We start from the raw sequence: 288,358 nt of genomic DNA on the forward strand, positions 1-288,358 counted from the left end.
CACAGAGAAGGGCATGAGACTCTAAGGCTGCTGCTGTAGTTACCAAGAAGCCTGTGTGCAAGCACAGGTCACTATCCACACCTCCCCTCTTGGGAGCCTGTGCAGCCCGCCACTGCCAGGGTCCCCTGATGCAGGGACAGCTTCCACAGGAGAACACATGGCACACCTAAGGCTGGTGCAACGTCACACCAGCCTCTGCCACCGCAGGCTCACCCCGTATTCCATACCTCTTCCTTCCCCTGGCCTGAGTGAGCCAGAGCTTCTGAAGCAGCTGCTCTTTTAACCCTGTACTGTGTAAGTGAAGAAGAGATGCCCTTAGCTGTGCAAAGAAGGAAGAGAAAGGGAAATCTCTCCAAGCAACCTCAGGAGCAGTGGATTAAATCTCCACAATCAACTTAATGTACACTGCATCTGTGGAATAACTGAATAGACAATGAATTATGTCAAATTGAGGAGGTGGACTTTGGGAGCAATGGTATATATATATATATATATATAATATATATATATATATTCCCTTTTTCTCTATTTGTGAGTATGTGTATGCTTCTGTGTCTGATTTTGTCTGTATAGCTTTGCTTTTACCATTTGTCTTAGGGTTCTTTCTGTTCGTGTTTTTCTTTTCTTTTCTTTATTTTTAGTATAGTTTTCAGTGCTTGTTATCATTGGTGGATTTGTTTTTTGGTTCAGTTGTTCCTTCACTCTTTCTTTTTTTATAATTACTTTAAATTTTTTTAATAATGATTTTTAAATTTTAATATTTTTTATTGTATTCTATTTTATTTTATATTTTTTCTTTCTTTCTATCATTTTTTCTCCCTTTTCTTCTGAGCCATGTGGATGACAGGCTCTTGGTTTTCCAGCCAGGAGTGAGGGCTGTGCCTCTGAGGTGGGAGAGCCAAGTTCAGGATATTGGTCCACCAGAGACCTACCAGTTCCTCGTAATATCAAACAGCGAAAATCACCCAGAGATCTCCATCTCAATGCAAAGACGCAGCTCCACTCAACGATAAGCAAGCTACAGTGCTGGAAACCTTATGCCAAGCAACTGGCAAGAGAGGAACACAACAACACCCATTAGCAGAGAGGCTGCCTAAAATCATACTAAGGTCACAGACACCCAAAAACACACCACAAGACGTGGACCTACCCACCAGACAGAAAAGATCCAGCCTCACCCACCAGAACACAGGTACTAATCCCCTCCACCAGGAAGACTACACAACACACTGAACCAACTTTAGCCACTGAGGGAAGACACCAAAAACAATGGAAACTACGAACCTGCAGCCTGCAAAAAGGAGACCCCAAACACAGTAAGTTAAGCAAATTGAGAAAACAGAGAAACACGCAGCAGATGAAGGAGCAAGGCAAAACCCACCAGACCTAACAAATGAAGAGGAAATAGGCAGTCTACATGAAAACTATTTCAGAATAATGCTAGTAAAGATGATCAAAAATCTTAGAAATAGAATGTAGAAAATACGAGAAATATATACAAGGACCTAGAAGAACTAAAGAGCAAGCAGTGACGAACCACACAAACAATGAAATTAAAAATTCTCTAAAAGGAATCAATAGCAGAATAACTGAGGCAGAAGAACGTATAAGTGACCTGGAAGATAAAATAGCGGAAATAAGTACTACAGAGCAGAATAAAGAAAAAATAATGAAAAGAATTGAGGACAGTCTCAGAGACCTCTGGGACAATATTAAGTACACCAACATTCAAATTATAGGGGTCCCAGAAGAAGAAGAGAAAAAGAAAGGTACTGAGAAAATATTTGAAGAGATTATAGTTGAAAACTTCCCTAATGTGGGAAAGGAAATAGTTACACAAGTCCAGGAAGCACAGAGAGCACCATTCAGGATAAATCCAAGGAGAAACACGCCAAGACACATATTAATCAAACTATCAAATATTAAATACAAAGAGAAAATATTAAAAGCAGCAAGGGAAATACAACAAATAACATACAAGGGAATCCCCATAAGTTTAACAACTGAAGTTTCAGGAGAATCTCTGCAAGCCAGAAGGGAGTGGTAGGACATATTTAAGGTGATGAAGGGGAAAAAACTGCAACCAAGATTACTCTACCCAGCAAGGATTTCATTCAGATTTGATGGAAAAATTAAGAGCTTTACAGACAAGAAAAAGCTAAGAGAATTTAGCACCACCAAACCAGCTTTACAACAAATGCTAAAGGAAATTCTCTAGGCAGGAAACACAAGAGAAGGAAAACACCTACAATAACAAACTCAAAACAATTAAGAAAATGGTAAGTGGAAAATATATATCAATAATTGCCTTAAATGTAAACGGATTAAATGCTACAACCAAAAGACATAGACTGGCTGAATGGATACAAAAACAAGAACCGTATATGCTCTCTACAAGAGACCCACTTCAGACCTAGGGACACATACAGACTGAAGGTGAGGGGATGGAAAACGATATTCCATGCAAATGGGAATCAAAAGAAAGCTGGAGTAGCAATTATCATATCCAGGAAAATAGATTTTAAAACAAAGACTATTACTAGAGAGAAGGAAGGACACAACATAATGATCACGGATTAATCCAAGAAGAAGATATAACAATTTAAAATAGTTATGCACCCAACATAGGAGCCCCTCAATGCATAAGGCAATACTAACAGCAATAAAAGGGAAATCGACAGTAACAAAACCATAGTAGGGGATTTTAACAGCCCATTTTCACCAAAGGACAGATCATCCAAAATGAAAATAAATAAGGAAACACAAACATTAAATAATACATTAAACAACATGGACTTAATAGATATTTGTAGGACATTCCATTAAAAAACAACAGAATACACTTTATTCTCAAGTGCGTATAGAAAATTCTCCAGGATAGATCATCTCTTGGGTCACAAGTCAAGCCTTTGTACCTTTAAGAAAATTGAAATTGCATCAAGTATCTTTCCTGCAACACAACAGTGTGAGACTAGATATCAATTACAGGAAGAAATCTGTAAAAGATTAAAAAAAACATTTAGGCTAAACAATACAACACTTAATAAACAAGAGGTCACTAAAGAAATCAAAGAGGAAATAAAAAAAATACCTAGAAACAAGTGACAATGTAAACATGATGACCCAAAACCTATGGGATGCAGCCAAAGTGATTCTAAGAGGGAAGTTTATAGCAAAACAATCGTAACTTAAGAAACATCTCAAATAAACCACCTAACCTTACACCTAAAGCAATTAGAGAAAGAAGAACAAAAAACCCCAAAGTTAGCAAAAGGTAAGAAATCATAAAGATCAGATAAGAAATAAATGGAAAAGAAAGGAAGGAAACGATAGCAAAGATCAATAAAACTAAAAGCTGGTTCTTTGAGAAGAGAAACAAAATTGATAAAACATTAGCCAGACTCACCAAGAAAAAAGGGGAGAAGACTCAACTCAACAGAATTTGAAATGAAAAAGGGGAAGTAACAACTGACACTGCAGAAATACAAAGGATCATGAGAGATTACTACAAGCAAGTATATGCCAATAAAATGGACAACCTGGAAGAAATGGGCATATTCTTGGAAATGCACAACATCCGAGATTGAACCAGGAAGAAATACAAAATATGAACAGACCAATCAAAGCACTGAAATTGAAACTTTAATTAAAAGTCTTCCAACAAACAAAAGCCCAGGACCAGATGGCTCACAGGCGAATTCTTTTCAAACATTTAGAGAAGAGCTAACACCTATCCTTCTCAAACTCTTCCAAAATATAGCAAAGGGCGGAACACTCCCAATCTCATACTACGAGGCCACCATCACCCTGATACCAAAACCAGACAAAGATGTCACAAAAAAAGAAAACTACAAACCAATATCACTGTTGAATATAGATGCAAAAATCCTCAACAAAATACTAGCAAACAGAATCCAAAAGCACATTAAAAGAATGAAACACCATGATCTAGTGGGGTTTATCCCAAGAATGCAAGGATTCTTCAATATATACAATGCAATCAATGTGACACACCATATTAACGAACTGAAGGAGAAAAACGTTATGATCATCTCAACAGATGCTGAGAAAGCTTTTGGCAAAATTCAACACCCATTTATGATAAAAACCCTCCAGAAACTAGAAATAGAGGGAACTTACCTCAATATAATAAAGGTCATAGATGACAAACCAATAGCCAACAGGGTCCTCAGTGGTGAAAAACTGAAACAATTTCCACCAAGATAAGGAACAAGACAAGGTTGCCCACTCTCACCACTCTTATTCAACATAGTTTTGGTAGTTTTAGCCACAGCAATCAGAGAAGAAAAAGAAAGAAATGGAATCCAAATCAGAAAAGAAGTAAAGCTGTCACTGTTTGCAGATGACATGATACTATATATAGAGAATCCTAAAGATGTTACCAGAAAACTGCTAGAGCTAATCAATGCATTTGGTTAAGTATCAGGATACAAAATTAATGCACAGAAATCTCTGGCATTCCAATACACTAATGACGAAAAATCTGAAAGTGAAAATAAGAAAACACTCCCATTTTCCACTGCACCAAAAAGAATAAAATACCTAGGAATAAACCTACATAAGTATCCAAAAGACCTGTATGCAGAAAATTATAAGACACTGATTAAGGAAATTAAAGATGATACAAATAGAAGGAGAGATATACCATGTTCTTCGATTGGAAGAATCAACCTTGTGAAAATGACTCTACTATCCAATGCAATTTACAGATTCAGTGCAATCCCTGTACAAACCAGCACTGGCATTTTTCACAGAACTAGAACACAAAATTTCACAATTTGTATGGAAACACAAAATACCTCGAATAGCCAAAACAATCTTGAGAAAGAGAAACGGAGCTGGAGGAATCAGGCTCCCGGACTTCAGACTATACTACACAGCTACAGTAATCAAGACAGTGTGGTACTTGCAGAAAAACAGAAATATAGGTCAATGGAACAGGATAGAAAGCCCAGAGATGAATCCACACACCTATGGTCACCTTATTTATCTTTGATAAAGGAGGCAAGAATATACAGTGGAGAAAAGACAGCCTCTTCAATAAGTGGTGCTGGGAAAATCGGACAGCTACATGTGAAAGAATGAAATTAGAATACTCCCTAACACCATACACAAAAATAAACTCAAAATGGTTTAAAGACCTAAATGTAAGGCCAGAAACCATCAAACTGCTAGAGGAAAGCATAGGCAGAATACTCTATGACATAAATCACAGCAAGATCCTTTTTGACCCACCTCCTAGTGAAATGGAAATAAAAACACAAATAAAGAGGTGGGATCTAATGAAACTTAAAAGCTTTTGCACAACAAAGGAGAACATAGACAAGACAAAAAGGCAACTCTCAGAATGGGAGAAAATATTTGCAAATGAAGCAACTGACAAAGGATTAATCTCCAAATTTACAAGTAGTTCATGCAGCTCAATATCAAAAAAACAAACAGCCCAATCCAAAAATGGGCAGAAAACCTAAAACACATTTCTTCAAAGAAGATATATATATTTCCAACAAACACATGAAAGAATGTTCAACATCATTAATCATTAGAGAAATGCAAATGAAAAGTTCAATGCAATATCATCTCACATAGGTCAGAATGGCCATCATGAAAACATGTACTAACAATAAATGCTGGAGAGGGTGTGGAGAAAAGGGAACCATTTGCACTGCTTGTGGGAATGTAAATTGATACATCCATTATGGAGAACAGTATGGAGGTTCCTTAAAAAAGTACAAATAGAACTACCATACGACCCTGCAATCCCACTTCTGGGCATATACCCTGAGAAAACCATAATTCAAAACGTGTCACGTACCAGAATATTCATTGCAGCTCTATTTACAATACCCAGGACATGGAAACAATCTAACTGTCCATTGACAGATGAATGAATAAAGAAGATGTGCCACATATATACAATGGAATATTCCTCAGTCATAAAAGGAAACCAAATTGAGTTATTTGCAGTGAGGTGGATGGACCTAGAGTCTGTCATACAGAATGAAGTAAGTCAGAAAGAGAAAGACAAATACCATATGCTAACACATATATATGGAATCTAAAAATAAAAAAAAATAAGGTTATGAAGAACCAGGGGCAAAAGGGAATAAAGATGCAGACCTACTAGAAAATGGACTTGAGGACACAGGTAGGGGGAATGGTAAGATGGGAGAAAGTGTGAGAGTGGTATTGTATATATGGACATATATACACTACCAAATGTAAAATAGATAGCTATTGGGAAGCTGTTCCATAGCACAGGGAGATCACCTTGGTGCTTTGTGAACAGTAGAAGTGTGTGATAAGGAGGTTGGGAGGGAGGGAGATGCAACAGGGAAGAGATATGGGGATATATGTATGTATAACTGATTCACTTTGTTATAAATCAGAAACTGACACACCATTGTAAAGCAATTATACTCCAATAAAAACGTTTAAAAATTGTGTTTGATGAAATTATGGGTGAAAATTTTCCAAACCTGAAGCAGAAAATGGATATCTAGCTTCAAGAAAGCAGAGTGTCCCAAACTAGATCAAGTAAAAGATACTCACACCAAGATATAGCATAATTTAAAATGGCAAAAGTTAAAGATAAAGAGAAAATTCTAAAGGTAGCATGAGAAAATAATGGTCCCATACAAGGGAATTCCCATAGAGCTCTCAGCCAATTTTTGCCGAAATTCTGCAGACTATAAGGGAGTGGTATAATACATTTAAAATGCTGAAAGGGAAAAGTCTACAATCTAGGATTGTAACTGGCAAGGTTATCTCAGGCAACAAAAATTAACAGAGTTCTTCAATACTAAATTGACTCTAAAATAAGTGTTAGAGGGTTTTCTCTAAGTGGAAAAGAAAAGGGTACAACAAGAAGTAAGAATTTATAGGAAAGGATAAATCCCAAGTAAAGGCAAATATATAGTAAAGGCTGTGGATCAACCAATTAAATAATCTAATATTAAGATTAAAGGCAAAATTGTAAAATTACCTGTCACTACAATAAACATTAAGATGTAACATATGACATCAAAAGCACAACGTGGGAGGACTTCCCTTGTGGTGCAGTGGTTAAGAATCTGCCTGCCAATGCAGGGGACACAGGTTTGATCCCTGGTCCGAGAAGATCCCACATGATGCAGATCAACTAATCCCATGTGCCACAACTCCTGAGCCTTCACTGTAGGGCTGGTGAGCCACAACTACTGAGGCCCATTCGCCTAGAGCCGTGGTCCACAGCAAGAGAAGCCACTGCAATGAGAAGCATGTGCACCACAACAAAGAGTAGCCCCTGCTCGCTGCAACTAGAGAAAGCCCATGAGCAGCAACAAAGACCCAACACAGCCAAAATAATAAATAATTAAAAATAAATAAATCTACAAAAATGAAAATTATTAAAAAACACAATCTGGGAAAGGGAAGTAAAATATGTATATCTTTTAGGACGCAATTGAACTTAAATGACTATCAGTTTAAAACAAGTAAATATAGATATAGCTCAACATATATAAACCTCCTTGTAACCACAAATAAAAAAGCTAAAACAGGTACATAAAAAATAGAGAGGAAGGAACACAAGCATACCACTAAAGAAAATCATCAAACCATAACAGAAGAAACTAGAAGAAAAGAACAGATAACTACAAAACAACCAGAAAACAAAACAACAAAGTGGTAATAAGCACATACCTATAAATAATCATTTTAAATGTAAACAGCTTAAGTGTTCCAACAAAAAACAGAGTGGCTGATTAGATACAAAAACAAGACCCACCTATATGCCTCTTATAAGAACCTCACTTCAGTGCTTAAGACACACACACACACTGAAAGTGAGGGAATGGAATAAAATATTTCATGCCCAAGTGTTTTTGGTAGTAGGGCCATTTTACCAATATTAACTTTTCCAATCCAAGAGCATGGGATAACTTTCCATTTCTTTTTATCATCTTCCATTGCCTTCATCAGTGTTTTATAATTATCAGAGTATAGGTGTTTCACCTCCTTGGTTAAGTTTATCCCAAGGTATTTTATTCTTTTTGATGTGACTGTAAATGGGATTGTGGTTTTCTTTTGACTTTATCTTACTTATATTTTACTTTTTTGTATATAGAAATGCAACAGATTTCTGTATATTAATCTTGTATCCTGCAATCTTGCTAAATTCATTTATTATTTCTAATAGGTTTTCTATGGAGACTTTAGGGTTCTCTATATAAAGTATATCATCTATCAATAGTGACATTTTTACCTCTTTCCTTCCAAGTTGGATATTTTTCATTTCTTTTTCTTGCCTTATTGCTGTGGTTAGTACTTTCAATACTATGTTAAATAGAGGTGGCAAGGGTAGGCATCCTTGTATCATTCCTGAATTTAGAGTAAAGACTTTCAGCTTTTCACCATTGAATATTATGTTGGCTGTAGGGTTGCCATAATTGGCCTTCATTATATTGAGATATGTTCCCCCCATACCCAGTTTGATGAGTTTATTTTTATGAATGTATATTGATTTGTCAATTTCTTTTTTTGAATCTATTGAGTTTATCATGCAATTTTATCCTTCCTTTTGTTAATGTGGTGTATCACATTAATTTATTTGCAAATGCTGAAACACTCTTGCACCCCTGGAATAAATCCAATTTTATCATAGTGTATGATCTTTTACATGTATTGTTGGATCCAGTTTGCTAATATTTTGTTGAGGACTTTTTCATCTAAATTCATCAAAGATATTGGCCTATAATTTTCTTTTGGTTCTTTTTCATTGAGACTTGTTTTGTGGCTTTATGTGTGATCTTTCCTGGAGAAAATTCCATGTGCCCTTGAAAAGAATGTGTATTCTCCTGTTTTTGTATGTAATGTCCTGTAGATACATATTAAGACCAACTGGTCTACTGTGTCATTTAAAACCACTGTTGACGTATTAATTTTTCTTCCTGGGTCATCAGTTCATTGATGTAATTAGGGTGTTAAAGTCTCCTATTATTATTGTATTATTTTCAATTTCTCCCTTCATGTCTCTTAGTGTTTGATATATATGTTTATGTATATATCATTATATAATGCTTTTCTTTGTCTTTTGTTATAGCCCTTGTTTTAAAGTGTATTTTATCTCTATTGGCCTGCTTATGCTGAGCCCGTTATAGGCAATACCTCGCTCAATACAACTGTACTATGAAGTAGATACTATTATTTCTGTTTTAATGTCGTTTAACATCTCTATTGGAGTATAATTGCTTTACAATGGTGTGTTAGTTTCTTCTTTATAACAAAATGAATCAGTTATACATATACATATATCCCCATATCTCTTCCATCTTGCATCTCCCTCCCTCCCACCCTCCCTATCCCACCCTTCTCAGTGGTCACAAAACACTGAGCTGATCTCCCTGTGTTATGCGGCTGCTTCCCACTAGCTATCTATTTTATATTTGGTAGTGTATATATGTCCATTATACTCTCTCACTTTGTCCCAGCTTACCATTCCCCATCCCCATATGATCAAGTACATTCTCTAGTAGGTTTGCGTCTTTATTCCTGTCTTGCCCCTAGGTTTTCATGATCTTTTTTTTTTTAGATTCCACATATATGTGTTAGCATAAAGTATTTGTTTTTCCCTTTCTGACTTACTACACTCTGTATGAAAGACCCTATGTCCATCCACCTCACAAAAAATGACGCAATTTCGTTTCTTTTTATGGCTGAGTAACATTCCATTGTATATATGCAACATCTTCTTTATCCATTAATCTGTTGATGGACACTTAGTTTGCTTCCATGTCCTGCCTATTGTAAATAGAGTTGCAATGAACATTGTAGTACATGACTCTATTTGAATTATGGTTTTCTCAGGGCTTACGCCCAGTAGTGGGATTGCTGGATCATATGGTAGTTCTATTTTTATTTTTTATGGAACCTCCATACTCTTCTCTGTAGTGGCTGTATCAAATTACATTCCCACCAATAGTGCAAGAGGGTTCTCTTTTCTCCACACCCTCTTCAGCATTTATTGTTTGTAGTTTTTATTATGATGGCCATTCTGACAGGTGTGAGATGATATCTCATTGTAGTTTTGATTTGCATTTCTCTAATGATTAATGATGTTGAGAATTCTTTCATGTGTTTGTTGGCAATCTGTATATCTTCTTTGGAGAAGTGTCTATTTAGGTTTTCAGCCCATTTTTGGATTGTATTGTTTGTTTTATTGATATTGAGCTGCATGAGCTGCTTGTAAATTTTGGAGATTAATCTTTTGTCAGTTGCTTCATTTGCAAATATGTTCTCCCATTCTGAGGGCTGTCTTTTTGTCTTGTTTATGGTTTCCTTTGCTGTGCAAAAGGTTTACGTTTCATTAGGTCGCATTTATCTATTTCTGTTTTTATTTCCATTTCTCTAGGAGGTGGGTCAAAAAGGATCTTGCTGTGATTTATGTCATAGAGTGTTTTGCTTATGTTTTCCTCTAAGAGTTTTATAGTGTCTGGCCATACATTTAGAACTTTAATCCATTTTGAGTTTACTTTTGTGTATGGTGTTAGGGAGTGTTCTAATTCATTGTTTTACATGTAGCTGTCCAGTTTTCCCAGCACCAATTATTGAAGAGGCAGTCTTTTCTCCACTGTATATTCCTGTCTCCTTTATAAAAGATAAAGTGACCATATGTGTGTGGGTTTATCTCTGGTCTTTCTATGCTGTTCCATTTATCTATATTTCCGTTTTTGTGCCAGTACATAATCTATTGATTACTGAAGCTTTTTAGTATAGTCTGAAGTCCGGGGGCCTGATAGCTTCAGCTCCGTTTTTCATTCTCAAGATTGCTTTGGCTATTCAGTGTCTTTTGTGTTTCCATACAAATTGTGAAATTTTTTGTTCTCGTTCTGTGAAAAATGTCAGTGCTAGTTTGATAGGGATTACGTTGAATATGTAGACTGCTTTGGGTAGTGGAGTCATTTTACAATGTTGATTCTTCCAATCCAAGAACATGGTATATCTCTCCATCTATTTGTATCACCTTTTATTTCTTTCATCAGTGTCTTATAATTTTCTGCATACAGGTCTTTTGTCTCCTTAGGTAGGTTTATTCCCAGATGTTTTATTCTTCTTGCTGCAATGGTAAATGGGTGTGTTTCCTTAATTTCACTTTCAGATTTTTCATCTTTAGTGTATACGAATGCAAGAGATTTATGTGCCTTAATTTTGTATCCTGCTACCTTACCAACTTCATTGATTAGCTCTAGCAGTTTTCTGGTAACATCTTTAGGATTCTCTATGAATAGTATCATGTCATCTGCAAACAATGACAGCTTACTTTTTTTCCGATTTGGATTCCTTTTATTTCTTTTTCTTCTTTGATTGCTGTGGCTAAAACTTCCAAAACTATGTTGAATAATAGTGGTGAGAGTGGGTACCATTGTGTTGTTCCTGATCTTTGTGGAAATGGTTTCATTTTTTCACCATTGAGTATGATGTTGACTGTGGTTTTTCATATATGGTCTTTCTTATGTTGAGGAAAGTTCCCTCTATGCCTACTTTCTGGAGGGTTTTTATCATAACTGGGTTTTGAATTTTGCCTAAAGATTTCTCTGCATCTATTGAGATGATCATATGGTTTTTTTCCTTCAATTTTTTAATATGGTGTATCACATTGATTCATTTGCATATATTGAAGAATCCTTCCATAACTGCGATAAACCCCACTTGATCATTGTGTATGAGCCTTTTAACGTGCTGTTGGATTCTGTTTGCTAGTATTTTGTTGAGGATTTTTGCATCTATGTTCATCAGTGATATTGGCCTGCAGTTTTCTTTCTTTGTGACATCTTTGTCTGGGTTTGGTACCAGGGTGATGGTGGCCTCGTTGAGTGCATTTTGGTGTGTTCCTCCCTCTGCTATATTTTGGAAGAGTTTGAGAAGGATAGGTGTTAGCTCTTATATAAATGCTTGATAGAATTAATCTGTGAAGCTATCCGGTCCTGGGCATTTTTTTGTTGGAAGATTTTTAATCACAGTTTCAATTTCAGTGCTTGTGATTGGCCTCTTTACATTTTCTATTTCAGTCTCTGAATGTTGTGCATTTCTAAGAATTTGTCCATTTCTTCCATGTTGTCCATTTATTTGGCATTTAGTTTCTTATAGTAATCTCTCATGATCCCTTGTATTTCTGCCATGTCAGGTGTTACTTCTCCTTTTTCATTTCTAATCCTATTGATTTGAGTCTTCTCCCTTTTTTTCTTGATGAGTCTGGCTAATGGTTTATCAATTTTGTTGGTCTTCTCAAAGACCCAGATTTTATATTTATTGATCTTGCTTTTGTTTCCTTAAGTTCTTTTCCATTTATTTCTTTTCTGATCTTTATGATTTCTTCTCTTCTGCTAATTTTGGGGTTTTTTCTTCTTCTTTCTCTGCATTAGGTGTAATGTTTAGTTGTTCATTTGAGATGTTTCTTGTTTCTTAAAGTAGGATTTTATTGCTATAAACTTCCCTCTTAGAACTGCTTTTGCTGCATCCCATAGGTTTTGGGTCATCCTGTTTCCATTGTCTATTGTTTATAGGTATTTTTTGATTTCCTGTTTGATTTCTTCAGAGATATCTTGTTTATTAACTAGTGTATTGTTTAGCCTCTGTGTGTTTGTATTTTTCCAGATTTGTTCCTGTAATTGATATCTAGTCTCATAGCATTGTGTTCGGAAAAGATGCTTGATACGATTTCAATCTTCTTAAATTTACCAAGCCTTGATTTGTGACCCAAGATATGATCTATCCTGGAGAATATTCCATGAGCACTTGAGAAAAACTCTATTCTGTTGTTTTTGGATGGAATGTCCTATAAATATCAATTAAGCTCATCTTGTTTAATGTTTCATTTAAAGCTTGTGTTTCCTTATATATTTTCATTTTGGATGATCTTTTCATTGGTGAAAGTGGGGTGTTAACTTCCCCTACTCTGATTGTTTTTCTGTCGATTTCCCCTTTTATGGCTGTTAGTATTTGCATTATGTATTGAGGTGCTCCTATGTTGGGTGCATAAATATTTACAATTGTTATATCTTCTTCTTGGATCGATCCCTTGATCATTATGTAGTGTCCTTCTTTGTCTCTTGTAATAGTCTTTATTTTAAAGTCTATTTTCCCTGATATGAGAATTGGTATTCCAGTTTTCTTTTGATTACCATTTGTGTGGAATATCTTTTTCCATCCCTTCACTTTCAGTCTGTATGTGTCTGTACATCTGAAGTGGATCCCTTTTAGACAGCATATATATGGGTCTTGTTTTTGTATCCATTCAGCCAGTGTATGTCTTTTGGTGGGAGCATTTAATTCATTTACATTTAAGGTAATTATCGATACATATGTTCTTATTACAATTTTCCTAATTGTTTTGATTTGTTAATTTAGGTCTTTTCTTCATCTTGCGTTTCCTGCCTAGAGAAGTTCCTTTAGAATTTGTTGTAAAGCTGGTTTGGTGGTGCTGAATTCTCTTAGCTTTTCCTTGTCTGTAAAGGTTTTAGTTTCTTTGTGAAATCCGAATGCGATCATTCCTGGATAGTGTAATCTTTGTAGTAGGTGTTTCCCTTTCATCACTTTAAATATGTCTTGCCATTCTCTTCAAGCATGCAGAATTTCTGCTGAAAGATCAGCTATTAATCTTATAGGGATTCCCTTGTATGTTATTTGTTGTTTTTCCCTTGCTGCTTTTAGTATTTTTTCTTTGTATTTAATTTTTGATAGTTTAATTAATATGGGTCTTGGCATGTTTCTCCTTGGATTTATCCTGTATGGACTCTCTGTGCTTCCTGGACTTGATTAACTATTTCCTTTCCCATATTATGGAAGTTTTCAACTATAATCTTTTCAAATATTTTCTCAGCTGCTTTCAATTTCTTTTCTTCTTCTGAGACCCCTATAATTTGAATGTTGGTGCATTTAATGTTGTCCCAGAGATCTCTGAGAGTGTCCTCAGTTCTTTTCATTCTTTTTTCTTTATTCTACTCTGCAGTAGTTATTTCCACTATCTTATCTTTCAGGGCACTTATCCGTTCTTCTGCCTCAGTTATTCTGCTCTTCATTCATTCCACAGAATTTTTAATTTCATTTAAAGTGTTGTTCATCACTGTTTGTTTGCTGTTTAGTTCTTCTAGCTCCTTGTTAAAAGTTTCTTGTATTTTCTACATTTTATTTCCAAGATTTGGATCATCTTTACTATTTTTATTCTGAATTGTTTTTTAGGTAGACTGCCTATTTCTTCTTCATTTGTTAGGTCTGGTGGGGTTTTTTCTTACTCCTTCATCTACTGTGTGTTTCCTTTTCTTCTTATTTTGCTTAGCTTAATGTCTTTGGGGTCTCTTATTCACATGCTGCAGGTTTGTAAATCCCTTTGTTTTTTGTGTCTGCCCCCAGTGGCTAAGGTTGGTTCAGTGGGTTTTGTAGTCTTCCTGTTGGAGGGGACTAGAGCCTGTGTTTTGGAGTATGAGGCTGTATCTTTTCTTTCTGTTGGGCAGGTTCACGACTTGTGGTGTGTTTTGGGGTGTTTTTTGCCTCATTATGATTTTAGGCAGCCTCTCTGCTAGTGGGTGGGGTTGTGTTCCTGTCTTGCTATTTGTTTGGCATAGGGTGTCCAACACTGTAGCTTGCTGATCATTGAGTGGAGCTGGGTCTTGCCATTGAGATGGAGATCTCTGTGAGATTTTCTCCATTTGAAATTACGTGTAGCTGGGAGAACTCTTGTGGACCAATGTCCTGAGGTTGGCTCTGTTACTTCAGAGGCATAGCTCTGATGCCTGGCTGGAGCATCAAGAGCCTGTCATCCACACAGCTCAGAAAAAAATGGAGAAAAAATGAAAGAAAGAAAGAAGGTAAATAAAAAAATAAAATAAAATTATTAAAATGAAAAATGATTATTAAAATAGAAAGAAAGAAAGATAGTCACGAAACCAAAAAACAAATCCACCAATGATAAGAAGCACTAAAAATTATACTAAAAACAAACAAACAAACAGAAATGGAGAGCCAGAACCGTTGGACAAGTGGTAAAAGCAAAGCTGTACAGACAAAATCACACACAGAAGCATACACATACACATTCAGAAAAAGAGAAAAAGGGAAAATTGTATATATATTGTTTCTCCCTAATTCCACCTCCTCAATTTGGGATAATTCGTTGTGTATTCAGTTATTTCACAGATGCAGTGCACATCAAGATGATTGTGGAGATATACTCCACTCCCCCTAGGCTGCTGGGTGAGATTTCCCTTTCACTTCTTTGTTTGCACAGCTCCTGGTGTTCACCTTGGATTTGCCCCTGCCTCTGAGTGTTGGTCACCTGAGGGTGTCTGTTCCCCTCCCAGAATGGATGGGGTTAAAGTAGCAGGTGATTCAGGGGCTCTGGCTCACTCAGCCTCGTTGGAGTGAGGGGCATGGAATGTGTGGCAAGCCCACGGCGGCAGAGGCTGGCTTGACGTTGCACCAGCCTGAGGCATGCCGTGTGTTCTCCCGTGTAATTTGTCCCTGGATCATGGGACCCTGGTAGTAGCGGTCTGCACAGACTCCCGGGATGGGAGGTGTGGATAGTGACCTGTGCTCGCACACAGGTTTCTTGGTGGCTGTAGCAGCAGCCTTAGCATCTAATGCCCGACTTTGTGGTCTGCACTTATAACCGCAGCTCACGCCCGTCTCTGGAGCTCCTTTAAGCGGTGCTCTTAATCCCCTCTCCTCACGCACCAGGAAACAAAGCAGCAAGAAAAAGTCTCTTGTCTCTTCAGCAGCTCCAGTCTTCTACCCGGACCCCCTCCCAGCTAGCTGTGGTGCACTAGCCCCTTCAGGCTGTGTTCATGCAGCCAACCCTAGTCCTCTCCCTGCGATCTGACCTCAGAAGCCCGAGCCTCAGCTCCAAGCCCCCACCCGTCCTGACGGGTTAGCAGACAAGCCTCTCGGGCTGGTGAGTCCTGGTTGGCACCGATCCTCTCTGCGGGAATCTCTCTGCTCTGCCCTCTGCACCCCTGTTGCTGTGCTCTCCTCTGCAGCTCCGAAGCTTTCCCCCTCTGACGCCCACAGTCTCTGCCCACGAAGGGGCTTCCTAGTGTGTTGGAACATTTCCTCCTTCACAGTTCCCTCCCCTAGTTGCAGGTCACATCCCTATTGTTTTGTCTCTGTTTTTTTCTTTTTACTTTTGCCCTACCTAGGTACGTGGGGAGTTTCTTGCCTTTTGGGAGCTCTGAGATCTTATGCCAACATTCAGTAGGTGTTCTGTAGGAGTTGTTCCACATGTAGATATATTTCTGATGTATTTGTGGGGAGGAAGGTGATCTCCGCATCTTACTCTTCCACCATCTTGAAGCTCCTCTCTATTTCTGTTTTTAAAGTGAGGAATTTGAATGTTAAATGTGTTCCATCCCTTGAATAAAATCACACAGATCATTAAAAAAATAGTTTATCTAATAAGAGTATTGCTCCCCCCTCTTTCTTGTCATTTCCATTTGCATGAAATATTTTCTATCCCTTCACTTTCATACTGTGTGTCTTTAGACCCAAAATGAATCTCATGTAGGCAGCATGTTGAAAGGTATTGTTTTTTGTTTTTTATCCAATGAGCAACCCTATGTCTTTTGATTGGAACATTTACTCCATTGATATTTAAAGTAATTATTGATAGGTGTGTACTTATTCCTGTTTCACTACTTGTGTTTCAGTTGTTTTTGTAGTTCTCTCTTCATTTCTTCCTGTTCTTGGTTCTACCACTGTGGTTTGATGATTTTCTTTAGTAGTATGCTTGAATCTCTCTCTCTCTCTCTCTCTCTCTCTCTCTCTCTCTCTCTCTCTCTCTCTCTCTCTCTCTCTCTCTCTCTCTGTCTCGTATCTATTGTAGGTTTTTGATTAGTGGGTACCATGGGGTTCATATATGTTCACCCATCATTATATCTACTTGATTTAAACTGATAGTCACTTAAGTTCAAACACAATATCTTCAACTTTTTTACTCCTCTCCCACCCATTTTGTGTTTTTGATGTCATATTTTACACCTTTGTGCTTATCCATTTACCATTCATTGTAGTTATAATTGATTTTACAATTTTTTATCTATTAATCTATGTGCTTGTGTTTAAGTGAGCTTAAATTCTTACTATACATTTTCCTTTCCTAGTGGGCTTTTCTTATTCCTATAGATCCTTACTTATTTTCCATTTAGAGAATACTGTTAAACATTGTTTTGAGTGTAGGTTTAGTATTGCTGAATTATTTAGTTTTTGCTCATTTGAGAAGTTCTTTATTTCTATTCTAAATGATAATGTTGCTGTGTATCATGGTTTGCAGGTTTTTCATTTCAGCACTTTGAATATATTATGCCACTCCCTTCTGGTGTATTTTTTTTAATCTCAGATATTGAATTATCTATTTTTGATTGAGTATTTTTTTATTTTCTTTTTTCTTGTTAAAAATATATGTGTTTAGATGAATTCACTTCCCTAATTCAGTTAACATTTAAAAAGTTTTAAATTTGTATTTATTTTTTATTGAAGTATAATTGATTTACAATATTGTGGTTGTTTCAGGTGTACAGCAAAGTGATTCAGATACACACACACACACACACACACACACACACACACACACATATATATATAATTTCTGATTATTTTCCTTAGTAGTTGTTACACGATACTGAATAGTGTTCCTTGTGTTATATAGTAAATTCTTATTGCTTATCTATATTATATGTAGTAGTGTGTATCTGTTAATCCCATACTCCTAATTTATCCCTCCCCTCTCCCTTTCCCCTTTGGTAACCATAAATTTGTTTTCTATGCCTGTGAATCTGTTTCTGTTTTGTAAATAGATTCATTTGTATTATTTTTGAGGTTCCACATATAAGTGATATAATATTTGTCTTTCTCTGTCTGACTTACTTCAGTAAGTATAATATTCTCTAGGTCCATCCATGTTACTGCAAATGACAGCAAATATAGTTATACTGGTCCATAGCTATGTATAGTTGTAGCTATAGCTATATATATCTTAAGCCATTCATCTGTTTATGGACACTTATGTTGCTTCCATGTCTTAGCTATTGTAAATAGGCTCTTCTGAATATGAGGGTGTATGCATCTTTTCAAATTAGAGTTTTTGTCTTTTCCAGATACATGCCCAGGAGTAGGATTATTGGATGATATAGCAGCTATATTTTTGTTTTTAAAGGAACCTCCATACTCTTTCTCATGGTGGTTACACCAATTTACATTCCCACAAGACAGTGTAGGAGGGTTCCCTTTTCTCCACAACTTCTCCAGCATTGATTATTTGTAGATATTTTGATAATATCCATCCTGACTGGTGTGAGGTGGTACCTCATTTTGGTTTTGATTTGCATTCCTTTAATAATTAGCGATGTTGAGCATTTTTTCATGTGCCTGTTGGCCATCTGTGTGTCTTCTTTGGGGAAGTGTCTATTTAGGTCTCCTTCTTATTTTTTGATTGTATTCTTTTATTTTGTTTGTTTATTTGTTTGTTTTCTGATATTGAGTCATCCGAGCTGCTTTTATATTTTGGAAATTAACCCCTTATTAGTAAACCTAGCATTTTTTATTACAAATGTTTTGAATTCTTTATCTGGTATATTGTCAATTTCTGTTTATTAATTTTTTCAGGGTTTTTCTCTTGCTCTTTCAATTGAGAGTAGTTCCTCTGTCTTTTCATGTTACTTAACTTTCTCTGTCTATATGAATTTACATTAAACAGTTACCTATTGTGCTCTTGAAGTGGTGTTCTTATGTGGGACTACCCCAGGTAGGGTGTGTGTGTCCAAAACCTTTGGTCAGAAGGCTGGATTTGACCTGAATGACAGTCACATCTTTCCTCAGGGTGTGCTAGCAGCTATCACCTTGGCATGGGGTGTGGTTGATAATGGAGGAGCTAGAGCCTGCTTAGGAGGTGGGGAAGGTCTTCCTCTCTGCTCATTGGCCATCAATGCCCTGTCAGGGATTGTGTCTGCTCCCAAGTTGCTGGAGCAGAAGCCCTGGAGTCAGGCTCGAGCTGACTCTTTTATGTTTAATTGAGTGTTTTTCCTTCTCCTTGCACTGGAAACTTTGCCCCAAAGGAGGGGAGTGCTGAAGCAAGTGTGGTTCAGGTACCTACTGAGGTCCAATGCTTTGACTCTGTAGGGGTCTGCAGCTCCACTCAGTTGCAGCCCATGGTTACATATTTTCCCTTTCATGGCTGCCCCAGATGTAATGCTAGCAGTGGTGTGGAGTGAGTACGGTTGGAGCATTTGATTGGCTAGTGCTCAGGCATGTAGTGAGATGGTCAGGGAAATTCTGGTATCCTCACTGCCATAAGAAGTCTGGACTGCTTCTGGGGTGTTGCTTGAGTAGGTGCCAACAGGAGCCATCGCCTCTCCACCTGGGCTATGCCCCAGGCCCCTGGGCCATTTCTACATCCCTAGGTCAAGAATATTCCCAAGTTATGGCTGCCCTAGGTCCAGTGCCAAGCTGTGGCATGTAGTGAGTGGAGCTGGGGCATGGGGAGCAAAGCAATGTGGAATTCCCTAGGGAAGACCTCTCACTGCCCTGCCTGGAGACAAGCCAGAACCCAAACAACCCTCATGAGTGGAGTCTAGGCTTCTCCAGCCGTTTTCTTTTTCCCAGTGATTCTCCAAGTAGACAAGGGGTCTTGTGTCCTACATTTAGGACCCCAGGACTGGGACCCCCCAGTCTGTGGCTTGACCCACTCACTCCTCAGAATGAGTGTCCACTTGTGTGGTCTCCTTTCTCCTCTGAGTCCCTTCCCAGGGGCACAGGTCCCAACTCAATGCTTTTCTTCCCATCCTACCTGATTATGTTTGTATCTTTCTTACAGCCTTGGTTGTACAGGAGTACTTTTGACAGTTTCCAGTTAGTTTTCAGTGAGAAATGTTCCACATGTAGATGTATTTTTGATATGTTTGTAGTGGAAAGTGAGCTCCACGTCTTCTACTCTGCCATCTTGATCTCTCCTCAGTAAGGTTATTTTAACAATATTATTTTTCTAATCTGTGAGCATGGTATATCTTTCCATTCATTTGTGTCTTATATTTTTTTATTGATCAATGTCTTACAGTTTTCCGAGTGCAGGTCTTTTACCTCATTAGATTTGTTCCTCAACATTTTTTTTATTTTTGATGTGAATATAAATGAGATTGTTTTCTCAATTTCTTCTTCTGTTAGGTCATTGTTAGTATAGAAACACAAGAGATTTCTGTATATTAATTTTGTATCCTGCAACTTTCCTGAATTCAATGATGATTTCTAATAGGTTTTTGATGGTGTCTTTAAGATTTTCTATATATAGTATCATGTCATTGGAAAACAGTGACTGTTTTACTTCTTTTTTCCACTTTGGATTTGTTTTTCTTGTCTGATTTCTGTAGCTAGAGCTTCCAATACTAAGTTGAATAAAACTGGTGAGATTGGGCATCCTTATCTTTTTCCTGATCTTCAACAACATGCTTTCAGCTTTTCACCATTGAGTATGATGTTGGCTGTATGTTTGTCATATATGTTCTTTATTATGTTGATGTATGTTTCCTCTATACCCATTTGTTGAGAGATTTTTATCATTAATGGGTATTGAATTTTATAAATTCAACAATGATAATTACTGAGCTTATCATTTGACTTTTATTTTTCAATTTGTTAATGTGGTGTATCATTATTGACTGATTTTGGATATGCAATCATTCTCACATCCCTAGGATAAATCTCTCTTGATTACAGTTTAAAATCCTTTAAGTGTACTGTTGAATTCTGTTTGCCAATATTTTGTTGAGGAGTGTTGCATCTATGTTCATCAGTGATGTAATCCTGTGATTTATTTTGTGAGTGTGGTATCTTTCTCTCATTTTGATATCAGGTCATGCTGACCTCACAGAATGAGTTCTGAAGGGCTATTTCTTCAAATTTTTGGTATAGTTTGAGAAGGATAGGTGTTAATTCTTCCTTCAATGTTTAGTAGATTTAACCTGTGACATTGTCTGTTCCTAGACTTTTGCTTGTTTGGGAGTCTTTTTTTAAATTATTGATTCAATTTCTTTACTTGTAATTCTTTTGTTCATACTTTCCATTTCTTCTTGATTCATTCTTGGGAGAGTGTACATTTCCAGGAATTTATCCATTTTTCTTAGGTTGACCATATTATTGGCATATACTTGTTCTTAGTAATTGCTTATGATCATTTGTATTTCTATTGGGTTGGTTGTACCTTATCCTTTTTCATTTGTGATTTTATTTATATGTAACCTCTTTTATTTTCTTGATGAATCTGACTAAAGTTTATCAATTTGTTTATCTTTTCAGATAACCAGCTCTTAGTTTTGCAGATATTTTCTATTTTTTTTAGTCCCTATTTTATTTATTTCTGCTTTGGTATTTATTATCTCTTCTACAAATTTTGGGTTTTGTTTGTTCTTTTTCTAGTTTCTTTAAGCATAATGTTATGTTGCTCTTTTGAGTACATTCTTGTTTGCTGAGGTAGACTTGTATCACTATAAACATCTTAGAATTGCCTTAGTTATGCCCCATAGATTTTTAATCATTGTAGTTCCATTTTTATGTGTCTCCATATAATTTTTTATTTTCTCTTCCATTTCTTCAGTGACCTGTTGGCTGTTTAGTAGCATATTGTTCAGCTTTTTTGTATTTTTGCAGTTTTTTTCTTATAGTTGATTTCTAGTCTCCTATCATTGTGGTTGGAAAAGGTACTTGATATGATTTCAATCTTCTTAGCTTTGAGACTTATTTTGTGTCCTAACATGTGATCCTGGAGAGTGTTCCATGTGCACTTGAAAAGAATATGGGGATTCCCTGGTTGCGCAGTGGTTGAGAGTCCACCTGCAATGCAGGGGACACGGGTTCGTGCCCCAGTCCGGGAAGATCCCACATGCCATGGAGCGGCTGGGCCTGTGAGCCATGGCCACTGAGCCTGCACGTCCAGAGCCTGTGCTTCACAATGGGAGAGGCCACAACAGTGAGAGGCCCACGTACCGCAAAAAATAAAAAAAGAATATGGATTTTTCTGCTTTTGGATACACTGTTCTCTCTATATATATAAAGTCCATCTGGTCTAATGTGTCATTTTAAGGCCAGTTTTTCCTTATTGATTTTCTGTCTGGATGATCTGTCCAGATATAATTGGGGTGTGAAAATTCTCCACTATTATTGTGTTACTGTCAATTTCTCTATATTTTTATAATTTGATTTATGTATTTAGGTGCTTTATTTTGGGTGCATATATATTTACAATTGTTATATATTCTTGTTGAACCAAACCATTGACCATTATTTAATATCCTTCTTTGTCACTTGTTACAGTCTTTGTTGAAGGGTCTATTTTTTCTGATATCAGTATTACTATTCCAGCTTTCTTTTTATTTCCATTTGCATGAAATACTTTTCCCATCCCCTCACTTTTAGTCTGTACTTGTCTTCAGATCTGAAGTGAGTCTTTTTAAGACAGCATATATGTAGGTCTTGTTTTGAATCCTTTCTGTCACTCTGTGTTTTTGATCAGAGCATTTAGTCCACTTACATTTAAAGTAATCATTATCTGGTATGTATTTGTTGTCATTTTAATTGTTTGCATGTTGTTTAGTAGTTCTTTTTGTTCCTTTCTTTTCTTTTTCTCTCTTCCCTTGTGATTTGATGAATACCACTAGTGTTATGTTTGGATTCCTTTCTCTTTTTTATTTGTGTATAAATTATAATTTTTTTTTGTTTGTTGTTACCCTGCAGTTTATATATAGTAAATAATATATATATGATTATTTTAAATTGATGATGTATGAAGTCAAATCCATTCTAACAGCCCTGACTTTTTATTCCCACTTTTATGTCTTTGATATTTCATTTTAATTCTTTTTATTTTGTGTATCCCTTAAATATCCATTAACTACTTATTGTGGTTATAGATGCTTTTGAGAATCATGTTTCTGTTTATGTTTGTTTGTTTGTTTTTGGCTGTGTCATGTGGCTTGGGTGATCTCAGTTCCCCAATGAGGGATTGAACCTGGGCCCTGGCAATGAAAGCCTGGAATCCTAAACACTAGGCCACCAGGGAACTCCCTGCTTTTATTACTTTTGTATTTTAACATTCCTCCTAGCTTTATATATTTACTATATATTTGCCTGTATCAGTGAGGTTTTTCCTTTTGTAATTTTTATATTTCTACCTGTGATCTTTTCTTCTCCACTTAGAGAAGTCCCTTTAACATTTTTTTTTATAAAGCCAGTTTAGTGGTGCTGATCTCTTTTAGCTTTTGCTTGTCTGTAACACTCTTTATCTCGCTTTCAAATTTGAATGATAGCCTTGCCATGTAGTGTATTCTTGTTTGTAGGTTTTTTCCTTTCATCCTGTCTAATGTATTGTGCCACTCTAATCTGTCTTGTAAATTTTCTGCTGAAAAGTCAGCTGACAGTCTAAATGTTTCCTTCTTGTAACTAGTTGCTTTACCCTTGATGCTTTTAGTATTTTCTCTTTATCTTTAATTTTGCTATTTTAATTACAATGTGTTTTTCTGTGGCCTTCTTTGTGTTGATCATTTTTGAGACTCTCTGTGCTTCTTGGACTTGGATATCTGTTTCTTTTCCCAGCTTAGGGAAATTTTTAGCTATTATTTCTTCAACTAGGTTTTCTTCCTCTTTCTGTCTTTCTTCTCCTCCTGGGATCCCTATAAAGCAGATGTTTGTTAGTATGTTTGACGTTGTCCCATAGGTCTCTTAAACTTTTCTCATTTTTTAATCCTTTTTTTTTAGCTGTAAAGCTTGGGTTATTTCCACCACTCAGTCTTCCCGTTTGCTGGTCCATTGCTCTGTAACTTCTAATCTACTGTTGATTTCTTCTAGTGAATTTTAAATTTCAGTTATTGTATTCTTCAGCTGTTTTGTTCTTCTTCATATATTCTAACTCTTTGTTAAACTTCCCACTGTGCTCATCCATTTTTCTCCCAAGTTCACTGACCATCTTAATGATCATTATCTTGAACTCTTTATCAGGTAGATTCCTTATCTCCTGTTTTCTTAGTTCTTCTTCTGGTGTTTTATCTTACTAACTCACTTGGAACACATTCCTTTGTCATCTCATCTTGCTTAATTTTCTGTGTTTATTTGTATGTATTTGTAGGTCAGTTACATTTCCCAATCTTAGAGAAGTGACATTATGTAAGAGAGGTCCTATGGGGCCCAGAAGCACATTCTCCACATGTGACCAGAGCTATATGATCTTGGCATGTCCCCTATGTTGGCTGAGTTGGCCCTTCTGTTGTGGAGGGGCTGACTACTGTGGGAATGCTTGTAGGTGGGGCTGTTCCTTGGCCTGTTGGCTGCCAGGCCTTGTCTCTTGTGGAGGCTGCTAGTTGCTGGTGGGCAAGGCTGCATCCTGGCAAGGTTGAATCTGCACCCTTAGTATTCTTGAGTCTGGCTCTGGGCCACTCATGGGTTGGACCATGTCCTGGCATGGTTCAGTGTGACACATGGGGGTTCCTGGGGCTGGTGCCTGTCCACTAGTGAGTGGGGCCAGGACCTTAAGAGTTCCAGGACTGGTCCTAACCTACCTGTTGGCAGAGCTGGGTCCTGGGGCTGCTAGGTGTGGTGTATTTTGGGACTTAGGGCTGGTCTGGCCCACTTGTGGGGATGGCTGGCTCCCAGGGAAGCTGGCTGTGAAGCACAAGTGTTCAGAGGCTGGTGTCTACCCATTGGTGAGTGGGGCTATATCCTGGCATGGCTGAGTACAGGACCAGGGTGCTTCAGTGCTGGTGCTACTCACTAGTGGCCTGGGTCATTGGGCACTTGAGTTGATTTCATGTCTTTGTTATTTTAAATAGTGTTGCTATAAACATTGGCATGCATGTATCTTTTCAAATTAGTGTTTTTGTTTTTTTGGATATATACCCAGAAGTAGAATTACTGGGTCCTATGGTAGTTCTATTTTTAGTTTTTTGAGAAACCTCCATACTGTTTTCCACAATGGTTGCACCAATTTACATTCCTACCAAGAGTGCATGAGGGTTCAGTTTTCTCCACATCCTCTCCAATATTTGTTATTTGTAGACTTTTTGATGATAGTCATTCTGACAGATGTGAGGTGATATCTCTTTTTTTGATTCGCATTTCTCTAGTAATTAGCATTGTTGAGCATCTTTTCAATTATAAGAGAATGCTATTATAAAGGAAATTCTTCTCTGTTGTACACTTGATACTAATATAATATTGTAAATCAACTTTACTTAAATAAAAGAAGGAAATTCTGCTATTTGCAATAACATAGATGGAACTTGAGGGCACTATGTTAAGTGAAATAAGTCAGACACAGAAAGACAAATACTCTATTATCTCACTTATATATGGAACCTTTTTTTTTAACACTATTTATTTTATTTTTGGCCGCTTGGCACAGCTTGTGGGATTTTAGTTTCCCGACCAGGTATTGAACCCATGCCCTTGTCAGTGAAAGCACGGAGTCCTAAACACAGTACAACCAGGGAATTCCCCTGGAATGAGAAATCAAGCTCACAGAAAAAGAGATCAGATTTGCGGTTTCCAGTTTACCAGAGTTGGGGCCTAAGGTGTGGGGGAATTGGATGAAGGCAGTCGAAACAAACAAATATCCACTTATAAGATAATACTAGGGATATAATGTACAACATAATGACTGTAGGTAATAGTGCTGTGTGGTACATTTGAAAATTTTTAAGGGTGTTGATCCTAAGAGGTCTCATTATAAGAAGAAGAAACCTTTTTTTTTCTTTTTTCTATCTATATATGATAATGGATTTAACTAATTTTTTTGGAAATAATTTCACAATACATTTAAGTCAACTGCATTATGCTGTATGTCTTGAACTTATACAGTTCTGTATGCCAATTATATCTCAATAAAGAAAAAGAGGGAAGGAAAGAAAAAATTGTAGAAAGGAAGGAAGAATGGAACAAAAGAAGGAAGGATGGAAAGAACAAAGGAAAGAAAGATAGAAAGCTAGGAAAGAATAAAGGAAAGAAAAAATTTGAGCATACTAAAAAAATAAATAAAAGGATAATGAGACCACTATGAACAATTATATGCCAACAAATTGGACAAATTAGAATAAATGGATAAATCCTGAGAAACATACAACCTACCAATTGTGAATCATGAAGAAGTAGGAAATCTAAACACAGCAATAACAAGTTAAGGATATTGAATCAGTAATCAAAATCTTCCCAACAAAGAAAAGCCCAGGACCAGATGGCTTCATGGGTAAATTTTACCAATCACCTAAATAAGAATTAATGTCAACCCTTTTCAAACTCTTCCAAAAAATATGAGGAAGGAACAGTCTCAAACTCATTTTACAAGCCCAGCACTACAATGATACCATGGTCATATAAGGATATTACAAGAAAACAATATCTCTGGTTAAATTATATACAAAACTATCAACGAAATACTGGCAAACAAAATTCAATACCTTATTATAAGGATCTTACATTATGAAAAAGTGTGCTTTATAGAGATGCAATTATTTGTTCAATATACAAAAATCAACAGATATGATACACCACATTAATTTATATGAAAGACAAAAATATGTTCATCTCAATGAGTGCAGGAAAAGATTTTGACAAAGTACAAGATCCTTTCGTGATAAATCCCTCAACAAATTGGGTATAGAAAGAATATACCTCAAAATCATAAAGGCCATATCTGACAAAGCCACAGATAACAGTATACTCAACAGTGAAATGTTGAAAGGTTTCCTCCATGATGAGAAACAAGAAAAGGGTGCCCACTATCCCTGCTTCTATTCAACATATTACAGGAAGTCCTATCTAGAGCAATTCAGTCAAGATAAATAAATAAAAATTATCTAAATTGGAAAGGAAGAAGTAAAATTGTTGAAGATGATATGATATATAGAATATTCTTAAGACGTAACAAAAAACTGTTGGAACTAATCAATGAATTCAATACAGTTGCAGTATATGAAATCAACATGCAGAAATCAATTGTGTTTTTATACATTAACAGTGAAATAGCTGAAAAAAATTTAAACATCTATTTACAATAGCACTGAAAATAATAAAATACTTGGGAATAAATTTAACAAAGGACGTGAAAGATCTGTACAATGACAACTACAAGATTTTGATGAAATACATTGAAGAAAACACAAACGTATAGAAAGTTATTCTGTGCACATGGATCAGAATAATTAATATTGTTAAACTGTCTGTACCACCTGAAACATCTATAGAATCTATGTAATCCCTATCAAAATTCCAATGTCATTTTTCACAGAAACAGAAAAAATAATCCTACAATGTGAATAGCAAAAACAAACAAAAATCCAGTTAAAGGTTGGCAGAGGACTTGAGTAGACATTTTACCAAAGAAACATACAAGTGGCCAACAAGTATGTAAAAATGTGCTCAACATCACTAATCATCTGGGAAATGAAAATCTAACCATGATCACTTCTCACCTCTTAGAGTGGTTATTATCAAGAAGTCAAGAGATAACAAACACGGGTGTGGATGTGGATAAAACATAACCATGGTACACTATTGATGGGAATGTAAATTGGTATATCCTCCTGGAAAACAATATGGAGTTTTCTTAAAAATTTAAAATAGAATTACCATATGATCCAGAAATCCCACTTCTTTTCTTTTTGAATTTTATTTAATTTATTTTTTATACAGCAGGTTCTTATTAGTTATCAATTTTATACCTATTAGTATATATATGTCAATCCCATTCCCCCAATTCATCACATCACCACCACCACCACCACTTTCTCCCCTTGGGGTCCATACGTTTGTTCTTTATATCTGTGTCTCAATTTCTGCCCTGCAAACCAGTTCATCTGTACCATTTTTCCAGGTTCTACATATATGTGTTAATATATGATATTTGTTTTTCTCTTTCTGACTTACTTCACTCTGTATGACAGTTTCTAGATTCATCTGAGTCTCTACAAATGACCCAATTTCATTCCATTTTATCGTTGAGTAATATTACATCATATATATGTACCACATCTTCTTTATCCATTTGTCTGTCGATGGGCATTTAGGTTGCTTCCATGACCTGGCTATTGTAAATAGTGCTGCAATGAACATTGGGCTGCATATGTCTTTTTGAAATATATATTTTTTCTGGGTATATGCCCAGTAGTGGGATTGCTGGGTCATATGTTAATCCTATTTTTAGTTTTTTAAGGAACCTCCATACTGTTCTCCATACTGGCTGTATCAATTTACATTCCCACCAACAGTGCAAGAGCATTCACTTTTCTCCACACCCTCTCCAGAATTTGTTGTTTGTAAATTTTCTGATGATGCCCATTCTAACTGGTATGAGGTGATACATCACTGTAGTTTTGATTTGCATTTTTCTGATAATTAGTGACATTGAGCAGCTTTTCATGTGCTTCTTGGTCATCTGTATGTCCTCTTTGGAGAAATGTCTATTTAGGTCTTCTGCCCATTGTTTGATTAGTTTTTTTTTTAATATTGAGCTGCATGAACGGTTTATATATGTTGGAGATTAATCCTTTGTCCGTTGATTCATTAGCAAATATTTTTTCCCGTTCTGAGGGTTGTCTTTTCATCTCGTTTGTGGTTTCTTATGCTTTGCAAAAGTTTTAAGTTTCATTAGGTCCCATTTGTTTATTTTTGTTTTTATTTCCATTACTCTAGGAGGTGGATCAAAAAACATCTTGCTGTAATTTATGTCAAAGAGTGTTCTTCCTATGTTTTCCTCTAAGAGTTTTTTGGTGTCTGGTCTTACATTTAGGTCTTTAATCCATTTTGAGTTCATTTTTGTATATGGTGTTAGGGAGTGTTCTAATTTCATTCTTTTACATGTAGCCATCCAGTTTTCCCAGCACCACTTATTGAAGAGGCTCTCTTTTCTCCATTGTATATCCTTGCATCCTTTGTAATAGATTAGTTGACTATAGGTGTGTGGGTTTGTCTCTGGGCTTTCTATCCTGTTCCATTGATCTATATTTCTGTTTTTTTGCCAGTACCATATTGTCTTGATTACTGTAGCTTTGTAGTATAGTCTGCATCATGAACTCTCATTCCTCCAGCTCCATTTTTTTCCCTCAAGACTGCTTTGGCTATTCGGGGTCTTTTGTGTCTCCATACAAATTTTAAGATTTTTTTTTGTTCTAGTTCTCTAAAAAATGCCATTGGTAATTTGATAGGGATTGCATTGAATTTGTAGAAGCAATCCCATTTCTGAAAGAGGTGAATTCACTCTCTTGAACAGGTATGTGTTTTTCCATATTCAATTCAGCATTATTCACAATAACCAAGACATAGAAACAACCTAAGTTTCCTTTGACAAATGAATGGATAATAAAAATGTTATATATATATATATATATATATATATACACACACACACACACACACACACACACACACACACATATGTATATAGTTGAATATTATTCAGCTATCAACAAGAAGGAAATCCTGCCATTTTCAGTAACATGGATGGACCTTTTAGCCATATTGTTAAGTGAAATAAGTCAAAGACACATATTCTATATTCTTACTTTTATGTGAAATCTAAAAACATCAAACACATAGAAACAGAGAGTAGAATTGTGTTTGCCAAGGCCTGAGTCATGGGCAAAATACAGTGATGTTGGTCTAAGATTATAAACTTTCAGTTATAAGGTGAACAGATTCTGGGGACCTAATAAATAGCATGGTGAGTATAGTTAACAATACTGTATTGTACACTTGAGAGTTGCTATGAGAGTAGAACTTTAATATTCTCACTATAACAACAACAAAATGGTAATTATGTTAGGTGAACGACATGTTAAGTAACCTTATTGTGGTAAAAAATTCACAATATATGTGTATCAAACCGCCACATTGTATACCTTAAACTTACACAATATTATTTGTCAATTTTATCTGAATATAGCTGGGTTAAGGGAAAAGAAAATATAATTTGAAGAAAATGTTGAGGGAAAATATCCCATCTACAAATAAGATGATAGCAACAGATCCAGATAGTCAGCATGAGGAGCCAAACCTTTAGGTCAGTTCTCATTTCACCCCTCACCTCTTGAAAAGTGCAAAAAGCCTGTGTTCTGGGTCTCTCATTCTTAGCTATTCTGGCTTCTTATGATCCCTTGTCCAAGATGCAATAGTTACTTGCTGTGGTTTCACCAGGATATGCACCTTAACTCTTGCTGACCTACTCATTCTTCTAAAAATGTACCTGGTCCCATTCTCTTCTATCCCCACTCACTCTCTGCCCAGTGACTGTAGCTAATCTGATAAATGAATCAGGGTAATGTAATTGTAGGTGTTCAAATATGAATATACATATTAACTGTCCCAAGTAACTCCTGTGTATTTTTTTTAACATATTTCAGAAGAGAAGTGCCTTTGGGTTCACTGTTCCTTTAACCATATTCTCTGACAGCCCTACAAGATGCTTCCCTCCTGAATTCTTACAGATTTATTTTAAACCCTCAAGCCGAGGTTCTTCATTTCTCTTAATACAAAGGCACAGTAATCTGGTTGGTCTGGATCCTTCCAAAACAATATTGTTTGAAGATCTTTCCATACAGGTTAATATGGATCTACCCCATTCCCATTGACTGCTGCATTATGTTCCACAGTATAACTTATACCATAGTTTATTGTCATTCCCCTTTTGATAGATGTTTAGGTTATTTATATTTTTTCATGATTATAATCAATGCTGAAATAAACATCTTTATTGTATATGCACCAACCTCTCTGTAGACACTCAAAAGTGAAATTTCAGGGACATAGAGTATTTGGTCTTTTTGGTAACAATAAACAAAGAAAAAGTTCCCTCCAGTATGACTACCATTTTTTATCTTCAGCCAGTAGTGTATAATAATTACCCATTTCCATATATTTTGCCAACACTTGTTCTTATGAAACTTGTAAATATTTTCCAGTCAAATGAGTGGAAAATTGTTCTCATTTTACTTTTTATTATTTATTTTTAAATTTTTATTGGAGTATAGTTTATTTAAAATATTGCATTAGTTTCTGCTGTACAGCTAAGTGAATCAGTTATACATATACATATATACACCCTTTCTAAGATTATTTTCCCATATAGGTCATTACAGAGTATTGAGAAGAGTTCCCTGTGCTATACAGTAGGTCCTTATTAGTTATCTATTTTATATATAGTAGTGTGTATATATGTCAATCCCAATCTCCCAATTTATCCCTCCCCCTTTTTCCCCTCTGGTAACAATGTTTGTTTTCTACATATGTGACTCTATTTCTGTTTATAAATAAGTTCATTTGTCCTATTTTTTTTTAGATTCCACATGTAAGCAATATCATATTTGTTTTTCTCTGTCTAACTTACTTCACTCAGTATGACAATCTCTAGGTCCATTCATATTGCTGCAAATGACATTATTTTGTTATTTTTAAATTGAATTTCCATGATTAGTAGTGAGGTCAAACATCTTTTTATAGGTTTATTGCCTATATAAAATCCATCTGTGAATTGTTAATTTTTTATTCATGTTGCATTTTTAAATTATTTGTATGATTTTTATATGTACTAGACATAAATCTTGTGTTATATGCGGCTACCTTAACTTTTTATGTTATTTTTACTGTTTAAATGGTTTTAATTTTCAGTAATATGGAACATATATCTATTATGAGACTTAAGAGATTACTGTGTTTTTTTTTTATGCTGGTATCCCCTCTTAAGGAGTGAATTTCTTGAGAGCAGCTGTGTTTTATTCATGTCCATAGGAACGAGCAAAAAGCCTGGATTATTGGTAGCTTTTCAGTCAATGTATTTGTAGCATCGAGTTGATGATGCTTTTAACCCAAAGGGATGACAGTGACTCTCAGAATAAATAAATGAGTAAAAAGAAATTTTGGGGAAACTTATAAAGCTTGAGATTCCTTGTTTTATATAATTTGTAGTAATAATCCCTTTCTGTCAACTCCAAGAAAAGTTACTCTTCAATCTGTTCTTCTAGATCTTGGTCTAAATCTCTCACAGTATTTCTCCCTTTTACCTTTTTCCCCAGCATGTCTCTGAGAGATGAAGTTTCCCAAAGCAGAATCAGCTTCCCAGATCCCCACCCAGGGGTGGTATTTGTACCGAGGTAGCTTTGAAGTTTAAAGCTGTCCCAATACCCTACTCTCTTGAATTCCTTCTCAGGAAAAAACAAGATGGTGAAGGGAACAGGGATAGGCAGGGAAACCTTATCAGCTGAGCCTGTATCATACAGGGTGATTCTCTGTAAGAAATATGCAAAAGGAGCACAGTCTCCATGCAGTCCCATTCAGGGACATGCTGAATAGATCTCCAAGAATGGAGAGGGCCTCATGTACTTAGAGAAATTATTGTGTTTAAGACAGCCCAGGTTCCTTTCTTGCCCCATGCTAGTATAAAGTAGTTTCACCATAACTTTACCCAGTTAAGGGAAGGAAAACGAAAACGATTTACTGGTGCCATGCAATGTTGTGGAAACGTAAATGAAGACAAATTCAAGATAACAGCCATGGATTCTGAAGTTTCAAATATTTTTTTATTAATAAAAAGTACAATAATCAAATGTAACAAGATTGTTTAGTTCCCAAACATACACCCTGCCTGGATGCCACAGAGGAAATGTCCCATTGAACGAGAACGTAGTAATCTATAAGTGACCATGCTAACTGAGGCAGTTTTTGAGTATCTCCAGGGACCTAACAGGCTTGAATATGAGAGACTGCTCACAATCTTAGTCTCACAGCCATGTCACTGGAGCAAGAACTAGTATAAAATAGAGAAAAAACAGGGTGCTGCTCTAAAGTACTGAAATAACAAGGCAGAGACATGAGTTATAAATACTAAAGCTTAATACGCTGTTCTATAACTTCTTTAAACAAACAATGACAAAAAACAATCAATCATTTCACTGCAGGCTCCTTTCCCCAACACAAAAATGAACAGTCAATTTCTGGCACTGTTTTCCCACTGTGTCCTCCTGTCAAAAAACAAGGATGGACACCACTAGGGATTCTCTTCCTCTTTTTATTCAGAAATACAATGAAAACAGCACTGCATACAACATAGTTATAACGTCCAAAACAACTACTTATACTGATCCTGGGAAACATCTACTGGAAAGGAAGGAGAGTTTCTTAATAAACAAAATAGTGTCTCTCCCCCTGTCCCCAACCCACCACCAGAAAAAGAAATGGGAGGTAAAACCAGTATTTGAGAATCAAAGAAATATCCTGCCACTAGTATAAGTTCTATTCTCTTCCGTCCCACTCCCACCCCAACCACCCCACCCCACTTCCCTTCTACCTATACTGTTCAGAATATAATAAGTGTGGAAAGACAAAATGTAACTGGTGATGCTGGACTGGCCAAAGTTTGAAGGGCTGTGGGAGATTGCCTCTGTGCTTCTGACAGGGTGACATGTAATGTGGTCCAGGCAGAGTGAGGAAAGGGGAAGAATACAGCTTTTACAGCAATGGATTTTGCCTACTTATTCCTTTAGACCCTAATATGCTTTGAGTATAAAAACAGATGAGAATCTTATAGTTAGCAATGAAGAGAATGTAGGGAAAGTGAGAGGAAGAGATAATATTGCTTCCAGTGACCACTCTTCAATTATCCTTTTTACTTACTCAAATTTAGCTCTTTATCATCCAGGAAGCCTAATCCTCTCCTTTTTCTAGGGTAAATATAGAGTACTATAATTATCATCATAATGGTAATCATAATACTTTGTTGTTCATTTAAGGATCACTTGTAATTTTTGCCAACATCCATTAATGAGAATCCTCACAACAATCCTGTGAGGTAGGTATTTGGATCCCCATTTTACAGATGGGTTAACTGAGGCACAGAGAGGCGATGTGACTTGCCTAAGATCAATAAAGTGAGAGATGGGAAAATATGGAAGAGAGGTAACTTAGGGTAGCACCTCTATTGTCAGAGAGCCATATTTACCAGTGAGAAAAGACAGTGCTAAGTGTTTCTTTAAATTGGGCACAGCTACTTTCTTCAGTATACCTATTTCTATATAGCTATTAACACACTAGGGAGGATCAATAATTTCCCTTGGCTTATTAAAGATTAGATCAATTCCCAATGGTTTTGCTCTTCGGAAAACCTTTTGAGGGTAGGATACACCCCAAGTTCCTGGAACTCAGGTCATCGAAATCTCTAACTCCTGAATTTTGCAGATCACTTTGTTTCAAAGAGCTGTTAGAGTTCTAAAACTGTTACTATCATGTACATAAGCACTGTGTTCTAAGTGTTCCCACAGGTGTACAGGCTAACAATTCAGATACCACTATACAGGTACTCTGGAACTGAACAAGTAAGTAAGTAGATGGCAACGTGTGGGAGCCAGGTTTCTCACTGTTGGAGTGGAAGGTTAGAGTGAACAAAGGCAAAAGGCTAGGATAAGATGATCCATGTGGTAAGGGATTGGAGTAGGAGACATCAGTATGAACTCATGTTTAGCTTAATAAAGATATGGATGATTACATACAGAAATATTTGTAGATATGTATGTATAGATATACATGGGTTAGTGCACACACATATATTTCCTTGCTTTGTTAGCTGAGATGACTTAGAAGCAAAAATACAAGTAGCAACAAGCATACCTAATGCCCAGATCTTCATTTCTAATACAATTCTCCATTAAAAGAAACCAGGACTCCTTAAAGAAATGGTTGATTACAGGATTCGGCAAAAAAAATATAGAGGATGAGCTTGCAGCATCTTGTAGTGCTGGAAAATAAAGGTGTGCTAAAAAAAAGATGGGGGTCTGTCAAAAGAACATGGAAATCAACCCAAAAGAGTGCCCAACGACCAACGCTGGAACAATTTGAGTAACAAAATAAGTTGCACTGGACTATAACCCAAAGTACTAAATAAATATCCGTAAGTCCATACTGATACAAGAAAATGATTGCATAAATAAATAAATGAGGGAGAAAAGACAACTCTACCACGCAGAATTCCAAATAATTTATGTAGATACTCACCCTCAGGCATGTAGTGCATAGCTAACCACTCCTTAAGTGTGGGCTGCACATAGTGATTTCCTTCCAAAGGGTTTCCTTCCACCTTATGGAAGTGATTTCCTTCCACCTTATGGAAGGTGGGGTGGAATACAGAGGAGAAACCTGACAAACACTATCTCAGCCAGGTGATCAAGATTAACATCAAGGGTATAAGTCATGTTAATATGATGTGATGAAAATGGCAGTTCACCTCTGTGGTCTTCCTCCCCCAAACCTATAAGCTCAGTTTAATCATGAGAAAAACATCAGACAGATATTAATTGAGGGACCCCTTGAAACTGCCAAGGTCATAGGAAACAAGGAAAGTCTGAGAAATTGTCACAACCAAGAGAAGCCTAAGGATATATGACTACTAAATGTGATGTGGTATCCTGAACAGGATGCTGGAAAAGAAAAAGGATATTAGGTAAAAACTAAGAAAATCTGAATGAAGTTTGGACTTTAATTAATAATAATGTATCATTACTTCATTAATTGCAACAAATGTACATCTAATGAAAGATGTTAGTAATAGGGAAAACTGGGTTTGAGATATAGGGAAACTCTGTACTATCTTCAGAATTTTTCTGTAAATCTAAAACTGTTTTAAAATAAAAACTTTATTTAAAAAGAATTTAAGAATTTATTCTCACAAACCTTTCTGTCTTGCCTATAATGCACTCCACCTAATGTACTCAGCAGTTCATATTCTTCATAGTTTTTCCTGAATTTTCCAATCATAATTATCAATAGTAATGTTCAATTGCCAATCATCTACAAATGGAGGAATTCCACTGCAATAAATTCCAAGATATTATTCAACCCTATCGATCAAGGCCATTTTCCATGCCCTAGGCAACTGTCCACATAATGGTGGTTAGCTGGTGTGAGCACAGCAAATTCAATTAATTCCAAATGCTACCTAAGAGAGACAATTATTTTCCATCGCACTGTCTATTTAGCAAAGTTCCATGTGCTTTTGGTGTGGTACAGTATTATACTGTATTCGAGTACCTGTGCTCCATGAAATACTCTTAATGAATGTTGATATATTTCTTAAAGAATATGGAAATAATTTGTAAAGATTTTATCATTATTTGGAGGGAAGAGAGCAATGAAAATAGGGTTAGAATTGTTTCCTGACCATAGACAATTAATAAAGCATTAACAAAGTCCCTCATTACTTTGCAGGAAAAAATTTGAATAAAGACTTAGAGATACCAATATTTGGAATTCTAATTTGATTATCCTAGTTAGTACAACACTATGTTTTATAGTCTTTATTTATAAATAGATCATATGCTCCAATGCAAAAGATCCTGATGGGCACAGGTCAGTTATGAACTCTGGAAAAGGAGTCTAAAATCCAAACTCTGGAGAAAATGGGTAAGCCCTTAGACTCTACTGTGAAATACCATATCAACTACTCAATTATAAGCTTAACTTATGTATGATGGCAATTCACCTTTAACAACATGTCTTACACCTGCATAGAAGTCCCCTTTAACAGATTGGCCCTAGATATTTCCTAGTGCTTTAACAATTAGTCTACAGTGTGGAACTTGCACACTTAAAGTCAGGGTAAAACTTATATCAAAATAACAAGGCTAAAATAGTAAAAATCTACATATCATTTTGAAAAATACAGGTAGTCCTTAAATTTATGAGGGTTTATGGTCTGAAAAGACACTGTAACTTGAAATGAGGTAAAGCAAACCTGAGATATTATAGAAAGTGTTAGAATAGAAAAACTGTGTTCCTAATGTTATATATCAACGACCACAAGCACATTTTACTTACAATTTAGTCAACTGTAAATGATTTTGTGAGTGGTCTAAATTTTTCTGAAGCTTAACATATAAACTTGGACAAATACTGCAACCAATCATGTAAATTTTTCTTTAATTTGGTTTAATAATGTGATCCCTGGGAGAATGGGTGTGCAGGTCTGTAAGGCCTCAAGGAAACATCTGGGGAAGGAATCTGACCCGTATTTGTCTCATCTGTAAAATATTAATGATGGGTAGGACTAGATAGCTAATAGGATCCCTTCTTGGTGCTAGAATTCTATGATTTAGTCAGACTAGGTGGCCTTGGGAAGTAATGACCTGAAGTATTCAAGAGAGACTTGTTGAATATCTGCCAAGGAAAAGGGGTACCGTATGAAGACAACCTTTTCCAGGAGAGAGGCTGTGTCCACAATTAAGTGATGCAAACCTCCCCTCCCTGACCCCAGGAGAGGAAATATGCCATGTGGAGGTAGATCTGAGGTCCAGGGCCTGGAACAGAGGGTTTTATGTCCCAGAGACTATTATAAAACATTGATTGGGTAAACAAGTGTGTATATTATGCAACATGCTATAATGGCTAAAATAAATGGCTTAGATGTTCATAGCAGTTGCAGAACATCAAATTGCTTTCTGTTTGTCAGTTTTCACTAAATGCCTCTTATAGTTCCATTTGAAACATAGGAATGCATGCTAATAATGCCATGTACTTAATACATTTTTTTCTTCCAACCCCTCACCTCTGTATAACATGGCCCCAGTGTGTCATTTCTCATCATGCAATATGCACATAACAGTTGCTTTATGTAAACAGAAGAATAAACAGTACAGTGTAGCCCCTCAAGACATTGTCTCAACAGATTGCCATTTGAATGAGACTTGTGATTATAGCACTTTTGATATCCTATCCATAAAAAGTCCTCCTCTATTTGTTTTCAGGATCATCCTGGGTCTACTTGTTCCTGTCACTGCCCAACTTACTCTCCTGGAACACTTTTTACCCTACTGGCACGTCGATGTGTGCTTTGAATTTTTGTTCAAATTTAACAAAACAAAGAATGTAATTGTGCAGCAAAATCTTTAATCCTGAAGGAGGAGGAGGAAGAAGAGGAGGAAAAGGAGAAGAACAAAAAGATCCTTTCATTCCCTTTGATGGACTAAAGAAGCAAGAAGCACCAGCACTGTCTGAAAACCAAACTGTAAGAACAAATAGGATTGGCTTTACAAAACCTTGGAGCTTGGTATGGGACTCAACTTATTCAATGAGAATGTGTCCTATACTCAGGACCCAAATCCCTGTAAACCTTACCAGCCAACTACAATGTTATGCCCTCTTCTGTCTAGGAACTTGAAAAAAGTCAATTTAGGACACCACCAACCACTTTGATGTATTGATTCAGAAATATGATAAGAATTCTATAAAACAAGAGGAAAATAAGAACAAAAAGCAGCGTATGTTTGTTCACAGCCTTGAATTTGATTCCTGTTTTCTTATTGTAGGAAAAATGTCCTATCTCATAACAGGGACGGGAGGGGGGCAACCATGGGTGCCGCACTGGAATTCAACCCATGCGGAGGTTGAAAAAACTGGGGACTGGTCAGTGGAGAAATGAACGTGGAATATAAAGAGTCCCTATGGAAGATCAGCTATATTTTCCTCCAGTTTCGTCAGCCTGGCTCAGTGAACTGTTCCAATCCCATCCCAGAGGCAAGCTGAGTCAAAGAGGAAAAGATGGTCATGATCCCATTGCGCGCGCGCGCGCGCGCGCACACACACACACACACACACACACACACACACACACACACACAAGAAAGAGACCAGTGCAGCTCTTCTAGTGCAGTCTGTGCCGCTCACATGGTGTCATGGCGCCGGCGGTGCAGAGACAGGTGGTCAGAGCGAGAAAAGCTACGATTGCAGTCTGTGCACCGGAAAGGCTTGATGCCTGTGTGCTTGCGGAAATGGCGGGTTAGCTCATCTGAGCGAGCAAATTTCCAGGAGCAGCCATCCCAGGTGCATTTATAAGGCTTCTCTCCTAAAAAAGGGAATATGACAAAACAAAGGGAGTCAGATAAGAGACGTTTGGATCCCGAAAAGATAAGAGAGTACATAACCTTTTATAAAGTCAAAAAATTAAGCAATCACTTTAAAGACATGTTCTCTTTCACCTTTACTGAAGTCCCAAAGAGAAGCCACGATGGTTGAATGGAAAACACATAGGCTGTGCCTCAAACAGGCCTTTGCTTGAATCCTGGCTCTAGTACATAGTAGTTGTGTGACCTTAAATAAGTCACTTCTCCCTGGCTGGATCTCTGTTTTTTCATCTCTAAAGAGGGATAAAAATATCTCACAAGGTTGTATGAAACATTTTATCCTTTAAACACAGCCAATAAATGATAAAGCTGGGATCAAAACCCAAATCTTTGACATTTTCCACTATACCACACGGTAGTAACTGTATTTTCTCCTCTAATAGCTCCCCAAAAATAATAGTCTAAAATAGAGCTATACACACAGGAAGAATGTGTGGTTCACTGGAATGGGTCTTCAGTTAAGACTACAGGCCTTTTTCTGTGAAAGATCAGAAACTCAGTGGCATGGAATGGGGTGAGGAGAAGTGTCAAGTCAAACTTTTTGAAATAGTTACATGCTTGCTCAGTACCCCCAGGTTGCACCTGGGTTATATATGGAATATGTATGCTTTGGGTAGAAAACTATATGAAAAAAAAGTAATATAAAAAACATTAACACAGTATAACCCCATAATGGTGTATATGTCACATAACACATATTTATATACTCAGAATAAAGGCAATATCAACACACTTAAATATAAATTATGAGAGAAATTATTAACAGTGAGTGAATATCTGGAAAGTGAGGATGAGAATGAGAAGAGAAGATGAGAATCAGGTGAGAAGAGGATTTTTACTTTTCACCTTCCTGTATTGTTGGAATGTTTTAAAAATCATGTAGCTGTATCTTATAATAAAAATTTAAACGTAAAAAGGTAAGACGGTATGAGCAAAAAATAAATATTAACTATGGTTAAGTTAAGATTATGGGGTTAGGGTACCGATTGTTTTCTTTTTAATGTGCTTCTCTACTTCCCATCTTCTATGATGAGCATGTATAATCTTATAATCATAAATAAGAGATAATGTAGGTATTGGGTTGGCCAAAAAGTTCGTTTGGGTTTTTCTGTAACATCTTATGGAAAAACTTGAATGAACGTTTTAGCCAACCTGTACAAAATGTATTGGTATTTTAATGGTCTTTCTTACTTTGGCTCTTTCTCCTCTTCTCCTTATAAATACTCCAGAGCATTTTATTTTATGTTGTTCTAAATTCTGGTGGCAATCTTGTTTGCATATGCTGTTTTCCAACTTACTGCTCAACACTTATCAATCCTCCTAAGTGCTTACTAATTAACTGTACAGCTTTCAAACAATGGGCAACAGAATGGAATTCACTCTGACTCACAGTTGTGGACAATACCAAGGCAACTATTTTGAGGATTAAATATGCCAATTACTGATCATTTCAATATACAGAAATTGCTGCATTAGCTGCTAAGAAGAATGAGATAGAGTTGGATGTAGTGAGAACAAAAGACGGCCAATGAAATGTTATAAAATGAAAAGAAAAAGCTACTGAATGGCTATGCACCACACACATACACACACACAGAGTAGGATCCCATTTATGTTCTCTAAACTTCTCTACCTCTGTGTCTCTGTGTCTGTCTCTCTGTTTTTCTCTCTCTCCCTCTCACACACACACACAACCCCCAAACAAAGAGAAAAGATCTGGAAGACTACACAGCAAAATACCAGTGGAAAGGAGAATGAGACTGTAGATGGTGTTTAGTGTGTAAATGGGATTTTTCAGTTTGGTCTATATAATTCCATTCCATCTCCACACCTCCAAACACTGCTATACATTTTGTTGCAATCTCTCAAGAATTTCTCTTACTTCTATCTTCTCTACAATCAAATGAAGAAAATTTGACTTGTAAAGCAGTGACACCCTGTGGTGATAAGAGCTCATTGCTAGAATACACAGATTACACAATTCAGCAAGGAGACCAATTTTTCCTATTGCAAAAGCTGTTACCTTTTATTATCATTGAACAGGCTCCTGTTTGTGCTAATGCACTTCATGTGGTACAGCTCAACTCATGACCTTCATCAATACATCATCGATATTGAAGGACAAAACATACATTGGGAAAATAATAATATAAAATGTACATATTAGGGGCTTCCCTGGTGGCACAGTGGTTGAGAGTCCACCTGCCGATGCAGGGGATGCAGGTTCGTGCCCCGGTCCAGGAGGATCCCACATGCCACGGAGCGGCTGGACCCATGAGCCATGGCCGCTGAGCCTGCGCGTCCGGAGCCTGTGCTCCGCAACGGGAGAGGCCACAACAGTGAGAAGCCCGCGTACCGCAAAAAAAAAAAAAATGTACATATTAGCTATGTGACAAAGTATGATATAAGTTCCAAGGCTTAATAATCTGTGCGCTAGTGTGAAGGCATTAAGCTTGAAACATGGGTAGGTTTAGATGGGTAGAACAGTAGGTGAAAAGCAACCCAGTCAGTTGGGGGCATGGGCCGGTAGGAAGTACCATAAATGATGCATGGGGCATGGGATCAGACATCCTGAATTCTGTAAAAATCTTTACAGAATTTCCATGAGATGGTCCCTATTACAAAGGCCAGACTAAAGAATTTGGATTTTAGCATGAAAGGTAGTGACATACCAAAGAGGGGGGCAGTGAGAGTAGTCTGCCTCAGATATAGGCAATAAGGGGGATGCATTGACTATAAAGAATTTTAAAACAAAATAAACTAAACGTTTGCTCTTTGTTATCATCATGTTCCAGTTGTAAGTCAATGATAAGATACTCCTTCTGGCTATGACATCTCCCACTGCCCTGTCCCTCTTGGTACACCACTGCCAGAAGGCAGTGGTTGGGGGGTGGGGGGAGTGTGCAACACTAAACACCTTTTGAACTCGAGAGTGACTTGATCAAATCTGAATGTTGAAATGATCTAGCCATGATATGCAAGATGGATTACAATGAATACAAGGCTACTGGTGTAATCTATTGTCTGGCACATACTGGTACTCAAATCATTTATTGATTTGATGAAGGAATCAATAATAAATGTAACAGAAGACTGAAGTAAATAAAATCAGAAATAAGAGAAGAGACATTACAATGGATGCCACAAAAATAAAAAGGATTATAAGGGACAATTATAAACAGTTATATGCCAAAAACTAGACAACTTATAAGAAATGGATAAATTCCTAGAAACATAACCTACAAAAACTGAATTAAAACATAGTAAGCTTGAATAGATCAATAAAAAATAAGGAAATTGAATCAGTAATCAAAAATCTCTAAACAAAGAAAACCCCAGGACCAGAGGTCTTCACAAGTGAATTCTACATCCAAAGAATTTATACTAATTCTCCTTAAATCTTCCAAAAAATGGGAGAGGAAGGAACACTTCCAAACTCATTCCATGAGAACAGCATCACCCTGATATCAAAACCAAACAAAGCAGAAGATAAGAAAACTATAGGCCAATATCCTTGATGAATATACATGCAAAAATCCTCAATAAAATCCTAGCAAACTGAATTCCACTGTACATTAAAAAGACTATAGGGGGCTTCCCTGGTGGCGCAGTGGTTGAGAGTCTGCCTGCCGAGGCAGGGGACACAGGTTCGTGCCCCGGTCCGGGAAGATCCCACAGGCCGCGGAGTGGCTGGGCCCATGAGCCATGGCCGCTGAGCCTGCGCGTCCGGAGCCTGTGCTTCACAATGGGAGAGGCCACGACAGTGAGAGGCCCATGTACCACAAAAAAAAAAAAAAAAGATTATACACCATGATCAAGTTGGACTTATCCCTGGGATGATGCAAGGATGGTTCGATATACTTAAATCAATGAATGTGATAAAACACATTAACAAATTTAAGAAAAAATCTGCATGATCATCTTAATAGATGGAGTAAAAGCACTTGAAAAAGTTCAGTATCCATTCATAATTAAAATGCTCAACAAAGTAGGTATATAAGAACTTACTTCAACACAAGACAGACATGACAACAACTAACATCACAATCAATAGCAAAAAACTAAAAGCTTTTGTCCTAAGACCCAGCACAAGGTAAGGAAGCTGACTCTTCCCCTTTCTTTTCTTCATTGTACTGGAACTCGTAGCCATAGCATTATACAAGAAAAGGAAATAAAAAAGTCACCCAAGATGCTCAACATCACTAATTATTAGAGAAATGCAAATAAAAATTACAATGAGGCACTACCTCACACTGGTCAGAATGACCATCATTAAAAAGTCTACAAACAACAAATGGTGGAGAGGGTGTGGAGAAAAGGGAATCCTCCTACACTATTGGTGGGAATGTAAGTTGGTACAGCCACTATGGAAAACAGTATGGAGTTTCCTTAAAAAACTTAAAGGAAAGTTGCCATATGATCCAGCAATCCCATTCCTTGGCATATATCTGGACAAAACTAAAATTCAAAAAGATACATGCAACCCCTATGTTCATAGCAGCACTATTCATGATAGCCAAGACATGGAAACAACCTAAATGTCCATAGCCAGATGAATGGATAAAGAAGATGTGGTACATATATACAATGGAATATTACTCAGCCATAAAAAAGAATGAAATAATGCCATTTACAGCAACATGGATGGACCTGGAGATTATCATACTAAGTGAAGTCAGCAAGAGAAAGACAAATACCATACGATATCATTTATATGTGGAATCTAAAATGTGACACAAATGAACCCATCTGTGAAACAAAAATAGATTCACAGACATAGAGATCAGACTTATGGCCAAAGGGGAGGGAGTGTGGGGGAGGGATGGATTGGGAGTTTAGTGTTAGCAGATGCAAACTATTATATATAGAGTAGATAAACAAGGTCCTACTGTATAGCACAGGGAACTATATTAAATATCCTGTGATAAACCATAATGGAAAAGAATATAAAAAAGAATGTATTCGTATGTATAACTGAATCACTTTGCTCTACAACAGAAATTAATGCAACATTGTAAATCAACTACACTTCAGTAAACGAAAGGCACCCAAAACAGAAAGGAAGAAAAAAGTTATCTTCATTTGCAGATGATATGATCATATATATAAACAACACCAATTTTTTTAACATCTTTATTGGAGTATAATTCCTTTACAATGATGTGTTAGTTTCTGCTTTATAACAAAGTGAATCAGTTATACATACACATATGTTCCCATATCTCTTTCCTCTTGCGTCTCCCTCCCTCCCACCCTCCCTATCCCACCCCTCTAGGTGGTCACAAACCACTGAGCTGATCTCCCTGTGTTATGTGGTTGCTTCCCACTAGTGATCTATTTTATGTTTGGTAGTGTATGTCTGTCCATGCCACTCTCTCACTTTGTCACAGCTTACCCTTCCCCCTCCCCCTATCCTCAAGTCCATTCTCTAGTAGGTCTGTGTCTTTATTCCCGTCTTACTCCTATGTTCTTCATGACTTTTTTTGTTTGTTTTCTTAGATTCCATATATATGTGTTAACATACAGTATTTGTTTTGCTCTTTCTGACTTACTTCAACAGCAAATTTTAAACAAACAAAAACTGACCTAATTAAAGGATTTAGAATTAAAGAATTCAGTAAACTTGCAATATACAAAATCAAAAGAGAAAAATCACTCATGTTTCTAAACACAAACAACAAAGTATCTGAAACAGAAATGAAGGAAACAATACAATTCAAAATAGCTACAAAAAGAATAAAATAGGAATAAATTTAACCAATGAGGTTAGAGACTTGTACACAGAAAATTATACAACACCAATGAAGGAAATTAAAGAAGGTACAGACATCTTTCCATCTGGAAAGATATCGCATGTTCGTGGATTGGTAAAATTAATATTGTTAAGATATCCATAACTCAAAATGACCTACAGATTCAATGTGACTCCTATCAAAACCCCAATGGTGTTCTTTACAGTAATAGAAAAAAGAATTCTAAAGTTCATGTGGAATTGCAAAAGACCCTGAATAGCCAAAGCAATTTTGATTAAAAATAATAAGGTTGGAGGCATTCCAAGTCCTGATTTCAAAATATATTACAAAGCTACAGTAATCAAAATAGTAAAGTACTGACATGAAAATAGAGATATAGACCAATGGAATAGAGAGCTCAGATAGAAATACATGCATCTATAGTCAATTGATCTTCAACAACGTGTCTATAACAAACAATGAGAGAATAATGTCTTTGATGAATGGTGTTGGAAAAACTGGATATCCACATACAGAAGAATGAAATTGGACCCTTATCTCATATCATATACAAAAATAAGCTCAAAATGGATTAACATCTAAAATGTAAAACCAGAAACCATAAAATTACAGAAGTAAACATAGGGGGGAAGCTTCTTTTATTGAAGTATAATTGATTTACAATGTTGTGTTAGTTTCAGGTGTAGAGCAAAATGAACTGAATCATTTCACTGTACACCTGAAACTAATACAACATTGTAAATATAAATAAATAAATATATATATTTGAAGTTATATTTATACATGTATATTTCTTACCAGATTATTTTCCGTTACAAGTTATTACAAGATACTGAATATAACTCCCTATGTTATGCAGTATATCCTTGTTTCTTATCTATTTTAAGTATAGTAGTTTGTATCTGTTAATCCCATAAATCTAAATTATCCCTCCCATAATCCTTTCCCCTTTGGTAACCATAAGTTTGTTTTCTATGTCTATGAGTCTGTTTCTATTTTGTATAGAGATTCCTTTGTATTACTTTTCAGATTCCACATGTAAGTGATATCATATATTTGTCTTTGTCTGACTTACTTCACTAAGTATAATATTCTCTAGGTCCATCCATGTTGCTTGAAATGACAATATTTCATTCTTTTTTATGGCTGAGTAATATTCCATTATATATATACCACATCTTCTCAAACCAATCCTCTGTTGATGGGTAACTGTTTTTTTTCCCGTGTCTTGGCTGTTTTAAATAGTGCTGCTATGAACATGGGGTGCACGTATCTTTTCAAATTAGAGTTTTTATCTTTTCTGTATATATAACCAGGAATGGGATTGCTGTATCATATAGTAGCTTTACTTTTAGTTTTTAAAGGAATCTCCATACTGTTTTCAACAGTGGCTGCACCAATTTACATTCCCACGAACAATATAAGAGGGTTCCCTTTTCTCCACACCCTCTCCAACATTTACTATTTGTAGATTTTGATGATAGCCATTTTGACTAGTGTGAGATGATACCTCATTGTGGTTTTGATTTGCATTTCTCTAATAATTAGCAATGTTGAGCATCTTTTCATGTCCCTGATGTCCAACTGTATGTCTTCTTTGGAGAAATGTCTGTTTAAGTCTTCTGCCCATTTCTTGATTGAGTTGTTTGTTCTTTTAATATTGAGTTATATGTTTGTGTATTTTGGAAATTAACCCATTGTTGGTTGCATCATTTGCAAATATTTTCTTCAATTCCATAGGTTGTCTTTTCATTTTCTTTATGATTTTCATTGTTGTGCAAAAGAGTTTAAGTTTTATTAGGTCCAACTTATTTTTGCTTTTTTCCCTTTTGCATTGGGAGACTGATGTAAGAAAATGTTCCTATGATTTATGTCCAAGAATGTTTTCCCTATGTTCTCCTCTAGGAGTTGTATGGTGTCATGTCTTATATTTAGGTCTTTAAACCATTTTGAGTTTATTTTTGTATATGGTGTGAGTCAGTGTTCTAATTTCATTGATTTACATTAAACTGTCCAACTTTCCCAACACCACTTGTTGAAGAGACTGTCTTTTCTCCATTGTACGTTCTTGCCTCCTTTGTCATAGATTAATTGACCATAGGTGTGTGGGTTTATTGCTGGGCTCTCTATTCTGTTCCACTGAGCTATATGTCTGTTTTTGTGCCAATACCACAATGTTTGGATTCCTGTAGCTTTTTAGTATAGTCTGAATTCTGGAAGGGCTATACCTCCAGCTCTATTCATTTTCCTCAAGATTGCTGTGTCAATTCTGTTTTTCTGTAGTTCCATACAAATTTCAGGATTATTTAGGATTATTTAGGATTATTTAGGATTATTTTAGGATTATGTGAAAAATGTCACATGGGTACTTTGAGAAAGATTGCATTAAATCTGTAGATTGCTTTGGGTAGTATGGCCATTTTAACAATATTAATTCTTCTAATCTAAGAGCATGGGTTATATTTCCATTTCTTTGAATCCTCTTCAATTTCCTTTATGAATGTTTTATAGTTTTCACCTCCTAGGTTTAGATTATTCTTAAAGATTTTTGATGTGACTTTAAATGGTATTCTTTCATTGTTAGTGTAAAGAAATGCAACAGATTTCTGTATATTAATCTTGTATCCTGCTAACTTTCTTAATTCTTTTGTTAGTTCTAATAGATTTTGTGTGGAGACTATAGGGTTCTCTCTATATATAGACGATCATTTCATCTGCAAATAGTGACAGTTTTACCTCTTCTTTTCCAAGTTAGATACTTTTTATTTCCTTTTCTTGTCCGATTGTGGTGGCTAGAAATTCCAAAACTATGTTGAATAGAATTGGTGAGAGTCAGGGTCCTTGTCTTATTCCTGAATTTAGCTTGAAGGCTTTCAGCTTTTCACCATTGAGTATTGCATTGGCTGTGAGTTTGTTATAAATGGTTTTTAATATGTTGAGAAACATTCTCCCTATACCCACTTTTATGAGTTTTTATCATGAATGGATGTTGAATTTTGTCACATGCTTTCTCTGCCTCTATTGAGATGATCATGTGTTTTTTGTCTTTCCTTTTGTTAATGTGGGGTATCACACTGATTGATTTGCAAATGTTGAGTCATCTGGAATGATTATGGTGCATGATCCTTTTTAGGCACTGTTGTATTTGGTTTGCTAGTATTTTGTTAAGGATTTTTGCCTGAATATTCATCAAAGACATTGGCCTGTAATTTTCTTTTTCTTTTTCTTTTTTGTAGTGTCTGGTTTTGGTATCAGGGTGTTGGTGGCTTCATAGAATGAATTTGGGAGTGTTCCATCCTCTTAAATTTTTTTGGAATGGTTTTAGAGGGATAGGTATAATCTCTTCTTTGTATGTTTGATAGAATTCCCCAGTGAAGTCCTCTGTTCCCCGACTTTTGTTTGAAGGGAGTTTTTAAAATTACAATCCTATTCCACTTTTAGTGATTAGTCTGTTCATATTATCTGTTTCTTTTTGAATCACTCTTGGCAAGCTGTATGTTTCTAGAAACTTGTTCATTTCCTCCAGGTTGTCCACCTTTTTGGTACATAACTTTCCATAGTATTCTCTTATAATGTTTTTTATGGATGTGTTATCAGATATTTCTCCTCTTTCATTCCTTATTTTATGTATTTGGGTCCTCTCTCTTTTCTTTTTGGTGAGCCTGTCTAGAATTTGTTGATTCTGTTTATCTTAAAAAAAAAAAACCCAAAACAGCTCTTGGTTTTATTGACCTTTTCTGTTATTTAAAAAATCTATTTTATTTATTTACCCTCCAATCTTCATTATTTCATTCCTTCTGCTGACCATTGGTTTTGTTTGTTCTTCTTTTTTGAAATTCTTTTAGGTGGTAGGTTAGGTTGTTTATTTGATTATTCCTGTTTCTTGAGGAGGTCCTGTATTGCTATGAACTTGCCTCTTAGAACTGCTTCTGCTGCATCCCATAAATTTTGTAAGGTTGTGTTTTCATTTTTGTTTGTCTTTAGGTATTTTCTGATTTCTTCTTTGATTTCATCTTTGACCCATTGGTTATTTTAGTAGCATGTTTATTTTCCTCATGTTTGTTCTGTTTCTGTTTTTCTTTCTGTGTTTAATTTCTAGATTCACACTGCTGTTGTCATAATGATGCTTGAAATTATCTCCATCCTCTTAAATTTATGAGGCTTGTTTTGTTACCTAGTATATGGTCTACCTTAGAGAACATTCCATGCACACTTGAAAAGAATGTGTATTTTGATGTTTTGCTTTGTTTTGTTTTTTGGATATTGTGTCTTGTAGATATAAATTAAGTTCAACTGGTCTACTGTGTCATTTAGGACCTCTGGTGCCTTATTGAATTTTCTGTCTAAATGATATTTCCATTGATATCAGTGGTTATTAAAGGCCCCTAGTAAGGTTGTATTACTATCCCTTTCTCCCTTTATGTCCCTTAGTATTTATTTTATATATTTACATGCTCCAATATAGGGTGCATAAATTTAACAAGTGTAATATTATCTTCTTTTATTGATCCCTTTATAATTTATGGTGTCTTTCTTTTTCTTTCTTTATGGCATTTGTTTAAAAAACCTACAACCAAGAATACTCTAACAAGCAAGGCTCTCATTCACATTCGATGGAGAAATCAAAAGCATTACAGACAAGCAAAAGCTAAGAGGATTCAGCACCACCAAAGCACTATACAACAATTGCTAAAGGAACCTCTCTAGGCAAGAAAGACAAGAGAACAGAACAAAAGAGGAAAGGAAGAAAAAAGGCCTACAAAAACAAACCCAAAACAATTAGGAAAATGGCAATAGGAACATACATATTGATAATTACCTCAAATGTAAATAAATTAAATGCTCCAACCAAGAGACATAGACTGGCTGAATGGATACAAAAACAAGAGTTATATGTATGCTATCTACAAGAGACCCACATCAGACCTAGTGACATATATAGACTGAAAGTGAGGGGATGGAAAAAATATTCCAGGCAAATGGAAACCAAAAGAAAGCTGGGGTAGCAATACTCATAACAGAAAAAATAGACTTTAAAAAAAGGCTGTTGCAAGAGACAAGGAAGGACACTACATAATGATCAAGGGATCAATCCAAGGAGAAGATATAATATTTGTATATATTTATGCACCCAACATAACAGAATATCAATACATAAAGCAAATACTAACAACCATAAAAAGGGAAATCAACAGTAACACAATAATAGTGGGGGGCTTTAACACCCTACTTACACCAATGGACAGATTATGCAGACAGAAAATTAATCAGGAAACACATGCCTTAAATGACACATTAGACCAGATAGACTTAATTGATATTTATAGGACATTTCATCCAAAAGCAGCAGAATACACTTTCTTCTCAAGTGCATGTGGAACATTCTGCAGGATAGACCACACCTTGGGTCACAAATGAAGCCTTGGTAAATTTAAGAAAATTGAAATTATACCAAACATCTTTTCCAACCACAATGATATGAGATTAAAACTCAATTACAGAAAAAAAAAACTTTAAAAACCACAAACACATGGAGGCTAAACAATATGCTACTAAATAACCAATGGATCACTGAAGAAATCAAAGAAGAAATCAAAAAATACCTGGAAACAAATGACAATGGAAACATGATGACCCAAAACCTATGTGATGCAGCAAAAGCAGTTCTAAGAGGGAAGTTAATAGCAATACAACCCTACCTCAAGAAACAAGAGAAATCACAAATAAACAATCTGACCTTACACCTAAAGCAATTAGAGAAAAAAGAACAAATGAAACTCAAACTTAGAAGGAAAGAAATCATAAAGATCAGAGCAGAAATAAATGAAATAGAGAGAAAGAAAATAGCAAAGATCAATGAAACTAAAAGCTAGTTCTTTGAGAATATAAACAAAATTGATAAAATTTTATCCAGACTCACCAAGAAAAAAGGGAGATAATTTAAATCAATAAAATTGGAAATAAAAAGGGAGAAGTTACTGGCACCACAGAAATACAAAGGATCATAACATACTATTACAAGCAACTATATGTCTATAAAATGGACAACCTGAAAGAAATGGACAAATTCTTAGAAAGGTAAAACCTTCCAAGACTGAACCAGGAAGAAATAGGAAGTATGAACAGACCAATCACAAGTAATGAAATTGAAACTGTGATTTAAAATATTCCAACAAACCAAAGTCCAGGACCAGATGGCTTCACAGGTGAATTCTATCAAACATTTAGGGAAGAAACACTTATCCTTCCCAAACTCTTCCAAAAATTGCAGAGGAAGGAACATTCCCCAGCTCATTCTATCAGGCCAATATTACCCTGATACCAAAACCAGACAAAGATATCAAAAAAAGGAAATTACAGGCCAGTATCACTGATGAACATAGATGCAAAAATCCTCAAAAAAATACAAGCAAACAGAATCCAACAACACATTAAAAGAATCATACACCCTGATCAAGTGGGATTTATCCCAGAGATGCAAGGATTCTTCAATATATGCAAAACAATCAATGTGATACACCATATTAACAAACTGATGAATAAAACCCATATGATCATCTCAATAGATTCAGAAAAAGCTTTTGACAAAATTCAACAACGATTTATGATAAAAACTCTCCAGAAAGTGAGCATAGAGGGAACCTATCTCAACATAATAAAGGCCATATGTGACAAACCCATAGCAAACATCATTCTCAATGGTGAAAAGCTGAAAGCATTTCCTCTAAGACCAAGAACAAGACAAGGATGTCCACTCTCACCATTATTATTCATCATAGTTTTGGAAGTCCTAGCCATGGAAATCAGAGAAGAAAAATAAATAGAAGGAATCCAAACTGGAAAAGAAGTAAAAATGTCACTCTTTGCAGATGACATGATACTATACATGGAAAATCCTAAAGATGCCACCAGAAAACTTCTAGAGCTAATCAATGAATTTGGTAAAGTTGCAGGTTACAAAATTGATACACAAAAATCTCTTGCATCCCTATACACTAACAATGAAAGATCAAAAAGAGAAATTAAGAAAACAATCCCATTTACCATTAGAGCAAAAAGAATAAAATACCTAGGAATAAACCTACCTAAGGAGACAAAAGACCTGTCCTCAGAAAACTATAAGATACTGATGAAAGAAATCAAAGATGGCACAAACAGATGGAGATATATAAGATATTCTTGGATTGGAAGAGTCAATATTGTTTGTTAAAATGACTATACTACTCAAAGCAATTTACAGATTCAGTGCAATTCCTTGTAAATTACCAAGGGCATTTTTCACAGAATTAGAACAAAAAAGTTTACAGTTTGTATGGAAACACAAAAGAGCACAAATAGCCAAAGCAATCTTGAGAAAGAAAAACAGATCTGGAAGAATCCAGCTCCCTGTCTTCAGACTATACTACAAAGCTACAGTAATCACGACAGTATGGTATTGGTGCAAAAACAGTAATATAGATCAAGGGAATAGGATATAAAGCCAAGAGATAAACCCATGAACCTATGGTCACCTAATCTATAACAAAGGAGGCAAGAAACAACAATGAAGCAAAGATAGTCTCTTCAATAAATGGTGCTGGGAAAACTGGACAGCTACATGTAAAAGAATGAAATTAGAACACTCCATAAGACCATACAGAAAAATAAACTCAAAATGGATTAAAGACCTGAATGAAAGGCTGGACACTATAAAAGTCTTAGAGGAAAACATAGGCAGAACACTCTTTGACATAAATTGCTGCATGACCTTTTTTCATCTACCTCTTAGATTAATGAAAATAAAAAGAAAAACAAACAAATGGGATCTAATTTAACATAAAACTTTTGCATAGCAAAGGAAACTTAAAAAAAAAAAAACAAACCGAAAAGACAACCCATAGAATGGGAGAAAATTTTTGCAAATGAAACAACTGACAAGAGATTAATCTCTAAAATATACAAACAGGTCATAGAGCTCAATATCAAAAAAACAAATAACCCAAACAAAAAATGGGCAGAAGATCTAAATAGACATTTCTCTAAAGAAGACATACAAATGGCCAAAATGTACATTAAAAAAGATGCTCAACATCAGCAATTATTAGAGAAATGCAAATCAAAACTATAATGAGGTATCAACTCACACCATTCAGAATGGCCATCATCAAAAAATCTACAAACAATAAATGCTGGAGAAGATGTGGAGAAAATATAAGCCTCCTACACTGTTGGTGGGAATGTAAATTGGTACAGCAACTATGAGAACAGTACGGAGATTCCTTAAAAAACTAAAAATAAAACTACCATATGACCCAGCAATCCCACTCCTGGGCATATACCCAGAGAATACCATAATTCAAAAAGATACATGCACCCTAATATTCATTGAAGCAGTATTTACAATAGCCATGACATGGAAGCAACCTAAATGTCTTTCAAAAGAGGACTGGATAAAGAAGATGTGGTACATATATGCAATGGAATATTACTCAGCCATTAAAAATAATAAAATAATGTAGTAACATGGATAGACCTGGAGATTATCACACTAAGTGAAGTAAGTCAGAGAAAGACAAATATTATATTACATCACTTATATGCAGAATAAAAAAATGATACAAATGAACTTATTTACAAAACAGGAACAGACTCACAGATTTAGAGAATGAATTTTTGGTTGTCAATGGGGAAAGGTAGCAGGGAGGGATATTTAAGGAGTTTGGGATTGACATGTACACACTGCTTTATTTAAAAAATAATAATAATAAATTATCAGAAGTAGTGTTCAAAGCATTACTAATAAAATGCTAAATGAACTTGCAAAAAGAACAGTTGAACACTTTAGAATTTCACTAGAAACTAGAAAATATTTTAAAAAACAGTCAGGACTGAAGAATATAATAACTGAAATTAAAAATTCACTAGAAAAAAATAACAGAAGACTAGGTGATACAGAAAAATGCATAAGTGATCTGCAAGGTAGAATAATGGATATCACCCAATCAGGACAGCAAAAAGAAAAACGATTTAAAAAATTATGGTAGTTTAAGGGACCTTTGAGACAATATCAAATGTTCTAACATTCACATTATGGGGATTCCAGAAGGGGAAAAGAGAGAGAAAGTGTCAAAAATGAATTTGATGAAATTGCAGCTGAAAACTTCCCAAATGTGAAGAAGGAAACAGATATCCAGGTGCAGAAAGCACAGAGAGTCCTAAACAAGATGAATGCAAAGAGACCCATACCAAGACATTTCATAATGAAAATGGCAAAAATTAAACACAAAGAGAGAATTCTAAATGCAGCAAGAGGGGGATTGATCAAGATGGAGGAGTAAGAGGACATCGAGCTCATCTTCCCCATGAACATAGCAAAAATTCAACTATACATGGAACAAGTCACACAGAAAGCTAGCTGAAAACTGGCAGAAAGACTCGTATACAACCAAGGCTGTTAGAAAGATCCACATGTAATGTGGTAGGAAGGAAAGAAAAGTGATTGGGTCAGGATCTGTGCCCCTGGGAAGGGCCTCAGAAGGAAGCGGAGAATGCACAGGCAGACACCAGCCCTTGGAAATGAGCCATGAGAGCCACAGATTGGGCACCCAAGTCCTGGACTCCTGAGCGGGAGAGATGAGCTCACTTGGTTGGTTGGAGGAATGATTGGACTAACAGGAGGGCTGTGGGAAGCCTGGACTTCACTAGTGATAAGCACGTGTGTATGTTGGCTTGCCTCTGAGGCAGGATGGAGAGAAGACTGATCTAATGATTGCCAGATTTCCATGGCCTTCTCTGAATGCATCCCAGCCTGAGCCCAGCAAATGCTTTGGCCTGCTCACTTCTTGCCACAGTGCCACACTGGATCTAGGGTTGCCATGACCAGGAAGAAGACTTGGCTGTAGAATGCAGAGGATACTGATTCCCAGAGGAGAGCCTGGGTAGAGTGGTGGTAGCTATTGTTAGTTCTTATTCAAGCAGTGCATCAGATGTAGCCCAAAACTCTGACAGTGGCCACTCTACCACAGCTCATGCCCTGTATATGCTGAGAATCCCCACAGGACTCCCACCTGCCCTGCATTATGATTCCAGAACTGGGTGGGTGCAGCAGAAGCTAGGGACTAAATCAGCTGTGAGGGACAAAGGGGACTTCCATCCAATGCTGTGTCTGAGCCAAGCAAGGAAAACAATTGTGGGTGCCTCCACAGGCAGTAAAATGGAGATAGCTTCATCCTCTGTCTGTAGCTGACATGAGGCTAGAGCTTGCACAGAGTCACATTGCTTCAGCACTCTGCCACTCTGGGGCAAGGACCCGAATCCTGGGAGAAGGGAAAACACACACTTAAACAGAGACAGCTCAGGCCTGACCCTCAGAGCTTCTGCTCCAGCAACATGGGATCAGACCCCACCTCTGATAGGGCCATGATGGCTACTGAGCAGAGGGGAAGTTCCACCTCACACCCAGCTCCATCTCTAGCTTCTCCATCTCCAGCCCCACCAAAGTGATAGCTGCCAGCACACCCTGGGGAAAGAAATGACTTGCATCCACATCAGATCCAGCTCTCCAAGCAAAGGCATTGGGCACACACATTCTGTACAGGGCACTTCCACATAAGAACACCCCTTCAAGAAAGTAATAGGTAACTGTTTCACCTAAATTAATAGAGACAGAGAAATTTAAGCAAAATGAAAAGGCAGAGGAACTGCTCTCAATGAAAAGAGCAAGAGAATATACCTGAAGAAAATGAATAATGAAACAGAAATAAACAATTTGACAAATAAAGAATTCAAAGCATTGGTAACAAAAATGTTAAGTAAATTAGGGAAGATTATAGATGAACACAGTAAAAATTTTAACAAGTAGAAAACATTTAAAAAGCCCCATTAAGAAATGAAGAATTAAATAAGTGAAATAAAATACACACTAGAAGGAATGAATAGCAAATTAAGTGATGCATAAGAACACATAAGTGATATGGAAGGTAGAATACTGGAAATCACCTAATCAGAACAGCAAAAAGAAAAACCAATTTAAAAATAAAAGCAGTATAAGATATCTGGGATAACATTAAGCGTACCAACGTTCACATTATAGGGGTCTCAGAAGAAGAGAGAGAGAAGGGGATTGAAGATGTATTTGAGTAAATTATGGCTGAAAACTTCCCAAACTTAAAGATGGAAACAGATATACAAGTACAGGAAGCACAGAGGGTACCAAACTAGATTAACCCAAACAGATCTACACCAAGATATACCATATTTTTACAAATAACAAAAGTTAAAGACACAATTATATAGGAATCAATAGAAAAACAAAGTCATATACAAGGGAACATCCATAAGACTATCAGCTAATTTCTCTGCAGAAACTTTGTAGGCAAGAAGGGAATGGTATAATATATTCAAAGGGTTGAAAGGGGAAAAAAACCCTGCAACCTATGATACTCTACCCAGCAAGATTATCATTCAGAATCAGAGAGATAAAGAACTTCTCAGACAAGAAAAAACTAAAAGAGTTTATCAATACTAAACCTACCATAAAAGAAATGTTAAAGGGTCTTCTCTAAGTGGAAAAGAAGTAAGAATCTATTGTAAAGGGAAAATCCCACCAGGAAAGGCAAATATATAGTAAGGATTGAAGATCAACCAATTAAGTAAGCCAGTACAAAGATTAAAAAGACAACATATTATAAAAGCAACTATAACTACATAAACAGTTAAGAGATAAACATGAAGATGTAAAATATGATGTCAAAAAAAACAAAACATTGGGGAGGGAAGTAAAAAATGTGGATTTTTTAGAATGTGTTTGAACTTAAACGACTACGGGTTTAAAAGAGTAGATATAGTTATAGATCAACATATATGAACCCCATGCTAACCACAAATCGAAAACCTATGTAGAGACCCCAAAAATAAAAATAAGGGAATACAATAATACTACTTAAAAAAATCATCAAGCCACAAGGGAAGAAAAACAGAAGAAGAAATGAACAGAGAAGAACTACAAAAACAATCAGAAAACAAGTAATAAGATGGGAATAAGTACATACCTATCAATAACTACTTCAGATGTCAATGGACTAAATGCTCCAATAAAAAAATATGGTGACTGAATACCAAAACAAGACCCATGTGTATGTTGCTTACAAGAGACTCACTTCAGAGTTAAACACACACACAGAAGGAAACTGAGGGGTTGGAAAAATATTTCATACAAATGAAATAAATATGAAAGTAGAGGTAACAATACTCAAAGACAAAATAGACTTTAAAACAAAGGCCATAACCAAAGACAAACAAAGGCATTATATAATGATAAAGGAATCAATACAAGAAGATGATATTTTGTTAACATATAAGAACCCAATATGGGAGCACCTAAATACATAAAACAAAATGACAATAATTCAATAATAGTAGGGAACTTTAACACTCCACTTATAGCAATTGACAGACCATTTGTACAGAAAATCAATAAGGCAACAGTGGTCTTAAATGACACAATAGTCCAGTTGGACTTAATAGATATCTATAGGACATTTGATCACAAAACAGCAAAATACACATTTTTTTCAAGTGCACATGGAACATTCTCCAGGATAGATCACATGTTAGGCCACAAAAGAAGCCTCAATAAATTTAAGAAGATAGAAATAATATCATGTACTTTTTCCCAACAACAATGGTATAAAACTAGAAATCAATTACAAGAAGAAAAATAGGAAAAGCACGAACACATGGAGACCAAACAACAGGCTTCTACAAAAACCAATGGTTCAATGAAGAAATCAAGGAGGAAATCAGAAAATACCTCCAGGTAGATGAAAATGGAAACACAAGTTTCCAAAATCTATGGGATGCAGCAAAAGCAGTTCTAAGAGGGAAGTTTTGTCAATACAGGCCTACCAGAAGAAACAAGAAAAATCTCAAAAAAAAATCTAAACTTCCATCTAAAAGAATTAGAAAAAGATGAACAAAGAAAGCCCAAAGTCAGCAGAAGAAAGGAAATCATAAAGATCAGCAAGGAAATAAATAACATGGAGATCAAACAAAAACAAAACAATAGAAATGGTCAATGAAACTAAGACCTAGTTTTTTTGAGAAGATAAACAATATTGATCAATCTTTATGTAGCCTCATCAAAAAGAAAAGAGAGAGGATACAAATAAACAAAACAAATGAAAGAGGAGGAAATAACAATGAATTACACAGAGATAAAAAAATTAAAAGAGAAAACTATCAATAGTTATATGTCAACAAAATGGAAAACCTAGAAGAAATGGACAAATTTCTAGAAACATACAACCTTCCAAAACTGAACTAGAAAGCAATAGACAACCTAGTCAGAATGATCACTAGTAGTGAAATTAAATTTGTTACCAAAAAAACAAAAAAAAATTCCCAGCAAACAAAATTTCAAGGTCTGTTGAATTCAAAGGGAAATTCTACCAAACATTTAAAGAAGAGTTAGAGTTACCCTGGTGGTGCAGTGGTTAAGAATCTGCCTGCCAACATAGGGGGCATAGGTTTGAACCCTGGTCCGGGAAGATCCCACATGCCACAGAGCAACTAAGCCCATGCATCACAACTACTCAGCCTGCACTCTAGAGCCCGTGAGCCACAACTCCTAAGACCATGTGCTGCAACTACTGAAGCCCATGTGTCTACAGCCCATGCTCTGCAACAAGAGAAGCCACTGCAATGAGAAGCCCGTGCACCACAATGAAGAGTAGCTCCTGCTCGCTGCAATTAGAGAAAGCCCTCACGCAATCAATGAAGACCCAATGCAGCCAACAATAAAATAAGTAAAATAAATTTTTTAAAAATAAAGAAGAGTTAATACCTATTCTTCTCAAACCATACAAAGAAATTATAGAGGATGGAGTATTCTCAAATTCAGTATACGAGGCCACCATTACCCTGATACCAAAACCAGAAAAAGAAACTATAAAATCAAAATTATGCACCAATATCTCTGATGAATATATATGTAAAAATCCTGAACAAAATATTAGCAAAAGGAACCAACAGTACATAAAAAGGATCTATGGTTAAGTGGGACTTATTCCAGGGTTGGAAGAATGGTTCAATATTTGCAAATCAATCAAAACAGATTAACAAAAAGAAGAATAAAAATCATGAGATAATCTCAATAAGCACTGAAGAAGCACTTGACAAAATTCAGCATGTTTATAATAAAAACTCTCAAAAAGTGAGCATAGAGGGAATATACCTCACCATAATAAAGGCAAGCCTACAGTTAACATCATACTCAATGATGAAAAGATGAAAGTTTTTTCTCTAATACAGTGGTCCCCAACCTTTTTGGCACCAGGGACCAGTTTCATGGAAGACAACTTTTCCATGGACTGGGGTGGTGGAGATGGTTTCGGGATGATTCAAGTGCATTACATTTATTGTGCACTTTATTTCTATTATTATAACATTGTAATATATAATGAAATAATTATACAACTCACCATAATGCAGAATCAGTAGGAGCCCTGAGCTTGTTTTCACTTGCCACTCATTGATAGGGTTTTGATATGAGTCTGCAAGCAATTGATTTATTATGGTCTCTGTGCAGTCAAACCATTCTGCTAATGATAATCTGTATTTGCAGCTACTCCCCAGCACTAGCATCATTTCCTCAGCTCTACCTCAGATCATCAGGCATTAGATTCTCATAAGGAGTGTGCAACCTAGATCCCTTGTATGCACAGTTCACAGTAGGGTTTGTGCTCCTATGAGACTCTAAGGCCACCACTGATATGACAGGAGAAGGAGCTCAGGCAGTAATGCAAGTGATGGGGAGCAGCTGTAAATACAGATGAAGTTTCACTCGCTTGCCCACTGCTCGCCTCCTGCTGTGCAGTTTGGTTCCTAACAGGCCACAGACCAGTACCAGTCATTGGCCCGGGGGTGGGGACCCCTGCTCTAATACAAAGAACAAGACTAGGATGCCCATTATTGCCACTTTTGCTCAACATAGTATTGGAAATTCATGTTAGAGAAGTTAAACAAGAAAAAGAAGTAAAAGGCATCCAAATTGGAAGGGAGGAAGTAAAACTGTCACTATTTGCAGATGACATAGAAAACCTGAGGTTTATAACAAAAAGCTATTAGAACTGATAAATGATTTCAGTAAAGTTACAGGATACAAGATTAATATACAGAAATCTGTAGATTTTCTATACACTAATAATGAACTAGAAGAAATGTAAATTAAGGAAACCATCCCATTTACAATCACATCAAAAAGAATAAAATACCTAGGAATAAACTTAACCAAGGAGATGAAAGACCTATACTCTAAAACTATAAAACATTGATAAAGAAATTTGAAAATAATACAAAAAATGGAAATATATTCCATGTTCTTGGATTTGAAGAATTAATATTGTTAAAATATCCATACCACCCAAAGCAATCTACAGATTTAATGTAATCCCTATCCAAATACCCATGACATTTTTCACTGATCTAGAACTAGTAATCCTAAAATTTATATGGAACCACAAAAGACCCTGAATAGCAAAAGCAATCATCAGAAAAAAAGAACGAAACTGAAAGTGTCATGCTCCCTGACTTTAGACTATACTACAAAGCTACAGTAATCCAAACAGATTGGTACTGGCACAAAAACAGACACATATATCAGTGGAACAGAACAGAGAGCCCAGAAATTAACCCATATACATATAGCCAATTAATCCATGACAAAGGGCACAAAAATGTACAATGAGGAAAAGACAGTCTCTTCAGTAAGTGGTGCTGGGAAAACTGGACAGCTACATATAAAAGAATGAAATAAAGCATTTTCTAACACCATATAAAAATAAAATCAAAATATATTAAAGACCTAAATTTAATATCATAAACCATAAAATGTCTAGAAGAAAGCATATGGGGGACACTCTTTGACATAATTTGTAGCAATATTTTTTTTGGATCTGTCTCCCCAGGCAAAGGAAACAAAACAAAAATAAATAGATGGGACCTAATTAAACTTAACAGCTTTTGCACAGCCAAGGAAACCATCTACAAAATGAAAAGGCAACCTACTGAATGGGAGAAAATATCTTCAAACAGTATGTCCAATAAGGTGTAAAATCATATATATATATATATATATATATATCATGAAAACTTCATATAAAAAAAGAAGAACCTAATGAAAAAATGGGTAGAAGACCTGCAGACATATTTTTCTAAAGACATATACATGGCCAACAGGCACATGAAAAAAATGCTCAACATCACTAAACATCAGGGAAATGCAAATCAAAACCACAAAGAGGTATCACCTCACACCCTTCAGAATGGCTAATATCAAAATGTCTACAAATAACAAATGTTGGATAAAATGTGGAGAAAAAGAAACCCTAGTACACTTTTGGTGGGAATGTAAATTGGTGTAACCATTATGGAAAACAATATGGAGGTTTCTCAAAAAACATAAATAGAACTACCATATGATCCAAGCAATTCCACTTCTGGGTATATATCTGAAGAAAATGAAAATGCTAGTTTGAAAAGACTAGTATTTTCAACGTTGGAATAGCACCCCAACGTTCATAGCAGCATTATTTACAATAACCAAAATATGGAAGCAACCTAAGTGTCCATCAACAGAAGAATGGATAGAGAAGTGTATATATATACTCAATGAAATATTACTAGGCATAAAAAAGAATGAAATTCTGCCATTTGCAGCAGCTTGGACGGCCCTAAAGAGTATTATGTTTAGTGAAATAAGTCAAACAGAGAACGACATATTTTATGATATCACCTACATGTGGAATCTAAAAAATAATATAAATGAATGTATATGCAAAATAGAAACAGACTCACACGTGTAGAACACAAACTTGTGGTTACCAAAGCAGAAAGGGAAGCGGGGAAGGGGTAAATTAGGAGAATGAGATGAAGAGATATAAACTACTATTATAAAATAGATAAGCAACAAGGATATATTGTATAGCACAGGAAATTATAGCCATTAACTTGTAATAATTTATAATGGAGTATAATCTGCAAAAATACTAAATCACTATGCTTTATACCTGAGAATGATATAATATTGTAAATCAACTATACGTCAATAAAAAAAGATGTGGTACACACACACACACACACACACACACACACACACACTGGAATATTACTCAGCCATAAAAAAATAAAATCTTGCCATTTGAAACAAAGTGGATGGACCTGGACAGTATTATGCTTAGTGAAATAAGTCAGACAAAGACAAGTATAAGTTTTCACTTACATGTAGAATCTAAAAGAACAAAACAAATGAATAAATATAACAAAACAGAAAGAGAATCACAGATATAGAGAATAAACTAGTGGTTACCAACGGGAAGAGGAATGGTGGGTACAAATTTCAGTTCTGCAAGATAAATAAGTCCTAGAAGTCTAATGTACAACAATGTGACTGTAGTTAACAATATTGTATACTTGAAATTTGCTAAGAGGGTGTATCTTAGGTGTTCTCATGAGACACACACACACACACACACAAGGTAACTTTGTGAGGTGATGGACGGGTTAATCAGTTTGTTTGTGGTGAATATTTCAGAATGTATACATATCAAATCACCCATTTTTACATCTTGAATATGAACAATTTTAATTTTCAACTATAAAGTTGGAGGAGAAAAAGAATAAATTAAGACAAAAAGCCTAACTGTGTGGAAGTGAGACTGGAATTGAAAGGATACAAATAATAGCTCACATATATTGAGAGTTTACTATATGTCAGACAGTATTCTAAGTGTTTAAACTATTAATATTCCCAGATAAGGAAACTGAGGCAAAGAAAGGTGAAGTAACTTTCAGCTAATGAGTGATAGACTGGGATGTCAAATTCAGGCAGTGTAGTTTCACAGTGTATGCTCTTGGCTATTATGTTTACATCCTCAATAAATGAGCTATTTGAAGAAAGAAATAATAGAAGTTTAGAAACACATAACTGGGGGCACAGAGAATGTTAAGAATCAATCATTAATTTTGAGCCTGAGTGAATGGGTGATGCTGTTATTAAAAACTGGGGCTTAACTGTATGTTAAATGGAAATTGTTGTATCTGTACTTTCTGCTTTGCATGATTGTATGCTCAAAGGAGATGAAGGGCTGCATTGCATACTAGAGGTGGTATCCAGATAAGCTAGAGCCTCATGGCTCTCTGCTGAGAATATCTACCAGAGACAAGGATATCACTCTCTGGAACCCCTCGCAATGAACCCCAATCTTTAGAGTGCAATAAAGCAGGCATTTCTTCAGCTGTCTCAGTTCCAAAGAACCTGTGGGATACCAGTAATAGAAAAAAAGTATACCCAGGTTGCATACCAAGGTTGGGTTCTATACAAACTCTAATACAGTATATGTTTACAAGAAAAGAGGCCCCCTTCCTAGTCCAGGGTGTCCAAATCTCACTTCTGAGCTGGAGATGACTGGGGGTGAGAAGTCTTCAAGGAGAGGGTACAAACTGATGACTAAAAAGCTATTTCTGGCCCATAGGCAGGTTTCTTTGAATCTATGGTGTTATAAAATTTGTTTAATTACATGACAACATTCAAAATCTAGGATGTTTCACATAAAAATCATGATTCTTGGGTTTCCCCGGTGGTGCAGTGGTTGAGAGTCCGCCTGCCGATGCAGGGGATGCGGGTTCGTGCCCTGGTCCGGGAAGATCCCACATGTCACGGACCGGCTGGGCCCATGAGCCATGGCCGCTGACCCTGCGCGTCCGGAGCCTGTGCTCCACAATGGGAGAGACCACAATATTGAGAGGCCCACGTACCACAAAAAAAAAAAAAATCAATCATGACTCGTTTTAATTTGGGAGATTTGGTAATACTTATTTGGAGTTGAGTGATAGTTCTCCTTCAGATGGGGCAATTTGCTCACTCTCTCAGCACCCCCCTCAGCCCCCAGGTCTGCTTTACTTATTCTTTCTAATGTCCACCTTTCATTTCTAATGAGAACAAAGATATGTTATAGGTTGGTAAATGATGCTGAGCTCCAAAAGCCTGCTTTAATTTCACTGTACTTTTCAATACTCAATAAAACTTGTAGGGCTCTGGTAGCAAGGGAGGGAGTCTTATCTGTCTTAATCTTCTTATAAATATTATGACTTCCCAATTAGAAAGACCTACAGGTGCTCAATGGGAATGATAACTATTCAGAAGACACCAGGTTTAGTGTTTTCTTAGGCTGGTTTCATGAAAGCTACCGTAGAGTAGAAACAAGACATAGGGGTAAAAGCCATGAATGGAACCTGTGCCCATGAGTATAACTAGATCAACCTTTGTTTCAAGACTTTCTTCTCTTCCTGTCTCTCAGAGACTCTGTGTGTGTGTGTGTGTGTGTGTGTGTGTGTGTTGGGGGTAGAGTGGAGGTGGGCAGACCTGTATGGATTCTTCGGTGGGCTTTCAGGTGAGAGCTTTTTGTGTACACTTTGCTGCATCCCGCAAAGTCACACTGGTGAATCCGTCTTCTCTTCAAGTCAAGGGACTCTTCTCCCTGCATTTGGCTCATTGCTGCTGGCCTGAGCAAAGAAAGAGAGATAAGGCCAAATAGTGATTTTAAAGTGGAGGTTAAATAAATGGACTTACATATAATGGGATCACCTCATACATGCATTTAATTTATGCAAATTTAATACCAGCCCCCCCCCAATAATTGAAATAGCTCAAGCAATTCCCTCAACTAAGCCATTCTGCTCAGTAAATGCAGGTCCCAGAAGGTGGTAATGTTTCTTTGGGTGGTTTCTGTTCCCAAGCAATATGAGCATTTCACTTTAATAAGCTTCATTCTTAGGTTTAAAGAAATGTATTTTTCATCCAACATGGTTGCTAAAAGACAAGCCAATGATAAGGTTGCTTTAAACTTACAAACAGAATGCAACTGTACTTTATAGGAAATTTGTATATTTTCCAAGGGTAAAAATTGATGATCTACAATTAAAACATTACTGTGTCATAACATCCATGTCCATGCACATGTGTGCATACAAGCTCATACCTTCGCTGAAAAGGCAGTTTACTTATATTTTGTTGTCCTCGAATTCTTACTATTGTGTCTGAGAATTTGTTCCACTTTTACCACAGACACACACATATATACACAGAGACAGACCTGAAGTAAAGATAAAAGTACTTACTCTTGTACCTGAATACCCTGTAAGGCTGAGGATCCACTCTCAATTGCACTCTCCTCACTGTCACTTGGGATCTCCAATGGAGACATGGAGGTGGGGTCAACTTTAACTAAAAGCAAAGAAAAGGAGCAGTGTGGGCTACAAATATATGAACCTCTAATCATTTTCAGGATTCCCAGTTTGGCCCACAATGAAAAGTAGCAGCAAGATAGAGAAATAAAGAAAAAGCAAAGATGGAAGAAGTATATTTGTATGGAAGGAAAAGAAGAGCATTTAAAATTTTAGCAGAGCGGGATAAAGAAATTTCTTTGAGGGAAGGGTAGTGTGGAGCATTGTCACTAGAATGAGCTTCTCTAGGATAGTGAGCAAGATAAGATAGTGGGTTTCCCTAGGATAAGGTCTGGGTACGATTCAACTCCCTATCTCGAGGACCCAAGACAGTGTCTGTTGAAAAGTCAGGTTCAATTTGTATTTGTTGAATCAAACTCTAAATAGTTCCCTGGCTGTCCTCAGATCAATGCCTAGGCTCATGCTAGAGGTGAGAACATCCCCTTTGGCTTTTGTGTTCCTTAATGGAAACGAGTCATTGAGATGAGACACATAATGCATGTCTAGCAGGTGCTTGATACATGTTAATGTCCTTCCCTTCCACCTATGTTGGCAGAAGCCCTTAAATCTTTATTGGCAACCAATGGTGTTTCTGACGCCTAACAAAACTCAGTTACATGGTCAGACATCCAGATCTAGTGAAAGCTTCAAAATTTCTATATAGAAGAAACTTAAGCGTGGCAATAAAGTTGGGGACGGGGAGTATTTGGCTAGAGCAGTCACCTCCATACATTGTGTATCATTCACTAAAACGTTTTAAGCATATATCTGTGTCTGTGTCTCTGCATGCGTATGTGTGTGTTTATGATATAAATGTACTAGCATCCTAAAATTTTGTGTACATTATGAAAAATAAACAAAATATCATGTAAAGGGTGAGACAATACAAATAGAAGTTTTGATGCTTTCTTTTTGTGCTCCAAATACTTTGTGCAATACCCCCTTTGCCCCCCACCAAGGTGTAAGCATACCATTTGGAGACCACTGTGCTAATGGTCTTAGCTTGAAACTACGTTGAACACTTTACAATTTATTCCATTTATTTAAAATGGTTCTGATTTGGCTTCCCTGGTGGCGCAGTGGTTGAGAGTCCGCCTGCTGATGCAGGGGACGCGGGTTCATGCCATGGTCTGGGAAGATCCCACATGCCGCAGAGCGGCTGGGCCCGTGAGCCATGGCCGCTGAGCCTGCGCGTCCGGAGTCTGTGTTCTGCAACGGGAGAGGCCACAACAGTGAGGCCCGCATACCGCAAAAAAAAAAAAAAGCAAAAAAAAAAAAAATAAAATGGTTCTGATGGACTGATGGATATTATGATGGGTGGGAATTCAAAGCCCATCAAACCATCCCTTGGTGTTACCACTGCCTTGATATCAGTAAATTCTCACACAAAGAATTTTATTTTCCCATCTCCTGTTTTGTTTGGCTCACTCCCTATATGAAAATTTATAATTGTATTTTAAATAAACCCCTCAGGGGATCTCAAAAGCAAGATTGTTATGAATACTTATCATTACCACAACTAACCACTAATCGATAACGGCATTTTTATTCAAAAGAACACAGCGGAGTCTCAGCAACTTGATGCTTAGTATGTCATTCTCCTACATTTAGTGATGGAAAGATCACAAGGCATTGAATTTCAAAGGTAGAAAACTCTTAGAACGTTTTTTTTTACACTGAGCTGAAATCTGGTTCCTAGTCATTTCCACCCGCATATCTGCCCTTTGGTCTTTTTAATTCATGCTAAACATTTATCATCTCCTTTCTGACATGGGTTTTAGTCCTCTAACCATCTTAATCTTTCTCCTCTGATTATACTCCAATTTCCCAACATCCTTCCTAAAGCTGAACATCCAAAACTGCTTGTAATTCTACAGATGTGGTGAAGGTAAATATCTTGAACCACTTCAAGAAGCCATATAATTTTCTTCCATCATTCTCCATTACAAACTAGATATGTCTCTAGGAGGGGAACTGGGTGGCTGGGGGATAGTGGTGAAAGGGAGATAAACATACCTTTCTGAATTCTGAACTTATTTTAAAAATAAATAAAAGGTAAGATTACAGCATATGAACTCTCTCCTGGAAAAAGTTTCAAGTTTGTTCATCACATCATTTTTTACAAGACAACTATTATCTACCACTGTCCTCTCTGGAGATGTACAAAGAAAAATAAGATGGAGTCTTGTCCTCGAGAAATTTACAATTCAATTGGGAAGAATGCCCATACACTTGTGATAGAAGCATGTAAAAAATAACGTGGAAGGTGATAGATGCTAAATGAGGTGGAACACAGGAAAGATGGCAAAATTTCAAAGAAGACTATTTTACCTGTAGGGAAGAGAAAAGGTACAGTGCTGGGAGAGGCTGGGAGATAAGGCTGGCTATGTATGTAGGGCTAGAAACATTCTCAACTTTTCTACAAAGCATTCTTAATGGCATAGAAGACTAAACACATCCTCCTGGAAAGTCCCAGTGTAGTTGCTTTAGTAGCTTAAAACTATTTTTGAAGGTCATGTTTTAAAATATTATTCAAATATTATATTTTCTCTTTAATAAAATCATATTTTAAAAATATAAAATGTTTTAAATTACTTACTGTCAAATAATATAGAGGTTCCAGAAAGATACATAGTATTTCACTCAAAGATATGTATACCCCAGTTTGAGAAACATGGGCTAAATGAAAAATATTCTTTGTACATTTGTAAGCGCTGAAGAGACATGATAAAAACAGTATTTATGAAAAATTGCTCTTAAAGCTGTATGCAAGAATAATTGGAAAAGAAATAGGAGATACAATATTCAAAAAGGGAATAGATGAAGGAAGGTAAAGTCTAGCAAAGGGGCAGATTGATGCTCACCTGATCCAGCATTTTTGCCATCTCCTCCAATGAGTGGGACTGTAATGGCTGCAGGGCTCCCATCTGCAGGCAAAGTAGTATACACCATGGGCAGTGACTGCACCATCACTGGGATGGCCTTCAGGCTACCCATCTTATTTGGCAGATTGACTGAGGGGATGCTGTGAATCACATGTAAGATCTGCTGACCACCAGTGCCCTGAGAGGAGGCCAGGATAGAGCCTGGGGTCAGAACAGTAGGGATGTTTGCTGAAGTGCCTGTGTCTGATGTTGAAGTGGATACTACAAGTGTCTGGGAAGCAGACTGTGGCTTGGGAGGACGTATTGGAGCTTGCAGCATACTGGCAGGCTGAAGAGGAGACTTTGGCTTGTGAAAGGAGAGGTCAACTGGTTCCACCTGGGGCAGGTTGAAATCATTAGCCAGAAGTTCTTCTGGGGGCTCAATCTTGATGTCATTTAACAGTGCTGGGTTCTCCATGGGGTTGGCATCCAGGAGTGGTGGAGATGTCATATTACCTCTGTCTGCTGCCTTAAGGGAATCTCTAATTTTAACAGGGCCAGTGACCTAAAATAAATACATAAACAAATGAGAGGTGCAAACAGTGAGTGTTAGTACCCTGAAGAAGAGAGATGTGAGCAATGAAAGAAAGAAATCTCTATTCTGTTGTCATGGACAGAATATACAGGGAGTTGAGAAAAATTAGGCAAGAGGAAAAAGTAAAACAAGAGTAAAGAGGAAAAAAGAGGGAAACTTTATTGAGTACCAGCATCAGGCACTGTATAAGGCAATTAATACAAATTATTTCATTTAAACTTTACAATAATTCTGCAAGATTAATTAGAATCAACACACCTGAGTATCCACTATTAGTACTGTGTCAAGTCCAGTGAGGGCACAAATGAATAAGGTATAGCCACGAAGTACATACTAACATACCAACTACAATGATAGAATAATATGAGTAGCTTATAAGTCATACCATAATAAGTGATGCAGTAGATATGCAAGCAAGGTATTTTAGAAAAAGAAAAAGGAATGATTCATTCTGTCTAGAAGATCAGGGAAGGTTTCAAGGAGGAAGTGATATTTCAGATGAGTCTTAGAGAATTAATAGAAGTTCTGTAAGAAGAGAAAGGGTAAAAAAAAATTTCCATCTACAGAGACATACCAACAGACAATATGCTTAGGTAGTAATGATGCAGTACAGTCAGTTTTATTAAATGCAAAATATATCTGTGCAACTTTTAAATTTAAAAATACCAATTAAGGGACTTCCCTGATGGTCCAGTGGTTAAGACTCTGTGCTTCCAATGCAGGGGGCACAGGTTTGATTCCTGGTCGGGGAACTAAGATCCCACATGCAGCGTGGCCAAAAAATAAATACTAATTAAATGATCACTTTATAGGTAATATATAAAATAACATAAAACCTCAACCTAATAACAATTTTTCTGAGTTGAATGAATTCAAAGATCAAGGATATCCCCAAATAAAAAATGGGTAGACGGGAACAATCACCAACAGGAAGACATTGGAACTCACCAAAAAAGATATCCCACATCCAAAGACAAAGGAGAAGTCCCAGTGAGACAGTAGGAGGGGCACAATCACAATAAAATCAAATCCAATAGTTGCTTGATGGGTGACTAACAAACCAGAGAACATTTATACCACAGAAGTCCACCCACTGGAATGGAGGTTCTGAGCCCATGTCAGGCTTCCCAACCTGGGGGTCTGGCAAGAGGAGGAGGACTTCCTAGAGAATCAGACTTTGAAGGCTAGTGGGATTTGATTGCAGAACTTTGACAGGACTGGGGGAAAGAGAGACTCCACTCTTGGAGGGCACACACAGGGTGGTGTGTGCATTGTGACCCAAAAAAGGGAGCAGTGATGCCATGGGAGAGAGAACCAGACCTGCCTGCTAGTGCTAGAGGCAGGGGGTGGCTGTGTCTCACCATGAGGACAAGGACACTGGCAGCAGAAGTTCTGGGAAATACTCCTTGGTGTGAGCCCTCACAGGGTCCGCCATTAGCCCCAACAAAGAGTCCGGGTAGGCTCCAGTGTTTGGTTGCCTCAGGCCAAACAACCAACAGGGAGGGAATCTAGCCCCACCCATCATCAGACAAGTACAATAACGTTTTACTGAGCTCTGCCTACCAGAGCAACAGCCAGCTCTACCCACCACCAGTCCCTCCCATCAGGAAATTTGCACAAGCCTCTTAGATAGCCTCACCCACCAGAGAGCAGACAGTGGAAGCAAAAAGAACTACAGTTCTACAGCCCGTGGAACAAAACCCACATTCACAGAAAGATAGACAAAATGAAAAGGCAGAGGACTATGTACCAGATGAAGAAACAATATAAAACCCCAGAAAAACAACTCAATGAAGTAGAGATAGGCAACCTTCCAGAAAAAGAATTCAGAATAATGATAGAGAAGATGATCCAGGACTGTGGAAAAAGAATGGAGGCAAAGATAGACAAGATGCAAGAAATGTTTAACAAAGAACTAGAAGAATTAAAGAACAAACAGAGATGAAAAATGCAATAACTGAAATGAAAAATACACTAGAAGGAATCAATAGCAGGATAACTGAGGCAGAAGAACGGATAATTGATGTGGAAGAGAGAATGGTGGAATTCACTGCTGAGGAACAGAATAAAGAAAAAAGAATGAAAATAAATGAAGACAGCCTAAGAGACCTCTGGGACAATATAAAATGCAACAACATTTGCATTATAAGGATCCCAGAAGGAGAAGAGACAGAGAAGGAACTGAGAAAATATTTGAAGAGATTATAGTCGAAAAGTTCCCTAATGTGGGAAGGAAATAGGCACACAAGTCCAGGAAGTGCACAGAGTCCCATACAGGATAAACCCAAAAGATATCCCACATCCAAAGACAAAGGAGAAGTCCCAGTGAGACAGTAGGAGGGGCACAATCACAATAAAATCAAATCCAATAGTTGCTTGATGGGTGACTAACAAACCAGAGAACATTTATACCACAGAAGTCCACCCACTGGAATGGAGGTTCTGAGCCCATGTCAGGCTTCCCAACCTGGGGGTCTGGCAAGAGGAGGAGGACTTCCTAGAGAATGAGACACATAGTAATCAAATTGGCAAAAATTAAAGACAAAGAAAAATTATTGAAAGCAGAAAGGGAAAAATGACAAATAACATACAAGGGAACTCCCATAAGGTTAACATACAAGGGAATTCCCATAAGGTTAGCAGCTGATTTCTCAGAGGAAACTCTCCAAGCCAGAGGGAATGGCATGACATATTTAAAGTGATGAAAGGGAAGAAAGTACAACCAAGATTACTCTACCTGGCAAGGACCTCATTCAGATTTGATGGAGAAATCAAAAGCTTTACAGACAAGCAAAAACTAAGAGAATTCAGCACCACCAAATTATCTCTACAGCAAATGTTAAAGGAACTTCTCTAAATGGGAAAGACAAGAGAAGAAAAGGATCTATAAAAACAAACCCAAAACAATTAAGAAAATGGTAATAGGAACATACATATCAATAATTACCTTAAACGTGAATGGATTAAATGCTCCAACCAAAAGACACAGGCTCATTGAATGGTTACAAAAGCAAGACCCATATATATACTGTCTACCAGAGACCCACTTCAGACCGAGGGACACATACAGACTGAAAGTGAGGGAATGGAAAAAGATATTCCATGTAAATATCAACAGAAACCTGGAAGCAATTCTCATATCAGACAAAATAGACTTTAAAGTAAAGAATGTTACAAGAGAAAAAGAAGGACACTACATAATCATCAAGGGAGCAATCCAAGAAAATATAACAAATATAAATATATATGCACCCAATATAGGAGCACATCAATACGTAAGGCAACTGCTAACAGCTATAAAAGAGGAAATCAACAATAACACAATAATAATGGGTGACTTTAACACCTAACTAACACCAATGGACAGATCACCCAAACAGAAAATTAATAAGGAAACATGAGATTTAAATGACACATAGACCCACTAGATTTAGTTGATATTAATAGGACATTCCATCCAAAAACAGCAGATTACATTTTCTTCTCAAGTGCACACAGAACATTCTCCAGGATATATCACATCTTGGGTTACAAATGAAACCACAGTAAATTTAAGAAAATTGAAATCATATCAAGCATCTGTTCTAACCACAACGCTATGAGATTAGAAATCAGTTACAGGGGAAAAAACCATAAAAAACACAAACACATGGAGTCTAAACAATATGTTACTAAATAACCAAGAGATCACTGAATAAATCAAAGAGGAAATCAAAAAATACCTAGCGACAACTGGCAACACAAGCACGATGATCCAAAACCTACGGGATGCAGAAAAAACAGTTCTAAGAGGGAAGATTATAGCAATACAAGCCTACCTCAAGAAACAAGAAAAATCTCAAATAAACAACCTAAACTTAAACCTAAAGGAACTAGAGAAAGAAGAACAAACAAAACCCAAAGTTAGCAGAAGGAAAGAAATCATAAGGATCAGAGAGAAATAAATGAAATAGAAACAAAGAAAACAATATCAAAGATCAATAAAACTAAAAGCTGGTTCTTTGAGAAGATAAACCAATTGATAAACCATTAGTCAGACTCATCAAGAAAAAGAGGAAGAGGCTTTAAATCAATAAAATTAGAAATGAAAATAGGAGAAGTTACAACAGACACCACAGAGATACAAAGCATCCTAAGAGACTACTACAAGTAAATCTATGCTAATAAAATGGACAACCAGGAAGAAATGGACAAATTCTTAGAAAGGTATAACCTTCCAAGACTGAACCAGGAAGAAATAGAAAATATGAATAGACCAATGACAAGTAATGAAATTGAACCTGTGATTAAAAATCTTCCAAAATATAAAACTCCAGGACCAGATGGCTTCACAGGTGAATTCTATCAAACACTTAGAGGAGGCCTAACACCCTTCCTTCTCAAACTCATCCAAAAAATTGCAGAGGAAGGAAAACTCCCAAACTGATTCTATGAAGCCACCATCACCCTGATACCAAAACCAGACAAAGATACTACAAAAAAAGAAAATTACAGACCAATATCACTGATGAATGTACATGCAAATATCCTCAACAAAATACTAGTAAACAGAATCCAACAGCACATTAAAAGGATGATACACCATGATCAAGTGAGATTTATCCCTGGTATGCAAGGATTCTTCAATATACACAAATCAATCAATGTGATACACCATATTAACAAACTGAAGAAGAAAAACCATATGATTATCTCAATAGATGCAGAAAAAGCTTTTGACAAAATTCAACACCCATTTATGGTAAAAACTCTCCAGAAAGTGGGCATAGAGGGAAATTACCTCTACAAATAAAGGCCATATACAACAAACCCACAGCAAAGTTCATTCTCAATGGTGAAAACCTGAAAGCATTTCCCCTAAGCTCAGGAATAAGACAAGGATGTCCACTCTCACCACTATTATTCAACATAGTTTTGGAAGTCCTAGCCATGGCAATCAGAGAAGAAAAAGAAATACAAATTGGAAAAGAAGAAGTAAAACTGTCACTCTTTGCAGATGACATACTATACATACAGAATCCTAAAGATGCCACCAGAAAACTAATAGAAGTAATCAATGAATTTGGTAAAGTTTCAGGATACAAAATTAATGAACAGAAGTCTCTTGCATTGCTATACATTAATGGTGAAAAATCTGAAAGAGAAATTAAGGAAACACTCCCATTTACCATTGCAACAAAAAGAATAAAATACCTAAGAATAAACCTACCTAGGAAGAAAAAAGACCTGCATGCAGAAAATTATGACACTGATGAAAGAAATTAAAGATGATACAAAGAGTTGGAGTGATATACAATGTTCTTGGATTGGAAGAATCAATATTGTGAAAATGATTATACTACCCACAGCAATCTATAGATTCCATGCAATCCTTATCAAATTACCAATGGCATTTTTTACAGAATTAGAACAAAAAAAACTTAAAATATTTATGGAGACACAATAGACCCCAAATAGCCAAAGAAGTCTTGAGGGAAAAAAAACGGAGCTGGAGGAATCAGACTCCCTGACTTCGGACTATACTACAAAGCTACAGTAATCAAGACAATATGGTACTGGCAAAAAACCAGAAACATAGATCAATGGAACAGGATAGAAAGCCCAGAGATAAACCCATGCACCTATAGTCAACTAATCTATGACAAAGGAGTTAAAGATACACAATGGAGAAAAGACAGTCTCTTTAATAAGTGATGCTAGGAAAACTGTACAGCTACATGTAAAAGAATGAAATTAGAACACTCCCTAACACCATACACAAAAATTAACTCAAAATGGATTACAGACCTAAATGTAAGACCGGACACTATAAAACTCTTAGAGAAAAACACAGGAAAAAAAGTCTTTGACATAAATCACAGCAAGATCTTTTTTGATCTATGTCCTAGAGTAATGGAAATAAAACCAAACATAAACAGATGGGACCTAATGAAACTTAAAATCTGTTGCAAAGCAAAGGAAACTACAAACAAGATGAAAAGACAACCCTCAGAATGGGAGAAAATATTTACCAATGAATCAACAGAAAAAGGATTAACCTCCAAAATATATGAACAGCTCATGCAGCTCAATATTAAGAAAAACAGAGAACCCAATCCAAAAATGGGCAGAATACCTAAATAGACATTTCTCCAAAGAAGACATACAGATGGCCAAGAAGCACATGACAAGCTGCTCAACATCACTAATTATTAGAGAAATGCAAATCAAAACTACAATGAGGTATCACCTCACACCAGTTAGAATGGGCATCATGAGAAAATCTACAAACAACAAATGCTGGAGAGGGTGTGGAGAAAAGGGAACCCTCTTGCACTGTTGATAGGAATGTAAATTGATACAGCCACTATGGAGAACAGTATGGAGGTTCCTTAAAAAACTAAAAATAGAATTACCATATCACCCAGCAATCCCAGTACTGGACATATACCCTGAGAAAACCATAATTCAAAAACACACATGAACCCCAATGTTCATTGCAGCACTATTTACAATAGGCAGGTCATGGAAGCAACCTAAATGCCCATCGACAGATGAATGGATAAAGAAGGTGTGGTACATATATACAATGGAATATTACTCAGCCATATAAAGGAAAGAAATTGGGTCATTTGTAGAGACATGGATGAATCTAGAGACTGTCATACAGAGTGAAGTAAGTCAGAAAGAGCAAAACAGATATCGTATATTAACACATATATGTGGAACCTAGAAAAAATGGTACAGATGAACCGTGTTGCAGGGCAGAAATTGAGACACAGATGTAGAGGACAAATGTATGGACACCAAGGGGGGAAATCGGCGGGTGGGGTGGTGGTGCTGTGATGAATTGGGAGATTGGGATTGACATGTATTCACTGATGGGTATGAAATGGATAACTAATAAGAACCTGCTGTGTAAAAAAAAAAATAAAATAAAATTTAAAACTTAAAAAAATTGGGTAGAAGACGAATAGACATTGTCCAAAGAAGACATACAGATGGCCAACAAGCATATGAAAAGATGTTCAACATTGTTAATTTTCAGAGAAATGCAGATCAAAACAACAAAGAGATATCACCTCACACCTGTCAGAATGGCTATCATCAAAAAGTCTACAAATAACAAATGTTGGAGAGGATGTGGAGTAAAAGGAACCCTTCTGCACTGTTGGGAATATCAACTGGTGTAGCCACTATGGAAAACAGTATGGAGATTCCTCAAAAAGTTAAAAATACAACTATCATATGCTCCAGCAATTCCACTCCTGGATATGCATCAGGAAAAACAACAACAACAACCAAAAAAACACTAATTCAAAAAGATACATGCACCCCAATGTTCACAGCAGCACTATTCATAACAGTCAAATATGGAAGCAACCCATGTGCATCAATAGACGAATAGATAAAGAAGATGTGATATACATATACATATATATATATATATATACACATACATACACACACATATACACACAATGGAATATTACTCAGCCATAAAAAATGAAATTCTGCCTTTTGCAACAACTTGGATGGTCCTGGAGAATATTATGCTTAGTGAAATAAGTCAGACAGAAAGATACTGTATGATATCACTTATATAAGGAATCTAATATATAATACAGGGAATTCCCTGGTTGTCCGGTGGTTAGTACCCAGCACTTTCACTGCAGGTTCAATCGCTGGTCGGGGAAATAAGATCTTGCATGCTGCATGACACAGCCAAAAAAATAATAATAATACTATCAAATGTATATGCAAAACAGAAACAGATTTACAGATATAGAAAAAAAACTAGTGGCTACCAAAGGGGAGTAGACAAATTAGGGGTAGGGGATTAAGAGATAAAAACTACTATGTATAAAATAGATAAGCAACAAGGATATATTGTATAGCACAGGGAATTATAGCTATTATTTTGTAATAACTTCTAATGGAGTATAATATGTAAAAATGCTGAATCACTATGCTGTACACCTGAAACTAATATAATATTGTAAGCCAACTATACTTCAATTAATTAAAAAAAGGTCAAGGATATTGTGGACTGTTTACTGCCCTTGCCAAGCAATATCTGGACCTTGAAGATGGCTTTGGAGATAGTAGTGCTACTTAGCCAGTAAACAAGCAAGACTCCATTCTCTATCAGGATCATACTGAGCTGTAGGAGTTCTGAATTATGAGAGATTTTCAGGAATGCAGCCCTTACACAAAATATGACTATGCTTTATTTTTGGAATATGAGGGAAAGTGAATTTCAAGGAAAGGCTGGGTGAGATAAAAGATAATTGTTTTGAGGAGGGGAGTGACATGGGCAGAGCTATTTCTGTGATATTTAACTAGCTCCTTAATGAAGGATAGATTAAAGAAGGAATAAGACAGGATTTAAAGAGGTCAAAATGGAAGAATAAGGAAAAATCTTGGTAAGACATTTATGAGACAATTGGATAAATTTGAATATTAACTGCATATTGGATGATATTAAAGAATTATTGGTAATTTTTAAAGTACTTAATCCATAATATCATTATCCACAATATCATTATCGAGTGGTATTATGGTTATGATTTAAAAATTTTAGATGAAAGATAATATGGGCCTAAACTCAGAGAATGATGACGGGCAAGAATAGGCAGTGTTCTCTTGTTCTGACTTTCTTTAAAATACCCTTAGAGCATGCTGAGCATGAATAAACGCACCAAGAAGTATCCACGTTTTACTCACAGAATTTAGCAAGACAGCCATCTGCTTTCTCCCTCTGCTATGCTATGATATTTTTGGTTTCTCGATTTACAAGACCTCATCCCAACTCACGCCTTGTTTGTGGTCCACATATTGCTTCAATCTGCCCCTCTAAGACATGTCTTCTGTGATTTGTCCCACTGTTTGACATACTTCTAATGTAATCCATCCTTCATGGGTGGATTCACTCCATCCAGGTAAGGTGAGCAGTAGACTTCTGTTGGTGGGGAGGGGGAGGATGTGGAGAAGTTGTCAAGAATGACTGTGCTGAGCTTAAAAATTCCTTCTCCTCTGAATCCCTCATATAAACTTAAGCTCCTATTTTTCCCATATTTCCTACTTGTCCCTTCACCTAACTAGCTCCCTTCCCAGATTAAAGAGGCAGACTCCCAGGAATATCTGGGATAACAGAGATTATCCTGATAACACTGAGAAATAGAGTTACAACAGAAAGCATAAGAAGAGGTTCGGTTGGGAATTCCCTGGTGGTCCAGTGTTTAGGACTTGGGGCTTTCACTGCTGTGGCCTGGCTTCAATCCCTGGTCAGGGAACTAAGATCCAGCAAGCAGTGGGGCATGGCCAAAAAAACAAAACAAAACAAAAAACAAAAACAAAAGAAGAGGTTAGGTATAATATTGTTTTTCTAGAAGTATATAGACTGTGGGTGCAGATATAGAAATAAACAGTCTGCCAGTATACATTAAGGAAAGATCTAGTTAAATTTTCAGGGACTTTCTGGACTCTCGGCTTTAGTCCCAGAAACCTAAGGAAGCTGAAGTTCTGAATGTTAAATATAAAATGGAGATTACTTTGGCAACCTCACTATCTTTTGCTAAATAGAGGCCATCTCCTAGACCTTGAGTGCTGCCCGGAATAATGTCATGGGTTCAAGGCCTTGTGATTAGCTAGTACTCAGTCCACAGTTATTCATTATATTGACAAACATATTATTCAGGAAAATCCAAAATGGAAACTGACTGATGAATGTGTAGAACTTGAAGAACATATAGGCTATTCTTATTGCCTTGACGAGATAAGATGTTGCAGGGTCTTGCTTCAGCAAACTATCATGAGTTGTCCTTCTGTAGACCAAGTCTGCCCTGTGGTCTAACAAAAACCCTGTCCACAATAGGGCTTCAGTCATTACTCTTCTTCTGCCATCATCACAGGACTTTATATTTTTTTAAACATCTTTATTGGAGTATAATTGCTTTACAATGGTATGTTAGTTTCTGCTTTATAACAAAGTGAATCAGTTATTCGTATATATATGTTCCCATATCTCTTCCCTCTTGCGTCTTGCTCCCTCCCACCTGCCCTATCCCACCCCTCTAGGTGGTCACAAAGCACTGAGCTGATCTCCCTGTGCTATGCGGCTGCTTCCCACTAGCTATCTATTTTACGTTTGGTAGTGTATATATGTCCATGCCACTCTCTCACTTTGTCACAGCTTACCCTTCCCCCTCCCCATATCCTCAAGTCCATTCTCTAGTAGGTCTGTGTCTTTATTCCTGTCTTACCCCTAGGTTCTTCATGACCTTTTTTTTTTCTTAGATTCCATATATATGTGTTAGCATACAGTATTTGTTTTTCTCTTTCTGACTTACTTCACTCTGTATGACAGACTCTAGGTCCACATGACTTTAAAAGAAATGTTGGAAGACCAGTTGTTTGGGTTGTATTGTTTTAATGGTAACTTCCTCAAAGCATATCATCACATATTTCCTTCTGTCCATATCACTTTCAAGTGTACCTGTTATGCCTAAGTGAATCCAGCCTGTAGCAAGGATTCTCCAGCTTGTGAATACTGTATTCTGCATGTATGCTCCCTCAAGAGAACAGACTGTGCTTGAAAGCGGCTCTCAAGGTTTACCTTACCATTTCTTGCTTTGTGACATGAAAACATAATAGGATAAGCATTCCATATCTATATTACTATAGTGAATGATTTTTGTGTGCACTGAGATTTCTCTTTTAATACGGTCAAAGTAATTTTAATAAGAATTTCAATATACTGTCTGAATTCTTTCATATTTTGAATATAGCTATCCTTACGGTTAAAGAAAAACATAGACTATCTGATTTACCTTCTCCTTTTACATAGCATACTATACTTGAAGGTTCTGAAAAAGGTATAACATAAGAAGTGAGTATGTTTTCAGCCCTAGACTTTCAGAGATTTTTAAGAATTCTCACTAAGATGGCTCAAGATGGCTCCCCATTCCACTTTTCATTGAATACAATTACCACAGCTTTGAAAGCTCATCTGAGGATTGATCTAAAGCTGTGTCATCAGATTTTTCTCTTTAAATCAACTCTTTTAATTTTCAGTATTGTGTGATGACTTCAGGTTTCAAGTGTTCTGTCGTCAGTCAGTACAGAACTCTCTCTCCCTCTTCAAAGAAAGAGAATACTTTACCCATTAGATATTTTAAAACTTCAGGCTGCAGCTTTCAAAGATTTCTGAGTATATGAAGGAGCTTAGGTATGGGAAAAATACAGAAACTTGGGGGTAATTTGCAGAGAAGTTTTAATTTCCACAGTCCTTCCTCTCAATTGTCCAGAATTCTAATCAGACTTTAAGGCAATTTGAGTTGACAAAAAAGAGTTATTTATTGATATATCACCACAGAGGTTGGATAAAGGCACCTACTGCCTTCAATTCTAGAAAGAAACCCAGAGAAAAGGTGGTTAATTTCACAATTACCTAAGCTCTTGAGCATTTGATGAAGATAGGTAGAAAGGCCTTGGGAGGTGGAGGGTCAGGGAAATCCATTGCTTAAAACAGCTCTGATTTAGAGCTTGAAAGTGGGAAGGCAAGGCTAGAAAGAAAATGAAAGAATAAAATACTCCAGACAGCACAGCAGGTGGAAAGGAGAGGAAGGAGTATTGTGATGGTAATAAGATAAAGCTCAGAGGGCTTCCCTGGTGGCACAGTGGTTAAGAATCCGCCTGCCAAGGTAGGCGACACAGGTTTGAGCCCTGGTGCAGGAAGATTCCACATGCCACGGAGCAACTAAGCCCGTGTGCCACAACTACTAAGCTTGTGCTCTAGAGCCCGCAAGACACAACTACTGAGCCCACGTGCCACAACTACTGAAGCCCATGCGCCTAGTGCCCATGCTCCACAACAAGAGAAGCCACCGCAATGAGAAGCCCATGCTCCGCAACGAAGAGTAGCCCCCACTCGCCGAGAAAAGCCTGCACACAGCAACGAAGACCCAACGCAGCCAAAAAAAAAAAAAAAAAAAAAGATAAAGCTCAGGCTCGTCCCAAACAGAAAGAGGAAAGCTGCTCTTGTATACAGGTCTCTTCTAGCTTTGCTCTGGGTTTAGACTAATCATTTTCATGCCCAGGTACACATATATGCACATATACACATATATGTGCACATTCATTGTTTAAATAAAAAGTCACTTTAACCCTCTGAATCTCCAGTCCTTCTCCAATAAGGACATCATGTGTTTGGGTATTAGTGAAAGGAGAGGTGGATGGAGTTGGATATTATTAGAAAGTTAGACCTCATCTAAACCTAGAGGGAATTCAAATTTTACTTCCCACCATCACAATAGCATCAGGAAATGAAGCACTATAAGACAAAAGAATTAATCAATTTGTACAAACTAATGAAGTAGGCAATCCTAAGGGACTGGGAAAAAGTATCAAGCATAGTAGCAGCTACATCCAGGCAAAATGAGGTCAGAAATGCATATATGTAGGTATATACATATGTATGCATGTATGCATATGTGTATTAGGTATTTGATAATAAGATGAAACATTTTTTCTTTCTCAGAGCATCTAAGATTGTTTTTGGTTGGTGCATAGATAAATTATTTTATTTAAATAGTTATATATTTATTTATTACATATTAGAAAAAGTATATACATAACAAATTGTAGTGGGCTGAATGGTGTTCCCCCAAAAGATATGTTCATGTCCTAATCCCCAGATTAGGGGATTCTCCTGGATTATTTGGGCAGGCTCTAAATTCAATAACAAATATCCTTATAAAAGACACACAACTACAAATAGAACTACCATATGACCCAGCAATCCCACTACTGGGCATATACCCTGAGAAAACCGTAATTCAAAAAGAGTCATGTACCAAAATGTTCATTGCAGCTCTATTTACAATAGCCAGGAGATGGAAACAACCTAAGTGTCCATCATCAGATGAATGGATAAAGAAGATGTGGCACATATATACAATGGAATATTACTCAGCCATAAAAAGAAACGAAATTGAGCTATTTGTAATGAGGTGGATGGACCTAGAGTCTGTCATACAGAGTGAAGTAAGTCAGAAAGTGAAAGACGAATACCATATGCTAAAACATATATGTGGAATTTAAGGAAAAAAATTGTCATGAAGAACCTAGGGGTAAGATAGGAATAAAGACACAGACCTACTAGAGAATGGACTTGAGGATATGGGGAGGGGGAAGGGTAAGCTGTGACAAAGTGAGAGAGTGGCATGGACATATATACACTACCAAACGTAAAATAGATAGCTAGTGGGAAGCAGCCGCATAGCACAGGGAGATCAGCTCAGTGCTTTGTGACCACCTAGAGGGGTGGGATAGGGCAGGTGGGAGGGAGCAAGACGCAAGAGGGAAGAGATATGGGAACATATATATACGAATAACTGATTCACTTTGTTATAAAGCAGAAAATAACACACCATTGTAAAGCAATTATACTCCAATAAAGATGTAAAAAAAAAAAGACACACAGAGGAGACACACATAGAAACTCAGATAAGAAATCAATATGAAGAAGCATGCAGACATTGGAGTGCTGAGGCCACAAGTCAAAGAACATCTGCATCCACCAGAAGGTGTAAAAGGCAAGGAACGGATTCTTCCCTAGAGCCTTGGGATGGTTTGAGGCACTCAAAACACCTTGATTTTGAACCTCTGGCCTCTAGAACTGTAAATTTCTGTTGTTTTTAGCCACCCAATTTGCAGTAATTTGTTGTGGCAGCCCTAGGAAACTAATACCCCACATCAAACCCAAAATTCTCCAGACTGCTTAGGACAAAACTAATATAGGTATGTATTTATTTTTACTGATCTAATTTTTTAAGTAAGTAAATAATATTGATGATAAGGATATGGCAGAAATTGTGAAAGTGGTACACAAGTAACTGAAGTTTGGGAGACAAAGAATATCACTGTGTAGATGAGATATTTACATGAAGCTCTTGACAATTAGAAAACAAGTAATAAGCAGAGCCACATGAGTGACTGATACAGATAATTTAGCATTCCAGGAGTTCAGGGCACTAGAGATTAGTGAGAGTTGGGGTTATCAATGAAAGTTTTTTATGGAAGAGATGAAATTAGAATTTGGGTCCTACAGAAAGTGTGGGATTTGGTAAATTAAACAGGCTGAATGAAACACATTCCAGAAAGGAAGAATGGTATGGGAAAATGTGTCACTGAGAACCATTGAGAAATGAATGACCCATTTATGTAATATTATAGAAACATTGTTAATTTTCCTGGGTATATTAGTATTGATGTAATTATGTAGGAGAATGTCATTATTTGTAAGTGATGCATGATGAATTATTTAGGCTTGAAGTTTCTTGATGCAAGTTACTTTCAAAGGTAATAAGTGAGAAAGAGAGAGAGAGAGGGAGAGAATCACAGAGAGAGAGGCAGAGAAAGAGAGAGAATATATTCAACTATGTGAAAATATGTGCCAAAATGTTAACAATATTAAGTTGGAGGGGGGAAGATATGTATGATACAATATGAACCTTAAATATGCTCATACATTTTTTCCAAGAAATCCTACTTCTGGGAAATAATCAGAAACCATAAACAAAGGGCAGGTGACAAGCAAGTACTCATTCATTATATGGTATGGTGATGTAGGAATTCAAAGAAGTGAGAGCAGGATGTGTGTACTGAGCTAGACATCCATCCACCAATCCTACCTCATGACATAAACAAATCATGTAATGAACCAAACTAGGAGGCTTCTGCCCACTAAGATGTTGCCAGCATTGTACTGTTATAGAACACAAGCTCTGGGCCTGGGACATGGTTAGTGTTTTCTGGTCATGTACCACAAGTACCCTAGCTTTACTAAAAACAAGATATCTTGGAAATGGCAAGAAACAAACAAAACAAAAAATGCTTAGGTTATCTACTATCCAGAATTTTCTATACATTGCACTAATTTCAAAGTGACCTCAAATTTTGGAACCTTACTCTACTTAACACATGGAAAAACATTTTTCGAATTGTATTTAGGTGTACTGAGATTTCAAAATGAGATAGCTATGCATGCTTGACAACATTTCACTGAATTTTTTTATTACAAGTTTAATCGATTTTTATCTAACACTTATACTCAGCTTCCTCTTAGTATTTACTACAACAAAGCACCAGCAACCAGCAGAAGTTTTGCAATAATTAGCAACTTTTGACGTGCTAATAGTTCCTAAATGGCAACAGCTACAAGTAAGGTAAATAAGACATTGCATTGGATTTAATGTCATTAAAACAGTATAAGGGCATCTCATCCATATGCACATGTAACAAACAAATTCAATTGTACACCAAAGGCAAAGCATTTAATGATTAAAAACATTTTTTTTCTAAAATATGACCCCTAAATGTCAGCCAGATACTTTATCTGGTGACTTAAGTAAAGAAACAGATCAGTACTGGATACACAAAACTGTATGCTCAATTTTACAGGCAATTTAAGGGATTTTCAAGGATAATTTTGACTGTGTTTGGTTTTCACTTATGCAATAACATTAGAACTCAACCCTGAGCAAGATGGGACTTCAACATCTAACACAGAGTGCTTAGCTGTAAAAACCAGGTAATCTGTTTTGAATCCTTGTTCGGGAATGCCCAAGGTCATAACTTTCTTATCTGTAAAATGGGAACATTAAGAATACATATCTGTGATGGTTAATTTTATGTGTCAACTTGGCTGGGCCAGGTGCCCAGATATTTGGTCAAACATTATTCTGAATGTTTCTGTGAAGAAGTTTTTTTGGGTGAGATTAACGTTTAAATCATTGAATTTTGAATAAAGCAGATTACCCTCCATAATGTGGGTTGGCCTCATCCAATCACTTGAAGGCTTCAATAAACAAAGACTGATCTCCAAGGAAGAACAAATTCTTCCAACAGTCTGCCTTTGGACTAGAACTGTAAAACTTCTATGGCTCTCCAGCTCGGCAGCCTACCCCATCAGATTTTGGATACACTAGGATTCCATAATCATGTGAGCCCAATTTCTTAAAATCTTTCTCTCTCTGGGGTGTAGAGAAAAGGGAACCCTCCTACATTGTTGGTGGGAGTGTAAACTGATGCAGTCACTATGGAAAACAGTATGGAGGTTCCTCAAAAAAACTAAAAATAGAGTTGCCATATGATCCTGCAATCCCACTCCTGGGCATATATCTGGGACATAGAGAACAGACTTGTGGTTGCTAAGGGGGAGAGGGTGGGGGAGGGATGGATTGGGAGTTTGGGATTAGCAGATGGAAACTTTTATATATAGAAGGAATAAACAACAAAGACTGTATAGCACAGGGAACTATATTCAGTATCCTGTGATAAACCATAATGGAAAAGAATATGAAAAAGAATGTGTATATATATATATATATATATATATGTATGTATGTATAACTGAATCACTTCGCTGTACAGTAGAAATTAATACAGCATTGTAAATCAACTATACTTCAATAAAATAAATATTTAAACATTCTTTATAGATAGGTAGATAGATATATTTGGATAGATCTATAGATATAGATATATTTTTATTTTATATGTAAAGATATATATTTATATAATATATATATTAATTATATATATAGACAGATAGATATAGATACAGTAGATAGATATAGATAGATACATATTTTATGTATATCTATAGATAGAGAGAAATTGAGAAATACACATTCTGGTGGTTCTGTTTATCTGGAGATCCCTAACACACTACCCAACAGTTATTGTGAGGATTAAATAAGACATTGCATTTAGTCTTCAGAGTGCCCCAAATATGAACTAGTGCTAGATAAATGACTGCTGTTGTCTATGAAGTGTCTAATCTTGTCCCTATAGCCTTGATCCCAAAGGCTATGCTTCTTTTACGCCAGATTTACTCCCTATTTGAACCAGAAACTCAGGCATCCAGGTACCTCCTGGAAACCTCCCTTCATTCACCCCTTCTCAGCTCCCAACATGTTGTTAGAAAGAAAAATGAGCTTCAGCTCTATGACAATTACCAGATACTCAACACTATTATGGCTCAATATTAGTATCTCATTTTCTTGATAACTGACCTGTTTGAATATATGCTTTGAGCCACCTTCTGAATTAAGTTGAACCTCCAAGTTGTTTATGAGTTGATCCATATCTGGAAAAGAATCAAGGGAAAGATAATTTAAAAATAAAATCTAACCCACTATACGCATACAGTATGCCATTTACGCCTGGTTACTCCTGTTTGTATTCTATGAACATTATTTTTCAGGACTTACTAGATACTGAGAAGTCAGTATTTGGACAACACTCTAATTTACATATTCTACTCACCAAGATAGCTCTGACTGGTCCCCAGCAATACTAGCTGCCTACTCCCCTCACATCCTGTATGCACGTGAATCTGTTTCTTCCAACCTGTCCAACTAGTACTACCTTCACAGGAATATCATCATAGCTACATAGTTTCCAGAATCCTCCCCTTCCTGGCCTAGTTCTCATTCTAAAGAGTTCCATGCTCCTGTGTGGATATTTACCCTAATGAACTTGCTTACACATCAGCGCCGAATCTCTCTAAAGAAGCATTTTATCTTCCTACTTCTCTTAAACATACAAGCCAAGTGGGGTTAATATAAGCAATTTTTAATTTCCTTTTTAGATACTTTTTCCTCTTTTTTATTTTGTTTTTATTTTCTGTTTTTTTAGTGTTTTTTTTAATTGAAGTATAGTTCATTTACAATGTCATGTTAGTTTCAGGTGTACAGCATAGTGATTCAGTTCTCTCTCTCTCTCTCTATCCATATATATATATATATATATATATATATATATATATATATATAGTCAACTAAAACAATACTCACAACCTAAAAGTTGAGAGTTACGCTTTATTTGGCAGGAAATTTTAGAACTTCAAGCCCAGGAGGCAGCAACTCAAGTAACCCTGAGAGAACTGCTCTGAGGAGGTGAGGGAGGAGCTAGGATATATAGGAGCTTTGCAACAAAGGGCAGGTAGTTGGAACATCAAAAGATTACTGTTAATTAAAGAAAACCAGAAATCCCAAGTTAAGGAAATGATTGTGATGGCATAGAGCAGTTGAATGAAGCCACCAAGTGTTTACTTTTTCCTCTTATGAAAGTAAACACTTGGTGGCTTCATTCAGCTGCCCTACACCATCACAATCATTTCCATCATTAGTACCTACCAGCACCTCTTCAACCAGATTTCCTTTGATTTATCTACATTCATCAGAGACGAAAACATTGGGTAAGAAAGATGAATTCATAGCTTGCTTTTGACTTAATTGGTCAGATTTCAGATTACACTGTCTCCAAGTCAATTACAATTAGTTTCCTCATTTATGACTTGGTTGCATTTCAAAAGACAGTCCATAAATCAGTTAATTGTTTTGGATGTCAACTACATTTACCCATAGAAATGTTCATTTTACAGGTCACTTCACAATATCCTTTTTAAGACCTAATGCAGTTAAAATACAGCAAATGAACAACCTGCAAGGATACAAATTATAATACAGTCACACAAAAAAGTAAAAGATAAACTTATAAATAACTCCTTTATTTATTAACTGTCAGGAATTGAGGAAACCAGTTCTAATGAGATAGGCAATAACACACAATGAATCTGCTATTGAGATTATGAGGAAAATTTCTGAGCCACAATCAAAGAATTTGGAGAATTCTGACACTCTAAAATATCTCCAATTTTATCTCAAAACACAATTTCTTTTCTTCGATCTAAGTATATGAGTAGAACTGCTCACATATACATTCATCATTCACTAAATATTTATGCATATTACTATGTGTCAGAGTTTATACTAGGCACATTGTTATCAGTTTTAGATCTGGGTCAACCAGACATGGAGAGTCAGCAAGTATAGCAGAGAGCACTGACCCGGGAGTTAGATGCCCAGGAATTATATCTTATAATCTTTGTCAAGGCATTTTTTTTCTAAGCCTCAACTTAAAATTAAAAGATTTAAAATTGTTCTCTGCAGAGTCCTAAGGCTTCTATGAAGCCTTTTTAGGGGTAGGGGTTGGGGTTAATGAAGGAAGAAGCATAGTAAGGCATAAGCACACTAGAAGTCAGATGCAGAAAACTCTAATTTCCATTAGACTGTAAGCTCTTTGAAGTCAGAGATTTTCATCTTTGATTGTTTTTTCAGTGATGTATTTCAAGGGCTTAGAATAGTGTCTGGCACATGGTAGGTGTTCAATACATTTCTGAAAGTTTTTGATGAATGACAGAAAAGGAAAATGAAGTGTGTTTTCTCAAGTACAGGAGTTGGACAAGAGTGGGAAAGAATAAAAGAAAATTAGAGAGGTTATGTATGAGAGATGTTTGAAGTGTAATTAACTGTGAAGTATGAGATGCCAGAGAGGGCAGCCTTTTCTGATTTTAAGAAGGAGGGGAGGGGACTTCCCTGGTGGTGGTTCAGTGGTTAACTTGGTTAACTTGGTGGTTCCAATGCAGGGGACGTGGGTTCAACTAAGCCTTGTTATTTCTAGCCAGGACAACTTACAAGAGCCCTCACTTACAAGAGCCCTCTTCTATGGGAACATATGTTTATGTATGACTGATTCACTTTGTTATAAAGCAGAAACTAACACACCATTGTAAAGCAATTATACCCCAATAAAGATGTTAAAAAAAAAAAGAGCCCTCTTCTATCTGGTCTTCCTCAATTCCTATGGATTATGAAACAACAGGGTTGAGGAAGCAGAGTGACTTTGACAAGATGTTTAGCCCCTGTGAACCTCAGTTTCTCTACCTGCGTAGAGGTAGGGGAAATGACATTGATTTCATAGGGTAAATGTGAGGATTCTATGGATTAGTACATGTAAACTCACTTAAAATAGTTCTTGGCATATAAAAAGTTTTCAATATAATTAGCTATTGTTATCATCACCACAATTATTATTGTTGATGGCCAGAATCTCTCTTTCTCTCTGGCCCAGAAGAATAGCTCCTAGGAATCAGACAGGTTGTTTATACTCAATGTGCTTACAAACCTTCTCCACCTCCTATATTTACAATCTAAATTGTTTAGCACCACTATCAACACATTCTCAGTCTCAGTGACTGAGGGTCAGTCACCTTTGACCCTTCTCTCTCCATCTCCAGCCAATTGGTTATCAGCAGCATAAATTCTACTTCAGAAATATCTCTTAAACCTAGACCTTCAACTTGCAGCCACTTCCCCTTCTAGTCCATATATCACATTGCCTAGGGTCATATCCTGGTTCTGCAACTTCTTAACAATAAGACTTTGGGCAAGTTTTCCTTTGTTCCCTTAACTGTAAAATGGGAATAATAATAGTACCAGCTCATAGGATTTATCAATTTAATATGTGTTCAAATGTTTAAAACAGTACCTGGCACACAGGCATTGTCTGTTTCCCTTACCATAAGGTGAGCCCCACAATAGTTACCTCGTCTTGTTCTTCTCTGTATCCCTTTCTTTTAGCAGAGTACTTCCTCTATACAATGTGCTAATGTCCAGTGAATGAATGATCATGGGAATAAGAGTGGTTATTTAATGGCAAAATATTATAATATAAAATAATATTATTTAATAGCAATAATCAAGGAGTCTGAAAAATACTTTTTGTCCCACCCATATCACAAATATTTTAGTCAAATTGCACAAGGAGGATAGCTGACAATCAGGAATGTCTCAGCCATTTCTGGTTAACGTACTCTCCATAGAACAGCCAAATGGAATAGCCATTAGATAACCCAGGATAACACTTTAAATGTTGGTAAAAAATGAGTAAAGGGAAAGCTATCAGGAAGGTGTATAAGCTTCTCTTTTTTTTAAAAAAAATGTTTACTTTAATATTTTGCCAGACAAAATGTAAAACAGAAGGAAATTAGGGCTTACAGAACAGTTAAAGAAAGTTCAGGGATTTTTTTAAAGGGCTTTATAAACCTTTCGCTTTTCTCTAGAGTTGGAGTTGCTATTCTAAGTGTCTGAGACTAGACAGCTGCTCAGAAACTGTGAGATAATTGGTCAGGAAATACCCAAACGGGGTTAGGGTATGTCCTGGGCCACTGAGATGTGAATCACACAGGCAGGAGAGCTTCAGAAATGCAAGTTACCTACTTAAGATAATAACCATTATTCTGCTTGAATTGGCTTTTCAAGCCTTTGTGTCTAGAAGCTGGACTTTCTTGGACTTTCCTGGCAGTCTAGTGGTTAAGCCTCCGTGCTTCCATTCCAGGGCGGTGGTGGTGGTGGGGCCACGGGGTTCAATCCCTGGTTGGGGAACTAAGATCCCACATGCCGAGTGGCACTGCCAAAAAAACCCAGAAAAGGTCTAGAAGCTGGACTTTTTGGTCCTTCTTCTAAGGAAGGGAGTACTGGAGGAGGAAATAAAGGAGGCGAGAGCGAGGAGGACTGAGCCCTATCCACAGCAGGTCAACATCTCATATATGTAGAACCTCACAAACGATGCTTCAGGGACCATGACCATAGAAATTTCATAAGATTATACTACCTTTGTCATGTTCGAAGTTTATTTTGTTACCCACTGTTTTCCACAGTGATCTGCTTGTTTTATGAAAGTGAACAGTGCCTCCAAGGGACAGGAGCAGGTGACTGACTAGTAAGAACACATCCCACTCTTTGGCCAGCACTGAGGAGGAAAAAAGTGTCTAGGGATGAAGTGAGAAGTTAAGCCTATAAGGAGGGAAGCAGAGCAGAGTGACTGGAGCCTACAACTATCAATACAAAAGAAAACAAAGCTTTGGGAATCCTGACACTGACCTATGAAGGTACCTAGTACTTAACAAGACAGAGCATGTTGACAATACAAATAATAATCCCTCATGTGCATCTACATAGCTTTACAATAGGGAAATGGACAGCTTTCATATATCATTCCCATTTTACAGATAATGAATTTGGAGGACCAAGGTCACATATTTTAGCAGTGATGGAGTCAGAACCGGAACTCTTATCCTCTAACTCAAATTACAGTGCTCCCAAAATACTTTCTAATATCCCAAATCTGGTGAGCACCTTATTTCTAGAAAACTGCTTGCTAAAAGAAAAACAAGTTTAAGGACAACAAGTCAATTATTTTGGAAGATCTTGAGAAATCATGCACTTTCAGCCTCTGACCCATAAGAAATTCTGGAATTGCTTGAAAAATGAAAATCAATGTTTTAGGGTTTTGAGATTATAGGTATTTTTATTTTTTTATTTTTAATTTTTATTTATTTATTTTTATTTTTTGGTATGCGGGCCTCTCACTGTCATGGCCTCTCCCATTGCGGAGCATAGGCTCCAGACGCGCAGGCTCAGCAGCCATGGCTCTCAGGCCTAGCGGCTCCGCGGCATGCGGGATCTTCCCAGACCGGGGCACGAACCCGTGTCCCCTGCATCAGCAGGCGAACTCTCAACCACTGTGCCACCAGGGAAGTCCCAGGTATTTTTAAAATAGTATTTCTTATGTCTTTTATATTAGAAAAAGGTAACTAAAGGACAACTAGATACACATATATTTTCAGACAGTTTAATTATATAACTTCCAGGGGAATAGAGAGTTTTACAATGGGTCTCTGGGAAAACCTTCAAGATTGAGGCTACTCTGAGCATGACATTAACAATAGAACGGTGATAAAAGAACAATAATTACCAACAGTCACTGAGTACTTACTATGTGCTAGGTACAGTGCGGCTAAAAGAACAAATACTTATATTAGCTCATTTAATCCTCATAATTCTAGGAATGGGCACATTATTTCCCCATTTTTAAAATGAGGAAACTGAGACAGAGAGATGAGGTAGCTTATCCCCAAATCACCCAGCTAGTAAATGGTAGAACTGAGATATGAACCTCAGCAGTCTAGAGCTATAATGAAGCTATAATGCTCCATGACCTGGGTGCCAGTGAGATCTCCCAACCTCTGCTTGAAGATTACATAATGGGGGGGGGTAAATCGTTGCTAGAAAAATAAATAATAAAAGGGGATTGCAAGATCCTCCATTTTCTCTCATTTCTTCCAAACAGGGTCATACCTATCACCATAGGAACGACTGGACAACCCAAACTCAAAGAATCTCCACTTGTGGCATCTCAGCAGGTAGCTCACTATGAGTTTTCTATTCAAGAGACTCAACATACACAAAATATGGAGGGTGTCTGAGGTACTTAGTCCAAAGTATAGGAATCACCACCAGAGCAGGTACTCAGAAGTGGCTCCAAGACAAGAAATGCCTGCAGCTTGTTTTCTCAGCTTTCCTGAGCGAGATTTCAGTAGGGGCAACTGAAATGTTTAAAAAAAACAACAACATGAATTTAAGAGGAAATAACATATTACCACAAAAAAACTGAAGACTGACAGCACATACCACGTGAAAGAAAGAAACAGTATTGCATCATTACTACAATAGCCCGCTAAGCTTGAAGCAGTGAAGTAATGTGAGGTAATAAAAAGATAAGGTGATAAGAAACACCAGAAAAGAGCTGTATGACTTTGGGCAAGCCATTTGACTTTTCCATGCCTCAGTTTTCTCATCTGCAAAATAGAGATATATCAGCTTGGCCCTACCCCTCAGAGGGTTGTTATGAAGACCATCGTGATAACACATATAAAATTTCTTTATAAGGTGTAAATGTGAAATCTCCATATAAGTTTTTAGGAATACTTTTGTCAGAAAATCCAAAACTAAAGTACATAAAAATATGTACAATACATACAGTCACATTTTAAAGATCCAAACCACTCACAATAACAATACCTAATCTTATGAATTTTTATATGTTTATCTCCATTCTCACATGAGTTCATGATCTACAGGATCACCTGCAAGCCTTCCAGTGCTTTCAGCCACTTTCATTCCCCCCAGATGCTGATGTTAAGCTCCACTTTCTTTTCCACAGAGAAACCCAAATATGCATGAAAGAAAAATCACCCTGGAATGTGCTAGAGATTAAGATTCTTGATTCTGGAAAAGAAGAAAGCTAAAGGGAATTATTATAAATGTCTAAAACTAGTGGATTTGAGGTTCAATGAACTCCAGGCCTGAGTTTTAGTTCTAGTTTAATTACCAAATTGTTGAATAACTTTGGACAAGTCCCATCACTTAATACAGACAGTAGAAATAATTCTTGCTCACAAGGTCACTGTGAACCTCACAGGATCATTGAGAGGATCAACTGAAAGAACAGATTTAAAAGTATTGTATAAATTAACCTCAGATTTCTAGAACTAATTCCGTTGTCTTCCATCAAACAGGTAAATTTATTTTTTAAAAATAATCTTACATGCAAGAAACTGATAGAACTTATGTTAAAAGTGCTATAGTTAAAGAAAGCAGCATGAACAATGGGAAAATCTTTTACCTAGGAGCTGGAGACCTGGGTTCTAGTTCACTGTTATCTAGGAATGTCATTTTGAGTAAACTACTTAGCCCTTTTCAGATCTCTTCCATAATACTCTATGATATACGACAGAGGACATCTATGAAAGAGCTATAGTTTTCCAAGTTTCTGCTTAATCTGTGAAGCTGATATCAAGAAAGACAATTAATTTCTCCACAAACCATTAGGCAAAATTGAGTTCACTCCTACAGCATTAAAAAAAAACTTTTTATTTAGTATGATCACAAATGTGGACAAAAGTAAAGATGAATCCCATGTACCTGTTCCCACCTATTCCCAGTTTCAGTGATTTTCAGCTCATGGAAAATCTTGTTTCATTTGTACTCCCAACTCACTCCTCCACCTCAATGGCTACTTTTAGGCAAATCCCAGATATCATTTCATTCCCATGGCATTTCCAAAGGGACATATTTAATTTTCACAATCTCTGTGAGGTAGGTACTACTGTTGATTCCATTATGCACATGAATAAATACAGACTCAGAAAAATTAAGTAATCTCAAGGTCACATAGCTGGTAAATTACTGGGATTTGAATCCAGGGATGATGTCTGATAGCAACACTCTTTTTCTCCCTTAAAGTAATTGTTACTATCCTGCACTTTGAAATAGTTTGATGATGTTGAAAATAATAATACTGGATATTTTTTATACATTAGCAGTATGCTCTACTATTGAACATCTGAAAAGAATATTAAAAGATTCCCACTAACTGTGATGTTAATCATCAGACAAAACCTCTAGGAATACAGAGCTCCAGCTTGGCACTGAGGCATTGGTTTAGAAAAAGGACAAAAAGCCACAGCAATACAAGCTCACTGCTCTGCACCATCATGTAAAATCTCATGCAATCCACTTCATTACTTTATACTATTGTTTCATGCAACAGTCTCCTCCAACAAATTAAACATGGTGCCACTCCAGCAACCAAAAAGAATGTACAACACAGTGATCTTTGCCCATGCTTAGTACAGTGCTTAAGGGCAGAGACTTTCTCTTTTGAATGGTCTCTCCACTCACTGCCTGAGCTACCTGGCTCAAGAGCACCAAGTCTTATAAGAATCCTGGACCATCTCAATTTATAGGACCTACAGAGGTCATGTAAATGAAGGTACCAATAACAATAATCATTGTTGTTATTTTCAAGGCTCCATATTGATTCTAGGATCTCGCTACAAAAAACTGGAGGAGCTATATTGTACATATTTATCAGAACTAGTTTTTTAAAAAAGAAAATGAATAGATTCATATCACACATTCTTATTCTAATTGAAGATGAAACAGCTAAATCATTGACAGCACAGAAAGAGACAACAGAGCTGGAATAATCATCCTCAAATAAATAAAAGTTAAGTCTCTCTTCAGTATTGTGAAGACCTTTCTGAGGATATTGTACCTTGTTTGTGTTTGTATTTCAACGGAAATGAAATGGAAGAGAATTGCAGAAAAGAATGAAAGAAACTCTAGAGAAATAAATGAAATTTTTTTTAAAAGAAAAAACATGGAGCTAGGTCAAGGAATTTGGATGGTTACATTTGGAAAAAAGGAAGTAAGGGAAAGGAAGGCTGTCCTGATAATTGCCTTCAAAGGCACATGTTAGGTATTAGGAGAAAACAGAACTGCTATATTATTATTGGAGATTACAGTTGACTTAAAGAGGAACTTACTGATGATAACCAAGTCTTTATAGATAACTTATTAAATAGCCAACGCTGTAGTAGATACTGTGTGTATATATACAAGAGGGGGAGCAGATAGTACCAAGCTTCCACCTGGTCTCTACATTCTGGGAGTTTTGCAGTGTAGGTCAGATAGAGAAAATTGGCAGCCCACTGCAGATGCTGGCCTGGTTCTCACTGTGATGTTAAAAAAATAAAATCAAATTAGCTGATAATCTTTTATTTTCCCTCACCCTTATATTTATTTATTTATTTATTTTTAATTTTTTTATTGAAATATAGTTGATTTACAATGTGTTAGTTTCAGGTGTACAGCAAACTAATTCAGTTATATATATATATATTATATATATATTCTTTATATATATATATATTCTTTTCTCTTTTTTTACATTCTCCTTTAAAAGCAGATTTCTTTTTTAAAAAACTCCATTTCTTGGGACCTCCCTGGTGGCCCAGTGGTTAATAATCTACTTTCCAATGCAGGGGACATGGGTAAGATCCCTGGTCAGGGAACTAAGATCCCACATGCCTCAGGGCAACTAAGCCCACACGCTCTAGAGCCCGTGCGCCACAACTAGAGAGCCCACGTGCCACAGCTACTGAGCCCTCGTGCTCTGGAGCCTGTGCGCTGCAACTACTGAGCCCATGTGCCACAACTAGAGAGAAGCCCACACACCGCAACTAAGAGCCTGCACACCAAAACAAAAGATCCCACATGCCACAACTAAGACCCGACACAGCCAAATAAATAAATAAATATTTTTTAAAAAATTCCATTTCTTGCTTTTCTGAAAAAGTTGAGAGATCTTACAACATGGAATCTACATTGGCACAAGAGAAAAATTACCTGGAGTTGATAAATGGCTGCCCCCTTTATACAGGACATGCTTCTGTCATTTTATTGGGCCCTGTAGAGATCTGAGCTGCCAAGTCTATGTAGTGAGATATAACTATGCATAAAACAATAACAACTAAATATTACAAGATAATAGATGCTAAAGTGATTAATTATGATTTGAAGGTAGGAACACTAATTACAAGAGGAGATAACTGAAAGTAGAATAGTCAGAAAAAATTCCAAAGAAATGGTCTGTGGTGAGGTCAGCCTTGAGGAACTAAGCTTGGTCAAGAAGAGACAGAAAGGAAATCCAGAAGAGAGGAAGAGTAGACTATACACTCTGTGAAGGCAAGGGTCCCATCTAAATTGTTCACTACTCTAACCCCAGCTTCTAGCATAATGCCTGGAACTTTGTAGGCACCCAGTAAATGATTGTGGAGCAAAGGAAAGTGGCATAATTTTTAAAATGTGTTTTAGAGAACATATTCAGGTAGTGGTCTACAGAATAGAGAAGGCCAAAGAACCAAGGTAGAACTAGAAACTATTGGAATACTTTATGTGTATCATGGTAAGAGCTTACATAGGTGTCACAAACTCAATACCTAGAGGGGTCAGGCAGGTTAAGATCACCTAGGCCAGATAGGAAATATGGTGAACTGAGAACACATGTCCTGTCTAAAAGGGAAAGGAGGAAGCAGTTCACCAACTCCAGGCAATTGTTGACAAGAGGGAATATGGGTTGGTATCTTCTGATTATTTAAGAGAAGCTGGAATTCTAGAGTTTTAAGTAAAGTATGATTTTTAATTTTTTTTAAGTTTTTACTTTTTATTTATTTATTTTATAGAAATATAGTTGATTTACAATATTAGTTTCAGATGTACAATATTATATTAGTTTTAGGTGTACTACATAGTGATTCAATATTTTTCTAGATTATACTCTATTCAAAACTATTATAAAATATTGGCTATATTCCTTGTGCTGTACATTACATACTTGTATCTTATTTATTTTATACATAGTAGTCTGTACCATTTAATCCTCCACCCCTATCTTGCCCTCTCCCTCCTTCCTTCCCCTCACTGGTAACTAATTTGTTCTCTATATCTTTAAGCCTGTTTCTATTTTGTTATATTCGTTTGTTTCAATTTTTAGATTCCACATATAAATGATAACATACAGTATTTGTCTTTCTCTCCCTGACTTATTTCACTAAGCATAATACCCTCCAGGTCCATCCATGTTGTTGCAAATGACAAAATTTCACTCTTTTTTATGGCTGCGTAGTACTCCATTGTGTACATATACCACGTCTTCTTTATCCATTCATCTGTTGGTGGACACTTAGGTTGCTTCCATACCTTGGCTATTATAAATAATGCTGCTATGGGAGTTCCCTGGTAGTCTAGTGGTTAGGATTCTGCACTTTCACTGCAGAGACCTGGGTTCAATCCCTGGTTGGGGAACTGAGATCCTGCAAGCTGAGCAGTGTGGCCAAAAAAAAAAATGCAGCTGTGAACATTGGGGTGCATATATCTTTTAAAATTAGTGTTTTCATTTTCTTTGGATGTATACCCAGGAGTGGAATTGCTGGATCATATAGTAGTTCTAGTTTTAGTCACTAAAATTTTTAAAGCCATGAATGTAATTTAGCAGGAACACTATCACAGGCAATCATTTTTTGTTTTGTTGCAAAAGCTGTTGGATACATGTTAGAATGATTTTTTTTGTCTGTGTGTATGACAGGAAAATAATGTTTACATCAATATGTAAATCAAAGCCTCTCCACTAGCATTATTAATCTAGAAGGAAGTATTACATAGACAATAGTAAAAGGAAGGACATTTAGTCTATATTTTCAAATGGGACTTGATCATTTTAAAGTTGTTCACTGGCAAAATTTTTCACCAAGTTAGTATAGATTATATGCTACTTCATAAAAGATAGCAATAATTAAGTTTGGGTTTTTTTGGTTTTGTTTTTCAGTATTTGCTTTCAGAGAAAAATCCTAAAACTTGTAGGGATTTCTGATGCCAGAAAATTTTGATATATAAGAGTATATTTAGCAATCAGGGTGACTTAGATCATGGTAAGTGGCGAATGTATAATTATAATATGCATTCCAGTTATTTAAACTGAGGTATCCTTGATCAGGTTGAACGTACTGTGAGTAGAAGATCTCTTCTTCCAAGAAATGAGATGGAGACAGTCTTTGGAGAATGGCCTTACTGAATTGGTAAGTTAACTTTCTCGGATTTTGATGACTTCCCCACTTCTTCCATAATTCCTCAGTGCTCTGGCCATTTTCTGGTAAGTCATGGTCTTCTGGTTGCCTTTTCTTTTCCCCCAAATTTGGGCAAGTTTTTCTTTGTTTTTTGATACAAACTGAAAGATGCCTTTGGTTTGATCTATCCATTGAATACAAGACCCATCTCGGGATTACACAGGGATTCATGAAGGTATTCAAACAGTCAGAGCTTCTTCCTGCCTTTTCCTCCCTTTTGCTGGAGAAGAGTAGGTTGCACCAGCTGGTTTTCAGGGATGTTCTACAGAAACTGATGTATATTTCTTTCAAAATAGAGGTCCACAGCACTGTTTATTACTGTTCTCCAATTGTAGACCGGTTCCTCTGTGGGCAGCACACCATAGCTGTTGGAATTTCCTCTGACATGAGAACAGTGGTTGATGAAAGCCAGGTAATTTTTGTAATCTGAGGAGTACTGAAGATCACCAGTTGAATGTTGCCTCAGTACTTCAAAAGCATCTTCAAATGCTTGATCCAGCTTGTCTTGTTCAAAACAAGCCATGCTTCATTAATAAATTGACAATTCTGTCAATCTGAGGCCAATCTAACATTTAGGTATACTCCAGGTGGAAATAACTTTCCCCTCTGAAGCGCAGGTTGGCAACACCCTTCAAAGTATGATTTTTCAAATGTTGGCAATCAACCATTTTTTAAAAGTGTGGGTCTGGGCAAATTGACCTACTGCTACAGACTGAATTGTGTCTCTCCCCAAATTCATATGTTGAGCTCCCAACCCCCAGTGTGACTGTATTTGGAGATAAGGTTTTTATGGAAGTAATTAAGGTTAAATGAGGTCATAAGGGTAGGGTCTTCCTCCAATGGGATTAGTGTCCTTATAAGAAGAGACATCAGGGAGCTCACTCTCTTTCTCCAGGAGCACAAAGAAGAGGTCATATGAGCACACAGGGAGAAGGCAGCCATCTGAAAGCCAGGAAGAGGGCCCTCACCAGAGCCTGATCATGCTGGTACCCTGATCTTTGACTTCCAGCCCCCAGAACTGTAAGAAAATAAATTTCTGTTGTTTAAGCGACCCAGTCTATATAGTGTTTTGTTATGGCAGCCCTAGCAGACTAATACACATACTTATAAAGTTTTTATTGTTATTACAAACAACACTGCAAAAGTTTGTAAATATCTTAAATGGCATTCAATAGAAAACTGTTTAAATAAATTGTGGCTCATCCATGTAGTGAGAAACTATGCAGTCACACAAGAGAATGAGATATTTATTTACATAAAAATATGGAAAGGTCTCCAAAGTATATTTTTAAGTAGACAAAGCAAGGTGTAGAACAATATGCAGAGAGTGTTACTATCCGTGTATAAAAGGAAAGGGGGAGAAAAAATACTCATTTGTTTGATATGCATAAAATGCCTGTGGAAGGGGCTTCCCTGGTGGCGCAGTGGTTGAGAGTCCACCTGCTGATGCAGGGGACACGGGTTCGTGCCCCGGTCCGGGAAGATCCCACATGCCACGGAGTGGCTGGGCCCGTGGGCCATGGCCACTGAGCCTGCACGTCCGGAGCCTGTGCTCCGCAACGGGAGAGGCCACAACAGTGAGAGGCCCACATACCGCAAAAAAAAAAAAAAGTCTGTGGAAGAATTTCCAATAAACAGATAACTTTAGTTGCCTGAGGCAACTAGGGGACAAGACTAGGAGGGAGACTCTTCATTGTATATCACTTTGTATATTTCAAATTTTGAGGGATGTATAATGCATTATTAATTTAAAATTCATTTTTAAATGAAAGTTTTATCAATTTAGGGGGAACGAAACACATGCGTAGGCTGTATTTGGTCTGTAGGCTAATTGGTTATACCTCTGGACTAAATTAAAGTGGTGGTAATTAGAATAAAAAGAAAGGAACTGATGCCAGATACAAAGGGGAAAAAAACACATAGCCCTTGGCAACCAAGTAGACAGGGAAACTGAGGAAGAGGTTGATGCCAGCATTTTGAGCATGGAATATGGGAACCACAACAACTATGTTTCCGCATTTCTTACTACACTATCATGCATTCTTCTAAGTGCTTTACAAAATTAGCACATTTATTCCTTACCGCAACCCTATCAGGTAGTTTCTATTATTATCCTCAGTGCAAAGATGAAAAAACTCAAGTTCAGAGTTTAAGTGACTTCACCAAGATTATGATGATGGTAAATTGCGGGACCAGGTAAATGAAAAGGAGAAGTCTTGAATGAGAGGTGGGGGAATAGTCTAGGGGTAATGATGGGTTCTCTTTTAGAAATGATGAGTTTGAGGTTACAGCAAAATATCAAAATGCTAATGATTTGATACCTGGATTGGTATCAAATACCTGGATTTGGCTCTAGAGTTAGGTTATAGCTCCTTAATTTAAAGTGTTTAATACTTCCAGAGTTTGCTTTGCCCACATTACATCTATTTTGTCTAAGTACACAGATATCTTTAATTTTTTATACAAAGCGTCAAGCTTGTTACAGACTTTTAAATCCAGCTTGCTGTCTCACTGAATTACCTTCCTTTTTTCCAAAAACCAAACAATGTTTAAATAAAATAAACTACTCTAAGTAACAAAATGATGAGACCCTCCACTTAAGAAATAAGTATTAGAAGTTAGGTACGGAGTCCAATGTTTTACTTACATTATTTATAATCACAAATACTGTATTATTTTAGATGTGAGAAAACTGAGGCTAGATGATAAAGCTGAGTTGGGGACAATAAATACAACAAAAACCCAACTTCAGGTATACAACCTGAATTGAACACATTATTATATGAGAATCAGAAAGTACATCAGACAAGGGTTCACATCATCTTTGGATAAACTAATGAACCTGATATGACAATGTTATTCATTCACACTCTACTTAGTAATGAGATGACAACTGTACTAGATGATCATCTAGGTCAATCATCCCAATCAAGTTTTCCTTCACTGACAAAAACATGACATTTTGGAGCTAAATCTTAGAAGATCATCTATAATATATGTACCCCGTGTTTACATGGGAAAGTTAATTGGGTAAGTACTTTGAAGATACAATCATAGTAATATCCTCAAGCACCTTTCTGTCTAGAAATGGGGTAAGGGCTTAGATATGTACAGAAATGACCAAAATACAGGGAAGAGAGTTGTGTAGGTTCCAGATAATGTGGGTAAAGTGATACGGAAACTCAAAAGAGTTTATTTCTATATGCAAGGATCAGGTAAATTTTCATACAAATGGCATTTGATTTGGGGTTAATAATGAGAGGAATATTATAAATACTGTTTTAAGGAAAAAATCATAAAAACAAGTACATTACAAAGCAGTTCACTTATAAGTATCCACTGAGCAGAACAGACAATGATGTACAATTTCTAAGGAATAGCTGAGAAGATAAGGAAAGCTTTATGTGGGGACTAAGGACTAAAATAGGACTTGAAGGAAGATTGAGGTTTAAATGGGAGGGTGGGCAAAAAGAAGTCATTTAAGATGGAGGAATAGAAAATGAGTTTTTAACAATTTTATCAGTGCCTGACACAGTATGCCAACACATATTTGCTAAATGAATTATATATCCAAAGGCAATCTTATTATTCATCAGTGTAAGTGAGACAATAAACTAGAACTGACTCAAGGCGAGGGTGAATATATAAATGTGTTACATAATAATAATGCCCCTGCCAGAATGAGAAAAGGTTGATCTCCCTCACCACCAGATACACACAATCTGGAGAGATGAAAGATGACTAGACTAGGCTTGGTGACTTGGTTATTGGAATTCAATTAACTGAACCAACAAGGGCCCCATTTCAGAAATGCATATACTAGGATGATAGGGGTTGGGGGGAGTTGAAGCAATGGTGGTGGTAATCTAGTTCATGTTTTTTCCCCAGTTTTCTTTCGAATGTATCCTGAAAGCCCTAATGAGAGGTACCTATGGCTCCCCAGAGCTCTGAAAATAGAGCCATTAACTAGTCCGGTCTTGAGGATGGACTAGATTCACCTATCACTTTTACTTTTGAGTTTATATTTCTTCCCTTCCTATGTTTTCTGCCTGTCTGCCCCCCAAACCAACCTGAAGACACTGTTTCCAGCCCATTCTCTGTGTTCCCAACAGTCACCAAAAATTAAAAACCTTCATATATAAGGGTGCCCCCCAAAAATCTGAAGAATGGGATGAGGTCATTTGTAAGTCACTGATTTCTGTTGTCCAAAGGTCCTGTTGGTTATATCATCCTAGTTAAGTTGTCCAAAGAATGAGGGGAAAGGCAGGCTAGTGTCCCTTTCTCTCAGAGGTGCTAAAGTCCAGTGGGAACAATGTTAAACCAGTAGCAAGCAAAACCTATGTTCTAGCTTCAGACTTTGGGCAAGCTAATTCAATATTCCAAGGTCTCCTTTCACCCCCTGGAAGGTGTTTTAAGGACAGCAAAACACTAATTCTATCAGCGGTGCTCCAAAGAAAGAGTCTCAAACAGAGCAGGAAAAGGAAGTGAAACTAAGATATACATGGAGTGGCAGCCTCTGTCACATACACTAAGGTATTTAATCTACCCAAATATCTTTAAGATTATTACTCCACATTCTCTAGTAGAGAAAAGCAATGCCTAGGATCACACGGCTAGTAAGTGGTGGCATTAGGATTTCAAAGCAGATCTGCCTGTTACCCCAACCATCATAGTCTCCATCAGCTTCAAATTCAAATTTGGAGATTATTCTCTTTGCCTAGTTATTATCACATTGAGTGCCATCAGACTGCTGCTTAATAAACGCTTTTCTTTACAATGTAGACAGAACAAAAGGAAATAAAGGATCGTTCCCTTGACCATCTGTTTGTATTTATTTTTCCAAAGAATAAGTTTTATTTATTTTGTGATTTATTTTCCCCCAAATTCTTAGAGTTAAACATAAAAAGCCCACAAAAAGGCAGCTCTCCTAAGTGACCATTGCAAATCGATACTCTCCAGCAATCCCAGCAATTCGGCCCAATCTTCCACCTACACAGACAAACCAACCGCCTTAGCCACGTTTTAAAGAGCCAGGGCAGGGCCTATGCTTTCTCCTCCAACCATGCCCAGCCCCTCCTTAAAGAGCCGGCACGCCCAAAGCAGCTCCTCCCTGGCGGCTGCCTTCAGGGCCTCGCCTTTCAATAGCCTCGGCTCAAACATTAAGCCCCTACTCTTCTTCCTTTTAGAAGCATATCTAGGTACCTGCTACTATTTAGGGGGGTTACCTTGGAACGTTGGCCTTCCGAATCCCGTTCTCTCTGGTAGCAACTTTGGCTGTGTGGGGTTAAGTCAAGACAAACCTTACCCCTGAAGGAAAAATGAAAGCACCAAACCAGGGCGGATTAAATTAAACAAATCCATCCATTCGTGCCCCTCTTCATTTCTCCTACGAGGATCCCCAAAGTACTCCTCCCATTCCGAACCCCCCTTTGCTCAGCCCTTTAGCAAAGTCATTTTCCCTTGAGTTTCATTTAATTCCACATAATGTTTGTACCCTTCTCTCCCCACCGCCCCCGCCGCACTCCCTCTACTAAAACCTATAGAAGTGAGGAGTGGGGGTGGGATGGGGGATAGAATCTAGAGGGAGGAGATGGGATTGGGTGGGTTCTAATTCCGGAGTCACTTACCGCCCATGTCACTAGCTGGAGACTCCTGAAGTGTCCGGAGCTCATGCGGTCCTCTGAGAGGCTCATACTCCTGATCGCAAGACAGCTGTTTCCCTCACACCCGCCCCTGTCTGACAGCGCGCCAGGCGGCTCGCTCTTGCCTTCTCTTTCTCGGCCCCCCACCTCCTCTTTTTCTCCTGGCTGGAAATGAGGAGGAGGGCCAGAGCCGACAGAGTCGATTCAGACCCAGCTGGACCACCCTCGAAACAAGGGAAACAAAGCTCTCAAGCATCCAACCCCAAATTGGGGAGCCAGAAAAACCGACTTCCTAAAAAGAATCTTCCCCTTGCTGCAATGCTCTTTTAGCTCTTTTCCTCGGCTAAAAATAAAGTGGGTTCGCTGGGCCCAAGTGGCCAAGGTTGAGGATCCTCCGTTCCCCTTTCACCTCTACCAATTCAGTTCCGGCCAAACCCACTCTCCACCCATCCTCTGAACTCCACACACCCTTGAGGAGAGTGCCGGGGCTAAGAGCTAAGAAAACCAGCCCAAACCCCAAAGCACTACTTGAATACAAAGTTGAGGCGGAGGACTCCTTCAAGACAGGAACCCAGGAGAATATACCACAAAAGGATCCCTTTACTGCCGTTGTTGCTGCTGCACACTCCAAAGCCTTCCTAAAAAGAAAGAAGGGAGGGGCAAATGCCTACGATTGGTGGAAACACATAGGGGCACCCCAGTCTAGGACAGGGGCTTCAGCAAAAAACGTCAAGAACTTGTGCGGGTACTCTAGAGTGAGGTTTCTTGGGTGCACCTAGCTGCCCCACTGGGGACCTCACGTTCATGAGGGTCAGTACCGACAGTGCTAGCTAGGCAACCCGAGTGGGTGGGGTGACTTGCCTCCTGCCCGGCTAGAACCAGAGAAGTGGTGTGACTATCCTGAGGGTGGAGTTACTTAAAAGGAACAGGCGGACACTAGAGGAGAGTGAAGAGTGGAAGGAGGTGGAGAAGGGGGGCGCTGAGACCAAGGAGGGAGAAGGGAGGGGGTGGGGCGGGGCCCAGTGTGGAGAGCTCTGGTCTTTTCCCTGGCGGCAGTCTCCAGAAGCAGCAGGTACAACTCAAACAAATTCAGTTCCTTATTCTTAAAGAGGCTTGCAAGCACACCGTTTGGTCACCTATCCATTTGCGTGTTAAGCTGAGGGAGGGTGAAAGGGATGTGGGAATTGGGGGTGGGGGCTGTATAGGAAGGGAGGAATAGGGAAGGGGAAAAGCAAGAAAGCTGGCAACTGAAAAATATTTACAGTCCTAGCTCTGCATGGTAACACTGTGACACTAGCAAGGACAACGAAGTCACAGTATCTTCTCAGGGAGGAGACAAAGAGCAAAGGAGAATGGAACTGGGGGCATTTTCTAGCAAGATATAAGGGAAGAAGGTGAGGGTGAAAGGGTGGGAGGGGAAGAAGGAGGAGATGAAGGAACTGTGAATACTGAAAGATTCTTTTTAGTCTCCCAAATACCAGACCTCTAAGAATAGAGTCCTCAAACCCCTGAGATGGCCTCTCTTCCAGGCATTGTGGAAGATCCCTGCGGAGCTGAATCCATAGCAAACCAGCCACATTTCCAGGATTTCTTTGCCCTTGCTTGAAAGTCCCTCTCTAAACCATTTAATAGGAGGCCAGGAAGTCACAGGCAACCACAGGCCTTTTTCAGTGCCTCTTTCCTACCACAGTTCTTTTAAAGGGGAGGAAAGAAGAGAGAAGAAACAAAGCAGAGAGAGGGAGGGAGCAGAGAGACAGGAGAAATAATAATAGCTACTGTGTATTCAGCACCTAATATGGGCAAGTTACTAGGCCAGGTGTTTTTACATTCATCATTTCTCATTTATTCCTGATAACAACCCTGGAGAATAGGTGCTATTATATTCTCCAAGCCCCTCCTTTATTTTTTTGGCCACCAGGGAATTCCCAAGCCCCCTTTTAAAAATAAGAAAACTGAGGTTCACAGCCCAGTACTTCCCAACACATATATGCCCACTCACTTGATATTGCTGGCAGAATCTCTAATTGTCTCATCTCTTCTTATTCCACCCCAAACTCGGTTATTCCTCCTGTAGTTCACCTGAATGACATCACCATGTACCCCAACATCCAAGGCAACACTCTGGGACTCATCCTTTAATCTGCTGTGATCTGGACCCTGCCTACCTCTCAGGCAGCAGAGCTTTTGCTGATTTCCTGGGCCTTACCTGTATTAAATATCCTTGAGAATGCCAGGTTATTTCCATCCTCTATGCTTTGGCTCACTTTTCTTTCTCTTTCTCAAATGGCCTAAGCTCTCTGTCTACCTCCTTGAAAGGACTAATTCAAGATCATCTCCCCTCCTTACTTAATTCCTTCAGGCAGAACTAACCATCGCTTCCTCTGTGCCCTTCTCTACCTCAGGGCACATATTTGTTGATATAATTGCTTGCCCACACTAGACTATAAAGTCCCTGAAGTTAGGCACAAGATGTTATCATCTCTGTAACCTGAGTGCCAGGAATTATTATTAACAATAATAATAGTTATTGACCATTAACTATGTGCCAAACTGTTCTAAGCCATATGTGTATACATATATACACTTATTGAGTATATATATATATATATATATATATATATATATATATATATATGTTTTATATATCACAGCTAATTGCAAAGGCAGGACTTTTCCTTTATATTCTTTGCCTTTTGACACATCAATAATCAGCAAGTGTCCATGTAAGTCACAGGAAAGGGTATGGGGGAACACGTATGGAGAAGTAGAAATTGAGATCAGTTTCCCTCTCCTTCCAGGAAGCAACACAGACTCTCCTTTGTATTAGCTTCCTTAAGAAATAAACCAAACAGTGACCTGCAATACCTTCAACTCCTTCTATCAAACCCGAAGGCTTGAGACTGCCTGCTTGAAGTAGCAGCCTGTGCTTTCCTCTTAATAACCAGAGTCAGATGAGGGATGTAAGAGTTAAATTAAGCAGGGACCCAATGAACAACAGCTAAGAAATATGCAGATAACCCAGGTGTCAGGGCCCAAGAAACACTGTTTTTCCCTTTCCCTCTTCCTCCTCTTCATCCTCTTGCCTCTCCTCCTCCTTTTCTTGAAAGCCAGCTGACAAACTAGTAGGGTGGAGCCCAGTCTGAGGGCTGGAGGGAGGGGAGGAAAAGCCTCAGTAAGAGGACTCCACCCTCCCTGCTCCCAGTAGAACAACAACAAAAGAGAAGTCTTGGGGAGCTGGGGCTGAGAGGAAGGTGGGGTAGAATAGGGTGAAGTGAGGAAGGGAAGGGAGAGCATGGGGAGATAGGGGCCCAACAGCGTAGAGCTGGTCTGGGGAAATCAAGTTGTATATAAACAGAAAAGCCTGCATTCTTAAGTCACTGTTGTTCATGGAACAACAAAAGTGTAGCTGAAAGTAGCGCATAGCTCAGATCTAATAGGAAAAATATTGTCCTCCTCACCCGCTTTCTTCTTGTTCTACAGTTCCCCAGAGGGAATATTCCCCCTGTGAGCTCAGCTAAAAGGAGACCTTTTGCCCCTCTGCTAATGTTGAACAAGTGTTAAGTTCCTCACACATGCCAGAAGACAGTGCTAAGTTCTGCCAGCAAAGGATAAGGATATTTTAGAGAAGGAAATTCAGTTAGCTGAGAAGAGAAAACCTGGAAAGAGATTGTGGGAGACAAACAATGACTTAGCTTACAAACTGTACAACCTTGGGCAAGTGACCTTAGTTCTCTAAAAGTCAGTTTCCTCACCTATTTCTTTTAAAAGTATACCGCTAGTACTTCTCAGAATTGTCAAAAGATTTAAAAAGATGCAGAGGTGGCTTTACAGTGAAATTAATGAAGTTTGAGCTTCGAGGCCCCTCATTTGAATGGCCTTTCCAAGACACTGAGAGTGATCAAACTGTGTTTTTCTTAAAGAGGATCCCCAACGTTGTATAAACTTCAGGCCCCACAAGTCCTGGATCTGCCCGCAATGAGATTATAGCCTACAAAGCACAGTACCTCACACAAAGAAAGCACTCAAGATAGGATAACTATTATTCTTAGCAATGGCAGCTCTTAAATCTACTAGCTTTAGATTGCGTCCCTTTCTGGACACAGATATTGGGAACATGCCTCCATGTTTCCCATAACTCCCATACTTGTGTATATGAATAACTTATAAAAATTAATAACTAAACTGCTTGCTTGAGACATTCAGAGGCATGACTAAATTCACTTTAGGAATGGCCAATGGGCCAGGAGCAGGTGACCAGGCTTTGAAATTCTCTTGGAAGAGCCCCATCCTGGGCAAGCTCTAGCAGGCCTGCTACCATCCACGAGTTTAGTTGTACCTCAGGCTGCTAACTTTATGAGCAGAGCTTGACTAGGGGTTTGTGTGTGTGTGTGTGTGTGTGTGTGTGTGTGTGTGTGTGTGTGTGTGTGTGTATGTGTGTGTGGACTTTTCACACTATTTAGACCATAGATGCTACCACACCTATAAATTGGAGGAGGGAAGAGGCTTTATAATTAACAGCAAAGCCAAAGCAGAAAAACTGGGATCCTCAGGCTCATCTGCAGGAAAGGAATAACATCCTTGGCCTGGTCCCAAAAATGTATATTCCTGAGTCAGGGAAGGATTCTACTGAGTATACAAGAAAAAGACTTGCATTCTTGCTTTCATATTAAACAAATAAATATACAAGATTGTCAAAGGAAATGTATAAATAGAACAGGAACTTCTTTATCATTGAGCTGGATTCAGAGAGGCATCAGGGCCCTGCAGCCCTCCCCTGCAAAGCAGACTCATGATTACCATCCTTGCCTTACCACAGGTAGCTCTCACTTTCCTAACAGATGGGTTGTGTCCATCTACCACTGTCTCCCAAACCAGTGGGAGAATGGCTTTCACCCTACAGCCTATTGTAGTCTTATTACTTCCCTGAGAAAGTAAGAGGGAGAGAAGAAAGAAGATGGGGAGTATGTATTCAGTGCTTTCTTAAAACCTTTCCACTAACATACCTATTGAGGTATTGCACCTTTATTCTTTCCTTCCTCTGCTCTTTGTTTGTCCAAATGTCCCTGGATTGTGGTAGCTCTTTCCTCTCAAGTCAATATCACAAATATAGTTGTAGCAGCCTACCATTAAGCCACAATGACAGGACATTACCTTTTCAGGTCAGGTTAGTAGTGAATTTAAAAGTGTAAGGCAGGCAGATTAGCAATGGTAATTCACTTCATAAAGTGAGATAAATGGTTTGATCTGGGAAGTGAATCTATAGTATGTCATGGGGATATAGGCAACTACACCTGTTTACATGGTGTAAACACATAGCTGAAATGATCAGGACTATGTGAAGAACAGGTGGGAAAATATACACAAATATGATGAAAATAAAACACTGGAGGCATACACTAGAGGCAAAAGTTGGTCACCCAAGCACAGAATGTTGTTGTAGGAAGGGCCTGAAGAGATCATTTCATTCAGCATTTTTCAACATGTCTTAGGCATACCCCTAGTGTTATGAAGGATTATCTGAGGCAGTACAGAGTTAACTATTTTCTAATAGTATTCATGTATTTTAATGGTTGCCTTCTATTTATGGGGAGTTAGACTGGCTTTCTACTTATGGTAGTGTTATTTTCGATGCAATTTTTTAGTAAAATAAGTCAGTTTATTTAAGAAAGCATACTAAGTAAATAACAGTACAGCTAATACTCAGATATGGTCTAAATCATGAAGGTGATATGTAAATAACTGAACTTTAGCAAACAATGATTGAACCCAATTATCTTCCCAATTCAGGAGCTCCTTTATTAGACACTTTGGTTTAAAGGAGGGTCTAACCCCCAAATAAATAAATGTATAGCAATCCTGCCTCCTCCTATACCCATGACAGAATTGCTAATATAACATGGAAGTTTTCCACTGAGCTTGGATGAAACCTTATACTGTTTCTGAACACACTTCTACAGCAAGGTTTCCTTGAACCTCCAGTTTGGGCTAAGGGGGTCTCTTCTAGCCCTTATAGCACGCTGACATAATTATTTCATAAGACTCACCACATTATAGTACACCTATCTTTTTATATGGCAGTTTCATTCATTTGAGTGTCAGTTCCTTGAGGTTAGGAGTTCAATCATCAGTAGTTCAATTATCTTTATATTTTTAGCTCTTTGCACAGTACTTATCATATAACAAGTACTCAATAAAAGTTGGTGGAATGGAATAATTTAGAGCCACATGTCTCAGTGTAAATTCTGCTTTCACCACTTGCTAGCTGTGTGACCCTGAACAAGTTATTTAACATAGCTGGGCCTTGGTGTCCTCATCTGTAAGATAGGAGTAATAATAGTACCTATCTCATAGGATATTGAGAGGATTATGTAATTTAATACATATACATATAACATGCTTAGAACAGAACTTGGCACAGACTAAGCACTATACAAATTTTTGCTATTATTATGTTGAACTGAAGTATGCTTTCTGAAATTTCTACCTGTGCATCCTGGGACTGACCCTGGAAAAACAAAGAGCAAGTCTACTCCTTCTTCCATGTCATGGTCGCTGAAATGTCTCACCTTCTTTTCCCTCCCATAAACATCCCTGATTGCTTAATCCATCCCCTGTATAATATGGTTTCCATACTTTCAACAACCTGTTTTCTTGGTTGGTTACAGCAAAATGATCAGAACTCCCAGGCTAGAGATGCTGTCTCACAGAGATCAACGTACTTCCCCATATTGTTTACCAGGTAAGCAAGTGCAAGGATGAGTATATCTCTATTACCAAAAAAGCAGAGGTGGGGACAAAGGAATCTCATCCCAGATTTAAATATAACAATAAAAAGTTGGAAAGAATCTGAATGTTCACAACAAGATGTTGGGTAGCTAAATTATAATGCATGCATATGACTACAGAGTTATTCAAATTTAAGGTTTTCCAATACTCTCATTGACCATGGAAAATATTTGTATAATAATGTTAAATGTAAGAATATGACACAAAAGTACACTTACACTATCATTTCATTTTTGTTCAACATACATGCCACATATTTTTACCACAGAAATAAACACATTTTAGTATTAAAAAAGGATAGCAGTAGAATTATAAGACAATTTTGTTTTTTAAATTTTTCTATAATGAGCATGTATTACTTTTATAATTGGAAAAAAATATTTGAGTTGGGTGTCGAATTAAAGTTGTAGGTAGTTGAAGGATTATGGGAAGTTTGTTTCCTTTTTTATATTTGTTTTCTAAATTTTCTATAACAAATTTTTACTATTTCTATAATAAGAATAAAACAACTTGGATGAATTGTTTGTAAATCAACATCTTATCATAACCCTCACTTGCCTGAATCACATCAGCTTAAAGAAAGGATACTCAAGTAGCATGTATATGTAATATTAGTAATAGGAACCACTCACATCATTTCTTACCTAGCTTATCAAAATAAACTCCTAATTAGTCTCCCTGTCTCTACTTTTGCTCTCATGCACTGCAGCTAGGATTGATTATTCCAAAATCAGAAATTTCTCAAAGGTATCTTATTGCCCTCAAGATAAAAGCTAAAACCTCTTAGTGTGACCTACAAGAAAGGCCTTCATAAATGTTTCATACATTTTCCCTAGCCTCATCTCCTCAACCAGGACTTGCCACCTGCTCTGGACAATGCTTTGTAAGCCAAAGTACAGGAATTCTGGTTGAACGTTCCTTTCCCCCCTTATACATTTGGCAGAACAATTTTCCTTAGTAGCAATAACCACAATTTTTAATTGGGTATGTTGTGCATTTGTGTGATTACTTTTTCTTTACCTGTCTCTCCCACTAGACCTCTTTTTTTTTTTTTTGGCCATGCCATGCAGCATGCAGGACCTTAGTTCTCTGACCAGGGATCAAACCCATGTCCCCTGCATTGGGAGCACAGAATCTTAACCACTGGACCACCAGGGAAGTCCCTAGACTTCTTTTTTTGTGAAGGCAGAATCCAGTTCAATTTTACTCTCAGATGTAGTCCACTGCTTGGAAGAGAATAGATGCTCAATGAATATTTGTTACCTCACTGACAAGTTAACTGAATAATATCCTCATCTGTTCTTTTTTTAATTTTTTTTTTTGCTAAGTGTTCATCTTTGACTCCTCTCCTGTATAAAGGTCCTGAATGTGCCTGGATGGCAAGGGGTTATAGTAGTGGGGGTAGGGTAAAGTGGAGTAGGTTTTTCCCATTCATAATAATTGGGTAAAGAGCTTAGGGCTGAAATTAGTCTACATCGCTGTAATAATAATAATAACAACACATATGAATGGTGTATAGTCACTCTTCCAAACACTTTACCTGTAGAAAGACATTTAATTCCTGCAACAATCCTATATGTGCCATTATCCTTATTTTACAGATGAGGAAATTAAGGCAGAGAGAACTTAAGTAACTTTGCCAAGATCACATACCATATCACCCCTTTTAGTTATCCTGATTTTATCTGGATCCAAAGAACATGGGACAAGCCTCAGTATCCTCAGAAATACGTTCTAGAGATATGAGTAAGAACCTGTTTTAAACCTGCACAAGTTTTGAACAGGGAAGTCTCATCTAATGACCCCAGTAGGAATGAAGCAGGAGGCACTATTCCATGGTGACCAAAAAGGCCATTTGTTGTGGAATTATTTTTGCATTATGAATTTGCTTTAAAATTAGTCCGGACAATTCCAGCCAATATTATCATTCTCATTTTAGAGTATCAGAAATACACAGTATTTGTGAAAAAGTGCCTTGCACAGAATCAATATTTTGTGACAACATTTAAAACTCCAGTATATCATGATTCTCACATTTGAGTGTGCATTAGAATCACCTGGACATCTTGTTAAAAACAGATTGCAGGGCCCCAACCCCAGGGTTTCTGATTTAGTAGGTTGTGGGTGAGACCTAAGAATTTTCATTTCTAGCAAGTTCCCAGGTTATGCTGATGCTGCTATTCTGGGGACCATACTTGGAAAACTAATGGTCTGAGTTTTGCTCATTAGGGTAATGGGAACATATATCCAGCTATCCCGTATTGCTCTACAGGTATTAGAAATCAATAGTTGATTGATCCATAGGAAGTACTTTTTGTTGATTTTCAGAACAAAGAATGCTTTCTATAGTTAATTAATTTTTTCCATTTTATAGAAGCAGCTAATAATAATGACCACCATATTCTGAGTACCTACTGCACTGCTAAGCACTTTTTAGTCATTTACTCATTTAAATTACCTCATTTACTCCTCACTACATCACTGAGATTCTTATTTTGCCCTGGGTAGGAGCTGAAGGCCCACTGATGAAAAAGGTAGCTGAAGACAAAGGTGGCTCTGAAGAACACAACTGGAGAGAATAAATCATCATTATCATCATCACCATCATCTAACATTGGTGGAGCACTGTGATAAGCCCAATACTGACTTTATTTAATCCATGCAAGCACCCTCAGAGTTAATATCCCAGTCTTATAGCCAAGTACATGCCAGAGTGTGCGTGTGTGTGCTTAACCTCTACTGCTTCCCAATGCTCAGTCTCAGGCTTTTTAATTCACCCATTTTGAATTGGGTGGATGGGGAAGACAGCAATGTAAATGGGAGAAGGAGAGGTACTGGAGAGAGGCTGGAGGTCAGTGGGCATCTCTAGCATTGGTTTAAACCTGGATATCCATGAATTCTAGCCTTATGATAGCTAAGGATCATATTTTTTGGAGGTTATTTTTAGTCTGAGAAAAAAATGAGTCTGGTAGCTTTAGCAATGGTCCATTCCCCAGTTGCTAATACCTAGGGCTTAGAGCCACTCAATATTAATCATCTGTCTGTCTGCACAGAACTCCTGGCAGATCCATTCCTCCTGTGGGAGAAGCTGTAATAACTGGCCACTCACCATTTGTGTTTGATGATACTCATTCTTCAGAGAGGTCTCCAAACAGCTTTAGATTCCTTCAATAGCCTATCACAGGCAGAGCCTAAAAAAATCACTTGGCCAAGGCTTCACATTCCCTAAAAACATCGAATTTCAAATTTGTCTTTATTGCCAAATTGCAGTATTGAAAGATTCATCATATAAATTCAAATGTGGAGCCCATGATTGGACCACACTTTCTGTGATACACTATTTTTAATATTTATATATAAGAATTTTTAAAAATCTTGTGAATAACATTGTATTATGCATGCTTATTAAAAATGTCATTTTCTTTAATGTGATAATTTAAAACATACCACACTTTTGCAGACATTTCTGATATTTCATTTAAAAATATTCTGAGAATTTCAACAAAAAGAAGTAAACCAGATTCCTTTGACCACTGTGAGGTCTGGCCCGATGTATACCCCCTTCCCTAAACTGACTCTAGATTCTCTTATCCCACATCTTTACTCTGTTAAAGTGAAAGCTTAACCTAATCCTCACAAACCCTTTTACATTTCTACAAACCTGTATAGAGAGCTTCTGGAAAGGCGATTCCCCCACCCAATTTATCTAGGGTTAAATTAAAAGAATTAAAAATTTCCTTGGCCTTTCAACTTTCCTTAGTATTTATGCCTAATTACAGTGAGGCTAAATAGCAATTATGTGTATCAGTAAACGTATGTTAGATTAAATTTTACATTCTAGTTTGATTATGTTACTAAAACATTATGAGTCTTTTTGACCTTCATAGTATATTGCTCAGGTAGAATCATGATCTCCTTGCAATAAAAGGGAAAGATTATTGGTTTTAAGATGAGGCATTGGCAGTATGTTTATTGCTAGCTTTGTATATAGGACACAGCCAACTTACTTATGAGTTCTTACCACAGAACATGTTTTGAACCAGAAAAAGGATTGTTTTCATCAGACCCCAAAGTATATCTTCTACTGAGCAGGACATTTTTCTTTCCATCACTCTAACCCAAACTCTGGGTTCAGGTCCCAGAACTCTAGCCTAGGTATATTACATCACTACTTCTGTTTTTAACAGAGGAGAGTTTGGACACTATCTGGTACCTCAGACACTTACAGAGTTCTAAATTAATTTAATCAAAGCATCAAGATTCTTCATCCCTGCCCCTAGAAACAGGTTCCCTTTGTATCCTCTCTTTACAGATACAGGCACTGGTACAGGTTTTCCTTTCTGCCGTTGGTATATGATGGGAGTCAGATGATTGCTTCTTACTAGGAAAACTGCTGCAATGGATGATCAGTAGTCTTATTTCAGACCCAGTTGGTTGTTGGGAGTCTGCCAATTACATCGCTAGCAGTGATTTCACTCCCACCTGGTCTGCAGCAAGTGACCCCAGCTACAGCCAGGGATCTATAAGCTAGGACCTCCTACCCACCATCCATCCTTCTTCAGTGTACTGTCCCTTTCTCATTAATCTCTCTCCATATTACCAATCCTAATTTACTTCTTCATTTCAATATTCTGCCTGTCAGAATATCTGTTAACTCCAATGTTGTTTTCTTATCTCGAAGGCATAATTCCCTCTGTTCAGAAAGTTCAGTGAAATCCCCAGAAGCAGAGTCTACTAGGCTACTGGGAAGGACAGAAATCCCCTCCATAATACCTTTTGTTCTAACTCTTGGGTTCACCGAATATCATCATCCTTTTAAAGGTACAATTGAAGATGACATGGAAAAATCCTGGATTCTACAACTCCAGTTAGTTAGAACCTGGAGCAATTAGCCTCTAATTTAGTTCTAATGTATTCTATCAGGAAAACACTCCCAATAATAAATTCTTCCACAGCACCAGAGTTGTAGTGGAGATGTTCTGGTTTCTAATGGGCATTCTACATATGAAATCATTGCCAGGATGCAGCTTACTACCCTTGAGTATGCCTCCAAGACAGAAAATCATCAAGTACTAATTTTTGCTATTAGTTATGCTCTTCAAATAGGCAACACATACATTCACTACCATTGTGAAAACCATTGTGTACAAGTTCATATTTGTTTGGCATATACTATTTGCTATTGGAGAGAGATTTGAGGTATCAAGGAAGATCAGAGAAAGCTTACCTGAGGTTCAGTAAACACTAACTAGGCCAAGAGGGAGTACACAGGAAGAAGAAATATCATGGGCAAAGGCCTGGCAGCATTAGGGTCTTACATACAGGGTTTTATATATGTCCAAAAACCCAAGAAGCCAGAGAGGTTGGAGGAAAGTGAGTGAGAGTAGTACACGTTGAGGCTGGAGATACAGGAAGGGACCAGACTATACAGGAGTTCATAGAGATCCTAAAGAGTTTTGTTTTTCTCCAAATATTTTTAGCAGAGGAGCTACATAATCAGATATGTATTTTGAAATGTATCTTTGGCTGTAGTGTGGAGATCAGATTGGAGGGGGCTGTGGTAAATTAGGGGAAACAAGTTAGGAGGTGCAGGAGTTCAGCAATAAATTATTATAATTTAGATCATAGCTTAGATTATACCTTAGGTAGAGGCAGTGAAGATGCAGAGAATCATACTGTTAGAGAAACTTAGGAGGTCCTATCAACAGAATTTGGTAAGGGATTTAATATTGGAGGTGAGGGAGAGGGAAATGTCCAAGATGATTCTTAGAACTCTAACTTGAGCAACTGGATAGTGAAGTCATTCACTGAGGAACAATGTAAAAGAACCATATTTAGGGAGGGAAGATAATGAGTTTCGTTTTGGATGTGTTGAGTTTGAGGTGCTTTGTGGCAATGCCAAGTAAGATATTGGCTATGTGGGTTTCTGAGGAGTTGCATGCTCACTGTAGAGGACTTAAACCTTATAGAGCACTGATTGCTTCTGTAGACTTCAGGTATTGTTCCACTTTATATAAAAGGATTTTTTCAGAGCTTCTACTTGGGGTCCTCTTCTAGTAGCATTTTGCATTTAATTAGGGGAGATTTGTTTAGTTTGCAGCCAATTTTTTCTTTCTTTTTTCAAAACAAATTCTCTTGAATCCTCCAACCAACTCTTATTGAATTAACCATCTCTAAAATAGTGAGGACTTGTTCATTTAGCATACATATCACCAATGTAATAGTGGTAGTCTCAATTTGTTAGTTATGTTTTCTTGATAAGAACAAGAAGAGCAAATAATTATTGAGCGTTTAATATGTGATACATCTTATTTCATAGACTCTGGAGATTCCACAGTGAATTAAGATTTGCTCATTGTGTGCAAGAGACTCATAGTCTACTGATCAAACTTGCCACCTACCTCTGTCCTATAGCATATAACTTAGCAATAGTTATATTTCTAAATTGGAAGGCCAATCACATGTGCTGAGCACCTGTTATGTGTCAAATATGAAACTGGTATTTGAGATGTACTTGTGCATGGAAGGCAGTATAAGGTAGTAGTTAAGAGGGTAAACTTTGGAGTTAGACCGCCTGAGTTCCACTCCTGGCTCTATGACTTGAGTAAGTTACTTAATCTCTCTGTGCCTCTGTTTCTTCCTCTGTAAAATGAGTCTAACAGTAGTACCTATGTATAGTAGTTTGCTATGGCTGACATAACAAAGTGCCACAACTGTTGGCTTAAATAACATAAATTAATTGTCTAACAATTCTGGAGGCTGGGAGTCCAAAATCAAGATGTTAGCCGGGTTGGTTCCCTCTGTGGGCTGTGAAGGAAGTATCTATTCCGGGTCTCTCTCCTTAGTTTGTAAATGGGTGATTTCTTTCTATGTCTTTTCACATCATCTTCCCTTTACACACATCTCTATATACAAATTTCCCTGTTTATAAGGACACTAGTCACATTGGATTAGGGTCCACCCTAATGACCTTATCTTAAGAAATTACACCTGCTACACTGGGGGTTGGGACTTCAACATATGACGTTTGGAAGGGGAGACACAATTCAACTAATAATACTATATTATAGGATTATAGCAAAGATTAAAAAAGAGCATCCATAAATTACTTAAAATAACTCCTGGCACATTGTGCACACTCAATGAACGTTAACTATTAAGTTAACTATATTATTTCATTTAATCTTTATACATATGGCCCATATTAAGAAGGTAATTTTTAATGATTAGCACACTGAGACTCAATGTCACACAGCTATTTTTTGGTAGAGCCAGGATTGTAACCTAGCTCTGACTGATCTCAAACTTAATGTACGTTTCACTATACCACGAGGCATCATCAGGTGACTAGGTTGTTGTCTCTGTGAAACTGCCATAGAAATATTTTCAGATATGGTCAATAACTTCATGTATCAGTGTGAGGATCCCACTGTCTGTGGGTCTCTGATTAGCAACAGTCATTTGTCATAATATACTTTGTCATCTAAGATAACACTATCACCAGGCGACCCAAACTAACAACAGTATCATTGAGAATAAGGGCCTAAGCAATGTGGGAAGAAATTTAGGTCCTCAAAAGTCTATTTGTAGAGACTTTCAAGATGGTGGAGGAGTAAGACGTGGAGATCACCTTCCTCCCCATAAATACATCAAAAATACATCTACATGTGGAACAACTCCTACAGAACACCTACTGAATGCTGGCAGAAGACTTCAGACTTCCCAAAAGGAAAGAAACTCCCCACGTACCTGGATAGGACAAAAGAAAAAAGAAAAAACAGGGACAAAAGAATAGGGACAGGACCTGCACCTCTGGGAGGGAGCTGTGAAGGAGGAAAAGTTTCCACACACTAGGAAGCCCATTCACTGGTCAAGATGGGGGGTGGGTAAGGGGGTAGCTTCAGAGCCATGAAGGAGAGCACAGCAACTGGGGTTCAGAGGGCAAAGCTGGGAGATTCCACACAAAGGATCAGTGCTGATCAGCACTCACCAGCCTGAGAGGCTTGTCTGCTCGCCCACCAGGGTGGTGGGGGATGAGAGCTGAGGCTTGGACTTCAGAGGTCAGACCCCAGGAAGAGGACTGGGGTGGGCTGTGTGAATACAGCTTGAAGGGGGCTAATGTGTCACGGCTAGCTGGGAGGGAGTCCAGGAAAATGTCTGGACCTGCCAGAGAGGCAAGACATCTTTATTTTGGGGGGCTAAAAGAGAGGGGATGCCTTACCTGTGGGCCCACAGAAGGCAGAGCACTGTCTAAGTGAGCTCCAGAGAGAGGCGTGAGCTATGGCTATCACCTTGGACCCCAGAGATGGGCATGAACCGCTAACACTGCTGCCACTGCCAGCAAGAATCCTGTGTGCAATGACAGGTCACTATCCACACCCCCAGGAGTCTGTGAAGAAAGCCACTGCCAGGGTCCTGTGATTCAGGGACAAGTACCCTGGGAGAACACACAGCATGCATCAGGCTGTTGCAAGATCACAACAGCCTCTGCCACCTCAGGCTCGCCTCACATTCCAATTATGACTACCATACACCTACCTACCCCCAGACTGATTGAGCAAAAGTGCCCGAATCAGCCACTACTTTAACCCCCTCCTCTCTGGGAAGGGAACAGGCTCCTGAGGGTAGCCTACACTCAGAGGCAGGGCCAAAACCAAAGCTGAACCCCAGGAGATGTGCGAACAAAGAAGTAAAAGGGTATAATTTCTCTGTGCAGCCTCAGGAGCAGCAGGTAAAATCCACACAATCAACTTGATAAAGGCTGCAACTGAAGAATACATAGACAACGAATGTTCCCAAAATTGAGGCGGTGGACTTTGAGAGCAACTGCAGACTTGGTGTGTGCTTTCTATGTCTAATTTGATTCTGGTTTTATGTTTACCTTAGTTTAGTATTTAGTGTTTATTATCATTGGTGGATTTGTTTATTGGTTTGGTTGCTCTCTTCCTTTATATATATTTTTGTTGTTCTTTTTTTTCTTTTCTCTTTTTGTGAGTGTGTACGTGTATGTGTATGCTTCTTTTTGTGATTTTGTCTGTATAGGTTTGCTTTTACCATTCGTCCTAGGGTTCAGTCTGCATGGGTTTTTTTTGTTTGTTTGTTTTGTTTTTGTCTTTGTATTTCTTTTTGTTTAGTTTTGTCTCTTCCTTTTCTTCTGAGCAATGTGGCTGGCAGGGTCCTGGTGCTCTGGCTGGGTGTCAGACCTCGGCTTCTGAGGTGGGGGTCCAAGTCCATAACAATGGACCACAAGAAAAGAACCAGGCCCATGTAAAATCAAAAGGAAAAATCTCTCCCAGAGATTGTTGTCTCAACACTAAGACCCAGCTACAAGCAAAGGCCAGCAAGCTTCAGAGCTGGACACCCCATGCCAAATAGCAGGACAGGAACACAACACCACTCATTAGCAGAGAGGCTGACTAAGATCATAATGAGTTCGCAGACACCTCAAAACACATCGCTGGATGCAGTACTGCCCACCAGAAAGACAAGATCCAGCCTCATCCACCAGAACACAGACACAAGTACCCTCCACCAGGAAGCTTACACAACCCACTAAACCAAGCACATACACTGGAGGCTCACACCAAAACTAACGGGAAATACAAACTTGAGACAGCAAAAAGGACACCCCAAACACAGAAAGTTAGACAAAATGAGAAAACAGAGAAATATGCAGCAGATGAAGGAGCAAAGGGAAAAGCCACCAGACCAAACAAAAGAAGAAAAATTAGGGAGTCTACATGAAAAAGAATTTGAGAGTAATAATAGTAAAGATGATCCAAAATCTCGAAAGTAGAATGGAGAAAACACAAGAAACATTTAACAAGGACCTAGAAGAACTGAACAGCAAACAAACAATGATGAACAACACAATAAATGAAATTAAAAATACTTCAGAAGGAATCAATAGCAGAATAACTGAGGCAGAAGAAAGGAAAAGTGACCTGGAAGACAAAAGAATGGAAATAACTGCTGCAGAACAGAATAAAGAAAAAAGAATGAAAAGAATTGAGGACAGTCTCAAAGACATCTGGGACAACATTAAATGCACCAATATTCGAAATATAGCAGTCCCAGAAGAAGAAGAGAAAAAGAAAGAAACTGAGAAAATATTAGAAGAGAATATAGTTGAAAACTTCCCTAATATGGGGAAGGAAATAGTCAATCAAGGCCAGGAAGCACAGAGAGTCCCATACAGGATAAATCCAAGGAGAAACATGCCAAGACACATATTAATCAAACTATCAAAAAATAAATACAAAGAAAAAATATTAAACTTAGCAAGTGAAAAACAACAAATAACATACAAGGGAATTGCCATAAGGTTAACAGCTGATCTTTCAGCAGAAACTCTGCAAGCCAGAAGGGAGTGGAAGAACACATTTAAAGTGATGAAAGGGAAAAACCTACAACTATGATTACTCTACCCAACAAGGATCTCAATCAGATTTGATGAAGAAATTAAAAACTTTACAGAGAAGTAAAACTAAGAGAATTCAGCATAACCAAACCAGCTTTACAACAAATGCTAAAGGAAATTCTCCAGACAGGAAACACAAGAGAAGGAAAAGACCAACAAAAACAAACCCAAAACATTAAGAAAATGGAAATAGGAACATACATATCGATAACTACCTTAAATGTAAATGGATTAAATGCTCCAACCAAAACACATAGACTGGCTGAATGGATTCAAAAACAAGGCCAGTATATATGCTGTCTACAAGAGACACACTTCAGACCCAGGGACACATACAGACTGAACATGAGGGTATGGAAAAAGATATCCCATGCAAATGGAAATCAAAAGAAAGCTGGAGTAGCACTTCTCATATCAGACAACAGAGACTTTAAAACAAAGACTATTACAAGAGACAAAGTAGGACACTACATAATTATCAAGAGATCAATCCAAGAAGAAGATACAACAATTGTAAATATTTATGCACCCAACATAGGAGCACCTCAATACATAAGACAAATGCTAACAGCCATAAAAAGGGAAATTGACAGTAACACAAACATAGTAGGGAAGTTTAATACCCCACATTCACCAATGCCCCACATTCATCCAAAATGAAAATAAATACAGAAACACAAGCTATAAATGATACATTACACAGATGGACTTAATTGATATTTATAGGACATTTTATCCAAGAACAACAGAATACACTTTCTTCTCAAGTTCTCATGGAACATTCTCCAGGATACATCATATCTCAGGTCACAAATCAAACCCTGGTAAATTAAAGAAAATTGAAATCATGGCAAGCATCTTTTCTGACAGCAATGCCATAAGACTAGATATCAGGTACAAGAAAAAAAATCTGTATAAAGTACAAATATATGGAGGATAAACCATACACTATTATGTAACCAAGAAATCACTGAAGAAGTCAAAGAGGAAATCAAAAAATACATAGAAACAAATGACAATTAAAGCATGACAACCCAAAACCTGTGGGATGCAACAAAAGCAATTCTAAGAGGGGAGTTTATAGCAATACAAACCTACCTCAAGAAACAAGAAAATCTCAAGTAAACAACCTAATCTTACACCTAAAGCAATTAGAGAAAGAAGAACAAAAAAAAAAAAACCCATAAGTTAGCAGAAGGAAAGAAATCATAAAGATAAGATCAGGAAGGGTGGAGGGGAAGATGGTGGAAGAGTAAGACGTGGAGATCACCTTCCTCCCCACAGATAGATCAGAAGTACATCTACACGTGGAACAACTCCTACAGAACACCTACTGAACGCTGGCAGAAGACCTCAGACCTCCCAAAAGGCAAGAAACTCCCCACGTACCTGGGTAGTGCAAAAGAAAAAACAGAGACAAAAGAATAGGGACGGCACCTGCACCAGTGGGAGGGAGCTGTGAAGGAGGAAAGGTTTCCACAAAGTAGGAAGGCCCTTCACGGGCAGAGACTGCAGAGGGCAGAGGGGGGAGCTTCGGTGCCACAGAGGAGAGCACAGCAACAGGGGTGTGGAGGTCAAAGTGAGGAGATTCCCACACAGAGGATAGATGCCAACCGGCACTCACCAGCCCAAGAGGCTTTTCTGCTCACCCGCCGGGGTGGGCGGGGCTGTGAGCTGAGGCGCGGGCTTTGGTCTGAGCGCAGGGAGAGGACGGGTTGGCTGCATGAACACAGCCTGAAGGGGTTAGTGCACTATGGCTAGCCGGGAGGGAGTCCGGGAAAAGGTCTGGAGCTGCCGAAGAGGCAAGAGACTTTTTCTTCCCTCTTTGTTTCCCGGTGCATGAGGAGAGGGTTTTAAGAGCGCTGCTTAAAGGAGCTCCAGAGATGGGCGTGAGCCGTGGCTAAAATCGCAGACCCCAGAGACAGGCAGGAGATACTAAGGCTGCTGCTGCCGCCACCAAGGGGCCTGTGTGCGAACACAGGTCACTATCCACACCCCTCTTCCACGGAGCCTGTGCAGCCCGCCACTGCCAGGTTCCCAGGATCCAGGGACAACTTCCCCGGGAGAACGCACGGTGGACCTCAGGCTGGTGCACCATCACGCCGGCCTCTGCCGCCGCAGGCCCGCCCCGTACGCCGTGCCCCTCCCTCCCCCTGGCCTGAGTGCGCCAGAGCCCCCGAATCAGCGGCTCCTTTAACCCCGTCCTGTCTGAGCAAAATACAGACGCCCTCCAGCGACCTACACGCAGAGGCGGGGCCAAAACCAAAGCTGAGCCCCTGTGAGCTGTGAGAACAAAGAAGAGAAAGGGAAATCTCTCCCAGCAGCCTCAGAAGCAGCGGATTAAAGCTCCACAATCAACTTGATGTACCCTGCATCTGTGGAATACATGAATAGACAACGAATCATCCCAAATTGAGGAGGTGGACTTCGAGAGCAAGATCTATGATTTTTTCCCCTTTTCCTCTTTTTGTGAGTGTGTATGTGTATGCTTCTGTGTGAGATTTTGTCTGTATAGTCTTGCTTCCACCATTTGTCCTAGGGTTCTATCCGTCCGTTTTTTTTCTAAATTTTTCTTAAAAATTAATTTTAATTTTAATAACTTTATATACTTTACTTACTTTCTTTCTTTCTTTCCTTCCTTCCTTCCTTCCCTCCTTTAGACAATGAATCATCCCAAATTGAGGAGGTGGACTTTGAGAGCAAGATTTATGATATTTTCTCCTTTACCTTTTTTTGTGAGGGTGTATGTATATGCTTCTGTGAAAGATTTTGTCTGTATAGCTTTGCTTCCACCATTTGTCCTAAGGTTCTATCCATCCCTTTTTTTTCTAAATAATTATTTTTTAATTTAATAACTTTATTATACTTTATTTTATTTTACTGTATCTTCTTTCCTTCCTTCTTTTTTCCTTCCTTCCCTCCTTCCTTCCTTCTTTCCTCCCTCCCTCCCTCCTTTCTTTCCTTCCTTCCTTCTTTTCTTCTTTCCTTCTTTCTTCCTTCCCTCCTTCCTTCCTTCCCTCCTTTCTTTCTCTCTCTCTTTCTTTCTTTCTTTCTTTCTTTCTTTCTTTCTTTCTTCCTACTTCTACTAATTCTTTCTCTCTACTTTTTCTCACTTTTATTCTGAGCCGTGTGGATGAAAGGCTCTTGGTGCTCCAGCCAGGAGTCAGTGCTGTGCCTGAGGTGGGAGAGCCAACTTCAGGACACTGGTCAACAAGAGACATCCCAGCTCCACATAATATCAAATGACGAAAATCTCCCAGCGATCTCCATCTCAACACCAGCACCCAGCTTCACTCAACGACCAGCAAGCTACAGTGCTGGACAACCTATGCCAAACAACTAGCAAAACAGGAACACAACCCCACCCATTAGCAGAGAGGCTGCCTAAAATCATAATAAGTCCACAGACACCCCCAAACTCACCACCAGACATGGACCTGCCCACTAGAGAGACAAGATCCAGCCTCATCCACCAGAACACAGGCACTAGTCCCCTCCACCAGGAAGCTTACACAACCCACTGAACCAACCTTAGCCACTCGGGACAGACATCAAAAACAATAGGAACTACGAACCTGCAGCCTGCAAAAAGGAGACCACAAACACAGCAAGATAAGCAAAATGAGAAGACAGAAAAATATACAGCAGATGAAGGAGCAATATAAAAATGCACCAGACCTAACAAATGAAGAGGAAATAGGCAGTCTACCTGAAAAAGAATTCAGAATAATGATAGTAAAGATGATCCAAAATCTTGGAAATAGAATGGACAAAATGCAAGAAACATTTAACAAGGACCTAGAAGAAATAACGATGAAACAAACAACGGTGAACAACACAATAAATGAAATTAAAAGTACTCTAGATGGGATCAATAGCTGAATAACTGAGGCAGAAGAACGGATAAGTGACCTGGAAGATAAAATAGTGGAAATAACTACTGCAGAGCAGAATAAAGAAAAAAGAATGAAAAGAACTGAGGAACGTCTGAGAGACCTCTGGGACAACATTAAATGCACCAACATTCGAATTATAGGGGTCCCATAAGAAGAAGAGAAAAAGAAAGGGACTGAGGAAATATTTGAAGAGATTGTAGTTGAAAACTTCCCAGTATGGGAAAGGAAATAGTTAATCAAGTCCAGGAAGCACAGAGAGTCCCATACAGGATAAAGCCAGGGAGAAATACGTCAAAACACATATTAATCAAACGGTCAAAAATTAAATACAGGGCTTCCCTGGTGGCGCAGTGGTTGACAGTCCACCTGCCGATGCAGGGGATGCGGGTTCATGCCTCGGCCCAGGAAGTTCCCATGTGCCACTGAGCAGCTGGGCCCATGAGGCATGGCTGTTGAGCCTGTGCCTCTGGAGCCTGTACGCCCCAATGGGAGAGGCCACAACAGTGAGAGGCCCGTGTACCACAAAAACAAACAAAAAAACAAGCAAAACAAACAAACAAAAATTAAATACATAGAAAGCATATTAAAATCAGCAAGGGAAAAACAACAAACAACACACAAGGGAATACCCATAAGGTTAACAGCTGATCTCTCAGCAGAATCTCTGCAAGCCAGAAGGGAGTGGCAGGACACAGTGAAAGTGATGAAGGAGAAAAACCTGAAACCAAGATTACTCTAACCAGCAAGGATCTCATTCAGATATGATGGAGAAATTGAAAACTTTACAGACAAGCAAAAGCTGAGAGAATTCAGCACCACCAAACCAGCTTTACAACAAATACTAAGGGAACTTCTCTAGGCAAGAAACACAAGAGAAATGAAAGACCTATAATAACGAACCCAAAACAACTTAGAAAATGGGAATAGGAACATACATATCGATAACCACTTTAAATGTAAATAGACTAAATGCTCCCACCAAAAGACACAGATTGGCTGAATGGATACAAAAACAAGACACATATATATGCTGTCTACAAGAGACCCACTTCAGACCTAGAGACACATACAGACTGAAAGTAAGGGGATGGAAAAAGATATTCCATGCAAATGGAAACCAAAAGAAAGCTGGAGTAGCAATTCTCATATCAGACAAAATAGACTTTAAAATAAGGACTGTTAAAAGAGACAAAGAAGGACACTACATAATGATCAAGGGATCGATCCAAGAAGAAGATATAACAATTGTAAATATTTATGCACCCAACATAGGAGCACCTCAATACATAAGGCAAATACTAACAGCCATAAAAGGGGAAATCGACAGTAACACATTCATAGTAGGGGAATTTAACACCCCACTTTCACCAATGGACAGATCATCCAAAATAAAAATAACTAAGGAAACACAAGCTTTAAATGATACATTACACAAGATGGACTTAATTGATATTTATAGGACACTCCATCCAAAAACAACGGAATACACATTTTTCTCAAGTGCTCATGGAACATTCTCCAGGATAGATCATATCTTGGGTCACAAATCAAGCCTTGATAAATTTAAGAAAATTGAAATTGTATCAAGTATCTTTTCTGACCACAACGCCATGAGACTAGATATCAATTACAGGAAAAGATCTGTAAAAAATACAAACACATAGAGGCTAAACAATACACTACTTAATAACGAAGTGATCACTGAACAAATCAAAGAGAAAATCAAAAAATACCTAGAAGCAAATGACAATGGAGACACGATGACCCAAAACCTATGGGATGCAGCAAAAGCAGTTCTAAGAGGGAAGTTTATAGCAATACAAACCCACCTTAAGCAGGAAACATCTCGAATAAAAAACCTAAGCTTGAACCTAAAGCAATTAGAGAAAGAAGAACAAAAATACCCCAAAGTTAGCAAAAGGAAAGAAATCCTAAAAATCAGATCAGAAATAAATGAAAAAGAAATGAAGGAAACAATAGCAAAGATCAATAAAAGTAAAAGCTGGTTCTTTGAGAAGATAAACAAAATAGATAAACCATTAGCCAGACTCATCAAGGAAAAAAGGGAGAAGACTCAAATCAATAGAATTAGAAATGAAAAAGGAGAAGTAACAACTGACACTGCACAAATGAAAAAGATCAAGAGATTACTAGAAGCATCTCTATGCCAATAAAATGGACAACCTGGAAGAAATGGACAAATTCATAGAAATGCCCAACCTGCAAAGACTGAATCACGAAGAAATAGAAAATATGAACAGACCGATCACAAGCACTGAAATTGAAACTGTGATTAAAAATCTTCCAACAAACAAAAGCCCAGGACCAGATGGCTTCACAGGCGAATTCTATCAAACATTTAGAGAAGAGCTAACACCTATCCTTCAAAAACTCTTCCAAAATATAGCAGAGGGAGGAATACTCCCAAATTCCTTCTACAAGGCCACCATCACCTTGATACCAAAACCAGACAAGGATGTCACAAAGAAAGAAAACTACAGGCCAATATTACTGATAAACATAGGTGCAAAAATCTTCAACAAAATACTAATAAAGAGAATCCAACAGCACATTAAAGGTATCATACACCATGATCAAGTGGGGTTTATTCCAGGAATGCAAGGATTCTTCAATATACGCAAATCTATCAATGTGATAAACCATATTAACAAATTGAAGGAGAAAAACCATATGATCATCTCAATAGATGCAGAGAAAGCTTTTGAGAAAATTCAACACCCGTTTATGATAAAAACCCTGCAGAAAGTAAGCATAGAGGGAACTTTCCTCAACATAATAAAGGCCATATATGAGAGGTCCACAGCCAACATCATTCTCAGTGGTGAAAAACTGAAAGCATTTCCACTAAGATCAGGAACAAGACAAGGTTGTCCACTCTCACCACTCTTATTCAACATAGTTTTGGAAGTTTTAGCCACAGCAATCAGAGAAGAAAAGGAAATAAAAGGAATCCAAATCGGAAAAGAAGAAGTAAAGCTGTCACTGTTTGCAGATGACATGATCCTATACATAGAGAATCCTAAAGATGCTACCAGAAAACTACTAGAGCTAATCAATGAATTCGGTAAAATAGCATGATACAAAATTAATGCACAGAAATCTCTGGCATTCCTATACACTAATGATGAAAAATCTGAAAGTGAAATCAAGAAAACACTCCCATTTACCATTGCAACAAAAAGAATAATATATCTAGGAATAAACCTACCTAAGGAGACAAAAGACCTGTATGCAGAAAATTATAAGACACTGATGAAAGAAATTAAAGATGATACAAATAGATGGAGAGATATACCATGTTCTTGGATTGGAAGATTCAACAATGTGAAAATGACTCTATTACACAAAGCAATCTATAGATTCAATCCCTATCAAACTATCAAATCCCTATCAAACTACTACTGGCATTTTTCACAGAACTAGACCAAAAAATTTCACAATTTGTATGGAAACACAAAAGACCCCGAATAGCAAAAGCAATCTTGAGACCAAAAAACGGAGCTGGAGGAATCAGGCTCCCTGACTTCAGACTATACTACAAAGCTACAGTAATCAAGACAGTATGGTACTGGCACAGAAACAGAAAGATAGATCAATGGAACAGGATAGAAAGCCCAGAGATATACACACGTACATATGGTCATCTTATCTTTGATAAAGGAGGCAGGAATGTACAGTGGAGAAAGGCCAGTTTTCTCAATAAGTGGTGCTGGGGAAACTGGACAGGTACATGTAAAAGTATGAGATTAGGTCACTCCCTAACACCATACACAAAAATAAGCTCAAAATGGATTAACCCTAAATATAAGGCCAGAAACTATCAAACTCTTACAGGAAAACATAGGCAGAACACTCTATTACCTAAATCACAACAAGATCCTTTTTGACCCACCTCCTAGAGAAATGGAAATAAAAACAAAAATAAACAAATGGGACCTAATGAAACTTCAAAGCTTTTGCACAGCAAAGTTAACCATAAACAAAATGAAAAGACAACCCTCAGAATGGGAGAAAATATTTGCAAATGAAACAACTGACAAAGGATTAATTTCCAAAATTACAGGCAGCTCAATAACAAAAAAACAAACAACCCAATCCAAAAATGGGCAGAAGGCCTAAATAGACATTTATCCAAAGAAGATATACAGACTGCCAACAAACACATGAAAGAATGCTCAGCATCATTAATCATTAGAGAAATGCAAATCAAAACTACAATGAGATATCATCTCACACCAGTCAGAATGGCCATCATCAAAAAATCTAGAAACAATAAATGCTGGAGAAGGTGTGGAGAAAATGGAACACTCTTGCACTGTTGGTGGGAATGTGAATTGGTTCAGCCAGTATAGAGAACAGTATTGAGTTTCCTTAAAAAACTACAAATAGAACTACCATATGACCCAGAAATCCCACTACTGGGCATATACCCTGAGATAACCAAAATTCAAAAAGAGTTATGTACCAAAATGTTCATTGCAGCTCTATTTACAATAGTCTTGAGATGGAAACAACCTAAGTGCCCATTATAGGATGAATGGATAAAGAAGATGTGGCACATATATACAATGGAATATTACTCAGCCATAAAAAGAAACGAAATTGAGCTATTTGTAATGAGGTGGATAGACCTAGAGTCTGTCATACAGAGTGAAGTAAGTCAGAAAGAGGAAGGCAAATACGGTATGCTAACACATATATATGGAAATTAAGAAAAAAATGTCATGAAGAACCTAGGGGTAAGACAGGAATAAAGACACAGACCTACTGGAGAACGGACTTGAGGATATGGGGAGTGGGATGGGTGAGCTGTGACAGGGTGAGAGAGATGCATGGACATATATACACTAACAAAGGTAAGGTAGATAGCTAGTGGGAAGCAGCCGCATTGCACAGGGATATCAGCTCGGTGCTTTGTGACTGCCTCGAGGGGTGGGATAGGGAGGGTGTGAGGGAAGGAGACGCAAGAGGGAAGAGATATGGGAACATATGTATATGTATAACTGATTCACTTTGTTATAAATCAGAAATTAACACACCATTGTAAAGCAATTATACCCCAATAAAGATGTTAAAAAAAGAGATAAGATCAGAAATAAATGAAAAAGAAATGAAGGAAATAGTAGCAAAGATCAATAAAACTAAAAGCTATTTCTTGGAGAAGATAAACAAAATTGATAAACCATTAGCCAGGCTCATGAATAAAAAAGGGAGAAGACTCAAATCAATAGAATTAGAAATGAAAAATGAGAAGTAACAACTGGCGCCATAGAAATAAAAAGGATCATGAGAGATTACTACAAGCAACTATATGCCATTGAAAGGAACAACCTGGAAGAAATGGACAAATTCATAGAAAAGCACAACTTTCCACCCTGACCCAGGAAGAAATAGAAAATATAAACAGACCAATCACAAGAACTGAAATTGAAGCTGTTAATAAAATTCTTCCAACAAACAAAAGACTAGGACCAGATGGATTCACAGATGAATTCTTTTAAACATTTAGGGAAGAGCTAACACTGATTCTTCTCAAACTCTTCCAAAATATAGCAGAGGGAGGAACACTCCCAATCTCATTTTATGAGGTCATCATCCTGATACCAAAAGCAGACAAAGATGTCACAATGAAAGAAAACTACAGGCCAATATCACTGATGAACATAGATGCAAAGAAACCTCAACAAAATACTAGCAAACAGAAGCCAACAGTACATTAAGAGGATCAGACACCATGACCAAGTGGGGTTTATCTCAGGAATGCAAGGATTCTTCAATATATGCAAATCAGTCAATGTGATAAACCATATTAACAAATTCAAGAAGAAAAACCATATGATCATCTCAATAGATGCAGAAAAAGCTTTCAACGAAATTCAACACCCTTTTATAATAATAAAAAAAAACTACAGAAAGTAGGCATAGAGGGAACTTACCTCAACATAATAAGGGCCATATATCATGAACCCACAGCCAACATCGTCAGTGGTGAAAAATTGAAACCATTTCCTCTATGATCAGGACGAAGCCAAGGGTGTCTACTCTTACCACTATTACTCAGTATAGTTTTGGAAGCTTTAGCCAAGCAATCAGAGAAGAAAAAGAAATAAAAGGAATCCAAACCTGAAAGGAAGAAGTAAAGCTGTCGTACACATATGACATGATACTGTGCACAGAGAATCCTAAAGATGCTACCAGAAAACTGCTAGAGCTAATCAATGTATTTGGTTAAGTAGCAGGATACAAAATTAATGCACAGTAATCTCTTGCTTTCCTACACACTGATGATGAAGAGTCTGAAAGAGAAATTCAGGAAACACTCCCATTCACCATTGCAAACAATAGCATAAAATACCTAGTAATAAACATACCTAAGGAGACAAAACCTGTATGCAGAAAACTATAAGAAATTGTGAAAGAAATTAAAGGTGATACAAGCAGATGGAGAGATATACCATGTCTTGGATTGGAAGAATCAACATTGTGAAAAAGACTATACAACCGGAAGCAACCTACAGTTTCAGTGCAATCCCTGTCAAACTATCAATGGCATTTTTCACAGACCTAGAACAAAATATTGCAAAATTTGGATGGAAAAACAAAAGACCCCGAATAGCCCAAGCAATCTTCAGAAAGAAAAACGGAGCTGGAGGAATCAGGCTCCCTGACTTCAGACTATACTACAAAGCTACCGTAATCAAGACAGTATGGTACTAGCACAAAAACAGAAATATAGACCAATGGAACAGGATAGAAAGCCCAGAGATAAAGCCCACACACACATGGTCACCTTATTTTTGAGAGAGGATGCAAGAATATACAATGGAGAAAAGACAGCCTCTTCAATAAGTGGTACTGGGGAAACTGGACAGCTACATGTAAAAGAGTGAAATTAGAGCACTCACTAACACCATATACAAAAATAAACTCTAAATGGATTCAATACCTAAATATATGGCCAGACACTCTAAAACTCTTAGAGAAAAACATATGAACAACACTTTTTGACATAAATCACAGCAAGGTACTTTTTGATGCATTTTGTATAGAAATGGAAATAAAAACAAAAATAAACAAATGGGAACTAATGAGACTTAAAAGATTTTGCACAGCAAAGAAATCTATAAAGAAGACGAAAAGACAACCCTCAGAATGGGAGGAAATATTTGCAAACGAATCAACTGACAAAGGATTAATCTCCAAAAATTACAAGCAGCTCTTGCAGCTCAATATCAAAAAACAGAAAGAAAAACAAAAACCCAATGAAAAATGGGCAGAAGACCGAAATAGACATTTCTCCAAAGAGGGCATACAGTTTTCCAACAAACGCATGAAAGGATGCTCAACATCACTAAACATTAGAGAAATGAAAATCAAAACCACAACGAGTTGGGCTTCCCTGGTGGTGCAGTGGTTGAGAGTCCGCCTGCCAATACAGGGGACGTGGGTTCGTGCCCCGGTCCGGGAGGATCCCACGTGCCGCGGAGCAGCTGGGCCTGTGAGCCATGGCCCCTGAGCCTGCACCTCCGGAACGTGTGCTCCGCAACAGGAGAGGCCACAAAAGTGGGAGGCCCACGTACTGAAAAAAAAACCAAAAAACAGAAAAACAAAATACCCACAATGAGCTATCAGCTCACATTGGTCAGAATGGCCAACATCAGAAAATCTACAAACAATAAATGCTGGAGGGGGTCTGCAGAAAAGGGAACCCTCTTCATTCTTGGTGGGAATGTAAATTGATACAACCACTATGCAGAACAGTATGGAGGTTCCTTTAAAAACTGAAAATAAAACTACCATATGAACCAGAAATTCCACTACTGGGCATATACCCTGAGAAAACCATAATTCAAAACGAGTCATGCACCACAATAGTCATTGCACCACTATTTAGAATAGCCAGGACATGGAAACAATGTAATTTTCCATTGACAGATGAATGGATAGAGAAGATGTGGCACATATATACAGTGGAATATTACTTGGCCATAGAAAGAAATGAAATTGAGTTAGTTGTAGTGAGGTGGATGGACCTAGAGTCTCTCACACAGAGTGAAGTAAGTCAGAAAGGGAAAACAAATACCATAAGCTAACACATATATATGGAATCTAAAAAGAAAAAAAAGATTCTGAGGAACCTAGGGCAAGGCAGGAATAGAGATGCAGACATAGAGAATGGAGTTGAGGTCACAGGGAGGGGGAAGGGTAAGCTGGGACGAAGTGAGAGAGTGGCATTGACTTATATACACTACCAAATGTAGAATAGGTAGCTAGTGGGAAGCAGCTGCATAGAACAGAGAGATCACCTAGGTGCCTTGTGACCACCTAGAGGGGTGGGATAGGCTGGGTGGGACACAAGAGGGAAGGTATATGGGGATATATGTATACATATAGCTGATTCACATCTGTATAGAGCAGAAACTCACACAGCATTGTAAAGCAATTATACTCCAAAAAAGATGTTAAAAAAATAAAACTGTAAAAAACACAAACACGTGGAGGTCAAACGGTATACTACTAAATAATCTATGTATCAGTAAAGAACTTTAAAAATGCCTAGAAACAAATGAAAATGAATATTCGACTATCCAAAACCTATGGTACACAGCAAAAGCAGTTTTCAGAGGGAAGTTTATTCCGAAACAAGCTTACTTCTGGAAACAAAATAAATCTCAAATAAATAATCTAACGTACACATAAAGGAACTAGAGTAAGAAGAACAAACAAAACTTAATATTAGTAAGGCAGAAATCATAAATATCAGAGAGAAATAAATGAAATAGAGACTTAAAAAGCAACAAAAGAAAAGATCAATAAAACTGAAAGCTGGTTCTTTGAAAAGAAAAACAAAATAGATAAAATGTTAGCCAAATCATCACCAAAAAAAAAGGAGGGAGTTCAAATCAATTAAAGAAGAAATGATAAAGAAATTATAAATGTCACCACAGAAATACAAAAGATCATAAGACATTACTATATGTCAATGAAATGGCTAACCTTTAGGTAATAAACAAATTCTTAGAAAGGAACAATCTCACAAGACTAAAGCAGAAAAAAATAGAAAATATAGAACAAACAAATTTCTAGTAAGAAATTTGAATCTGTAATTAAAAGTACCTCAACAAACAAAAGTCCAGAACCAGATGGCTTCACAGGTGAATTCTACCATGCATTTAGAGAAGAGTTAACACCAATTTTTCTCAAAATTTTCCAAAAATATTGCAGACTAATTCTATGAGGTCAGCATCACGCTTATACCAAAACCAGACAATAGGATCACAATAAAGGAACTACAGTCCAATATCAGTGATGAATATATATGCAAAAACCCTCAACAAAATATTAATAAACCCAAACTGACAATACATTTAAAGGATCATACAGCATGACCAAGTGGAATTTATATCAGGTATGCAAGAATATTTCAATATCCACATATCAATCAAGGTGATACATCACATTATCAAACTGAAGAATAAAAACATGATCATCTCAATAGGTGTAGAAAAACTTTTGACACAATTTACCATGGGTTTATGATAAAAATTCTTCAGAAACTTTATCTAGAGGGAACAAACCTCAGGATAATAAAGACTATCTATGACAAACCAACAACTAACATCATACTTGATGGTGAAAAGATGAAAACATTTCTTCTAACGTCAGGAACAAGATAAGGATGCTGACCCTCACCACTTTTTTTAACATAGTTTTGGAAGTCCTAGCCACAGCAATCAGAGAGGAAAAAGCAATAAATAAATCCAAATTTGAAAAGAAGAAATAAAACTGTCAATGTTTGCAGAGGGCATGATACGTTACATTAAAAATCCTAAAGACACTACCAGAAAACTACTACAGCTCATCAATGAATTTGATAATGTTGCAGGATGTAAAATTAATATACAGGAATATGTTGCATTTCTATACACTAACAATGAAAGATCAGAAAAAGAAATTAAGGAAACAATCACATTTACCATTTCATCAGAAAGAATAAACTACCTAGGAATAAACCTACCTAAGGGGCAAAAACGTGTACTCTGAAAATTATAAGACACTGATGAAAGAAATGGAAGACAACACAAATAGATGGAAAGATATACCGTGTTCTTGGATTGGAAGAATCAATAGTGCCAAAATGACCAAAATAACCAAGGCAATCACTATCAAATTACCAATGACATTTTAATAGAATCTAGAGCAAATAATTTTTAAATTTGTATGGAAACACAAAAGATCTCGAATAGCCAAAGATAGAAGAGAAGGGCTGGGGAAGCCTAGACTTTACTCACAAGGAGTGCATGCTGCCTTGCTAACAATCAGGACAGAGAGAGATTTGCACCGGTTGTTTCTGCCTTGTCCCACTTCCCCATCCAAAGTGGAAAACACCCTGACCCACACACACTACACCAGAGTCTGGTGCAAGATCTGAGCAAAGATTCATTCTTGCTATGCAGAGAGAGATAAGGGTTGCCTGGGGTGTTAACCAGGCAAAACACGGAGGCCATTTTCAGCATGTGAATGGCACAGTGAGTCTAAGAAGACTCGATGGCTAAGCACTCGTGGAATCTTGGGCAGACAGGCTATGGGAGAGGACTCAATATAGGTATGCAGAGACACCCAGAGGACCTGGTGCATGATCTGGGTGGAGCCACAGAGCCCATTGTCAGCATGGTGCAGCAGGAGAGTGTTCAGCAAACTTTGTCAGTGCACACATGGGGCAGTTTCACAAGAGGGCACAGTGGTTGAGCTCTGAATCTCAGGCAGACAGGCACTGGGCAGGAGTACACAGTAGTTCATTTCCTAGTGAGAGTGCCTTAACCCCACCCACTCAACAGCTTAGCACTAGATCTGGAGTAGACAGGTCATGGGAGAAGTCTACCACAAAGGCAGCCCACATCTCATTGGAAGTGGATCCACCACAATTCTTGCAGCCAAAATAACCCAACCCCCAACCTCAGCCTATTCCACACCACAGCCTTGCACTAGATTTGGGACAAACACACAGAGAAAAGGACATAAATGTAGGCTGCTTCTAAGCAGAATTGCGGAGGTATACACAGGTGGAACATAAGTTTAATGTGAAACCATGGGCCTCAGCTCCTTCAGTAATCACCTCCTTTGGGGCAGTGCTTTCACTCAAAGGCAATGGAGCCTGATAAAACCCAACCCTCAGTGCTTTTACTCCTACAAATGAGGAGTAGAAGCCACCCATGAGAGAGTGGGGACAGCCTCGGAGTAGACAGGAAGCCCCACCACACATCCAGCAAAAGCTCTAGATATTACACCAACTATACCCCCTATCAAAGAGATAACAGCCAGCACATTCTGCTTGGCTATCATACCAAAACCAGCCCTCACATCAAAAATACTGAACATACACAGTCTAGACAGGGATGTTCCCACATAAACACACCCATTCAAAACCACAGTAGACAACTGTTTCTCCTAAATTCATAGAGAGAAAGTTAAGTAAAATGAGAAGGCAAAAGAACTACTCCCAATTAAAAGAACAAGTGAAATCCCCTGAAAGAACAAATAATAAAATGGAGAACATCAGTCTAGTGGACACCAAATTCAAAAAGGTGGTAATAAAAATTTAAAGGAATGAAGAAAGATTATCAATAGAAATGCAGATCAGGAACCTACCTCAACAGAATAAGGGCCATATCTGACAAACTCACAGCAAACATCATTCTCAATTGTGAAAAGCTGAAAGCATTTCCTCTAAGACCAGGAACAAGACAAGGATATCCACTCTTGCCACTATTCTACAAAGTTTTGGGATTCCTTACCACAGCAATCAGAGAAGAAAGAGAAATAAAAGAAATCCAAATTGGAAAAAAAGAAGTAACATTCTCAATGCTTGAAGATGATATGATACTATACATAGTAAATCCTAAAGATGTTACCAGAAAACTACTAGAACTCATCAATGAATTTGGTAAATTTGCAGAATACAAAATTAATACACAGAATTTGCTTGCATTCGTATTCACCAACAGCAAAAGATCAGAAAGAGAAATTAAGGAAACAATCCCATTTGCCATCACAACAAAAAGAATAAAATACCTAGGAATAAACCTACCTAAGGAGGCAAAAGAAATATACTCTGAAAACTATAAGACACTGAGGAAAGAAATCAAAGATGATACAAACAAATGGAGAGATATACCATGTTCCTGGTTGGAAGAATCAATATTATCAAAATGACTATACTCCCCAAATCAATATACAGATTAAATGCAATCCCTGTCAAAATACCAAAGGCATTTTACAGAGAATTAGAACAAAAAAAATTACAATTTGTATGGAAACACAAAAGACCCCGAATTGCCAAAGAAATCTTGAGAAAGAAAAACAGAGCTAAAGGAATAAGTCTCCCTGAATTCAGACTATACTACAAAACTACAGTAATCAAGACAGCCTGGTTCAGGCACAAAACCAGAAATATAGATCTGTGGAACAAGATAGGAAGACCAGATATAAACCCATGCACCTATGGTCACCTAATTTATGGCAAAGGAGGCAAGAATATACAATGGAGAAACGACAGCACCTTCAGTAAGTAGTGCTGGGAAAACTGGACAGCTAAATGTAAAAGAATGAAATTAGAACACTCCCTCCTACCATACACAAAAATAAACTCAAAATGGATAAAAGACCTAAATGTAAGGCTGGATATTGTACAATTCTTAGAGGAAAACATAGGCAGAACAATCTCTAACATAAATCACAGCCAGATCTTTTATGATCCACCTCACAGAATAATGAAAATAAAAACTAAAATAAAGAAATGGGACCTAATTAAACTTAAAAGATTTTGCACAGCAAAGTAAACAATAAACAAAACTAAAAGACAACACTCAGAATGGGAGAAAATATTTGCAAACGAAACAACTGACAAAGAATTAATCTCAAATATACAAACAGCTCATGCAGCTCAATAACAAAAATACCAAAAACCAACCAATCCAAAAATGGGCAGAAGACCTAAATAGACATTTCTCCAAAGAAGACATACAGATAGCCAAGAGGCACATGAAAAGATGCTTGACATTTCTAATTATTAGAGAAATGCAAACCAAAACTGCAGTGAGATATCACCTCACACCAGTCAGAATGACCATCATCAAAAAATCTACAAACAATAAATACCGGAGAGGGTGTGGGGAAAAGGAAACCCTCCTACACTGTTGGTGGGAATGTAAATTGGTACAGCTACTATGGAGAACAGTATGGAGGTTCCTTAAGAAACTAAACAAAGAGCTAACATATGATCCAGGAATACCACTCCTGGGCATATATCTGGAGTAAAACATGGTTTGAAAGGATGCATGCACCCCAGTGTTCTTTTCAGCATGGTTTACAATAGCCAGGACATGGAAGCAACTATAACGTCCATCATCAATTGACAGATGAATGGATAAGAAAGATGTAGTATATATACAGTGGAATATTACTCAACCATTAAAAAGAATAAAATAATGCCATTTGCAGTGACATAGAAGGACCTGGAGATTATCTTACTAAGTGAAGTAAGTCAGACAGAGAAATCAAGTGTCATATGATATTGCTTATATGTGGAATCTTAAAAATGATACAAAGGAACATATTTACAAAACAAAAATACAGTCACAGATGTAGAAAACAATCTTTTGGCTACCAGGGGGGACAAAAGGGGACTGATAAATTGGCAGATTGGGATTAACATATACACTCTACTATATATAAAATATCAATAGATAACTAATAAGGACCTACTGTATAGCAGAGGAAACTTTACTCAATACTCTGTAATGACCTGTATGGGAAAAGAATCTAAAAAAGAGTGGATATAATTATATGTATAACCGATTTGCTTTGCTATAAATCAGAAAATTACACAACATTGTAAATCAACTATACACCAATAAAATTTAAAAAAGAATTGCAGATCAATGTAGTAAGGAACTAGAAACTATAAAGATTAACCAATCAAAAATATATGATTCAATTGCTGAGATAAAACCAAAAGGAAGCAATGAATAACAGAGTAAGTGACACAGAAGAATGAATAAGTCATTGGGAACATAGATTAATGGAAATCTCCCAATCAGAACGGCAGACAGGAAAAAAAAATGTAAAAATGGAAAGCAACATACGTGATATATGGGATATAATGAAACATGCCAACCTAAACATAAGGTTTCCAGAGGGGGAAGAGAGAAAGAAGGGGATTGAAAATGTATTTGAAGAAATTATGGCTGAAAACTTCCTAAGCCTGAAGAAGGAAACAGATATCCAAGTACAAGGAAACAGATATCCAAATACAAGAAAACAGAGAGTCCCAAACAAGATGAATGCTAGCAGACACACACCAAGACATATCATAGTTAAAATGACCAATGTTAAAGATAAAGTGGGGACTCTGAGGGCAGCAAGTGAAAAAAAGTGTCAGTTACAAGCGAACCACCATAAAGCTATCAGCTGATTTTTGTGAAGAAACTTAGCAGGTCAGAAGAGAGTGGCATGATATATTCAAAGTTCTGAAAGGGAAAAATCTGCAACCAAGGATACTACATCCAGCAAGATTATCATTTAGAGTAGAAGGAGAGATAAAGAATTTCTTCGACAAGCAAAAACTAAAAGAACTCAGCAATACTAAATGTACCTCAAAAGAAATATTGAAGGGTCTTATCTAAATAGAAAGGAAGAAAGATATATATGAAAGTGTAAATCACAGCAAGAAAGGTAAATATATAAAGGTTTGAATGCCAGATAAAGATGACTGTACATAGATTACAAAACAATTTTAAAAATCGTAAAATCTATCAAATCTACAAGTAAAAGTAACAGTATAAGCATGAGGATTAAAATAGGACATCAAAATCATAAAATGTGGGGGAGAGGAATATAAAAATATAGATCATTTAGAATGTGTTTGAAATGACTATAAGCTGAAAAAATAGATATAGTTATGGGTCAACATACTTCAACTCCACGGTAACCACAAATCAAAAACACACAATAGATGCACACACACACACAGAAAAAGAAAGGAACAGAAACATACTACAAAAGAAAATCATTAAATGAGAAAATAAAAAGCAAAAGAAGAAAAAATGAACAAAGAACTACTAAATCAACTGGAAAACAACGTTTAAAATGGCAAGAAGTACATAGCTATTTATAAATACTTTAAACATCAGTGGACTAAAAACTCATTCAAAAGATATAGAATGGCTGATTAGATTTAAAAAGAAAAGAAAAGAACCTACAATATGCTGCCAACAAAAAAACTCACTTCTGGGTGAAAGAGAAAGACAGACTGAAAGTCAGGAGATGGAAAAAGATATTTCATGCAAATGGAAAAGAAAACAAAGTGGGAGTAACAATATTCATATCAGACAAAATAGACTTTAAAACCATGGCCAAAGAGAAAGAAAACAAAAGTACATCTCATAATCATAAAGGGATAAATGCAAGAGGAAAATATTACTCTTGTTAATTATATGCACCTAATATAGCAGCACTTAAATATGTACAACAAATACTAACAGACATAAGGGAGAAAGGGATAAAAATAAGATAATAGTAGAAGAGTTTAACACCCCATTCACATGAATGGAGAGATAATCCAGACAGAAAATCAGTAAGGCAACAGAAATCCTAAATGACACAATAGACCAGTTGGACTTAACTGAAATCTACAGGACACAACATCTAAAAAGAAAAGAGAAAATCATTCTTTTCAAGTGTGCATGGAATGTTCTCTAGGATAGACCATATACTAGGTCAAAAAACAAGCCTCACAAATTTAAGAGGATAGAAATTTTTTCAAACATCTTTTCTGACCACAACAGTATGAAAGTAGAAATTAACCCCAGAAAGAAAAATGGAAATAGAACAAACACATGGAGACAAAAGAACACATTACTAAAAAAAATAATAATAATATTGGGGCAATGATGAAAACAAAGAAGAAATCAGAAAATACCTTGAGACAAATGAAAATAAAAACACAACCTCGCAAAATTTATAGGATGCAGCAAGAGCAGTTTGAAGAGACAAGTTCATATGATACAGTCCTTCCTAAAGAAGAAAAGAAAAATCTCAAATAAACAACCTAAAATAGTTAGAAAAAAAGAACAAAGAAACCAAAGTTCAGGAGAAAGAAGGGAATAACAAAGATCAGAGAGGAAATAAATAAAATAGAGATAAAAAATAAAAGTGATCAATAAAACCAAGAGCTCTTTTTTGTTTATGTTTTTTTTAAGATAAACAAAATCAACAAACTTCTAACCAGGCTCATCAAGAGGAAAAATGAGAGGACTCAAATAAACAAAATAAGAAATGAAAGTGTAGAAATAACTGATACTACAGAAATACAAAAAAAAAACTTATAAGAGAATACTATAAAAAGTTATATACTAACAAAATGGACAGCCTAGAAAAAATAGACAAGTTTCTAGAAGCGGAATGGGAGAAAATATTTGCAAATTATGTGACCAACAGCAAGTTAGTATCCAAAATATACAAACAGCTCATACAACTCAATATTGAAAAAGCAAAGAATCCAATAAAAAAATGGGCAGAAGATCTAAATAGACATTTCTCCATAGAAGACATACAGAGGGCCAACAGGCAAGTGAAAAGGCACTCAACATAGCTAATTATTAGAGAAATGCAAAACAAATCAATAAATTTGACAAAAGGAGAAAATGATTGACATTACATGATAATCAAAGTATAATCAAGAAGATATAATAATTATAAATACATAAGCACCTAAATAGGAGCACTTAACGATACAAGGAAAATATTAACAGACATAAAAGGAGAAATTAACAATAACACAATAATAGTAGGGGAATGTAAAACCACACTTACATTAATGGAAATATCATCCAGACAGAAAATCAATAAGGAAGCATTGCATTTAAATAACACGTTAGACCAGATGCACTTAATTGATATATAGAGAGCATTCCACCCAAAAGCAGCAAAACACAGTTTTTTTCAGGTGTATGTGGATCATTCTCAAGGAGAGATCACAAGCTAGGCCACAAAACAAAACTTGGTAAATTAAAAAAAGAAACCTGAAATCATATCAAGCATCTTTTCCAACCACAATGCTATGAAACTAGAAATCAACTACAGAAAAAAAAAAGACTGCAAAAGCCACAAACACAGGGAATTTAACAATATGCTACTAAACCTCCAATGGATCACTGAAGAAATCAAAGACAAAATTAAAAAATATCTAAAGACAAATGAAAAGAAAAACACAATGAGACTAAACCTATGGGATGAAGCAAAACAGTTCTAAGTGGAAAGTTTATAGTGGTACAATCCAGCTTCAGGAAACAAGAAAAATCTCAAACAACCTAATCTTACACATAACAGAACTAGAGAAGAAAGAATAAATAAAACCCAAAGTTAATATAAGGAAAGATATTGTAAAGATCAAAGAAGTAAATGAAATAGAGAGTCAAAAGAACAATAGAAAAGATCAATGAAACTAAACGATTTTCTTTGAACAGATAAACAAACATTGATAAACCTTTAGCCAGACTCATCAAGAACAAATGGGAAAGGGCCCAAATCTATAAAATCAGAAATAAAAAAGAAGTTATGTCTGACACCACAGAAATACAAAAGATCATAAGAGACTACTATGAACAACTATATGTCAATAAAATGGGCAACCTAGAAGAAATGGACAAATTAGTAGAAAGTACAATATCCCAAGCCTGAAGCAGGAAGAAATCAAAAATATAAACAGGAATGAAACTGAATCAGTAATTTAAAAACTTCAGTAAACAAAAGTCCAGGACGAGATGGCTCCACAGGTGAATTATACCAAACATTTAGAGAAGGGTTAACACCTATATTTCTCAAACTACTTCAAAAATTTGCAGTGGAAGGAATACTTCCAAACTCATTCTATGAAGCCAGCATAACCTTGATACCAAAACCAGACAATACTATCACACACAAAAAACTAAAAGCCAATATCAGTGATGAATATATATGCAAAAATCCTCAACACAATATTAGTAAACCAAAATCAACAATACATTAAAAGGAGCATACACCACGATAAAGCAGGATTTATAGCAGGAATTTTTCAATATTTGCAAATCAGTGTTACACCACACTAACAAATTGAAGAATAAAAACCATATGATCATCTCAGTAGATGCAGAAATTTTTTTTGACAAAATTCAACATGATTTATGATAAAATTTCTCAATAAAGTGGGCATAGACAGAACATGCCTCAACATAATATAGGTTATATATGATAAACCCACAGCTAATATCATATGCAATGGTGAAAACCTGAAAACATTCCTCTAAGACCAGGAACAAGACGATTGCCCAATTCCACAACTTTCATTCAACTTAGTATTGGTAATCCTAGCCAGAACAATCAAAGAAGAAAAAGAAATAAAAGGAATCTAACTTGGAAGGAAAGAAGTAACATTGTCATTGTTTGCAGATGACATGATACTATACATAGAAAATCCTAAAGATGCCACAAAAATCTACTAATCTCATTAATGAATTTGGTAAAGTTGCAGGATACAAAATTAATATACACAAATCTGCTGCATTTCTATACACTAATAATGAACTATCAGAAAGAAAAAATAAGAAAACAATTCCATATACCATCACTTTACAATAATTACCTCAAAACAAACCTAACTAAGGAGGTAAAAGACCTGTACTCAGAAACCTATAAGACAGGGGACTTCCCTGGTGCTCCAGTGGTATAGAATCCACCTTCTAATGCAGGGGACATGGGTTTGATCCCTGGTCAGGGAACTAAGATCCCACATGCTACAGAGCAACTAAGCCTGCGTGGCTCAACCAGAGAGCCCACATGCCACAAACTACAGAGCCCATGAGCTCTGAAACATGCGGGCCACAACTAGATAAGAGAAAACCTGCATGCTGCAACTAGAGAGAAGACCACAAACTGCAATGAAGAGCCCATGTGCCACAATGAAAGATCCTGCATGCAGCAACTAAGACCTGTTGCACCAATAAATAAATAAATAAGCAATTTATATAAAAAACAGAAACCTATAAGACAGCTATGAAAGAAAACTTTTTTAATATTTATTTATTTGGCTGTGCCAGGACTCACTTGCAGCACGTAGGATATTTGTTGCCACATGCAAAATCTTCGCTGTGGCATGGGAGATTTGTTCCCTATCCAGGGGCTGAGCCCAGTCATCCTGCATTGGGAATGAGGAGTCTTAGTCACTGGACCACCAGGGAAGTACCACTTATGAAATAACTTGAAGGTGACACAAGCAGATGGGAAGATATACCATGTTCTTGGATTTGAAGAAATAGTATTGTTAAAATGACCATACCACCCAAGGAAATTTAGAGATTCAATGCAATCCCTATCGAAATACCAATGGCATTTTTCACAGAACTAGAACAAATAATTTTAAAATTTATATGGAAACACAAAAGACCATGAATAGCCAAAACATTTGTTATAAAGTAGAACAGAGCTGGAAGAATCATGCTCCATGATTTCAGATTATACTACAAACCTACAGTAACAAAAACGCTATGATAGTGGCACAAAAACAAACACATATCAATGGAAGAGAATAGAGATCCAAAAATAAACCCATGCTGTTATGGTCAGTTAATCTATGACCTTAGAGGCAAGTATATATAATGGAGAAAAGAGAGTCTTTTCAATACATGATACTACACAAACTGGTAGCAAATAGCTACATGTAAAAGAATGAAATTAGAACACGCTCTAACAACATATATGAAAAAAAACACCTAAAAATGGATTAAAGACCTAAATGTAAGACCAAAACCATAAAACTCCCAGAGGAAAACATAGGCGGAACATTCTTTGACATAAATCACAGCAATATTTTTTTGGATCTGTCTTCTAAAGCAAAGGAGTTAAAAGCAAAAATAAGCAAATGCAAACTCATGAAAATTAAAAGCTTTTCACATCAAAGAAAGCCATCAACAATGACAAAAAAGGAGGACATACTGAATGAGAGAAGATATTGAAAATGATATGACCAATATATATAATCAAAATACATAAACTTCTCATACAATTCAACATAAAAAAAAAAACAAAAAACAAGTTCATTGAAAAATGAGCAGAAGAGCTGGGTAGACGTTTTTACAAAGAGTAAATGCAGACAGCCGACAGGCACATAAAAGATGCTCAATATAGTTAATCCTCAGAGAAATGCAAATCAAAACCACAATGAATCATCACCTCACACCTGTTAGAATGGCTGTCATCAAAAAGATCACAAATAACAAATGTTGGCAAGGATGTGGAGGAAAGAGAACTCTTGTACAATATTGATAGGAATGTAAAGTGGTGCAACCACTGTGGTAAACACTATGGAGTTTTCTCAAAAAACTAAAAATAGAACTACTATATGACCAAGTAATTCCACTCCTGGAATTGAGAAAAACATATCTGAGAAAAACAAAAACACTATTTTGAAAAGACAGATGCACCCCAATATTGGCATTATTTACAAATGCCAAGATATGAAGCATATTTATGTACACACACAATGTAATACTACTCAGCCATAAGAAAATAAATTTTGCCATTTGAAGCAACATGGATGGACTTGGAGGGTATTATTCTAAGTGAAATAAGTTAGACACATAAAGAAAAATACTGTTTGATATCACTTTTATGTGCAATCTAAAAAAATACAACAAACTAGTGAATATAATAAAAAAGAAGCAGATTCACAGATATAGAGAACAAACTAGTGGTTAATCCAGAGGAGGAAGGTGAGAGAGGCAATATAGGAGTAGGGGATTAAGAGGTACAAACTATAAATGGAGTATAATCATCAAAAAAGTGTGAATCACTATATTGTACACTTGTAACTTACATAATATTGCACATCAATTATACTTCCGTCTATAAAATCATCCAAAAAAATGAACACAAATAATACCTTGAGCAAAATAAAAATGGAAACCTAAATTTCCAAAATCTGTGGGATGCAACAAAGGCAGTTCTTAGAGTGTCACTTATAGCAATATAAGCCTTCCTAAAGAAGGAAGAAAAATCTCAAATAAACAACCTAATCTACCAGCTTTAAGAATTAGAAAATACAAAGCCACAAGTCAGCAGAAGGAAGGAAATAATAAAGATCAGAGAGGAAATAAATTTTATAGATATCAAAATGTACTAGAAAAAAAATCAATGAGCTAGATTTTTAAAAAGATTTAAAAAATGGATAAACTTTTAACCAGGCTCACCAGTAAGAAAAGAGAGTGGACCTGAATAATCAAAACAAGAAATAAAAGAGGAAATGAACAACTGTTACCAAAAAGTTACAAAAAATCATAAAAGAATGCTATGAATAGTTATATGCCAACAAACTGGACAACCTCAACAAAATGGAAAAATATCTAGAATCACAAAACCTGTCAGTACTTAAGACGTGACAGACTATTTGAACAAACAGATGACTTGAAGTAATATTGAATTTGTAATAGGAGAAACTCCTAGCATACAAAAGTCCAGGACTGAATGGCTTCACAGGGGAATTCTGCCAAAGTTATAAATAAGAATTAATACCAAAGTTTTCAAAATATTCCCCCCAAAATGAAGAGTATGGAATACTACCAAAGTCATTCTATGAGGCCACTATACACTCGTACTAAAATAAGACAGGCAGTAGAAAAAAATTATAGGCCAATATCTCTGATGAATATAGAGGCAAATACCCTCAACAAAATATTAGCAAACTGAATCCAACAACATATAACAAGGATTATACACCATAACCAAGTTGGAGTTATTCCAGTGTAACCAGTATGGTTCAATATTTGTTGGGACTTTCATGGTGGTGCAGTGGTTAAGAATCTGCCTGACAATGCAGGGGACACGGGTTCAAGCCCTGGTCTGTGAAGACTCCACATGCCATGGAGCAAATAAGCTTGTGTGCCACAACTACTGAGCCTGTGCTCTAGAGACCATGAGCCACAACTAATGAGCCTGCATGTCACAACTACTGAAGCTCATGCACCTAGAGCCTGTGTTCTGCAACAGATCAAAGTCACCGCAAAGAGAAGCCCTTGCACTGCAACAAAGAGTAACCCCTGCTCAGTGCAACTAGAGAAAGCCCGTGTGCAGCAACAAAGACCAAGGCAGCCAAAAATTAATTAATTAATTTTTAAAAGTATGGTTCAATATTTGCAAATTAATCAATGTGGTATACTACACACTAGAGCTCACAAAAGAGGAAGTGCCACATCCAAAGACAGAGGAGAGGCCACAGTGGGAGGGTAGGAGGGGCACAATCACAATAAAATTGAGTCCCATAACCACTGGGTGGTTGACTCACAAACTGGATAGCAATTATACCACAGAAGTCCACCAACTGGAGTGAGGGTTCTGGACCCCACGTTGGGCTTCCCAACCAAGGGATCTGGTGATGGGAGGAGGAATTCCCATAATCAGATATTGAAGGCTGGAGAGATTTGACTGTAGGACTTTGATGGGACTGGAAGAAACAGAGACTCCACTCTTGGAGGGCACACACAGTGTGGGTGTATGCATCGGGACCCAGGGGAAAGGAGCAGTGAGCCCATTTGAGACTGCACCAGACCAGCCTGCTGATCTTGGAGGGTCTCCTGCATAGGTGGGGTGTGGCTGTGGCTCACTGTGGGGAAAAGGACATTGGCAGCAGAAATTCTGGGAGGTGCTACTTGGTGTGAGCCTTCCTGGAGTCTGCAATTAACCCCAACAAAGGGCCTGTAGGCTCTAGTGCAGGGTAGCCACAGGCCAAATAACCAACAGAGAGGGAACCCAGCCCAACCAATCAGCAGACAAGAGGGTTAAAGTTTTACTGAGCTCTGCTGACCAGAGCAACACCCAGCTCTATCCACCAACATTCCCTCCCATCAGGAAGCTTGCACAAGCCTCTCAGATACCTCATCCAGCAGAAGGCAGACAGCAGAAGCAAGAAGGACTACAATCCTGCATCCTATGCTACAAAAACCACATTCACAGACAAAATGAAAAGGCAGAAGACTATGTACCAGATGAAGGGACAAGAAAAAACCCCAGAAAAACAATTAAATGAAGTGGAGATAGGCAACTTTAGTGAAAAAGAATTCAGAATAATGAGAGTGAAGATGATCCAGGACCTCAGAAAAAGAATGGGGGCAAAGATTGAGAAGATGCAAGAAATATTTAACAACAATCTAGAAGAATTAAATATCAAAGACCTAGAAGAATTAAAGAAAAAAGAAACAGAGATGAACAGTACAATAACTGAAATGAAAAATACACTAGAGGGAATCGATAGCAGAAGAACTGAGGCAGAAGAATGGATAAGTGAGCTGGAAGAAAGAATGGTGGAAATCATTGCCACAGAACAGAATAAAGAAAAAAGAATGAAAAAAAATGAAGACAAATTGAGATTTCTGGGACAACATTAAATGCACCAATATTCGCATTATAGAGGTCCCAGAAGGAGAAGAGAGAAAGAAAGGACCCGAGAAAATATTTGAAGAGATAATAGTCATAAACTTCCCTAACATGGGAAAGGAAATAGCCACCCATGTCCAGGAAGCACAGAGAGTCCTAGGCATGATAAACCCAAGGAGAAACACACTGAGTTCCATAGTAATCAAACTGGCAAAAATTAAAGACAAAGAAAAATTATTAAAAGCAACAAGGGAAAAATGAAAAATAACATACAAGGGAACTCCCTAAAGGTTAACAGCTGATTTCTCAGCAGAAACTCTACACGTCAGAAGGGAGTCGAACAATATAGTTAAAGGAATGAAAGGGAAGAACCTACAACCAAGATTAAACTACATGTCAAGGATATCCTTGAGATTCAATGGGGAAATCAAAAACTTTACAGACAAGCAAAAGCTAAGAGAATTCAGCACCACCAAACCAGCTTTACAACAAATGCTAAAGGAACTTTTCCAGACAGGAAACACAAGAGAAGGAAAAGACCTACAAAAATAAACCCAAAACAATTAAGAAAATGGATATAGGAACATATATATCAATAATTACCTTAAATGTAAATAGTTTAAATGCTCCAAGCAAAAGACATAGACTGGATGAATGGATACAACAACAGGACCCATATATATGCTGTCTACAAGAGACCCACATCAAACCTAGGGACACATACAGACTGAAAGTGAGGGGATGGAAAAAGATATTCCATGCAAATGGAAATCAAGAGAAACCTGGAGTAGCAATTCTCATATCAGAAAAAAATAGACCTTAAAATAAAGAGTATTACAAGAGACAAAGAAGGACACTACATAATGATAAAGGGGTCACTGAACTGCCCCGGAGCCTGAAAGGAGGGCAGCCACACTGAGGCTGACAGCTCTGGAGGGGCCAAAGTAGCCAAAGCCACCACAGTCCTGGGGACTTCAGGCTGGTTGTTTCAACAAGTAACGTAAAGAGAAAATGGAAAAACAAGGAGGTTTGTGCATGATATCATGTTGATGTGAAAACATGGATAGCCACTTTCTGCCACCCATGTGGATGACAGGCTCTTGGTGCTCCAGCCTGGTATCAGGGCTGTGCCACTGAGGTGGGAGAGCCAAGTTAAGGAAACTGGTCCACAAGAGACCTACCAGCTCCACATTATATCAAACAACAAAAATCTCCCAGAGATCTCCATCTCAATGCCAAGACCCAGCTCCATGCAATGACCAGCAAGCTACAGTGCTGGACACCCTATGCCAAACAACTAGCAAGACAGGAATACACCCCCATCCATCAGCAAACAGGTTGCCTAAAATCATAAGAAGGTCACAGACACCCAAAACACACCACCAGACGGGGACTTGCCCACTCGAAAAACAAGATCCAGCCTCATCCAGCAGAACACAGGCACTAGTCCCCTCCACCAGGAAGCCTACCAACCCACTGAACCAAACTTAGCCACTGGGGACAGACACCAAAAACAACGGGAACTATGAATCTTATACTTATATAAAACCTTATACTATGGTATAAGACTGGATATCAATTACAGGAAAAAATCTGTAAAATATACAAACACATGGAGTCTAAACTGTACACTACTTAATAACCAAGAGATCACTGAAGAAATCAAAGAGGAAATCAAAAAATACCTAGAAACCAATGACAATGAAAACCCGATGACCCAAAACCTATGGGATGCAGCAAAAGCAGTTCTAACAGGGAAGTTTATAGCAATACAATCCTACCTTAAGAAACAAGAGGAGGAGCTTCAAGATGGCGGAAGATTAAGATGTGGAGATCACCTTCCTCTTCACAAATACATCAGAAATACATTTACATGTGGAACAACTCCTACCAAACACCTACTGAATGCTGTCAGAAGACCTCAGACCACTCAAAAGGCAAGAAACTCCCCATGTACCTGGGTAGGGTAAAAAAAAAAAGAAAAAATAGAGGCAAAGAATACGGATGGGACCTGCATCAGTGGAAGGGAGCTGTGAAGCAGGAAAGGTTTCCACACACTAGGAAGCCCCTTCACAGGCGGAGACTGCTGGTTGCGGAGTGGGGGAGCTTTGGAGCCACAGAGAGAGTGCAGCAACAGGGGTGCAGAGGAAAAAGCGGAGAGATTTCCGCAAAGCAGATCGGTGCTGGCCAGCACGAGAGGCTTGTCTGCTCACCCAGTGGGACAGGTGGGGGCTAGGATCTGAGGCTCAGGCTTCGGTCGGATCCCAGGGAGAAGATTGGTGTTCGCTGTGCGAACACAGCCTGAAGGGGGCTAGTGCACCACAGCTAGCCGGGAGGGAGCCTGGGAAAAATTCTGGAGCTGCCGAAGAGACAAGAGACGTTTCCTTGCCTCTTTGTTTCCTGGTGCTGGAGGAGAGGGGATTAAGAGCGCCACTTAAAGGAGCTCCAGAGATGGACGTCAGCTGCAGCTATCAGCGCAGACCCCAGAGACGGGCATGAGATGCTAAGGCTGCTGCTGCAGTTACCAAGAAGCCTGTGTGCAAGCACAGGTCACTATCCACACATCCACCCCCGGAAGCCTATGAAGCCCGCCACTTCCAGGGTCCTGAGATCCAGGGACAATTTCCCCGGGAGAATGCATGGTGCGCCTCAGGCTGGTGCAATGTCACACGGGCCTCTGCCACCACAGGCTCACCCCGCATCTGTACCCATTCGTCCCCCAGCCTGAGTGAGCCACAGCCCCCGAAGCAGCTGCTCCTTTAACCTCATCCTGTCTGAACGAGGAACAGACACCCTCAGGTGACCTACACACATAGACGGGTCCAAATCCAAAGCTGAACCCTGGGAGCTGTCGGAAAAGAAGAAGAGAAAGGGAAATCTCTCCCAGCAGCCTATGGAGCAGCAGATTAAATCTCCACAATCAACTTGAGGTACCCTGAATCTGTGGAATACCTGAAAAGACAGCGAATCATCCCAAATTGAGGAGGTGGACTTTGGAAGCAATGATATATATATATTTTTTCCCTTTTTCTCTTTTCTGGAGTGTGTATGTGTATGCTTCTGTATGTGATTTTGTCTGTATAGTTTTGCTTTTACCATTGATCCTAGGGTTCTTTCTGTCCATTTTATCTTATTTTTATTACTTATAATTTTCTTTTTCCTTAGTAATTTTTATTTTAATAACTTTATTTTATTTTATCTTCTTCTTACATTCTTTCTATTTTTTTCTCCCTTTTATTCTGAGCCATGTGGAAGACAGGCTGTTGGTGCTCCAGCCAGGTGGCAGGGCTGTGCCACTGAGGTGGGAGTCCCAAGTTCAGGGCACTGGTCCACAAGGGACCTCCCAGCTCCATGTAATATCAAATGGTGAAAATCTCCCAGAGAACTCCATCTCAATGCCAAGGCCCAGCTCCACTCAACGAACAGCAACCTACAGTGCAGGACACCCTATGCCAAACAACTAGCAATACAGGAACAAAACACCATCCATTAGCACAGACGCTACCTAAAACCATGATAAGGCCACAGATGACCCAAAACACACCACCAGACATGGACCTGCCCTCTAGAAAGACTAGATCCAGCCTCATCCACCACAACACAGTCACTAGTCCCCTCCACCAGGAAGCCTACAAAACCCACTGAACAAAACTTAGCCACTGGGGACAGACACTAAAACCAAGGGAATCTATGAACTTGCAGCCTGCGAAATGGAGACCCCAAACACAGTAAATTAAGCAAAATGAGAAGACAGAGAAACACACAGCAGATGAAAGACCAAGGCAAAAACCCATCAGACCTAACAAATTAAAAGGAAATAGACAGTACACCTGAAAAAGAATTCAGAATTATGATAGTAAAGATGATTTAAAATCTTGGGGTAAAAATGGAGAAAATACAAGAACCGTTTATCAAAGACCTCGAAGAACTAAAGAGCAAACAAACAGTGATGAACAACACAGTAAATGAAATTTAAAATTCTCTAGAAGAGATCAATAGCAGAATAACTGAGGCAGAGAACGAAAAAGTCACCAGGAAGATAAAATAGTGGAAATAACTACTGCAGAGCAGAATAAAGAAAAAAGAATGAAAAGAATTGAGGACAGTCTCAGAGACTTCTGGGACAACATTGAAAGCACCAACATTCGAATTATGAGGGTCCCAGAAGAAGAAGAGTAAAAGAAAGGGACTGAGAAAATATTTGAAGAGATTATAGTTGAAAACTTCCTATAATGGGAAGGGAAATATTTAATCAAGTCCAAGAAGCACAGAGAGTCCCGTAGAGGATAAATCCAAGGAGAAACAAGCCAAGACACATATTAATCAAAGTATCAAAAATTAAATACAGGGGTTTCCCTGGTGGTGCAGTCATTGAGAATCTGCCTGCTGATGCAGGGGACACAGGTTCGAGCCCTGGTCTGGGAGGATCCCACATGCCGCGGAGCAACTAGGCCCGTGAGTCACAAGTACTGAGCCTGCGTCTCTGGAGCCTGTGCTCCCCAACAAAAGAGGCCGCGATAGTGAGAGGCCCGCACACCACGATGAAGAGTAGCCCCCACTTGCCACAACTAGAAAAAAGCCCTCACACAGAAACGAAGACCCAACACAGCAAAAATTAATTAATTAATTAATTAAAAAAGATTAAGGACTTTGAATGCAGAGAATGTGCTAAAAAAATTAAATACAAAGAAAAAACTATTAAAAGCATCAAGAGAAAAACAACAAGTAACACATAACGGAATCCCCATAAGGTTAACAGCTGATCTTTCAGCAGAAACTCTTCAACCCAGAAGGGAGTGGCAGGACATATATAAAGGGATGAAAGAGAAAAAGGGGCAAACAAGTTTACTCTACCGAGCAAGGATGTCATTCAGATTTGACGGAGAAATTAAAAACTTCACAGTCAAGCAAAAGCTAAGAGAATTCAGCACCACCAAACCAGCTTTACAACAAATGCTAAAGGAACTTTTCCAGACAGGAAACACAAGAGAAGGAAAATACCTACAATAATAAACCCAAAACAATTAAGAAAATGGATATAGGAACATACATATCCAAAATTATCTTAAATTTAAATGCTCCAAGAAAAGACATAGACTGTATGAATGGATACAACAACAAGACCCATATATATGCTGTCCACAAGAGACCAAATTCAAACTTAGGGACACATAGAGACTGAAAGTGAGGGGATGGAAAAAGATATTCCATGCAAATGGAAATCAAGAGAAAGCTGGAGTAGCAATTCTCATAATAGACACAATAGACTCTAAAAAAATAACTATTACGAGAGACAAAGCAGGACACTACATAATGATCAGGGGATCAATTCAAGAAGAAGATATATCAATTGTAAATATTTATGCACCCAACATAGGAGCACCTCAATACATAAGGCAAGTACTAAAAGATATAAAAGGGGAAATCGACAGTAACACAATCACAGTTGGGAACATAAACACCCCACTTTCACCAATGGAAAGATCATCCAAAATACAAATAGAAAAGAAACACAAGCTTTAAATGATACATTAAACAAGATGGACTTAATTGATATTTATATGACATTCCATCCAAAAACAACAGAATACACATTCCTCTCAAGTGCCCATGGAACAGTTTCCAGGATAGATCATATATTGGGTCACATAGCAAGCCTTGGTAAACTTAGGAAAATTGAAATCGTTTCAAGTATCTTTTCCGGCCACAATGTTGTGAGACTAGATATCAATTACAAGAAAAAATCTGTAAGAAATTCAAACACATGGAGGCTAAACAACACACTACTGAATAAACAAGAGATCACTGAAGATGTCAAAAAGGAAATCAAAAAATAAATAGAAATAAATGAAAATGAAACCACAATGACTCAAAACCTATGGGATGAAGCAAAAGCAGTTCTAAGAAGGAAGCTCACAGCTATACAAGCCTACTTTCAGAAACAAGAAACATCTCAAATAAACAACCAAAATATACACGTAAAGCAATTAGAGAAAGAAGAACAAAAAACCCCAAGTTTAGCAAAAGGAAACAAATCATAAAGATCAGACCAGAAATAAAAGAAAAATAAATGAAGGAAATGATAGGAAAGATCAATAAAACTAAAAGCTGGTTCTTTGAGAAGATCAACATAATTGATAAACCACTAACCCGACTTATCAAGAAAAGAAAAGGAGAAGACTCAGATCAATAGAATTAGAAATGAAACAGGAGAAGTAACAGCTGACACTGCAGAAATACAAAGGATCATGAGAGTTTACTGCAAGCAACTCTTTGCCAATAAAATGGACAACCTGGAAGAAATGGACAAATTCTTACAAATGCACAACCTTCTGGGATGGAACAGTAAGAAATAGAAAATATGATCAGAACAATCACAAGCACTGAAATTGAAACTGTGATTAAAATCTTCCAACAAACAAAAGCCCAGGACCTGATGGCTTCACAGGGAAATTCTATGAAACATTTAGAGAAGTGCTAACACCTATCCTTCTCAAACTCTTCCAAACTATAGCAGAGGGAGGAAGACTCCCAAACTCACTCAAAGAGGCCATCATAACCCTGGTACCAAACCCAGACCAAGATGTCACAAAGAAAGAAAACTACAGGCCAATAACACTGATGAACATAGATGCAAAAATCCTCAACAGAATAGTAGCAAACAGAATCCAACAGCACATTAAAAGGATCATACACTATGATCAAGTGGGGTTTATTCCAGGACTGCAAGGATTCTTAAATATATGCAAATCAATCAACGTGATACACCATAAAAACAAATTGAAGGAAAAAATATATGATCATCTCAATCCATGCAGAGAAAGTTTTTGACAAAACTCAGCACCCATGTATGATAAAAACCCTGCAGAAAGTAGTCATAGAGGGATATTTCCTCAACATATTAAAGGCCATATATGACAAACACACAGCCAACATCGTTCTCAATGGTGAAGAGCTGAAAACATTTCCACTAAGATCAGGAACAAAACAAGGTAGCCCACTCTCACAGCTATTACTCAACAAAGTTTTGGAAGTCCAAGCCACAGCAATCAGAGAAGAAAAAGGAATAAAAGCAATCCATATTGGAAAACAAGAAGTAAAGCAGTCACTGTTTGTAAATGACATGATACTATACATAAAGTATATTAAAAATGTTACCAGATATCTACTAGAGCTAATCAATAAATTTGGTAAAGAAGCAGGATACAAAATTAATAAACAGAAATCTCTTGCATTCCTATACACAAATGATGAAAAGTCAGAAAGTGAAATTAAGAAAACACTCCCATTTACCATTGCAAAAAAAGAATAAAATATCTAGGAATAAACCTATATAAGGAGACAGAAGACCCGTATGCAAAAAATTATAAGACACTGATGAAAGAAATTAAAGATGATACAAATAGAAGTAGAAATATACCATGTTCTTGGATTGGAAGAATCAACAATGTGAAAATGACTCTACTACCCAAAGCAATCTACAGATTCAATGCAATCTGTATCAAACTATGACTGGCATTTTTCACAGAACTTGAATAAAAAATTTCACAATTTGTATGGAAACGCAAAAGACCCCAGAAAGCAATCTTGAGAAAGAAAAACGGAGCTGGAGGAAACAGTGTCCGTGACTTCAGTCTATACTACAAAGCTACAGTAATCAAGAGAGTATGGTACTGGCACAAAAACAGAAAGATAGATCAATGGATCAGGATAGAAAGCCCAGAGATAAACCCATGCATATATGGTCACCTTATTTTTGACAAAGGGGGCAGAATATACAGGGAAGAAAAGACAGCCTCTTCAAAAAGTGGTGCTGGGAAACTGGACAGCTGCATGTAAAAGAATGAAATTAGAACACTCCCTAACACCTTACAGAAAAATAAACTCAAAATGGAATAAAGACCTAAATGTAAGGCCAGACACCTTCAAACTCTTAGAGGAAAACATAGGCAGAACACTCCATGATATCAGAACAAGATCCTTTTTGACCCAGCTCCTAGAGAAATGGAAATAAAAATAAAAATAAAGAAATGGTACCTAATGAAACTTAAAAGCTTTTGCAGAGCAAAGGAAACCATAAAGAAGACTAAAAGACAACCCTCAGAATCGGAGAAAATATTTGCAAATGAAGCAACTGACTAAGGATTAATCTCCAAGACATACAAGACACTCATGCAGCTCAATATAAAAAAAAACCACACAACCCAATCCAAAAATAGGCAGAAGACCCAAATAGATATTTCTCCAGATGTACAGATTGCCAACAAACACATGAAAGAATGCTCAACATCATTAATCACTAGCCAAATGTAAATCAAAACTATAATGAGATATCATCTCACACCAGTCAGAATCGCCATCATCAAAAAATCTAGAAACAATAAATGCTGGAGAGGGTGTGGATAAAATAGAACCCTCTTGCACTGTTGGTGAGAATGTAAATTGATAGAGCCACTATGGAGAACAGAATGGAGGTTCCTTAAGAAACTAACTATAGAACTACCAAACAAACCAGCAATCCCACTAGTGGGCATATACCCTGAGAAAACCATAATTCAAAAATGGTCATGTACCAAAATATTCATCGCAGCTCTATTTACAATAGCCAGAACAAGGAATCAACTGAAGTGTACATCATCAATGAATGGATAAAGAAGGTGGCACATATATACAATGGAATATTACTCAGCCATAAAAAGAAACAAAATTGAGCTATTTGTAATGAGGTGGATAGACCTAGAGTCTGTCATACAGAGTGAAGTAAGTCAGAAAGAGAAAGACAAATACCGTATGCTAACACATATATATGGAATTTAAGAAAAAAAATGGGGCTTTCCTGGTGGCGCAGTGGTTGAGAATCTGCCTGCTAATGCAGGGGACACGGGTTCGAGCCCTGGTCTGGGAAGATCCCACATGCCGCGGAGCAACTAGGCCCGTGAGCCACAACTACTGAGCCTGTGCGTCGGGAGCCTGTGCTCAGCAACTAGAGAGGCCGCAATAGTGAGGGGCCTGCGCACCATGATGAAGAGTGGCCCCCGCTCGCCACAACTAGAGAAAGCCCTCGCACAGAAACAAAGACCTAACACAGCCATAAATAAATAAATAAATAAAATTTAAAAAAAAAAGAAAAAAAATGTCATGAAGAACCTAGGGGTAAGACAGGAATAAAGACACAGACCTAGTGGAGAACAGTCTTGAGGATATGGAGAGGGGGAAGGGTGAGCTGTGACAGGGTGAGAGAGGTGCATGGACATATATACACTAACAAACGTAAGGTAGATAACTAGTGGGAAGCAGCCGCATGGCAAAGAGATATCGGCTGGGTTCTTTGTGACCGCCTGGTGGGGTGGGATAGGGAGGGTGTGAGGGAGGGAGACGCAAGAGGGAAGAGATATGGCAACATATGTATATGTATAACTGATTCACTTTGCTATAAAGCAGAAACTAACACACCATTGTAAAGCAAGTATACCCCAATAAAGATGTTAAAAAAAAAGAAAAAAAGAAGAGGTGGCACATATACACAATGGAATAGTGCTCGGTCATAAAATGGGTTGAAACTGAGTTATTTGCAGTGAAGTGGATGGACCTAGAGATTGTCATACAGAGTGAAGTAAGTCAGAGAGAGAAAAACAAATACTTCAGGCTAACACATATATATGGAATCTAAAAAAAAAATATTCAGAAGAACCTAGGGGCAAGACGGGAATAAGGATGCAGACCTACTAGAGAATGGACTTGAGGATATGGGGAGGGGAAAGGGTAAGCTGGGACAAAGTGAGACAGTGGCATGACATATATACACCACCAAAAGTAAAATAGATAACTAGTGGGAAGTAGCTCCATAGCACAGGGAGATCAGCTCGGTGCTTTTTGACCACCGAGAGGGGTGTGATAGGGAGGGTGGCAGGGAGGAAGATGCAAGAGGGAAGAAATATGGGGACATATGTATATGTATTACTGATTCACTTTGTTCTAAAGCAGAAATTGACTCACCATTGTAAAGCAATTATACTCCAATAAAGTTGATTAAAATAATAATAATAAAATTTTTAAAAAGGTTCAAGAAACATCTCAAATAAACAACCTAACCTTACACCTAAAGCAATTACAGAAAGAAGAACCAAAACACCCCAAAGTTAGTAGATAGAAAGAAATCATAAAGATCTGATCAGAAATAAAAGAAAAAAATGAAGGAAATGATAGCAAAGATCAACAAAATTAACAACTTGTTCAATGTGAAGATAAATAAAATTGATAAACCATTAGCCAGACTCATTAGGATAAAAAGGGAGAAGACTCCAATCCATAGAATTGGAAATGAAAAAGGAGAAATAACAAGTGACACTGTAGAAATACAGAGGGTCATGAGAGACTACTACAAGCAACTATATGCAAAAAATAATGGACAACGTGGAAGAAATGGACAAATTCTTAGGAATGCACAACCTTCTGAGATGGAACCAGGAAGAAGTAGAAAATTTGAACAGAAAAATCACAAACACTGAAATTGAAACTGTGATTTAAAAATTTCCAACAAACAAAAGCCGAGGACCAGATGGCGGTACAGGAGAATACTATCAAACATTTAGCGAAGAGTAAACACCTGTCATTCTCAAACTCTTCCAAAATATTTCAGAGGGAGGAACACTCCCAAACTCTTTCTAGGAGGCCACCATCACTCTAATACCAAAATCAGACAAAGATGTCACAAAGAAAGAAAATGACAGGCCAATATCACTGATGAACATAGATGCAAAAATCCTCAACAAAATACTAGAAAACAGAATCCAACAGCACATTAAAAGGATCATACAACATGATCAAGTGGGGCTTATTCCAGGAATGCAAGGATTCTTCAATATATGCAAATCAATCAATGTGATACACCCTATTAACAAACTGAAGAAGAAAAACCATATGATCATCTCAATAGAGGCAGAGAAAGCTTTCAACAAATTTCAACACCCATTTATGATAAAGACCCTCCAGAACATAGGCATAGAGAGAACTTACCTCAACATAATAAAGGCCATATATGACAAACACACAGCCAACATCATCCTCAATGGTGAAAAACTGAAACCATTTCCACTAAGATCAGGAACAAGACAGGGTTTCCCACTCTCACCACTATTATTCAACATAGTTTTGGAAGTTTTAGACACAGCAATCAGAGAAGAAAAAGGAATCCAAATTGGAAATGAAGAAGTAAAGCTGTCACTCTTTGCAGATGACATGATACTATTCATAGAGGATCCTAAAGATGCTACCAGAAAACTACTAGAGCTAATCAATGAATTTGGTAAAGTAGCACGATACAAAATTAATGCACAGAAATCTCTTGCATTCCTATGCACTCATGATGAAAAATCTGAAATTGAAATTAAGAAAATACTCCCATTGCCACAAAAATAATAAAATATCTAGGAATAAACCTTCCTAAGGAGACAAAAGACCGGTATGCAAAAAAGTATAAGACACTGATGGAAGAAATTAAAAATGATACAAATAGATGGAGAGATATACCATGTTCTTGGATTGGAAGAATCAACATTGTGAAAATGACTCTACTACCCAAAGCAATCTACAGATTCAATGCAATCCCTATCAAACTACCACTGGCATTTTTCACAGAAATAGAACAAAAGATTTCACAACATGTATGGAAACACAAAAGATCCCGAATAGCAAAAGCAATTTTCAGAAAGAAAAACAGAGCTGGAGGAATCAGGCTTCCCAACTTCAGACTATACTACAAAGCTACAGTAATCAAGATAATATGGTACTGGCACAAAAACAGAAATATAGATCAAAGAAACAGGATAGAAAGCCATAGATAAGCCCACACACATACAGACACATTATCTTTGATAAAGGAGGCAATAATATACAATGGAGAAAAAACAGCCACTTCAATATGTGGTGCTGGCAAAACTGGACAGCTCCATTTAAAAGAATGAAATGGGAATACTCCTGAATACCGTACACAAAAATAAACTGAAAATTAATTAAACACCTAAATATAAGGCCAGACACTCTGATGCTCTTAGAGGAAAACATAGGAAGAACCCTCTTTGACATAAATCACAGCAAGATCCTTTTTGACCCACTTCCTAGAGAAATGGAAATAAAAACAAAAATAGGCAAATGGGACCTATTGAAACTTAAAAGCTTTTGCACAGCAAAAGTAACCATAAACAAGATGAAAAGACAACCATCAGAGTAGGAGAAAATATTTGCAAACGAAGCAACCAACAAAGGATTAATCTCCAAATATACAGGCAGTTCATGCAGCTCAATAAAAAATTTTTAAAAATTAATCCATAATGGGCAGAAGATCTAGATAGACATTTCTCTAAAGAAGATATATAGATTGTGAAGAAACATATGAAACAATGCTAACCATCACTAATCATTAGAGAAATGCAAATGAAAACTACATTTCGGTATCACCTCACACCAGTAAGAATGGTCGCCATCAAAAAATCTACAACAATAAATGTTTGAAAGGGTGTGGAGAAAAGAGAACCCTCTTCACTGTTGGTGGGAATGTAAATTGATACGGCCACTGTGGATAACAGTATGGAGCTTCCTTAAAAAACTAAAAATAGAACTACCATACAACGCAGCAACCCCATTACTGGATATATAACCTGAGAATACCATAATTAAAAAAGGAGTCATGTACCACAAAGTTCATTGCAGCTCTATTTACAATAGCCAGAACATAGAAGCAAACTTAGTGTCCATTGACAGATGAATGAATAAAGAAGATGTGGCACATATATACAATGGAATATTATTCAGCCATAAAAAGAAATGAAATTGAGTTATTTGTAGTGAGGTGGATGGACCTAGAGTCTGTCACACAGAGTGAAGTAAGTCAGAAAGAGAAAGACAAATACCATATGCTAACACATATATATGGAATGTAAGAAAAAAATGTCATGTGGAACCTAGGGGTAAGACGGGAATAAAGATACAGATCTACTAGAGAATGGACTTGAAGATATGGGGAGGGGGAAGGGTAAGCTGTGACAAAGCGAGAGAGAGGCATGGACATATATACACTACCAAACATAAAATAGATAGCTAGTAGGAAGCAGCTACATAGCACAGGGAGATTAGCTCGGTGCTTTGTGACCACCTAGAGGGGTGAGATAGGGAGTGTGGGAGGGAGGGAGATGCAAGAGGGAAGAGATGTGGGAACATATGTTTATGTATAACTGATTCACTTTGTTATAAAGCAGAAACTAACACACCATTGTAAAGCAATTATACTCCAATAAAGATGTTAAAAAAAAAGACTTTTGCCCAGTCATCTGTGAATATAGCAGCTCCCAAAAGTCCAGGACCCAAATCACTGGGATGGAAGTCTTTTTCCTGAGAAATGTCATTTTCAGGGTATACAGATGGTGAGGAAATCCAGTTAAAGCCTATCAGGATTCTGACTTAAGATTTGCTGAGTCTGGCTGAAGAATGTATGCTTGAAAAACAGCAGTCTCCTGGTAGATGCCTGAGCAAAGTAGCAGTACAGATTTCTGCAGTATCAACACATTGACTTCAGTCCCCTGATACAGCCTCAGAATTTTGGATATTTTACAGCTGCTTGATTTCAGAATAAAAGACAATTTCTCACCTGTATGGTTTAATCCTTTGGAAAAGAGAGCATAATCATTTAGATGGCAAATAGGTCAGTTAGCACAACTGACCAGCTCTACCAACTGTGGTTATGTAAATAAATCAGGAAGATATTCATGTGGAAAAAAAAAAAAGAAGATGTGGCACAAATATACAGTGGAATATTACTCGGCCATAAAAAGTAATGAAATTGAGTTATTTGTAGTGAGGTGGATGGACCTAGAGTCTGTCATACAGTGTGAAGTAAGTTAGGAAGAGGAAAACAAAGACCATATGCCAACACATATATGGAATCTAAAAAAAAAATTCTTATGAACCTGGGGGCAGGACAGGAATAAAGACACGGACTTAGAGAATGTACTTGAGGACATGGAGAGGGAGAAGTGTAAGCTGGGCCGAAGCGAGAGAGTAGCACTGACATATATACACTACCAAACGTAAAATAGATAGTTAGTGGGAAGCAGCCACATAGCACAGGGAGATTAGCTTGGTGCTTTGTGACCACCCAGAGGGGTGCGATAGGGCGTGTGGGAGGGAGATGCAACAGGGAGGGGATATGGGCATATATATGTACATATAGCTTATTCACTTTGTTATAAGCAGAAACTAACACAACATTGTAATGTAATTATACTCCATTAAAGATATTTAAAAAAGATGCAAGAATGTAATGTATATCACAGGAATATAGCCATTATTTTATAATATTTTTAAATGGAGTATAATTTATAAAAATATTGAATTACTGTTGATATGTTGTACATCTGTAATTAATATAATATTGTAAATCAACTATACTCTGATAAAAAATAATGAGTTACAAAAAAAGAATAAGGAGTGAGGTGAAACTCAGTAATGGAATAAAGCTCAGGGATGTGAGAAGGAGCTGGGATGATATGATGGTGTCTATCATGCAAACCATTCATTCACACATTTGTATATTCATCAGCTCTTTATTGAATACCTACTATGTGCCAGGCACAATTCTTGACACTGGGGGATATATTAGTAAAGAGGTGTGATAAACCTCTGCCCTTGTGTTGTTTTCATTCAAGTTGGGAAGTCATAATAAACACATAAACAGATATATAAAGTTCTAATGTGTTAAGTACGTTAAAAGATATTGAGTGACTGAGTGCCACTCTACTGAAAGAAGGTCTTTGTAGAAAAGACCTTTGAGCAGAGGCAAATAATTGATAAGGCATAAGAAGATCTGGGGGGAAATATTTTAAGCAAAGGGAACAGTCGATGCAAGGTCCCTGCAGTGAGAGCATGTCTGACACATTCTAGGAACAGTGAAGGGGCCAGCAGTGCTAAAGTGTAGACAGCAAAGGGAGGAATGGCAGGAGATGAGGTCACAAAGGTAGTAGAGGGCCAGAGTGCATAAAGCCTTTGAGGTCATGGTAAAAATAATCTTTGATTTTTAATCTGCATGAGATGGAAAGCCATCAGAGAGTTTTGAGGAGAGGAGTGATAGTATTTGACACATGTTTTGAAAGGATCACTTTATATCAGGGGCAAGCAAAGAGACCACCAAGTCAGCTATTGCATTAATCCAGGTGAGGGATGATGTTGGCTTGTATCAAGCAAACAGTGATAGAGGTATTGAGAAGATCAAAATCTGAAGTCAGAAATGTTATCTGCTGTGAATAGGATGTAGAACTCTAGAGAGACTTCCAGGAGATTACTTCAAGTTTTGGGGCCTTGGTAAATGAAAAGATACAATTATCATTACCTGAAATAGATAAGACTTAGGGTTAAGCAGGTTTGGTGATGAGGGGATGAAGACGAGAGTTAAGTTTTGGATATATTAGATTTGAGATGCCTAACAGACATCCAAGGAAAGATATCAAGTAGGTGGTTACATATATGTGTTATGATTTCAGGGGCACGATTTTACCTGGGCATATAAAATTTAGGAATCATTGGCATATGGAGGTTATGTGAAGTCATGGAACTGGATGACAGTACCTAAAAAGTGAGTGTATATAGAGATCTCTGAAGACAGCCTTGTAGCACTCCAAAGTTTAAAGGTGGGTGAGATAAGGAAGATTAAAAAAAGGAGACTGAGAAGAGATGCCAAAGTGCTAGGAGGAAAACCAAGACAACATAGAAACTTGGAAGCCATGTGAAGAAAGTGTTTCCAGGAGGCATGATTAAAGCTATCATTTCTGGCAGAGAATTTTGAGTAACATAAGGACTGAGAATTTACTATTGTATTTAATAACTTGGAGGTTATTGATGACCTTGACAAGAGCATTTTCAGTGGAGTGGTCTGGGGGAAAAGCCTATAGATACACATAACAAACAAAAAGATAGTTTAATGGTTAATTCTATAGCCTTCATCAAAAAGTTATGTGCCTATTAGAGAAGGCATAACACAGAAGGTGTAAAATGAAGTGAGCTTTGAAGGATAAATACAAGTTTGCTGGGAAAAGAAAGAGGAGGTATAGTCCAGATAGAAGAAGTAGCATGAGGCAACGGCACAGAAGTGTTGACTTGCACAATGTGCTCAAGGCACAATAAGCAATCCATTTTAGCTGAAAATATAGGATTCATGAGAGGTGAAGATTTGCCATGGACATTTTGCTTACATATGCAACATGTGAGAAGGATTTCAGATGAGACCTTTGGTCATTTGCACCATCATCAGTTAGTAGCAAAGGCATCACCATATAATATTTATTGTGTAAATTTCAGCTAGATATTATATTCAAGCTAGAATAAGAAGGCATTTATGTTGCATCAGTTTTTCCCTAGTTAAGGGGGACTAATGTATGAACAGTCTTATTCTACCAGATATCAAAATTGATACCATAAATTTTCAGAAGTAAAAACAGTGTGATAATGACATATAATTATACAAAATTAATAAAAAAATTATAGAGTTTAAAAATAGACATATATATGAGGATTTAGTATTTAATAAATGTGGTGGCATTTAAAATTAATTATAAAAAAGGTAGATTATTTAATAAAGGCACTGGATCAACTGGCTATCTGTTTGGGAAAAACAAAGTTAAATTCTTACCTAATACAATATAATCCTCCCTCCACCTCCACACATACACTCACACACACACACAAAAAGGGCAAAAATGCAGATAGGCAATTCACAGAAAAATATAGATGGCTTGTAGCTTAATTTCAATTAATTATCAAGCAAATGCAAATTAAACAAAAATGAGATGTTTTTAGCCTCTCAGATTGGCAATTAAAAAATACTTTGAATTGGCAAGAGTATGAAGAATCAGGTAGTTTTATGCACAGTTGTGAGTATGTAAATGGGTACAACATTTTTATTAAGACAGCAAATGTGAATGCCATTTTACCAAGCAATGTCATGTCCAGAAATCTAGCTTACAAGTGTGCAAAGACAGAAGAACAAACATGTCCATATTATCATCATCATCATCATCTTCATCATCATCATCATCACCACTTTTAAAAAATATTTTATATATGTGATTTTTCTTTTTTGGCCGCACAGCATGTGGGATCTTAGTTCCCCAACCAGGGATTGAACCCGCAGCCCCTGCATTGGAAATGCAGAATCTTAACCACTGGACCGCCAGGGAAGTCCCCATCGTCACTTATTGTGCATTACTGTGGTCCAGAAAATATTCGAAGCATTTTTATTTATACCACTCATTTAATTCCCTCAACAAATCTCTGAGTTAGGTAACTACAGTTGACCCTTGAACAACACGTGTTTGAACTTCACAAGTCCACTTATATGTGGATATTTTTCAATAGTAAACTACAGTACTGTAAGATCCTTCTCCACCATGGCTCTGCAACTGCTGTTTCTGGATTATCATAAAGATGTTAGCTAAAGCAAATCGTGTAAACAGAAAGGAACAGATTCCATTCCTGGGGGAGAAAATAAAGCAGCCAGACCAGAAGGAGGGCTCCTACTGGAATGGTCTATTTACGGAAGGTTATGGAAGTCAAACACAGATTGATGATGATGATTAACAGAAAACATGGAAGTAACATGAGGAAATGACATTACTCAGAGACCCCTGTATGTGGAATCTGCTCAAACTTGAGGCAGAGAAAGTAGTCTCATAACAATTGTACTAGTTCAGGCATGAGATCCTAGAGGAACTAGAAAAGACAAATATGACAGAGATTTTGAAAGACACATTTTGACTTTACAACTAATTAGAACTAGGTGACATAGGTAACAATCATTTTTACTGTCCAACTCTACCAGTGGTACCCCCATTAACCTACCCCAAAGTATGATCTAGCATAAGAAGATTTAAAAAAACTGTACAACTAGTAATTTATTTCTCTTCTCCCTCATACACTGCCTTACACACAGCTGTCACTCAATTTATATTTGTTCAATAAAGGGTGTTTGAGAAGTTCACATTTCACAATATGACACTAATCCAATTCTCTCAGCTGTATTCCACAGCAACTACACTGTGGATGTGGGTTTTGGTTTGCTTTGCTTTGTGCTTCTGATCTGATTTGTCAGTCTAATAAAACCTTTACAACCTAGACTAAATGCAGAGTAACACAACGGATCTAATTTTGATCCCATTTGGTACCTTACCAGAGGGTAGAATTTTGGCTTGTAGATGGGTGTGCAAAACCTTCAGCATTGGCTCAGAAATAATCAAACAGGTAAATGCTAAGCCACTGATTTAAAGAAATACCTCTTTATATTATGTCAAATAAGGAAATACATCTGCATTTTATTCTTTCATCTATTGGGTTGGGATTTGGTTGACAAATGGTCTCTTGTGGGCAAGCAAAGATAATCTGGAAATAAATAATAGATTTCCTTGCAAAACCTGTGGAGAAAGGATACCCTGACAATTTCACCTATATCTGGTGAGCTGCACTAAGGTTTGACTTCTAATAATATGTTTTCTATTGTTCTGTTCCTTACCCAAAGTAGAAGATATACTGACCTGAGGAACATAATCCAGTCCTGAAGGACATAATTCAAATAACTTCTAAAAGCATCAGTAGCTCCTCCAGTCTATCAGGGCTCCTCCCCAGTGAATGAAATTTTGCACATTCCACATACTCTTCCTATTCACTCTATCCTTTGGCTGGGTTGAGAAAAGGTAAGTCCCTTGAGAAAAATAAGCAAGAACTCCCCTTCCCAACCATGTATGCTCAATACCCTAGTTCCAAGAGTTTCTTTCAGTCTATCTTATTTATTTATTTATTTGGGTCTTCGTTGCTGCTCACGGGCTTTCTCTAGTTGCAGTGACTGGGGGCTACTCTTCCTTGTGGTGCACGGGCTTCTCATTGTGGTGGCTTCTCTTGTTGTGGAGCACGGGCTGTAGGTGCCAGGGCTTCAGTAGTTGTGGCATGCGAACTCATTAGTTGTGGCTCACAGGCTCTAGAGCTCAGGCTCACTAGTTGTAGTGCACAGGCTTAGCTGAGCTGCAGCATGCGGGATCTTCCTGGACCTGGGCTGGAGCCCATGTCCCCTGCATTGGCAGGCTGATTCTTAACCACTGCACCACCAGAGAAGTCCCTCTTTCAGTCTATATTTAAATTATTTTCTTTATACATAGCTGCTTCTATATTTTACACCTCCATGTCATTTTACTTGCTTCTCTATTTAGAATGTCTTCTCAATGCACCCCTCCCATCACCATCCTTTGCCCCTCTTTTGTTTGTTGAATATTCATGCTTCAGATTCAGCTCAAATTCTAGCTCTAGCATTACCTTCCTAATGAAGACTTTCTTGTCATCCATCATGCAGTTAAGCTCCATCATACAGTTAAGCTCCATCCTCTAGTTAAGCCCCGCCCTCTAAACTACTACAACACCTGGTAAAGATCATTATTATAGCATTTAGCATTATAATAGGAATTGTGTATTTATATTATTTCTTTGGGGGCCTTCATCTTACTTTGTTTTGGAACTCCTCAAGGCTAGAGCTAATGTGTTGTATGCAGCCCTGGTGCTTAATACAGGTGTCTGTAACATAGCAGGCACTGAACTAATTGTTCATTCATTTGTTCAACACTGGGAATTAATGAAAATAACAATGTCCCTTATGGAGGTTATTAAATATTAGTCAGGAAAAATGGACAATAAACAATATAGAATATGTTAGATAAAATTAGACAGGGTAGTAGAGATGGGGAGTGATGGAGAGTGTGTTATTATTTTATATAGACCTCTTTGGAGAGGTAACATTTTAAAAGAGGACTGAAAAAATGGAGAAAGTGAGTCGTGTGGATATTGCAGGGAAGAGAATTCCAAGCATAAAGAATGGCAAATTCAAAGTTCTTATGGCCTAAACAGAGTGAATGGAGACAGGGGGTAGGAGGTGAGGTCAGAGAGGGAGCAGGTGCAAAATCATGCAGTTTCCTGTATGCCAAGGTAAGTTCTTTGGCTTTCAGTTTGACAGGATGCCATTCGAGAGGTTTGAGCAGAGAACTGACCCAATCTGCCTTAGGTTATAATAGAATCACTCTGGATGATGTATTAGGAATAAATTTTTAGGGACAAAGAAAGAATAGGGGGGACTACTTAAGAGGCTATTACAAGATGCTAGGGGAGAGATGGTGGTAGTTCAGGCCAGTTTGGTATGCTGGAAGTGGTGAGAAGTGGTTGGATTTAGGAGATTCTCTTTTATAAGTTTACAGCTAATTACATGTGCTGCTGTATTTATTACATATGGGATATAATAGTGACTCTAAAGTTTTGGGCCTGATAAACTAAAAGCATTGCAATTTACTGAAAAAGAGAAGGCTGAGAAGAGCAGGTTGATGAGAGCCACGGAAACATTGAGTAGTGCTTTGGCTAGGTTAATAATGGGACAATGTAAGATGAATAGATGAAGATGAGCAGTTTTCATGAGCTAGATTAAGTCTACCTGACTTTGGTGTTTTCTAAGGTAGTATTCTTTACAAAACCACAAAACAAAAATCAGTAACAACAGTGATAAAAACCACTACAGTTTATTGAACAGAAAATAAGTGCTAGGCACTGTGGGGACTTTATATGCATGATCTCATTTAATATTTCTCCAAACCCTAGAAATTACAAATTACTTTTCCCTCTTTCCAGATGATATAGCTGAGGTTCACAGCACTTAAACATCCTGTGCAAGAAATGACACTGCACTGGTAAGTGCCAGAGAGTCTATACAAACACTCAAAGATCATCATGTATTTCAACTATACATCCTTGCCCATGAACTAGATTTGAACTACCCCTGTTATAGTATATACTTTGTCCAGTTTTACAATTGGATAAATTAAGATCTTAGAAGGCAGAAAATACTTAAGTGATTCAGACAGAAAGATATCACAGTCCAGAAGTATGTCTTCTCATTTAAAGCACATTCTTTGATAGAAATAAAAAACAGGAGGAAAGCTAGAAAACTCACAAATAAATAGAAATTAAACAACATACTCCTGAACAATCAAAGAAGAAATCAAAAAGGAAATAAAAAATAATCTCGAGACAAATGAAAATAGAAATACAACATACCAGAACTTATGGGGTACAGCAGCAAAGGCAGTTTTAAAAGGAAAGTTCATAGCTATAAACATACACATTAAGAACAGAGAAATATCTCAAACAAACGACCTAACATTACACCTCAAGGAACTAGGAAAAAAACAAACTAGGCCCAAAGTTAGCGGAAGTAAAGAAATAATAAAGATTAGAGCAAATGTAAAGGAAATAGAGACTAATAACACAATAGAGAAGATTAACAAAACCAAGAGTTTATTTTTTGACAAGACAAAAAAATGACAGTATTTAGCTATACTAACCAAGAAATAAAAGAGAGAATTTAAATTTTAAAAATTACAAGTGAAAAAGGAGACATTACAACTGGTACCACAGAAATACAAAGACTATGAAAGATGATACACCAACAAATTGGAGATCCTAGAAGAAGTAGAGAGATTCCTAGAATAATACAATCTATTAGGTCTGAATCATGAAAAAATAGAACATAAGAAAAGACTAATAACAGATAACAAAATTGAATCATTAATCAAAAACCTCCCAAATAAGGAAAGGCCAGGACTAGGTGGGTTCATTGGTGAATATTTAAAGAAAAATTAATGCTAATCCTCCTCTACTCCTCCAAAAAATTGAAGAGGAGGGAACACTCCCAAACTCATTTTAGGAGACCAGCATTACCCTGACCAAAAGGCAGATAAGGACAATACAAGAAAACTACCGTTCAATATCCCTGATGAATAGAGATGCAAAACTTCTCAACAAAATATTACTGAACCTAATTCAACAGCACACTAAAAGAGCATATACTGGGACTTCCCTTGTTGTCCAGTGGTTAAGAATCTACCTTCCAATGCAGGAGATGCGAGTTCAATCCCTGGTCAGGGAACTAAGATCCCACATGTCTTGGGGCAACTAAGCCCATGTGCTCTGAAGCCCACATGTGTGCTGCAACTAGAGAATCCTGCATGTTGCAACAAAAAGCCAGCACACTGAAGCTAAGACCTGATGCAGCCAAATAAATAAATAAATAAACTAAAATAAATCTTAAAAAATATATATATATACCATGTTCAAGTGGGATTTATCCCTGGGATAGAAGGATGATTCCTCATATGCAAATCAATCATGTGTTACACAACATTAAAAGAATAAAGGATAACAGGAATTCCCTGGTGATCCAGTGGTTAGGACTCCATGCTTTCACTGCCAGGGGCTCGAGTTGAATCCCTGTTTGGGGAACTAAGATCCTGCAAGCCACACAGTGCAGCAAAAGAAAAAAAAAAGACTAAAGGATAAATTCACATGATCATCTCAACAGATGAAGAAAAAGTATTTGACAAATACAACACCCTTTCATGATAAACACCTTCAACTAATTAGGTATAGAAGAAACTTACTTTAACATAATAAATGTTACATATGACCAGCCCACAGATGACATTATACTCAATGATGAAAGGCTGAAAGTTTTTCCTCTAAGATCAGCAACAAGATAAGGGAGTCTTCTCCCAGCACTCCTATTTGACATAGTGCCAGAAGTCCTAGCCAGAGCAATTTGGCAAGAGAAAGAAATAAAGGTCATCCAAATCAGAAAAGAAGTAAAATTGTCTCTGTTTGCAGACATAATCTCATATATAGAAAAACCTAAAGATTCCACCAAATAATTGTTAGTCTTAACAAATAATTGTTAGAACTAATAAATAATAATTGTTAGAACTAATAAAGGTGAAGGATACAATGTCAACATACAAAAATCAGTCATGTTTCTTTACACTAACAATAAAGTATCTGAAAAATAAATAAATAAAGCAATCCCATTCACAACAGTTTCAAAAACAATAAAATAATTAAGAATAGATTTAATCAAGAAGGTGAAAGATCTGTGCAGTGAAAATTATAAGACACTGAGAAAGAAATTGAAGCAGACACAAATAAATGGAAAGATATCCCATGTTCATGGATCAGAAGAATTAATATTGTTAAAATGTCCATACAACCCAAAGCCATCTACAGATTCACTGCACTCCTTATCAATATTGAGTAGCATTTTCTTACAGAAATGGAAAAAATAATCCTAATATTTTTGTGTTAGGATTCACAAAGGACCCCAAGTCAAAGCAGTCTTGAGAAAGAATGATAAAGTGAGGCATCACACTTCTTGATTTCAAGCTATATTACAAAACTATATAAGCAGAACAGTATAGTATTGGCATAAAAACAGACACATGGACAAATAAAGCCGAATCAGGAGCCCAGAAATAAACTCACACATACATGGACAACTAATATTTGACAAGGGAGCAGAGAATACTCAGTGAGGAAAGATAGTCTCTTAAATAAATGGTGTTAGGAAAATTAGATGTACACATGCAAAAGAATGAAACTGAACCCCCATCTTATACCACTCAAAAAGTTAACTTGAAATGGCTTAAAGACTTGTAAGACTGGAAACCATAAAACTTCTAGAAGAAAATGTAGGGAAATAACTCCTTGGTCAATGAGTTTTCTACATATATATGTATATATTGCAAATGATTACCAGAATAAGGTTAGTTAACACATCCATCACGTCAAATAGTTACCAGTTTTTGGCATGTGGTGAGAAGTTTTGAGATCTACTCTTTTAGCAACTTTCAAGTATACAATACAGTATTGTTAACTATAGTCACCATGCTGTCAATTAGATCTCCAGAAAACTATTCATCTTATAAATGGAATTTTGTACCATTTGGCAAAACATATTTGGATGTGAAGCCAAAAGCATAAGGAAAAAAACAAAATAAATAAGTGGGATTACATAAATCTAAAAAGTTTCTGAAAAGTAATAAATAAATATATAAATAAATACACAAACAAAATGAAAGACAACCTATGGAATGGGAAAAATATCTGCAAACTATCTATCTGATAAGGGGTTAATATCCAAAATATATAAGGAACTCATAAATATGAATAGCAAAAGAAAGAAAGAAAGAAAAAAGAAAGAAAAAAGAAAGGAAAAAGAAAGAAAGAAAGGGAGGGAGGGAGGGAGAAAGGAAGGAAGGAAGGAAGGAAGGAAGGAAGGAAGGAAGGAAAGAAGAATGAAAATCCAATTAAAAAATTAGCATAAGACCTTTGGACCATTTTCCCAAAGTAGACGTAAACATGATCAACTGGTACATGAAAAGATGCTCAACATCACTAATCATCAGGGAAATGCAAATCAGAATCAAAATGAGATGTCACCTCACACCTGTCAGAATGGTTATCATCAAAAAGAGATCTCAAACGTTGGCAAGGATATGAAGAAAAGGGGGCACTTGTGCACAGTTGGTGGTAATGTAAATTGGTACAGCCACTATGGAAAACATTATGGAGGTTCCTCAAAAAAATTAAAAAATAGAATTACAATATAATACAGCAATCCCATTTCTGGGTCAGACAAGGCACACCTGCGAGTTTGATTCCAAACCACTGCAATAAGGCAAATATTTTAATCAGGAGAGCCACACACATTTTTTGGTTTCCCAGTGAATATTAAAATTATGTTTACACTGTACTGTAGTCTATTAAGTGTGTAATACCAGCATATCTAAAAGTGTGCATACCTTAATTAAAAAGTACTTTATTGCTTAAAAATGAGTCTTCAGCTCAGATGGTGGTGGAGGGTTTTGCCTCAGTGTTGATGGCTGCTGACTGATCAGGGTGGTTGTTGCTGAAGGCTAGGGTGGCTGTGGCAACTTCTTTTTTTTTAACATCTTTATTAGAGTATAATTGCTTTACAGTGGTGTGTTAGTTCCTGCTTTATAAAAAAGTGAAACAGTTATACATATACATATGTCCCCATATCTCTTCCCTCTTGCATCTCTCTCCCTCCCACACTCCCTATCCCACCCCTCTAGGTGGTCAAAAATCACCAAGCTGATCTACCTGTGCTATGCAGCTGCTTCCCACTAGCTATCTATTTTACGTTTAGTAGTGTATATATATCCATGCCACTGTCTCACTTTGTCACAGCTTACCCTTCCCCCTCCCCATATCCTCAAGTCCATTCTCTAGTAGGTCTGCATCTTTATTCCCGTCTTGTCCCTAGGTTCTTCTGACCTTTTTTTTCTTTTCTTTTTTTAGATTCCATATATCAGGACCAGCCCCCTAGAATGAAAGGCTGGGGGATGTTGCCTGGGGTTCCCAGCCTGTCTCTCCAAGCTTGCCCCAACTCTACCTTGGCTTTGGTGCAGACATTCCAAACAGTGTTTTGTATGTAGCCCTCTATGTCTAGTTTCCTTGGGTCTCCCTGGCAAGTTAGCTGTCTTAGCTTAGCTTGACATTCTGATGAGTTTCCCCCACTGAGCTCTCCACGGGAGTACCAGGACCTGCAGAGCTGGAGGTTGGGGACAGGTAAACAAAGGAGAAGCCAGCCTTGTGGGGCCCTTCCATAAGGATTTGGCCATGAATCACTGTCCCATGGCCAGCAGGTCTGGGAAGAAGAAGGGGCTGTGGGCCTGTTTGTAGGAGGCCACTGCTGCCAACTGAGACATCAGTATGTCCCTTTCTGGAAGCTCTTCTGCTTCTCTCATGGTCACTTCCCTCCCTGTCCCCCACCACTCAGCCTGGCCTGGTGCCAAAGGTCAGGCTCATATATGTGTTAGCATGTGGTATATGTATTTCTTTTCTGACTTACTTCACACTGTATGACAGTCTCTAGGTCAATCTACCTCACTACAAATAACTCACTTTCATTTCTTTCTATGGCTGAGTAATATTCCATTGTACATATGTGCCACATCTTCTTTATCCATTCATCTGTTGATGGACACTTAGGTTGCTTCCATGTCCTGGCTCTTGTAAATAGAGCTGCAATGAACATTTTGGTACATGACTTTTTTTTTTTTTTTTTTTTTTTTTTTTTTTTGTGGCACGCAGGCCTCTCACTGTTGTGGCCTCTCCTGTTATGGAGCACTGGCTCCGGACGCGCAGGCTCAGTGGCCATGGCTCATGGGCCAAGCCAATCCATGGCATGTAGGATCTTCCCAGACTGGGGCAAGAACCCATGTCCCCTGCATCGGCAGGTGGACTCTCAACAACTGCACCACCAGGGAAGCCCTACATGACCTTTATGAAAGATGGTTTCCTCAGGGTTTATGCCCACTAGTGGGATTGCTGGATCATATGGTAGTTCTATTTGTAGTTTTTTAAGGAACCTCCATAATGTTCTGCATAGTGGCTGTATCAATTTACATTTCCACCAAAACTGCAAGAGGATTCCCTGTTCTACACGCCCTCTCTAGCATTTATTGCTTCTAGATATTTTGATAATGGCCATTCTGACCAGTGTGAGATATCTCATTGTAGTTTTGATTTGCATTTCTCTAATGATTAGTGATGTTGAGTATCTTTTCATGTGTTTGTTGGAGCAATGTCTATTTAGGTGCTCTGCCCATTTTTAGATTGGGTTGTTTGTTTTTTCGATATTAAGCTGCACGTGTGGATTGTATGTTTTGGACATTAATCCTTTATCAGTTGCTTCATTTGCAAATATTTTCTCCCATTTTGAGGGTTGTCTTTTCATCTTGTTTATGGTTTATTTTGCTGTGCAAAAGCTTTGAAGTTTCATTAGGTCCCATTTGTTTATTTTTGTTTTTATTTCCATTTCTCTAGGAGGTGGGTCAAAAAGGATCTTGCTGTGATTTATGTCATAGAGTGTTCTCTCTATGTTTTCCTGTAAGAATTTGATAGTTTCTGGCCTTACATTTAGGTCTTTAATCCATTTTGAGGTTATTTTTGTGTATGGTGTTAGGGAGTGATCTAATCTCATACTTTTACATGTACCTGTCCAGTTTTCCGAGCACCACTTATTGAAAAGGCTGTCCTTTCTCCACTGTAAACTCCTGTGTCCTCTATCAAAGATAGGGTGACCATATGTGCATGGGTTTATCTCTGGGCTTTCTATCCTTTTCCATTGATCTATCTTTCTGTTTTTGTGTACCATACTGTCTTGATTACTGTAGCTTTGGAGTATAGTCTGAAGTCAGGGAGCCTGATTCTTCCAGCTCCATTTTTCGTTCTCAAGATTGCTTTGGCTATTCGGGGTCTTTTGTGTTTCCATACAAATTGTGAAATTTTTTGTTCTAGTTCTGTGAAAAATGACAGTTGTAGTTTGATAGGGATTGCATTGAATCTATAGATTGTTTTGGGTAGTAGTCATTTTCACAATGTTGATTCTTCCAATCCAACAACATGGTATATCTCTCCATCTATTTTTATCATCTTTAATTTCTTTCATCAGTGTCTTATAATTTTCTGCATACAGGTCTTTTGTCTCCCTAGGTAGGTTTATTCCTAGATATTTTATTCTTTTTGTTGCAATGGTAAATGGGAGTGTTCTCTTAAATTCACTTTCAGATTTTTCATCATTAGTATATAGGAATGCCACAGATTTCTGTGCATTAATTTTGTATCCTGCTACTTTACCAAATCATTGAGCATCTCTAGTAGTTTTCTGGTAGCATCTTTAGGATTCCCTATGTATAGCATCATGTCATCTGCAAACAGTGACAGCTTTACTTCTACATTTCCAATTGGGATTCCTTTTACTTCTTTTTCTTCTCTGATTGCTAGGACTAAAACTTCCAAAACTTTGTTGAATAATAGTGGTGAGCGTGGGCAACCTTGTCTTGTTCCTGATCTTAGTGGAAATGGTTTCAGTTTTTCACGATTGAGGACGATGTTGGCTGTGGGTTTGTCATATATGGCGTTTATCATGTTGAGGGTTTTTGCCTAATTTCTGGAGGGTTTTTATCATAAGTGTGTGTTGAATTTTTTTGAAAACTTTCTCTGCATCTATTGAGATGATCATATGGTTTTTCTCCTTCAATTTTTTAATATGGTGTGTCACATTGATTGATTTGCGTATATTGAAGAATCCTTGCATTCGTGGGATAAACCCCACTTGATCATAGTGTATGATACCTTTAATGTGCTGTTGGATTTTGTTTGCTAGTATTTTGTTCAGGACTTTTGCATCTACGTTCATCAGTGTTATTGCCTGTAGTTTTCTTTCTTTGTGACAACTTTGTCTGGTTTTGGTATCAGAATGATGGCAGCTTCATAGAATGAGTTTGGGAGTGTTCCTTCCTCTGCTATATTTTGGAAGATTTTGAGAAGGATAGGTGTTAGCTCTTCTCTAAATATTTGATAGAATTCTCCTGTGCAGCCATCTGGCCCTGGGCTTTTATTTGTTGAAAGATTTTTAATCACAGTTTCAATTTCAGTGCTTGTGTTTGGTCTGTTCGCAATTACTGTATCTTCCTGGTTCAGTCTTGGAAGGTTGTGCATTTCTAAGAATTTGTCCATATCTTCCAGGTTGTCTATTTTATTGGCATATACTTGCTTGTAGTAATCTCTCATGATCCTTTGTATTTCTGCAGTGTCAGTTGTTACTTCTCCTTCTTCATGTCTAATTCTATTGATTTGAGTTTTCTACCTGTTTTTCTTGATAAGTCTGGCTAATGGTTTATCAATTTTGTTTATATTCTCAAACAGCAAGCTTTTAGTTTTATTGATCTCTACTATCATTGCCTTCATTTCTTTTTCATTTATTTCTGATCTGATCTTTATGATTTCTTTCTTTCTGCTAACTTTGGGACTTTTTAGTTCTGCTTTCTCTAATTTCTTTAGGTGTAAGGTTAGGTTGTTCGTTTGAGATGTTTCTTATTTCTTAAGGTAGGATTTTATTGCTATAAACTTCCCACTTAGAACTGCTTTTGCTGCATCCCATAGGTTTTGGGTCACTGTGCTTTCATTGTCATTTATTTCTAGGTATTTTTTGATTTCCTCTTTGATTTCTTCAATGATCTCTTGGTTATTAAGTAGTGTGTTGTTTAGCCTCCATGTGTTTGTATTTCTTACTGAAATTTTCCCGTAATTGATATCTTGTCTTATACCCTTGTGGTTGGAAGAGATACTTGATATGATTTCAATTTTCTTAAATTTACCAAGGCTTGATTTGTGACCCAAGATATGATCTATCCTGGAGAATGTTCCATTGGTACATGAGAAGAAAGTGTATTATGTTGTTTTTGTATGGAATGTCTTATAAATATCAATTAAGGACATCTTGTTTAATGTATCATTTAAAGCTTGTGTTTCCTTATTTATTTTCATTTTGGATGATCTGTCCATTGGTGAAAGTGGGGTGTTAAAGTCCCCTACTATGATTGTGTTACTGTCGATTTCCCCTTTTATGGCTGTTAATATTTGCCTTATGTATTGAGGTGCTCCTATGTACATGCATAAATATTTACAATTCTTATATCTTCTTCTTGGATTGATCCCTTTATCATTATATAGTGTCCTTCTTTTTTCCTTGAAATAGTCTTTGTTTTAAGTCTATTTTGTCTGATATGAGAATTGCTACTCCAGCTTTCTTTTGACTTGCATTTGCATGGAATATCTTTTTCCATACCCCCACTTCCAGTCTGTATGTGTCCCTACGTCTGAAGAGGGTTTCTTGTAGACAGCATATATATGGGTCTTTTTTGTGTGTGTGTGTGTCCATTCAGCCAGTCTATGACTTTTGGCTGGAGCATTTAATCCATTTACAGTTAAGGTAATTATCAATATATATGTTCGTATTACCATTTTCTTAATTGTTTTGGCTTTGTTATTGTAGGTCTCTTCCTTGTCTTGTGTTTCCTACCTAGAGAAGTTCCTTCAGCATTTGTTGTAAAGCTGGTTTGATCATGCCCAACTCTCTTAACTTTTCCTTGACTGTTAAGTTTTTAATTTCTCCGTCAAACCTGAATGAGATCCTTGCTGGGTAGAGTAATCTTTGTTGTAGGTTTTTCTCCTTCATCACTATAAATATGTCCTGCCACTCCTTTCTTGTTTTCAAAGTTTCTGCTGAAAGATCAGCTGTTAAACTTATAGATATTCCCTTATGTGTTATTTGTTGTTTTTTGCTTGCTGCTTTTAATATTTGTTCTTTGTATTTAATTTTTGATAGCTTGATTAATATGTGTCTTTGCATGTTTCTCCTTGGATTTTACCTGTATGGGACTCTCTGTGCTTCCTGGACTTGATGAACTATTTCTTTTCCCATATTAAGGAAGTTTTCAACTATAATCTCTTCAAATATTTTCTCAGTCCCTTTCTTCTTCTTTTCTTCTTTTGGGACCCCTATAATTCGAGTATTGGAGCATTTAATTTTGTCCCAGAGTTTTCTGCGACTGTCCTCAATTCTTTTCATGCTTTTTTCTTTATTCTGCTCTGCAGTAGTTATTTCCACTATTTGATTTTCCAGGTCACTTATCCATTCTTCTGCCTCAGTTATTCTGCTATTGATGTCTTCTAGAGAATTTTTAATTTCATTTATTGTGTTGTTCATCACTGTTTGTTTGCTCTTTAGTTCTTCTAGGTCCTTGTTAAACGTTTCTTTTATTTTCTCCATTCTATTTCCAAGATTTTGGATCATCTTTACTATTATTATTCTGAATTATTTTTTAGATAGACTGCTTATTTCCCCTTCATTTTTTATGTCTGGTGGGTTTTTGCCTTGCCCTTTCATCTGCTATTTGTTTTTCTGTCTTCTCATTTTGCATAACTTACTGTGTTTGGGGTCTCCCTTTTGCAGGCTGCAGGTTTGTAGTTTCTGTTGTTTTTGGTGTCTGTCCCCAGTGGCTAAGTTTGGTTCAGTGGGTTGTGGAGGCTTCCTGGTGGAGGGGGCTAGTGTCTGTGTTCTGGTGGATGAGGCTAGATCTTGTGTTTCTGGTGGGCTGGTCCACAACTGGTGGTGTGTTTTGGGATGTCTGTGGCCTTATTATGATTTTCAGAAGCCTCTGGGTTAATGGATGGGGTTGTGTTCCTGTCTTGCTAGTTGTTTGGCATGGAGCATCCTGTACTGTAGCTTGCCGGTTATTGAGTGGATCTGGGTTTTGGCATTGAGATGGAGATCTCTGAGAGATTTTCACCATTTGATATTATGTGGAGCTGGGAAGTGTTTTGTGGACCAGTGTCCTGAACTTGGCTCTCCCACCTTAGTGGCACAGCCGTGACACCTGGCTGGAGCACCAAGAGCCTGTCCTCCACACAGCTCAGAATAAAAGGGAGGAGAAAGGAAAGAAAGAAAGAAGATTATAAAATAAAATAAAGTAAAATAAAATAATTAAACTAAAAAATAATTTTTAAGAAAAAATATTTTTTAATTAAAAAAACAAAACAAAAAACGGACTGACAGAACCCTAGGACAAATGGTAAAAGCAAAGCTATACAGACAAAATCACACACAGAAGCATGCACATACACACTCTCAAAAAGAGAAAAAGGGAAAAAAGTTATATATATCATTGTCCCCAATTTCCACCTCCTCAAATTGGGAAGATTCGTTGTCTATTCAGGTATTCCACAGATGCAGGGTACATCAAGCTGATTGTGGAGATTTAATCTGCTGCTCCTGAGGCTGCTGGGGGGAGATTTCCCTTTCTCTTCTTCTTTTCGCACAGCTCCCATGGTTCAGCTTTGGATTTGGACCTGCCTCTGTCTGTAGGTCGCCTTAGAGCCTCTGTTCTTCGCTCAGACAGGACGGGGTTAAAGGAGCAGCTGATTCAGGGGCTCTGGCTCACTCAGGCCTGGTGGGAGGGAGCAGTACAGATGTGAGGCGAGCCTGTGGTGGCAGAGGCCGGCGTGACGTTGCCCTACCCTGAGGCAAGCCATATGTTTTCCCAGGAAAGTTGTCCCTGGTTCATGGGACCCTGGCAGTCATGGGCTGCACAGGCTCCCGGGAGGGGAGGTGTGGAGAGTGACTTGTGCTTGCACACAGGCTTCTTGGTCATGGCAGCAGCAGCCTTAGCGTTTCATGTCCGTCTCTGTGGTCCGCATTGATATCCATGGCTCGTGCCCGTCTCTGGAGCTGCTTTAAGTGGCTCTCTTAATCCCCTCTCCTCACGCACCAGGGAACAAAGAGTCAAGAAAAAGTCTCTTGCCTCTTCGGCAGCTCCAGACTTTCCCAGTCTCCCTCATGGCTAGCTGTAGCACACTATCCCCCTTCAGGCTGTGTTCACCCAGCCAGCCCCAGTCCTCTCCCTGGGATCTGACCTCGGAAGCCAGAGCCTCAGCTCCCAACCCCCGCTCATCCCTGCGGGTGAGCAGAGAAGCCTCTCGGGCTGGTGAGTGCTTGCCAGCAACGGATCCTCTGTGAGGGAATCTCTCTGCTTTGCCCTCTGCACCCCTGTTGCTGCGCTCTCCTCCGTGGCTCCGAAGCTTCCCCCCTCCGCCACCCGCAGTCTCCGCCCACGAAGGGCCTTCCTAGTGTGTGGAAACCTTTCCTCATTCACAGGTCCTTCTCACTGGTGCAGGTCCCGTCCCTCTTCTTTTGTCTCTGTTTTCTCTTTTTTCTTTTGCCCTACCCAGTTACGTGGGGAGTTTCTTGCCTTTTGGGAGGTCTGAGGTCTTCTGCCAGCATTCAGTAGGTGTTCTGTAGGAGTTGTTCCACATGTAGTTGTATTTCTGATGTATTTATGGAGAGGAAGGTGATCTCCACGTCTCACTCTTCTGCTGTCTTGAAGCTGCTCTGCAGCTTCTTAAAATAAGACAACAATAAACTTTGCTGCACCAATTGACTCTTCTTTTCCTGAACTATTTCTCTGTAGCATGTAATGTTGTTTGATAGCATTTTACCCACAGTAGCACTTTTTTCAAAATTGGAGTCAATCTTCTCAAACTCTGCCACTGCTTTATCAACTATGTTTATGTAATATTGTAAATCCTTTGTTGTCATTTCAACAATCTTCACAGTATCTTCACCAGCAGTAGATTCCATCTCCAGAAACCACTTTCTTTGCTCATCCATAAGAAGCAACTCCTCACCCATTAAAGTTTTATCATGAGATTGCAGCAACTCAGTCACATCTTCAGGCTCCACTTCTAATTCTAGTTCTCTTGCTATTTCTACCACATCTGAATTTACTTCTTCTGCAGAAATCTTTTTTTTGTTTTGTTTCTGCATCTTTATTGGAGTATAATTACTTTAAAATGGTGTGTTAGTTTCTGCTTTATAACAAAGTAAATCAGCTATACATATACATTTATCCCCATTTCTCCACCTTCTTGCATCTCCCTCCCATCCTTTCTATCCCACCCCTCTAGGTGATAACAAAGAAGTGAGCTGATCTCCCTGTGCTATGTGGCTGCTTGCCACTAACTGTCTATTTTACATTTGGTAGTACACATGCCACTTTCTCACTTTGTCCCAGGTTACACTTCCCCCTCCCCATGTCCTCAAGTCCATTCTCTACATCTGCGTTTTTATTCCTGTCCTGCCCCTAGGTTCTTCAGAACCTTTTTATTTTTTTTTAAATTCCGTATATATGTGTTAGCATATGGTATTTGTTTTTCTCTTTCTGACTTACTTCACTCTGCATGACAGACTCTAGGTCCATCCACCTCACTGCAAATAACTCAATTTCATTTCTTTTTATGGCTGACTAATATTCCATTGTATATATGTGTCATATCTTCTTTATCCATTCATCTGTCAATGGATGCTTAGGTCGGTTCCATGTCCTGGCTATTGTAAATAGAGCTGCAATGAACATTTTGGTACATGACTCTTTTTGAATTATGGTTTTCTCAGAGCATATGCCCAGTAGTGGGATTGCTGGTCAAATGGTAGTTCTATTTTTAGTTTTTTAAGGAACCTCCATACTGTTCTCCATAGTGTCTCTATCAGTTTATATTCCCACAAATATTGCACGAGCATTACCTTTTCTCCACACCCTCTCCAGCATTTATTGTTTGTAGAGTTTTTGATGATGGCCATTCCCTCTGCAGAAATCTTTAACACCTCAAAGTTATTCATGAACACATCTAAGTTATTGATTCCAACTTCTTCCAAACTCCTGTTAATGTTGATATTTTAACCTCTTCCCATGACTCATGAATATTCTGCATGGCATCTAGAATGGTGAATCATTTCCAGAAAAATTTTCATTTACTTTGTCCAGATCCATCAGAGGAATCATTATGTATGGCATCTATAGCTTTTCAAAATGTATTTCTTAAAGAGTCACACTTAAAGCCAAATTTACTCTTTGATCCATTGGCTACAGAATGGATTTTGTGTTAACTGGCATTAAAACAACATTAATCTTGTGGCACATCTATCAGAGCTCTTCAGTGACCAGTGTGTTTCCAATGAGCATTAATATTTTGAAATGCATCATTTTTTTCGGAGCAGTAGGTCTCAACAGTAGGCTTAAAATATTCAGTAAACAATGATGTAAACAGATGTGCTTTTCCTGCAGGCATTATTCTTCCATTTATAGAGAACAAGCAGAATATTTAACATAATTCTTAACGGTCCTAGGATTTTTAGAATGGTAAATGAGCACTGGTTTCAACTTAAAGTTACCAGCTGCCTTAGCCCCTAACAAGAAAATCAGCCTGTCCTTTGAAGCCAGACATTGACTCCTCCTTTATAGCTATGAAAGCCCTAGATGGCACCTTCTTTCAGTAGAAGGCTGTTTCATCCACATTGAAAATCTGTTGTTTAGTGTAGCCACCTTCATTAATTGTCTCAGCTAGAATATCTAGATAACTTGCTGCAGCTTTTACATCAGCACTTGCAAGCAGCACTTCACCTCATACTTTTATGTTATGTAGATGGTTTCTTTCCTTAAATCTAATGAACCAATATCTCCTAGTTTCACACTTTTCTTCTGCAGCTTCCTCACTTCTCTCAGCCTTCATAGAATTGAGGAGAGTTAGGACCTTGCTTTGGATAAGGTTTGGCTTAGGGGTATGTTGTGGCTGGTTTGATTTTCTAGCTAGATCACTCAAATCTCTCCATATCAGCAAAAACGTTATTTTGCTTTCTTATCATTCATATGTTCAGTGGAGTAGCACTTTTAATTTCCTTTAAGAATTACTTTTCCTTTGCATTCACAACTTGGCTGTTTGAGGCAAGAGGTATAGATTTTAGCCTATCTTAGCTTTCAACATGCCTTCCTCACTAAGGTTAATCATTTCTAGCTTTTGATTTAAAATGAGAGACATGCAACTCTTCCTTTCACTTGAATACTTAAAGGCCATTATAGGGTTATTAATTGGCTTAATTTCAATGTTGTTTTGTCTCAGGTAATAGGGAAACCTGAAAAGAGGAGAGAGATGGGGACACATCCAGTCAGCAGAGGAGTCAGAACACGCACACCATTTATCAATTGTTTGCCATCTCATATGGGCCTGGTCTGTGATGCCCCAAAACCATTGTAACATAAAAGATCATCTATCACAATTCACCATAATAATTATAATAATAATGAAAAAGTTTGAAATATCGTGAGAATTACCAAAATGTGACAGAGATACGAAGTGAGCAAATGCTGCTGGAAAAATAAGGACAATAGATTTCCTCAATTTGTAAAAAATGCCATTATCTGTGAAGTGCAATAAGGTAAAGCACAATAGAATGAGGTACGCCTATATACTCAAAGGAAATAAAATCAGTACCTGGAAGAGATATCTGCAACATCATGTTCGTTGTAGCCATTATTTACAATAACCAAGACATGGAAACAACCTAAGTGTCCAGCAACTGATGTATGGATAAAGAAATGGAATGAAATGCTTTTCAGCCAGAAAAAGAAGGAAATCTTGACATTAGTGACTGCATGGATAGACCTTGAGGGCATTATGCTAAGTGAAATAAGTCAGAAAGAGAAAGACAAATACTCTATGATATCACTTATATATGGAATCTTAAAAAATGAACTCATAGAAAAAGATTAGATTGGTTGCTGTCAGGGGCAGAGGAGTGGGAAATATGGGTGAAGGTGGTTATTTCCAGTTATAAGATGACTAGGTTTTTGTAATTTACAGCATGGTGACTATAGATAACAATACCACATTGTATACTTGAAAGTTGCTAAGAGAATAGATCTTAAAAGTTCTTACCACACACAAAAAATTGTATCTATGTGAGGTGATGGATGTGTTAATTAACCTTATTGTGGTAATCATTTCACAATAAATACATATATCAAATCATCACATTTTACACCTTTAACTTACACCATGTTATATTTCAATTATATTTCAATAAGGCTGGGGAAAGCATTATTTGCCAAAACATAGAAGAAAGAACACATTTGCTGAGCACTAGAAAAGATGCCAGACAATGATGTAGGGTGTTATTGAGACTTGAGAGCTTCATAACCTAATGGAGAGAGCAGGCTGCATTATTCATACCCTGGTGAGTGTGGACTCTAACACATGAAATCATCTTGACTAATTTTCATTCTTTAAATAAGGTCAAGATATTCTATTCCATCTTTACTATATGGCACATTATATTCCTTATGACCTTGAAAATTGTTATGTGAACATTTGTCTCTCTGTTCCCCTGAGAAGCACCTGTTATGCTGAGAAGACACTGAGAAATTATTTGTAAGGGCCAGGCAAATAAGGAAGGATTATATTTGATGTCTCTATACTATGAGGATGGGGGAGTGAAAGCACAAGATGTCAGGTACATCTGGTCTTCTAACTTAAAAGAACCACCAGCTGTTTTTTAAAATGCTTCTTAAAAGTGCAGGTGGAAAAAAGCATTATTAATCATACCGTAGTTCTTATGAAGGCATAAATTGGAAAATTGGTTCAGATGCTGAGCTGACCCAGACACCAGTGCTCTTTCAACTGCCATCTCAGTCAAGCCTGCTCACTTGACTGCTAGCCTAAAATCAACTCATTATAGAAAAAGACTTCTGAAGGGATTTTGTAGTGTATTTCCATTTCTGAATGAAATCCACAGTCGAACTTCCTCTGACTTTTGATCTTCATTAAAGGAGTTGTTCTTGTAACTCAGGAAAGGGTATAGAGAATGTGAAAAACATGGACACTAAAAGGTCGCAGCTATATCAAACAAAAGAATCATTTTCTCTGATTTCAGCCACAGCCAAAACAAAAAGAAAATGCACTAGTCTTTATGACATCACCCTTCTTTACCCAGAATGACCATAGTGTACACAAGCTGGGCTAAACTGAACCCACAGGGGCTTGATGCAGGTTGGGAGTTCTTCCAAGAAAATCCCTTGGCAATGATGCAGAACACTCCACTGACCTCTCCCTATATAGGCCACAAAGGTGTACAGTTTGTAAAGGTAGCTGTGGAAAGCATAATATTTTATATGGCATCAGAAATTGATGAATAATTCACATGCTTCAGGCAGAGAAACAGTGCAGTAGGTAGAGAGAGCAGACACTAAAGTTTGCCTGGGTTCAAATTCAAACTCTGCTATTTACAAGTTGTGTGCCTTTGGGCAAGTTATTTATTCAGAAAATATTAAACGAGGTTTTAATATGTAGACAGCTTCTTTTAAGGCATTTTAGATATCTCAATCAAAAAAACAGGTACAGATCCCTGCCTTCATAAAGCCTGCATTCTAGTGGGGAAACAAAGACAATAGACAATAAATCTAACAATTTCATACTATGTTTGCTTGTGGGTGAAAAGTGCTAGAGAGAAAAAAATTGTAGGACAAGATAAGGGAAATCAAAAGGCTAGGTGGAAGGGAGTTACTTAACCTCTCTGGTTTGTGGTTCCTCATTTGAAAAATGGGTTTATAAGTGATTTATAAAGGTAAAGTGATGTAATAGTTCCTAGCACATAGGACATACTTCATTAATTTTAACTACAGTTATTACTGCCCCATGAAGTAATTTGGCCAAAGACTCTTCCCTACCAAAATTCCATTAATCCCCTAGAAAAATAATTATTCTCTTCATCTTCTCTTTTGTGGACATAGTCACAGCAATCCACTCCACAATTAGGTAGATTTCAGGAATGGCTGAGGAGAAGGGGCCAGCTAGATTTGATGCCACTTGTGTAAAATATCCCTATTACATATAAAGTAAATATAGAAACCAAACACTACACTTATAACTTAGGTATGAAATCTGTTTTCTCCCTCAATGAGTGATACTTCATCACTCTTCCACTTAGCAATAACTCGTTTTATTGATCCTTTCCTTTAAACAACTTTCTCCTTCTAGTCTTACTAGTGCCTGGCCTCTGTCCAGGTCCCCTGTCTTTATCCAATGGCCAGATAAATTATCATCTTAAGGCGTTCTGAGGTTGTTTTAGGCTTGTGTCCAGGGTCAAACCTTTCACAAGTTTAGATTTCATGGCTAATCATTATTAATGACTCTTTTCATGAAGTAACGAGGTTGTACTCGTTCTCATCAAATACACTTAAGGAGAAAGCTAGAAAGAGGAATGTGTTGAAAGGAAGCATAAAGAGGCACTCTCACTCCAGAAGCGATGTTCTCTAAGACACTAGAGATGTCAAGAAGCAGGAATGCTTAGATACAACTCCCTTGACCTCCTAGACTTCATTCATTTATTGTGTGCATGTGTCTTTCAGAGTGAAGGGTGGGTGGAGAAAGGGGAAAATTTGGAGAATAGTGTATGAGAACCATCAAAGGAAGAGAAGCACGAAAGGAATTAAGTAAGGCAAAGCAAATCAGAAGTCTTAAAACCAAGTTCAACTCCAGGGACTAGCATTACGAGAAAAAAAAAGGAAGAGAAAAAGAAAATATAGGTACACGGAAATTTGCCATTTGAATAGGGCTTAAAGCATGAAACTCAAATGGACATTTGAAGACTTAAGCTCAATTTCTCCACCCCTTTATTTAAAAGTACTTTATATTTTAATTAAAAATAATATGATATGGAATAATTAGAAGCTTATCACCATCCTAAAGCTAAAAAAAATTCACTTTTCTTTAAAGCAGGTTTTACAAAAGTATTAGAGTAATACATATTATTACTATCATCATTAAGTAGCTACCAGGTATCAGGCACTTTATATATTTTGTCTCTCTTATTTCCCTTTTGTATGGTATCTTAATTTTTACAGATGAGAAAATATAGGCTCAAAGTGGTTAAGTTCTTGCCCAAAGGCACTCAGCTGATAAATAATGAGGCCAGGTTTGGAATGAAGATTGGACTGACTCCCAAACCTTTTCACTTTAGCAAGTTTTTCTTCCAAATAGGACTTGTCTACATTTTGTGCTTTTTTCATATATGCGTCTAACCTGCTCAAATAGACATGAGCCATCATTGAGTTTTCTTTCTTATCTCTCCTACAGCCCATAACACAAGGGCATACAACAAACTTTAATAATGCCCTGCTGAGTGGTCCATAAACTTTTGTGGTTTTACCAACATTTTGGTTGACAAGGAACAAAAAATATTCAAGCATAACAACCTTAAGGTAATAACAATTATCAAATTTTACTCAAAACATGGCCAGAGAATAAACCACCACCCATTCTTTGCAGACACAGATACTGATTCCATAAATGTTTATTAAGCATCTACTAAGTGCAAGGGATTGTATAATAAAGACACTCAACAAGATATCTCTCCTATCTCCCACACACTTGGAAATGATTTTTCCAAGGTATTTAAATGGGAGTATTTCCCTGAAATGAGGACTCTCCCACTTAAGACCTTATTCACTAAGCACCATCAACTGCTTTCTGAAGTATGCTACAAATCGCATCAAACTTTCATAGGTATTGTTGCGGTAGTGAAAGCCAGGAGGCCCTGGCTGGGGCAAGTAGTCTCTATGTAAACCTAAAGTTCAGCCAACATGGGCTACATGGCTCTCCTCTAAGAGTCAGCCTGGTGGGCTGCCTTTGAAAAAGCTAATGAAGGCAGAAACATGACAAGATAAATCACAATTTTGCTTTTCTGTCTTTGTAAAAGGAATGCATAGGTCAGAAGAACTGAACTTCCAGGGCAGGCTGAGAGAATAACAGCTAGATGAAAACCAAAAGACTCAGGACAGACATCCAAAATCAGTAAATAACACAAATAGACAAGGAAGTTAAGTCCTGCCCATTCAAAGACCTTCTCTTTCCCTTTTCTCTCCCCTTTCCTTACTTTTCTCCCCTTTCTCTGACTTCAGCCTACCCACCTTCCAGCCTCTTCTTTTCCAGACTTCTCTCCACCCTTTCCCTTCCTCCTTAAATATCCCTTGCACAGTCTTGGCTGGAAGTCTTATGTGTATAGGAGTGGAATAGATTGCTTGCCTTAATTCCAGGACGTGTTACAACACACTGCTCAAAAACCAGCAGGATTCCTTGAAAAAATATGGGAAAACATCAAACTCTCATCTTCCCTTGGAAACATGCCCTCCAGAACCCAGCATTTATTCTTCCTGGGCTTCAAAGGGGAGAAGGTGGGCTATATTCTCTTTATCTTCTACCTTCATAAAGAAGAGGAAAGACCTAGAGGAACTAGAGAGAGGAGGCAGAAAGGGGTAACCCAAAGCATGTTACTCTTGCTGGCAACATCTCTTATCCCAAGGCCTAGGGGACTAAGAGGATTTCTGCAAAGCTGATATAAATTGAGGAACTGGAGGACATTTTCCCCCTTTTCTCTTCTCTCCAGTCCTTAATGTAGGCACCAGGAGCACAGAAAACTGGTTGGAAGCCCAGCCAGCTGCCTGGAATAGGTTCCTCCCTTAAGATAAGCCACTGTACAAATGTCAGCTGGACAGTGGGAAAGTGTCAGTTTAAAAGTAGAAAGGACTCACCAAAAGCTTCCTATATTACAAAGGCTTAAAAGTAAAATTCTGAACCTTTAAGAGGGCCATCAGTGAAAGTTAAACATCCTACCTAAAGCTGGTCACTTCTGTCATCAGGGTTTGGAATAAAAATGGGATTGGGTGGCACAAAAGGAGGCAAAATGAGGCAAGACAGTGGTGGCATCCAGAATTCTCACTTTAGAGAAGCTTAGGGGCAGTAAGCTCGGTTGGAAAGGAGAGACTAAAGGACTTATCTTGAAGCTGCACTTACATTATAAGAGTACTGTTTTACTTAGGTTGTAGATTACAGATGAGTTAAAAATAAAGATTTCAGGGATGCTTTTACTTACATTTGATGTAAGATTGAGGAAATATCAGTCAGCCACTTAAATATTTTTTTAAATTGGTGTGGTTAGGGGTCACAAATGGAAATTATGGAGTATTTGCTTCTTTATATGGACACAGAGTGGGGGTGAGATGCTGAGTGGGAAACCAGGTCCTCCAAGGTAGCCAAACAACCATAGGAAAAAGGGTGGGAGTGGGAATAACCAGGATGTAAGTAGAATTTGTGGTTAAGGGCCACTCAGGAACTGAGGCTTGTAACATAGACACACATAGATTCCAACAGATAAAAACACATATACACACGTAAACATACACACTCTTTGTAAGTTCCTTTAAAAAAAATCCTCCAGTAGTATAAAAAAGGCCAAATGGAGTAGCTATCATCTATGAGGTGACCGCCTGTGAGCTTCCCATTTCCCATTAGCCAACAAATACTTATGTGGCTCCTACCTCATGGAACCTCGGACCTGAATGCCCACAACCCATTCTTCTGTTTGCAGGCAAACTGGAGAAGCCAGCCACTTTGGTAACGGAGAAACAAATCAATATACAGAAACTAGATGGCACTAAAACAAAAATTAAAACCCAAAGGCTTTTAAATGATTGGAAATTAATGGAATCTGGTGTGGTAATGAGATTGCTTTTTTATAGCCAGCTTGCTTCTCCTGGGCTGCTTCTTCAGTTCCCCTCCATTATCTTACCCCTCCTCATCCTTGGCAAAGGAAATCAAAGCTGTCTTCAGTCAAAGAGGACCTCAGCAGGAGGGAATAAGGCTCTGTGGGAAGTAGACCAGTCTCTGACTTCTCCTCTCTCTTTCTTTCACACACAGGCCTCCTGATTTCAAACTACATCAAATATCTCTTGATTCTATGGTTCAGATGAGAGAAGCCCTCATAGATTTAAGAAAAGCCAGGCTGGGTTCTGCAAAACAGATTTACACCCAACGCATTCTATATCCACACCTTCCCCAAGAATTTCCTCCCATTTGAGATTTCCATATCCCCCACCCATCTATGAGCCTATGAGTGTATGTTATACATGATCATGATTGAGGCATACTTATATACACACACAATAAAAAAGCAATCTAAATTAGAAACTCCTGGTACAGTACCATAGACTCAGCTCAGTTACCACAGACTATGTATATGTATAGTAATATGGCAAAATTTCATCACCCCAAAGTTTTTCCATTACTGTTTATTGATAATAAAAATGACAATAATATTTGCATTGATAACCTATAGAGAATAGTTTTTTGTGTGTGGTGGAAGGATCTGAAATTGGGAGTTAGGAGACCTGGCTTTCAGGTGTGATCCAGAGCAAATCACCTAAGAGCAAGTCTCTTTAGGCCTCAGTTAACTGAAGTCACAATCTCCACTCTACCTATTTCACAGGGATGTTATAGTGAGCAAGTGAAAATAAGAGCGTGAGAGCCTTAGAAAAAGATAAATAAATACAATATACAATACATTTTAAGAATAATAGAAAAGGTAATAATCATAAATATTTATAATTTCTATTTCCAACTAAGGTATAACTGACTTTCTAAGTCATTCAGGGGGTAATGGAATTCAGCAGTTTCCTTCTCATTGTGCACATAGATAGTAATAGCTAACTTATATTGAGTACTGTATAGGTGTTTTACATATATTAGGTCCTTTTACAACTCACAGCATCACAGTGGGGTGGGTAAACTGTGTATCCAGAGAGGTTAAGTAACTTGTCTAAGGCTAGGAAAGAGAGAAGCTAGGATTTAATTTTAGGCAGTCTGATTTCAGAGGCTAACACACCATATTATCTCATTGATTAAATAAAAAAAGTGAAAGATGAATGAATTCGAATACTAGAGGGAGATAGCCAGTCTCTCAGTTAATTAAGAACTGATGATCCAATGTATTGGTCCTGCAGGCATCTTGCTTTTGGAAAGTTTTATTTCTGAGATATCACTATCTGAAAGTGACATATTTAACAAGAAGGTAAATCAAATTGTCTGTTTCTAATTCACAGTTCTGATTGAGGAAGAGGTTGAAATCAATGATAAACTGAGATTAGATGTATTTTAATCATTCAAGTTCTTCTTGTCCTCCTTTCCAGAGACAATAGAGCTGGTCAAAATTGACTATAAATTCTGTGAGAGGCCAGAATCATGCACTGTCATAGAATGCAAAAACCCAGCAAGTACAAAACTCCAGTCCTAAGACACCTGCATCTGCATCTGCACTCAAGACAAGAATTGTGATACACAGTGAGTGCTCAGGGAGTATTTGCTGGGTGAATTTGATTGCAACAAGGAACATGATAGCTACTGTTTTAGAGGGGGCTCAAATATAGGAGAGGAGGAAGATGAAATGGAAAAGTGGCTACTTGGACTGAAATGAGCTAGAATAGTCATCAATGTCCCTGATTCTTACAAGGTGCTTCAGGGCTAGGAGAATTCTAGCCCATTAGAAATATCACTCAGAAATACAGCACAGGAATTTATTAGAGCACAATGTTGTACCAAAGAAAGTGTAAGATGGAAGTTCTACCATGTTACAGTATTCATGAACATTAAAATAATTTAAGGGAAGAACACTTCAAATGCTTGCACACTCTAGACCAATATCCTGGTCCAAGCTTCACCCAGTCCCAGTTAATTTCCTTAACTCAGGGCCATTTGAGAGAAATTATGAGAAAAACAGGAGATAATCTGAGACTCAGAAAGTTAAGTGACTTTTAAATGATTACTCTATGGGCCTTCTTGTTTGTTCATCCACCCCTGTCCACAATCACACTGTCAAAATTCTCAGAGAAATTAAGATTAGATCCAAATCACTTTTTCCAGAAAAGAATTCCAGTCAAAAAAAGTTCTTGCTACATGGCAGATACACACAGCCTCTATCTCAAGCCAGATAGCCAGACTAAATGCAGTTTTAAAGCCACAGCAAATGGGAGAATGGCATCATGAAAATGGCAGAAGGAATTTTCTATCATCGTCCCCCACCAAACAAAACAAAAAAAAAGAAAAGAAGATTTTGACAATCACCCATCAACAAGAGTGCATTTGTGGAAGTCTGTGAATCCAGCAGAAAAGTCCCAGCATACTGTTGGAGCAAAAAAAAAAATCCAAGATTGGATGAATTGAAGGAGGTAAGAGGATCAGTTTCATTTTACTTGTGTCAACCCTCCCCCAAGGTGGCAGAGCCCAGGGTCAAGAGAGAATTTCTTGGCCGGCCCATAATTTTTCCAACAGATGAAAGTGAGAGCATGTGAGTGAGGGACCAGTTTCCCTGTGAGAAATACAGCCTACTCTTAGTACTGCCTACTCTACTGAGGTGTGCTGAACAACTGGTGGGTGGGATGTGGCTGGGAGAGCAGCACCCAGGGTTCTCAGAAGGCATCAAAGAAGCACATATCAAGAAAACTGCCCATGAACTGCTGGGGACATCTTACCTGCAGACGCTCCCAACTGGCCCATGGGCACCTCCAATGCACCACATTCCTCAGCCACACACACCTCCACCCCATGGCTGGCTCTCTGTCCATGCCCCCAAGGACAGAGAGAATGAGCATTTGTAGAAAGCCAATGAGCATGAACAGAAAGCTGGTCCAACTCTAGGGAACTGAGAGAAACCACACGAACTTCAGTATTCAGTGATGTCCTAGGGAAAGCAAGCAGACAGGAAATTGTCAGCACTCAGTCTGGCTTTTCAGTACTGAAAAACTGTCTGCAGAACATCTTAAATGTTCTCACCACAAAAAAGAAATTGTAATTATAAGAGGTGAAGGATGTGTCAATTAACCTTATCATGGTAAACATTTTGCATATTGCAAAATGTGTATCATGCACAAAAATATGTAACAAATCATCACATTATACGCTTAAACCTACACAATATATCAATTATAGCTCAAGAAAGCTGGAACTTTTTAAAATTTTTATTATTTTTTAAATTTTTAAATTTATTTATCTTTTTGGCCGTGCCACTTAGCATGTGGGATCTTAGTTCTCTGATCAGGGATTGAACCCATGCCACCTGCATTGGAGCTAGGAGTCTTAACTGCTGCACCACCAGGGAAGTTCACCTTTTCCTTTTTTTGAAAACAAATTTAAAATTATTGTGTAAAGTGAAAAAAAAATAACCATACCAAACTAATGCTCACCCGCTTTCTCAGTCCCCTGGAGCTTTCCAGGCTCTCTTCATGAACTTGCAGTTTGTCTCCCTTTGGCTGTAACACTGATTTATGGTAGAAAATAAGGCCACCAGGATGGGAAGGAAGGCTTGAGAATCAGCCCTCTTCTCAGTGGAGATGAGTAGTTATTTTTCACTAGCACTTTCATCAATTCTTATCAGCGGATCCTATCAGGCCACCTTTTCTCTCATAAGTACCGTATTACAATAGAACTAGTCTTCCTCTTAGAACCTCTGGTTAGGGGACGGATGGATCAGGAGCTTGGGATTAACATACACATACTACTATATATAAGATAGATAACTAATGGGGAACTACTGTATAGTATAGGGAACTCTACTCAATATTCTGTGATAACCTATATGAGAAAATAATCTGAAAAAGAATGAATATATGTATATATATATATAACTGAATCACTTTGCTGTACACCTGAAGCTAACACAACATTGTAAATCAACTATAATCCAATAAAATTAAATTTAAAAAAGAACCTCTGGCTGGATCCACCTTATTAGGCCCAGCTCCTTGTGATCACTCAGGCTTGTAGCTGAGATCCCTTTGGCCAGCTGCTACACCCCAGACTGTCAATGCCACACAGTACCAGCTTTAATTTTAGAGCAGAAGTAGTCTGGTTCCAACACAGCTAGGAAAGCACAGAATAAGGAGAGAGATCAGGGAAGACGATGCCGCTCAAGACATAAACTGACCACAACTTAGATGGGTTCATATTTAATCAAGTGTATTTGGTAACTTTTGAGGGGGTTTAGCTAATGGAACAGCTCCTCAGAAGGAACAGGAAAGGATGGATGCTTGAATCTAAACCCTTCTGCATTTTAGCTGTGTGACCTTGGGTATGGTACTTATTTGGTCTGTGCCTCAGTTTTCTCATCAGGAAAAAAAGTGATAATTATAGTATTTACCTTGTAGAGTTGTCATGAATATCCAGTGAGATATTCCATATAAAGCACCTAGAACCTTGACTGACACAAGGTAAATAAGCACTCAGTAAGTGACATTATTATTCTGGAAATGTCAGCTTTGGACTCTGCTTACCCAGGTCCCATTTCAGTCCACTAAATCTACATCTGGTGCACTGAAAGATGTTTTACTACATAATGCCTTCCCTCAAGGTCTTTAAGAGTTAAAGCCACTCCCAGCTCCTGTATATGGTAGTCCACCCCAATCACTCATTAATTGGGAATGGCATCACTTCAAAATGCATGGGGAATAAACAGTTGACTACAAGTCTAGACTAGTCACAAAAATTCTCAGCAGATGTCCCTTTTCAGATTTGTCTTGTTTCCATCTAGCAGATGAGAAAAATGGAGACTCACTGAGGTTTAGAAAGAGACCTCAGAGAAAACCAATAAAATGTACCTCAGCCATCAAGAAAAACAATAGAGAACTCAGAGACCACCTACTTTCATCTTTATGACTTTGACTTTTTATTTAATAGATTTTGTACTTGACTTATGTAAAAAATAGTTTAAAAATGAAAATTTAATATTATCACAAATGGAAAACCAGAATCCAATGTGATACATATTAGTACATGTTCAAAGAAATCCATAACTTCCAATTTTTTAAAGTTTACTAGGAACCAGTGAGTTTGAACAACCTCTTTGTTTTATAGATGAGAAAAAGTGAAATGCAGAGAAAAGACCATACACAAAATAAGCCAGCCTAGTGGGTAAAAAATACTAGAAGCCAAGGCTCCTGAAGCCAAATTCAATTATCTTGTGCTACCTTTGGTTTGTTTGAATAAAATTTCAGTGCTTCTCACTGACCCACATATCCCTCACTCTCACTTAAGGCAACTTGAGAAAAGAAGTCATTTCTAGAATAACTAACCAAACTTTTCTTAGTCCCTGATCCTTCTCAAAAGCAGATAGGCAAACTGAAGTACAGAGAAGTTATTTGCTTTGACCCCCAACATTCTATATAAAAAGCTATGTCTACTTCCATGTGCAATAAGAAGGTATTCTACTTTTCACTCCTCTTGGCACAGGTAGTCACATCCAAAGTTTTCTGTCTCAGCTGCTGGATTATAGGATTCTATGAATCAAAGTTGCAAGAGGTTTGAGAGCCATATAATTGCAAATCCTCCTCATTTGTCAAATAAGAACACTGAGGTTCAAAATGGAGCAAGTGGTTGTGCAAGGTCACCCTCTTAGTTAGTGTCAGGGCAAAACCTATAAAATTGGAGCTCAGGCTATTGCCATTATTGTACCTTAGTTTTTTCCCAGGACCTGGAGTTACAGTGAATCAAACAATATAATGATTTGCAATTCTATATTGTGTGATTAGTCTAATTAAATTCCCTTGCTACTGAAAGGTCTCAAGGTTCAGATATGCCCTCTCCTCTATCTACAATTTCTCCCATGGTCATCTAAATCCAGATTCATGGCTTTTAAAATGCCTTCTAGATGTTAATGACTCTCAAATTTATATCTCCATTCTGGACCTCTTCCCTGAACATCAGATTTGTATATATGCACGATCACTCGATAGCTACATATAGATGTTTAATTGGCATCTCAAATTTAGCATATCCAAAGCAGAAGCACTGATTTATTCCCCAAAGCTTCTCCTTCTCTGGTTTACCCCATCTCAATTAATAACACCATTATTCTTTTAATTGCACAAAAACCATGGAGTCATCTTTGATTGTTCTTTTTCCTCCCCTTTAGATATTCAATGATAGATGATAATAGATATTCAATCTATTATCAAATATTGACAATTCTACCCACAAACCTATTTTATATCTGACCACTTCTATCTCCACTGCTACCAGGTTTCTCCAGGCTACTATCATCTCACTTATAATAGAATCCTAATTGGTTTTCCCAATTCTACTATAATCCATTCTCTACGGAACAGCCAGAGTGATTTTTTTTAATTCAAATCAGATTATTTCCCTGCTTAATAATCTCCAATGTTTCCAACTGCAATTAGAATAAAATTCAAACCTCTAAACATGGCTTACAAAGTCCTATACTATCTGACCCAATCTATGTCTTCAACCTCACCTCCTAGTAACATGCTCTCTCATGCACTATGCTCCAGCCATATGGGCCTTTTGGCTCTTTCTCAAATATTCCCCTCCATTTCCACTTCAGATCCTTTGTATTTGTTGTTATTCCTTGGAATGCCCTTTCTCCAGAGATTTGCATGACCATCATAGCTAAGGTATATCCTTTGATGTTATTTTAACCTACCATTCTGCTGTGTGTGTGTGTGATAGCACGTAATATCAGAAAAATTATTTTATTTATGTGTTTTTTATTTATCTAGTCCACTAGACAATTACCACAAAAATATCTGCTCTGTACCTGACATTTATAACAGTACCTAGAACAGAGTAGAGTGAACAAATAATTTTTGGATAAATGAATCAGGCATCATCAAAAATTTGCTCTACTTCAATGATTCCCAAACCCAGACATGTATATCACTGGTGGTACATGAGATAATTTTAGTTGGTATGAATGATTGTTTATTTTAATGGTTATGAACTTATTTTAATATATGCTAATATCACTAGCATATCTTATCCATAAATTTATAAATATCATCACTAAGGACAAAGAAAAGCAAAAACAAAAAAATGATGTAAACAAAACCATTAATAAAATAGAAATACATGGATCTAGCAAAAGTCATGAAGGTGATATATATATATATATATATGTGTGTGTGTGTGTGTGTGTGTGTGTGTGTGTATGTCTTGGAAATGCTGCTCAAACTCCGATAGTACTCATAACCACTACTTATCATGATTTTGGTTATTAACTACATGCAAGTGATCATATTCACTGATTGCTGACAATGACTACTTGGTGATTTGACCATACAGGAACCTTGGATTAAAGTGAATATTTTATCCTAAAGACAGAAATAGGGTAGATGATGCCACTGTTAGGTAATATAAAATCAAGATCCAAAAAAGAGCCAGATGTCACAAATTACTTTAGGTTCCGGAACTTTGGACTCACTCATGAATAACTGAAAAGATCAATATTAAATCCTCAAATACCAATGATTCACTGGATGTCTTTTAATGTATCCTAGGTCTCATGAAATTTATTTTGTGTTTCTGTAATCCAGAGGTTATCAAATCCCACAAACAGCAACATCAGTATCCCCTAAAAACCTGTTAGAAATGCAAAATTTGAGAGCCCACCTCTAGATCTACTAAAGCAGATACTCTGGAAGTGTGTTTTAACAAGGCCTACAAGTGATTCTGATACATGTTGAAGCTTGAGAATCATTTTTGTAGTCATACCTCACTGCAGATACAAATTAAAATTGAATAAATGTCCTAACTTAAAAATTATTTTAAATAAATATTACTACAGTACCACAACTTGTGAATTTTATACTTGTGTACTTTGTGTCCTGAATAGAGCTACTTGGCTAGTTAATGTGCCTTATCTAACAATTCAGAATCCAATCTCAAATGGCTCTAATGCTCTCTATATGTCAACCAATCAACTAATAACTATTAAAAATCCTCCAATAGCTTCCCAATAGACTTAAAATAAAATTCATACTCATTATTTTGGTCTATAATACCCTTCACGACTTGCCTACTGACTGTATTTCCAACCATATTTGTAACTCTATCTACATTCCATATTTCATTTCCTTAATAGTGTTTATCACTATTTGAAATTATTTACTTGGGATGGAATGGCACAAATGGCAGATTAGAAAGATCCTGAGCTCACCTCCTCTCACAGTCACACCAAAATTACAACCATTTAGAGAGCGGCTATTGGTTAGAATGAACTGAAAACTAACAAAAAAGATTTTCCACAACTAAAGATATAAAGAAGGAACCACAACAAGATGAGTAGGAGATGCAGAGATACAATATAGCCAATATATATGCCCCTGGGTAGGTGACCCACAAAAGGGGGGAATAATCATAACTGCAGAAGTTTCCCCAAAGATCAAGGGGTCTAAACCTCCCATAGGGCTCCTAACCCTGGGGTCTTGTGTGGAAAGACAAGCCTATAGAATGTTTGGTTATGAAGGCCATCATGGCTTGTGTATTGGAGACCCTGAGGGCTATAACAGAGACTCTGATTTTAAAGGGTGCGTGCAAAATCTCATACACTACAAGAACCAGTGCAGAGGCAGTAATTTGAAGGGAGCCTAATCAGACACACTTTCTGATCTTGGTGAACCTCCCAGAGACGTAGAAGGTAACTGGGACTTCTCCTGGGGACATAGATGCTGGTAGTAGCGATTTTTAAAAGCTCATTCTACCATGAAGACACTGGTGCTGGCAAGCACCATTTTGAAGTCCTCTCTCTAACCTATAAGAGATGGGAGCTGGTCCTGCCCACAAGTCAGTGGGCACCAGTGCCAGGACTCCCCAGGCCTATCAGACAGTCACATGAGGAAACTGCCCTGCACACCAGCAAAATGGCACCAGCCCCATCACCCCTGAGCCCAACAGCCAGCTGCCCCAGGATATGTCAGGCCCACAGACAGCCACAGTGGGACGTAGCCCCTCCCACCAGAAGTCTGGCACCAGCCTTGGAACCCCTGGCACCATAAAAAGCCACCATGGGACCTGGTCCTGCCAATCAGCAGGCCATCATCAGCCCCAAGATCACATAGGCCCTGGAACTAGCTGCCCTAGGTTACCCTGGGCCCACAGCCAGCTGTACCAGAACATGGCCATGCCCACAACAGCCATCAGCCTCCACTAGAGGCAGGGCCTGGCAGCCAAAAAGGCCAGGGACCAGCAGCACCTACCAGCATTCCCATTTTAGTCAGCCCTACCACAATAGGAGGGCACACTCAGCTCACATAAGGGGCATACCTAGATCATATAACTCTGGTGACCAGAGGGGAATGTGCATCTGGGCCCAAAAGGACATCTCCTACATAAGGTCACTACTTCAATACTGGTAAACATAACCAACCTACCTAATACACACAAATAAACCCAGAAAATTAGGCAAAACGAGGTGACAAAGGAATATGCTCCAAATGAAGGAACAAGAAAGAATTCTCAGAAGAAGAAGTAAGTGACAGGAGATAAGGAAGCTATCTGATGAGTTCAAGGTAGTGATCATTAAGATGCTCAACGAACTTGGAAGAAGAGTGGATGAATACAATGAGAAATTTAACAAAGAGCTAAAAAATATAAAGAAGAACCAGAGTTGAAATACAATAACTGAAATAAAAATACACTAGAAGAAATCAACAGTAGATTAGAAGATACAGAGGAATGGGTCAGCAAACTGGAAGCCAGGGTAGTGGAAAACACAAAAACTGAACAGAAAAAGAAAGAAAATTAAAAAACAAAGACAGTTTAAGAGATCTCTGGGATAACATCAAGCACACTAACATTCACATTACAGGGATCCCAGAAGGCGAAGAAAGAGAGAAAAGAGCAGAGAACTTACTTGAAGCAACCATAACTGAAAATAACATCCCTACCATGAAAAGGAAACAGACATCCAGGTCCAGGAAGGACAGGTAATCCCAAAGAAAATCAACCCAAAGAGGTGCACACCAAGACACATTGTAATTAAAATGGCAAAAGTCAAATTAAGCAACAAGGGAAAAGCAACAAGTTACAAACACAGAAACTCCAATAAAACTGTCAGCTGACTCAGCAGAAATGTTGCAGGCCAGAGGGAGTGGCACAATATATTTAAAGTGATGAACAGAAAGAACCTACAACCAAGAACTCTACCCAGCAAGTCTATTACTCAGTTTTGTAGAAAATATAGAGTTTTAAAGACAAGCAAAAGATAAAAGAATTCAGCACAACTAAACTAGCTTTACAAGAAATGTTAAAGTGTCTTCTCTAAGTGGAAAAGAAAAGACCACAACTAGATAGAAAAAAAAATTATGAAAGGAAAAATCTCATTGGTAAAGGTAATAGATCAACCCACCTACAAAGCTAAAGAAAGGGTAGGGCTTCCCTGGTGGTGCAGTGGTTCGGAATCTGCCTGCCAATGCAGGGGACACAGGTTGAAGCCCTGGTCTGGGAAGATCCCACATGCTGCAGAACAACTAAGCCCACGAGGCACAACTACTGAGCCTGCACCTCTAGAGCATGTATTCCACAACAAGAGAAGCCATGACAATGAGAAGCCCATGCACCACAATGAAGAGTAGCCCCCGCTCGCTGCAACTAGAGAAAGCCCAAGCACAGAAATGAAAACCCAACACAGCCATAAATAAATAGATAAATAAATAAATAAATTTATTTTAAAAAAAAGAAAGGGTAGAAGACAAAAGTAGTAAAATCATCTACATTCTCAATAAAAGTTAAAGGATACACAAAACAAAGAGATATAAAATATGAGGTCAAAAATATTGAATATGGGGTGGAAGTAAAAATACAGGGTTGCTAGAATGTATTCAAACTTAAGAGATAATCAAGTTAAAATAATTATATATATATATCTCATATGACTATTGTAATTATATATATATATATAGTTATATATACCTCATGGTAACTAAAAGCCAAAAAGCTAAAATAGATACACACAAAAAAGAGAAAGGAATTCAACCATAACACTAAAGATAGTCATCAAATCACTAGGGAAGAGAGTAAAAGAAAAAGAACTACAAAAATAAGCTGAGAAAAATTAACAAAATGAAAATAAATACATAGCAATCAATAGTTACTTTAAACATCAGTGGACTAAAGGCTTCCACCAAAAAAAAAAAACGGTTGAAGTGATTAAAAAGAAAACAAGAGCCCTATATATGATGACTACAATAGATTCAGTTCAGATGTAAAGACACACAGATTCAAAGTGAGATGAAAAAAGGTACTTCATGCCAATGAAAACAAAAAAAAAGCTAGAGTAACAATATGTATATCAAACAGATTGTAAACAAAGACAGCTATAAGAAAAAAAGAAGGACATTACATAATAGTAAAAGAATTGGAAGGAGGAAAAGTTTCCACACACTAGGAAGCCCCTTCGCGGGCGGAGACTGCGGGAGGCGGAGGGGGGAGCTTCGAAGCCGCGGAGGAGTGCACAGCAATGGGTGCGGAGGGCAAAGCGGGGAGATTCCCGCACAGAGGATCGGTGCCGACCGGCACTCACCAGCCCGAGAGGCTTGTCTGCTCACCCGCCAGGGCGGGCGGGGCTTCGAGCTGAGGCTCTGAGGCTCGGGTTTCGGTTTCGGACGGAGTGCAGGGAGAGGACTGGGGTTGGCGGCTTGAACATAGCCTGAAGGGGTTAGTGAACCACGGCTAGCCGGGAGGGAGTCCGGGGAAAAGACTGCACCTGCCGAAGAGGCAAGAGACTTTTTCTTCCCTCTTTGTTTCCTGGTGCTCGAGGAGAGGGGTTTAAGAACGCTGCTTAAAGGAACTCCAGAGACGGGCGCGAGCCGCGGCTAAAAGCGCGAACCCCAGAGATGGGCGCGAGCTGCGGCTAAAAGCGCGGACCCCAGAGACGGGCGCGAGCCGCGGCTGAAAGCGCGGACCCCAGAGATGGGCGCGAGCCGCGGCTAAAAGCGCGGACCCCAGAGGCGGGTGGGAGACGTTAAGGCTGCTGCTGCCGCCACCAAGGGGCCTGTGTGCGAGCACAGGTCACTCTCCACACCCCTCTTCCGCGGAGCCTGTGCAGCCCGCCACCGCCAGGTTCCCGGGATCCAGGGACAACTTCCCCGGGAGAACGCACGGCGGGCCTCAGGCTGGTGCAAAGTCACGCCGGACGTTGCCGCCGCAGGCCCGCCCCGCACTCCGTGCCCCTCCCTCCCCGCCAGCCTGAGTGCGCCAGAGCCCCTGAATCAGCGGCTCCTTTAACCCCGTCCTGTCTGAGCAAAAAACAGACGCCCTCCAGCGACCTACACGCAGAGGCAGGGCCAAATCCAAAGCTGAGCCCCTGTGAGCCATGAGAACAAAGAAGAGAAAGGGAAATCTCTCCCAGCAGCCTCAGAAGCAGCGGATTAAAGCTCCACAATCAACTTGATATACCCTGCATCTGTGGAATACCTGAATAGACAACCAATCATCCCAAATTAAGGAAGTGGACTTTAGGAGCAAGGTCTATGATTTTTATCCCTATTCCTCTTTTTGTGAGTGTGTATGTGTATGCTTCTGTGTGAGATCTTGTCTGTATAGTCTTGCTTCCACCATTTGTCCTAGGGTTCTAGCCGTCCATGGTTTTTTCTGAAAATTTTTTTCTTAATCAATTTTAGTTTTAATAACGTTATTATACTTTACCTTCTTTCTTTCTTTCTTTCTTTCTTTCTTTCTTTCTTTCTTTCTTTCTTTCCTTCCTTCCTTCCCTCCTTTAGACAACGAATCATCCCAAATTGAGGAGGTGGTCTCTGACAGCAAGGTTTATGATTTATCCCCCTTCACCTCTTGTAGTGAGGGTGTATGTGTATGCTTCTGTGTAAGATTTTGTCTGTATAGCATTGCTTCCAACATTTGTCCTAAGGTTCTATCCGTCCCTTTTTCTTTTGTAAATAAGAATTTTTTAATTCAATAACTTTATTATACTTTATTTTATTTTTACTGTATCTTCTTTCTTTCTGTCTTTTTCCTTCTTTCCCTCCTTCCTGCCTTCCTCCCTCCCTCCCTCCCTCCTTTCTTTCCTTCTTTCTTTCTTTGCTTCTTTCTTTCTTTCTTTCTTCTTTCCTTCCTTCCCTCCTTTCCTTCTTACTTTCCTCATACTTCTACTAATTCCCTCTACTTTTTCTCCCTTTTATTCTGAGCCATGTGGAAAAGGCTCTTGGTGCTCCAGCCAGGAGTCAGGGCTCTGCCTCTGAGATAGGAGAGCCAACTTCAGGACACTGGTCCACAAGAGACCTCCCAGCTCCACATAATATCAAATGGCAAAAGTCTCCCAGAGACCTCCATCTTAACACCAGCACCCAGCTTCACTCAACGACCAGCAAGCCACAGTGCTGGAAAACCTATGCCAAACAACTAGCAAAACAGGAACACAACCCCACCCATTAGCAGAGAGGCTGCCTAAAATCATAATAAGGCCACAGACACCCCAAAACACACCACCAGACGTGAACCTGCCCACTAGAGAGACAAGATCCAGCCTCAACCACCAGAACACAGGCACTAGTCCCCTCCACCAGGAAGCCTACACAACCCACTGAACCAACCTTAGCCACTGGAGACAGACATCAAAAACAGGAGGAACTACGAACCTGCAGTCTGCAAAAAGGAGACCCCAAACACAGTAAGATAAGCAAAATGAGAAGACAGAAAAACACACAGCAGATAAAGGAGCAAGATAAAAATGCACCAGACCTAACAAATGAAGAGGAAATAGGCAGTCTACCTGAAAGAGAATTCAGAATAATGATAGTAAGGTTGATCCGAAATCTTGGAGATAGAATGGACAATAGAATGGACAAAATGCAAGAATCAGTTAACAAGGACCTAGAAGAACTAAAGATGAAACAAGCAACGATGAACAACACAATAAATGAAATTAAAAGTACTCTAGATGGGATCAATAGCAGAATAACTGAGGCAGAAGAACGGATAAGTGACCTGGAAGATAAAATAGTGGAAATAACTACTGCAGAGCAGAATAAAGAAAAAAGAATGAAAAGAACCGAGGACAGTCTCAGAGACCTCTGGGACAACATTAAACACACCAACATTCGAATTATAGGGGTTCCAGAAGAAGAAGAGAAAAAGAAAGGGACGGAGAAAATATTTGAAGAGATTATAGTTGAAAACTTCCCTAATATGGGAAAGGAAATAGTTAATCAAGTCCAGGAAGCACAGAGAGTCCCATACAGGATAAATCCAAGGAGAAATATGGCAAGACACATATTAATCAAACTGTCAAAAATTAAATGCAAAGAAAGCATATTAAAAGCAGCAAGGGAGAAACAACAAATAACACATAAGGGAATCCCCATAAGGTTAACAGCTGATCTCTCAGCAGAAACCCTACAAGCCAGAAGGGAGTAGCAGGACACAGTGAAAGTGATGAAGGAGAAAAACCTGCAGCCAAGACTACTCTACCCAGCAAGGATCTCATTCAGATTTGATGGAGAAATTAAAACCTTTACAGACAAGCAAAAGCTGAGAGAGTTCAGCACCACCAAACCAGCTTTACAACAAATGCTAAAGGATCTTCTCTAGGCAAGAAACACAAGAGAAGGAAAAGACCTATAATGACGAACCCAAAACAATTTAGAAAATGGGAATAGGAACATACATATCGATAATTACCTTAAATGTAAATGGACTAAATGCTCCCACCAAAAGACACAGATTAGCTGAATGGATAAAAAAACAAGACCCTTATATATGCTGTCTACAAGAGACCCACTTCAGACCTAGAGACACATACAGACTGAAAGTAAGGGGATGGAAAAAGATATTCCATGCAAATGGAAACCAAAAGAAAGCTGGAGTAGCAATTCTCATATCAGACAAAATAGACTTTAAAATAAGGACTGTTAAAAGAGACAAAGAAGGACACTACATAATGATCAAGGGATCGATCCAAGAAGAAGATATAACAATTGTAAATATTTATGCACCCAACATAGGAGCACCTCAATACATAAGGCAAATACTAACAGCCATAAAAGGGGAAATCGACAGTAACACATTCATAGTAGGGGAATTTAACACCCCACTTTCACCCATGGACAGATCATCCAAAATGAAAATAAGTAAGGAAACACAAGCTTTAAATGATACATTAAACAAGATGGACTTAATTGATATTTATAGGACACTCCATCCAAAAACAACAGAATACACATTTTTCTCAAGTGCTCATGGAACATTCTCCAGGATAGATCATATCTTAGGTCACAAATCAAGCCTTGGTAAATTTAAGAAAACTGAAATTGTATCAAGTATCTTTTCTGACCACAACGCCATGAGACTAGATATCAATTACAGGAAAAGATCTGTAAAAAATACAAACACATGAGGGCTAAACAACACGCTACTTAATAATGAAGTGATCACTGAAGAAATCAAAGAGGAAATCAAAAAATACCTAGAAACAAATGACAATGGAGACACAACGACCCAAAACCTGTGGGATGCGGCAAAAGCAGTTCTAAGGGGGAAGTTTATAGCAATACAAGCCCACCTTAAGAAGCAGGAAACATCTAGAATAAACAACCTAACCTTGCACCTCAAGCAATTAGAGAAAGAAGCACAAAAAAACCCCAAAGCTAGCAGAAGGAAAGAAATCATAAAAATCAGATCAGAAATAAATGAAAAAGAAATGAAGGAAACAATAGCAAAGATCAATAAAACTAAAAGCTGGTTCTTTGAGAAGATAAACAAAATAGATAAACCACTAGCCAGACTCATCAAGAAAAAAAGGGAGAAGACTCAAATCAATAGAATTAGAAATGAAAAAGGAGAGGTAACAACTGACACTGCAGAAATAAAAGAGATCATGAGAGATTACTACAAGCAACACTATGCCAATAAAATGGACAATCTGGAAGAAATGGACAAATTCTTAGAAATGCATAACCTGCCAAGACTGAATCATGAAGAAATAGAAACTATGAACAGACCAATCACAAGCACTGAAATTGAAACTGTGATTAAAAATCTTCCAACAAACAAAAGCCCAGGACCAGATGGCTTCACAGGCGAATTCTATCAAACATTTAGAGAAGAGCTAACACCTATCCTTCTCAAACTCTTCCAAAATATAGCAGAGGGAGGAACACTCCCAAACTCCTTCTACGAGGCCACCATCACCTTGATACCAAAACCAGACAAGGATGTCACAAAGAAAGGAAACGACAGGCCAATATCACTGATGAACATAGATGCAAAAATCCTCAACAAAATACTAGCAAACAGAATCCAACAGCACATTAAAAGGATCATACACCATGATCAAGTGGGGTTTATTCCAGGAATGCAAGGATTCTTCAATATACGCAAATCTATCAATGTGATAAACCATATTAACAAATTGAAGGAGAAAAACCATATGATCATCTCAATAGATGCAGAGAAAGCTTTTGACAAAATTCAACACCCATTTATGATAAAAACCCTGCAGAAAGTAGGCATAGAGGGAACTTTCCTCAACATAATAAAGGCCATATATGACAAACCCACAGCCAACATCATCCTCAATGGTGAAAAACTGAAAGCATTTCCACTAAGATCAGGAACAAGACAAGGTTGCCCACTCTCACCACTCTTATTCAACATTGTTTTGGAAGTTTTAGCCACAGCAATCAGAGAAGAAAAGGAAATAAAAGGAATCCAAATCGGAAAAAAAGAAGTAAAGCTGTCACTGTTTGCAGATGACATGATCCTATACATAGAGAATCCTAAGGATGCTACCAGAAAACTACTAGAGCTAATCAATGAATTTGGTAAAGTGGCAGGATACAAAATTAATGCACAGAAATCTCTGGCATTCCTATATACTAATGATGAAAAATCTGAAAATGAAATCAAGAAAACACTCCCATTTACCATTGCAACAAAAAGAATAAAATATCTAGGAATAAACCTACCTAAGGAGACAAAAGACCTGTATGCAGAAAATTATAGAACACTGATGAAAGAAATTAAATATGATACAAATAGATGGAGAGATATACCATGTTGTTGGATTGGAAGAATCAACATTGTGAAAATGACTCTATTACCCAAAGCAATCTATAGATTCAATGCAATCCCTATCAAACTACCACTGGCATTTTTCACAGAACTAGAACAAAAAATTTCACAATTTGTATGGAAACACAAAAGACCCCGAATAGCCAAAGCAATCTTGAGAACGAAAGAAGGAACTGGAGGAATCAGGCTCCCTGACTTCAGACTATACTACAAAGCTACAGTTATCAAGACGGTATGGTACTGGCACAAAAACAGAAAGATAGATCAATGGAACAGGATAGAAAGCCCAGAGATAAACCCATGCACATATGAACACCTTATCTTTGATAAAGGTGGCAGTAATGTACAGTGGAGAAAGGACAGCCTCTTCAATAAGTGGTGCTGGGAAAACTGGACAGGTACATGTAAAAGTATGAGATTAGATCACTCCGTAACACCATACACAAAAATAAGCTCAAAATGGATTAAAGACCTAAATGTAAGGCCAGAAACTATCAAACTCTTAGAGGAAAACATAGGCAGAACACTCTATGACATAAATAACAGCAAGATCCTTTCTGACCCACTTCCTAGAGTAATGGAAATAAAAACAAAAATAAACAAATGGGACCTAATGAAACTTCAATGCTTTTGCACAGCAAAGGAAACCATAAACAAGATGAAAAGACAACCCTCAGAATGGGAGAAAATATTTGCAAATGAAGCAACCAACAAAAGATTAATCTCCAAAATTTACAAGCAGCTCATGCAGCTCAATAACAAGAAAACAAACAACCCAATCCAAAAATGGGCAGAAGACCTAAATAGACATTTCTCCAAAGAAGATATACAGACTGCCAACAAACACATGAAAGAATGCTCAACATCATTAATCATTAGAGAAATGCAAATCAAAACTACAATGAGATATCATCTCACACCAGTCAGAATGGCCATCATCAAAAAATCTAGAAACAATAAATGCTGGAGAGGGTGTGGAGAAAAGGGAACCCTCTTGCACTGCTGGTGGGAATGTGAATTGGTTCAGCCACTATGGAGAACAGTATGGAGGTTCCTTAAAAAACTACAAATAGAACTACCATATGACCCAGCAATCTCACTACTGGGCATATACCCTGAGAAAACCATAATTCAAGAAGAATTATGTACCAAAATGTTCATTGCAGCTCTATTTACAATAGCCCGGAGATGGAAACAACCTAAGTGCCCGTCATCGGATGAATGGATAAAGAAGATGTGGCACATATATACAATGGAATATTACTCAGCCATAAAAAGAAACGAAATGGAGCTATTTGTAATGAGGTGGATAGACCTAGAGTCTGTCATACAGAGTGAAGTAAGTCAGAAAGAGAAAGACAAATACCGTATGCTAACACATATATATGGAATTTAAGAAAAAAAATGTCATGAAGAACCTAGGGGTAAGGCAGGAATAAAGATGCAGTCCTCCTGGAGAACGGACTTGAGGTTATGGGGATGGGGAAGGGTGAGCTGTGACAGGGCGAGAGAGAGTCATGGGCATATACACACTAACAAACGTAGTAAGGTAGATAGCTAGTGGGAAGCAGCCACATGGCACAGGGATATTGGCTCGGGGCTTTGTGACAGCCTGGAGGCTTGGGATAGGGAGGGTGGGAGGGAGGGAGACACAAGAGGGAAGACATATGGGAACATATGTTTATGTATGACTGATTCACTTTGTTATAAAGCAGAAACTAACACACCATTGTAAAGCAATTATACCCCAATAAAGATGTTAAAAAAATAGTAAAAGAATTGATCTAAGAAAAGGACATAGCAATTGTTAATATACATGCACCCAACAAAGGAACACCTAAATATATAAAGTAAATATTAACAAACATAAATAAAGAAACTGACAGTAACACAATAATAGTAGAGCATTTTAACACCCAACTTACATCAGTGGACAGATCTTTCAGAGAGAAAAACAATAAGGAAATACCAGCCTGAAATGACACATTAGACTATATATATATATATATATATATATATATATATATATATATAAACATTCCATCCAAAAGCAGCAGGGTACACATTCTTTTCAAGTGCACATAAAAACATTCTTCAGGATACATCACATTCTAGGCCAAGAAACAAGATTCAAACGTAAGATTAAAATTATGTCAAGCATCTCTTCCAATGACAACACTACGAAATTAGAAATCAAATACAAGAAAAAAGACTGCAAAAAACACAAACATGTGAGGGCTAAACAATATGCTACTAAACAACCAATGGATCACTGAAGAAAACAATGGAGAAATAAAAATATATATGGAGAAAAATGTAAATCAAAACACAATTATACAAATCTATGGGACACAGCAAAAGCAGTTACAAGAGAGATATTTATAGTGAAATAAGTCTACCTCAGGAAACAAACAAAAATCTCAACTAAACATGCTGACCTTACACTGAAAAGAACCAGAAAATGTAGAACAAATAAAGCCCACAGCTAGAAATCATAAATATCAGAGAAGAAATAAATGAAACAAAAATAATAATTTAAATAATATAAATGAAAAAATAATTTTAAAAAACAATAGAAAGATAAATGAAACTAAGAACTGGTTCCTTGAAAAAATAAACAAAATTGATAAACCTTAAACCAAACACATCAAGAAAAAAGAGAGGACGTGAATAAATAAAAGGAAAAAGGGAAAGTTACAACTGACATCACAGAAATACAAAGGATCAGGAGAGATTACTATGAACAGTTATACACCAATAAAATGAACAACCAAGAAAAAATGGATAAATTGCTAGAAATATACAATGTCCCAAGCCTGAATCAGGAAGAAATACAAAATATAAGCAAACCAAGTACTGGTTATAAAATTGAATCAGTAATTCAAAAAAAAACACAAAAAAACAAAAAAACCTCCAAACAAGCAAAAGACTGGATTAGACAGCTTCACAACTGAAATCTACCAGATGCTTAAAGAGGACTTAACGCTTATCCTTTTCAAACATTTCCAAAAATTTGAAGAGTAAGGAATACTTTCAAATTAATTTCACAAGGCCAGCATCAACCTCATACCAACACCAGACAACATAGACATCACACAAAAAAAGAAAATTATAGGCCAATATCATTGATGAACATAGATGCAAAAATCCTCAGCAACATATTAGCAAACTAAATTCAACAATGCATGAAAGGATCATACACAATGATCAAGTGGGATTTATTCCAGGGATAGAAGAATGGTTCAAAACCCACAAATCAGCCAATGTGACACACCACTCACATTTTTAAAAAGTTAAAAATAAAAATTATATGATCAGCTTAACAGATACAGAGAGGCATTTGACAAAATTCAGCATCATTTATAAAAATCTCAATAAAGTGGATATAGAAGGAATGAATCTTAATATAACAAAGGCTGTATATGACAAACCTACATCTAAAATCATACTCAATGGTGAAAAGCTGAAAGCATTTTCTCTAGATCAACAAGAAGACAAAGATATCCACTCTGCTCAATTTTATTCAACATAGTATTGGAAGTCACAGCCACAGCAATCAGACAAGAAAAAAAAATGACATCCAAATTGGAAAGGAAAAATGAAAATTGTCACTGTGTGCAGATGGCATAATACTACATATAGAAAATCCTAAAGACACCAGCAAAAAAATTATTAAAATTAATAAATTAAATAATTAAAGTTGTATAAAAATTAATATACATCAATCTATTGCTTTTCTATAAACTAATTATGACCTATCAGAAAGAGAATGCAAAAAATCCCATTTGCAATCACATAAAAAGCATAACATATCTAAGAATAAAGTTAATCAAGCAGGTAAAAGAACTATACTCTGAAAACTGTTAGACAGTGATGAAGGAAACTGAAGATGATACAAATAAATGCAAAGATATCTTGTGTTCTTGGATTGGAAGAACTAATATTGTTTAAATAGCCATACTACCCAAAGAAATCTACAGATTTAATGTAATTCCTATCAAAATACCCATCTAATTATCATAGAATTAGAACAAACAATCCTAAAATTTGTATGGAATCAAAAAAAGACTCAAAATAGCTAAAGCAACCTTGAAAAAAAGAACCAAGCCAGAGGCACCACTTTCTGACTTCAGACTATAACACAAAGCTACAGTGATCAAAACAGCATGGTATTGGCAGAAAAACAGACTCAGAGATCAATGGAACAGAATACAGAGTCAAGAAATATGGTCAATCAATCTTTGACAAATGAAGCAAGAATATACAAAGGGGAAAGGACAGTCTCTGCAATAAGTGGTGTTGGGAAATCTGGACAGCTACATGTAAAAGAATAAAATTAGAACATTTTCTCAAACCATTAAAAAATATACTCAAAATGAATTAAAGACCTAAATGTAAAACCTGGGGACTTCCCTGGTGGTCCAGTGATTAAGACTCCATGCTTCAACTGCAGGGGGTGCAAGTTCAATCCCTGGTTAGGGAAGATCCCTCATGCCACCAAAAAAAAAGTACATCTTAGATTTTAAAAAATGTAAAATCTGAAATCATGTAACTCCTACAGAATACATAGGAAATAGATGTTCAATAGACACATGAAAAGATGCTCAATATCACTAATCATCAAGGAAATGCAAATAATAACAACAGTGAGATATAACCTCACACTTGTCAGAATGGCTATCATCAAAAGGACAAGAAATAACAAGTATTGGTGAGGATGTGGAGAAAAGGGAAACAGTATGGTGTTGGTGGAAATGTCAACTTCTACTGCCATTATGGAAAACAATATGGAGTTTCCTCAAAATATTTTAAAAAAATAGAACTACTCTATGATCCAGCATTTCTACTGCTGAGTAAATATCCAAAGAAAACAAAAATGCTAATTCAAAAAGATATGTACTCCTCAATGTTTATAGCAGCATTATTTATAATAGATAAAATATGGAAGCAACCTAAGTGTTCATCAACAGATGAATGGATAGAGAAGATGTAGCATATATCTATAAATGTCTATATTATCTATATATTTTATGTAGATATATATAGACATATAGATTTACTTATTTATTTATCAGTCAGAAAAAAGGAATCACAACTTTACATTTGCTACAACATAGATGTACCTGGAGGATATTATGCTTAGTGAAATAAGTCAGAGAAAAATTTTCTATATTTTCCCTTATATGTGGAATCTAAAAAATAAAACAAATGAACAAATATAACCAAACAGAAGCAGACTCACTGATACAGAGGACAAAGTAGTGGTTATCAGTGGGAGGAGAGGTAGGAGGCTGGACAAGACAGGGGAAGAGGTTTAAGAGGTAATATTAACATAAAATAAGATACATGGATATAATGTACAGTATAGGAAATGTTTTATAATAGCTTCACATGGAGTATACTCTATAAAAATAGTCACTATGTTGTATACCTGAAACTAATATAATATTGTAAGTCAAAATTAGAAAAAGAATAAAAGCATCTGCTGGAGGGGCATGGCAGTTTGTATTCTGCAAAGAAGGAGGCACTGGTGGACACCATTTTGCACTCTACCTCTTCCCATTAGTTCAGGCAAAAACAGACAAATGTGGCACCATCTTGCTGCCTTGCTAAGGTCTGCCAGGGCAAGAGATCACAACACTACCCAGCTGCCTTGCTGAAGCTGTTGAGTGCAGGCAGTTGCAATATTCTCATGCCTACTGACTGGGGCTCAGTAGCACTTGTGTTCATGACATTCTACTGCTCCCTTGCTAAACCTGATAGGCACGTTTAGACAAAGCACTCTCCCACTGCATCATTGAAGCTGGTGGGTGTTTGAAATCAAGGCATTTTTCCCAATGTCATGATGAAGCAGGTGAGTGTGTCCTGGACATGTTCCAAATAAAAATATAAGATAATACTATAAGAAAAAATCCTTAATGCAACAAAGATAAATAACCTACCTGATAAAGAATTCAAATTAATGGTCATGGAAATGCTTACCAAACTTGGGAGAACAATGGATGAAAACAGTGATAACTTCAACAAAGAGATAGAAAATATAAGAAAGTATGAAATGGACTTCACAGAGCCAAAGAATATGTTAACTGAACTGAAAAGTACACTAGAGGTTTCAACAGCAGCATAGATGAAGCAGAAGAAAGGATCAGCACTCTGGAAGACAGGGCAAGGTAATTTACCTAAACAGAGCAGTGAAAAGAAAAAGGAAGTAAGAATGAAGATAGCTTATGGGACCTGTGGAGCAACATCAAGCAGAATAACATTCACGTTATAGGGGTCTCAGAAGGAAAAGAGAGAGAGAGAAAGGGGAAGAAAAATAATTTGAAGAAATCATGGATGAAAACGTCCTTAACCTGTGGGAGGAAATAAATACCCAGGTCAAGGAAGCCCAGAAAGTTCTAAATAAGATAAATCCAAAGAGATCCACACCAAGACACATTATAATTATACTGTCAACAGCTAGAGAATCTTTTTTTTTTTTCATTTGAGAGTTATGTTTTATTCAGCAGACATACTTAGGACTTCAAGCCCGGGAGGCAGCATCTCAAGTAACTCTGAGAAAACTGCTCTGAGGAGGCAAGGGGGGAGCTGGGATATATAGGAATTTTGCAACAAAGGGCAGGTAGTAGGAGCAAAAGATTTCTGTTAATAAAAGAAAACTAGATATCTCAAGTTAAGGAATTTAGCGATTCTATATGTATGGGAAAATGCAAAAGTCTGGGCTCACTGAAATCACTCTTTTGATATGCACCTAAGCTATCTGGGGCCAGTATCTTGTTTTTTCACATCCTGAGTTTCCTCAGGGCTCACTATCAGGAGTGGTTGCAGTCTGATGGCTGCTAGATGGTGGGTATTTTTTGTTTCCTTCCTGAGTTCCCTCAGGGCTCACCAGCTCAACATTGTCAGTGGTAGCTGCAATTTTGCTGGTGATTGTGACATCCTTTGTTTACTGATATGGTAGGCAATACTTTATTTCTCGGTTCCTTCTCTTGGTTTGAAATTCGACCAATATTTGGGAGAAATTTCATGATGAATTTTTGTCCCATGGTGATGGGAGGCTCATCTCAGATCAGACAAAAATTCTTGTTTATATTCTACTTCAGGTGCTAATTTCTGGATTAGGCCTCTTGATAATTAAATATTCTCTGGATCCTCTATCTTACTAGTCTATAATGATCCAGGAAATTTTTTCCCTTGTTGCTTCTTCCCATACCTAGAATCACACTACTATAATTACATTATTAGAGTCATAAATGTGATTTATTTCCTCAAGATGTTTAGCCATCACCAATTTTGTTGGAGGCCTGATTGCACACTGGGTACTGTAAGAGACGACAATCTTATAAAATAGACAGGTTGTAAGTAACGCATCCACTAACATTGACAAAGTCATAGTGTAGTAGGGAGACAAAAATCATAAACAATTTGGAAACAAAGAACAAATTAAAATAATGATTAGTATAACTAGTTGTAACCCAGTTGCAATAAACCATCAAGTCCACAGGAGAGCCAGCTGGAGAAGCCAAACTCTAACAGGATCAGGTAGAGAGGAAAAGATAAGTGTTTCATCCTTGTTTAAAAGGTATACTTTATCAACTTGTAGGTCATAGCATAAGAGCCAAGGTTTTTCTGGAAAACAAAGATTAAAGCTAGTATGTTTCCCAAAATGTCATAAAGTTATAAATTATATTCATCAGTTCATTCAGTCCCATGTAATTAATTCCTGTTAATCTGGATGAAGTCATAGGGTTTTCCATTAGAATTTTGTCATTTGTTACCCAATTCAGTGGTATTCTTTAAAGGCTATCAAAAACTTATATTTGTTAAAAAAAAGTCCTTTTTATGAATCTTCTTGAACATCTTAATTTTGTAAAAGCATCATTGTAAAATAATTATTGTCTATAAAGGTCAAAACTTAAAATAGCAAGGTTAAAGATTTCAGTACAAAGCAATTAGCAAGAAATGTGGATATTTCTGTGACATATAACATTTTAGGATAAAAACTAGAATTATGACTGATAACATTATATCAGGGCATATCAGACGTTAGAAATTCCATATAATTTTTGGGATATCTCTATTAATGACATTTATCCATACACTATAACCTAAGGCTCATCTCCAATCACTTGACAATGTTTTTCAACTAATTTCACATACCAAATAAACTTAATTAGTTTAACATTCCCCTCTGATATATCTCAGGGCTCCTTCAAAGCATCTAAGTTAGTTGTAGGCTAAAAGAGCTTTAGTTAGATTTTGATATTTGGGAAGTTTATTAAAAATATCAAAAATGTTTTAAAACACAACAGGATCATAAGTCTCTTTGAAACAATACTTATTCATTTAACCAAAGTCACAAAAAGATGGAAGAAAAAACTGAATACAGATGACTTAAGGGCACAGAACTCACACAATCTCTTATCAAAAAGGAGCATTCTAAGAAATTTCCTACAAATTCCAGTCTTGTACTCACTTAACAACAAAATCCATTTACTTATTTAACTTCAATCTAAAATTAGTTAATCCTGACCATGCATAAAACTCCCCCCCAGCCCCCACAATGTTCCTTTCAACAAACTTCATCACTTTCTGTATCCATATTAGTTAGTCCTTTATTTTTCCATCCAAAAACAACCAGCTCTAAGACATACTTTCTTTCTTTTCCCTCAAGAAAATGTAATTCCATTCCTCATACCTTCTTTTTTTTTTAATGAATTTCATTTTATTTATGTTTTATACAACAGATTCTTATCACGCATCAATTTAATACACATCAGTGTATACATGTCAATCCCAATCGCCCAATTCATCACACCACCACCACCACCACCCCTGCCACTTTCCTTGCTTGGTGTCAATATGTTTTTCTCTACATCTGTGTCTCAATTTCTGCCCTGCAAACCAGTTCATCTGTATCACTTTTCTAGGTTCCAGATATATGTGTTTACATACGATATTTGTTTTTCTCTTTCTGACTTACTTCACTCTGTATGACAGTCTCTAGATCCATCGACGTATCAACAAATGACCCAATTTCGTTCCTTTTTATAGCTGAGTAATATTCCATTGTATATATGTACCACATCTTCTTTATCCATTCATCTGTCGATGGGCATTTAGGATGCTTCCATGACCAGGCTATTGTAAACAGTGCTGCAATGAACATTGGGGTGCATGTGACTTTTTGAATTATGGTTTTCTCTGGGTATATGCCCAGAAGTGGGATTGCTGGGTTATATGATAATTCAATTTTTAGTTCTTTAAGGGACCTTCATACAGTTCTCCATAGTGGCTGTATCAATTTACATTCCCACCAACAGTATAAGAGGGTTCACTTTTCTCCACACCCTTTCCAGGATTTGTTGTTTGCAGATTTTCTCATGATGCCCATTCTAACTGGTGTGAGGTGCTACCTCATTGTAGTTCTGATGTGCATTTCACTAAGAATTAGGATGTTGAGCAGCTTTTCATGTGCTTCTTGGCCATCTGTATGTCTTCTTTAGAGAAATGTCTATTTAGGTCTTCTGCCCATTTTTGGATTGGGTTGTTTGTTTTTTTAATATTGAGCTGCATGAGCTGTTTATGTATTTTGGAAATTAATTCATTATCCATTGATTCATTCGCAAATATTTTCTCCCATTCTGAGGCCTGTCTTTTTGTCTTGTTTATTGCTTCCTTTGCTGTGCAAAAGCTATGAAGTTTCATTAGGTTGCATTTGTTTATTTTTGTTTTTAATTCCATTACTCTAGGAGGTGGATCAAAAAAGATCTTGCTGTGATTTATGTCAAAGAGTGTGCTTCCTATGTTTTCCTCTGAGAGTTTTATAGTGTCCGGTATAATATTTAGGTCTCTAATCACTTTGAGTTTATTTTTGTGTATGGTGTTAGGGAGTGATCTAATTTCATTCTTTTACATGTAGCTGTCCAGTTTTCCCAGCACCACTTATTGAAGAGACTGTCTTTTCTACATTGTATATCCCTGCTTCCTTTGTCATAGATTACTTGACCATAGGTATGTGGGTTTATCTCTGGACTTTCTATCTTGTTCCATTGATCTATGCTTCTGTTTTTGTGCCAGTACCATATTGTCTTGATTACTGTGGCTTTGTAGTATAGTCTGAAGTCAGGGAGTCTGATTTCTCCAGCTCTGTTTTTTTCCCTCAAGACTGCTTTAGCTATTCAGGGTCTTTTGTGTCTCCATACAAATTTTTAGATCTTTTGTTCTAGTTCTGTAAAAAATGCCATTGGTAATTTTATAGGGATTGCCTTGAATCTGTAGATTGCTTTGGGTTGTATAGTCATTTTCACAATATTGATTCTTCCAATCCAAGAACATGGTATATCCTTCCATCTGTTGGTATCATCTTTAATTACTTTCAACAGTGTCTTATAGTTTTCTGCATACAGGTCTTTTGTCTCCCTAAGTAGGTTTATTCCTAGATATTTTATTCTTTTTGTTGCAATGGTAAATGGGAGTGTTTCCTTAATTTCTCTTTCATATTTTTCATCATTAGTGTACAGGAGTGCAAGAGATTTGTGTGCATTAATTTTGTATCCTGCTACTTTACCAAATTCATTGATTAGCTCTAGTAGTTTTTTGGTGGCACCATTAGCATTCTCTACGTATAGTATGTCACCTGCAAAGAGTGACAGTTTTACTTCTTCTTTTCCAATTTGTATTCCTTTTATTTCTGTTTTTTGTCTGATTGCCAGGGCTAGGACTTCCAAAACTATGTTGAATAATAGTGGTTAGAGTGGATATGCTTGTCTTATTCCTGAACTTAGAGGAAGTGCTTTCAGTTTTTCACCATTGAGAATGATGTTTGCTGTGGGTTTGTCATGTATGGCCTTTATTATGGTGAGGTAGATTCCCTCTATGCCCACTTTCTGGAGAGTTTTTATCATAAACCAGTGTTGAATTTTGTCAAAAGCTTTTTCTGCATCTATTGAGATGATCATATGTTTTTTATTCTTCAAATTGTTAATATGGTGTATCACATTGATTGATCTGCGTATATTGAAGAATTCTTGCATCCCTGGAATGAATCCCACTTGATCATTGTGTAGGATCCTTTTAATGTGTTGTTGAATTCTGTTTGCTAGTATTTTGTTGAGGATATTTGCATCTATATTCATCAGTAATATTGGTCTGTAATTTTCTTTTTTTGTAGTATATTTGTCTGGTTTTGATATCAGGGTGATGGTGGCCTCATAGAATGAGTTTGGGAGTGTTCCTTCCTCTACAAGTTTTGGGCAGTCTTTGAGAAGGATGGGTGTTTGCTCTTCTCTAAATGTTTATAGAATTCACCTGTGAAGTCTTCTGGTCCTGGACTTTTGCTTGTTGGAAGATTTTTAATCACAGTTTCAATTTCATTACTTGTGATTGGTCTGTTCATATATTCTATTTCTTCCTGGTTCATTCTTGGAAGCTTATACCTTTCTAAGAATTTGTCCATTTCTTCCAGGTTGTCCAATTTATTGGTATATGTTGCTTGTAGTAGTCTCTTAGGATGCTTTGTATTTCTACAGTGTCTGTTGTAACGTCTCTTTTTTCATTTCTAATTTTATTCATTTGAATCCTCTCCCTCTTTTTCTTGGTGAGTATGGCTAATGTTTTATCAGTTTTGTTTATCTTATCAAAGAACCAGCTTTTAGTTTTATTGATCTTTGTTATTATTCTCTTTGTTTCTATTTCATTTATTTCTGCTCTGATCTTTATGATTTCTTTCCTTCTGCTAACCTTGGGTTTTGTTTGTTCTTCTTTCTCTAGTTCTGTTAGGTGTAAGGTTAGATTGTTTATTTGAGATTTTTCTTGTTTCTTGAGGTAGGCTTGTATAGCTATAAACTTCCCTCTTAGAACAGCTTTTGCTGCATCCCATAGATTTTGGATTGTCGTGTATTCATTGTCATTTGTCTCTAAGTATTTTTTGATTTCCTCTTTGATTTCTTCAGTGATCTCTTGGTTATTTAGTAATGTATTGTTTAGTCACCATGTGTTTGTGTTTTTTTTACAATTTTTTTCCCTGTAATTCATTTCTAATCTCATAGTGTTGTGGTCAGAAAAGATGCTTGATATGATTTCAATTTTCTTAAATTTACTGATGCTTGATTTGTGACTCAAGATGTGATCTCTCCTGGAGAATGTTCCATACGCACTTGAGAAGAAAGTGTAATCTGCTGTTTTTGTATGGAATGTCCTATAAATATCAATTAAATCTATCGGGTCTATGTTTCATTTAAAGCTTCTGTTTCCTTATTTATTTTCATTTTGGATGATCTGTCCATTGGTGTAACTGAGGTGTTAAAGTCCTCCACTATTATTGTGTTACTGTTGATTTCCTGTTTTAAGGCTTTTAGCAGTTGCCTTATGTATTGTGGTGCTCCGATGTTGGGTGCAGATATATTTATAATTGTAATATCTTCTTGTTGGATTGATCCCTTGATCATTATGTAGTGTCCTTCCTTGTCTGTTGTAACATTCTTTATTTTAAAGTCTATTTTTTCTGTTATGAGTATTGCTACTCCAGCTTTCTTTTGATTTCCATTTGCATGGAATATCTTTTTCCATCCCCTCACTTTCAGTCTGAATGTGTACCTAAGTCTGAAGTGGGTCTCTTGTTGACAGCATATAGATGGGTCTTGTTTTTGTATCCTTCAACAAGCCTGTGACTTTTGGTTGGAGCATTTAATCCATTCACATTTAAGGTAATTATTGATATGAATGTTCCTATGACCATTTTCTTAATTGTTTTGGGTTTGTTTTTGTAGGTCCTTTTCTTCTGTTTTATTTCCCACTTAGAGAAGTTCCTTTAGAATTTGTTGTGGAGCTGGTTTTGTGGTGCTGATTGCTCTTAGCTTTTGCTTGTCTGTAAAGCTTTTGATTTCTCCATCGAAACTGAATGAGATCCTTGCTGGGTAGAGTAATCTTGGTTGTAGTTTCTTCCCTTTCATCACTTTCAGTATATCATGCCACTCCCTTCTGGCTTGTAGAGTTTCTGCTGAGAAATCAGCTGTTAACCTTGTGTGAGTTCCGTTGTATTTTATTTGTCATTTTCCCTTGCTGCTTTCAATAATTTTTCTTTGTCTTTAATTTTTGCTGTTGATTACTATGTGTCTCAACATGTTTCTCCTTGGGTTTATCCTGTATGAGACTCGCTGCACTTCCTGGACTTCAGTGGCTATTTCTTTTCCCATGTTAGGGAACTTTTCACCTATAATCTCTTCAAATATTTTCTCTGGTCTTTTCTCTCTCTCTTCTCCTTCTGAATCCCCTATAATGTGAATGTTGTTGCATTTAATGTTGTCCCAGAAGTCTCTTATGCTGTCTTCATTTCTTTTCTTTCTTTTTTCTTTTTTCTGTTCTGCAGCAGTGAATTCCACCGTTGTGTCTTCCAGGTCACTTATCCCTTCTTCTGCCTCAGTTATTCTGTTATTGATTCCTTCTAGTGCAGTATTCATTTCAGTTATTGTATTATTCATCTCTGTTTGTTTGTTCTTTAATTCTTCTAAGTCTTTCTTAAACATTTCTTGCATCTTCTTGATCTTTACCTTGATTCTTTTTCTGAGGTCCTGGATTATTTTCACTATCATTATTCTGAATTCTTTTTCTGGAAGTTTTCCTATCTCCTATTAATTTAGTTGTTTTTCTAGGGTTTTATCTTGTTCCTTCATCTGGTACATAGCCTTCAGCCTTTTCATCTTGTCTCTCTTTCTGTGAATGTGGTTTTTGTTCCACAGGCTGCAGGATTGTAGTTCTTCTTGCTTCTGCTGTCTGCCCTGTGGTGGATGAGGCTATAACTCATACCTTATTTACTGAAAACACACATTCTACTTTCTTATTCTGTACTGAAATGTTTCCTTATTATTCCTATTAGTTTTGATTACATGTTTAAATTAGAATCTTCAACTCTTAGAAACCTTAATTTCCAGTGAAAACTAAGAAGTAAGCAATTATGAACTGTCTTTTACATTAGCATTCTATAGATTGGTGAACATAAATATCAATGATAATTTCTAAAAAAAAACACATTTTTTTTCTTATAGAGAACATCTCAGGGTGGTACCAAACATATTCATTAATATCCTAAATACCTTTAGTTTCTCTGTTTAGTAATTGATGTCTCAGTATTTTATGTCAATAAACTTCCATCACTTCACTTAAATTAGCACAACTCTAGAACTTTATGTTACCAAATGTCAGGAGAGGTCATTTTAAGTAGACATTTCTAAAATATAATTATTTTTAAAGAGTTGACCCAAAAGTATTATATTTAATGTTTATGACTCTATAGACATGTCTATATTAATCAGATCAACAAACTTAATCTAACTTTAATATCAGGTATCAACTTATTATTACATACTTCCCAGTTTATGTGAGCCTGAAAGTCATTTTGGCCAGGTTTTTTAATATTTAACTTGTAAGAGCTTACTTTTAAATTGATCTCTTTTTAAATTGAATTTTGAAAATATTTTCCAGAGGTAGAGATATCTCCTGTGTATAATGTGTACACAGACATATAAACAGGCAAAAATAGAGATCTCATGGCCTCACTTAAAAAAAAACTTACTTATGAATCAGGTATTACAATATAAACTTACTAGTTTACAAAAACAGTTGGAATACATCAAAGTTTCTTGCTCAGATGACTAAGGCCTTACTATTTGTAAAGTTTGGCTGAGGGAGCATTCCCAGTGGTTTGAATTTTAAAACTGCCACTTTGTCACTGCTTTTCTTTGGTTTCTAGTTTTGCCTGATTGAGCTAATTAGGCTCAGTCTCAGGTCCTTGTGACATGTATTTACATTTCTGGTTTGTAGAGATTTGCAAGAGAAAGACAATTGCTTTTATTTCAGCAGAGAATCGGCCTGTTGCCTAAATGATACTAAAAGTACAATTTGTCCAACTATATATTATATCAGTGAGAAGATTTCTAACTAAACTGAAATTTATGAGCTCTAAGTTCTAGAACATTAGAGTTTAGTTTATCATGCCTTCAAAACCTTGTAGAAGGCATTGAGCAAGACCTTGTTTTTGAGTTTACAAGTTAAACCCAGAGCAAAATCACTATTCTTATTTTTATTAGCCTTTGAATTTTAGTTCCCAGTTTTAATTTTTTGAATGTCTCAGGTACCCCTATTGGTTTCCTTTAGTATGTTTAATATTTCCTAAGGTGCAGATCTATATGTCCTGTATTATTATACCACATAGGGGAAGCATTCCCCAGTGAAACATGCCTATCTCACAATATAATAAAACAAAAGAGATGTAACCATCTTATATAAAGCCCATTTAAATATACTAATTTTATACACTTTCATCTCAGTTCCATCAACTTTTATACCTTTAGCTTTCATTAGGCTCCAATCAACAAGCTTTGATCTTACAGGAGGAGCTCTAGAAGTTTTTCTTTCTTTTTATTCCATGTCCATTTTGTCTATTTTTATATAAAAGTTTCTGGGATCCCCGGAGGGGGGTTGAGCCAAAGAACTCAGGCTCTTTTGCCTAATTGTTGCCCCCAAGAAATTGCTGCTCAGGTATTTCAGTGTATTTTTTTTCAGTATATATATATATATATATATATATATATATATATATATATATATATATATATATATATATACTGGGGTAAATAGAGCCGACCTGTATGGTTTTTAATGTTGAGGACCAGTAGGGGGCCTCTTTTGGCCCATTTAACCTTTGGTAGTGTAATATGAAAACCTTGTGTTCTAATCACGTTTCTGTTTTATTTAGCCTATTTAAAATAACAATCTAAAGATTTCTTTATTCATTTAAGATAAGTCCTTTTTAAAATTTCTACCTTGTTAGAAAAAGTATCTAGACTCTTCCTTACAAGTTTTTTTTCCTGTTAACATTAATTATTTAAATGTTTTTATTAGCATCTGTAAGACCCATTGAGGGGAAGCAAATAAATCTTCCCAAACCGATTTTTCTTTATTTGATTTAAACTAAAGAAGTTCTTAGTTTGACCATTGGATATATTTCTTTTTTCTACTTTTAATTTGATTTTTGTTTTTATAGGTATCAATAAAACAGCTGTTTATAATGACAGTGCTCCAGAAATCCACCAATTTAGAAGATTTTCCAATTTAAAGGATCCATCATTTGACCATTAATGAAATATTTTAATAGTGATTCAAACCAATAAGACTTAAGAGGCTTCTCCATAAGAGAGTGGAAGAGGATGTCACCTAAGTGAGATCTAGAGAATTTACTCTCAAAAATAGTATGGCAGAGGTCAAGTTGTGAAAACACATACACACACAACCCCTTAGGAAGATCAGGTAGAAATTTTACATATCAAAGACACAAGAGAAATGCAAGTCTCACTAGAAGACCTTTGTTTAAAGTCAGAATTTTGAAAATATATTTTTATCAAGCTGGCTTTTTAAACTTAAATTAGCTTCATACACAATAAAAGAGCAAGATTTCCTTTAATTCCCAATTAAGTAAATACTTGTAAGTGTAAGTTTTGTACATAAATCTGGCTGGAGTATTAGTTGGAGGCTGGCAATCTGTCATTCCTTTATCTTTTGTTCTGAAAGCTTTATTTCCCATTCTGAGGATGGTTTTTCAAAATAAAAATTGCTGGTGACAATTGTGTAGTGGGCCAATGTGCTGCTTAAGAGCTTAACTCCTCTAAGTTTTAGACCCAGAGTTGTTTCAGCCCCCTCTTATGTGTCTTAGGTCCTCCCAGTGGTGTAAAAGACTACCAGAGGTGCTCAGATTATGGAATGGCCAGTTATTTGTGTCCCCAGTTGAGAAGATTGTTCATTAAAATGAGTTGTTTTCCTTATAGAGACAGCTGCACGACATGAGGTCTTGCCTTCACCACTCCTGCAAGTTTCTAAGTTGCCTGAGAAAGCTGTTGCTGGCCAGGAGGAGAGAGCCCCTTCTTCGGAGATCAGAAGCTCTCATAGGTTTTCAGTTTTATTTTGACAAACTCTATTAAGGTAGCCAATTCAAGGAAAAGTGACAGGCCAGTATTCCCCCTAATTACTGAGTCCAAATTTGTTCAGTGTTTAACTGAGCAAAGTCTTCCAAGTCTTTAAACTGAGGATAAACTACTCAATGTCTAAGCTGAGTAAAATCTTTCCAGTCCCTTTCACTGAGAATAACCTGTTCAGTGTCTAAACTGAGCCAAATCTTCCCAGTGTATTTTATACTGAGGATAAATCTGGTACCTCTTCTTGAAACTAAGTTTCAAGGATAAGCTACTTCTCCAGAAAGTAATTTAACTGAATAAATAACCACTGAATAAAACTTACAATCATCAATAACAGGAGATCCTAGAACCAGGAGAGACTAACTTAAATTCATCTGTACTCCCCGAGGAGGCAGATGGGCACAAGAGGCCTCTGCTGGTACCAAAGCTCCAGATCCTCACAGAGATCAGGTGAAGGAGAGAAGTCTGCTCTGGTCCATTCATCAGTCACCATAACTATCAACTAAAAAAACATGTACACAACCTAAATGTTGAGAGTTATGTTTTATTCAATGGACATACTGAGGAATTCAAGTCCAGGAGGCAGCATCTAAAGTAACCCTGAGAAAACTGCTCCAAAAGTTAGGGAATCCTAAAAGCAGCAAGAGAATAGCAACTTGTTACATAAAAAGGAAGTGACATAAGAAGATCTGCGGATATTTTAGCAGAAAATTTGCATGCCAGTTGAAATTGGCATGATATATTCAAAGCATTGAAAGGAAAATATCTAACCAAGAACATCCTACATATAAAGATTTGAAGTAGAGATAGTTTCCAGACAAGCAAGGATAAAATAGTTCATCACCACCAAATCAGCTTTACAGAAAATATTAAAAGTACTTCTTTAAACTGAAAAGAAATGACACTGCTAACTGAAAAGAAAAAAATATAAAACTGATAAGGGTAAAAAAACAGTAAAGTTAGTCTATTAATCACTTGTAAAGTTTGTATGAAGGTTAAAAGGCAAAAGTAGTAAAATTAATGAAAACTACAGTAATTATTTAAGGACATATATAAAATAAAAAGATATAAAATGTGACATGAAAAACAAAATGAGGGGGTTAAAAATGTAGAGTTTTAGAATGAATTCAAATTTAAATTGCTATCAATATAAAATAAGATGGTTATATACATAAATTATTTATATGTGAACCTCAGGATAGTCACAAAGCCAAACCTATAGTAGATTCACTAAAGAAAATAGGAAATAAATCTTAATATAATGCTAAACATTGTTATTAAATCTAAAGGGAAGGTAGCAAGACAAGAGGAAAGAAACTACAAAAATACTACCAAAACATTCAGAAAATATTGTACAGAATTACAATTAGTACATATTATTAATAATAACTTTAAATGTTAATAGATTAAATTCTCCAATCAAAAGATATGGAATGGCTGAATGAAAAAAAAAAAAGAAGACATGTATATGTTGCCTACGAAAAACTTCACTTCAGATGTAAAAACACAAACAGAGTAAAAGTGAAGTGGGGAGACCTTCAAGTGAGGAGTAAGATGTGGAGATCACCTTCCTGCCCAAAAATACATCAGAAATACATCTACATGTGGAACAACTCCTACAGAACACCTACTGAATGCTGGCAGAAGACCTCAGACTTCCCAAAAGGCAAGAAACTCCCCATGTATCTGGGTAGGGCAAAAGAAAAAAGTAAAGACAAAAGAATAGGGACAGAATCTGCACCTCTGAGAGGGAGCTGTGAAGGAGGAAAAGTTCACACACGTTAGGAAGCCCCTTAACTGGCAGAGATGGGGAGTGGCGAAGGGGAGCTTTGGAGCCATGGAGGAGAGTGTAAGAATAAGGGTGCAGATGGCAAAGTGGAGAGATTCCCACACAGAGGATCAGTGCCAACCAGAATTCACCAGCCTGAGCCACTTCTCAGCTCACCCACCAGGGCGGGTGGAGGCTGGGAGCTGAGGCTCAGGCTTTGGAGGTCAGATACCAGGGAGAGGACTGGGGTTGGCTGTGTGAACACAGCCTGAAGGGGGCTAGTCCACCACAGCTAGCCGGGAGGGAGTCCTTGAAAACGTATGGAACTGCCTAACCAGCAAAAGACCATTGTTTTGGGGTTCATGAGGAGTAGGGATTCAGAGCACCACCTAAACAAGCTACAGAGATGGGCGTAAGCTGTGGCAATCAGCACGGACAGCAGAGACAGGCATGAAATGCAAAGGCTGCTGCTGCAACCACCAAGAAGCCTGTGTGCAAGCACAGGTCACTATACACATCTCCCCTCCTAGGAGCCTGTGCAGCCTGCAAATGCCAGCATCCCGTGATCCAGGGACAACATCCCTGGGAGAACATACGGCGAGCCTTAGACTGTTGCAATGTCATGCCGGCCTCTGTCTCACTGGCTCACCTGGCATTCTCTACCTCTCGCTCCCCCCAGCCTGAGTCAGCCAGAGGCCCCTAATCAGCTGCTACTTTAACCCTGTCTTGTCTGAGTGAAGAACAGATGTCCTAAGGTGACCTACAGGCAGAGGCAGGGCCAAATCAAAAGCTGAACTCCAGGAGCTGTACAAACAAAGAAGAGAAAGGGAAATCTCTTCCAGCAGACTCAGGAGCAGCGGATTAAATCTCCACAATCAACTTGATGTACACTGCATCTGTGGAATACCTGAATAGACAATGAACCATCCCAAAATTGAGGCGATGGAATATGGAAAAATCTGTAAAAAAATACAAACACATGGAGGCTAAAAAATACACTACTTAAAAACCAAGAGATCACTGAGGAAATCAAAGAGGAAGTCAAAAAATACCTAGAAAAAAATGACAATGAAAAAACAACAACCCAAACCTATGGGATGTAGCAAAATCAGTTCTAAGAGGGAAGTTTATAGCAATAAAATCCTACCTCATGAAAAAATAAACATCTCAAATAAACAACCTAACCTTACACCAGAAGCAATCAGAGAAAGAAGAACAAAAGAACCTCAAAGTTAGCAGAAGGAAAGATATCATAAAGTCAGATCAGAAATAAATGAAAGAGAAATGATAGCAAAAATCAATAAAACTTAAAGCTGGTTCCTTGAGGAGATAAACCATTAGCCAGACTCATCAAGAAAAAAAGGGAGAAGACTCAAATCAAAATAATTAGAAATGAAAACGGAGAAGTAACAGATGACACTGCAGAAATTCAAAGGATCATGAGAGATTACTACAAGCAAGTCTATGCCAATAAAATGGACAACCTGGAAGAAATGGATAAATTCTTAGAAAAACCAAACCTTCTGAGACTGAACAAGGATGAAATAGAAAATATAAACAGACCAATCACAAGCCCTGAAATTAAGATTTTGATTAAAAATCTTCCAACACACAAAAGCCCAGGATCAGATGGCTTCACAGGCGAATTCTATCAAACATTTAGAGAAGAGCTAACACCTACCCTTTAATCTCTTGCAAAATATTACAAGGGAGGAACACTCCCAAACTCATTCTATTAGGCCACCATCACCCTGATACCAAAACCATACAAAGATGTCACAAAGAAAGGAAATTACAGGCCAATATGATTGATGAGTATAGATGCAAAAATCCTCAATAAAATACTAGCAAACAGAATCCAACAGCACATTAAAAGATCATACACCATGATCAAGTGGGGTTTATCCCAAGAATGCAAGGATTCTTCAGTATATGCAAATCAATCAATGTGATCCACCATATTAACAAATTGATGGAGAAAAACCATATGATCATCTCAATGGATGCAGAGAAAGCTTTCAAAAAAATTCAACACCAAATTATGATAAAAATCCTCCAGAAAGTAGGCATAGACAGAACTTTCCTCAACATAATAAAGGCCATGTATGACAAACCCACAGCCAACATCATTCTCAATGGTGAAAAACTGAAACCATCTCCACTAAGAACAGAAAGAAGACAAAGGTTGTCCACTCTCACCATTATTATCCAACATAGCTTTGGAAATTTTAACCACAGCAATCAGAGAAGAAAAAGAAATAAAAGGAATACAAATAAAAAAAGAAGAAGTAAATCTGTCACTGTTTGCAGATGACATGATACTATTTATAGAGAATCCTAAGGATGCTACCAGAAAACTGCTAGAGCTAGTCAATGAATTTGGTAAAGTAGCAGGATGCAACATTAATGCACAGAAATCTCTTGCACTCCTATACACTAATGATGAAAAATCTGTAAGAGAAATTAAGGAAACACTCCCATTTACTAATGCAGCAAAAAGAATAAAATACCTAGGAATAAAGCTACCAAAGCAGACAAAAGACCTGTAGGTGGAGACTATAAGATATTGATGAAAGAAATTAAAGATGAGACAATGAGATGTAGAGATATACCATGTTCTTGGATTGGAAGAATCAACATTGTAAAAATGATTATACTACCTAAAGCAATCTACAGATTCAATGCAATCCCTATCAAACTACCAATGGCAGTTTTCACAGAGCTACAACAAAATATTTCACAAGTTGTATGGAAACACAAAAGACCCTGAATAGCCAAATCCATCTTGAGGAAGAAAAATGAAGATGGTGGAATCAGGCTCGCTGACTTCAGATTACACTACAAAGCTACAATAATCAAGATAGTATGGTACTGACACAAAAAAATAAATATAAATCAATGGAACAGGACTGAAAGCCTAGAGATAAACCCACGCACCTATGGTCACCTTATTTTTGATAAAGGAGGCAAGAATATACAGTGGAGAAAAGACAGCCTCTTCAATAAGTCGTGCTGGGAAAACTGGACAGGTAGATGTAAAAGTATGAAATTAGAACACTCCCTAACACCATACACAAAAATAAACTCAAAATGGATTAAAGACCTAAATGTAAGGACAGAAACTATCAAACTCTTAGAGGAAAACATAGGCAGAACACTCTATGACATCCATCACAGCAAGATCCTTTTTGACCCACCTCCTAGAGAAATGGAAATAAAATGAAAAATAAACAAATGGGACCTAATGAAACTTAAAAGCTTTTGCAAAGCAAAAGAAACCATAAACAAGACAAAAAACAACCCTCAGATTGGGAGAAAATATTTGCAAATGATGCAACTGACAGAGGATTCATCTCCAAAATTTACAAGCAGCTCATGCAGCTCAATATCAAAAAAAACAAACAACCCAATTCAAAAATGGGCAGAACACCTAAATAGACATTTCTCCAAAGAAGACATAAAGATTGCCAACAAACAATGAAAAGATGCTCAACAGCACTAATCATTAGAGAAATTGAAATCAAAACTACGATCAGGTATCACCACACACCAGTCAGAAAGGCCATCATCAAAAAACCTAGAAACAATAAATGCTGGAGAGGGTGTGGATAAAAGGGAACCCTCTTGCACTGTTGGTGGGAATGTAAATTGATACAGCCACTATGGAGAACAGTATGGATGTTCCTAAAAAAAGTAAAAATATAACTACCATACGACCCAGCAATCCAACTACTTGGCATATACCGTGAGAAAACCATAATTCGAAAAGTATCATGTACCACAATGTTAATTGCAGCTCTACTTATAATAGCCAGGACATAGAAGTTACCTATGTGTCCATCGACAGATGAATGGGTAAAGAAGATGTGGCACATATATATAATGGAATATTACTCAGCCATAAAAAGAAACGAAACTGAGTTATTTGTAGTGAGGTGGATGGACCTCGTGTGTGTCATACAGAGTGAAGTAAGTTAGAAAAAGAAAAACAAATATGCTAATATATATATATATATATATATATTCTAAAAGAAAAAAAATTGTTCTGAAGAACCTAGGGGCAGGACAGGAATAAAGACACAGATGTAGAGAATTAACTTGAGGACACAGGTGGGGGGATGGGAAAGCTGGGATGAAGTGAGAGAATGACATGTACATATATGCACTACCAAATGTAAAATAGATAGCTAGTGGGAGGCAGGCACATAGCACAGGGAGATCATCTTTGTGCTTTGTGACCACCTGTAGGTGTGGGATAGGGAGGGTGTGAGGGATATGCAAGGGTGAGGAGATATGGGGATGTATGTATATGTATAGCTGTTTCACTTTGTTATAAAACAGAAACTAACACACACTCAAAAATTAAAAATCAAATAAAAGTAAATTAATAAAATAAAAAAAGTGACGGGATGCAAAAAGATATATCTTGCCATTGGAAATGAAAAGAAAGGTGATGTAGGTATACTCATCTCAGACAAAATAGACTTTAAACAAGGACGTAGTAAAAGACAAAAAGGGCATTGCATAATGATAAAGGAGTAAGTCAAAGAAGAAGACACAACATTTTAAAATATATATGCACCCAACATAGGAGCACCACAGTATATAAAGCAAATATTAACTGACCTAAAGGGAGAAATTGGCATTGATATATTAATAAAAGGTGACTTTAATATCCCACTTACATCAATGGATAAAGGATCCAGATAGAAAATCATTAAGTAAACATCAGCCTTAAATGACACATTCGAATGGATTGAATTAATAGTTATATGCAGAACATTCTATCAAAAGCAGCAGAATACACATTATTCTCGTACACAGTGAACATTCTCCAGGTTATATCACACGTTGTGCCTCAAAACAAGCCTTAATAAACCCAAGAAGATTGAAATCATATCATGCATCTTTTGGGACAACTGTGGCATAAAACTAGAAATCAATTACATGAAAAAAAGCTTAAAAACCACCAATATGTGGAGATTAACAACATGCCTGAACAATGTAGCAAAAAAGAGAAATCTAAAGGTATCCAGAGACAAATGAAAATGGTCAAATGACATACCAAAATCTGTTAGATGCAGCAAAAGCAGTTCTTAGAGGGAAGTTTGTTGAAATACAGGACTACCCCAAGAAACAAGAAAAATCTCAAATAAATAATCTAACTTTAGACCTAAAGAACTTGAGAAAAAAAAAAGAGCAAATGAAGTCCAATGTTAGTGGAGGAAGGAAATAATAAAAAGTAGAGCTGATATAAATGAAATAGAGCCTAAAAAGAGAATAGAAAAGATCAATAAAACTATGAACTGTTTTTTGAAAAGCTAAACAAAATAGATAACTCTATAGCCAGACTTACTAAGAAAAAAGATAGAAGGCTCAGATAAATAAGACCAGAAAAGAGGAGAAATTACAATGGATATCACAGCAATACAGAAGATTATGAGAATATTATGAACAGCTATAAGTCAACAAACTGGACAACCTAGAAGATATGGATACATTCTTAGAAACATAATCTTCATGACTGAATCAGGAAGAAATAGAATATAAATATACTGATTTATAAGGAGATTGAATCAGTAATGAAAAGCCTCTCAGCAAACAAAAGTCCAGGGCAAGATGGCTTCACTGGTGTTTCCTACCAAACGTGTAAATTCTCAAAGTCTTCAAAAATGAAGAGGAGGGAACACTTTCAAACTCATTATTATGAGGTCAGCATTCCCCTGATACCAAAACCAGACAAGGTATCTAGTTTTTTGTGTGTGGTATCACACACCAAAAAATAAAATTACAGGCTAATATCTCTGATGAATGTAGATGCAAAAATAATCAACAAAATATTAGCTAACCACATTAAACCATACATTCAAAGGATCATACACCATAATCAATGTTAATTTATTCCACGGATGCAATGATGTTTCAACATATGTCAATCAATCAGTGTGATATACCACGTTAGCAAAATGAATGATAAAAGTCATATGATCATTTCAATAGATGCAGTAAAATAATTTGACAAAATTCAACATTCATTTATGGTAAAAATTATCAACAAAGTGGGTATAGAGGGAATGTACCTTAACATTATAAAAGCTACATATGACTAGACCATAGCTAACATCATACTCAATGGTGAAAAGCTGTAACTGTTCCTCCAAGATCAGGAACAACACACGGATGTCCTCTCTTCCCACTGTTATTCTACATAGTATTGGAAGTCCTTGCTATAGCAATTAGGTAAGAAAAAAAGGCATCAAGTTGTAAAGGAAGATGTAAAATTGTCGCTATTTGCAGATGACATGGTTCTATATAGAGAAATCCCAAAAATTTCCATTAAAACTGTTAGAATAATCAACAAATTCAGGAAAGTGGCAGAGTACTAAACCAATGTACAAAAATTAGCTGCATTTCTATACACTAACAACAAAATATCAGAAGGGGAAATTAAGAAAAAATACAATTACAATCTCATAAAAAAGAATAAAATACCTAGGAATAAATTTAACCAAGGAGGGGAAAGACCTGTGCACTGAAATCTATGTCATGAATGAAAGAAATTGAAGACACAAATAAATGGAAAGATATTCTGTGCTCTTGGATTGGAAGAATTAATATTGTTAAAATTTCTATTTTACCCAAAGCAATATGCAAGTTGAATGCCATCCCTATCAAAATTCCAATAGTATCTTTTACAGAAACAACAAACAGTTTTAACATTTGTATAGAACCACAAAAGACCCTGAATAGCTAAAGCCATCTTGAGAAGAACAAACCTTAAGAAATCACTTTCCCTGATTTCGAACTATATTACAAAGCTATAGTAATCAAAACAGTATGATATTGGCAGAAAAATAATCACATAGACCAATGGAACAAAATAGAGAACCCATAAATAAGCCCACCCTTATGTGGTCAATTAATTTACAATAAAGGAGGTAAATATACAATTGGGCAAGTGCTGTCTTTTCAATAAATCATGTTGTGAAAACTGGACAGCTACATGCAAAATAATGAAACTAGTCCACTCCCTAACACAAAATTAATTGGGTTGATACCAGTTTGGGGTTATTACAAATAAAGCTGCTATGGACACACTTATACAGGCTTTTTGTGGACATAAGTTTTCATTTCTCCAGGATAAATGCCAAGGAGTACAATTGCTGGGTCATAGCGTAAGTATATATTTACTTTAAAGAAACTGATAAACTAATTTCCAGAGTGACTGTACAATTTTACATTCCCACCAGCAATTTACAAGAGATCTAGTTTCCCCATATCTTCCTCAGCATTTGGTATTGTCAATATTTTGAATTTTGGCTGTTCTAATAGGTGTATCGGGATACCTAATCATAGTCTTAATTTGCATTTCCTTAATAGCTAACAATATTAAAAATATTTCCATATTCTTATTTGATAACTGTATGTCTTCTATGATGAAAGGTCCTTTTATGTCTTTTGCCCAGTTTCTAATTGGACTGTTTGTTTAATATTTTACTGTTGAGTTTTCAGAGAGCTTTCTATATTCTGTAAATATGGTTTGCATATATTTTCTCCCAGTCCATATCTTGTTTCGGCATCCTCTTTTTCACTAGCTTTATTATGAGGTGTACAACATATTGGTTTTATACCCTTATATTTCAAAATGATTACCACCTTAGCACTAGCTATTATCTCTGTCACATCATGTAATGACCATTTCTTTTTTGTCATGAGAACATTTAAGATGTTCTCTCTTAGCAACTTTCTCTTAGCAGCTTTCAAGTATATATTATTATAAACTACAATCACCATGCTATACATTAGATCCCTAGAACGTATTCATCTTCTAACTGGAAGTTTGTACCCTTTGACAAACCTCCCCTCATTTCCCCCACACCCCAGATCCTGACAACCACCAATCTACTCTGTTTCTAAGAGTTTTGTTTTTTTACATTATACAAATAAGGTCATATACTATTTGTCATTCTCTGACAAACTATTTTCCACAGCAGCTGTACCATTTTACATTTCCATCACCAATGTATGAGGGCTCCAATTTCCCCATACTCTCTCCAATACTTGTTATTTTTCATTTGTTACTTACTTGTTACTGCTCATTTTTCTAGACTTCAATCTTATCCCATTGGTCTCTGTGTTTATCCTTGACACAAATACCATGCTGATTGATTACTGTAGCTTTGTATAAAGTTTTAAATCATTTTTACTGAAAGTATAATTGACATACAACATTAAATTAGTTTCTGGTGAAAGAAAATATTGCAATATTATTGATTATATTCCCTATGCTGTGCATTACATCACCACAACTTATTAATTTTATAACTGGAAGTTTGTGCCTCTTAATCCCTCTCACCCATTTCATTCAATGCCCCATCCCTCCCCTCTGATGAACATGTTTGTTCTCTGTATCATCTATGAGTCTGTTTCTGTTTGTTTTGATTCTTAGATTCCACATATGACTAAAATTATATAATATTTGTCTTTCTCTGTCTGACTTATATGACTTACTTCACTTATTTCCTCTAGGCCCATCCATGTTGACATAAATGACAATGTCTCATTCATTTTAATGGCCAAGTAATATTGTTATATATGTATAGATATATAGATATAGATAGGTAGATAGATAGATAGATATACAAACACATACACACATACCACATCTTCATTATTTATTCACCTACTGTTGAACACTTAGGTTGCTTCCATATCTTGGCTGTGGTAAGTGATGCTGTCAATAAACATATGAATTTATATATCTTTTGATCAGTGTTTCAATTTTCTTTTGATAAATACCCAGAAGTGGAATTGCTGGATTATATGGTAGTTCTGTTTTTAAGTTTTTGAGGAACCTCCATACTGTTTTCCATAATGGCTGCACCAATTTACATTTCCACCAACACTGCATGAGCCTTCACTTTTATTCACAACCTGGCCAAAACTTGGTTTTTGTTGTCTATTTCATAATAGCCACTGTGATAAGTATGGGGTGATATCTCATTGTATTTGTGATTTGCATTTTCCTGAATATTGGTGATGTTGATCATCTTTTCATGTGTCTGTTGGCCATCTGTAATTCTTCCTTGGAAAAATGTCTGTTCAGTTCCTCTGTGCATTTTAAATCAGATTGGTTGTTTTGTGTTTGTTTTTTGATATTGAGTTTTATGAGTTCTTTATATATTTTGGAAATTGACCCCTTTTTGGATATATCAATTGCAAATACCTTCTCCCACTAGGTAGGTTGACTTTTTGTTTTGTTGATGGTTCCCTTTGCTGTTCAAAACTTTTTAGTTTGATGTGATCTCATTTGTTTATTTTTGCTTTTGTTTCCCTTGACTGAGATGACAGTTCCAAAAGAATATTGTTAAGACTGACGTCAAAAAGCATACTGGCTATGTTTTCTTCTAGGTGTTTTATGGTTACAGTCTTACACTTAAGTCTTTAATCCCTTTTGAGCTTATTTTTATATATGGTGTAAGAATTGTTCCAGGTTTATTTTTTTGCATGTAGCTGTCCAGTTTGTCCAACACTATTTAGTTTAGAGACTATATTTCCTCACTGTATATTCTTGGGTCCTTTGTTGTAAATTGAATGACCATATAAGGATGTGCTTATTCCTGCATTCTCTATTACGGTCCATTGATCTATGTGTTTTGTGCCATACTGTTTCAAATACTATAGCTTTGTAGTATAGTTTGAAATCAGGTAGAATGACATGTTCTTTTTCAAGATTGCTTAGGCTATTCAGGGACTTTTGTGTTTTAATACCTATTTTATGATTAGTTTTTCCAGTTCCATGAAAATTGCCATTATATTTTGCAGAAATTGCATTGAATCTGTACATTTCTTTGGGTACTACAGACATTTTAATAGTATTAATTCCTCCAATACATGAGTATATCTTCCCACTTATTTGTGATATCTTCAGTTTCACTCATCAGTGTCTTAGGGTTTTCAGAGTATGGATTTTTACCTCCTTGGCTACATTTATTCCTAGGTGTTTTATTCTTTTTCATGCAATTGTAAATGGGATTGTTTTCTTAATTTCTCTTTCTGATAGTTCATTATTAGTATATAGAAATACAACAGATTTCTGTATAATGATTTTGTATCTTGCAACTTCACCAATTCATTTTTTACTTCTCATTTTGTTTTTGGTGAAGTCTTTAGGGTTTTCTATATATAGTATCATGTCATATGCAAATAATGACAGTTTTACTTTTTCCTTTCTAATTTGGATCACTTTTATCTCTCTCTCTCTCTCTTTTTTTTTTTTGCCTGACTGTTGTGGCTAGGACTTCCCACGCTATGATGAATAAAAGTGTCAAGAGTGGGCATCCTTGTCTTGTTCCTGATCTTAGAGGAAAGGCTTCCAGCATTTCACCATTATTATATTAGCTGTGACTTTGCCATATATGGCTTTTATTATATTAAGATACATTCCTTCCATAACCATTTTTTGAGATTTTTTATCATAAAAGGATGTTGAATTTTGTCAAATGCTTTTTCTGCATCTATTGAGATGAGCATATGATTTTTATACTTAATTTTGTTAATGGGGTGTATCACAGAGAGTGATTTGCAGATGGTAAACCATGTTTGAATCCCTAGAATAAATCCCACTTGACCACGGTGTATAATCCTTTGAATTCATGGTTGAATTTTGTTTCCTAACAATTTGCTGAGGACTTTTGTATCTTTGTTCATCAGGGATATTGACCTATAATTTTTTTTGTTACATTCTTATCTGGTTTTGGTTTCAGCACAATGGTGGCCTTGTAGAATGAGTTTGAAAGTGTTCCTTCCTGTTCAATTTTTGGGAATAGTTTAAGAAGGATAGGTGTTAACTCTTCTTTAAATGTTTGGTAGAATTCTCCTGTGAGGTTGTCCATCCGATCTTGGACTTCTGTTCATTGGGATTTTTTAAATTACTAATTCAATTTCCTTATTAGTGATTTGTCTGTTCAGATTTTCTTTTTCTTCCTGATTCAGTCTTGGAAGTTTGTATGTTTCTAGGAATTTATCCATTTCTTATAGGTTGTTCAATTTGTTGGCTTATAATTGTTTGTGGCAAACTCATGATCCTTTGCTCTCTATTGGTGCTTGTTTTCTGTCTCTTTCTCTCTCTTCTCCTTCTGGGACCCCTATAATGTGAAGATTGGTATGTTTGATGTTATCTCAGAGGTCCCTTAAGTAATACTCCTTTCAAAACATTTTTTTCTTTTCCAGTTGGGTGATTTCCACTGTCCTCTCTTTGAGATCACTGATCCATTCTTCTGCATCCTCTATCTGTTGTTGATTCTTTCATATTTTTCATTTTAGTTATTGCATTCTTCAGTTCTGATTCTTTCTTTTCAATATTTTCTCTTTTTTAAAAGTTCTCACTGAATTAATCCATTTCTCTCCTGAGTTTGGTTACCATCTTTATGACTATTTCTTTGAACTCTTTATTTGGTAAATTGCTTACCTCCTTTTTCTTTAGTTTTTTTGTCTTAGGTTCTGTTTGTTTGTTTTGTTTGGAAGGTATTCCTCTGTCTCCTCATTTTGTATAGTTCTGTGTTTGTTTGTATGTATTATATAGATCAGCTATAACTTATGGTCTTGAAAGAGTGTCCTTATGTTGAAGGTGTCATTTGGGGCTCAGTGGCACAACACCCCTGGTCACCAGAGCTAGGTGCTCCAGGGATATCCACTGTGTGGGCTGTGTGCGCCCTCCTGTTGTGGTTGGACCTCAAGTGCTGTGGCATACTGATGGGCAGTGTTGGACCCCAAACTTGCTGGCCACAAGATGTGGCCATAACTGTTTCTGGTGCACTGGGGGGCAAGGTTGTAGGAACCATTTTGGAAGGATGCTGGTGCAGACTGGGGCTGAGCATCAGGTAGGATGGGGCAGTAGCATCTTTGGAAGATCAGTGGTGCCATTCTAGATGGCCCATCAGGTGTTTAAGGGCAGTAGCTGGTTGGAGTTGCTGCTGGTGCCAGGTGAGGCAGTCCCTCAGGTCGTATGGGGAACTGCTGCTTCAGAGAGGCCAGTGAGAGTGGGCAGGGCTGGTCTGCAAGGGAATGCCAGTGCATGTTATTAACTATGTATATGGAGAGTGACAGAAATGGCACCTGCCAGTGCCAGACCATCTATGGGGAAGGAGAGTATATAAAAAAATTGCAACCTTGGGACTTGTTTTCAAAACCAGACAAGGCTCATCTTCCTGGTGCAGGTCCACAGTGCAGATCCCAATGACTCAACTTCCCAATGCAGATCCCCTGAAGTTTGGACATCTTTCTCCTCAGGGGCGATCTTCAGGGTTGTGTTATCCCTCCTGCTTTTGTTGCTGCACCAGGGTTTGGGCTCTGAGTAGACCTCATCTCTGTGCTCTTAACCATTTCAAAATGGCATTTTAAATATATCCTTAGCTGTAGAAAGTCTAATCTACTAGTCTTCTGGTCATTCTCCAAGATATTTTTTTTTATATGTAGTTGTAGATTTGGTGTGTCTGTGAGAAGATGTGAGCTCAGGATTTTCCTATTCCAGCATTTCAAGCCCCCTGGGATAGTTTTCTTTATTTCTTTCTCATGTTTTATTGTAATTGCATAGAAATGCAGCTGATTTCCATAGGTTGATTTTATATGCTGCAACGTTACTGAATTCCTTTAGTAATTAAAACATTTTTTTCCTTTGAGGCTTTGTGATTTTCTATAATAAATTGAATCTTCTGCAAATACAGACAATTCTACTTCTTACTTTCCTATTTAGAAGCTTTTTGTTTCTTTGTCTTGCCTAATTGCTGTAGCTGGGTCTTCCAGTACTATATGAATAAAAGTGGTGAGAGTTGCATCCTTGTCTTGCTCCTGATCTTAGAGGAAAAACTTTCAATTTTTCACCATTGAGTATAATGTTACCTGTGGGTTTCTGGTATTTGGCCTTCGTAATGTTGAGACATTTTCATTCTATAATCAATTTGTTGAGTGTCTTTATCATGAAAGGATGATGCATTTACCAAATGCTTTTTCTGCATCTATTGAGATGATCATGCGACTTTATCTTTCATTCTATCAATATGATGCATCACATTTATTGATTTGCCTTTGTTGAACCATTCTTGTACCTCAGGGATAAATCACATTTGGTCATGGCCCTTTTAATGTGTTTTAAAATTCAGTTTGCCAATATTTTGTTGAGAATTTTTGCATCAATACCCATCAGTTATATTGGTCTATAGTTTTCTTTCTTATAATGTTCTTATTTGGCCTTGGTAGAAGAGTAATTCTGGCCTCAAATAATTAGTTTGGATGTGTTCTCTCATTTATTTTTTCAGAAGAGTTTGAAAAAGATTGGCATTAATTTTTCTTTAAGTGTTTGGTTGAGTTCACCAGTGAAGCTGTCTTGTCCTGAGGTTTTCTGTGTTGAGGTTTTTGATTACTGATTCAATACATTTAGTAATTATTTGTCTTTTTTGCTTTTCTTTTTCTTCCTGATTCAGTTTTGGAGGTTCTTTGTTTCTATGAATATATTCATTTCTACTAAGTTATCTAATTTGTTGACATATAATTGTTCATAGTAGTGTCTTATGACCCTATGCATTTCTGTAGTATCAGTTGTAATGTCTCCTTTTTAAATTCAGATTTTATTTGAGTCTGCTCATTTTTCTTGGTAGTCTACCCAAATGTTTCTCAATTTTGTTTATCTTTTCAAAAACTTCTTAGTTTTGTCAATTTTTCTATTTTTTTCTGGCTTCTCAATTTATTTCCACTCTGATCTTTATTATTTCCTTACTCTGCTAACTTTGGGCTTAATTTATTTTTCTTTTTCTACTTCCTTGAGGTTTAAAGTTCAATTGCTTATTTGAGATCTTTCTAAATGCTTAATATATGCATACATCAGAAGATATATCTTTCCTTTCAGAACTGCTTTTGCAGCATTCCACAAAATTGGTTATGTTGTTTTTCAAATATCATTTGTTTTGGATTAAAAAAAATTCTATTTAAGTTCTTATTCAACCCATTGGTTGTTCAGACATATGTTGTTTAGTTTTCACATATGTTTAGATTTTTCAGCTTTTCTCCTGTTATTGATTTCTAGTTTCATACCATTCTGTTTATAAAAGAAAATTGGTATATCGATCTTCTTAAGTTTGCTAAGAACTGTTTTCTGTCATATATGATCCATTCCATAGAATGTTCCATGTGCACTTGAGAAGAAAGTATATTCTTCTGCTGTTAGAAAGAATGTTCTATATATGCCTGTAAGGTCCATTTTGTCTAATGCATTATTCAGGTGGAACATTTCCTTGTAGATTTACTGTCTGGCTGATCCATTCCTGAAGGTGAGGTATTGATTTCCCCTCTTATTACTGTGTTGTTTTCTATTTTTCCCTTCATACTTAGTATTTGCTTAGTGTAATTTGGGTCTTGACTATTGGCTGCATATATATTTATGATTTTTATATGTTCCTGATAATATATTGACCATGTATCATTATATAATGACATCCTTTATAACTTGTTGCCATTTTGGGCTTAAATAAGTTTGTCTTACATAAGTTTGGTGAAAGCTGCTTTCATGTTGCTTCCACCTGCATGGACTATCTTATCCTATACCTTCATTTTGAGCCTATGTGTGGCCATAAAGCTGAAATCAGTCTCCTGTAGGCAGCATATAGTTGGGTCACGGTATTTTATCCACCTAGCCACTGTGTGACATTTGACTTCTTAATTCAATCCATTTGCACTTAAAGTAATTATTGATATATATATATATATATATGTATGTGTGTGTGTGTGTGTATTTATATATATAAACAAATATATACACAGGCACATAAAAACTTTTTTGTAAACAGCTTTATTGGAGAATAATTGCTTTACAATGGTGTGTTAGTTTCTGCTTTATAACAAAGTGAATCAGCTATATATATAAATATATCCCCATACCTCCTCCCTCTTGCATCTCCATCCCATTCTCCCTATCCCACCACTTTAGGTGATCAGAAAGCACTGACCTGATCTCCCTGTGCTATGTGGCTGCTTCCCACTAGCTATCTATTTTACATGTGGTAGAATACATAAGTCCATGCCACACTCTCACTTTGTCCCAGCTTACCTTTCCCCCTCCCCGTGTCAAGTCCATTCTCTACATCTGCATCTTTATTCCTGTCCTGCCCCTAGGTTCTTCAGAATCATATATATTTTTTTAGGTTCCATATATATGTGTTAGCATACGTTATTTGTTTTTCTCTTTCTGACTTATTTCACTCTGTAAGACAGACTCCCGGTCCATCTACCTCACTACAAAGACCTCAATTTCGTTTCTTTTTATTGCTGAGTAATATTTAATTGTATATATGTGCCACATCTTCTTTATCCATTCATCTGTTGATGGACACTTGGGTTGCTTCCATGTCCTGGCTATTGTAAATAGTGTTGAAATGAACATTATGGTACATGACTCTTTTTGAATTATGGTTTTCTCAGGGTATATGCCCAGTAGTTGGACTGCTGGGTCATATGGTAGTTCTGTTTTTAGATTTTAAGGAACCTCCATACTGTTATCCACAGTGGCTGTATCAGTTTACATACCCACCAACAGTGCAAGAGGGTTCCCTTTTGTCCACATCCTCTCCAGCATTTAGTGTTTGTAGATTTTTTAATGATGGCCATTCTGATCAGTGTGAGGTGATACTTCATGGTAGAATTTTGGGGTTTTTTTGAAGATATGTCTTTAATATCCTGTCCTATTCTCATTTTCTTTTATTATTTACCCAGAAGTGGGATCACTGGACCATGAGAGTCTATTTTTAGTATTTTGAGGATGCTCCAAACTATTTTCCATAGTAACTGCACTAATTTATATCCCTTCAACAGTCCACAGATTCCCTTTTATCCACATCCTCACCAACATTTGTTATTTCTTTTTTTTTATTTTGTCATTGGTGTTTTTTTTTAACATCTTTATTGGAGTATAATTGCTTTACAATTGTGTGTTAGTTTCTGATTTATAACAAAGTGAATCAGTTATACATATACATATGTTCCCATATCTCATTGTAATTTTGATTTGGATTTCTCTAATGATAAGCGATGTTGAGCATTTTTTCATGTGGTTGTTGGCAATCTGTATGTCTTCTTTGGAGAAATGTCTATCTAGGTCTTCTGCCCATTTTTGGATTGGGTTTTTTGTATTTTTGATATTGAGCTACATGAACTGTTTGTATATTATGGAGATTAATCCTTTGTAAGTTGCCTTGTTTGCAAATATCTTCTCCCATGCTGAGGGTTGTCTTTTCGTCTTGTTCAAGGTTTCCTTCACTGTGCAAAAGCTTTTAAGATTCATTAGGTCCCATTTGTTTAATTTTGTCTTTATTTCCATTTCTCTAGGAGGTGGGTCAAAAAGGATCTTGCTGTGATTTATGTCATAGAGTGTTCTGCATATGTTTTCCTCTAAGAGGTTTATAGTGTCGGGCCTTACATTTAGGTCCTAAATCCATTTTGAGTTTATTTTTTTGTATGGTGTTAAGAAGTGTTGTAATTTCATTCTTTTACATGTAGCTGTCCAGTTTTCCAAGCAAAATTTATTGAAGAGGCTGTCTTTTCTGCATTATATACTCTTGCCTGCTTTATGAAAGATAAGGTGATCTTATGTGCATGGGTTTATATCTGGGCTTTCTATCTTGTTCCATGGATCTATATCTCTGTATTTATGCCAGTACTATACTGTCTTGATCACTCTAGCTCTGTAGTATTGTCTGAAGTCTGGGAGCCTGATTTCTCCAGCTCCATTTTTCTTTCTCAAGATTGCTTTGTCTCTTCGGGGTCTTAGGTGTTTCCACACAAACTGTGAATTTTTAAAATTCTAGTTCTGTAAAAATGCCATTGGTAGTGTGATAGGGATTTCACTGAATATGTAGATTGCTTTGGGTAGTATAGTCATTTCCACAATGTTGATGCTTCCAATCCAAAACATGGTATTTCTCTCCATCTGTTTATATCCTCTTTAATTTCTTTCATCAGTGTCTGCATACATGTCTTTTGTCTCCTTAGGTAGGTTTATTCCTAGGTATTTTATTCTTTTTTTTGCAATGTAAATGGAAGTGTATCCTTAATTTCACTTTCAGTGTTTTCATCATTAGTGTATAGGAATGCAAGAGATTTCTGTGCATCAATTCTATATCCTGCTACACTACCAAATTCACTGATAAGCACTAGTAGTTTTCTGGTAGCATCTTTAGGATTCTCTCTCTATAGTATCATGTCATCTGCAAACAGTGACAGACTTACTTCTTCTTTTCCGAGTTGGATTCCTCTTATTTCTCTTTCTTTTCTGATAGCTGTGTCTAAAACTTCCAAGAGTATGTTGAATATTAGTGGTGAAAGTGGGCAACCTTGTCCTGTTCCTGATCTTAGAGGAAATGGTTTCATTTTTTCACCATTGAGAATGATGTTGGCTATGGGCTTGTCATATATGACCTTTATTATATTATGGTAGGTTCCATTTATACCTACTTTCTGGAGAGTTTTTATCATAAATGGGTGTTGAAATTTGTCAAAAGTTTTCCTGCATCTATTGAGAAGATCATATTTTTTTTACTTCAATTTTTTAATATGGTGTCTCACATTGATTGATTTGCATATATTGAAGAATCCTTGCATTTCTGGGATAAAATCCACTTGATCATGGTGTATGATCCTTTTAATGTGCTGATGGATTCAGTTTGCTAGTATTTTGCTGAGGATTTTTGCATCTATATTCATCAGAGGCCTGTAGTTTTTCTTGTGACATCTTTGTCTGGTTTTGGCATCAGGGTGATGGTGGCCTCCCAGAAAGAGTTTGGGGGTGTTCCTCTCTCTGCTATATTTTGGAAGATTTTGAGAAGGATAGCTGTTATCTCTTCTGTAAATGGTTGATAGAATTTGCCTGTGAAGCCATCTTGTCCTGGGCTTTTGTTTGTTGGAAGATTTTTAATTACAGTTTCAATTTCAGTGCTCTTCTTGGGTCTGTTTATATTTTCTACTACTTCCTGTTTCAGTCTCAGAAGGTTGTCTTTTTCTAAGAATTTGTCCATTTCTTCCAGGTTGTCAGTTTTATTGGCAAATAGGTGCTTGTAATAATCTCTCATGATCCTTTGTATTTCTGCAGTGTCAGTTGTTATTTATCCTTTTTCATTTCTAATTCTATTGATTTGAGTCTTCTCCCTTTTTTTCTTGATGAGTCTGGCTAATGTTTTTTTAATTTTATCTTCTCAAAGAACCAGCTCTTAGTTTTATTGATCTTTGTTATTGTTTCTTTCAGTTCTTTTCAATTTAGTTCTGATCTGATCTTTATGGTTTCTTTCCTTCTGCTAACTTTGGGTTACTTTTTGTTTTTTCCTTTGTTCCTTAATTACTTTAGGTGTAAGTTTATGTTGTTTATTTGAGATGTTTCTTGTTTCTTGAGGTAGGATTGTATTGCTATAAACTTCCCTCTTAGAACTGCTTTTCCTGTATCCCATAGGTTTTGGGTCGTCATGTTTTCATTGTCATTTGTTTCTAGGTTTTTATGATTTCCTCTTTTATTTCTTCAGTGATCTCTTAGTTATTTAGTAGCATATTGTTTAGCGTTCATGTGTTTGTATTTTTAACAGTTGCTTACCTGTAATTGTTATCTGGTTTCAGAATTGTTTTCTGAAAAGATACAATACAATTTCAATTTTCTTAAATTTATGAAGGCTTGAATTGTGACCCAATTCAAGGTATGATCTATCCTGGAGAATGTTCCATGAGCTCTTGAGAACAAAGTGTATTCTGTTTTCTTGGATGGAATGTCCTATAAATTTCAATTAAGTCCATCTTTTTAATGTGTCATGTTAAGCTTGTGTTTCCTTATTTACTTTCATTTTGGATCATCTGTCCATTGGTGAAAGTGGGGTGCTAAAGTCACATACTATGAATTTGTTACTGCCAATTTCCCCTTTTTTGGTTGTTAACATTTTCCTTATGTATTGAGGTGTTCCTATATGGGGTACATAAATATTTACAGTTGTTACATCTTATTCTTGGATTGGTCCCTAATCATTATGTATTGTCTCTCTTTCTCTCTTGTAATAGTCTTTATTTTGAAGTCTACTTTGTCTGATATGAGAATTGCTACTCCAACTTTCTGTCAATTTCCATTTGCATGGAATATCTTTTTCCATCCCCTCACTTTCAGTCTGTATGTGTCCCTACATCAGAAGTGGGTCTCTTGTAGACAGCATATGTATGGGTCCTGTTTTTTTATCAATTCAACCAGTGTATGTCTTTTGGTTGGAGCAATTAATCCTTTTACATTTAAGTAATTATCAATATGTATGCTCCTATTACCATTTTCTTGATTGTATTTCTTTTGTTATTGTAGGTCTTTTCCTTCTCTTGTGTTTCCTGCCTAGAGAAGTTCCTTTAGCATTTCTTGTAAAGCTGGTTTGGTGGTGCTGAATTCTCCTAACTTTTGCTTATCTGTAAAGATTTAATTTGTCCGTCGAGTCTGAATGAATCCTTGCTGGGTAGAGTAATCTTTGTTGTAGGTGTTTCCCTTTCATCACTTTAAACATGTCCTTCCACTCTCTTCTGCCTTTCAGAGTTCCTGCTGAAAAATCAGCTGTTAACCTTATGGTGATTCCCTTGCATATTATTTGTTGTTTTCCCTTGCTGTTTTTAATATTTTTTCTTTTTATTTAATTTTTGATAATGTGCTTAATATATGTCTCAGCTTGTTTCTCTTTGGGTGTATCCTGTATGGTATTCTCTGTGTATTCTGGACATGACTGACTATTTCCTTTCCCTTGTTAGGGAAGTTTTCAACTATAATCTCCTCAAATATTTTCTCAGACCCTTTCTTTGTATCTTCTTCATCTGGAACCCCTATAATTAGAATGCTGGTGCTTTTAATGTTTTCCCAAAGGTCTCTGAGACTGTCCTCAATTCTTTTCATTCTTTTCTCTTTAATCTAGTCTCTGGCAGTTATTTCCACCATTTTGTCTTCCAGGTCACTTATTCATTCTTCTGCCTCAGTTATTCTGTTATTGATTCCTTCTAGAGTATCTTTAATTTCAGTAATTATGTTGTTCATCACTGTTTGTTTGCTCTTCTCTTCTTCTAGATCCTGTTTAATGTTTCTTGTACTTTTCTCCATTCTGTTACTGAGATTTTGGATCATCTTTACTATGATTACTCTGAATTCTTTTTCAGGTAGGTTGCCTATTTCACCTTCATTTATTTGTTTTTTTAGAAATTTACCTTGCTCCTTCTTCTGTAGCAAATTTTTTTGTCATTTCATATTTTTTTTTGATGGGTGTTTCTGTATTCTTGTCTTACTGGTTGTTTGGCCTGAGATGTCCAGCACTGGAGTTTTCAGGCAGTTGGATAGAGCTGGTTCTTGGTGCTGAGATGAGGTCCTCTGAGAGGCCTCACTCTTATTGATTCTCTGTGGTCTAAGTTTATCTGTTAGTCCAACGTTTTAGACTTGTAGCTCCCACCACAGGAACTCGGGCCTGACCCCCATTCTGGGTACCACAATCCCACAAGCTGGTTCCTGGAGGTTCCTCCCATCCACTTAGGTGTCCATGGTACCCCACTGGTGCGTGTTAGGTGCCCTAGTTGTACAGAGGTGCGAATTCTGCATCCTCCTAGTATGCCATGTTGAATCCACCCCCATTCTTAGGTAGTTTTATTCCTAGGTATTTTATTACTTTCCTCTCCATTTTGGCCTACTTTTCTACATTGGTGATTTTCCCTTGTAGTTTGCTCTGTTTTTCCTCTCCCCTTTTTCTTTTATTTCCTGAATCTATTCTGTTTTTGTTGTTTGTTTGTTTTGTGGTTAACATGGGGCTTACATAAAATACCCCAGGGATAAAACAATTTTATACAGAGGGGGAAGATGGCAGAAGAGTAAGACATGGAGATTGTCTTCCTCCCAATAGATACATCAGAAATACATCTACATGTGGAACAACTCCTACAGAACACCTACTGAACCCTGGCAGAAGACCTCAGACTTCACAAAACACAAGAAAATCCACTCGTACCTGGGTAGGGCAAAAGAAAAATGAATAAACAGAGACAAAAGAATAGGGATGGGACCTGCACCAGTGGGAGGGAGCTGTGAAGGAGGAAATGTTTCCATACAATAGGAAGTGCCTTCCCGGGCAGAGACTGCAGGTGGCAGAGGCGGGAAGCTTCAGATCCGTGGAGGAGCGCACAGGAATGGGGTGCAGACAGCAAAGCAGAGAGATTCCCGCACAGAGGAACAATGCCGACCAGCACGCAACAGCCGGAGAGGCTTGTCTGCTCACACGCCGGGGGGGGTGGGGTTGGGCAGGGCTGTGAGCTGAGGATCGGGCTTCAGTTGGAATGCAGGGAGAGGACTGGGGGGAATGAACACAGCCTGAAGAGGTTATTGCACCATGCCTCGCTGGGAGGGAGTCTTGGGAAAAATCTGGACCTGCCGAAGAGGCAAGAGAATTTTTCTTCCCTCTTTGTTTCCTGATGCATGAGGAGAGGGGATTAAGAGTGCTGCTTAAAGGAGCTCCAGAGATGGGCACGAGCCATGGCTAACAGTGCAGAACACAGAGACGGGCATGAGACGCTAAGGTTACTGCTGCTGCCAACAAGAAGCCTGTGTGCAAGCAAAGGTCACTCTCAGCACCTCCCTTCCAGGGAGCCTGTGCAGCCTGCCACTGCCAGGGTCCCGGGATCCAGGGACAACTTCCCCGGGAGAAGGCACGACATGCCTCAGGCTGGTGCAAAGTCATGCCGACCTCTGCCTCTGCAGGCTAGGCCTGCATCGTGCCCCTCCCTCCCTCCTGGCCTGAGTGAGCCACAGACCCTGAATGAGCAGCTCCCTTAACCCAGTCCTGTCTGAGCAAAGAACAGATGCCCTCCAGTGACCTACACACAGAGGCGGGGCCAAATCGAAAGCTGAGCCTCAGGAGCTGTGCGAATAAAGAAGAGAAAGGGAAATCTCTCACAGTAGCCTCAGGAGCAGCGGATTGAATCTCCACAAACAAACTGATGCACCCTGCATCTGTGGAATACATGAATAGACAATGAATTATCCCAAATAGAGGAGGTGGACTTTGAGAGCAAGATTTATTATTTTTTCCCCTTTTCCTCTATTTGTGAGTGTGTATGTGTATGCTTCTGTATTAGATTTTGTCTGTATAGCTTTGCTTTCACCATTTGTCCTAAAGTTCTATCCGTCTTTTTTTTTGGTTTTTGTTTTTATTTTATAAAAACATTTTTCATAATAAATATTTTTTATTTTAATAACTTTATTTTACTTTACCTTACTTTAGTTTATTTTCTTTTACCCTCTTTCTTTCTTTCTTTCTTTCTACTTTATCTCCCTTATATTCTGAGCTGTGTGGATAAAACGCTCTTGGTGCTGCAGCCAGGAGTCAGTGCTGTGCCTCTGAGGTGGGAGACACAACTTCAGGACACTGGACCACAACAGACCTCCCAGCTCCACGTAATATCAAATGGCGAAAATCTCCCAGAGATCTCCTACTCAAACCCAACACCCAGATTCACTCAATGAACAGCAAGCTACAGTGCTGGACACCCTATGCCAAACAACTAGCAAGACAAGAGATGACCCCTTTCATTAGCAGAGAGGCTCCCTAAAATCATAATAAGTCCAGAGACACCCCAAAATACACCACCAGACATGGACCTGCCCACCAGAAAGACAAGATCCAACCTCATCCAGCAGTACACAGGCATTAGTCCCCTCCACCAGGAAGCCTACACAACTCACTGAAGAAACATTAGCCACTGGGGACAGACACGAAAAACAAAAGGAAATACGAACCTGCAGCCTGCAAAAAGGAGACCCCAAACACAGTAAGATAAGCAAAATGAGAAGACAGAAAAATACACAGCAGATGAAGGAGCAAGGTAAAAACCCACCAGACCTAACAAATGAAGAGGAAATAGGCAGTCTACCTGAAAAAGAATTCAAAGTAATGATAGTAAAGATGATCCAAAATTTTGGAAATAGAATAGAGAAAATGCAAGGAACAATTAACAAAGATTTAGAAGATCTAAAGAGTAAGCAAGCAATGATGAACAACACAATAAATGAAAGTAAAAGTACTCTAGAAGGGATTAATAGGAGGATAACTGAGGCAGAAGAACGGATAGGTGACCTGGAAAATAAAATAGTGGAAATAACTACTGCACATCAGAATTAAGAAAAAAGAATGAAAAGAACTGAGCACAGCCTTAGAGACCTCTGGGACAATATTAAATTCACCAACATTCGAATTATAAGGGTTCTAGAAGAAGAAGAGAAAAAGAAAGGGACTGGGAAAACATTTGAAGAGATTATAGTTGAAAACTTAACTAACATGAGAAAGGAAATAGTTAGATCAAGGAAGCACAGAAAGTCCCATACAGGATAAATCCAAGGAAAAACACATGAAGCACATATTAATCAAACTGTCAAAAATTAAGTACAAAGAAAATATATTAAAAGCAGCAAGGGAAAAACAAAAAATAACACACAAGGGAATTGCCATAAGGTTAACAGCTGATCTTTTAGAAAAAACCTCTGCAAGCCAGAAGGGACTGGCAGAACATATTTAAAGTGATGTAAGAGAGAAACCTACAACCAAGATAGGTCTACCCAGCAAGGATCTCATTTAGATTTGATGGAGAAATTAAAACCTTTACAGACAAGCAGAAGCTGAGAGAGTTCAGCACCACCAAACCAGCTTTACAACAAATGCTAAAGGATCTTCTCTAGGCAAGAAACACAAGAGAAGGAAAAGACCTACAATAATAAATGCAAAACAATTAAGGAAATGGGAATAGGAACATAGATATTGATGATTATCTTAAATGCAAATGGATTAAATGCTCCCACCAAAAGAAACAGACTGGCTGAATGGATACAAAAACAAGACCCATATATATGCTGTCTACAAGAGACCCACTTCAGACCTAGAGACACATACAGACTGAAGTGAGGAGATGGAAAAATATATTCCATGAAATTGCAAACCAAAAGAAAGCTGGAGTAGCAATTCTCATATCAGAAAAAATAGACTTTAAAATGCAGGCTATTAGAAGAGACAAAGATGGACACTACATAATGATCAAGGGATCGATCCAAGAAGAAGATATAACAATTGAAAATATTTATGCACCCAACATAGGAGCACCTCAATACATAAGGTAAATACTAACAGCCATAAAAGGGGAAATCGACAGTAACACATTCATAGTAGGGGACTTTAACACCCCACTTTCACCAATGGACAGATCATCCAAAATAAAAATAACTAAGGAAACACAAGCTTTAAATGATACATTAAACAAGGTGGACTTAATTGATATTTATAGGACACTCCATCCAAAAACAACGGAATACACATTTTTCTCAAGTGCTCATGGAACATTCTCCAGGATAGATCATATCTTGGGTCACAAATCAAGCCTTGGTAAATTTAAGAAATTGAAATTTATCAAGTATCTTTTCTGACCACAACACTATGAGGTTAGATATCAATTACAGGAAAAGATTTGTAAAAGATAAACATACATGGAGGCTAAACAATACACTACTTAATAACGAAGTGATCACTGAAGAAATCAAAGAGGAAGTCAAAAAATACCTAGAAAGAAATGACAATGGAGACAAAACGACCCAAAACCTATGGGATGCAGCAAAAGCAGTACTAAGAGGGAAGATTTTAGCAATTCAATCCTACTTTAGGAAACAAGAAGCATCTTGAATAAACAACCTAACCTTGTACCTAAAGCTATTCGAGAGAGAAGAACAAAAAACCACAAAGGTAGCAGAATGAAAGAAATCATAAAAATCTGATCAAAAATAAATGAGAAAGAAATGACAGAAATGAGAGCAAAGATCAATAAATCTAAAAGCTGGTTCTTTGAGAAGATAAAGAAATTTGATAAACCATTAGCCAGACTCATCATGAAAAAAAGGGAGAAGACTCAAATCAATAGAATTAGAAATGAAAAAGAAGTAACAACTGACACTGCAGAAATACAAAAGAGCATGAGAGGTTACTACAAGCAACTCTATGCCAATAATATGGACAACCTGGAAGAAATGGACAAATTCTTAGAAATGCACAAGCTGCCAAGACTAAATCAGGTAGAAATAGAAAATGTGAACAGACCAATCACCAGCACTGAAATTGAAACTGTGATTAAAAATCTTCCAACAAAAAAAAGCCCTGGACCAATGGCTTCACAGGCGAATTCTATCAAACATTTAGAGAAAACCTAACACCTGTCATTCTCAAACTCTTCCAAAATATAGCAGAGGGAGGAACACTCCCAAACTCATTCTATGAGGCCACCATCACCCTGATACCAAAACCAGAAAAAGATGTTACAAAGAAAGAAATCTACAGGTCAATATCTCTGATGAACATAGATGGAAAAATCCTCAACAAAATACTAGCAAACAGAATCCAACAGCACATTAAGAGGATCATACACCATGATCAAGTGGGGTTTATTCCAGGAATGCAAGGATTCTTCAATATATGTAAATCAATCAATGTGATAAACCATATTAACAAATTGAAGGAGAAAAACCATATGATCATTTCAATAGATGCAGAGAAACTTTCAAGAAAATTCAACACCAATTTATGATAAAAACCCTCTAGAATGTAGGCATTGAAGGAATTTTCCTCAACATAATAAAGGCCATATATGACAAACCCACAGCCAACATCATCCTCAATGGTGAAAAACTGAAAGAATTTCCACTAAGATCAGGAACAAGACAAGGTTGCCCACTCTCACCACTCTTATTCAACATTGTTTTGGACGTTTTAGCCACAGCAATCAGAGAAGAAAAGGAAATAAATGAATCCAAATCAGAAAAGAAGTAGTAAATCTGTCACTGTTTGCAGATGACATAATATTATATACAGAGATTCCTAAAGATGCTCCCAGAAAAATACTAGAGCTAATCTATGAATTTGGTAAAGTGGCAGGATACAAAATTAATGCACAGAAATCTCTGGCATTCCTATACACTAATGATGAAAAATCTGAAAGTGAAATCAAGAAGACACTCCCATTCACCATTGCAACAAAAAGAATAAAATATCTAGGAATAAACCTACTTTAGGGCAGAAAAGACTTGTATGCAAAAATTATAAGACACTGATGAAAGAAATTAAAGATGATACAAATAGAAGGAGAGATATACGATGTTCTCAGATTGGAAGAATCAACATTGTGAAAATGACTATACTACCCAAAGCAATCTACAGATTCAGTGCAATCCCTATCAAACGACCACTGGCATTTTTCACAGAACTAGAACAAAAAAATTCACAATTTGTATGGAAACACAAAAAACCCCGAATAGCAAAGGAATCTTGAGAACGGAAAACGGAGCTGGAGGAACCAGAGTCCCTGACTTCAGACTATACTACACAGCTACATAAATCAAGACAGTATGGTATTGGCACAAAAACAGAAAAATAGATCAATGGAACAGGATAGAAAGCCCAGAGATAAACCCATGCACATATGGTCACCTTATCTTTGATAAAGTAGGCAGGAATGTACAGTGGAGAAAGGACAGCCTCTTCAATAAGTGGTGCTGGGAAAACTGGACAGGTACATGTAAAAGTATGAGATTAGAACACTCCCTAATACCATACACAAAAATAAGCTCAAAGTGAATTAACAACCTAAATGTAAGGTCAGAAACTATGAAACTCTTTGAGTAAAATATAGGCAGAACACTCTATGACATAAATCACAGCAAGATCCTTTTTGACTCACATCCTAGAGAAATGGAAATAAAAACAAAAATAAACAAATGTGACCTAATGAAACTTCAAAGCTTTTGCACAGCTAAGGAAACCATAAACAAGATGAAAAGACAGCCCTCAGAATGGGAGAAAACATATTCAAAAGAAGCAACTGACAAAGGATTAATCTCCAAAATTTACAAGCAGCTCGTGCTGCTCAACAACCAAAAAACAAACAACCCAATCCAAAAACGAGCATAAGACCTAAATAGACATTTCTCCAAAGAAGATATACAGAGTGACAACAAAGACATGAAAGAATGTTCAACATCATTAGTCATTAGAGAAATTCAAATCAAATCTACAGTGAGATATCATCTCACACCAGTCAGAATGGCCATCATCAAAAAATCTAGAAACAATAAATGCTGGAGAGGGTGTGGAGAAAAGGGAACACTCTTTCACTGTTGGTGGGAATGTGAATTTGTACAGCTACTATGGAGAACAGTATGGAAGTTCCTTAACAAACTATAAATAGAACTACCATATGACCCAGCAATCCCACTACTGGGCATATATCCTGAGAAAACCATAATTCAAAAAGATTCATGTACCAAAATGTTCATTGCAGCTCTATTTACAATAGCCAGGAGATGGAAACAACCTAAGTGTCCATCATCGGATGAATGGATAAAGAAAATATGGCACATATATACAATGGAATATTACTCAGCCATAAAAAGAAATGAATTTGAGATATTTGTAGTGAGATGGGTGGACCTAGAGTCTGTCATACAGAGTGAAGTGAGTCAGAAGGAGAAAAACAAATACCGTATGCTAACACATTTATATGGAATCTAAGTAAAAAAAAAAAAAGTTCATGAAGAACCTAGGAGTAAGACGGGAATAAAAACACAGACCTACTAGAGAATGGACTTGAGGATATGGGGAGGGGGAAGGGTAATCTGTGACAAAGTGAGAGAGTGGCATGGACATATATACACTACCAAATGTAAAGTAGGTAGCTAGTGGGAAGCAGCCGCATAACACAGGGAGATCAGCTCGGTGCTTTGTGACCACCTAGAGTGGTGGGATAGGAAGGGTGGGAGGGAAGGAGATGCAAGAGGGAAGAGATATGGGAACATATGTATAACTGATTCACTTTGTTATAAAGCAGAAACTAACACACCATTGTAAAGCAATTATACTCCAATAAAGATGTAAAAAAATATTGAAAAAACTGGAAGAAGATAAAAACACTGACTACAAAATAAATAAATAAATAGATCTACAATAATGTCAGCAGAATAATAGAGTAGGTGCTTCAAACACCCATCTCTTTTCAAAACTTTGAAAAAGAAGCAGAACTGTTAGAACCATACTTGCCAGAACTCTGGAAGTGGTCAGTTTTTTAAAACATTGTAAGGTGAATGAAAAACGTGCAGCCACATGGGGCAAAAGATTATGGTTGTAAAATAGACAACCTAAACCTTGGGAGGAAAAGCTGGGGAAGGAATTTCTTTGGGAAATAAGAGCATTCAAAAGTATCTGTGTATACTGAGGAATTTAGAAATTTACACATATGTCCAGGAAGGACACATGTTCATAAAAAAACTGAGAAGTCTCTAAGCTTTCATTTCAATTTTGGCTGATCTCTAGCCTCAGTGCAAGAATGAAGTGAAGATTAAGGAAGAATTGTAAATCAACTGGAAAAGTGTTAAAGGAGTAGCCTAGGAAAAGGCCAATCCACAAAGACTGGGAGAGGATTTTCTGTTTTTAGCTCTTGGAGTTCTAAGAAATCTCTGTCAAAACATTAGATGGACATAAGCTAAATGAACAGATACCTCAGTGAGAACACTAATTAAGGAATATAGTTTATAGAAAAATCATTTGAAAAAGTTTCAAAACAAATGGATAATGGCAACCTTCAATAATAAAGAACAGCAAACCCTAAAGAAGGAAATAATCTGATTTCCAGTGTTACCATATTATAATATTGAAATATCGAATTTTCAACACCACCACCACCACCAACAACAACAACAAAACCCATACAAAGCGTACAAAGAAACAGCAGAGTATGGCCTATTCACAGGAAAATAATAAATTAACAAAAACTATCCCTGAGGAAGCTCAGATATTCTACTTACTAAAGATTTTAAATCAACTGTCTTAAATATGCTCAGAGCTATAAGAACTCATGGACAAAGAACTAAAGGAAACCAGTAAAATCATTTATGAATAAAATGATAATATCTATATAGTCATTTTATAAAAATTGTGAATTATAAAAATTATAAAAAAGGAACCAAATAGAAATCTGGAGCTGAAAACTACAATAAAATATATAAAAATTCAGTATGGAGGATCAACAGCAGATTTGCACAGACAGAATAGTTAGTGAACTTGAAGATATGATGATTAAAATTACCCAATCTGAGAAACAGAAAATTTTTAAAATGAAGAAAAGTTAGCAAGTCTAAAGGCCTGCAGGATGCCATCAAGTGGAACATCATGCACATTATGAGAGTTCCAAAAGGAGAAGAGAAAAAGGACAGATAGAATTCTTAATCACCAAAAACTTTGCAAATATGATGAAAGACACGACCTTACATCCAATAAGCTCAAACATATAAACTGTGAGCAATATTATAATAAAACTGTTGAAAACCAAAGACAAAGATAGAATCTTGAGTGATGTCAGGAAGATGGAAGATTAGGAAACTCCAGGTCCTAGCTCCCACACAGAAACATCAAATAAACAACTACAGACTGGCTAAAATAACTTTATAGGAGCTATGGAAGCTAGTCAAAGATCCATAACAACAAAGTGAATGCCCAATCGAGCAAAAGCCACATTCAAAACAGGAAATTTCATGGCATTTTACTGGCCCTTGCCCCACACACTCTCCAGGGTGGTTTGGTGAAGCTGGGAGGAAGCAAACTAATTCTCATTAACCTCTCTGGAGATGGAAGAAGCAGGGTGGAACTTGATTGCAATGTTCTGTCTTGTCTGTGGTAGCCTAAGGGACTGCTTTATGTTTCACCTGACTCAGAGATCAGATGGGGAATGGTGGCAGAGTTTGAATCTAAGGCTAGTGTAAGCGGTGGAAGGCAGAGATGTATGACATGGCACATCAAAACTGCAGAAGGACTAAGATCCTCAAAGACATGAAAGTAAGAGATTATACATAGAGAACTAAAATAGAACATCAAAGTCTCTGAGAAGCTAAGGTAAGAGGGTTAGGGAAATTAAGACATTTAAAAGCAGCTGGGGAAAATCAAACACACACACACACACACACACACACACACACACACACACACACACATGCCCAGGCAGGACACATACACAGAAAAAATCTGAGGAGAACTTAAACTTTCACCTGAGGCAGATATCAATGATCAGGAGAAAGTTAATTAGTAAAGGTCTTCCACATCAGTCTGCAAGGATTGGGAGTGGTAGTTATTATTTCAAATACCCAATTTTCAACAAAATACCACAAAGCATACAATGAAATAAGGAAATATGGCCCATTCTAAGGGACAAAATAAATGTACAGTTACAGTTCCTGAAGAAACACATGCAATGGACTTATTAGATAAAATTTTAAAACAACTATCATACATAGGATCAAAGAAATAAAAGAAAACTGAAAGAACTAAAAGAAACCAGAAAAATCATATATGAACAAAATGAGAATGTCAACAAAGAGGTAGAAATTATGTCTTAAAAACCAAACAGATATTCCAGAGTTGTAAAATACAATAACTGAATTGAAAATTTCACTAGACGGCTTCAACAACATATTTGAATTGGTAGAAGAAACAGTAAACTTGAAGCCAAGTCATTTGAAATTATTGAGGCTTAGAGTAAAAAAGAGAATGAAAAAATTGAACAGAGTCTAAGGGACTTATGTGGTACCATCAAGCAGACCAATATACATATTATGACAGTCTCAGAAGAGGGAGAGAAAGGGGCAGAGAAATTATGACTGAAGAAATAGTGACTGAAAACTTCCCAAATTTTAAGAAAGATATAGATATATACAAACCAGAAAAGCTCAATGAACTCTATATAGGACAGAACAAAAAATACTCACAGCAAGACACATTATAATCCACTCAAAAAATCAAAGAAAAGATAGATTTTTGATAGCACCAAGAGAAAAGTGACTCATGTCAAAGTGATCCCCAATAAGACTATCAGGAGTTTTCTCAAAAGAAAACTTGGAGGACAGAGGTAGTGAGATGATATATTTCAAGTGCCAATAAAAAAAAGTATAAACTGAGAATATTATATCTGGCAAGACTGTCCTTCAAGAAAGATGGAGAAATTTATACATTCCTAAACAAATTTGAGGGAGTTCATTACCACCAGAGATGCTCTAAAGGCTAAAGGGAGTTCTTCAAGTTGAAATGAAAAGGTGGTAGACAGTGACTTGAAGACATACAAAAATATAAAGTTCTTTCATAAAAGTAAATACATACACAAATATAAACAATAATGTTAGAAAAATTTTGGTTTATAATTCCACTTTTTTTCTCATGTATTAAAAAGACAATTTCATAAAATATAATAATAAGTCTATGTTAATGGGTACACAATATTAAAATATGTAATGTGTAACATCAATAACATTAAGAGGGGACTGTAAAAATACAGAGTATTTTGAAATAGATTAAAATTATGTTGGCAAAAATTTTAGTTATATTGTCATAACTGTAGGATTTTATATGTAATCTCCATGGTAACCACAAAGAAATATCTATAGAAAGTACAAAAAAAAAGAAAAAGGAAATAAGAATCAAAATGTATTACTATAAAGAATCAGATAACACAAAGGAAGGCATTAATGGAGGAAACGAATGACAAAAAAAAGCTAATGTATACACAAAATAAGTAGCAAAACAGCAAAATTAAGGGCTCCCCAATCAGTAATTACTTTAAATGTAAGTAAATTAAAACCCTCAGTCTAAAGACATAGATTGACAGAATGGATTAAAGCAACAAACAGGAAACAAGTATAGACAACCTACAGGCAACTCACATTACATTGAAGGGCATGAAAAGTTGAAAGTGAAAAGATGACAAAGGATATTCTATGCAAAGAATAACCAGAAGAGTTTCTATCCTAATATCAACAAAATAGACTGTAAGTAAAAAAATGTTAAAAAAGACAAAGATTATATAATGATAAAGTGTTAATTACCAAGAAGATATAAAAATTATAAACACAGATTTCAAAAATATATGAAATAAACATTGACCAAATAAAAGGGAGTAATAGCCAACTATAAAATAATACTAGGAGGAGACCTTCAAGATGGCAGAGGGGTAAGATGTAGAGATCACCTTCCTCCCCACAAATACATCAGAAATACATCTACATGTGGAACAACTGCTACAGAACACCTACTGAACGATGGCAGAAGACCTCAGACATCCCAAAAGGCAATAAACACCACACATACTTGGGTAGGGCAAAAGAAAAAACAAAAAATGCAGACAAAAGAATAGGGATGTGACTTGCCCCACTGGTAGGGAGCTGTGAAGGGGGAAGAGTTTCCAAACACTAGGAAGCCCCTTCACTGGAAGAGACGGGGGGTGGCGGGGGGGGAAGCTTCAGAGCCATGGAGGAGAGTGCAGTAAAAGCTGAGCAGAGGGAAAAGTGGAGAGATTGCCACACAGAGGAATGGTGCCGACCAGCACTCACCAGCCTGAGAGGCTTCTCTGCTCACCCTCCAGGGAGGGTAGGGGCTGGTAGCTGAGGCTCAGGCTTCAGAGGTCAGATCCCAGGGAGAGGACTGGGGTTGGCTGCATGAACACAGCCTGAAGGGGGCTAGTGTGCCACAGCTAGCCAGGAGGGAGTCCGGGGAAAAGTCTGGACGTGTCTAAGAAGCAAGAGACAACTGTTTAGGGGTGCATGAGGAGAGGGGATTCAGAGAACTGCTTAAACAAGCCCCAGAGATGGGTGGGAACCATGGCTATCAGCGCAGACACCAGAGACGGGCATGAAAGGCTAAGGCTGCTGATACAACCACCAAGAAGGCTGTGTGCAAGCACTGGACACTATCCACACCTCTGCTTCCAGGAGCCTGTGCAGCCGCCACTGCCAGGGTCACATGATCCAGGGACAATATCCCCGGGAGAACACACAGTGTGCCTCAGGCTGTTGCAACGTCATGAAGGCCTCTGCCACTGCATGCTCACACCGCATTCCATACCCCACCCTCCCCCAGGCCTGAGTGAGACAGAGCAACCTAATCAGCTGCTATATTAACCCTGTCCTGTGTGAGCAAAGAAAAGATGCCCTCAGTCAACCTACACACAGAGGTGGAGCCAAATCCAAAGCTGAACTCCAGGAGGTGTGCAAACAAAAGAGAAAGGGAAATCTCTCCCAGCAGCCTCAGGAGCAGCAGATTAAATCACCACAATCAACTTGATGTACCATGCATCTGTGGAATACCTGAGTAGAAAATGAAGCATAACAAAATTGAGGTGGTGGACTTTGGGAGCCATGATGTTTATATTTCTTTCTTTTCTTATTGTGAGTGTGTATGTGTATGCTTCTTCGTTATTTTGTCTGTATAGCTTTTCTTATACAAATTGTCCTAGGGTCTGTCTGTCCATGTTTTTGCTTTTCTTGTTTTTTTTAGTATAGTTCGTTTGCTTGCCCTCTTCTTTCTTTCTTTCATTTTGTTTTTCTTTTTTTCTTTTTTTTATTTTTAATATTTACTATTTTTTAATAACTTTTCTTTCTTTCTTTCTTTCTTTCTTTCTTTCTTTCTTTCTTTCTTTCTTTCTTTCTTTCTTTCTTTCTTTCTTTCTTTCTTTCTTCTTTCTCTTTTTCTCCCTTTACTACTGAGGGGTGTGGCTGACAAGGTCTTGGTGCTCAGGCCGGGTGTCAGGCCTGTGCCTCTGAGGTAGAAGAGCCGAGTTCAGGACATTGTTTTACCAGAGACCTCCCGGCTCCACATGATATCAAATGGTGAAAGCTCTCTGAGAGATCTCCATCTCAATGTTAAGACCTGGTTCCGACTCGGGAAGGCGGAAGATGGCGGAAGAGTAAGACGCGGAGATCACCTTCCTCCCCACAGATACACCAGAAATACATCTACACGTGGAACAACTCCTACAGAACACCTACTGAAGGCTGGCAGAAGACCTCAGACCTCCCAAAAGGCAAGAAACTCCACACGTACCTGGGTAGGGCAAAAGAAAAAACAGAGACAAAAGAATAGGGACGGCACCTGCACCAGTGGGAGGGAGCGGTGAAGCAGGAAAAGTTTCCACACTCTAGGAAGCCCCTTCGCGGGCAGAGACTGCGGGAGGCGGAGGGGGGAGCTTCGAAGCTGCGGAGGAGAGCACAGCCACAGGGGTGCGGAGGGCAAAGCGGAGATATTCCCGCACAGAGGATCGGTGCTGACCGGCACTCACCAGCCCGAGAGGCTTGTCTGCTCACCCGCCGGGGCGGGCAGGGCTGCGAGCTGAGGCCGGAGCACAGGGAGAGGACTGGGGTTGGCGGCTTGAACATAGCCTGAAGGGGTTAGTGCACCACAGCTAGCCGGGAGGGAGTCCGGGGAAAAGCCTGCACCTGCAGAAGAGGCAGGAGACTTTTCCTTCCCTCTTTGTTTCCTGGGGCGTGAGGAGAGGGGTTTAAGAACGCTGCTTAAAGGAACTCCAGAGACGGGCGCGAGCCGCGGCTGAAAGCGCGGACCCCAGAGACGGGCGCGAGCCGCGGCTGAAAGCGCGGAATTCAGAGACGGGCGCGAGCCGCGGCTGAAAGCATGGAATCCAGAGACGGGCGCGAGCCGCGGCTGAAAGCGCGGAATTCAGAGACGGGCGCGAGCCGCGGCTGAAAGCGCGGAATTCAGAGACGGGCGCAAGCCGCGGCTAAAAGCACGGACCCCAGAGGCGGGCGGGAGACGTTAAGGCTGCTGCTGCCGCCACCGAGGGGCCTGTGTGCGAGCACAGGTCACTCTCCACACCCCTCTTCCGCGGAGCCTGTGCAGCCCGCCACTGCCGGGTTCCCGGGATCCAGGGACAACTTCCCCGGGAGAGCGCACAGTGCGCCTCAGGCTGGTGCAAAGTCACGCCGGCCTTTGCCACCGCAGGCCCGCCCCGCACTCTGTGCCCCTCCGTCCCCGCCGGCCTGAGTGCGCCAGAGCCCCCAATCAGCGGCTCTTTTAACCCCACCCTGTCTGAGCAAAAAACAGACGCCCTCCAGCGATCTACATGCAGTGGCAGGGCCAAATCCAAAGCTTAGCCCTGGGAGCTGTGAGAACAAAGAAGAGAAAGGGAAATCTCTCCCAGCAGCCTCAGAAGCAGCGGATTAAAGCTCCACAATCAACTTGATGTACCCTGCATCTGTGGAATACCTGAATAGACAACCAATCATCCCAAATTAAGGAAGTGGACTTTAGGAGCAAGATCTATGATTTTTTCCCCTTTCCTCTTTTTGTGAATGTGTATGTGTATGCTTCTGTGTGAGATCTTGTCTGTATAGTCTTGCTTCCACCATTTGTCCTAGGGTTCTAGCCGTCCATGGTTTTTTTTAATTTTTTTTCTTAATAATTAATTTTAATAACCTTATTATACTTTACCTTCGTTCTTTCTTTCTTTCTTTCCGTCCTTCCTTCCCTCCTTTAGACAACGAATCATCCCAAATTGAGGAGGTGGTCTCTGACAGCAAGATTTAGGATTTTTCCCCATTTACCTCTTTTAGTGAGGGTGTATGTGTATGCTTCTGTGTAAGATTTTGTCTGTATAGCTTTGCTTCCAACATTTGTCCTAAGGTTCTTTCCGTCCCTTTTTTTTTTTCCTAAATAAGAAGTTTTTAATTCAATAACTTTATTATACTTTATTTTATTTTTACTATATCTTCTTTCTTTCTGTCTTTTTTCCTTCTTTCCCTCCTTCCTTCCTTCCTCCCTCCCTCCTTTCTTTCCTTCTTGCCTTCTTTGCTTCTTTCTTTCTTTCTTCCTTCCTTCCTACCCTCCTTTCCTTCTTTCTTTCCTCATACTTCTACTAATTCCCTCTACTTTTTCTCCCTTTTATCCTAAGCCTGTGGATGAAAAGCTTTTGGTGCTCCAGCCAGGAGGCAGGGCTCTGCCTCTGAGGTAGGACAGCCAACTTCAGGACACTGATCAACAAGAGACCTCCCAGCTCCACATAATATCAAACGGCGAAAATCTCCCAGAGACCTTCATCTTAACACCAGCACCCAGCTTCACTCAATGACCAGCAAGCCACAGTGCTGGAAAACCTATGCCAAACAACTAGCAAAACAGGAACACAACCCCACCCATTAGCAGAGAGGCTGCCTAAAATCATAATAAGGCCACAGACGCCCCCAAACACACCACCAGACGTGAACCTGCCCACCAGAAAGACAAGATCCAGCCTCATCCACCACAACACAGGCACTAGCCCCCTCCACCAGGAAGCCTACACAACCCACTGAACCAACCTTAGCCACTGGAGACAGACATCAAAAACAGGAGGAACTACAAACCTGCAGCCTGCAAAAAGGAGACCCCAAACACAGTAAGATAAGCAAAATGAGAAGACAGAAAAACACACAGCAGATAAAGGAGCAAGATAAAAATGCACCAGACCTAACAAATGAAGAGGAAATAGGCAGTCTACCTGAAAGAGAATTCAGAATAATGATAGTAAGGTTGATCCGAAATCTTGGAGATAGAATGGACAATAGATTGGACAAAATGCAAGAATCAGTTAACAAGGACCTAGAAGAACTAAAGATGAAACAAGCAACGATGAACAACACAATAAATGAAATTAAAAGTACTCTAGATGGGATCAATAGCAGAATAACTGAGGCAGAAGAACGGATAAGTGACCTGGAAGATAAAATAGTGGAAATAACTACTGCAGAGCAGAATAAAGAAAAAAGAATGAAAAGAACTGAGGACAGTCTCAGAGACCTCTGGGACAACATTAAACGCACCAACATTCGAATTATAGGGGTTCCAGAAGAAGAAGAGAAAAAGAAAGGGACTGAGAAAATATTTGAAGAGATTATAGTTGAAAACTTCCTTAATATGGGAAAGGAAATAGTTAATCAAGTCCAGGAAGCACAGAGAGTCCCATACAAGATAAATACAAGGAGAAATACGCCAAGACACATATTAATCAAACTGTCAAAAATTAAATACAAAGAAAGCATATTAAAAGCAGCAAGGGAAAAACAACAAATAACACATAAGGGAATCCCCATAAGGTTAACAGCTGATCTCTCAGCAGAAACCCTACAAGCCAGAAGGGAGTGGCAGGACATACTGAAAGTGATGAAGGAGAAAAACCTGCAGCCAAGACTACTCTACCCAGCAAGGATCTCATTCAGATTTGATGGAGAAATTAAAACCTTTACAGACAAGCAAAAGCTGAGAGAGTTCAGCACCACCAAACCAGCTTTACAACAAATGCTAAAGGATCTTCTCTAGGCAAGAAACACAAGAGAAGGAAAAGACCTATAATAACGAACCCAAAACAATTTAGAAAATGGGAATAGGAACATACATATCGATAATTACCTTAAATGTAAATGGACTAAATGCTCCCACCAAAAGACACAGATTAGCTGAATGGATACAAAAACAAGACCCTTATATATGCTGTCTACAAGAGACCCACTTCAGACCTAGAGACACATACAGACTGAAAGTAAGGGGATGGAAAAAGATATTCCATGCAAATGGAAGCCAAAAGAAAGCTGGAGTAGCAATTCTCATATCAGACAAAATAGACTTTAAAATAAGGACTATTAAAAGAGACAAAGAAGGACACTACATAATGATCAAGGGATCGATCCAAGAAGAAGATATAACAATTGTAAATATTTATGCACCCAACATAGGAGCACCTCAATACATTAGGCAAATACTAACAGCCATAAAAGGGGAAATCGACAGTAACACATTCATAGTAGGGGACTTAAACACCCCACTTTCACCCATGGACAGATCATCCAAAATGAAAATAAATAAGGAAACACAAGCTTTAAATGATACATTAAACAAGATGGACTTAATTGATATTTATAGGACACTCCATCCAAAAACAACAGAATACACATTTTTCTCAAGTGCTCATGGAACATTCTCCAGGATAGATCATATCTTAGGTCACAAATCAAGCCTTGGTAAATTTAAGAAAATTGAAATTGTATCAAGTATCTTTTCTGACCACAACGCCATGAGACTAGATATCAATTACAGGAAAAGATCTGTAAAAAATACAAAAACATGGAGGCTAAACAATACACTACTTAATAATGAAGAGATCACTGAAGAAATCAAAGAGGAAATCAAAACATACCTAGAAACAAATGACAATGGAGACACAACGACCCAAAACCCGTGGGATGCAGCAAAAGCAGTTCTAAGGGGAAGTTTATAGCAATACAAGCCCACCTTAAGAAGCAGGAAACATCTCGAATAAACAACCTAACCTTGCACCTCAAGCAATTAGAGAAAGAAGAACAAAAAACCCCAAAGCTAGCAGAAGGAAAGAAATCATAAAAATCAGATCAGAAATAAATGAAAAAGAAATGAAGGAAACAATAGCAAAGATCAATAAAACTAAAAGCTGGTTCTTTGAGAAGATAAACAAAATAGATAAACCACTAGCCAGACTCATCAAGAAAAAAAGGGAGAAGACTCAAATCAATAGAATTAGAAATGAAAAAGGAGAGGTAACAACTGACACTGCAGAGATAAAAGACCTGGTTCCACTCAATGACCAGCAAGCTACAGTGCTGAATAACCTATGCCAAACAAATAACCTGACAGGAACACAAACCCACCCAGTAGCAGAGAGGCTGCCTAAAATCATAATAAGGTCACAGACACTCCAAAACACACTATTGGATGTGCAGTCCTGCTCACCAGAAAGTCAAGCTCCAGCATCATCCACCAGAAAATAGGCACCAGTCCCCCCTACCAGGAAGCCTACACAACACACTGAACCAACCTTAGCCAGTGGGGGCACATACCAAAAACAAAAGGAGCTATGAATCTGCAGCTGGCAAAAAGGAAACTCCAAACACAGTAAGTGAAGCAAATAAGAAGGCAGAGAAACACAGCAGATGAAGGACTAAGGTAAAAACACTCCAGATCAAACAAGTAAAGAGAAATAGGCAGTCTACCTGAAAAAGAATTCAGAGTAATGATAGGACTGATGATGCAAAATATTGGAAATAGAATGGAGAAAATACAAGAAATGCTCAACAAGGAACAAGAAGAACCAAAGACCAAACAAACAATGATCAAAAAAAAATGAATTTAAAAATTCTCCAGGAGGAAACAATAGCAGAATAACTGAGGCAGAAGAACGGATAAGTGACCTGGAAGATAAAATAGTGGAAATAACTACTGCAGAGCAGAATAAAGAAAGAAGAATGAAAAGAATTGAGGACAGTTTCAAAGACCTCTGGGACAACATTAAATGTACCAACATTCGAATTAGAGGGGGCCCAGAAGGAGAAGAGAAAAAGAAAGGGACTGAGAAAATATTAGAAGAGATTATAGGTAAAAACTTCCCTTACATGGGAAAGGAAATAGTTAATCAAGTCCAGGAAGTGTAGAGATTCCATACAGGATAAATCCAAGAAGAATCATGCAAAGACACATATTAGTCAAACTACGAAAAATTAAATACAAACAAAAAACATTAAAAGCAGCAAGGGAAAAACAACAAATATCATACAAAGGAATCCCCATAAGGTTAAGAGTTGATCTTTCAGCAGAAACTCTGCAAGCCAGGAGGAAGTGGCAGGACATATTTCAAGTGATGAAAAGGAAGAAACTACAACCAAGATTACTCTACCCAGCAAGGAATTCATTTAGATTCGAAAGAGAAATTAAAACATTTACAGACAAGCAAAACCTAAGAAAATTCAGCACCATCAAAGCAGCTTTACAACAAATGTTAAAGGAACTTCTCCAGGCAGGAAACACAAGAGAAGGAAAAGGCCTACAATACCAAACCCAAAACAATTAAGAAAATGGGAATAGGAATATACCTATTGATAATTACCTTAAATGTAAATGAACTAAATTCTCCAAGCAAAAGACATAGACTGGCTGAATGGATACAAAAACAAGACCCATATATATGCTCTCTACAAGACATCCACTTCATAACTAAGGACACATACAGATTGAAAGTGAGAGAATGGAAAAAAATATTCCATGCAAACGGAAATCAAAAGAAAGTGGGAGTAGCAATTCTCATATCACAGAAAATAGACTTTAAAATAAAGATTATTACAAGAGAGAAAGAACAACACTACATGATGATCAAGGGATCAATCCAAGAAGATATAACAATTGTAAATATTTATGCACCCAACATAGGAGCACAACAGTACATAACGCAAAAGCTAACACCCATAAAAGGGCAAATTGACAGTAACACAATTATAGGAGGGGAATTTAACACCCCACTTTCACCACTGGACAGATCTTCCAAAATGAAAATAAACAGGGAAATTAAAACTTTAAATGATACATTAAACAAGTGGATTTATTTGATAGTTATAGGACACTCCATCTAAAAACAAGAGAATACACTTTCTTCTCAAATGATCATGGAATATTCTCCAGGATAGATCATTTCTTGGTTTACAAATCAAGCCTTGGTAAATTAAGAAAATTGAAACCATATCAAGTATATATTTGAAAACAATGCTATGAGACTAGATATCAATTACAGGAAAAATTCTGTACAAAATCCAGACACATGGAGGCTAAACAACCCACTACATAATAACCAAGAGATCACTGAAGAAATCAAAAAGGAAATCAAAAAACACCTAGAAACAAATGAAAACATGACCATCCAAAACCTATGGGATGCAGCAAAAGCAGTTCTAAGAGGAAAGTTTATTGCAATACAATACTAACTCAAGAAACAAGAAACATCTCAAATAAACAACTTAACCTTACACCTAAAGCAATTAGAGATAGAATAACAAAACAACTCAAACTTAGCAGAAGGAAAGAAATTATAAAGATCCGATCAGAAGTAAATGAGAAAAAAAGTAAGGAAATAGCAAAGATCAATCAAACTAAAAGCTGATTCCTTGGGAATATAAACAAAATTGATAAACCATTAGCCAGACTCATCAAGAAAAAGAGGGAGAAAATTCAAATCAATAGAATTAGAAAGGAAAAGGAGAAGTAACAACTGACACTGCAGAAATACAAAGAATCATGAGATTACTACAAGCAACTCTATGCCAATAAAATGGACAACCTGGAAGAAATGGACAAATTCATAGAAAAACACAACCTTCTGAGACTGAATTGGGAAGAAAGAGAAAATATGAACAGACCAATCACAAGCAATGAAATTGAAACTGTGATTAAAAATCTTCCAACAAACAAAAGCCCAGGACCAGATGGCTTCACAGGTGGATTCTATCAAATATTTAGAGACGAGCTAACACCTATCCTTCTCAAACTCCTCCAAAATATAGCAGAGCGAGAACACTCCCAAACTCATTCTACAAGGCCACAATCACCCTGATACCAAAACCAGGCAAAGATGTCACAAAGAAAGAAAACTACAGGCAAATATCACTGATGAACATAGATGCAAAAACCCTCAACAAAATACTAGCAAACAGAATCCAACAGCATATTTAAAGGATCATAAAGCATGATCAAGTGGGGTTTATCCCAGGAATGCAAGAATTCTTCAATATACGGAAATGAATCAATGTGAAACACCATATTAACAAACTGAAGGAGAAAAACCATCTGATCATCTCAATAGATGCAGAGAAAGCTTCCAACAAAATTCAACACCGATTTATGATAAAAACCCTGCAGAAAGTAGGCATAGAGAGAACTTACTTCAACATAATAAAGGTCATATATGACCAACCCATAGCCAACATTGTTCTTTTTTTTTAAACATATTTCCTCATTTATTATTACTTTAATTATTGAAGTATGGTTGATTTACAATGTTGTGTTGCTTACTGGTATACAGCAGAGTGATTCAGATATATACTCTTTTTCTTATTCTTTTCCATTGTGGTTTATTACAGGATATTGAGTATATTTCCCTGTGCTATACAGTAGAATCTTGTTATTTATCTATTTTATATATAATAGTTGATATCTGCTAATCCCAAACTCCTATTTTATCCCTCTCTCCTTTCTCCTTTCCCCTTTAACCATAAGCATATTTTCTTTTTAAAAAAATTTTATTTATTTATTTATTTATTTTGGGCTGTGTTGGGTCTTCATTTCAGTGTGAGGGCTTTCTCTAGTTGTAGCAAGTGGGGGCCACTCTTCATCATGGTGCACGGGCCTCTCACTATTGTGGCCTCTCTTGTTGCAGAGCACAGTCTCCACACGCGCAGGCTTAGTAGTTGTGGTTCACTGGCCTAGTTGCTCCACGGCATGTGGGATCTTCCCAGACCAGGGCTTGAACCCATGTCCCCTGCATTAGCAGGCAGATTCTCAACCACTGTGCCACCTGGGAAGCCCCCATGAGCATATTTTCTATGTCTGTGAGTCTGTTCCTGTTCTGTAAATAAGTTTATTTTTATCATGTTTCAGATTCCACTCATAAATGGTATCATAGTACTTCTCTTTTTCTGACTTATTTCACTTAGAATGATAATCTCTAGGTCCATCCATTTTGCTGCAAATGGCATTATTTCATTCCTTTTCATGGCTAAGCAGTATTCCACTATATATATGCATAACATCTTCTTTATCCATTCATCTGTCGATGGACATTTAGGCTGCTTCCATGTCTTGGCTATTGTAAATAGTGCTGCTGTGAACATAGGGGTGCATGCATCTTTTCGAATTAGATTTTTCTCCAGACATATGCCCAGGAGTGGGATTGCAGGATGATATGGCAATTCAATTTTTAGTTTCTTAAGGAACCTCCATACTGTTTTCCATAGTGGCTGCACCAAGGTACATTCCGACCAAGAGTGAACATCGTTCTTAATGGTGAAAAAATGAAACCATTTCCACTAAGATCAGGAACAAGAAAAGGTTGCCCACTCTCAACAATATTATTCAACATAGTTTTGGAAGTTCTAGCCACAGCAATCAGAGAAGACAAAGAAATAAAAGGAATCCAAATTGGAAAACAAGAGGTAAAGCTGTCACTCTTTGCAGATGACACACTATTTTATATTGAGAATCCTAAAGATGGTACCAGAAAAATACTAGAACTAACCAATGAATTTGGTAAAGTGGCAGGTTACAAAATTAATGCACAGAAATTTCTTGTATTTCTATACTCTAATGATGAAAATTCTGAAAGTGAAATTAAGAAAACACTCCCATTTATCATTGCAACAGAAAGCAAAAAATATCTAGGAATAAACCTACCTAAGGAGACAAAATAATTGTATGCAGAAAATTATAAGACACTGATGAAATAAATTAAAGATGATACAAATAGATAGAGACATATACCATGTAATTGGATTGGAAGAATCTACATTGTGAAAATGAATCTACTACCCAAAGCAATCTACAGATTCCATGCAATCCCTATCAAACTACCAGTGGCATTTTTCACAGATCTAGAACAAAAAATTTCACAATTTATATGGAAACACAAAAGACCCCGAATAGCCAAAGCAATCTTGAGAAAGAAAAATGGAGCTGGAGGAATCAGACTCCCAGACATCAGACTATACTACAAAGCTATAGTAATGAAGGCAGTATGGTACTGGCACAAAAACAGAAATACAGATCAATGTAACAGGATAGAATGCCCAAAGATATACTGATGCACATATGGTCACCTTATCTTTGATAAAGGAGGTAAGAATGTACAGTGGAGAAAAGACAACCTCTTCGATATATGGTGCTGAGAAAACTTGACAGCTACATGTAAAAGAATGAAATTACAACACTCCCTGACACCATACACAAAATAAACTCAAAATGGATTAAAGACCTAAACATAAGGCCAGACACTATCAAACTCTTAGAGGAAAACATAGGCAGATCACTCTATGACATAAATCACAGCAAGATCCTTTTTAATCCACCTCCTAGAGAAATGGAAATAGAAGCAAAAATAAACAAATGGGACTTAATAAAACTTAAAAGGTTTTGCAGAGCAAAGGAAACCATAAACAAGATGAAAAGACAACCATCAGAATGGGAGAAAATATTTGCAAATGAAGCAACTGACAAAGGATTAATCTCCAAAATTTACAAGCAGCAAATGCAGCTCAGTATCATAAAAACAAAACCCAATCCAAAAATGGGCAGAAACCCTAAATAGACATTTCTCCAAAGAAGATATACAGACTGCCAACAAACACATGAAAGAATGCTCAATGTCATTAATCATTAAAGAAATGTAAATCAAAACTACAATGAGCTGTAATCTCACACCAGTCAGAGTGGCCATCATCAAAAAAATCTACAAACAATAAATGTTGGAGAGGGTGTGGAGAAAAGGGAACCCTCTTGCACTCTTGGTCAGAGTGTAAATTGATACAGCCACTATGGAGAACAGTATGAAGGTTCCTTAAAAAACTACAAATAGAACTACCATATGACCCAGCAATCCCACTGCTGGGCATATACCCTGAGAAAATCATAATTCAAAAAGTGTCATGTACCACAATGTTCATTGCAGCTCTATTTACAAGAGCCAGGACATGGAAACAACCTAAGTGTCCATCAACAGATGAGTGGATAAAGAAGATGTGGCTCATATATACAATGGAATATTACTCAGCCATAAAAAGAAATTAAAATTGAGTTATTTTTTTTACATCTTTATTGGGGTATAATTGCTTTACAATGGTGTGTTAGTTTCTGCTTTATAACAAAGTGAATCAGTCATACATAAACATATGTTCCCATATGTCTTCCCTGTTGCGTCTCCCTCCCTCCCACCCTCCCCATCCCACCCCTCCAGGCTGTCACAAAGCACCGAGCCAATATCCCTGTGCCACGCGGCTGCTTCCCACTAGCTATCTACCTTACTGCGTTTGTTAGTGTGTATATGCCCATGACTCTCTCTCGCCCTGTCACAGCTCACCCTTCCCCCTCCCCATAACCTCAAGTCCGTTCTCTAAGAGGTCTGCGTCTTTATTCCTGCTTTACCCCTAGGTTTTTCATGACATTTTTTTTCTTAAATTCCATATTTATGTGTTAGCATACGGTATTTGTCTCTCTCTTTCTGACTTACTTCACTCTGTATACATACTCTAGGTCTATCCACCTCATTACAAATAGCTCAATTTCGTTTCTTTTTATGGCCGAGTAATATTCCATTGTATATATGTGCCACATCTTCTTTATCCATTCATCTGATGATGGACACTTAGGTTGTTTCCATCTCCTGGCTATTGTAAATAGAGCTGCAATGAACATTTTGGTACATGACTCTTTTTGAATTTTGGTTTTCTCAGGGTGTATGCCCAGTAGTGGGATTACTGGGTCATATGGTAGTTCTATTTGTAGTTTTTTAAGGAACCTCCATACTGTTCTCCATAGTGGCTGAACCAATTCACATTCCCACCAGCAGTGCAAGAGTGTTCCCTTTTCTCCACACCCTCTCCAGCATTTATTGTTTCTAGATTTTTTGATGATGGCCATTCTGACTGGTGTGAGATGATATCTCACTGTAGTTTTGATATGCATTTCTCTAATGATTAATGATGCTGAGCATTCTTTCATGTGCTGTTGGCAATCTGTATATCTTCTTTAGATAAATTTCTATTTAGGTCTTCTGCTCATTTTTGGATTGGGTTGTTTGTTTTTTTGTTATTGAGCTGCATGTGCTGCTTGTAAATTTTATAGATGAATCCTTTGTCAGTGGCTTCATTTGCAAATATTTTCTCCCATTCTGAGGGCTGTTTTTTCATCTTGCTTATGGTTTACTTTGCTGTGCAAAAGCTTTTAGGTTTCATTAGGCCCCATTTATTTACTTTTGTTTTTATTTCCATTTCTCTAGGAGGTGGGTCAAAAAGGATCTTGCTGTGATGTATGTCATAGAGTGTTCTACCTATGTTTTCCTCTAAGAGTTTGAGAGTGTCTGGCCTTACATTTAGGTCTTTAATCCATTTTGGGTTTATTTTTGTGTATGGTGTTAGGGAGTGTTCTAACTTTATACTTTTACATGTAGCTGTCCAGTTTTCCCAACACACTTATTGAAGAGGCTGTCTTTTATCCACTGTACATTCTTGCCTCCTTTATAAAAGATAACATGACCATATGTGCATGGGTTTCACTCACGGCTTTCTATCCTGATCCATTTATCTATATTTCTGTTTTTGTGCCAGTACCATTCTGTCTTGATTACTGTAGCTTTGTAGTATAGTCTGAAGTCAGGGAGCATGATTCCTCCAACTCCATGTTTTGTTCTCAAGATTGCTTTGGCTATTCGGGGCCTTTTGTGTTTCCATACAAATTGTGAAATTTCTTGTTGTAGTTCTGTGAAAAATTCCAGTGGTAGTTTGATAGGGATTGCATTGAATCTGTAGATTGCTTTGGGTAGTAGAGTCTTTTTCACAGTGTTGATTCTTCCAATCTAAGAACATGGTATATCTCTCCATCTATTTGTATCATATTTACTTTCTTTCATCAGTGTCTTACAATTTTCTGCATACAGATCTTTGGTCTCCTTAAGTAAGTTTATTCCTAGACATTTTATTCTTGTTGATGCAATGGTAAATGGGAGGTGTTTTATTAATTTCACTTTCAGATTTTTCATCACTAGTGTATAAGAATGCCAAAGATTTCTCTGCATTAATTTTGTATCCTGCAACTTTACCAAATTCATTGATTAGCTCTAGTAGTTTTCTGGTAGCATCTTTAGGATTCTCTATGTAGAGTATCAAGGCATCTGGAAACAGTGACATCTTTACTTCTTCTTTTCTGATTTTGATTCCTTTTATTTATTTTTATTCTGTGATTGCTCTGGCTAAAACTTCCAAAACTATGTTGAACAAGAGTGGTGAGAGTGGGCAAACTTGTCTTTTTCCTGATCTTAGTGGAAATGCTTTCAGTTTTTCACCATTTAGGATGATGTTGGCTGTGGGTTTGGCATATATGGCCTTTATTATGTTGAGGAAATTTCCCCTCTATGCCTACTTACTGCAGTGTTTTTAGATTAAATGGGTGTTCAATTTTGTTGAAAGCGATCTCTGCATCTATTGAGATGATCATATCGTTTTTCCACTTCAATTTGTTTATATGGTGTATCATGTTCTTTGATTTGTGTATGTTGCACAATACTTGCAATCCTAGATTAAAGCCCTAGATAATCATGTATTATCCTTTTAATGTGCTGTTTGATTCTGTTTGCTAGAATTTTGTTGACGATTTTGGATCTATGTTCATCAGTGATATTGGCCTGTAGTTTTCTTTCTGTGTTACATCTATGTCTGGTTTTGGTATCAGGGTGATGGTGGCCTCGTAGAATGAGTCTGGGAGTGTTCCTCCGTCTGCTATATTTTGGAAGATTTTGAGAATGATAGGTGTTAGCTCTTCTCTAAATGTGTGAAAGAATTAGCCTGTGAAGTCATCTGGTCCTGGGCTTTTGTTTGTTGGAAGATATTCAATCACAGTTTCATTTTCAGTGCTTGTGACTGGTCTGTTCATATTTTCTATTTCTTCCTGGTTAATTGTCGGCAGGTTGTTCATTTCTATGAATTTGTCCATTTCTTCCAGGTTGTCCATTATATTGGCATAGAGTTGCTTGTAGTAATCTCTCATGATCCTTTGTATTTCTGCAGTGTCAGATGTTACTTCTCCATTTTCATTTCTAATTCTATTGATTTGAGTCTTCTCCCTTTTTTTCTTGATGTGTCTGGCTAATGGATTATCAATTTTCTTTATCTTCTCAAAGAACTAGCTTTTAGTTTTATTGATCTTTGCTATCTTTTCCTTCATTTCTTTTTCATTTATTTCTGACCTGATCTTTATGATTTCTTTCCTTGTGCTAACATTGAGGGTTTTTTTGTTCTTCTTTCTCTAATTGCTTTATGTGCAAGGTTGTGTTCTTTATTTGAAATGTTTCCTGTTTCTTAACGTAGGATTGTATTGCTTTAAACTTCCCTCTTAGAATTACTTTTGGTGCATCCCATACTATTTGGCTCATTGTGTCTCCATTGTCATTTGTTTCTAGGTATTTTTTAATTTCCTCTTTGATTTTTTCAGTGGTCACTTCGTTATTAAGTAATGTGCTGTTTAACCTCCATGTGTTCTTATTTTTATACATATTTTCTTTTAATTCGTATCTAGTTTCATAGCATTGTGGTCAGAAAAGATACTTGATATGATTTCAATTTTCTTAAATTTCCCAAGGCTGGATTTGTGACCCACGGTATGATCTATCCTGAAGAATGTTCCATGAGCACTTGAGAAAAATATGCATTCTGTTGTTTTTGGATGGAATGTCCTACAAATATCAATTAAGTCCATCTTGTTTAATGTATCATTTAAACATTGTGTTTCCTTTTTTATTTTCATTTTGTATTATCTGTCCATTTGTGAAGGTGGGGTGTTAACGTCCCCTACTATGATTATGTTACTGTCGATTTCCCCTTTTATGGTTGTTAGTATTTGCCTTATGTATTGAGGTGCTCCAATGTTGGGTGCATAAATATTTAAATTGTTATATCTTCTTCTTGGATTGTTCCCTTGATCATTATGTACTGTCCTTCTTTCTGTCTTGTAATGGTCTTTATTTTAAAGTCTATTTTGTCTGATATGAGAATTGCTACTCAAGCTTTCTTCTGATTTACATTTGCATGGAATATATTTTTCCAACTCCTCACTTTCAGTTTGCATGTGTCCATAAGTCTGAACTGGGTCTCTTACACAGCATATATAGGGGTCTTATTTTTTATTCCATTCAGCCAGTCTGTGTCTTTTGGTGGGAGCATTTAATCCACTTACATTTATGGTAATTATTGATATGTATGTTCCTATTCCCATTTTCTTAAATTATTTTGGGTTTGTTATTGTAATTCTTTTCCTTCTCTTGTGTTTTTTGCCTAGAAAAGTTCCTTTAGCATTTGTTGTAAAGCTGGTTTGGTGGTGCTGAACTCTCTCAGCTTTTGCTTGTCTGTAAAGGTTTTAATTTCTCCAACAAATCTGAATGATATCCTTGCTGGGTAGAGGAATCTTGGTTGTAGGTTTTTCTCATTCATCACTTTAAATATGTCCTAACACTCCCTTCTGGCTTGTAGAGTTTCTGCTGAAAGATTAGCTGTTAACCTTATGGGGATTCCCTTGTGTGTTATTTGTTGTTTTTCTCTTGCTGCTTTTAATATGTTTTCTTTGTATTTAATTTTTGACAGTTTGATTAATATGTGTCTTGGCATGTTTCTCCTTGGATTTATCCTGTATGGGACTCTCTGCACTTCCTGGACTTGATTATCTATTTCCTTTCCCATATTAGGGACATTTTCAACTATAACCTCTTCAAATATTTTCTCAGTCCCTTTCTTTTTCTCTTCTTCTTCTGGGACCCCTATAATTCAAATGTTGGTACGTTTAATATTGTCCCAGAGGTCTCTGAGACTGTCCTCAGTTCTTTTCATTCTTCTTTCTTTATTCTGCTCTGCAGTAGTTATTTCCACTATTTTATCTTCCAGGTCACTTATCCGTTCTTCTGCCTCAGTTATTCTGCTATTGTTCCCTTCTAGATTATTTTTAATGTCATTTATTGTGTTGTTCATTATTTCTTGTTTCCTCTTTTGTTCTTCTAGGTCCTTGTTAAATGTTTCTTGCAGGCTTCCATGGTGGCGCAGTGCTTGAGAGTCCATCTGCTGATGCAGGAGACATGGGTTCATGCCCTGGTCTGGGAAGATCCCATATGCCACGGAGTGGCTGGCACTGTGAGACATGGCCGCTATGGGAGAGGCCACAACAGTGAGAGGCTGGTGTACTGCAAATATATATATATATATATATATACATACATATCTTGCATTTTTCTATTCCAAGATTTGGGGTCATCTTTTCTATCATTATTCTGAATTCTTTTTTAGGTAGACTGCCTATTTCCTCTTCATATTTTAGGTCTGGTTGGTTTTTACCTTGCTCCTTCAACTGATGTGTGTTTTCTGTCTTCCCATTTTGCTTATCTTACTGTGCTTGGGGTCTCCTTTTTGCAGGCTGCTGGTTCTGAGTTCCCGTTGTTTTTGGTGTCTCTCCCCAGTGGCTAATGTTGGTTCACTGGGTTGTATATATTTTCTGGTGGAGGGATCTAGTGCCTGTGTTCTGGTTGATGAGGCTGGATATTGTCTTTCTGCTGGGCTGGTCCACGTCCAGTGATGTGTTTGGGGATGTCTGTGGCCTTATTATGATTTTAGGCAGCATCATTGCTAGCAGATGGGGCTGTGTTCCTGTGTTGCTAGTTGTTTGGCATATGGTGTCCAGCACTGTAGCTTGCTGGTTGTTGAGTGAAGCTGGGTGTTGGCGTTGAGATGGAGATCTCTGAGAGGTTTTCACTGTTTGATATTACATGGATATGGGAGGTCTATTGTGGACCAGTGTCTTGAAGTTGGCTCTCCCACCTCAGTGGCACAGCCCTGTCGCCTGGCTGGAGCACCAAGAGACTGTCTTCCATACAGCTCAGAATAAAAGGGAGAAAATATAGAAAGAAAGAAAGAAAGAAAGAAAGAAAGAAAGAAAGAAAGAAAGAAAGAAAGAAAGAAAGAAAGAAAGAAAGAAAGAAAGAAAGAAAAAGAAAGAAGAAAGAAAGATTGATGATAAAATAAAATAAGATAAAATAAAATAATAAAAATAATTATTAAGAAAAAATTTACAAAAGTAAAAACAACAACAACAACAAAAAATGGACAGAAAGAACCCTAGGGCAAATGGTGAAAGCAAAGCTATACAGACAAAATCTCACACAGAATCATACACATACACACTCACCAAAATCAGAAAAGGGGAAAAAATAATCTCTCTTGCTCGCAAAATCCACCTACTCAAATTGGGATGATTTATTGTCTATTCAATTATTCCACAGATGCAGGGTACATCAATTGATTGTGGAGCTTTAATCCACTACTTCTGAGGCTGCTGGAAGAAATTTCTCTTTCTCGTCTTTGTTCACAGAGCTCCCAGGGTTCAGGTTTGGATTTGTCCCCGCCTCTGTTTAGGTCGCCTGAGGGTGCCTGCACTTCCCTCAGACAGGAAAGGGTTAAAGGAGCCACCGATTTGGGGGGCTCTGGCTCACTCAGGCTGGGGGGAGGGAGGCGTACGGATGCAGGGTGAACCTCCAGCTGCAGATGCTGGCGTGACGTTGCAGGAGCTGGAGGCATGCCGTGCATTCTCCCAGGGAAGTTTTCCCTGGATCATGGGACCTTGGCAGTGGTGGGCTGCACAGTCTCCCGAGAGGTGAGGTGGGGGTAGTTACCTGTGCTCACAGACTGGCTTCTTGGTGGCTGCAGCAGCAGCCTTAGCATCTCATGCCCGCCTCTGGGATCTGGGCTGGTAGACGTGGCTTGTGCCGGTCCCTGGAGCTGTTTTAAGCAGCGGTCTTAATCCTCTCTCCTCGCACACCAGGAAACAAAGAGGCAAGAAAATGTCTCTTGTCTCTTCGGCAGTTCCAGACTTTTCCCGCACTCCCTCCTGGCTAGCCGTGGCACAATAACCCCTTCAGGCTGTGTTCATGCCACCAAACCCAGTCATCTCCCTGGGATCTAAACTCCCGTCCCGGTGGCTGAGCAGACAAGCCTCTCAGGCTGGTGAGTGCTGGTCGGTACTGATACTCTGTGCGGGAATCTCTCCGCTTTGCCCTCTGCACCCCTGTTGCTATGCTTCCTCCGTGGCTTTAAAGCTTTCCCCCTCCGCCACGTGCAGTCTCCACCCGTGAAAGGGCTTCTAGTATGTGGAAACCTTTCCTCCTTCACAGCTCCCTCCCACTGCTGCAGGTCCCATCTCTATTCTTTTGTCTATGTTTATTCTTTTTTCTTTGGCCCTACCCAAGTATGTGGGGAGTTTCTTGCCTTTTGGGAGGTTTGAGGTCTTCTGCCCATGTTCAGTGTGTGTTCTATAGGAGGAGTTCCACGTGTAGATGTATTTCTGATGTATCTGTGGGGAGGAAGGCAATCTCCTCATCCTACTCTTCCACCATCTTCTACTGTCTCTGGCTTTTGTTTGTTAGAAGATTTAAAATCACAGTTTCAATGTCATTACTTGTGATTGGTCTGTTCATATTTTCTGTTTCCTCCTGGTTCAGTCTTGGAAGGTTATAACTTTCTAAGAACTTGTCTATTTCTTCCAGGTTGTCCATTTTATTGGCATAGAGTTGCTTGTAGTAGTCTCTAACGACGCTTTTTATTTCTGCAGTGTCTGTTGTAATTTCTCCATTTTCATTTCTAATTTTATTGATTTGAGTCCTCTCCCTCTTTTTCTTGATGAGTCTAGCTAATGGTTTATCCATTTTGTTTATCTTCTCAAAGAACCAGCTTTTAGTTTTATTGATCTTTGTTTCTATTGCATTTATTTCTGCTCTGACCTTGATGATTTGTTTCCTTCTGCTAACTTTGGGTTTTGTTTGTTCTTCTTTCTCTAGTTCCTTTAGGTGTAAGGTTAGATTGTTTACTTGAGATTTTTCTTGTTTCTTGAGGTAGGTGGTATAGCTATAACCTTCCCTCATAGACCTACTTTTTCTGAATCCCATAGGTTTTGGATCATCGTGTTTTCATTGTCATTTGTCTCTAGGTATTTTCTGATTTTCTCTTTGATTTCTTCAGTGATCTCTTGGACATTTAGTAACGTATTGTTTAGTCTCCATGTGTTTGTGTTTTTTTATGTTTTTATTCCCTGTAGTTCATTTTTAATCTCATACCATTGTGGTCAGAAAAGATGCTTGATATGATTTCAGTTTTCATAAATTTACTGAGGCTTGATTTGTGACCCAAGATGTGATCTATCCTGGAGAATGTTCCATGCGCACTTGAGAAGTCTAATCTGCTGTTTTTGGATGGAATGACCTATAAATAACAATTAAATCTATCTGGTATATTATGTAACTTAAAGCTTCTCTTTTCTTATTTATTTTCATTTTGGATGATCTGTCTATTGGTGTAAGTGAGGTGTTAAATTCCCACACAACTTTTGTGTTCCTGTTGATTTCCTCTTTTATAGCTGTTAGCAGTTGCCTTATACGTTGAGGTGCTCCTATGTTGGGTGCATATGTATTTATAATTGTTATATCTTCTTCTTGGATTGATCCCTTGATCATTCAGTAGTGTCCTTCCTTGTCTCTTGTAACATTCTTTATTATAATATCTATTTTATCTGGTATGAGTATAGCTACTCCAGCATTCTTTTGATTTCTGTTGGCATGGAATATCTTTTTCCATCTCACTTTCAGTCTGTGTGTTTACCTTGGTCTGAAGTGGGTCTCTAGTAGACAGCACATATATGGGTCTTGTTTTTGTATCCATTCAGCAGGCTGGTGTCTTTTGGTTGGAGCATTTAATCCACTCACGTTTAGGGTAATTATCGATATGTATGTTCCTTTTACCATTTTCCTAATTGTTTTGGGTTTGTTTTTGTACATCCTTTTCTTCTATTGTGTTTCCCACTTAGAGAAGTTGCTTTAGCATTTGTTGTAGATCTGGTTTGGTGGTGCTGTATTCGCTTAGATTTTGCTTGTCTATAAAGCTTTTGATTTCACCTTCGAATCTGAATGAGATCCTTGCAGGGTAGAGAAATCTTGGTAGTAGGTCCTTCCCTTTCATTCCTTTAAGTATATCATGCCACCCTTTCTGGCTTGTAGAGTTTCTGCTGAGAAATCAGCTGTTAACCTTATGGGAGTTCCCTTGTATGTTATTCATCATTTTTCCCTTGCTGCTTTCAATAATTTCTCTTTGTCTTTAATTTTTGCCAATTTAATTACTATGTTTCTCCTAGGTGTGTTTCTCCTTAGGTTTATCCTGTACGGGACTCACTGTGCTTCCTGGACTTGGATGCCCATTTCCTTTCCCATGTTAGGGAAGTTTTCAACTATAATATATGCTACTATACATAAAGAATCCTAAAAAATGCCACCAGAATTGTACTAGAGCTAATCAATGAATTTGGTAAAGTTGCACAGTACAAAATTAATGCACAGATATCTCTTTCATTCCTACACACTAATGATGAAAAATCTGAAAGAGAAATTAAGGAAACATTCCCATTTACCATTGCAACACAAAAAACAGAATACCTAGGAATAAACCTACTGAGGGAGACAAAAGACTTGTATGCAGAAAACTATGAGACACTGATGAAAGAAATTAAAGATGATACCAACAGATGGAGACATATACCATGTTCTTGGATTGGAAGAATCAATATTGCAAAAATGAATATACTACCCAAAGCAATCTACAGATTCAATGTAATCCCTATCAAATTACGAGTAGCATTTTTTACGGAACTAGAACAAATCATCTTAAAATTTGTATGGAGACACAAAAGATCCTGAATAGCCAAAGCAGTCTTGAGGGAAAAAATCGGAGCTGGAGGAATCAGACTCCCAGTCTTCAGACTATACTACAAAGGTACCGTAATCAAGACAACATGGTACTGTCAGAAAAATGAAACATAGATCAGTGGAACAAGACAGAAAGCCCAGAGATAAACCATGCACCTATGGTCAACTAATCTATGACTACAGAGGCAAAGATATACACTGGAGAAAAGACAGTGTCTTCAATAAGTGGAGCTGGAAAAATTGGACAGCTACATGTAAAAGAATGAATTTAGAACACTCCCTAACACCACACACAAAAATAAACTCAAAATGGATTGAAGACCTAAATGTAAGACCGTACAATAAAAAACTCTTAGAGGAAAACTTAGAAAGAATGCTCTTTGACATAAATCACAGAAAGATCTTTTTTGATCCACCTACTTGAGTAATGGAAATAAAAACAAAAATTAAAAATGCGGGCTTCCCTGGTGGCACAGTGGTTGAGGGTCTGCCTGCCGATGCAGGGGACACGGGTTCGTGCCCCGGTCTGGGAGGATCCCACATGCCACAGAGAGGCTAGGCCCGTGAGCCATGGCCACTGAGCCTGTACGTCCAGAGCCTGTGCTCCACAATGGGAGAGGCCACAACATGAGAGGCTCGCATACCAAAAAAAAAAAAAAAAGGACCTAATGAAACTTCAAAGCTTTTGCATAGCAAAGGAAACCATAAACAAGACAAAAAGACAACCCTCAGAATGGGAGAAAATATTTGCAAATGAATCAGCAGACAAAGGATTAATCACCAAAATGTATAAACAGCTCATGCAGCTCAATATTAAGAAACAAACAACCAAATCCAAAAATGGACAGAAGTCCTAAATAGACATTTCTCCAAAGAAGACATATAGATGGCCAAGAAGCACATGAAAAGCTGCTTAACATCACTAATTATTAGATAAATGCAAATCAAAACTACAATTAGGTATCACCTCACACCAGTTAGAATGTGCATCATCAGAAAATCTACAAACAACAAATGCTGGAGAGGGTGTGGAGAAAAGGAAACCCTCTTGCACTGTTGGTGGGAATGTAAATTGATAGAGCCACTATGGAGAACAATATGGAATTCCTTCAAAAAACTAAAAATAGAATTACCATATGACCCAGCAATCCCACTACTGTACATATACCCAGAGAAAACCATAATTCAAAAAGACACATGCATCCCAATGTTCATTGCAGCACTATTTACAATAGCCAGGTCATGGAAGCAACCTAAGTGCCCATCAACAGACAAATGGATAAAGAAGTTGTGGTACATATATACAATGGAATATTACTCAGCTGTAAAACGGAACATAATTTAGTCATATGTTGAGATGTGCATGGATCTAGAGACTGTCATACAGAGTGAAGTAAGTCAGAAAGAGAAAAACAAATATCGTATATTAATGCATGTATGTGGAACCTAGAAAAATGGTACAGATGAACCTGTTTTCAGGGCAGAAGTTGAGACACAGATGTAGAGAACAAAAGTATGGACACCAATGGGGGAAAATTGCCCTGGGTTGGGGATGGTGGTGTGTTGAATTGGGCAATTAGGATTGACATGTACACACTGATGCATATAAAATTGATGACTAATAGGAACCTGCAGTACAAACAAACAAACAAACAAACAAAACAACTAATACTAAACTTTCTTTGGGTTGTTTGTATGGAAATATGTTAATATAAATGTTTCAGAAATTACATGAAATTTCTGAAAATCTTACATGTTCTGGTATAATGTTATAAGTCATAATTCTAGTTATTACTTTAAAATGTATATCTCAGAAATAACTAAATTTCCTTGTCAATTGCATTATTATGAACTTTCATGAAATCTTTAGCCATGGTCATTTTTAAGTCTTTTGTCATTTACAGACAGGTCTGGGTGTACTCTGATGCTTTTGCAAATATGTCCCTATAAAAGGGTTTCATCTGAAAGGAATTCATGGAAAAGACTCTGACAAGTACAGGTTTCTGGTAACTGACTATACTGCTGAACTGAATGAATAATCATTTTCATAACTCAAATGGAAAACTGATGAACTTATAAAAGTGCTAACAAAAGAACAAGATGAAAAAAAAATAATTACATGGGACTGAGTGAACTGACGCGGATGATTATAATTTTGTGACTTTCTGTTTGAATATAAAAAAAAAAGTGAGGGGACTTCCCTGGTGGTGCAGTGGTTAAGAATCCGCCTGCCAATGCAGGGGACACGGGATTGAGCCCTGGTGCAGGAAGATCCCACATACTGCAGAGCAACTAAGCCTGTGCATCACAACTACTGAGCCTGCACTCTAGAGTCCACGAGCCACAACTACTGTGCACACGTGCCACAACTACTGAAGCTCGCGCACCTATAGTCCATGCTCTGCATCAAGAAAGGCCACCACAATGAGAACCCTGCACACCACAATGAAGAGTAGCCCCCACTCGCCACAACTAGAGAATGCCTGCACATGGCAACAAAGACCCAAGGCAGCCAAAAATAAATAAATAAATTTATTAAAAGATTTTCTTACTTTTGCCCTTTAAAAAATTTAAAGTATCTTACTGTATTTTATGTATCTTTAAAAGAATACATAAAATAAATAAATGTAAGTATCAAAAAAAATTGGTGGAAGACGATGTGGCACATATATACAATGGAATATTACTCAGCCATAAAATGAAATGAAATTGAGTTATTTGTAGTGAAGTGGATGGAACTAGAGTCTGTCATACAGAATGAAGTATGTCAGAACGAGAAAAACAAATACCATATGCTGACACATATGTATGGAACCTAAAAAAAATGCTTATGAAGAACCTAGGAGCAGGACAGGAATAAAGACACAGATGTAGAGAATGGACTTGAGGACACAGGGAGGAGGAAGGGTAAGCTGGCATGAAGTGAGAGAGTGGCATGGACTCATATATACTACTAAATATAAAGTAGATAGCTAGTAGGAAGCAGCCGCATAGCACAGGTAGATCAGCTTGGTGCTTTGTGACCACTTAGAGGGGTGGAATAGGAAGGGTTGAGAGGGAGACATAAGACAGAGGAGATACGGGGATATATGTACGTGTAAAGCTGATTCATGTTTTTATAAAGCAGAAACTAACACACCATTGTAAAGCAATTATACTTCAGTAAATATGTTTTTAAAAAGTAAGACCTAAATAGACATTTCACCAAAGAAGACATACAGATGGCCAAGTGGCACATGAAAAGATGTTCAACATCACTAATTATTAGAGAAATGCAAATCAAAGCTCCAATGAATTATCACCTCACACCAGTTAGAATGGGCATCATAAGAAAATCTACAAACAATAAATGCTGGAGAGAATGTGGAGAAGAGGGAACCCTCCTGCAGTGCTGGTGGGAATGTAAGTTGATACAAGCACTATGGAGAATAGTATGGAGGTTCCTTAAGAAACTAAAAATAGAATTACTATATGACTCAGCAGTCCCACCTCTGGGCATATACCATAAGAAAATCATAATTCAAAAAGAGTCATGTACCACAATGTTCATTGCAGCACTATTTACAATAGGCAGAACATGGATACAACCTAAGTGTCCATCGACTGATCAATGGATAAAGAAGATGTGGCACATATATACAATGGAATATTACTCAGCCATAAAATGAAATGAAATTGAGTTATTTGTCATGAGGTGGATGGACCAAGAGACTGTCATACCGAGTGCAGCTAGTCAGAAAGAGAAAAACAAATACCATATGCTATCACACATATATGGAATCTAAAAAAAAAAAAGCATTCTGAAGAACCTATGTGCAGGACAGGAATAAAGATGCAGATGTAGAGAATGGACTTGAGGACACGGGGTGAGAATGGTAATCTGGGATGAAGTGAGACAGTAGCTTTGACATATATACACTAACAAATGTAAACTAGATAGCTAGTGGGAAGAAGCCACATAGAACAGGGAGATCAGCTCAGTGATTTGTGACCACCTAGAGGGTTGCAATTGGGAGGGTGGGTGGGAGACACAAGAGGGAGGGGATATGGGGATATATATATATATATATATATATATATATATATATATATATATACACACACACATATAGCTGATTCATTTTGTTATACAGCAGAAACTGACACAACATTTTTGTTGTCCCCTGCATCGGCAGGCAGACTCTCAACCACTGCACCACCAGGGAAGCCCAACACAACATTTTAAAGCAATTATACTTCAATAAAGATGTTTATAAAAAGAGACACAGGCACTCCAATATTCATTGCAGCAAGATTACAATAGCAACCTAAATGTCCATTGACAGACAAATGGATAAAGAAGATGTGGTACATATATACAATGGAATATTACTCAGCCATAAAAAGGAACAAAATTGGGTCATTTGTAGAGACGTGGATGGATCTAGAGACTCTCATACAGAGTGAAGTAGTCAGAAAGAAAAAAGCAAATATCATATATTAATGCATATATGTGGAATCTAGTAAAATGATACAAATGAACTGGTTTGCAAGGCAGAAATGGAGACTCAGATCCAGAGAATAAATATATGGACACCAAGGGAGGAAGTGGCAGATGGGATTGACATATATACTCTAATATGTATAAAATAGATAACTAATGAGAACTGTTACATAGCACAGAGAGTTCTGCTTCACTATACTGTACAGTAGAAAGAAACCAACATTGTAAAACAACTATACACCCCAAAAAATAATTTTTAAAGCCATAATAAATGCACAAACTTTAATCCAACAAGTACCACTCCTAGGCATTTTCCATAAGGAATAAGTAGACAAGTATTCAAGAATGTTTTATTATTTTTCATAAAATTGAAAACCTAATTGGGTTTTTAAACCTTACAAGGTTAATGTATTAATGTTATAATAAAAACTTTTAAGTGAGTCACCGTTTTAAAAAGCAGAAACTAACACACCATTGTAAAGCAATTATACTCAAAAAACATGTTAATACATAAATAAATAAATAAATAAATAAATAAAACAAGTACATCTTAGCACACTCAGGCAATGGAATAGTATGGAGTCATTAAAAATGATATAATCCAGTTGTTTTCAAGCACAGAATATATAATGGAAACATGAAGGGAACTTTTTTCAAGCTGCATGGATCATTCACCTATACAGTACACTATGGAGAATTGTTGATATATCTATCAGTGAATATATATTTATTGGCTTGAAAGATGTTTATGATATATTATCTGGTAAATTGGTAGATATAATATAGTGTATTCAATAGTATTTCATTTTTAAAAATATTTCTCAATGAAAGCATTTTGTTCTGGTTGGGACTATTAGTCATGATGCCCTACTCCTCAATCAATAACTCTTGATTGTATAGGGATGAACATATATCCAGAGTCGACCAATCAGAATCCAACTATACTTTTCTAATTAAAGCTAAAGGGGAAGAGTTTCCTTTTTGCTTCATGGTTATGAAGGTAGAAATATGAAAGCCATAGTTGCAAGTGATCAAATGTAGACTTACTATATAGCTAATTAAATTTGATCTTAAGGTCTCCTTGTTTGTAAAACCCCTTGCAAAACTTTGAAAACAATGTTTTTACCTTATCCTATGTTGTGTAAGATTTGCAAAAGTTAGACATTTTTGTATTCTTTTCCTCAGAGATGGACTCCCAAATCATGTGAATTTCATGATCCGCAAAACCTCGTCCTTCCCTGGCCTGTGGGTTTAATTTTAGCTTGGTAAAAGTAGCCTAAAAAAAGAAGTCAACATGTACAACACTGATGCTTTCCAGGGACACCGGAGGGTCCACAATTCCCTTTCAGGAGGGCCATGAGTTCAAAACAATTTTTGAAATAATTCTCAGATGTTATTGGTCACTTTCACTCTCATTGTCGTAGTAATATACAATGGAGTTTTCCAAAATCTACAGGATATGTAATGATGTCATATTCCTGACAGCTAATATAATGCATACTTGTGTATTATTTTTACTAAACAGATTTACTGAGGTTTAGCTGGCATATAATAAACTGCACATATTTCAAGTGTACAATTTGATTAGTCTTGACATGTACATACACCTGTGAAACTTCAATCAAGATAATGAATATATTCATCAGCCCTAAGTTTCCCCATGTCCATATATATATATATATATATATACACATATATATAAAACAATCACTTTATACATATAACAATCACTTTTCTGTACACCTGAAACATTGTAAATAAACTATACTACAAGTGTAAAAAAGGAAATGTTTACAAAACTCAGTGACACTGAGATTGCTTCAACTAGAAGATTTGTCATTTTAGTTCTTCTATTTAGATTTAAGATCTCTGGAGTTAACGTTTGTATATGGTATGACATAAAGAATAAGGTTTGTAAACAGTTGTGGACTCTTCACACCAGGTGCAAAGTCTGGCCCAAGTCCCCACCTGTCTCCCAGAGAAGCCAGGTAAGACAAATTGCACCAGGAGTGCCAGACTCCTCCGAGTCCCAGGGCTTTCCAGACAGCTATTAACCTGGGTATCAGACAGAACTGATTTCCACAACAAAAAGGAGGTAGCAGAGGTGGAAGACTGAGGGATGAAAGCCAGGTGGCTGACAGTATCTTGGTGATCTGGATGGGTGTCAGACCTGTGCCTCTGAGATGTGAGAGCTGAGTTTAGGATATTGTTCTACCAGAGACCTCTGAGCTCCATATAATATCAAATGGCGAAAGCTCTCCCAGAGATGGCAATCTCAACACTAAGACCCACCTCCAATCAATGACCAGCAAGCTACAGTGCTGGACAACCTATGCCAAACAACTAGCAAGACAGGAACACAATTCACCCATTAGCAGAGAGGCTGCTAAAAATCATGATAAGGTCACAGACACCCTAAAACACAGCACAGGAGGCAGTCCTACCCAGGAGAAAGACAAGATCCAGAATCATCCACCAGAAACAGGAAAAAGTCCATCCACCAGAAAGCCTAAACAACACATTGAACCAACACTAGCCACTGGAGGCTGACACCAAAAACAACAGGAAATACAAACCTGCAGGCTGTGTAAAGGAGACCACAAACACAGTAAGTTAACCAAAATGAGAAGACAGAGAAACACACAGCAGATGAAGGAGTAAGGTAAAAAACCACCAGACCAAACAAATTAAGACTAAATAGGCAGTCTACCTGAAAAATAATTCAGAGTAATGATAGTAAAGATGATCCAAAATCTTGGAGAGAGAATGGAGAAAATACAAGAAAAGTTTAACAAGGACATAGAAGAACTAAAGAGCAAACAAACCGTGATGGACAACACAATAAATGAAATTAAAAATTCTCCAGAAGGAACCAATAGCAAAATAACTGAGGCAGAAAAAGATAAGTGACCTGGAAGATAAAAGGGTGGGAATAACTATGGCAGAGAGGAATAAAGAAAAGAGACTGAAAGGAATTGAGGACAGTCTCAGAGACCTCTGGGACAACATTAAATGAACTAACATTTGAATTATACAGGTCTCATAAGAAGAAGAGAAAAAGAAAGGGACTGAGAAAATATTTGAAGAGATTATAGCTGAAAACTTCCCTAATATGGGAAAGGAAGTAGTCAATAAAGACCAGGAAGCACAGAGAGTCCCATACAGGATAAATCCAAGGAGAAACACACCAAGACACATATTAATCACATGATCAAAAATTTAAAACGAAGAAAAAATATTAAAAGCAGCAAGGGAAAAAAATAAATAACATACAAGAAAATCCCCATAAGGTTAACAGCTGATCATTCAGCAGAAATTCTGAAAGCCAGAAAGGAGTGGCAGGACATATTTAAAGTGATGAAAGGGAAGAACCTGCAACCAAGATTACTCTACCCAGCAAGGATCTCATTCAGATTCGACAAATACACTAAAACCTTTAAAAATAAGCAAAAGCTAAGAGAATTCAGCAACAAAAAAAAACACCTCTACAGCAAATACTAAAGGAACTTCTCTAGGCAGGAGACACAAGAGAAGGAAAAGACCTACAAAAATAAACCCAAAACAATTAAGAAAATGGCAATAAGAATATACATATCGATAATTACCTTAAATGTAAATGGATTAAATGCTCCAACCAAAAGATATAGACTGGCTGAATGGATACAAAAACAAGATCTGAATATATGCTGTCTACAAGAGGCCCACTTCAGAGGTAGGGACACATACAGACTGAAGGTGAGGGGATGGAAAAAGATATTCAATGTAAATGGAAATCAAGAGCTGGAGTAGCAATTCTTATATCAGGGAAAATAAACTTTAAAACAAAGACTATTACAAGATACAAAGAAGACACTACATAATGATCAAGGGATCAATCCAAGAAGAAGACATAAAATTGTAAATATTTATGCACCCAACATACGAGCAGCACAATACATAAGGCAAATACTAACAGCCATAAAAAGGGAAATAGACAGAAACACAATCATAACAGGGGACATTAACACCACACTTTCACCAATGGACAGATCATCCAAAATGGATATAAATAAGGAAACACAAGCTTTACATGACACATTAAAGAAGATGGACTTAATTGACATTTATAGGACATTCCATCAAAGACAACAGAATACACTTTCTTCTCAAGTGCTCATGGAACATTCTCCAGGATAGATAATATCCTGGGTCACAAAGCAAGCCTTGGCAAATTTAAGAAAATTGAAATCATATCAAGTATCTTTTCA

The 288,358-nt window shown here is 37.4% G+C and overlaps 1 protein-coding gene and 1 pseudogene across 3 annotated transcripts; both read right to left on the reverse strand.

Annotated features, from left to right (window-relative positions):
* Positions 1-38,714: 38,714 nt before the first annotated feature.
* KLF8 (KLF transcription factor 8) lies at positions 38,715-192,376 on the reverse strand. 3 transcript variants are annotated; one of them, XM_060137580.1, is made up of 7 exons: positions 103,253-103,275; positions 102,851-102,932; positions 85,486-85,559; positions 67,831-68,395; positions 64,862-64,967; positions 64,107-64,246; positions 38,715-38,896 (listed from the first exon to the last, which is right to left on the reverse strand). In XM_060137580.1, the coding sequence occupies exons 3-7, from the start codon at positions 85,555-85,557 to the stop codon at positions 38,715-38,717; spliced, it is 1,065 nt and encodes a 354-aa protein (XP_059993563.1). In that variant the 5' UTR covers positions 85,558-85,559; positions 102,851-102,932; positions 103,253-103,275. The 3 variants fall into 3 exon arrangements, with proteins under 3 accessions (XP_059993563.1, XP_059993561.1, XP_059993562.1); XM_060137578.1 differs by lacking the exons at positions 102,851-102,932; positions 103,253-103,275 and adding an exon at positions 192,304-192,376; XM_060137579.1 differs by lacking the exon at positions 102,851-102,932 and having other exon boundaries at positions 103,253-103,550.
* LOC132514103 (transcription factor Spi-C-like) lies at positions 97,404-98,148 on the reverse strand (annotated as a pseudogene).
* Positions 192,377-288,358: the final 95,982 nt, after the last annotated feature.

The sequence above is a fragment of the Lagenorhynchus albirostris genome, chromosome X, assembly GCF_949774975.1.
Source record: "Lagenorhynchus albirostris chromosome X, mLagAlb1.1, whole genome shotgun sequence".
In the NCBI taxonomy this organism is placed as follows: domain Eukaryota; kingdom Metazoa; phylum Chordata; class Mammalia; order Artiodactyla; family Delphinidae; genus Lagenorhynchus; species Lagenorhynchus albirostris.

Excerpts from the sequence above, each read along its gene's own strand:
- KLF8 (XM_060137578.1), bottom strand. The coding sequence starts at position 192,328 with ATGGGCCAGTTGGGAGCGTCTGCAG. Across the intron at positions 64,968-67,830 it reads TGGCAAAAATGCTGGATCAG|TTAAAGTTGACCCCACCTCC; the intron begins GTGAGCATCAAT and ends CTTTGCTTTTAG. Across the intron at positions 38,897-64,106 it reads CCACCGAAGAATCCATACAG|GAGAGAAGCCTTATAAATGC; the intron begins GTCTGCCCACCT and ends TCCCTTTTTTAG.